Source organism: Amphibalanus amphitrite, unplaced genomic scaffold (genome assembly GCF_019059575.1).
Source record: "Amphibalanus amphitrite isolate SeventyFive unplaced genomic scaffold, NRLGWU_Aamphi_draft 000014F_arrow, whole genome shotgun sequence".
In the NCBI taxonomy this organism is placed as follows: domain Eukaryota; kingdom Metazoa; phylum Arthropoda; class Thecostraca; order Balanomorpha; family Balanidae; genus Amphibalanus; species Amphibalanus amphitrite.
Window position 1 is genome coordinate 118,040 of NW_024881510.1, and position 285,046 is coordinate 403,085.

At 51.4% G+C, this 285,046-nt stretch overlaps 11 protein-coding genes across 42 annotated transcripts in view; 8 read left to right on the forward strand and 3 right to left on the reverse strand.

The window, feature by feature from the left end:
• The window catches only part of LOC122383887, a 16,204-nt gene extending 12,971 nt beyond the window's left edge, over window positions 1-3,233 (forward strand). For 8 of the 15 annotated variants that reach the window (XR_006256923.1, XR_006256921.1, XR_006256918.1 and 5 more), the window contains 2 exons: window positions 208-318; window positions 3,006-3,233. Coding sequence is in view for 9 of the 15 variants with exons in the window: in XM_043370790.1 (XP_043226725.1) it covers window positions 208-318; window positions 3,006-3,029 (135 nt within the window). In the remaining 6 variants the exon portion in view is untranslated. Of the gene's footprint in view, window positions 1-207; window positions 1,548-3,005 lie in introns of those variants that run through there. The other 7 variants (XR_006256920.1, XM_043370783.1, XM_043370808.1 and 4 more) reach the window with 3 other exon arrangements.
• Window positions 3,234-16,341: 13,108 nt separating this feature from the next.
• Window positions 16,342-47,486, forward strand: LOC122385094 (proline-rich receptor-like protein kinase PERK2). The gene is made up of 5 exons (XM_043373102.1): window positions 16,342-16,464; window positions 25,425-25,680; window positions 46,386-46,589; window positions 47,165-47,322; window positions 47,472-47,486. Exons 2-5 carry the CDS (start codon window positions 25,560-25,562, stop codon window positions 47,484-47,486), a joined length of 498 nt encoding a protein of 165 aa, XP_043229037.1. The 5' UTR covers window positions 16,342-16,464; window positions 25,425-25,559.
• A 901-nt stretch (window positions 47,487-48,387) lies between these two features.
• On the forward strand, window positions 48,388-51,231 carry LOC122385104 (proteoglycan 4-like). The gene is made up of 6 exons (XM_043373108.1): window positions 48,388-48,410; window positions 48,601-48,878; window positions 49,179-49,769; window positions 50,021-50,368; window positions 50,580-50,837; window positions 51,011-51,231. The coding sequence occupies exons 1-6, from the start codon at window positions 48,388-48,390 to the stop codon at window positions 51,229-51,231; spliced, it is 1,719 nt and encodes a 572-aa protein (XP_043229043.1).
• A 603-nt stretch (window positions 51,232-51,834) lies between these two features.
• On the reverse strand, window positions 51,835-89,852 carry LOC122383954 (dynein light chain roadblock-type 2-like). Of its 8 annotated transcripts, none has more exons than XM_043370909.1 (5): window positions 89,834-89,852; window positions 85,732-85,788; window positions 85,278-85,356; window positions 76,697-76,864; window positions 51,835-52,211 (listed from the first exon to the last, which is right to left on the reverse strand). In XM_043370909.1, exons 2-5 carry the CDS (start codon window positions 85,732-85,734, stop codon window positions 52,168-52,170), a joined length of 294 nt encoding a protein of 97 aa, XP_043226844.1. In that variant the 5' UTR covers window positions 85,735-85,788; window positions 89,834-89,852; the 3' UTR covers window positions 51,835-52,167. The 8 variants fall into 8 exon arrangements, with proteins under 8 accessions (XP_043226844.1, XP_043226834.1, XP_043226814.1 ...); XM_043370899.1 differs by lacking the exon at window positions 89,834-89,852 and adding an exon at window positions 89,009-89,197; XM_043370879.1 differs by lacking the exon at window positions 89,834-89,852 and adding an exon at window positions 88,521-88,604.
• LOC122383938 (ATP-dependent RNA helicase TDRD9-like) lies at window positions 88,867-108,856 on the forward strand. 3 transcript variants are annotated; one of them, XM_043370828.1, is made up of 13 exons: window positions 88,867-89,056; window positions 91,839-94,226; window positions 94,614-94,837; window positions 95,113-95,250; window positions 95,708-95,891; window positions 96,292-96,510; window positions 96,847-96,939; window positions 103,155-103,292; window positions 103,645-103,805; window positions 104,429-104,693; window positions 104,988-105,242; window positions 105,728-105,958; window positions 107,496-108,856. In XM_043370828.1, the coding sequence occupies exons 2-13, from the start codon at window positions 91,920-91,922 to the stop codon at window positions 107,778-107,780; spliced, it is 4,500 nt and encodes a 1,499-aa protein (XP_043226763.1). In that variant the 5' UTR covers window positions 88,867-89,056; window positions 91,839-91,919; the 3' UTR covers window positions 107,781-108,856. The 3 variants fall into 3 exon arrangements, with proteins under 3 accessions (XP_043226763.1, XP_043226771.1, XP_043226778.1); XM_043370836.1 differs by lacking the exon at window positions 88,867-89,056 and adding an exon at window positions 89,674-89,766; XM_043370843.1 differs by lacking the exon at window positions 88,867-89,056 and adding an exon at window positions 89,855-89,903.
• A 575-nt stretch (window positions 108,857-109,431) lies between these two features.
• LOC122384040 (proteasome subunit beta type-2-like) lies at window positions 109,432-111,929 on the forward strand. Its single transcript, XM_043371011.1, has 4 exons — window positions 109,432-109,680; window positions 110,331-110,454; window positions 110,763-110,995; window positions 111,507-111,929. The coding sequence occupies exons 1-4, from the start codon at window positions 109,587-109,589 to the stop codon at window positions 111,677-111,679; spliced, it is 624 nt and encodes a 207-aa protein (XP_043226946.1). The 5' UTR covers window positions 109,432-109,586; the 3' UTR covers window positions 111,680-111,929.
• A 264-nt stretch (window positions 111,930-112,193) lies between these two features.
• LOC122384013 (glucose-6-phosphate isomerase-like) lies at window positions 112,194-143,831 on the reverse strand. Of its 6 annotated transcripts, none has more exons than XM_043371000.1 (10): window positions 143,497-143,831; window positions 124,899-125,079; window positions 116,516-116,609; window positions 115,867-116,058; window positions 115,324-115,620; window positions 114,872-115,111; window positions 114,301-114,440; window positions 113,718-113,900; window positions 113,263-113,468; window positions 112,194-112,902 (listed from the first exon to the last, which is right to left on the reverse strand). In XM_043371000.1, the coding sequence occupies exons 2-10, from the start codon at window positions 125,027-125,029 to the stop codon at window positions 112,715-112,717; spliced, it is 1,671 nt and encodes a 556-aa protein (XP_043226935.1). In that variant the 5' UTR covers window positions 125,030-125,079; window positions 143,497-143,831; the 3' UTR covers window positions 112,194-112,714. The 6 variants fall into 6 exon arrangements, with proteins under 6 accessions (XP_043226935.1, XP_043226907.1, XP_043226896.1 ...); XM_043370972.1 differs by having other exon boundaries at window positions 143,577-143,794; XM_043370961.1 differs by having other exon boundaries at window positions 143,473-143,498.
• On the forward strand, window positions 143,754-156,127 carry LOC122383997 (solute carrier family 2, facilitated glucose transporter member 10-like). 2 transcript variants are annotated; one of them, XM_043370932.1, is made up of 10 exons: window positions 143,754-144,142; window positions 144,514-144,603; window positions 146,177-146,437; window positions 146,828-146,945; window positions 147,812-147,991; window positions 149,723-149,846; window positions 150,253-150,519; window positions 150,922-151,681; window positions 152,087-152,219; window positions 153,832-156,127. In XM_043370932.1, exons 1-10 carry the CDS (start codon window positions 143,983-143,985, stop codon window positions 153,968-153,970), a joined length of 2,232 nt encoding a protein of 743 aa, XP_043226867.1. In that variant the 5' UTR covers window positions 143,754-143,982; the 3' UTR covers window positions 153,971-156,127. The 2 variants fall into 2 exon arrangements, with proteins under 2 accessions (XP_043226867.1, XP_043226858.1); XM_043370923.1 differs by having other exon boundaries at window positions 143,996-144,142; window positions 144,476-144,603; window positions 153,832-155,732.
• A 22,852-nt stretch (window positions 156,128-178,979) lies between these two features.
• On the forward strand, window positions 178,980-207,688 carry LOC122384008. Its single transcript, XM_043370946.1, has 3 exons — window positions 178,980-179,178; window positions 193,228-195,234; window positions 206,933-207,688. The coding sequence occupies exons 1-2, from the start codon at window positions 179,157-179,159 to the stop codon at window positions 195,231-195,233; spliced, it is 2,028 nt and encodes a 675-aa protein (XP_043226881.1). The 5' UTR covers window positions 178,980-179,156; the 3' UTR covers window position 195,234; window positions 206,933-207,688.
• Window positions 207,689-246,697: 39,009 nt separating this feature from the next.
• Window positions 246,698-248,371, reverse strand: LOC122384046. The gene is made up of 2 exons (XM_043371020.1): window positions 248,316-248,371; window positions 246,698-247,761 (listed from the first exon to the last, which is right to left on the reverse strand). The coding sequence occupies exon 2, from the start codon at window positions 247,696-247,698 to the stop codon at window positions 246,703-246,705; it is 996 nt and encodes a 331-aa protein (XP_043226955.1). The 5' UTR covers window positions 247,699-247,761; window positions 248,316-248,371; the 3' UTR covers window positions 246,698-246,702.
• Window positions 248,372-251,970: 3,599 nt separating this feature from the next.
• On the forward strand, window positions 251,971-259,584 carry LOC122384054. Of its 3 annotated transcripts, none has more exons than XM_043371040.1 (2): window positions 251,971-253,413; window positions 254,031-259,584. In XM_043371040.1, exon 2 carries the CDS (start codon window positions 254,229-254,231, stop codon window positions 258,213-258,215), a length of 3,987 nt encoding a protein of 1,328 aa, XP_043226975.1. In that variant the 5' UTR covers window positions 251,971-253,413; window positions 254,031-254,228; the 3' UTR covers window positions 258,216-259,584. The 3 variants fall into 2 exon arrangements, with proteins under 3 accessions (XP_043226975.1, XP_043226979.1, XP_043226968.1); XM_043371033.1 differs by having other exon boundaries at window positions 251,971-252,134; window positions 252,257-259,584.
• The last annotated feature ends 25,462 nt before the right edge of the window (window positions 259,585-285,046 follow it).

The following is a 285,046-nucleotide window of genomic DNA, read 5'->3' on the forward strand; positions in this document are numbered from 1 at the left end:
TCGCCCGGACGCCCCTCAGGCGGCCGGGCGGGGGTCTTTTGTCGCGTAGTGCTGGAGATTGGTTCAAGCGCGGTGCAGTGATTCGTGATGTTCGTGTGCCCGAGTAGTGTTTCCGTCGAGCGGTTAAGGGGTGAAGTTAGGTGCGCCGGCGTCATACGGAATGTAAGGTAGGCTGCTGACTGATGGTTTCCCCTTTTTCTTGACAAGTTTCAGGATTATGAGCGCTGGAATCTACCGGTAAACAAGCGCGAGTACAACTGGGTGGCTCGCCCACCGCCACCCGAGAGTCCCGAACCGCGAGACCGTCCAGACACCGTGGTGAGTGAGATTGACGGAGAGCTGCCACCGGCGGGCCCCGGGCCGGCCGCCCTACCCGCCATGTGCGCCGCCGACTGTTGGACGGCAGCTCTGCGCCGCGCCGCGCCTCAGGCAGGCGGGAGGACTGCTTCCCGCCTGGCGAGGGGCCGTCAGCGCGGTGCTGCTGTGCTTCGCACTTATTACCAAACTTGCTGAGTAGCCAAGCATCAGAATGTTCTGTTTTATAAGTGACGAGCACGGATGAGTCAAAATTTAGCCAGGAAAACACGAGCATTCTCGGGATTTTCTCAATCAGTAACGCTCATGAGCTGCTGTCCGTGATGTTGGCACAGGTGGGGTGGTCGGGCTCGTGGCCTGCGGGCGTCGAGCCTCTGCTATAGCCTGTCCATGAAAGCCGCCCCTTGTCTCACTTGGCTCCGTTGTCGGCTTGAGCTGGACCTGTCTGTTGACACGCTGGAACCATGCTCGGGCGCGATCGCGGTCTGCGTGATTATCTTCACAGTTACCCGACTGAGGTAACTTATTGGGTGTCATTGTGTCCAGAGACTAATAGTCTCGGTGCCACCGACTGGCGGGCAGTGGACCAAACGCCCTCTGTGTTAGCCACCTGGTGGCAGCGCAGGCCGCGATGTGGCCGAGCCGTCCCAGCGCGTCCTAGGTGGCGCATGGAGCGGGCGTCGCCGCCGTCGAGTCGGGGGCGCCGCCGGCTCCTCCCTCCTGACGCGACCGGCGCGTGGCGGCGGCGAGGTTCCTCGCGGCCGGCGCGCGCTGGCCGCCGGCCCCTCCTGCCGGGCGGTTTTCATGGACGGCTGGTGGCGGTGCTGCCGGTGACTGGTGATTGTGCTGGTGTGCGGTGTCGGGCCGGGGCGCGCGGCCACAGCGCCGTCTGCAGGGGGCCCGCTCGGACGAGCCGCACCTTGATCTGTCCTTGTCCGTTCTAGTTGGCCGCCGGGAGGGTCGGACAATGTTCGGCCCGACCGGCTGGCCTAGAGCCATAGATTGTTGGCCCTAGCTTTGTACTCACGATCACAAGTATTTGATTCGCTTGCGAATAATGTTGCTTAGACCAATGTAGGTAGGTTTCCAGTAACATGTTGACAGTGCAGACATTCAGTCATAATTTGCTCTGAAATTGATGCCGTTTTGGTTGATCAAAATTTGGCTTTGTTTTCTGAACGTTAATTTGTTTTGTCTCAGAGCCCGGGGCGGTGGACCCAGTAGGGGCAGAGGTAAGATTGTACAGAGTCACGGGTATGTTGACACTAACACCGGTGACTGTCGCCGACCGGCCGACTGGTCGGTCGGACTGACCCAGGTCACCGCGCGGCGAGCCAGCCGACCGGAGCCGCGTCGGCGCCTCACGAGCTGTCCCACCCCGTGCCCTGACCGGCCCTCGGCCGAGTCTGGCTCCCCGCCCCCAGTCGTCGCCGGCGCGGACGCCGCGTGGCTGGCTCGCCGCACCTACTACTCACCTGATGTGCATGTCTCTGCGATAGCGCGAGAGGCGAGCGGGGGCGTGATGATGTGCCGATCAAATGATGATCAAAATGTAATTATTGGATGCACCATTTGGTGCTAGGCGTGACTAGTGTTGATGTTTCGATTTTGAACTCCGATGTTTCTGAGTTCCCAAAGCTCCAATGTGTGGATTGAGCACTTGAAAGGCAATGGGCTTTGCCTGAGTTCGTATGGTCAGATCAGTTGTTTTGTTACGCCGAACTGGCTTTTCCAGAAAAAGGTCGGCTGTTGAAAACCAAATTTGAGTGAAAATTTGAGTGTTAAAAATAAGTGTTCAGGAAGACACGGGCTCAATTGACTCGTGATGCTTATCTGCATCGGAGCTTTGTCTATTATAATGTCAACACTAGGCAAGGTACTCAAATGACTTGGACCATTTTCGTAGCAGCATGTTGGCTGCTCTTGTCGAAAGGCACTTTTGCACGCCCTCGCCGCTACTGGCGGCCAATCCCTAGTTCAACATCTGATAATGCGCTGCTCTGTGGCGCCTCCTCAACTTGCTGCAAGTGTGACAGTGTTTTCAGCTGATTACTGTGTTGGGATTGTGCGAGGGTGACTGTTCCGAGTGCGAGCTGCCCACTCCTGGAAATCCTCCGAAACCTCATCCTTATTTCAGTGAAATATGGGGCGCAACGTAGTTACTTGCTATGCCATGTGTATTATTTTAATGGGGCGTAGTGTGTATATGATTTGCTATGTTTTCGTGAAGTGGAAATAAGTTAGACTGCTGCTTCAAGAGGGTCAATTGTGGTCAACCGACCGTCCTTGGCTGCGATGCAGTGAAGGGACTACTTTTTGCACTTGCTTCATTTGCATCGCTAGATTTGGAGGATAACGTGGCGCTAAATTACTTGCAAGTAAATTGCAAATTTGCTAGTGAAGTAACTACTATAAAGCTTGCCTTTTACAATGTTTCGATATCTTAATTGAAATTTCGTTTCAGTTTCTCCTAAGTTTCAGTCGAAATTTAGAGGAAGAAAATCTTATAAAGCAGACGGAATGTTTCAACTTCACTGGTGCTCTCCATGAAAAGTGTTCTTTCATTGTGTCTCGCATTTATCGCTAGTTAAAAGTTTAGGGATATAGTACACACGTTACATTGATTTTTTGTCGGGCCGCGCTGAATTTTCCAGATCTCTGCTTACCCTTTCGTTTCACTTCTCTTTCAGATCGTGCGCTACGTAACAGCTTAAGCATCTCTGTGAGAAGAACGCAGCTGTAACTCAACTTTCGTTGGGCCGAATGTTGCTTGTAGTGTTATAGTGACGTTTGAGCACTCTGTCTTACAATGCCACGTTGGCAGTAATCGAAGATTGCGATATGCGCAACGTGTTAAATTGGACTACACTCCAGGTGTTTTTATGTGCGTTCTGTGAAATATATTTATAATGGATCTATCTGTGGCGCTTGTTTATAACGCACTATTTAGTCATGACGTTGACCACAAATGGTATTTCCACATCACAGCGACACACTCCAAACTCACCGTGTCGGCAACGCACAGCCATCCAATCGTAGCGGCCACCATTCGTCACTGCTGGGCTATGGGATGGGAGAATAAGGCGTCGACAGTGGATTGTGCCGTGTGCACTGTGCAAATCACCACCGGTGCGCCACAGCGGCAAAGATCGTCCCACTGGAGTGGAACGGTAGTGTCTCTTTGGAACAGCACGCCCCCTCTCCCCTACACGGTTACCCAGAGAGGTCGTAGTCCAAAAGGAGGACATGCCCTCACCACTGGTTGTCTGTTGGGATGATCGCCCAACCGAAAAGGGCGATGCGATTGGGGATGCGGATTGGTTGGTCTGGTCCTGAGGAAGGAAGGAATGTCTGTTGCGTTGCCGGTAGGTGGCAGGCGGGTACATGCGCCACTGCCAGTATCGCTATTATCGACGCCGTGATCGCTCAGAGTGAAGAACTAGAAATATCAATCGCCAATCGGAGCGTTACTAGATATATTGAACTTTGATGTGCCTGCGGTTGTTAGTTCATAATTAACACAATGGTGACCTTAGAGCCTCACTGATCCCACTGTTCCATCTCTAGGAGGCACCAATCCTTGTCTTCCACGCCTCATACTTAATGTTCAGGGCTGATGAGTCGCCTTCATGCGATCTCAGGGACATGCTGGAATCATCTGTCGGGGGATCAGCTGTCGCTCGACAGTCTGGAGGGAGAGCAACCTCCCGTGCCAGCCGTCCCCTCGCTGAAGTGGTGTCTGATTGAGGAGCACCAGCTCTCGCAGCGCCACTCCGCGGGGCAGAGAGAATGGGGCGCACCACGGCAGATGGCAGCACTGTAGTCGCCTGGACGTGAACGGCTGCTCAGCGTCGAACCCGTGAATGTCTAGATCTCGCTATAAGCCAACCTGACATCACTACGACGTCCATCTACGCAGCCAGATGTGGTCTGCTGAGCTCTTTGCCTCTGGGCTTCCAAGGACAACACAACTGTCCCTCTGGTATCACCAGAGAGCCCAACAGGCCAACATAGGGCCCTCTGATAAACAGCGGAGGACTCTCTAGGGCCAACAGAGGGTGTTGTGAGGCAAATTAAGGGCCCACTGTGGCCAGCAGAGTGTTCTCCTAGACCACGTCGTGGTCGTCTTAACCCTCGCCTGCCGAAGGGGGGCAGGTGTCGCCCCCCCCCACCCCCACCCCATAGGTTTTTGTCGCGATGGCTCCGTCGTACACGCCGGCGATAGAGGGCTGAAATGTGGCATACCTGACCTGAGATTCAAGACTGATGTTGCGACACCAACCGTATTTTCAGGCTGGGTCAGGTCACTGATCTATGACGTCATAAGTGAACCTCTGCACGGTCATTAGATGACGTAACTTCGCAACGCCCTTGGTGCCAGAGGAACTTTTACAGGGATATGAAGCTCACAGGACGTAGTATCCTATAGAGTTCTCACAACTTGTATACCTATCTGAGAAGTGAGATTTTACTTTAAGGTCACATGAGGTCAGGTCGGTGACGGTCACGTGACTTCACCATTATACCTATGTCAATGGGAGAAAATTAATACTGTTATTTTGGCGCTGCGAACGATCTCAAACTAACTCATGCACACGGAATCGTGATTTCATGTGCTCCTTGCAAGGCCCAATGCTTCACTTTTGCCTTGTTGACCTTTCGTGACGTCATGTATGACGTCACTAGGGTCCCTAAGAGCTTTTCGTCAATAACTCCCTATCAATCAAATTTTGCTAGCGATTCGGGAAAGTCTCCGATGGACTCAGAAAGAGCTGTCGAATCAAATGCTATGCGATATGACCTCCTTCGACCAACTTCGTGACCTGGGGGCTCTGACTTGACCTTGACCCGAAGTCAACACTTAACCCGGCCGGCGGTGGGCCTACCAGCCACCTTCCGCGCGGTGGGGGGGGGCATTTTTTTTGCCCCCCCCCCCCCTATCTCCGAAACTACTGGACGGATCCGGAAAATTCAAACGGCGTTCGATAGCCCTGTCAAATTTGTTGAAGGAAACCAAATTTCATTGACCTCGGGGTCACCGACGACGTCACAGGTCAGGTCAAAGATAAAATGTTTCACCGTTCACGGGGCTTCTAGGGAAAGCGCTACAACACCGAGTAAAACGCATTTTGTCGAAAATCAGCGATGAGGCGTCAGTTGTCTAGTACATATGTTGCTATTAGAGGTCACCGGTCATACCAGGTCAGGTCACAGGTCAGGTCACCAAAGGTCACCAAGGGTCACCACATGAGCCCAACTTTAGGTACTAAGGTTATGCGATGCGTGTTTTATGGCCAGTTTTTCATTTCCAACTCAATGGTGTTGGTTATAAGACCATCAGGTACGGTTTAGGTCACTTTCTGGTGGAGGTCAGGTCAAGGTCAGGTCAAAAAAGGTCAAATTTCAAAGCTGATATTTTGCATAAAATGGGTATCGATTCGATGCAGCTCGTCACGGGGAGTCTAATGGGGGTCTTTGTTTTGCGCTACGAGGTCTAGAATTGCTAAAAATTTAGTTTGAAAATCTGACGTCATCAATTTTGAAGTTTTATCGCTATTACTTGGCCAAAAAAAAAGAGGTATCGATCTCAAATATGGTATGTAGATAGAAGGCGGTAGGGACTATCACATATTTTCCGTTTTTTTCGACATTCAAAAAACTTCTTGGATTTTTCGGCTTTATATTAAAAAATCTTTTTTTTTATTTTTTGGGGTCAAAATAAAAAAAAAAATAGAAAAACTGAAATAGCAGTTTTGTAGCCCTTTTAATTCCACACCTTTTATGTTGTAACATTTTTCTGTATCTCTAAAGCTGTAGGCCTGACAGCTCTTCCCGCGAAACCTTTTTTTGGGTCGAAAATGGCAAAAATGACGTCACTCTGACGTCATTAGCGGCCAACCTATCACAGCCTTTGGAAAAAATTTTTGGTCACCATGTGCGCTAGCTGCTCCCGGGAGGGTACTGAAAGTTTGATGACGATCGGCGCAGCGGTTCTCGAGATATATTGAAAAAACTAAAGGGGGGCAAAAAAATGCCCCCCACCGCCTGGAAGGTTAAACCCGCGCCGGGCCGGTGCTCTGCGACTTCCGCGCTGGGCCGGGGGGTGTCTGAACACCCTCCCGTCTAACTCGGCTCCTGGGCCACGTATAGTCGCTATAGCGACACGCGGTAAGGGGCATTCGAAAGAGCGTCAAAAATGATGACGGAAACACTTCGGTCATTTTTGGTCAGGTCAAAGGTCAGGTCGCCAGAGGTCATCATGTAGGTAAAATGTAGTCCATTTCAACAATTTTGAAAACTGCCAACTCGGGAAGCAATAGACCTACAGCGCTGCAGAAAAGCGCATTCGATAGCCCTTTTACAGACCTTTCTGAGCAATGTTCTCAGATTTGACCTCAGGTCAACGGGTTAGCCTCCAGAGGGCAAAAACTCTAAAAATAGCCATTTCCACGAAAAAAAAGTTTTCGGTAATAACTTTTGATTTAACCCTCGCCGGCACAGGCCATTTTGCGTCCTTTGACGGCACAAGGGGCGTGGGGTTGGTACGACCCCCCCCCCTCGCGTTTGGCCCCTGATCGAGCTAGAGCTTCGCGGAAAAAACGAGCGTGTTGCCCGTCACGAGAGGAAGCCAATGATACCCAATTTTAAGGTCCTAGGTCATCGGGTGACCTTCCAGGTCAGGTCAATGACCCGAAAACCGGGAAAATCGGGACCTGTTAGAAAGTCGTAAAGTGTGGCTGATATGTGGTTTTCCGGGGTGCTGATCACGAATATCGCGTTAGTTTTGATCAGAGATGATGTTTTTAAGCATTTAGACCAGGTCGGGTCAGGTCAGGTCAGGTCAACCGGTAGGGGTTGTGACGGGAATTCGTAATACGTGTCAACCGCCTCTGACAGCTTCGTAACATGTTACGAAGGCACCAAAACTACTTCGTAAATGTTCAAATGGTTGCTAAATTCGAATTCAGCTCCAAAAACTACCCTAGAAACATGTAAAACTCAAAAAAGTGAACCGAGGTCACCCGAGGTCACCAAAGGTCAATGACCTGACCTGACCTTCAGGTGACCTTGAGACCCACCCTAATGTATGGGAGCAACATCAAATCACATGTTTGAACGTTTGAAACCACGAAAAGCTTGCAAACGCGCGGCTAATGCGAGCCGACATACGCCGAATCGCGATTTCGGCCAAACATGGTCACGGAAAAGAGGTCACAGGTCAAAGGTCATTGGGGTCAGGGTCAGGGCTGCGGAGGCGATGGATTTTCGGCGACTCCGACTCCGACTCCGACTCCGGCTTTCAAAAACCAGCTCCGACTCCGACTCCGACTCCGGGCAGAATTGTCGACTCCGACCGACTCCAACTCCCGACTCCGACTCCGCAGACCTAGCAGAGCTGCGGAGTCGACAGATTTTCGGTGACTCCGACTCCGACTCCGGCTCGGGTTTCTAAAATCGACTCCGACTCCGACTCCGACTCCGGTCACAACTGTCGACTCCGACCGACTCCGACTCCGACTCCGACTCCGACTCCGCAGCCCTGGTCAGGGTCATGAAATTTTCAGGGAACGTGTAAAATTGATCAGTGCGAGGGTACTGAAAGTTTCGTCGCGATCGGCCGCTTTTTACGCGAGTTATTCGCGAAAAACCTTAGGGGGGGTGCATCAACTGCATCGTGTTCCTCTCGTCAAGACGCGTCGAATGAACTATTCGTTGACCTTGAAAGATCATTTCCGAAATTTGACCTCAGGTCAAGGTCATGACCTGACCGGAAAGAGTTATGTTGCATATCAGTCGATCCGTTTCGTGGAGCTGAATACCTACATTTGACGTGTTTGCATCGCTCTAGCACGTCGGTTCAAAAGTTATAGCAAAAAAAAAACTGCTGGTGACCGTTTATGACCTAAGATGACCTGAGGGGCACACAGAGGGGTCACAGGTGCATTTTTCCTAATCAGTTTGTCATCTTTACCCATAGGCCGATGTTTAAAAGGGTTTTGAACACCATTCATCCAAAAGAGGCGCATTTCAATTTTCTCCCATTGACTTAGGTAGGTAATGGAGAGGTCGCAAAATTGACCTGACCTTAGGTCACCGATATCAAAATTCCCAGATATCCATTTTGTACACACTGTTACTCTTAGCAATCGCTGAAAGTTTCAAGGCGATCGTTCAGTCGGTGTAGCTATGACGAGGATTGAAACTTTTTTATGAGGTGAGGTCATTTGACGTGACCTGGTGACCCGACCTTGAGAGTCCTGGGTCTGAAATTTTCACATGTGTGGAAAAGATGCATAAACAGGCGTGCCAAAAACGGCGGCGGCGGCCGCCGTTTTTGAAATATCTGCGGAAAACCGCAAGGGGGTGTTGAAACACCCCACCCCCGGGCCCGGCGCGTTTTGCCCCCCTGCCCCTAAGATCTCGAGAACCACGCAACATAGCGACAAGCGGCAAACGGCTTGGATAGCCCCAACGGGGAATTACCTTGTGACCCAATTTATTGACCTCGGTCTAACCGATGACGTCACAGGTCAGGTCAAATGTCGAATTTTCACCGTTTACAGGCATTTCAAGAAATGCGTTGTAAAATCGAGTAAAATGCATTTCATTGAAAATCATCGATATGGAAATGTTCGTCAAACACATATTCTGCTATTTGAGGTCACTGATAGTCAGGTCACAAAGGTCAGGTCACTGAGGGTCACAAATTAGGTAAAGATATCATGTGATGCATGTTTTATGGTCCATTTTATATGCCAAATGCGATTATGTGGGACAGGCAGCCCTTGGGGTCACTTGAGATTATGTTTTGGTGAAGGTCAGGTCAAGGTCAGGTCAAATTAGGTCAAATTTGAAAATTGATATTTTTGCATAAAATGGGTATCGATTCGATGCAGCTCGTCACGGGGAGTTCAATGGTGGTCTCCGTTTTGCGCTACGTGTTCTAGAATTGCTTAAATTTGAATTCAAAAATTTGACGTCATCAATTTTGAACAGTTTCTCGCTATAACTTGGCCAAAAAAGGAGGTATGGATCTAAAATTTGGTATGTATATCGGAGAGCGCAGGGACTATCACATGTATTCCGTTTTTTGAAATTCGAAAAAAATGACATTTTTTGAGTTTTTAAATCATCTTTTTATTTTCGAGGGTGAAAATCCCAAAATTTCGAAAATCCGAGATAGCAGTTTTGTAGCACCGTCTTTTCTCTACACAACCACATAAAGAACTTTAAAATTGCTTGTTAACCCTCGCCCCGTTGGGGGGGCGTGGTTTTTCCTGAATAGAAAGAAAACGGCGGCGCGCAGCGCCGCCAAATTCTCGGTACCTTCCCGGGCATCAATTTGACACCTTCACACCAAATTTCAAGTCATAGGTCACCTTAGGTCAGGAGTTATTGAGGTCAAACTGAGGTCATGTTCGAGCAAAAATGAGCAAAAAAACATGCGATCTTGAAACGCTTACTATATCTACAGTTACCAAGCAATTTCAAGGTTCTTTATATGGTCTAGTAGACAAAAAGCGGCGCTACAAAACTACTATCTCGGATTGTCAAAATTTTGGTTTTTTTTTACCCCCAACAATTCAAAAAAAAATATTTTTTTAGATTAACTAAAAACAATAAAAAAAAAATCCGAAATTCGAAAAAAACGGAATATAGGTATGTGATAGTCCCTGCACTCTTCTATATTCATACCAAATTTCAGATCGATATCGTTTTTTGGCCAAGTTATTGCGAAAAAAAAACTTCAAAAATGATGACGTCAAATTTTTGAACTCAACTTTTAGCGATTTTAGACCACGTAGGGCAAAACAAAGCAGGGGCGGATCCAGGAAAACTCCAAGGGGAGGGTCATGAATCGAAGTGGTGCCCCTATACCTATACCCAAAATTAAAAACTCAACGGATTTCGTCCACTTCATTTTGGTGGTGCCCCCATTTTCAGTTTTTTTTTCTTTTTTATTTTTTATTTTTAGTCAGTATCTTAACTCTTAGCCACAACCACATTTACCAATTGTAAGCAAGTATATATGAATGTGCTATGTGTATACATATATGTTGTGGACGCTGAGTAGTGAGTACTTACCAGGAACGTTATCAGGTAAGCAAATCGTTGTCAGTCCGACGAACTTGACCCTGGCGTCTAAAGGGTCTGTCCTTGACACTTCAGGCTTGTCAGGGGCACCAAAGTCCTTCCAGGGACACCACAAACCTGTCAGGGGCACCTACGGCCTTGTAGGGGCGCCACAGGCCCGCCAGGGGCACCACAGGCCTGCCAGGAAGCAGGGGCACCACAGGTCTAGCAAGTATACACGACAGGCCTGTCAGGGGCACAACGGGCCTGTTGGGCCCATGAGCACCCCTAGGGGCAGGGGCAGGGCTGCGGAGTCGGAGTCGGAGTCGGAGTCGGAGTCGGTCGGAGTCGACGGTTGTGACCGGAGTCGGAGTCGGAGTCGGAGTCGATATTGGAAACCCCAGCCGGAGTCGGAGTCGGAGTCACCGAAAATCTGTCGACTCCGCAGCCCTGCCAGGTGTGCGGAGTCGGAGTCGGGAGTTGGAGTCGATCGGAGTCGACATTTCTGCCCGGAGTCGGAGTCGGAGTCGGAGTTGGTTTTTGAAAGCCGGAGTCGGAGTCGGAGTCGGAGTCGCCGTAAATCCATCGACTCCGCAGCCCTGGGCAGGGGCACCACAGTCCTTCCAGGGGCACCGCAGGCCTGTGAGGGGCACCAGCGGCCTAGCAGGGGCACCAGTCAACACAGGCCTGCCAGGGGCACCGCAGACCTGCCAGGGGCACCAGAGGCCTGCCAGGAGCACCACCGACCTCGCAGGGGTAACTTGGGCCTGTCAGGGCCCAGGGGCACCACGGGCCTGTCGAGAGGCACTTCAGGCTTTTCAGGGGCACCATAGTCCTCTCCGGGCGCAGGGGTAGCCGGGGCACCAGAGGCCTGCCAGGGGCACTACAGGCCTAGCAAGGGCACCACTGGTCTATCAGGGGCACCACGAGCCTGTCATAGCCAGGCATCTCAGGCTTGTCAAGGCCCAGGGGCACCACAGGTCTGTGAGGGGCACCAGCGACCTAGCAGGGGCACCAGTCAACACAGGTCTGCCAGGGGCGCCACAGACCTGCCAGGGGCACCACAGACCTGCCAGAGGCACCAGAGGTCTGCCAAGGGCACCACCGGCCTCGCAGGGGCACCTTGGGCCTGTCAGGGGCACCACGGGCCTGCCGAGGGGCACTTCAGACTTTTCAGGGGCACCAGTCCTCTCCGGGCGCAGGGGTACCAGCGGCCTAGCAAGGGCACCAGAGGCCTGTCAGGGGCACAAGCGGCCTAGCAAGGGCACCAGAGGCCTGCCAGGGGCACCACAGGCCTAACAAGGGCACCACGGGCCTGTCAGGGGCACCTCAGGCTTGTCAGGGCCCAGGGACACCACAGTCCTTCCAAGGGCACCGCAAGCCTGTCAGGGGCACCAGAGGCCTGTCAGGGGCACCACAGGCCTAGCAAGGGCACCACTGGCCTGTCAGGGACACCTCAGGCTTGTCAGGGCCCAGGGGCACCACAGTCCTTCCAGGGGCATTACAAGCCTGTCAGGGGCACCAGAGGCCTAGCAATGGCACCACAGGCCTGCCATGGACACCACAGGCCTGCCAGGGGCACCACCGGCCTTGCAGGGGCGCCTCAGGCCTGTCAGGGGCACCACGTGCCTGCCGGGGACACTTCAGGCTTGTCAGGGGCGTTACAGTCCTGTCAGGGCCCAGGGGCACCAGGCCCGTGGTGTCCCTGCTAGGCCTGTGGTGCCCCTGGCGGTCCTGTGGTGCCCCTGTCAGGACTGTGATTCCCCTGATAGGCCGGTGGTGCCCCTGGCAGGTCTTTGGGCCCCCGGGCCTCAAGGGGGGGGGGCCATGACCCATGTGACCCCCCCCCCTTGGATCCGCCCCTGAAACAAAGACCACCATTGAACTCCCCGTGACAAGCTGCATCGAATCGATACCCATTTTATGCAAAAATATCAGCTTTCAAATTTGACCTAACTTGACCTGACCTTGACCTGACCTTCACCAAAACATAATCTCAAGTGACCCCAAGGGCTGCCTGTCCCACACCTAATCGCATTTGGCATATAAAATGGACCATAAAACTTGCATCACATGATATTTTCATATTGTGACCCCCCAGTGACCTGACCTCTGTGACCTGACCTGGTATCAGTGACCTCAAATAGCAAAATGTGTGTTTGAAGAACATTTCCCCATCGATGATTTTCAATGAAATGCATTTTACTCGATTTTACAACGCATTTCTTGAAATGCCTGTAAACGATGAAAATTCGACCTTTGACCTGACCTGTGACGTCATCGGTTTCACCTAGGTCAATAAAATTCGGTCAAAAGGTAGTTCCCTGATAGGGCTATCCAACACCGTTTGCCGCTTGTCGCTAGGTTGCGTGGTTCTCGAGATCTTAGGGGGGGGAGCAAATTGCCCCCCTCCCCCAACAGGGCGCGTTGCTCGGCAGAGCCCAACGGGGCGCGGGTTAACTGTAGATTTGGTGAGCGTTTCAAGATGTCATGGTTTTTTTTTGCTCATTTTTACTCGAACATGACCTCAGTTTGACCTCAATAACTCCTGACCTGAGGTGACCTGTGACTTGAAATTTTGTGTGAAGGTGTCAAATTGATGCCCGGGAAGGTAGGCTGCGCGCCGCTGTTTTCTCGCTATTTAAGAAAAACCACAGGGGGGGGGGGGCAAAATGGACTCCCATCAGGGCGCGGGTTAATCGTCTAAAAGTTACAAAATTTCTACAAAATTATCTTTAAAGTTTAGCTTTAGGGGTTGGTTACACAAACACACCGCCGCCACCGACTCGGTGATGGTTCTCGCTGAGCTGTGGGGGTCCGTCGCTCGGCGGCGCCCACTCGGTCCGCCGCCTCCCACGCCCACCGACTCGGCTGGCGGGGCGGCCGTGACCGAGCCGTCGTCGGGGCGCCGGTTCCGGTCACGCCGCCGCTCATCCCGCGGCCACCCCGGCGACCCGACGTCACCCCCGGTGACCTGCGCGGCGACCTTGCCCGGCCGGCCACGCCGCCGACTCCTCCTATTAGCATGTGGGGCGACCCGGCGCGCCACCCGGCGACCCCGCGACCCGCACCGTCCCGCCGCGCGCCGCGCCGCTCCAGCGCGCGGTCCGCTTGGCCGATGATTTACACATATGCCGACGCGCCCGGCGCGATCCGCTGCGACCGGCTGGGTGGGAATTAATTGTTATTTCATGTGTCTCGGGTGCGGCGGCGGCGGCGCGCCGACCGCGGCCGGCCAGTGAGCTCGTTATCGGCGGCGGGCCGCGCCGGCCGGCCGTCAGCGGCACCTAAATTAGATCCGCCGGCTGATAAGGCCGCCGGCCGAGCCGCACAAAGCCGGCCGACCGCCGCCGAGCCGCCGCCGGCCGGGAGCCGACCGTGCTGGGGGGCGGGAGCCGGGGGATGGAGCCAGGAGCCGGCCGGCCGGCCGAGGTGGGGAACAGGGGAACATCCGGTGGACGGGAGGTCGGGCTGGTGGAGGCTATGCTGGCGGCTGACGATAGTGTGACAGTGGGAGTCGGCAGAGACGCCACGCAGGTTTCAGAGCGAATTGTGACGCTGTTGGGTCGGGTCGAACGTTCAACGGAAGAAGTGACAAGAAAATGAGGAGAGAGAGAGAGAGAGAGAGAGAGAGAGAGAGAGAGAGAGAGAGAGAGAGAGAGAGAGAGAGAGAGAGAGAGAGAGAGAGAGAGAGAGAGAGAGAGACGCGGGATGACCAAGTGAGATGGGTTACTGAATCCGAAGAGTGGAAGAGCGGTAATGCAAATGTACGGGACCGGCTGAAGTCCACGAAGGGCCGGAAAGCTTGGGAAAGCTGTGTCCGATGCACGCGTTTCAACGGAAGGGGCATTGGATGGGCTACGTCGCCGGCATGTCGTTTAGATCGGCAGCCAAACGCCGGCCCCCGGTGCGTCGATGGAGAACCCTTCCAAACGATCCGGATCATCTGGCTCAGTTGTTAGTGTGTTCCCGTGTACCAACTCCCTGGTCTGGTGGTTGGAATCACTCAGCGTCGGGCCTCTCTAAGTAGGGGAGAGCGGGGAGAGTTGTATCATGTCCAAGTTGTATCAGGGCTAATTGTGTCAAACTTATCCAATGGATGGCGCTCGTGACACGACCAGCCGACGAGGTTTTCCGGGTGCCATCTTTCCCTGTTCTGTCGTGTGGCTGGGTGGACGCGTCTCGAGGTGAGAGCCGATTTTATGTTTTTTTAATGTCATTCTAAAAAAATAAGCTGCAAGAAAATGTGTGTTTTGGGCATTTAGATGTGCACGAATTTGAAAGATCTCCGTAGCGGTGGTGAGGGTAGGTTCTAAGGCTGCGTGAGTGAAAATGGATTTCTCCAGCTTTCCGCTGTTTTTGAGCACGAGGATGTTTTTTTCCAAGATGGCGGCGAGGTACATGTTGTATCAGAGCCGGGTGGGGTATGTTGTAACATGTATGTATGTATGTATGTATGGGTATGTTGCTTTTGATCGCGAAAGCTAAGCCCTGGCTCGCGTTTGTAGGTAGCTAGTCATTACTCGTTCCATTTCGGCACAATGTGTTGGCTTCTTTGCTCTTAACGGGCCACTTTTGCGTCTAGTCTGTTGATGTTTCGTTCGTTTCGATGTTTCGTTCGGATTGACCTAAGTTTGGTTTAATAAAAATTAAAAGTGAAGCCTTTGCGCATATACATTGTATTAAACCCATTTAATGTTATTGTTATGTTCAAAACCAGTAGCAAGCACACTCCCTGAAACGTGAAATAGTGATACAAATTACCCCACTATGTGATACAACTCACCCAAGCCATGGGGCAAGTTGTATCAAAAACATTGTTCTATTCGGCAGACCGTAGAAGAAAAACTGGTAGAGGTAGCGGAAAAGTTACTTTGCACAAAAAAGCAGAAGAATCAAGGAAGGAGATAGTATGGAAAAAATGAGTTTATCACGGATAGTTACGAGGTTATGGGTCTCGGAGTAAAAACTGATACAACCCACCCCACTCTCCCCTAACCCCACGGTACCTATATTGCGGGTTTCGGTTCGCGACATTCTGTGCAGGGCTGCAGAGTCCGGAGTCGATAGATTATCGATGACCTCGACTCTGACTCCTGCTTTCAAAAATCGACTCCGACTCCAAAGTCCGCGAATAATTTTTACTCCGACCAGCTCCGACTCCGCAGCCATGGCAGGTCTGCGGAGTCGATGAACTTTCGGTGACTCCGGCTCCTATTCTGGCTTCCGAAAATCTACTCCGACTCCGACGATGGACAACACTGTTGACTCCGACTCCCACCCCGCAGCGCCGATTCTGTGCTCACACCATGATCGGCAAGTAGACCCTCTTCACACGTCAGCCTTCTCTCCAACTTACACATGCTCCAGCAGACGAATCTCCAGCAAACCTATATGCGGACTCCGATGCCCGAGTCTTCGAGAGTCCCTTCCATCTTACATTGCTCTGGCTTTAGCAGTCCTCTCCTGGCTGCGACAGACTACAAACATTCAGGAGTGAAGCTTCGCTCCTCTGGGCTCTGGCCTCTGATGGCACCGCACCTTCCAAGCTCCATGAGACTTCTTCGAGCTCGAATCGACCCCCGTCACCTGTCCACTTGTCTATCCGGTAGCGCCCCCACTGCCTATCCCTCCCCCCCCCCCCCCGTCCGTCGCACACAGCGACACAGTCTGTCGCTGTGTGGTCGTGTCGAGAGCGCGAGACCGGACCGTGCGCCGGTCGACCGCGCCCGCCACGGCCCCGCCCGGCCCTTTAGCGACGCGGCCGCCAACCAATTAAGCGCGTTAGGGCGGCCGGCGGCGGCGGCGCGGCGGCACCACACCGGACCGATTGATCCTGGCCCCTTATTGTTGTTGTGTAATTGACGCGGGCGGTGGCGGTGCGGTGGCGGCGGCGGCGGCGGAGCGGTGCGCGCTCGCGCCGCGCCGGCCGGGCGGCGTGTCGCCGCCGCCGGTGGCCGGCCGCCAGTCTGCGGACGGCGTCGGAGGAGGGAGCACGTCGCCTGCGCACGAGCCCGCCGCCACACGCCGACAGCGACCCGTCGCCCCAGACGAGCCGCCTCACAGCAGGTCCAGGTGGGTGCCAGAGCTGGGGAGGAGCAAAATTTGAGTCTAAAGGGCGGGAGGCATGTGAAATGAAAAAATAAAACTGGGGAAGTTTCGGAATGATCCGCTCGGTTTGTTTTGATTATGGTCTGTTACTTGTGTATGAAATTTTATTTTGTTTTGCGATGTGCTTCTGATGAATGCTAGATGCTGCCTAAATTTGCACCCTTTAAGAAATTTAATGAATGTTTGGTTGCAGAATGCTTGTCGACTTTTTAATTCCCCGACTCTGTTTTTGTTTATTTGATGTTTCGTTGTTTGCAATTAATAGCGTTTTGTTGTGTCGCTGGTTGAATTGTTACACTTAATGATAACGACGCTAATGCCTGTTAATTTATTCAACCACCTAGGTAAGTTTCTGCACTATAACCATTGCAACTAAAACCTTAACCGTGACCAACGGTTAGTGAAATATTATGAATGGACGTAAGGCAAGCGATGATTAAGAGGCTTATAAGGGACAATTTGTCACGAATTAGCACGGGCTAAGTTCGACGTTTAAATTTATTTGCCGGTCACAGGCCCACAGGAATTATATTTAATTCGTTTGGCCGTTAACCGCCGGATGGCTGGAACAGAGCGAAGATGATGTTCCGTCTACCTATGTCACTGGATGTTCAGGGTTCTCGGTTCTACGTTCTTTATTTTATTGGATAAGCGTATTGCTAGCAAGATTTCAAAGGACTGTGGTTACTGGTTAATCCACAAATTATATGCCTTGTGTAGGTATCTAACCTATCGAAAAGGAATATCTAATCCTATAGGATGGTTTTTCGAACCTTTCGGACCTATTCCCCTTTATTTTCATCTATAAAATAGGTACCTATACTTTTATACCTACACTCTACAGGTATAAAAGGTATTTTATACCTATAGGTAGGTATACCTAACACTTACTTTTATCAAATGAGTTTACGATTTCGGAGAGAGAAACGAAACGTGAAGCGAGTCTCCTCAATGGTTTTCCATAGTTTGAACGTTTCGCCCACCTATATGAGCGTTGGTGTTGCCAGGTAAGAATTGCTCAGTGCTCACTGTCCCTTGTCCCCCCAAAATGCAGACATTAGCCGAGTTCTTCTATGCTTCTCAAATCTCAACTCACGAGGACTGCGTTCATCAGCTTTCGATGCCCACTCCCTAGCCGAATGCCAGTTGCCACGATATAATTTACCGGCACACCGCGGACTGAACTTCTGGCTTTACGTTTGGTTCTGTCTCATTCCTGGGACTGGAATGCAGATGTTGCGCCCAAAACAGGCTGTTTTCCGCACCGTTATAGGTGTCTATGCTTGAATCGATTGAAATTGTTTGATTATCCTGACTCGTTTCTCCAAAATACCTAAAATGCTGCGGACCTTTTGTCGCCCATCACATCGGAGCGTTTTCGCCAGGATCAGGAGGTGCTGCCTCACTAGGTAATGCCTATTTTTTTGTCAAAGTTGTACCTATCGTTTAATGTTTTATTTAACGTTTTTAGCCAACCCCTACTTTTGCGAAATTTGAACGTTCTGTCTATTGTTTGACTCAGAAAGGAATTAATTTAACATCGTTTGATTCCGTTTCAAGAGAGAAAAATAGGTAGGTACTTATGAATCGATAAATGTGCCGTCTTAGGTATTCACATAATTCGGTGCATATATTGCACCGCGGTTGATAAAATGCGTCGATTTTGGCGTGCGGTCGCGTCCACTTAGGTATTTGTGCCGACTCAGTGCGTCCAAAAACTGAGGCGGTCCCCAGGCACTGGGGCCGACTTCAAAAAGCGGGCTCAATACGATGAGAGTCTGTGGTCCAGGCCATACTTACACGGGCTTCAGGGTGACGCGAAACCTCATAGGTCTTATGAAAAAAATATAAATATGTCTAAAAAAAATATGGTCTCTTCAGGGAACATTTATATTATTATGACTGCGTTTATGTTTTGCACTGCATTTATATCATATGCAGCATTTTTACTTCAGTCCGTTTTCAAATGCGCCCGGGTCGGTATCGGTATCGTCGGGCCGAACATGCCTCGGTTCTCGTTCACCCGCTCCGGTGACCGCTCGGCCGTCTGTCCGATATACCCTGCGTCTGTCTGCCGTCCCCGTCTACCGTCTGCCGGCGGCTCGGGTGGCTCGTGCCGCGCTCGCGTGCGGCCTGAGCCCTGCCGCCGCCGCCCGGCCGTCGCGGCCGACCGCCCACAGTGGCCGCCGCCGCCGCACCGGGCCTTTCCCGACCGGGTAAAACAGGTGGTCTTCTGCCGGCGCCCGCCGCGCCGCCGCCGCCGCCCAATCAGAGGCCTCTTGCACCAAAATCCTCTTGCACCAATGCTTGTATTATTTTGCATCGTATACCCAGTCCAAGTCTCAAATGTAACAATTTGCGTGCAAAATTTAGCAAGCACATGTAGGATTATGTATTGGGCTATTGCAACCAAATTTACCACCGTTAGCTTAGCTTATTCTGAAACCGGTTTTTCGATTTTACCTAGCTAGGTAGTTTGGTGCAAGAGGCCTCTGCATTCATCACGGCGCCGATCACCGGTGCTGATTGGCCGAGGACGCCGTCCGGTCGGCCAGGCGAGCCGACTCGGGACCCGCTCCGAGCGTGGTCCGCGCGGCGGCCGCACTGATTAGGGCCGGCGCGGGAAGGGCCCGAATTAGTGGCGAGAGGTGCGCCGCTTAGTGGAGCGAGACCGGCCCGAACCATCGCCGTCGGGTGGGTTTGCTGCAGGCTAGAGACGGCGCCGTGCCGGTCGGGTCGTTTGCGATGTCGGTTGACTTGGGCATGGACAAGAGGCAGACAACGTCTAAAGGAGTTATTTGTCACGAAACGATTGATAAATAACTCTGGGTAAAATCTTATTATTTTCTTAGGCGACATAAAATTTCACTTCTTGTGAACCTGGTTGTACGTAGGTGAGATCTTCCATCATGTTGGCTGGAGGAGGCACCGGGTGCACCTGTAAAATTACACGCGTAAATGATAGCGATATCTCCGCTGGCATTAGCGCGGCCGATCTGACGGCGGGCTGCCGAGTGCCGGCTGGCCAACTTCGGGCCGCTATCGGCGGTAGCTCGGCGCCGGGCGACTCGGCTCGGCTCGGTCTCGAGCCGCCGGGTTTATCGGACCATAACCGCGCCACTCGGCGGCCGCTGCCGCGCCCGGAGCCGCCTCCCGGGAGAAAAATGTCCGATTGAATGTCTGGCATGCGGCGAATGCCTGACGCGCGCGGCGCTCCGCCGGCGCCGCCGTCCCGTCGCGGCGCTCTCGGGTCCGGGTCGGCGGGCGGCGCGGCGTCCCGCACTGCGCCCCGCCCCGCCCCCCGGCCGGGACGGCGGCGGGCCGAGCGGGCATGTCGTGCGCTCCGGTGGCTCCCGGGGGCCCGCCGCCCGCCGCGCCGGCCGCTCGCTCGTCGGCGCCCGCCGCCCGCCCGGCTAATCTGCTCGAGTGCGCCGGTCGGCGGCGGCGGCGGCGCTGGGCAGCTGGCGGCGCGGCCATCGCTCGCACCGACCGGCCGTCATTATGCAGACACGGCCGCCGGCCAGGCGCGGCCGCGTGTGGGCGACCGCTCGGCCACCGAGGCGGCGACCGGACCTGGCCGCGGCCCGGCCGCTGATCGATGGGCCGCTGGCGCGCCCGCAGCTGCCGAGCCGTCGTCTGTCCGCTGTCCGGAGGCGGCGGCGGCGTCTGGACGCGTGTCGCGGCGGCCGCCCGCCCCGGCCGCGGCCGCCTGTCAGCGGCGGATGCGACTGACGTCAGAGGCGGCGGCGGCGGCGGTGCGGCGGTGCCGGTGCTGCGGTCGATAGGCCGGACGCTGACGGATGGGCCAGGTGTGAGCGCCTCGCGCGGCCGCCCGACCGCCGAGCACCGGCCCCGGTCGCCGCCGAGCGCCGGCCCCGAGCCGCCGTGGCAGCTGTCACCGACCCGGCCGCCGACCGACCGCTTTTTGCGCACCGGCGGAGGCCAGCCTCGCTCGACCGCGACCCATGCCGCCGGACGGGGAGGGTGGCGGCCCGTGGCGAGGGGCTAACCGGGTCACTGGGGGCGACAGGGGCCCGGAACGGGCCGAGTGATCGGCAGCGGCCTCCGGGAGAGCCTGGGAAGGGGAGACCCACACCACCCCTCTGTGGCACGCGCCGAGAATCGGGGCGATTCGGCGGAGGAAGTCGACAGGGGAGCGACGGAAGGGGAGCGCCGGGAGGCCGGAATCCGTTCCCCGGGGGTCGTCGGACCGCTGGCGGCCGACAGCGGTCGTCTCGCAGCAGCGCGGCTCGTGCCTGCGGAGGCGCTGCTCGGGAGGGTCTCAGCGCGCCGTCCAAGATGGATGGGCTGCCAGCAGCGGCGGGCCGGCGCCGCTCAGCGCTCCCACCGCCCCCGGACCGCCCGGCCCGACCGGCTCGGTCGGCCCGGCGGCGCTCCCGCGGTGGCGGTGCGCCGCAGACGAGGTGTGAGCGCCCGGTGGCTCGTGCAGGACATCGTGACCAGCGGACACGCGGCGGCGCTGCAGCCGTGCACCGCCTGCACGCTGCACATCGTGCACAGTCTGCACACGCCGCCGCCGCCGCCGCCGCCACTGCCACATCAAAGCGGACAGCCGGCCACGTCACGGTCGGCCCGCCGCGCCGTCAGCCGGCCAGCCTCGGCCGGCGCGCGGCGCGGCGGTAAATCACCGCCGGACCGCGAGCTGTCGCGCGCGGTGGCGCGCCCGGCTGCCTCGCGGACCGGCCCGGGAGCGGAGCGGTGCGGAGCGGCCCGGAGATCCTGTCAGGGCGGGCGGCGGCGCCGAGCGGCGCCGAGCGGTCGCCGGGACCGGTAGCGGCCGGCGCGATGGACGATTGAACAGGCAGGGGCTGATGGATGGGGGAGAATACGGGGCAGCGGTGCGGTGCAGCGGGCACGGTGCCGCACTGGAACAGCTCCGTCCGTGTGGCTCACATGACAGCGTGGGGTGGCGCTGATGGGATTAGAGCGCGGGGCTGTGTCGCTGCAGCGGGCCCCGCCGGGAGGGCGGCAGGCGGCGCCGGCTGGTACGGCCGCCGCGCGTCTGGTCGAGACCCGGGGGCCGCTCGGCTGCCGAGGCTCTGCGCCTGACGGCCAGGCCTGGCGGTGACGGCGGCCAGGCCAGCCGCTGCGGCGCTGTGTTTGTTTTCCGGCGGCGGCCGCTCTGAGGGAGAGCCATCAGAGCCACCGGCGGCCGGCGCGGCGGGGCGGCTGGCCGGCCTCCAGACGGCCCACAGCGGCCACCGGCGCGGCACAATACACAGGGCGGCACCGACCGGCGGCCGGCGACCGGTCAGCGCCGCCCAGCCGCCCTAATGGCGCCGGCCGATTACGGGCCGCAGCCGCCGCCGCCGCCGCCCTAATGGCACCGGCCGACTACCGACCGACCGAGCTCCGCTGGCCGGCCGGCCCACTCCCCGCGGCCCTGAGCCGCCCACACTGCCGGCCCCCGCTCGGCGCGGCCACCGCAGGTGCATCACGGACAGAGCAGCCCGGAGAGGGCCTCTGACGGGCCACAGATCAGCACCGCGGTCATCCGTCCAACGCTCACATCGACCGGACCGATGACATCAAATTTGACCACCGGCCTCGCCCGGTACCGGCCGCGGAGCGCTGTTATCGGCGGTGGGAGCGCCCGTTAAAAATCACCGACAGAGGCTCCGACAACGTGATGCAACAGCGCCAGGTGGCGGGTACCGGCACGGTAGCCGGCGCGGCCGCCCGGTCAACCGCCGCGCCGGGCCGGGCCGCGAGATCCGCCGAGACGGGTGATGTCACTTCGCTCGGTCGGCTGTCATGTTTCGGCGATCGGCTGGTCATGTCGCGCCTCGACGGCGACTCGGAATGGCTCTGAGGCTACCCTGGGTGACTCGCAGCGGTTCCAAACAAAGTCAGGGCCTCTCGGAGCGAGACTGCAGTGACTCGGAAAGGTGAGGCGGTGCTGATAGATTCGGAGTTTCTTGCAGCGACTCGGTGGCCCCATTAGCACCTGAATGCATGCAGCGTGCATTGTGAGTCAACTCCTGGGCCATGACTCACTACTCAACAGGAGCAGCGGCCAGCGCGAGCTCTCGTGTCCAGCCGGCGCGCTGCGGGCCGCCAACACCGCCCACCTGTCACGCCCGATTTTAATAACGAACAAAACTAAAACGGAGCGCCTGGGGGCCGGTGCCGGTGTCGGCGCCGCGACGAATTGGTGACGGATGGACGGCGGCCGGGTGGCCAGTCGTTGGCGACGCGACGGCCAGTCGTTGGCGACGCGACGGCCGCTTGGGGAATCGACTGCGGGCGGCGGGGCGGTGCAGACCGACAGCCGGTCGTCGAACGGTCCGGCGGCCGCGCGGTCTGTGTCGGCGGGCGGTCGGCCGTCGCCGCCGCCGCGCCCGTCGCTCGGAATCGATAGGTCGGTGGGAGAGTGCGACGGCCGGTCGCCGCCGGCGGCGCGCTGATGAAAAACGGCACCGACACCGCGGAGTCGAGCCGGACGCGGGCTCGGGACAGTCCCCTGGTGGCAGTCTGAACTGGTCTGAGCGGTCGGCCGGCCCCGAGGCCCGAACGCCGTGCCGACGGGCGTGGTCGGACACCGCGGACCCGACCGGCCGACCGCTCCCGATCTCTCGACCGCACCCGAGCGACCCGAGCGGCCGGGCGGGCCTCGCTGTCCCGACTCAGTTCGATGGGAATCCAGCGGTCCGAAGGCCGGGGCCGACCCGGGCCCAATTGGTGGGCCCATCGAGACTGCTGTCATCCGTGCTGACAGTCCCTTACTTTAATCAGAGTGAGGCTCTGATGAAAGATCAGCGTTTAACGCCAGCGGCATCGTTCCGATATGCTTCTCTTCTCACCTCACCGTCTGTCCGATATAGTATTTTGTCCCGTCCCGTCCTAGTGTCCTGTCCTGCCTTGTCCTGTCCTCTTCCGTGAACTAAGTTTTTTTCCCCTATCGCTAGTCGTGAACTTCCGTCTCCTGTCATTCCTGATGCTCTACTGTCCGTCCCGTCCCACCCACATAACCAGCATGACAGGCTGCTGCCCCGCCGCGGCAGCCCCGACTCCAGCTCTGTCCCCGACTCCAGCCCCAGCCCAGTCCCCGGCTCCGGGCCCTGTCCCTGTCCCGGCTCCGGCTGCGGCGCCGGTCTCCGGCCACTAATGAGACACTGAGCCGGCTCATTACGGGCGGCACACCCGGCCGCAGCCGCCGCCGCTCGTCGGCTGTCGCTCGGCTGGTCTCGCGGCGGTTGGTTGGTCGGACGGAGCGCTCGGTGGTTGGACGGTCGGTCGCCTCGTATTGTGGTCAGATCAGATGGTCGGGCGGTCGTTCGTTTGGCTGGTTGGGCGGACGGTGTGCCGTCGGTAGTTTGGTCGGACAGTCGGCTGGTCGAGCGGTAGTTCGTTTGGTCGCCTGGTCGGTCGGCTCGCTCCGCGGTCGGTACAGGACGGTTGGTAGGTCGGTCGTTTGTTTGGTCCGATGGTTGGTCAGACAGCTGGCTGGTTTTCGGTTGCAGGCTGCAGTCGGTCGAATGGTCTGACGGATGGCCGGTCGGATGGTTGATCGGTCGAGTCGCGGCTGGCCGGTCGACGGGCAAGGTACACGGCTTCGTAATCGGTCGGTCGGTCGGTCTGATGGTCGTTCATTTGTTTGGTCGATCGGCTGGTCGGTCCGCCGATTGGCCGGTCGGCTGGCCGGACGATCGCGGGTCGGTCGGTCGGTTGGTCTGGTGTCGTTCATTTGTTTGGTCGTTCGGTTGGACGGTCGGCTGGCCGGACGATGGCGGATCGGTCGGAATGGTCGTTCATTTGTTTGGTCGTTCGGTCGCTCGATCGGTAACTCACCAAGTTCATACCGTCTTTTTATGTTGTTTTGTAAGTTGTCCTAGGCCGCTCATTGAGTGGTTGCTTGACTTGTCGACCTTTTTTTGTTCGGTGTTGCTTCATGCTCGCCAATTGGACATGTTCTGTTTTCCCTGCTGTGTGTCCGCACTTATTTGCGATTCTGTCGTGCATTCTTTGTGCGCATGTTCCTCTTTCTCGCTCGTTTTCGGCTCCTTCCGCCTAGTTATTCCTGGCTCTCGCTCTCTTTCTCCGGTTTTTAGTTCCTCAGTTCCCGGTTCGCGCTTTGGTGCTGCTTTTATACTCCAGCGGTCGATTCGTGTCCGCTGTCCGTCCCTGCTGTCCCGCTGTGCCGCTCTGGTCCGCTGTCCGGCCCCGCTGCCCGTCCCCGCTGCCGCTGGATCGGTCGTCGGTGCACTCACTCACCGGGCCTACCGGGCAGCCGCGGTGGTGGCGACGGCCCCGACACGAACCGCCCCGCCCCCGCCCCCACCGCCGCCCCCGTGTCGCTCCATTTGGCCGCGGCCGCCGCCGCCGGGCCGCGCGCGGTCGGTCACACCCCGCCCCCGCGTGCCGCCGCGCCCCGGCACTGCTCGGAGGGAGGGTCAGGGCGGCACAGTGGGTGGGTTTAGTGCTCTGTTTACCGGCCGAGAACGGGGACCTGTTGGGAGGTTTATTTGGACGCCGACTGTGGACGGTAGCGCACCTGCCGCCGTCGGCTCTCCTTCAAAACGACTGCCTTCGAGGCCACGCTCGGGTAATGCTCGATTGACGATTTCTGGTCGGACAGCGAATGGCAGCCTGTTGCTGTTTTTGTTTGTACGCTGTTTGTAATTCAGTCGTTAAATTGTTCGTGGTCGGCTCGAAAATGAAAGTCGTCAGCAATTATTCGCCATATTTAGGTTAGTTAAGAAGGCAACACCGTTTCTGGCAATTCCGTTTCCAGTAATGTTTTCATAATGATTTCTTAACAATATTTTACGCTTTCCTTTTTCTTAGCATTATTTACGTTACAATATAACGATACATAGAGGTTCCCTGTGATTGGTGACCGAACCAATATCTGCCTCTCGAATGAAGTGCTCTAACGCCTTCCCCGGCCGTGTCATTTCCAGGTGTCGTGCCGCGTTCCGTGATGTTCGTCCGCGGTCAGCGCTCGACCTGAGTCGTCCGCCGTGTACCGCTCGCCGCCCCCGCCGCCTGCACCGCCGCCGGAGTCTCCCGGAGCTCGCCGGAGCCGCCCGGACCCGATGGACTTCCGGGCCGCCGCGCTGCCGCCGCCCGCCGCCCACATGCCGGCGCTCTTCAGCCAGCCGCCGGCACTGCCGCCGCCGCCCCCGCCCAGCCAGGCCGGCCTCTTTCTCTACCCAGGTGAGTTCGCCGACAGTTCTTGGTGTCGGTAAATGTTATGTTTTAATTATTGGTAACTAATTGAAACAGAACTAACCTCTCGGTAAAAAAAATATGATGCGTGTCTTCCGATCGAATTCGGTCCAATTTTTTTTTCGAAGTCTCTGCGTCGCGCGCAGATATTAAAATGCAGGGTTTTTGCGTTCGAAATGGTTAGTCTACCTATTGTTAGATCGGAAATTAATATTTTGGTTACCTAACGTTATTGTTGAACTAAATTTAAATTATCAGCATTTCAGGAGGCTTGATTTCAATGGTATATCATACTACCGTTAGATCGTGAAACAATTTTTTTTTTTTGCCGACCTTCCGGTGCATTATGTGTCGGCCCCCGCTCCCTATAGCTCCCGGCTGCGTGCTCGTCCCCGTGCGGCCCTGCGCGGTGTGGCCGGCCGCCGCACCTCTGGCCTATCTCTCCTCTATCGCCATGCGTCACGGCTGTCGACCGGCCGGGTGGCACCGGCGGCGGCGGCGGCGGCGGCGGCGGCGGCGCGCCGGTGATGACACAGTGGGGGGCGGGCGGGGCGGGGCGGGCGCGCCGACCGCCGGCTGGCAGCTGCCGCGGCTCGCCTCGGTCGGCCGCGCCGCGCCGGGCCGGGCCGCGTCGTCGGCCGATCGGCTAGATGAATCACCCACCGGGACGGGCCGACGGAGCGGCCCTCGCCGCGCCCCGGGACCGCCGGACGGCCGGTGCGGAGGCCGCCGCTGCGGTCGCCGGCGCGCCTGCCAGCCCAGATAGGGCGGCGAGCGCAGCTGAGATATGGAGATGAGAGCGCGCGCCGCCGGCGGCCGGTGTCGCGCCGCTGTGGGCCGCCGCGCCGGCCGGCCGGCTGTGCCGGTGAGATACGGTCCGGCGCCGGCCCACTGACGGCGGCGCGCGGCCTCCCCCGGCGGCCGGCCGGCGACCAGCCAACCGTGCAGCCCGTCAGGCCGCGAGCCGGCGACACGCCCGTGCCGCCGACGGTCCCAGAGGCGAGCCGCCGCCGACGGCCCATCCCTCCGACGGGGTCCGTCAGCCGTCGGGGCCGCTCGCGCCGGCCGGCTGGCGCTGGCGTGCGGCCGCCGCCGACGCGTGACAGCCGACAGCGCCGCCGCCGCCCGGCCGGCGGCCTTAATTGCGCGTCGGCGGTCGGCCGTCGCCGCCCCGGGCCGGGATGGCAGCGGGGCTGAGTGACGGCGCTGGGGGGGGGGGGGCAGAGGCCGGGCGCCCGGGGCAGAGAGCGGAGCGGCGCGCCGTCGGCGGCCGCGGCTCTGCGGGCGAGCCGGCGGGGACGGGCCGGACGGGGGAGCTGAGGCGTGAGGCGAGAGCCGGGACCGAGACTTGGGAGTCGAGAGCGGCGACGAGGGGAGGGGAGGGGAGGGGTGAGAGCGCCGAGCGAACGGCGGCGCCGGCTGAGACCGGCCGAGCGAGACACAGGGACGGACGGCAGGTGCCGACCGGAGCTGGGAGCTACAGATCGCAGCCAGAACCGACGCAAGGGCGGCGGTCAGGAGGACGACACCTTAATATTGCAGCTTGTGTGAGCCTCAAACCACCCAAATGGATCTCGGCGACGAACCTTGGTGCGGCTGAAGACTGGCACGGCCCACCCGGCTCGGCGGCGCCCGCCCGTCCCGGGACGCGCCGCCCGGCGGCGGCCGAGGACGGCCGACCTTTGACCGCACCGTGCCGCGCCGGCCGGCCGCGCGCCATTAGTGCCACGCGGGGGTCAGCCGGGTCGGTCAGGGGTCACCAGGTGTCGGCCGGGGTCGCCCGGGCTCGCCTGGCGACGGATGTCGGAATGGTTGATCGGCTGCTCGTCCGCCCGCGGCGCCGGGCGAGCCGAGCCGAGCCGAACCGCGGGTGGGTAAAGGTGAACGGATGGCTGGCCGAAGACGGCGGCTACTGTATCTGCGCGGCTGCAGCTCCGGGTGGGGCTTTAGTCTAGCTGTAGGGTGTGTCTGTGGTCTGCGGCCGCCCGACTATGACCGCGGCAGCAGCTGCCGCTCTGTCGGCGGTACACCGGGGTGCCGGCGGCGGCTCCGCACCTGTCCCCGACTCGCCGCCTCCCATGGCGGTGCGGACAGACCTCGGCGATCGATCCCTGTCGCGCAGACAGACGCCAGTCGGGACCAGGTGGACGCCGACGGCTACCGTTACTGACTGCGCTCGTCCGCTCGCATGGCTACCCATAGGTGTCCTGTATAGCCTCTCCCAGCTGGAGCTCGTATCTACCTGGCCAGCGACGACGCGCGCGCGGATTACATTTCAGTTGCGCTAGCTCCGCCGTCCGGCGTCCACTCATGTGGCCTGTCGGTGGTCATCTACGCAGAGCGGGTCGGTCCATTTGCTCCCGACTCCCGACTCCGATCCGGGCTGACCCGGCGGTGTGGTCTTGGTGCCTGCCATTTGGCCCCCGGCGCCGCTCGAGGCCGGTCGGTGGGTGGCCGTTGGCCGGCTGATTTGATTGGCGCCGACCAACTTCGCCAGCTGCCGGCCCAACTTCTCGCCGCCGCCGCCGTCGGATCGGGGCGCCGCGGCCGACTGCCGACGGAAGCCCACCCTCGGCCGGCGGGAAATAGATCGTCGGCGGCGGCGCCCGACGCCCGGGTGCGGCGCCGTTTTTATTCTCCCGGCGGCTGCGCTCGAGCCGGGCGGCCAATTTCGCCGTGCGGTGCTCCGGCTCGTCCCCGGCGCCATTCGATCCAATTCGTGCGGCGCCGCAGACGGAGGGGCGGCCGTGGCACGACGTCGGCGGCGCGGCCGTCGGCGGTGGCGTTGGTAACGACAGCTCAGCGCCGGGACTATCGGCGCTCGCCCACGCGCCGCCCGCCGCTCGGTCGGTTGGGATTACCGGCGGCCGCCTGGCCAGCGGGGATATATCGCGGGCTCAGCGACCGCCGTCGGCCGCCGGTCGGCCCGTCAGGTCGGCGGATTTATCGGCACTGGCCGGCCGAGCGCTGCCCGAGCGGGCGGTGCGGCGCCGCCACCTCTGACGGTCGCCGGGACCGCCCGGCGCGGCGGGGGGCCAGCCGTGTTTGTGGCTCCGCCGCGTGGTGCCGCCGCGGCCGGCCGGGCAGGGCAGAGGACGGGGGTGTTTGGGTACGGGCCGCGGCCCGGTAGCGGGCGGGAAGAGGGCAGGGGTGACGGCGATCACGTCACCGTTCTACCGTCCGCCGCTGACGTCGTAGTCGTATAAGCTTACAGTAGGTACCTATTTATGCCTGCTTAATTGCAAATTACCATTTTATTAGACGGAGGCAGTGGAAGCGGATTCGGGTATACATTTTTCTGAAAAATATAACAATGCGCTATTATATTTTCCTCACGAGCCGTATTTTCCTAATATATTTGTCGGCGGCGGCGGCGGCGGCGGCTGGCGTGTCGGCGTCCATTTTCGCGGCGGTCGGGTGTCGTGGCTCGTTATCGCGCCAGACAGGTGTGTGCCTGACGCCAACACGCCACCGCGCCGGGCCAGGCAGCCGCTCGGCCGGGGCCGCCGGTGCACGTCCCGATCGGCCGGCGGCGCGCGTGACGGCCACATCGCCGCACAGCGCCGTCAGCCGCGGCTCGGTGAGCGGTGCTTTTTGTGGCGCGCCGGCCGCAGACGTGGCGCGCCGCCTGTGACATATCCGGCGAGCCGGCGACGGCTGTGGCGCAGCAGCGGCGCCGGCTGTGGTCGGCGGGGGGGGGGGGGGGGGTTTGACCGCCCGGTGGCAGGCTGTCAGAGGCCGCGACTGCTGATCGCCAGTACTGTGGGGGCCGCGTGACAGGCAGCGGTGTTGTATATTTTGTATTTTTGCTTCGTTCAATCCTACTAGAATCTACTGTAACTATATAAGTGCCATCTATTTTTTATTATTAACATTATTCGAGGGAGTAAGCAGCTAAACTTTCCCACGCAAGATGCTATACGGGACGGACGGTAACTCACTATCCAGCACCACTCGAAGCTCTCTGGCGCGCTTCGCGGCGGCCGGCGCCTGCCGATCGGTCTCTGTCGCTCGCAGTCCGCCGCCGCGCCGCCCGACTGCCTCACTTTATCTTCCACGGCCGCCGAGAGTGCAGCGGCCGGCGGCCGTCCCCGGCGCCCTCTCCTCCCGCTCCGTCCTCTGCACGGCCGTCACCGTCCAATTACGGCGAATCCCGGTCAGATCGGGCGCCGCCGCTGCGGATCGGTCGGTCGGCGCCCGCCGCCCGGTCCCGGCCCGGCGCGCTGCTCAGCCGGGCTTTCACCGGCCGCTCCGCTCCGCCGCCGCCGCTCGGCGCCGGTGCCGCTCTCGGGAGCGGCGGGCGCAGCTGCTTCTTCATTAGCAGTCGAGGGGCGGTCGGCGGCGGCGCGGCGGCAGATCGCTATCGGGCGGCGGCCGACCGGAACCGAGGCGGCGCGGGCGGGCGGCCCGCCGCGCCGAGCCGACCGAGCGAGCGGGAGCGGCGGGAGCGGACCGACCGAGGCCAGGGCCGCCCGCCGGCCGGGCCGGCCAGGTGACGCCGCCGCCGCACCACTGGCGGATCCTGGGGGGGGTCCACGGGGTCATGACCCCCCCCAAAAGGTCTGAGAGGGTCATTTGACCCCCCCCAAAAGCCGAAGACCTAAATGCGCTATAGACGCCGTCTTGCATGCTCAAAATCACCTGTCAAACACTTCTGAGCTAATACCTTTGTTTTTCTGGATCGTGTTGCGTGAAAAGGCGTATTGAAGACCAGAATCTTACTCGTTTTTGTCTCAACCGTGCGAGCACCAGGGGATGATCCAGGAAAACTCCAAGGGGATGGTCATGAATTTAATTCGTGGTGCCCCTACCTATACGCAAAATTAAAAACTCAACGGATTTCGGTCACTTAATTTTGGTGATGTCCTATTTTCATTTTTTATTTTGTTTGTTTTATTTTTAGTGCCCCTGGGCCCTGGCAGGTCAAAATCACGTCTGAGGCGAAAGAAATTCACGGGAATCCCAAAAATCACGTCAGGACATTCAGGGCCCTCTGACCAGCCTGACAGCTAGGGCCCTTCTTACTTCCTGGGGCCTCCAGTGAATAACCGCTAGTGTCTGTGTCTGACCGCTAGGGCCCCTCTGACTCCTCAGTAGGTAGGAGGCCCTCTGTAGAGGAGGTCCTCTGTAGAAAGGAGGCCCTCAGTAGAGAGGAGGCCCCCTGTAGAGAGGAGACCCCTTTAAAGAGGAGGCCCTCTGTAGAGAGGAGACCTGCTGTAGAGAGAAGGCTCTATGTAGAGAGGAGGCCCTGTGTAGAGAGGAGGCCCTCTGTGGAAAGGAGACCGCCTGAATGCAGAAGGCCCTCTGAAGAGTGGAGACCCGCTGTAGAGAAGAGGCCCTCTGAAGAAAGGAGGCCCTCTGTAGAGAAGAGGCCCTCTGAAGAGAGGAGGCCCTTTGCAGAGATGAGGTCCTCTGGCTCTTTGAAGAGAGGAGGCCCTCTGTAAAGGAGGCCCTCTTAAAGGGAGAGACCCTCAGTAGAGAGGAAGCCCTCTGTAGAGAGGAGGCCCTGTAGCTTCTGTAGTTAAGAGGCCCTGTGAAAAGAGGAGGCCCGCAGTAGAGATCGGTGGTCCTCTGTAGAGAGGAGGCCCCCTCTGTGTTTTGACAAATGTTTTTGCAAATTTTTCGCGGCGCTTCGCGCCGCCGATTTATGTACATACGTACAGGTCAATACGAAATCTTGACTGTAATTACATAAACCAACCGTGTCAAATTGAATCAGAATTCATATGTGTGCTGTAAAGGAACTCCGGCTTGTACTGCAATGCTAAAAGGGTGGTAAAATTTGTGTTTTGGAGCTGTGTTTCGACACATTCTTTTGCAAATTTTCTCGGCGCTTCGCGCCGCCGATTTATACACCAATCAATAAGAGAGAAATAACAGTGACTGTAATAACACCAACCGTGTCAAATTGAATCGGAATTCATATGTGTACTGTGAAGGAACTCCGGCTTGTACTAGCATGCTAAAAAGGTTGTAATATTTGTGTTTTAGAGCTGTGTTTTGACAACTTTTTTTTGCAAATTTTTGCGGCGCTTCGCGCCGCCGATTCATACACAGGTCAATAAGAGAGATCGTGACTGTATGCTACTATTTACTAATGCATTAGGCTAAAAGTGAGGTAACTATATCTACTTCTGGGTTTTTAAGTCGGTCGACCCGCCTCCCCCCCCCCCCCCCCAGTAAAAAATCTGTGGCGACGCTCCTATATAGGTGGGTTTCACTAACTAAAACTACTGAGCCGAGTGACTTACGATAAAACTTCATCTTATAAACGACGAAGATCAAATGTCATTTTTTGATCTCGACATACTCGCTCCCTACCCCCCCCCCCCCCCCCCCCCCCCGGTCGTCAGAATTCATTCACCAGACCTGGTATGTCGGCCGACTGGTGACCCCCCCCAAAACGACCCCCTAGATCCGCCCTTGCGCCGCACCAGATAGCGCGTCCGCAAATTGGATGCGAGATAATCGGTAATGAGACAGGTGGCTGCCTGGGGTCCCGGCGCGGCGGTTGGGGCCCGGGGCCCGGGTCCGGCGGCGGGGGGCCGGCCCCGGCGCCGGTCGCCGCGCGGCGGCACGCGTGCTAGCCGTGTAAACATGCCCGGCGATAAATAGCGCGGCGGCTGGTCCGGCGGCGGCGGCGGCCCGCTCGTAAATCGGCCCGCCGGAGACGCGTCGGCTGGCAGCGGCCGGCGCGGCTGTCGGCGCCGCGCCGAGCCGGCCCGCCGGGCCCAGCGCCGCCCGAGAAATAAACGATGACAGGGCGGCGTGGGCGCTCCGGGCGGCGGCCGGCAGCTTTTTGCCGAGCCGGCGCGCGGCGGCTGCCAGCGGCCAGAGGGCGGAGGGCGGGCCGGCCGACAGGTCGGGCGGGCCGCCGACGGGACGCAGCTGTCCCGTCGCGCTCGGATCGCCGCGCTGGTGGCACGAGGTCGTCGCGCCTGGCATCCGAGGCCAGACGGCGCCGCGGCGCGCGGGACCGGGCCGGCCCAGACCCGGCCGCGAGTTACCTAAGTGTGGAACTACCCAGCGCCGAGCCGGCCGGATGACGTCACACCACGGCCAGTGCCGGCGCGGCGGCAGACTGGCCGAGATTGGCATGGTCTTAACTTGGCGAAGAGGCATCGGACGCCAAACTTCTGCTGCAGCTATAAATCACATTTCATGTGTTTCTTCCATGTGTATGAGCTATTAAGTCCTTCGAATACCTAATGTGTAGGTGAGCGTACCTGCATTTAGCAGTGTGTGCTATGCTATGTGGATTGAAAACTGGGGGCACATCCGACACACTGCGCAATGGATTCCGATATTGCTTGGCTGATTCTGGCTTTGTGTCTTCGCACGAACCATTGAAAGGGAGGACGTCATTTTTAAAGGTTGTCAGGTGCACTCAAACGTTTTAATAAGCAACTGCTGATTGAATTTCTGGCGAGGGGTGGTGGAACGTTCTGTTCACAAATGAGTATCTTCCTACCTAGTGCCTACCTGCATTGGCAAATAACTTGGTCGCGGTCAATTAGGCATGATTCACGAAGTCCCTTATCTTTAATTAGACTTATTAAGCGGCAATGTGCAACATTTGCGTCTTTTCGCGTTGCATCGGGTAGCAATGAGAAAATCTGCCTCTTCTCCACAGCCCTCAATTCAAGAAACCGTCCTTCTCCTTATCACACCATTCCATAACATAATTTTCAAACATGGGTATCCTCCCCACAAAAAAAAACTGAAGCAGTTTCTTTCGGCTCCAATGCGCCGCTCGCCCAGGGAGACGGAAGTGTTATATTCTCGGCGGTCCAGTCTGCATTCTGCAGCACAATTAAACTTGGCGCACCCCCAGCGCACGACTGAACGATTCGTATTGTTGTGAGTGACTGTGACGACAGCAAATGAATTCACTGGTGGTTTCGGAATAATTAACAGGCGGCGCAGCCCAGTGCCTCTTACAATGAATTACAGTGGCGAATGCACTATTGCAGAGAACTGAGAAGAAATGGATTGAGCAGATGCCCAACCTCGCTGTATTATCAACTAAACATTAGATACGCTTTACATTTTAATCAGGCAATCATGGAAACAAACGACTTGCGAGTTGCGACCCTTCCGCCTTACATAACTCGGCAGAATGCCCCTGAGTCGGCTAAACTACACTGCATCTCTTCAAACCCTAAGTATTTTACAATTTACCACTCAGCTATGCAACAGGCTTATAATTCACTGCTAAAGTCTCAACTCCTTTTCCCCTATCATCTTTTTGGCACCGTCAATCGCCATCTGCGCTGCCCACTGTCCAGCAAATAATCCGGCCGTCTCCAGTCCTCTGACAGGGGCTTCCAAACTCAAGCGAACTCGCCGAAGTTTCGCCATTCAATGCGCAGGATCTGTACAATTGAGTTTGAGAGCCTCTGGGTTGGCTCGGCGCGCCTGCGCTGCGCCGTTGGTCCGGCCAAGTACGCGAGTGACGTCATGCTATAAGCGTCATCTCCCGACCAAAGTCACCAATCAGAGCCCTAGAATCGACTTGTAGTTCCACACTTAGGTAACTCGCGACCCGGCCACCCGGCTCCGCCCCCTCCCCCGGTACCGGTGTGTGAACCCGCCGACACCGCCGGCCGGGGCCGCCGGCGGCCGGCCGGTGCAGCAAGATTTATCGGCTCGACGGTCGTCAAGTTAGATGTAAGTGAATCCTAATCTATAATCTAAGATTCGGAATCAGGTGAGCCCCTACGATTTGGACCAAACTTGGTCAGTAGATAGTACGTAACGTCCTGATTACGATGCACCCAAAATCTAAGCTCGGCCCGCCATATTTACGAAGTTACGGATGTTTGAATTTCAAGGTCATTCGGGAGAGCCCCTACGATTTCCGTCAAAATTTGTGTACGGACACTCTAGATGCTCCTCATTACGAATATCACAAAATTTAAGCTCGGCCCGCCATATTTACGAAGTTACGGAGGTTTGAATTTCAAGGTCATTTGGGTGAGCCCCTGCGATTTCCGTCAAAATTGGTATACGGACATATTACATCCTCCTCATTACAAATATCATAAAAGTTAAGCTCGGCCCGCCATATTTTTCAAGTTACGGAGTCACAAAGTTACGGAATTTCAAGGTCATTCGGAGAGCCCCTCCGATTTTCGTCAAAATTTGTATGCGGACACATTACATGCTTCTTATTACGAATATCGTAAAAGCTAAGCTCGGCCCGCACTATTTCAAAAGTTACTGACGTTTGAAACTCATTGAAATTCAAACATCACTAACTTTTGAAATAGTGCGGGCCGAGCTTAGCTTTTACGATATTCGTAATGAGGAGCATGTAATGTGTCCGCATACAAATTTTGACGAAAATCGGAGGGGCTCTCCAAATGACCTTGAAATTCCGTAACTTTGTAACTCCGTAACTTAAAAAATATGGCGGGCCGAGCTTAACTTTTATGATATTTGTAATGAGGAGGATGTAATATGTCCGTATACCAATTTTGACGGAAATCGCAGGGGCTCACCCAAATGACCTTGAAATTCAAACCTCCGTAACTTCGTAAATATGGCGGGCCGAGCTTAAATTTTGTGATATTCGTAATGAGGAGCATCTAGAGTGTCCGTACACAAATTTTGACGGAAATCGTAGGGGCTCTCCCCAATGACCTTGAAATTCAAACATCCGTAACTTCGTAAATATGGCGGCCCGAGCTTAGATTTTGGGTGCATCGTAATCAGGACATTACGTACTATCTACTGACCAAGTTTGGTCCAAATCGTAGGGGCTCACCTGATTCCGAATCTTAGATTATAGATTAGGATTCACTTACATCTAACTTGACGACCGTATCGGCTCGCCGGATTGAGGTGGCTCGCGTGCAGCTATTGGCGGCACCGGGTCGGCCCGGCGCGCGCTGGCGCTAATCTTATGAACGCATTAATCGGCCGGTGATTGGTGGGCGCGGCGACGGGCGAGCAGCGAGCCGAGCCGAGTCGAGCGAGCAGGGAGCGGAGCGGGGCGCGGCGGGGACCGGCTGAGTCACGGGGCGCTGCTCGGTTCGAGTCGAGTCACGGAGCCGGCTGTCGACCGCCGCCGGCTGCCGTCACGGGACGTGACTTTCATCGCGCCGCCCGCCCGCCGTTCCAGGAGACGCTCCCCGAGGCGTGTCGCTGTCACCATGGCGTGACCGCCCCCGCCCCCGCCCCCGCCCCCGCCGCGCCGCTGAAATCAATCACGCCCGTCGGCCATCAGGACGCGGGGCGCCGCCGTTGGACGCGGTGCGCATTGTTTGGGATAATCGCCGCGCGGCGCGGCCGGCGCCGCTGAGAAAGGTCACCTCGGGTGGCGGGGTGGTGACCGCGTGCCGGCCCCGGTGACGCCGGGTCACCGGGGGCGCGGCTGGCGACAGCGGGCGGCCGGCGCCGTGCTGGGCCGGCCGGCCCGGGTCGCGGCCCGGGTCGCGGTCCGCCGCGCCGACCGCGGGCGGCCGGCGCGCAGCTGTCGGCCGCTCCAGACGGCCGGCCGGCCGAGTGCCAGACGCGGCGTGTGACTTATCAGCAGTCGGACCGGCCCGGCGGCGGCTGCGGTCGGCGGCGACAGCGGCCGACCGGCCCCGCGGAGCCGACCGACGTGTAATACATACAAACCTGCACCGGCGACAGCGGCCGCCGGCCCGACGGGAAATGTTGCTGCGGCTCGGACGGCGCCGGAAAATGCGCCCGCTCGGCCGGCTGCGGTCTGCCGAGGATCGGCTCCGGCGGCGCCCGGCCGGCCAGAGGATGTCGGCACACCCAAAGGGACTTCTAATCCCAACGATGATGTCAGAGCTGCATGGCGTCGGCGCTCTCGCTGGATTTGCCTCTTGCGTATCGGCTTTGGAAGGTTTGAAGCAGAGGAGCCGACGGATTACAGACGGAATATAAATAAATACCTTGGGTAAGACACCGGCCGAGTAAACCTCTTCCGTGGATTTTTTTTTTATTGCATTTTGCTCAAATCGGCTACCACACTCGAGATCCAGGCGATGCCGTTTTCTGATGAAATTTAAGCGTCCATGCGACATATCGCGCAACTGCCAGTCATCAAAATATCTACCGGGCGTCGCCTCACGCAGACACTGCCCACCCCATCCGGTCGTGCAGGGCTCGGGCAGTATATCAGACTCGGGCCCTGTCGGGCGGCGGCGCGGCGCGGCGCGGCGCGGCCTCTCGTCCCGCGGCGGGGGGCCGCCACCAGAGAGCGCCGCGTCACGTCCCGGGCCGCTGCCGGTCTGCGGTCGGCCGCCGGCCGCCTGTCGCCGCCCGGCTCCCAGGTGCCGCCGAGCGCCAAATGCGCCGCCACCCGACCGGCCGGCCGGTGAGCCGAGCCGAGCCCCATTGTCAGCCGAGCGCCGACACCGATCAGATAGTCCCGGCTCGGTCGCCGAGCAGCGGCATGCATTGAGCAGCGGCGCCGGCGCGCGCTCGTCCGCCGCCGGCCGGCCGGCCGGCCGACTCCTTTCATCTTTATTGCGGCTGCAGCGCGGCCGGCTGCCGGCGGCGGCGGCCGTATAAACAGAGCCACTGGCGGCGGCCGGCGGCGCGGCGGACCCCACACGTCACGGCTGCAGCGCGGCGCCGCGCTCGGCCGCCGGTGGCGACACCGGCCGGCGCGCCGTGTCGCCCTGCACGCTCCCAGCGCGGTGCGAGCGGCACCGCGTTTTTGCGGCGGCAGCGGTGCGCGACGCCGGCCACCGGACGGACGGCCGCCGGCTGGGCAGGTCCCATTGTGTTGGGCCGCCGGCCCGTCCGCCCTGTCGGCGCACCCACGAGGCCGCCGGACGCGTTGCGGCATCACGGTCGGGGCTGGCCCACGGCCGTGCGACTCCCACAGAGCGCGACCGGGGGCCGGAGGTGCCCGGGGCGGGGGCGGGGCGGGGCGGCCGACAGCGGGCGGTGTGTCAATGTCTGGGCGGCCGGGCGGCTGGCCGGCTGTTTGTTTGGCCGCCGGCCGGCCGGTGATTGATAACACACCGCTCCGCAGCTGCCCGGCGGAGAAAGGCGGCCGTCATCGCCGCGCCCGCCCCCGCCGCCGCCGGGCGACCACTGAGCGACACCCGTGACACATTGGTGTCGCCGGCGGCAGCGGGCCGGCGGACGGGCCCCCGCAGGGCTCCCGCCGCTCCCACACTCTCTCCCTGTCACCCCGCTCCACTTTCCATCCGACCCTCTTTCCCTGCACTGCTCCTGAATATCCACCGCTCGTCTGCTCCGCTATTTGCCCCCACGCCTGCCTATTCCACTCCGCCATTCCCTGCCTTGTCCTCTCAACCCTCTTCACTCTGCGGTCTCCCTCCTCCACTCTGCTCCTCTGTCCTCTGCCCCCTCCGGACTCTGTCGCCTCGCTCCGCTGCTCTGCCTGGCCTCTGCTCGGCGCGTGTTTGCGATCGTTCCGGCGGCCGGCACGGCTCGCCCTGTGGCACGCCCGTATCGGCCCGGCGCCGGCACCGGTCACCGGCCGCACCGCGCACACATACATCAGGGTGACGCGGCGGCGAGCGGCGGCGAGCGGCGGCGCCACGCCGCGGCGGCATTGATTCACCGCGCCGGCTGGGCCGGTCGCCAGGCCGCCGTCCGACCGCAGCCGGCGGCCGCTCGGCGGTGACAGCGCCACCGGGGGCCGCCGCGCCGAGCCGGCCCATTGTGCCGGCGTTTACGACGCATTGGAGCGGCCGGCGCACGGCCGAGCCCGAGCGGCGCGTCGTTATCGTCCCGGCCGCGCCGCACGTCGCCGCCGGTGGCGCGGGCGCCGGCCGGCCGAGGATTTATGCTGCTGAGCGTGACGCGTCCGGTTCCGGGCGCCGCCGCCGCCGCCTGCGATCGTTAGCGCCGCGCGAGCGACGCCGGCCGGCTGCCGGTGATAGCGAGGAGGTGCCGCCGGCCGCCGTCCTGTCGGGACGCGGCCGAGACAGCGGTCAATTAGAGCCGACAGCGACCGGCGCGGGCGGGTCGGCACTGCGTATTGGACCGTACTACCGGACAGACGGAAATGAACGTCTGTCGGTGTGGCAATACGACGATATAAATTGGAAAATGATGCACGCGGTAGGTTTCTGTCTGATTTATGCAAATATAGATCCCAAGGAAGCTGTTGCATGGGAAATCAAGCCAACAGTCGAGTGAAAAGGCACCAATGGGCCTGCCTAGCCACCCGCAAAATTGTCTCCACTTTACTGGGATTCGAGCCGTACATAACGCCAACAGCGCAGCCATCCGATGTCGCCAAATGTCAGCTCGGGTGACACCGGGTGTCACTGACGGCCTCGGGGCTCGGCGGCTGACCTCGCGGTGTTGAGCGACCGACCGCGTCTCGATCGGCGGCACGGCCAGACGCCGGTACGGTGGCGAAACCACGCCCCCGCTCACGCAACCCATGGGCGCGCCCATGATCGATGGTCCGTGCCTCGAAGGTCGCCGGCCCGGCCCTCCGTGGTCGGTGGTTTATACCGTCCCTCGCAGCTGCAACTCAACCGGATGTTTGTAAGTCCGGGAAAATTCTGGTCATCGGTCAGTTCTATTCGCTGCTCAGAAGCTCAGCACATGGCTACTCATCTATGTCAATTAGGGGACGTCGCGAAGACAGCCGCGCAGCGGAGACAGATCCCGGTGCTTTGTGATAACCGCCGAGATGTGACGGCTGGTCGGCGGATTTCTGTTCTCACCAGTCGCCGGGGAGGTCGGCCGCCGTCCGTCGGCGGCTCCGACCGACATATATCGTCGCGGCAGCTCTGGTCCGGCCCTGGCGCGGCAGCGGCTGATGGGATCAGCGGGAGCGGACAGCTCGGCCGCAGAGCGACTCCCCCGTGGCGGTGGCGTCACCGTCCGCAGGTCGGGGCCGCCCGCTACAGGGAGGAGTGCAGAGCCCTGCTGTGAGCCGGTGGACAGCACGGGAAATAACAGCCTCCATAGGATGGTCTGATGCCGAGTTAGCACGTCATGCATGCGGCTGGGAGTCGATAGGGTTGGCCGTAACCCATCAATTATTCACCGCGGCAGCACGCCGGCCGGACGGAGTATCCAGTGCCGAGCCGGCGGGCGGCGGAAACCGACGCTCGCGGCGCCCTTTGATCAACAGCTGCGTCGGGTCGCATCGACCCCGACCGTCGCCTGCCCGGTTGTCTCACAGCCTCAGTGCCTAACCTGCAGGCTCGATTGTCTTATTAACGCTCCAGTAACCCACACAAGCCTCCCGTCTCACCTAATTTTATTCTCTCATTCAGGTACTGGGATGTTCGCAATACGATCTTGTGCTATTTATTTAGGATAGATAAGATGCGTCAACCGCCTTGTTCTGACGCTCTCTTAGGTCAAAGGACCGACATTGGGGTCAGTAGGGTCACATAACGCTTATATCTATCATTTCCACAGACTACCATGACCGACCCAACTCAAGTCTTCTTGCCCGGGATCACGACCGATCCCCGACGGACCCCAGCCGATCCCCGACCAATCCCGACCAATAACCCGACCCCGCCCGAGGTATATAGGTATAACCGTCCCAAACCTCTACCTGATTCTGTCGAGTCCCAACTCATGCGGTTCCGAACAATTTCCAAGTGATCCCCAAGTGATCCCGAGGAATGGGGTTTATACCCGAGTGCGTTCGGTCGGGTGCGCGGGTCGACAGGCAATGAGTGGGCACTCCCGCCCCGCTCCCTGCCCGGCCCTCGCCGGCTCCTAGCCGACGGTATATACCGCTCGCGCCCGCGCCGCCCGCCTCGGCAGTCCAATTACCGTAATCTACTGCCGTGCCGGCGGCGGCCCGGGCCGGCCGATGGACAGTTCGCCTTGGAGCCGCCGCGGCCGGCCGACCACCGACGCGCTACCCACTAATTGCCGCCCGTCAAGGCTATCGAGCGACATTAGGGCGGACGGACGGTCCCACAGTGGCACGCAGTGGCGACACCGGCGACCGCAGCGGGCGGCCGACCGGCGGACCGGGCGGGATGGGAGGGTGCGACGGGAGGGGGACGGAACGGGATGGGACGGACCCGGACCCAATGGGACGGGACGGGACGAGACGGGACGGGACGGGACGGGACGGGACGGGACGGAACCAGACGGGACGTCATTGGTGAGATGGGAGCTGATGCGATTTATAAATGTATGGGATCGGACATAGTACGAATGACTGACTGAACGAGATAGAAATTATGAGAGATCGAAGGGGCGTTCATCCTCTTGCTGATGGCACGGCATGTCATCACTCCATACCCCGTTTGGTGCTCCCGCAGGACACCATGCGAGGGCAGTCCACCGACCCGGGTCCGCGGGTCCATTTGTTTCACACCTCTCGCTAAGGCTGGGGGGATCCAGAGCGTCGTAAGCCTCGTCGTAGCTGCGACGTGTCGCAAGTTGTGTAGTAAGTCGTTTTTGAAGGGATCAATAGATGAGTAGCGTTACTTAAGTAGTAAAGTCTATCGCAAATAGCCTGATTTGCGACACAACTTACGAATTTGAAATAGCAGTCGTAAGTTGTGTCGCAAGTTGACCTTGCCTTGAGGAAGAGGTCACAGGTCACAGGTCATTCGGGTCATGGTCACGAAATTTACATGGTAGGTGTAAAATTGTTTAAACTTTAGATCCTAAAAATTTGGCTGCAATCCGTTGACGCTAACGCGAGTTATAGAGCTTGAACTGACGGGTCGTCTATGAGGCCTCAATCCGTGCCAGCGGGAGTGTTGAAAATGGTGCATAATATGTTATATTCACATTTATTGGGTATTCGGGGATATGAAGTAGCCTAACACCATTCCAGCAACTACTGGCGAATCCAGAAAGGCGGTCTTGGACGTTGCAAGAGGCATCCCCCAAAATATTCTCCCAATTCCAAAAACGACGTGTCCCAGCTGACCTCGATGACCTCCAATGAGCTCTGTGATGACCCCAAGTTGACCTTTTTTGACCTGACCTGTCCCAGATGACCTCCGTGACATCCTTTTGAGCTCTCTGATGACTCCAAGCTGACCTCTGTGACCTGACGTGTCCCAGATGACCCCATGACCTCCAATAGAGCTGTGATGACCCCAACATGACCTTTGTGACCTGACGTGTCCCAGATGACCTCCGTGACCTGCAATTGAGCTCTCTGATGACTCTAAGCTGACCTCTGTGACCTGACGTGTCCCAGATGACCTCCATTTGAGCTCATGTGATGACCCCAACTTGACCTCTGTGACCTGGCGTGTCCCATATGACCTCTGTAACCTCTAAGTGACCTCTATGATGACCCCAAGCTAACCTCTGTGACCTGACGTGTCCCAGATGACCCTCATGACCTCCAATAGAGCTCTGTGATGACCCCAAGTTGACCTCTGTTACCTGACGTGTCCCAGATGACCTCCGTGACCTCCAATTGAGCTCTCTAATGACTCTAAGCTGACCTCTGTGACCTGACGTGTCCCAGATGACCTCTGTAACCTCCAATTGTGACCTCCATCTACAAATTTCTTACCTCTCTGTGACCTCAAACTCTCGGAACTCATTTCTTCTAAAGCATCGATTCTAGATGCCCTATAGTCACGAATCTCCTGTGATCGATCCCAAATTTCACGGCAAATCACGTGAGCGTTAGCAACCACAAGTCACCCAGTTAATGCAAAGCTTCAGAATCAGAGAACATGCTTGACCTTGCTGTCTCATAAGCTCGCAAACCAGAAAGGCGAATGTTCCCTTATGCGTGATAGAGTTTTCGACCTTACTGACGTTTACTACGGGATCAGCTGATCGTGTAGCCTTTTAAATTCTCGAGTAAAGCGGGTATTTAAACCTCGTCGCAGCTACGTTCTGTCGTATCCTCCGACAAACCCCTCTTTCCTCAACATCCCTCCTTTTCCGCTACGACACAACTTGCGACGGCATATGTGTCGTAACTTGCGACGTGTCGTAGATGGACTTGCGACGCCCTGGATCCCCCCGGCCTAAGTGTTTGAGAGTGAGTCGTGACAGCGGGAGACGCGTTAGGGAGACGGGCAGCTCCACGGGAGGTATATGTATGCCCCGCTCGGAAAACCTAGCGCAGGTCGGACTCGACCGAGTTTTTAACTCGGCAGGAATCTCGATGCGACTTATGATAATTCGTGCGGGAGAGTTTCGTCTAATTTGCGTCGCAGGCGGCGTTTGGAGACTTTTTGTTGTTGTCGCCCGACTTGTGTGCGTAGGAAGAGGAGCGTTTTGCATTAGACTTCCGGCGCTGGACGGCTTTGGCGGCACACAACTTTTGCGTCGTTTTCTGAGCGCCGTCGTCTCGGCAGCGGCCGGTGCGTCCGGCCTCTAACGACTGCGTTTGTCACCGGCGGCGTAGGTATATTTACCCCGGCGGTTCGGTGCTGTCCGTCGGTGCGGCCGTCGTCAGGTGGCCGTCCATCTGCCCCCCCCCCCCCGCGGTCTGGGGGGGACTCGGCGGGCAGCCCACCCGTTACGGTTCACCAGGCGCACGCGACCGCACGCGACCGAGCCGACGTACCGCATCGGCCCGGCCCGGCCCGGGTCGGCACTGCCCGGGCTCCCCAGACACCGAGCTGCACGGTGAGTCAAGACTGAGTCGGGACTGAGTCGGGACTGAGTCTGACCGAGTCGGAGCCGAGTCGGAGCTGAGTTTTGGCAGATGTCTGGACTCAGCGGGTCTGAAATGGTGAGGGGTCCGTGCGAGGGAAAGGTTATGGTCGAGCCGGATGGGGACAGGAAGAGCCCGATTCATTCTGAGGGACCGGCATTGCCTGGACAGAGGCGAAGGACCCTGCAGAGTACAGGAGTATGTTTATGCAGTAAACTGCGTCGCCGAGCCGGACGTACCTATGCCTGTAGCGTTGCCCCGCTGAGCAGAGCGGAAAGCAGAACGGCGCTGCCCTCGGCTCCGGGCGCCGGAGCCAATTGGGACCGGACGCTCGCCGCCGGCCGGCTGTCGGAGCTGTCGAGCTGTCGAGCGCGCTTGACTGAGCAGCCGCCGCCGCCGCGGCCCGCCCGTTCCGCTCGCTCGGCCGCCGCCCCCGCCCCCGCCCCCGCCGGCGCGGACGTCCTGCGGCGGCATGAATGGAACATGGAGCGGGGCGGAGCGGGCGACCAGAGGTGCCCCGCCCCGGCGACCGGCGGCGGCGGCGGCGGCTTTGTGGCCGGCTGATGGGCCGCCCGTCGGCCGCGCCGACTGCCCGGAGCCACCGGGGCGGACCGACGCGTCGGTCGGCGGTCGACCTGTCCGCCCCAGAGGGAGGGGAGGGGAGGGGTGTCGACACCGTCGGCTGCGGCCGGTGATTGCCGGCCAGGCCTCCCATTAGCCGCCGCGCCGGCCGCGCCGCCCGGTATAATGCCGGCGCGGCGGCGCTGTTTGGCGGCGGTGTTGATTTTCGTTCCGCGCCGCCGCCGCCGCCCGGACCGGCGCGCCGCCGCCGCCTCTGTCCCCCGGGACGGTGCGTCCGGCAGGCGGCCGGCGGCGGCGGTGCGCGAGCCCACCGCCAATTGCCACTCGGCAAATGGAATTAGCCGGGGGCGGCTGGCGCGGCGCGCCGGCTGGGACGCGTGCCGCTCATCTCACTGGGGACGCGGCGCGGCCCGGCGGCGGCCGACGCTCCGCGCTATACCGGCCGGCGCGAGCTGAATCAATGCCGAGCTCGGCAGCCGGCGCCCGGTGCCGACCGCTCGCCGGCGCGACTCGGCTGCCGTAAAGCGGCGGTATAATGGCCGACTGCCACCCGGGCGCCGGACCGGCAGTAAAGGCGGCGGCGTGCCCGCCCATAAAGCCGGGACGGCGAGCGACGCCCGAGCGAGCGACGGCCGCGCCGCCGAGGCCGAGGCATTTATTTGGTCGGCGGTGCGCGGCGGGGCCGGCCCGGCCGGCCGGACGGCCGGTCGGCGGTCGGTGGCGGTCAGCGGAGGGGAGGGGGAGGGGGGACTGCGGTCCGCCGGTCCGCCCGGTCAGGTGGCGTGCCAACGCGTCACGCGACCGCTCCCGGTCGGGCGCCGACAGCCAGCCAGTCACGGCCGCGCCGCCGACGCCCGGAGCCGTTTTCACGTCATTAGCGCCGCTCTCCCCTCTGCCCGGGGCGCCGCTCTGCACTGCGGCGGAACTCTAGCTTGTCGCGCTCTGCTCTCTCCCTCTCTCCTGCCGATGTCACTCATATCTACCGTGTCCGGCCTCTCATCATATCATTCTCGAAAATTATATTCCGCTATTTTGTGGCTCATCGCATTATTTGATTTCAAATTATGTCCTGCCTCGCTCATACCCATCACCCACCATATTCCTCTCCATAGCGTCCGGTCCCGCCCTTTGTCAGTCCTGCCTGTTGGCCGTCCTGTCTGTGCCGTCCCGTGCCCTGCCTTCCTGTCCGTCCCGTGCCGTCCGGTGCGGTCGCAGCTCGGCCCGACGTGCGGGGTGGCTCCGATCCGCCTTCAGGATCGACCGTCAGCGCGGGCGGCAAAAACACCCACCGACCGACCGACCGAGCGGCGGCCCGACGGCGGCGGCGGCGCTCGAGAGGCCCCCGGCGGCCACGCGCGCCGCTCCCAAACACGCACCGCTGCCGTCGACTGCTGATGAGGACGGCGAGGGGACCGGAGCCGCCGCCGCGGAGCTGGGAGCCAAGCCGAGCCGAGCCCGAGCGGAGCGGGAGCCGACTGCCGAGCGAGGCCGGATGTGGGGCGGCGACTGGCGAGCGCCGAGCGGTGGTCGACCTCCGGGCCGTCCCACTCGGCTGGTGACGGTCAGGTCTGGGGCGGCAGCTGAAGGTCTGCCGATGGAGAACCGAGGCGAGCCCAGTGTCGACCGCAGGGAGACGGCGCCAGTATGGCTGCTGGACTTTTGGATTGCTTTATTAGCCACGCTTGGTAGTGATTAGTTAGCACACGATATATACGGATATTTGGTGAGGCCGTATCTGTCGGCTCTTCACGTTATGAGACATTTGGTTGTCGCTAATTGTCACCGAGAAGTGTCGCCACCGGGTGTCACGAAGTGTCACTGGTTGGTGTCATCGAGTGTCACCGGATGTCACTGCTCACTGGTCAGTGTCACCAAGTGTCACCGGTTAGTATCAGCGTGTGACCGGCCTTCTGCACCCCGGGGCGATATGTCGCAGGCCTCGTGTCACCGCCAGCCCGCGGGGGAGTCGCGCGTCCACCGCCTCCTCTGATTAATCGCGTCGGTCCCATTACGGCCTGCATTATGGATGTGGCCGGACAGGTGCCCCGCGCCGCCGCCGCCGCCGCCGCCGCCGCCGCCGCCGCCGGCGTGACACGCGTGGGAGGTGGAACGTGACGGTCTGGTCACCGCCAACGCCGCGCCGGCTCAGAGAGCCAGGGGAGAGCGCCGGAGGAACTGTCCGGGATGGCGAGAGCACCGGAGGAGAAACAGTCGCCCGGGTCTGAGGGGCAGGTGATATAAAATATAGGGGAATGGACGGGACATGTCTGGTCCTCAGAAGCCGATCGACTCAGTCCCACATCGTGTGTTGCTAGGCTATTTTTGAACGGTTGTATGCCGTTGGAGACTTAGCAAGTCGAATATGGAATTTACCGATAAACGCGCTCCGGCTCAACATCATGAAAAAATGTAGACCTTTGACTTTCCCTACCAATCCCTTTCGATCCATATCCCTCCTCCGAGCCTTCCCGCGCCAAGCTTCGTCTCCCCCGATCTAGCCCGCCGTCACTTGTCTAACCCACACCCCCTCCGTCCACAGGGCTGTCGTCGCCGGTGAAGCCGCCGTCGCACCTGCTGCCCCCTCACAAGGTCTCTCCGCGGAACACAGCCACGGTGCCGCCGCTGCCGCAGAGCCTGGCACCGGTCACCTCGGTGGGACAGCCGCCGGTCTCTGCCGCCTCCAGCCAGGCCAACAGCTTCGCGGCCGCGCTCAAATCGCTGGCCAGAAACGCAGGAGGTACCGGTGAGTGATAGGGAAGGAGGGTGAAGGGAAGGCTTACTAATTACACCCTAATTTGTATAGAAGTTGTGTGTGTTGAGATGCTGACGGCGACGGGTTCTGTTCACGCTCGGCGGATGCTTTAGACGGTTAGCTCGGGAAGTGCGAACAGTCATCTACATACACTGCAGTGTGAGATGTTTCATTCCTGTGGTTGAATAGCCAGTATATGAAGTTCCATCCTCATCCGTGGCACCTAATCAGGCACAGAAGTGCGGTAGCGGGCGGGGTTACGTCGGGCGTCAGGATGATCCCTCCCTGCTCCACTGATGATGGGCGGTGCACCAAGCGTGATTTCCGGCCATTTAGACGGTGCCCGTGCAGCCGGTATTTAATTCGGCAACTTTACTGCCGACCGCATGCCAGCGGGTCACGGTCGAGTAAAGACAAGCCGTAGTACTTCACTGGGCACAAAACACTCCCAGTTGTTTGTAGTGCCGATCTAGTTGGTCGAACCCAAGATTCTTCGGTGGAGCCGACCATCCGACAACTTTCACAGCCCGTTCTCACATCAGCGTGTCGTCCGGCTGTTTCCGCAGAGACCAAGGAGCCAGCCGCGCCGTCTAAATCCTCGCGTGACTCGGCGCCGCCGATGAGCCCCAAGCGCGGCCCGCTGCACGTGCCACGTGCGCCGCACACGGACAACCCTCCGCCGGTGGTGGCCATCGCGCCAACGCCCACCCACCAGCGCTCTCGGGTAAGTTCGCAGAGGAGTGGACCACAGACCTCAGCTGAGACAACGGAACGTAGTGAGACGATAACGCAACGAGGGTTGAACACTGCGTGGCCTCTATTGAGCAGTGAGTTGTGCCCTACTTCGGCACTGTATTCTAATTTACGATCAAGATTACGCGCTGTTAAAAACCACGCCCGTCACATTATCATACATAAATTGCCGACATTTGCGCCTATGAGCCATCTCGTCACCGGTGCCGTTCGGTCCTCAGGAGTCCGCACCCATCACCAGCTCTGCGGCCGACCTGAAGGGCTCGCTGCCGGCCGAGGTCAGCTCGCACCTGACGGCCGCCGCCGGCGGAGACCTGCCGCGCGCGCCGGCCGGCTTCCAGCCGTACCGGGCCGACGAGCAGCAGAGGCTCCTCGAGGCGCTCTACCCGGGCTATGCCTCCTCGGCGGGCCTGTACTCGCCGGCGCCGACACGGCCCGGCTACCCGCCGGCACCGCGCCGACCCGAGGAACGGTACCTGGAGTCGCTCTACCCCCTGCAGCACCCGCTTCAGCACTCGCTCTATGGGTAAGTAGTTACCTGATGCTGCGACGCAGGATGCCGTAGCAGGTGACTTTGTAGCGTCTTTAATTTGGACTGTATTTGCTGTTTTTATCATAAATCTCTCACTTCCTTGTGAGCTCCAGTGTTTTTCGCCAACCGTGTCACTCGTCGTGTTTTCATCAGTGTAGGTTTTATCGCTGCATGTTGTGACGTGCTTTGACGGCGGTGAGCGGTGGTGCCGCCGTAGCTCATATACCCCACACCTGCTCCGTCCCCCGGTGGTGACTCGTCTCCTGACCGACTCTCTCCCCGTCGTCCCCCTCTATCCAGGCTGGAGGAGCAGCTCTACCTCGAGCGACTGGGCCTGCTGCGACCGCCTCTCGGCGTCAGCGGCCTGTCGCCCTACTCTCCGCTACTGACTGCGGGCCGCTACCCAGCTCCCAGTGAACTGCTCCACTCGCCGCTCTACATGTCGCAGTCGCTCTACCTGCAGGAGAGGTGAGACAGCGGCCGACGGGGCGGTTACGAAGTGTTATGGTGCGTGCGTGGCATCAGTGGTATTGTCATAGTTTTAGAAATTGTAGCAGAACCTTAGGGGGATAGAGCACCATATAGGTTGAAACTGCAAGTTTTTACGAGTCGTCAGTGCTCGAATGTGTCACACTGTATCACATTTTGTTTAAGAGCAAACTCCCAGACGAATTGTGGTGACAAAAATCATGACAATGAAGCCCAACTGTCACCCAGCTGCTGCGACTCTACCGTGCAATTTCTAACCTGTGCCACCACATGTATCACCAGACTGAAACTGGAGGAGGACACGCGCAGAAAACTGGAGACAGAGCGTGAGCGTTCCGAGCGTGAGCAGAGGACGGAGCGCGACCGGTCGGAGCGGGAGCAGCGAGCGGAGAGGAGCCGGGAGCCGACCTCTCACGCGGTGGCTCCCAGCGCCCGGGAGCGGAGCCCCGTGCGTCCGGTGGACACCGGGGCCACGGGCTCACTGAAGGCGGAGCCGCGCACATCTGGTGAGGACACAGTTGTGGGCAGTATGAGGGTGGGATACTGGGGATTGGTTGACTTGGAATGACACGGAGGATGTAAACGGAACGAGTGAAGACGACCTTCTTCTTGAGAAAGCTACCTTCGCTAGAGGTCGTCCTGACATATGGGCCGACTTCGCACAGAATGTCACTTCATTTGTTCCCAATCGCAGCAAACATCCGTGAGACTTGGGTTGTGTTAGTACTCAGCAACTTGGTCAATCGGTATTTACCGCGAAGGATATTCCAGCGCATTGATGTAACCTCCCGGTACCGCTGTTCCAGGCGCCAGGGAGAGCCGCTCTCCGGGCGAGCGCCGTTCGGCGAGCTCCGGGGGCGAGCAGCAGACCTCGCCGGCCGCCTACCGACCGTACCTTCCGTCTCCGGTGCCTCGTCCGGCTCCGCGCGAGCCGCCGCTGGACCTCCGCACGGGGGCCGAGCCCGCACCGGCCGCGCCGGCTGTCACCACCACCACCGCCGCCGCCGCGCCGCCGCTTGTCAAGCCCCGCTCGCACAAGAAGACCACCGTGGTGCGGCCGTTCGAAGACACGGTCAGCACCCCGGCCGAGCCCGCCGTCCCGGTGCCGACCCCGGCGGCGCCCGCGCCGGTGGCGGAGGCGCCGCTGAACCTCAGTGAGCGCAGCCGCCCGGCCGAGCGGGCCGAGCCGCCGCCGGCCGCGGCAGCGCCCGCCGAGCAGCTGACCAGCACCCTGGACCAGCGCGAGGAACTGCGCCGGCGCGGCCTGAAGACGGAGGAGCCGGAGCCGGTGCGTCACCTGGACCTGCTGACCGGCCCGCCCTGTGAGACGGTCACCTCTCCCGAGAAACTGCAGTTCCTCGCGCATGTGGGACTCACCACGCACAGCTTCAAAAACGGTGAGTGCCAAGCGACCGGGACGAGCTGGACTTCGGCGTTACATTTCAATAGAATATCCACTCGAGACATGACTACTCTGGTCCTATAGTTTCTAGGGCAGAACATTCAGTGGCACAGATGATTGTACAGTAGTGTGTCCAATAAATATCGATTCCCACCATTCACAACTTAGTATATGTCAGCATTGACGCTTTACCTCGGGACGTTTTAGCAGCCAACCCCTGACGTCCCCGATCTCTCACCGTTACAGACGTGGAACTGAAGAAGTGCGAGCGTCGCGCTGCTCTGCACCTGCCCCTGTCGGCCGCGACCAGCCCCGAGGGAGCCGCCGAGCCGGAGAAGGAGCCTGAACCGGAGCCGCGGCCCAGCTCCCAGCTAACCGCAGCGCTGAACGAGGCTGCCGACATGCCGGCCAAGCTGCTGTTCCTGGAGAGGCTCGGGTTGCGGCCGGTCGCTGCCGGGGACACCGCGCCGGCGGCCGCCGCGGGGATGGCCGTACAGGCGGCCGGAGCCAGCGGAGCCGGATGCAGCGGCGGCTCCCCGTCCACGGCGGGATCATCGTCCAGTGGAGCCGGGTCGCCCTCACAGAGGAAGTCAGGTGTGTGTCCGAGCTGCGGAGGCGGTGTGGGATTGGTGCATTAGGATTGGTGGGATTGGTGAATGTTTTTATTTTGAACAATGAATAAGTTTTTTCCGTATGACCTCATAGTTCAAAGTACAACTTGCATTGCAGATATTAATACTCCTCTGTGTCGTATGTGTCTCTGTTGCGTTCAGCGACCCTCTAACACGCCTCTCCTCCTTTCCAGACAACTCTAGTCGCCGCGACTCTGCGCCGGTCGAGGAGAAGGGCAGGAGGAACCGGTCCTCGCCTTCCTCCCGCTCCAGCCGCTCCTCCCGGCAGAGTCCCCAGGCCGCACAGACGGCGCCGGGCGCGGCCCGTCAGCCCGCCTCCAGCCCGCCGGCGCCGCCGCCCGCGCCCGAGGCGGCGCCGCGCCTGGCCCTACCCGGCGCCGCCTGGCCTGGCATGCAGGCCGTCACACAAATGTACACGGCGTACAATAAAGGTGAGCATTGGACGAATCGCAGACGGTCAGAGTTGGGTTCAAATGTCTTTAGAGTATAGCTGTCACCGTATTGCAATTCATTGCACCAGTTGCAACATTTGTAGTTCAGCTACTGTTGTGCAAATTGTACCAGTTATTTATGAGGACTAACTTGATTTTCCTGCCTTCCTCAGAGCGCGCGGCGGCCACGGATCAGGCTCGCCGTACCCAGGAGCGGCTGCGCGCGCAGCAGGCTCGCCTGGAGGAGACCTCCCGCGGCCTGGCGCTGCGGCTGAACCGCCAGGTGGCGTTCCGCAGTCTGCAGTGGCGCCAGCGCGAGGCCATCCAGGAGCAGCTGGACCGGCTCGGAGCCCTGGTGCGCGCGCTGCCCACCCGCGCCCGGCGGAAACACTAGCCGCCGCGCGCGCCGCCGTTCTAATCCCTCTATTCGTGTTCGTCGCGATCACCGTGTTACGTGTGACGCTTACAGCGTCATCTATAACCCGCGCCGCCGCGCTCGCAGCGTCACTTATTGCACATCAAAGTCACCTTGTGAATCAAATCCAAGTGCTTATAGCGGAAGTATATTTTGTGTCTTCCTGCAAGATTCTAGTCATGTTGCCCCGCTCTGCGTTAACCCCGCCCCGCTAGCGCCGCCCTGTTTGTGTGTTTGGGTGTGTCTGGGTGTTTGCCGGCCGCTGCGGTACGTCGCTGCGCCAGTCGCGCCGCCGGCCGCCGCCCACGTTACATTCCACTGCGCGGCTACTATCAATACAAACCACATATGTATACCCGTCACAGGGCGTGTTTGAGTTGCGAGGACGGCGAGAAGGGGCAAGCGAAAGGAGGATAGACAGAGACAGCAAGGCTGAAGTCTCATCTAGGGGAGATGGGAGGAATGAAGATGGGAAAGGGTCAGCCTTTGGGAGAGGGCCAGCCGGCATACAAAGAACCAACCCAAACCGAAATAAGAAGAATTTGACATCGTCGGTTCTACCACTGATACAACACAACACAATAGGAAACAGCTTCGCATTTATTCAATTAATAAAACAAAACGTGGCATCCGAACGAATTTCACCGACGCAATGACTCATGGACGCCCAAAGACTGGCGGATAAAGCCACACCGCCGATAATGCTAGGAAAACAGCGTGTTAGACAGCAATTTTCACCAGTTGTGCCCGCGATACAAACTTGGGGCTGCAACAATGGAATGTGCAACCGAGCATCAATTAAAACACAAATAAATAGCCACACATCTATATAATGTTAGCGAGCCTCATCAATAGCTCGAGTGTGTGGTAAATCTTGTTTTAGTGTTCAGATTCACGTGAGCTTGCCTAGTGATGTCACTCGTTTGGATTTTGAATAACTATCAGCAGGTACTCCTTATCTGAAAAGGGGGAGAGAACAAGTTGAAACACCCCTCAATGAGAAGGAAGGTCCAACCATTAAATTCCTGGATTTCCACTAGTTTGACCATTACCGATGCACTTGAAGTTGTTCACTATGCTGCCTTCAGCTAGCGCAAGTATTTTCTTATCAGCAAAAGCAATTCAATTCCTATAACAGTTACGGCTTGATTCATTCAAAGTACCAGTACAAAATAGTTAAGAACTCTCACATAACTTAAATCACCAGTGCAAAGCATCTAGTAAAGAGACACACCCTAGCCTCGCCCATACAGTCCCGCCAAGAACATGACTCCGCTCCCCGTCCACATTGCCCCAAAAGACGGTAAATAACTTTTGAAAATACCTATCTCCAATTTTAGTGTTTTCTGAACCAAAATTTTGCGAGGAATCCGATGGTGTGGTCCCTGAAATCTGAAAAATTTCCATTTTGGAGATAGCACCTATTTTTTGAAAAGTAAATATTCGTCATGCACAAAAGTCAAATAAATTGAAAATATAATGAGTGAATATTTACCAGTAAAACGCCTTTTGGGCGAAGAACGAGCGAGCGAGATAGTGAGCCCTGCACGTGCGGAAGGGCGAGAGGGTGCTTCCAACCGGCTTGCGCAAAGCACCCTTCTAACCGGTCGCTAGCGGTGTGCCAAATTTGAATGCAATCGGCCCAGCCGTTCCTGAGATCTGGAAGCGGCATTTTGCACGTGCGCACGTGCAAATGGGGTCCAAAATGACTTTTGCACGGCACCCTACTAACTGGTCCCCAACCGTGTACCAAATTTGAGCGCAATCGGCCCAGCCGTTCTCGAGATCTGGAAACGCCCCCTGCACGTGCGCACGTGCAGTAGCACCCTAACCGCAACACATGGGAATGCATTGCCTGGTGGGTGCCTACCTGTATGCCAAGTTTCAGCGAAATCGCCCCAGTAATTACCGAGTTACTGAAATGGGAACAAATTTGGCACCTCTTATTGTTGTATTTTGCACGTGCACTGGGGGTGACCCACATGCATCGAGAGTATCCTATTTTGGGTAGAAAGGATGCTGCTACCCTACAAAAATTACCGCAAGTCAATCGCCCAAGCGGCTGCTGAGCAGACTTGTAAGCGATTCAACTCTGATTGAATCGATTCTCATGAATCGCTTGAAAATGCCGACTCACTGTGATTGAGTCGGTTGAATCACCTCTTGTCACCATATGAATCCTGATTGAATCGGTCACACATGGCAACTGCAAGTGATTGAATCGGCAACTCATCGATTCAAGTTGATTGAATTAACAAAATGATTCAATCACCGTGTGCTGGAAATTGAAGTTATGACCATATTTAGTACTATATTATGTAGAAATATATGTGCTATTTGCATCATAGTCACACACAATGCACTGCAAATTTTTTATGTATTTTGCAGTATTATAAATGCGCACAGCTATCATTATTGAAAAAAACATAGAAATTTTGTTTTAAGTTTTTAATCAAACTGTAAACACAAAATTATACATAAATGTCAATACATGAAAATGAAAAAATGAATGTAAAGTTTCATTCCAGTGCCCTAAAATCAGTATAGTAATCAAGTTAACAGTAGCAGTAAGCAGGCGCACATTGCACAACACACATGTTTATGATATCATGTTAATCTTTATATTTTCAATACCCTGTTTCAACAGGACATTTGTGAGCAAGCAAAACATATTGATGAATACACAATGCATGTTCACATTATAATTTGGTAACCTTAGTTACTGATTTGATTTTGGGCTAAGGGTCATAAATTGCTTGATCTAATCCATGGTCTTCTCACTCACTTTACATTTCCCAGCAGAATCAGCGTTTACCTATCAACCTAAATATTGGAATACCTTGGCTTATGAGCATTGATGGATCTGTCACATATTGCCGTGGTGGCTCCCAATTACACAAAAGTAAAGATACAATGGCAAAAAGTAGATACATACCCTACTAGGTATTAAAAAAAAACAACCACCTTCCCATCACCTCCACCATCACCCAAAAACTATTGTTTTCATAGCTCAACAAACAATCTTTATCCGTTTGGTGTTCTTCACCTTCCAGTTTTGAGGACCGCTAACAGTTTTGCATTCGATGCTTAATTCGGATTAGAGATTTGTCAGACTGCTCGCAATATTTGCCACATGGAAACCACGCAAAATACGCTTTTATGTCGCAGCCGCGTCAATATACGCTGCAACTTCCTAGTGCTGGGCTAAATACATATTGCCAAACTGTAGCGACCGTAGCCTATGGGTACCGTCGTACTCAGTACCGAGTACTTGTTTCTCTATTGTGTCGTTCCCTGTCCGCCACTATCGAAAATAAACAGTCTCCATCTTGGACAAATGGTGGCGTGTCGTGGCCCGGACCGTTCGACGGAACTACACACCCAGGACACTATATTGTGGCGACGAGTGGATACTTTTCGAACTTTTCACGTAATGTCGAGCGCGTGTGTTATATTTTCGTCAGTTTTCTTGCATTCGGCGACGCAATGAGCGCCTTCGACGGGGGAGTGCCACTCCCCGCGCCGTTTTTGCCGCACCCTGGTGCACCGCAAACGCCGTGGGCGACGTGGGAGCGGCGGTTCGGGAACTACTTGATTGCTCGCAGTGGCGACACCCCTCTACCAGCGGCCCAGAGACGTGCACTGCTACTCTGTGCAATCGGAGATGAGGCATATCGCGTTTACGAAAACTTGCCGGCGCTGGTGAAGGACGAGAACGAGGACGACTATGACGTCACCATTCGCCAACTACGCAACCACTACGAACCCAAGACCAACGTCATCGTAGAACGGTTCCAGTTCCGGCAAAGAGGCCAACAGTCACATGAGTCTACGGCAGACTACGCTGCAGTTCTGCATGGACTTGCCAAGAAGTGCAACTTCGGAGCGATGGAGAACGAGCTGATCAGGGACCAAATTGTGGAGAAGACCCCTCACAATGCTCTGCGTCAGCGCCTTCTGCAGGAGCATGACCTAACACTGCCGAAGCTGCTCGGCATGGCAGAGGCTCATGAGCAGGCTCTGCAGCAGGCCGCTACTATTCAGCATGGTGTTGTCGCCGCTCCACCTGTTCCTGCTGTCGCCAAGGTGGAGACACGTAAAGGGCATCAGCAACCTGCCCAGGCCGTCAGCACCCCGTGCACCAACTGTGGACGTCACGATCACCCTGTCCGTGATCCCAGCTGCCCAGCCAGGCACATCGTCTGCCACATCTGCAACCGCCAGGGACACTTCGCTGCCTGGTGTCGCAGTCGCGACAACCCAGAACCCAGGGGTGGAGGTTCAAAACCCAAGAAACCAGGTCCTCGTGGCGGCAGATCTGGGTCCAGCCGTTCCAGACCACAAGCTGTCAGAGAACTGCACGTTCTGGCTTGTGAACAGGGCAAGTCAACGAAGCTGTCGTGTCCAGTGACCATCGCAGCCGGTGACATCACACGTGAGGGTGTGCATCTTCAAGTGGATACAGGTGCCACCTGTTCGCTTCTAAGCCTGCAGCGTGCCAAGCAGCTGTTCAAGGGTGTCAGCTACGAGCCTACTTCTGCTAACCTGTACGGTTTCGGCCACAACCCCATTCAAGTTCATGGCACCCTCCCTGCCATCATCAGCTACAACGAGCGCAAGGTCAACGCATCATTCTACCTGGTGGACACGCCCCGCCTGGAGGCCATCATGGGTATGGATGTGCTGAGTGCCCTGGGATTAACTCTGCACCCAGCTTCGCACACCATCTTCGATCTGGATGAGCAGACCTCTGCGTCAGAGGAGCAACTTCATCTCCCAGCTATCGACGGATACGCTCACAGGATCCAGCTGAAGCCTGACGCTGTGCCTAAAGCGTTCAAGCTTCGTCGTCTGCCTCTCTCAGTCCGGGAGGAGGTGTCAGCTGAACTCAATCGACTTCTCCGAGCTGACGTCATCGAACGAGCAGACGCGTCTCAGTGGGTCAGCCCACTGGCTGTCACTCGCAAGAAGGATGGCAAACTCCGCATCTGCACTGATCTTCGATGGCCGAACTCACAGATCATTGCGGAGGTACATCCACTTCCCACCATAGATGACCTGGAGCGGAACCTACGAGGCACCGTCTACAGCAGGATAGACCTGAAGTCCGCGTACTTCCAACTCTGCCTGCATGAAGATTCCCGAGACATCACTGCATTCCTCACCATGGACGGCCTCTTCCGCTGGAAACGAGTTCCCATGGGTCTCGTCAGTTCTGGCTCTGCGTTCCAGAAGCTCCTGGACCAAGTCCTGGACGGGATCGCAGGATGTGGTCACTACCTCGACGACATCTTGGTGTCCGGGCGCACTCAGTCCGAGCACGACGCCCGCCTGCATGCCGTCCTGGCCCGGCTTCGCGCAGCTCGCATCACAGTGAACATGCAGAAGTCCGTCTTCTCCCAGCCTGAGGTCGACTTCTGTGGTCACCGCCTGACGAAGCACGGAGTCGCACCTCTGCAGTCAGCAATCAGGGCTGTGGTGGATGCACCACACCCCACCGACCTCAAGGAGCTACGGAGCTTCATCGGCACCACCGCCTGGTTCAGCAGGTTCATCCCCGCCTACTCCACGGTGGTCCAGCCGCTGACTGTGATGTTGAAGAAGGACGTCCCCTTCGAGTGGGGCCCAGCCGCGGAACACGCCTTCAACAGCGTCAAGAGCCTGATCTCCTCCAGTCCGGTGATGATGCCGTTCTCGCCGGCACTGGACACCATCGTCACCACGGACGCCAGTGACCGTGGGGCAGGCGCCGTCCTGACTCAGATCCAGGCGGACGGACAGGAGCGCCCAGTGGCCTACTGGTCACGTTCCTTCACAGATGCTGAAGCGAAGTACTCAGTCTCCGAAAAAGAAGCGCTGAGTGCTGTGAATGCCATCGAGCACTGGCGGATCTACCTCTGGGGCCGCCACTTCACCCTACGAACCGACCACTCCGCGCTGACAACGCTGCTGTCGCCTCAGTCAGCCAACCGCGCAGGAGCTCGGATCGCCAGATGGCAGTCACGACTGATGGCGTACTCTTATACCGTCCAGTACAAGCCTGGCCACAGTATCCCGGTCGCGGACACTCTCTCGCGACTACCGCTCCCAGACACCACTGCCGCTGAGACTGACAGTGACGATGTCGTCGCACTCGTCACTGATGCCGCTGCCGACGTCCTCACGGAGGAGGACATCCGAGCCGCTTCAGCCGCCGATCCGGTGATGGAGAAGCTGCGTTCTACAATCCGCTTCGGCTGGCCCGACGCGGCTCGCAAGTGCGCGCCGGACCTTCGCGATTACTTCGCCGTGCGCCACGAACTCCAGTGCAGAGAAGATGGCATCGTCATGCGCGGACCTGAACGGGTCGTCGTCCCCGAGACGCTGCGCAGCAGGTACCTGGAGCTGGCACACGCCGGTCACCAAGGCGTTGTCCGGTCGAAACAACTCCTGAGAGACCTGGCGTGGTGGCCCGGCATGGCGACTGCTGCTGCCGCTCTCGTGAAGAACTGCCACGTGTGCTGTTCAAAGGACTCGGTGCTCGCCCAGCAGGCGCGACCAGCACCACTACAGCCCGTCCAGCTGCCTGACCGACCATGGTCCAAGCTCGGTATTGACATCGTGGGACCCATCTCCGCAGCGCCTCCTGCCGCACGGTTCGCGATCGTCGTTACCGATTACTACAGCAAGTGGCCAGAGATAGCTCTGACATCCACAGTCGAAACTGATGACATCATCAGGATGCTCAGCGCCCTCTGGGCTCGAGAAGGTTTCTGTGATGAAATCATCAGTGACAACGGTCCACAGTTCTCAAGTGAGAAGTTCCGCACGTACCTGCAGCGTCGCGGCATCACGCACCACCGGTCATCACTCTACTGGCCGCGTGGCAACGCTGCAGTCGAGCGGCTAAATCGAGAAGTCAAGAGCTGGCTGCAGGAAGCCGCCCAGTTGAGGCTCAGGACAGCAGACTCCTTCTCCAACCACGTCACACAGCGACTCGCGCTGTATCGGACGACCCCCCACTGTAGCACCGGTGAGGCGCCGTCAGTACTGCTGCATGGACGCCGGATGCGTCTGAATCTACCAGTCGTAGAGGAAGCAGCACATGACAAGAGGATTTCCGACCGTGTCGCCAAACAACAGCGCCGAAACAAACGGAACTACGCTACACGTAAAGGTGTGAAGCGGCCTGGTCTGCGGCCGGGGGACCTGGTCCGTGTGAAGAAGCCAGGACACGTCCCGAAGGAGCAAAGTCGATTCTCGGCTCCAGTCCCAGTCACCCAGCAGCTCGGCCCAGCAACCTACCTGCTGGCTGACGGCACCAGAAGGAACGCGGCTCACCTGGCTAGCGTGCCTAGTGGCAGCCAGGATGGAACCGGACCTGCCACACCGCCGTCAGGCACAGCCGGACCCGTCACTCCGCTGCTGTCTCAGCCGCCGACTCAGCGGTCACCGACTCTGCTGCTGGACCAGCCGCCAGCGCCACCGCCGGAGACAGCACCGCCATCTACAGGACGAACAACGCCCTCACGATCACAGCCAGCCACCGCCGGCGCTGATAGCGCGGACCGTGCCGTGCCTGACTCTGATCTGGCTGAACACGAGCTGCCGAGATCGTCGTTCGGTCGCCGTCGGTTCGTGCCTGTGAGGCTGCGCTGATTGTATTTTCAGAACCACAGTGTCTGATTGTTTCGTTTCAGTTATTGGCTCTAACCGCGTTTCTGTATTAGTTTAACAGCTTCGAGTATAAGCTGTGTCGTGTCTATTTGGTGTATCATCCGGTGTCAATTATGTTCAACTTTATTGAGGTGGCGGATGTAGCGACCGTAGCCTATGGGTACCGTCGTACTCAGTACCGAGTACTTGTTTCTCTATTGTGTCGTTCCCTGTCCGCCACTATCGAAAATAAACAGTCTCCATCTTGGACAAATGGTGGCGTGTCGTGGCCCGGACCGTTCGACGGAACTACACACCCAGGACACTATACAAACCAATTTAGATTTTTACTGTTTGATATTTTTTCTTTTATGGACTGGACAGAATAAAAACTGTTTCACACGCATGCATAAATATGCTTAATTGAATCTAAAAATAAAAACTATGTATTTTATATAGTTAAGTAATCCATGGTTCTGCTGCTAAACTAAAGATGGCTGCCCACTTAGCGCATGCGTACGCATGTTTTTTAATCCCACCCAGAAATGACAAACAAGCTCCCTGATTGGCCAGTTGCCGGCCAGTTGGACTTGAGCGGTCGCCATGGTGGTATCGGGGACTCGGCCGGCCTGGTTAGGTGTTGATTTATGTGTTTCGTTGTGCTAGATATTGCCAATTTTCTTTGATATTTGATAAATGGCGTTGGCTTTTTCTTTGGTGACATTGCATACTAATACGACGATAGTTTGGTGCCGATTATTATGCATTAAACATCTTGAGACAAATGTGGCGATTTCCACGCCCTTTTGCAGTGCTCCCCTCCCCTTGTGTAGTAAATTAACAGGCTTGTAAAAAGCAAGTCAACCATTTTTTTTAGTCAAGTGGTCATGATTGTCCCTACATCTAATGGATAATAGTCTTGCGCAAACTTATTAGGTACTGGAGGAAGCGGAATAGTTACGATTTTGGAGTACGCAAACTTGATATTAAAAAGTCTCAGGTATTTTGGCTTTATAAAGTGAGAAGAAAAGTTGAATTTATCATTTTTAATTACAATTGCAATAATGATAATATTATGATTATTGTATTGTCAGATATTGATAATAGTCATGTCACGTCATGCCACTAACCACACAGACACAACACATTTTCATCTTTATGTATCTAGGAACAAGGTATTACAGGCATGTTTTTGCACACCTCTCATGTGCGAGTGGACATGGCCTGGTTCACAGTTAAATTTTGGCTGATAATGCTCGAATTTTGTAAGTACCTACATGTAAAGGGATGCAGATACAGTCAGACGGGCACACTTCTTAATTCAGTTTGTGCACCACTTCCTGCTTTCACCATGCTGTGCCCACTCTGCTTTACAGTGGACAGCTGCTTCTGTGACACGCATTAATCTTGCGTTCATTGAAACACTTAGTTTTGAGTGTTTTGACTCAGTTTTGTTGTAACATCACCTTTGTTTATGTTTTCAACAACTTGTTTTGGGCTTCTCATATTGATCTTTTTTCTTGGCTTAGCAGGTTTAGTGTGAAAAAAGTTTAAGCTGAAATATTTACATGTTTTGATTACATGAGTGCATACATTTTATAAAAGCTATTTCAAAGTACTGTAGCCATGTGTAACATGCATATGTCTTAGTCAATGACTACTTGGCATGCTGCTTGGTGTTCAATGGTAACAGTTTGATTTGTTTTTGACATCAAATAAGATTTGATTTGTGTTCCTGATATTCCAATGTTATTTGTGGCAAATATTTTCCAAAAATCCTCCATCTAAAGCTTCAACTGAATTCTAAAATGCCTGCATTTTCTATCAGAAACATTATCATTGGTACCTCCTACAATATTTCATTTTGTCACTAGGTACCTGGACTGGTGAAAAGTGAAAACTTAAATTCATTCATGTCACCATTATTCTAAGACCTACCCCTAAATTGAATTGATCTTTTTCACAAATGAGTTGTACAATGTCTATCAGCTGATGTCTATTGTCTATCTCTTTTTCAGCACAGACGATCCTCAGTCATAGTTAAAAAATGGAAAAATTAGCTGTGTTTTTAAGATTCCAGTCGTGGCCATCAACTGCTCAGGAAAGCAGCCCAGAATCACTTCAAAACAGGTATGTTGATGCATGTACATTGACATCAATGTCTGAATGATGAAGAATTGTTGAACAGGGAACACATCTACCTAGCCTTTAGAAACCACAAATCCTACATTACTTACATCAACATTTTTCTACAGAACTTATATTATCTACTTTCATCTGGTTAAGGCTTTTTTACATTATATTCCCTCTGTTAAACATGAAAATATGATGAGTTATAGTGTAACAAGCTGGTAATTATATCTGCCTTGTCAGCTTGGCCAACATCTGCATCGTGTCTATCACAAAATATGACTGCTTTCCTGACATTTGCATTTGTTCCACTCACTAATTGACCACTTCTACCATCTGCTCGCTCATGCACAAACATTGTCATAGGGTCTGTTCCAGTCGCACTTCCTAAGGCTAACACCTCTTAACTCCTCAAGATTGTTCCCTGTTCCAGTGGCAGCTTTCGCCCCTACAAAGCCAAGAAGGGCCCTGCTCCAACCTTCTCTTTCTTGCTCTTGGAGGAGTTTAGATGTGTTAGGAACTAGGAAGTGCAACTGGAACAGACCCATAGCAAAACAGTTTCATCTCTATGTACTGTCTTTTTTCCAGGTTTCCAAAAGATCATCATTCATCAGCACAGAAGGGTGGAAAAGAGAAGGCTGTTCAAATTCTGAAAAGCCAGAGCTGCAAAGGAGGTCAAATATGCAGTGCAGTTGGCCCACTCAGTAGAGTTCCACTAGTAGTTCTGATGTGGACTGGGGATTACACGCTGGATTGAAGTGGCCGGTCTGGAGCAGCTGCAATTCATCATTCGTGCTGATTGTGGACGAGTAAGAGCCCGCGTTGGCCCCGATCGGCGATCGCTGGCCAAAGCCCACCACCAGGCTGGTGATGGGCGTTGGCTGTGATATCTAGTGTCGCCTATGTGTAAAAAGGACAAGTTGATAACAAAGCCTGTTGCGCCATGTTATTAACCCGCGCCCGGGTGGCCCTCAACCAACTAAGTGGGGGGGGGGGGGGGGGAGGCGTATTCGGCCACACCAGGCTATCTGGGAATGTAACAAAACGCAAAACGCAGTAAAATAAATATATCGACACCTTTTTTTTAACCCCACATTTGTTCTCCCGTGAAGTTCAGACAAGTTGTTTAGAAACCTTCAAAAAAGGTACAGTCACTCGATTTTTCTCAAGTTTGTCTGTCTTGGCAGATCAAGCAATGCCAGAGCAAGCTTACGAACACACAAATTTGATCAGGATCGGACGATTGGACACTTCTAAAAAGAGATCTTTCGTGCTTCCCGGAAATTCACCGGAGAACAGATGTGGGGTTTAAAAAAAAGGTGTCGATATAGCTCGCTATTTTTCTTCAGAATCATGCAGGTCATTTTCGATCAGGTCATCGCTGAGGTCACTGGAGGTCACCAAAAGTAAAATGATGACGAATTTTGGCTCCCGATTTTGACAACTTCACAACTTGGTTCATTTCCCGGGAACCAAAGAAGCTACAGCGCCGCGGAAAAGCGAATTCGATACCTAGCTCTTTCGAAAGTCTTTCAGGTTCTCAGATTTGAGCTAAGGTCAAGTAGGGTTAAGCCTCGAAAGGGCAAAAACTAAACAATCGGTGTGCTTCAGAGATCGTCTTTTCTTTCAAAACTTTTGATACTAACCTTTATTACGTTGATTTTCCCGGCACTGCGTTTCTCTCGTCTTGTTGACCTAACAAGGTCAACTTAATAAATTTGACCTCAGGTCAAAGTCGCAGAAAATGCCATATTGCATGTCAGTCAATTCGTCACATTGAGATTGAGATTAACATCAGTAGCGGCGGAACACCTTCAATTAAGTTTGGTTGCCGTTGCCGAGTTGCCGAGTTTTGATCCCATTCTTTCCATGCAACGCCTATAGGGCTAATGTTAAAATGCCAAAATCAAAGGGGGCACGGTGCCCCGGTGCCCTCCCCTTTCCGCCGCCTATGATTATGATGTTTTTAGCGCTCTGGCCACGTTCCATCTAAAATCAATGTACAAAAATAAACTGTTGGAGACGTCACATGACCTGAGATGACCTCAGGAGCATACGATAGATCCCGATGTTTGAGTGTTTTTGTTTCAAAAGCAGAACATTTCGAGTTCCTCATACTGACTGAAACTGGAGACGTCGCACAGTTGACCTGACCCTAGGTCACCGATATCAAAATTAAAGATATTCAAGATGTTGGTACTGATTCTCTCATGCAATAGCTCGAGTTTCAAACTTCTACGTCATGGTGACCTGACCAAATTTAGGTGACATGGGGTTACATTTTTTTTCTCACAAATGATGATGCGAATCGATGCATTATACATAAGCTATGCTAAGTTTCGTGTCGTTTTATCTATGCAAGCACAAAATTGTCAGGTGTGGCCAAAAACGCCCCCACCCACCTGGGGGAACGTTAAAGCAATGATGTATTATTCGGTGTATTCCACGATGCATCGATCGGTGTACTTGATAATACATTATTTATTGCTGCGTGTCTACGCTTTTGCTCTGTTCAGTGTGATCTGTGATAGGAAAACTACCGATATATCTCCACGTGCATGACTGAAAGAGCTGGCATGATCTACAATATTGCGTGTCTGTTTTTGTTTGGCATTTAAGTCAGCTGTGATCGTTTGATGAGAAACTGGGACAGCCGGCCTGTATGATCAGCGAACGGCAGGCGGCGGGGCGGTGGTCTGGTGGCTGCTGCATGGGACTGACACCAGCAGATTCAAAGCTGCGATACGCGGACGTTATGTTCACAATACCTTTGCAAAATAATATCTAATAGATATCATGTCCCCGAAAATGTTCTTCAATCATTATGATGTTACCTGCTGGCTTATTCCATGAGGGCCAAAACCGATCGTTTTATGCATGCCTTTTCTGGGCCTCGTTCTCCTCTAAATGCGTGTAGGTAGCAATTTTATTCAAGGGACGATTGAAAGTGCCGCCGATTGGTTTTCTGCGTAGGTGGGATATGGCCGTTGAATGTGAGGCAGTCGATAAGGAACGTCGAGGGAACGGTCATTGGGTAGGTATGTGAAAGGCAGCAGTAGAAAACAAGGTAGGGAGGCGTTTGGTGTGAGGTTTCAAATGCCCTCTGCATAAGAAAAGTTCATTTGATTATATGACACCGTCCTTTTTATCGCGATACGTGAGCAACGCATGAGACGCTCGCTGTTCAGACTTGTAGCGTTCGAGAATGGGCCGACAGGCTGAGAAGGGTTATTTCCGCGAAAGGATATTCTGGAATTTGAATTGAAAGAATTTAGTTTTGAAAGCATCCGTACTTCTTAACACGGTACTGACTCATTTAAAATTTCACCTTTTCCCCATTGCGATAACATAAACCGAGACTGCGGTGTCCCCGTACGCAGGATTCTGGAGACTGTCGGGCGGATGTTAGTGGCTAAAAGCTTTAGTTCTTAATTAAATAGAGAATAATCATTTCTTTTAATACTTTGTGACACCAAACTCACTAGAAACAATCCGGACGGGCTTCCGAAAAATGTTATATTTAACATGTAAGATTCGCTACAATATTTTAGCTGCCCTAACTTATAAATCTAACGTATGCGTCATAATTGAAAAAGTGCTAAAGCATAGTATTCTATGGCTGACAAATATTCTGCGTCTGTCAGCCAAAACTGGCCAATCAGAGGCTTTGTTTGTCATTTCTGGGTTGGATAGTGCCCTGGGTTGGATTAATAAACATGCCATGCGTACTTAAGTACTAAAGTCCTGGCTACACTATGCGTGTTCTGCGTGCGTTTTTTGCAAGCTTGCGTGTTTTGCGTATATTATATAAAAGTTAATAAAACCTTTTATAATAATTTAATAATTAATTTTTTTTGTTTAAAAATATAACAAAAACAAAACATAATATCGTTTCTTTCTTGAACCATATTATGCAAATCACGCAAACTCGCAAAAGCAAAAAACGCACGCAGAAAACGCGAACTGGCCAGGCCTTTACAACTTGCAGCTCAGCTCCGCCGCGTATGAAGTTTGGTTTGGTATCGTGGGGCGGGCTTGGAATTGTTATTTTGTCATTGAAGATATGGATGGTTGAGGTAGTTTTATCATGAGAGCATTCAATTTATATTATGTAACTATTGAATAGCTTCGTATGTGTCGATATTCCGTATTCTTGATAGTAAAGAAAACTTGTAGCACGCCGAAAATGTCAAGTCCTGTGTAATGCTTTACCGGCTTTACCACTGCTTCCTAAAGTATCACTCAATATTTTTTTTTTATGGCTGATCACCAGCTATTTTAGTTTGGGTATCACAATTGATTTGCAAATTTTGGTCCTTTTCGATGATGCTGATTTAGTGTTCTGTGCTATTTTGCATGTTTCCTTTTGCAAGCGCCAAGCCAATAAATTAATTTTTATAAGTCCTCTGGTTGTGGTAGCTTCATTTGTAACAGAACTTGTGTTTTCTGTACTTAAATTCCCATCTTTACACCATATTTATATAAATAGCTACAACTTTGTTGAGTTCAGTATAGATTTAGTACTTTTCTATGTTTTTTGGTATTCTCCTAGTGTATTTGGTTGGTATCTGTTTGGTATCAGTTTCCAAAAATGTCTTAGATTGATATCACATATGTATATATTTTATATAACATCTTGATTGAATCGCGTTGACTTAAATCATGAGTTGAGTCATTCCCTGAATCACTGATAATGGGATGAGTCGTGATTGAGTTGAATCACAAGGTCCATGAGTCGTGATTGAATCGCTTGGAAAATCAGACTGTTTGATTGAGTTATGATTGAATCGGTCATTTCATCAAGTGAGTCGTGATTGAATTGATTGAATTTTTTTGAATCGTTTACAAGTCTGCTGCTGAGATATGAGCCTCTCAAAATCACTACTTTTGCAAAACAGCTTGAACACCCTTGACTTTTCACGTGGCACGTGCCACGACGGTCACTGAGATGTATCAAAAGTAGTCAATTACGGGGTAGAAGGGATGGGGCTACCCAACAAAAAAGACCGCAGGCCAATCGGTCCAGCGGTTGCTGAGATATAAGCCTCTCAAAAGCGTTACAGGCCGGTCCGGGCCGGACCGGGCCGCTCATACTGAGATTTTTCCGTTATATTGAAAAGACTCACTTCGCTCGCTGCGCTCGCTCGTAGCCCCATCCCTTCTACCCCGTAATTGACTACTTTTGATACATCTCAGTGACCGTCGTGGCACGTGCCACGTGAAAAGTCAAGGGTGTTCAAGCTGTTTTGCAAAAGTAGTGATTTTGAGAGGCTCATATCTTTCTAGTTGAGGTTTATTTGCCATTGGGTCTACAGTGCAGGGATATTTCTATCTCGCACTCCTCTGAGATGCAAAGATAAGAATTTGTTATCTCTGCATCTCTCTGAGATGCAAAGATAAGGTCTCGAGGGTTCATAGCCAAAAATCAAGAGTTCAACTGATGATGGGTCAATAACCGAACGGCATTTTTAATGGCTGTTTATGTATGAAACTTATGAAATAAAAACAAACTACTCCAAATCTTTTTTGCATAGATGAATACATTTAAATATAATATTTAATTGATTAAGAATAAACCTCAACATAGAAAGATATAGGATTCCTCATGGCTCACTCGTGGAAGATCGGATATCTTTTCCTCGCGTGTTCCAGAAAAACCTCGCTCCTTCGTCGCTCGGTTTTTCAGTAACCCGCTTGGAAAAGATATCCTTATCTTCCACTCGGAGCCATGAAGAATCCTCTATATCTCAGCAGCCGCTTGGGCGATTGACTTGCGGTAATTTTTGTATGGTAGCAGCATACCTTCTACCCAAAATAGGATACTCTCGATGCATGTGGGTCACCCCCAGTGCACGTGCAAAATACAGCAATAAGAGGTGCCAAATTTGTTCCCATTTCAGTAACTCGGTAATTACTGGGGCGATTTCGCTGAAACTTGGCATACAGGTAGGCACCCACCAGGCAATGCATTCCCATGTGTTGCGGTTAGGGTGCTACTGCACGTGCGCACGTGCAGGGGGCGTTTCCAGATCTCGAGAACGGCTGGACCGATTGCGCTCAAATTTGGTACACGGTTGGGGACCAGTTAGTAGAGTGCCGTGCAAGTCATTTTGGACCCCGTTTGCACGTGCGCACGTGCAGAATGCCGCTTCCAGATCTCAGGAACGGCTGGGCCGATTGCGTTCAAATTTGGCACACCGCTAGCGACCAGTTAGAAGGGTGCTTTGCCCGTTGGAAGCACCCTCTCGTCCTTCCGCACGTGCAGGGCTCACTATCTCGCTCGCTCGTTCTTCGCCCGAAAGGCGTTTTACTGGTACTAACACTAGAATGTATCGAACATGAATTAGTGATATATTTTAGCTGAGATGATACTATATCTGCTCATACATGTACATGAATTAGTACATTAACCCTCGTCGGCCGAGAAGGGGTGGGGCGGATGCCGCCTCATAGGGGTTTTTCGCGATAGCTCAAAACACGCTGAGGGAAAACAGCTGAAACTTGGCATACCTAATATTTTATTCAAGCTGGATCTTTTGACACCAACTGCGTTTCAGGTCAGGTCAGGTCACTGACCTATGACGTCATAAATGAACCTCTGCACGGTCCTCAGAAGTTGCAACTTTGCAACGCCCTCAGTGCCAGAGGAACTTTCACAGGAAGATGAAACTTACAGGACGTAGTATCCTTTAGAGGTCTCACAAATTGTATATCTCAGATTTTTCCCAAATGTCACATGAGGTCAGTTCGGTCACGTGACCTCACCATAATAAGTCAATGGAGGGAAATATGAAAACTGTTATTTTGACGCCAGAAATTGTCTAAAAACTGTCCCAAGCACATGAAATCGTGGTTTCATGCACTCTTTGTAAGGTCCGATCATGAAACCACGATTTCATGTGCTTGGGATAGTTTTAGATCATTTCCGGCGCCAAAATAACAGTTTCAATATTTCCCCCATTGACTTATAATGGTGAGGTCACGTGACCGACCTGACCTCATGTGACATTTAGGTTAAATCCGAGATATAAAACAAGTTGTGAGACCTCAGAAGGATACTACGTCCTGTAACTTTCATCTTCCTGTGAAAGTTCCTCTGGCACTGAGGGCGTTGCAAAGTTGCAACATCTGAGGACTTCGCAGAGGTTTATTTATGACGTCATAGGTCAGTGACCTGACCTGACCTGAAAACGCAGTTGAGGTCAAAAGATCCAGTTTGTAGGTATACCAAGTTTCAGCTGTCTACCCTAAGCGAGTTTTAAGCTATCGCGAAAAGCCCTATGAGGCGGCACCCGCCCCACCCCTTCTCGGCCGACGAGGGTTAATGTACTAGTTCATGTACAGTCTGTCTTAAAAGTACCGCGCAAAGTGGCGGTGGATCCATCAAGCCTGACCGAGAAAGGGCCTGTTTTAATTTAAAAGTTACCGACCAATTAACCTAGGGAATGGACGAGGATGTCAATTGCTTCGGTGACCCAAATTTAGCAGGCCCTTGCTCAGTCAGGGTCGATGGATCCACCGTCACTTTGCGCGGTACTTTTAAGACAGACTGTACAGTGGATCTAGTAAGGATCTCCAGACGTTACTAGATGGCGTTGAGCCTCAGTCGAGTCTATGTCAAATTCAAGGGGAGGTCAGTACCGAGCTGGGCCCGATGGGGAGGTGGGCGGGGGGGGGGGGCGAGGTCACGGTGCGGTTGACCTGTCAAACAGCCCCGGCGTGGTGGGGTACTGCCGCAGGCAAATGGCGCACTCTAGTGTTGTTCTATATCGCGGTGGTGGGCCGGGCGGCCGGTTAGCTTGGCTGCTTGGAAGGAAAGGATAATGAGGCATGGGTTTGCTGTGGTCGGTTCATCTACTGTCAACTATGATGAACCCAAAGTAATGCAAATATGATGTTGATAATTGCAGCTGGCAATGGAATGCTAGCGAATGCTCCGAGCGCCCGGTAGCTAAGGATTAAGATTAATTATGTCTGCTGAAATTTTCATTGAATATAATTCAAGCAATAGAAATAGGCATCGTATCGTTCGCCAGTTTTTTGACCGGCTGGCGTTTCTTGCGTAGAGCGCCTTTGGGCAAATAATTATTACGCAGGTGATTTATTTTTTGCTTGTAAGATTTAAGGTCCAATCAAGTCGCTGAGAGAAGATGAGGAAAAGCGGACGAATGCCACATTTTTGTGCATGAATGCTCGATTAAAAAAGCTTTAAGTTATTAAACGTGTAAGCTAAAAAAAACAATAAGATCGGTTAATAAAAATATTTGACCCGAAATTGACCTCTGTTTTCTCTGACCATGATTGCGTGTAAGACACAGGTCCGACCGGGTTCAACCCGACCCAACATGGTTCGGCTCCCCCTTTTTTAATATAAATTTGGCCCGAACCTTTTGAATGAAAGGAATCACAAGGAAAGAGTCCCCGCTAAGCTGAGCTTGTTGCGTTTGTAAGACACCTCAGTCTTCAGATACAGCCTCCGGTCTTACTGCATGTCTCTGTATTCCTGTGTTCTCAGCTTGACCGAACACACAACACACAACCAGCCGCGCCTCCGGCCGCGCTCCACACACACACCCTCTGCCCAGCGCTCTGCTCTGCTCTGCTCTGCTCGCGCGCCGACGCGCGACCGCTTCCCGCCACAGCCGGGAACACGATTTAGCCGTGCATCCTTCACGGCTCTCGGCCACTAAATAATATTATACCTACTTACACTCCTCCCCTCCTATTGAACAATATGCCAACGACAGTCACAACAAACGCTTAATCAAAAGACCAGTGAGCAGGGTCGAACCGTTTCGGGGGGCGTACTTCACGCCCGAAACGGGTGACAGTTCGCGGCCGCTGATCCACATCCCGCGGCGGCTCGGCATCGAACGGCGGCGGCGGGGACGGCGGCGGAACATGTGGTACCTCCGGCCGGTGCGGCACAGAGTCATGGAGCGGTACAGGGTCAGGTGGCGGCACACAGTCAGGTCGCATCTCGGGCAGACGCGGCATCGGCACGTGCGGCAAAACAACAGGTTGCGGTACATAGCGGCCAGCTGTGACACCTTGGGGCGGAAATACAATTGGCGCCCCACCCATACCAGGCACACGATGGGGCCGGGCAATGGGCGTTCCCGGCACATCTCGCCAGAGAGACAACCCATGCGCTCTTGTCGCGGTCCTGTGCCCCTCACTCACAGCCGGCGGGCGCTCCACTGTGTTGTCCGGCTTCAAGCGGTTGTGGTGCACCACCAGACTGCGCCGCTTTCCCTCCTCGCGCACTCGATAGTTCACTGGTCCACATTGTTCTATGATCTCAGCCGCACGCCAAGGCCTCACAAACTTATGATATTCACCGCGCTTCGGTACATTGCGAAACAAGAACACTTTGTCACCCGGGCGATACGACCACTCGTTCACTCTGCGCTCATACAAAGCTTTGTTGCGGTCATGGGACAGCTGATCGCGCTTAACCACATCCTTAAAAGTAAGTCGGAGTGTCTCTCTCAAATCGTCTATGTACTGGGGGAAAGTTGGGGCCCGATCCACAACCGGCCGATCACCCAGCGAGGCTTCCGCCGGCAGGCGGGGCTCTCGCCCAAACATCAAGGCGAACGGAGAGTATCCCGTGCTGTCGTGCACCTGACTCCGGTAGGCGAGCATGAGCATCGGAAGATGCTTATCCCACTCCGTGTGCTGCTCAACAAACTTAGCCAGCATGTTCAAAATGGTGCGATTGGCTCGCTCAGTCATCCCGTTGCCCATAGGGTGATAACTGGATGTCTGAGACTGCTGAATGCCGAGCAGTTCGCTCACAGCTTTCATCACCGCACCGACAAAGTTCCGACCTTGGTCCGAGTGCACACGTTTCATGACGCCAAAACGAGAAATAAACTCATTTACAAGAACATTCGCAATCGTAGTAGCCTTTTCATCCGCGAGGGGATACGCTTCAACCCAGCGTGTGGAGTGATCAGTGATCACTAGCAGGTGTTTGTAGCCTCGAGCGGTTTCCGGCAGGTTGGTCACAAGGTCCATGGACACCAGCTCCATCGGCTCGGACGCAGACAACTGCCCCATACTCGCACATGGGCGGGGAGTCGGAGAGTTTCGCGAGGCACAGCGGCGGCACTGTTCGCAAAACTCAGTCACCGTACGCTCCAGGAGCGGCCACCAAAACCTGAGTCGCGCGACTTTCGCCAGCTTTGAAGCGTTGAAGTGCCCACCCGACGGACCATCATGAAGCGACCCCAGCACCACAGGCACGAGCTGGGGTGGGACTACCAGCTGCAGCTGGTCGTGCCCCCTCGGCCCAGCCCGGAACACTCTGTACAGAACATTATCAATCAAACGCAGACGTGACCACTGCCTCCAGTACGGCAGAGCGCCCTTTGACACGGAGGACTGGGAGGGCCGCTGTGTGCTCCCAGCAAGCTGCCTCTTCACCTCCGCCATGGCGGGGTCTGAGTTCTGCGCCGAACACATGAAATCAGAGGGCCACATGGACTGAACGTGGCGAGCTGCGACGGGAGGCGACTGAAAATCCATTGTGTCTGTCTGTGTAGACACCTCCTGCGTGGGGTCCGGCCTCCGACTGAGCGCATCCGGAGCCTCATGTAGCCTACCTGGCCGATGAACAATCTCAAACTGAAACTCGCCCAAAATCTCCAGCCACCGCGCCAGAAGCCCGTCAGGGTTTCTGAAATTCACAAGCCACTGCAGAGCGGCATGGTCTGTGCGGAGCGTGAACTTACGACCCAAAAGGTAATGTCGAAACTGCTGCACAAACGTCACAGCTGCGAGTAGCTCCTTTTTAGTGACTGAATATTGCCGCTGGGATTTAGACAGGCTTTTACTGTCAAATGCCACTGCCCGCTCACCTTGTCCATCCCTCTGCAGCAGAACCGCGCCCATCTTTGACCCTGAGCAATCCACGTCTAGTACGAATTCGCTCGCTCCCGGGGAAAAGTCAGGGTATTTCAGAACCGGAGCCGTGCACAGCGCCGCCTTTAGCGAGTCAAAAGCCATCTGAGCCTCCGCATCCCAATGGAAGTCTACGTCTTTCCTGGTGAGGTGATGCAGCGGAGCCGCGATAGCAGCAAAATCTTTGATGTACCGTTTAAAGTACGTTGCCAATCCCAAGAACTGTGACAATGCCTTCTCATTCATAGGCACCGGCCAATCCTTTACTTTGTCTACCTTTTCTGGATCGGGACTGACCCCATCAGACGACACCACGTGACCCAGGTAAGTGATCTCTGATTGAAAGAATTTGCACTTTGAGAGGTTGAGAGTCAAATTCGCAGCCGACAGACGACGGAACACCTTCTCAAGACGTGAAAGATGCGTGTCAAAATCGCCAGAGAAAACCAAAATGTCATCAAAGTAGCTCACTGCATCAGTGGGAGCCAAATCACCCAATACAAGACTCAACAGTCTGGCGAACGAACTCGGGGCACCACTGAGGCCATATGGGCACGTTGTGTATTGCCAAAGCCCAAACGGCAACGTGATGGACGTTTTGGGTCGATCCTCCTTTCGGATGCTCATCTGGTTGTACCCGCTTTTTAGATCGAGCACCGAAAACAAAGAGTTACCTCCCAGACTGTCAAGTAGGACATCAACCCTTGGGATTGGAAAGGCTGGCACCTGGCACACGCGGTTAAGTTTTCGAAAATCCCCACAAATTCGCACAGAACCGTCTCTTTTCTTCACCAGGACTACCGGTGATGACCAAGTGCCATCAGACGGCTCCAGCACCCCCTGATCTACCATATCCTGCACGCGCTGCTTTACTTCTGTCTCCAGGTGTGGGGGAATTCGTCTGGGAGCTGATCGCACCGGCTTGGCAGTGCCCGTGTCGATTACGTGCTCAACTAGTGAGCAGTGACCAAGCTGGTCTGAGAACAACGAGGGGTACCGGCGCAACAGAGCAAAGAACTTTTCCCGCTGCTGACTCGTTAGCGACACATCAGACAGATCGACCAAATCCTCCAAGGAACCCGCGCCAGAGCTGGGACCATTTGACACCCCATTGTCTGCATCATTCCCCTCCCCTTCAATGGAGAAGTCGGCTTCCATTGATCCTAGGCCCTTGCCCTTGGACACCGAGACCGAGGATGACGTCACGTTACGCACCACGACCGGAACACTGCCGCCCGGCTTCACATCAACCAGTCCGTCCAGGAACGTCAACCCACTGACTGCGACGTCGGCAATGAACACAGCCTCTCCCTCAAAATCAGCATCATCGACATGGCCGGGGATCACAACCTCACAGTTTGGGGGTATAGCGTACGTTTCCTGTACAGACACCCTGCACACACGAGTCGTCGGTCGCTCAGGCAACACCGTGGCGACCGGCTGACGGTTCACCTGGTTTGCAGGTGTCAGCTGCTTCGTCGATAAGTCAAGAACAAACGGATACTGCGCGAAAAAATCCATGCCCAGGAGGCAGTCGATGGGACCGATTTCGTCGGATACAAACACAGAGAGCGGGTATGACACACTATCGATAACAAAATGCACTGCACACCGACCGAGCAGACGCAACGGCTGTTGAGTTGCAGTTTTAGCGGTGACGTCACAACGTTGTAGCTGGGGACGCGCTGAAATCTGATCATAAATCCGCCTGTGAACTATTGTTATAGCACTTCCTGTATCCACAACAAGCTGCGCTGGCACCTCACTAACCTTTGCCTTGACCGTAATGTCCGACGCCGATGCAGCGCAGTTATTCAAAACTCTCGGTCCCGGCGGCCGAGTGACCGGGGAGCGCGCGCGCCGCCCTGAGCGCCCTCCCCTCCGGCGTTTCCCGAGAGGCGGCACGTGCGCTGAACATGGCCCACCTTCCCACAGGCAAAGCACCTGGCTAGACGGAAACGACAATCGGGTTTCCCGTGACCCGTCTCCCCACAACACAGACATATGGGCATTGACACGTCACACTGTTGTCGTCCCCGGGCCCGGTCATGCCTCATCTGTCCCATCCGGTTAGTAGCAGCCAGCTGCAACTCCAGCTGCGCAATGCGGCGCAGAATTTGCTCCAGCACTGATGGTTCTGCAGCCTCGTCTCCCACTTTACGCACCCCCGGTCGCTCTGAGTCCGATCCGGCCGGCCCAGCCTCCGCCTGGTCGAGGGCGGGCTCGGACCGGGCGCCATCGCCGCCCACTGCACACACGCGCTGTCCCTGGCCCACCGGTCCCCGAGACAGACGATCAGCAGCCAGCACGTTTTGCACACTTTTTACGGCTGCATCAAAGGTCACAGATCCCAAAGACACCACTGCATGAGCCAACCGCTGAGGCAAGGCGGCCAGGAAATAGTGATAGAGATGCGTATCAGGCGAGTGGGCGCCAAACACGGCAGTGACCAGGCCGCGCAGCTGAACAATGAAGGTGTCCAGTGACTGAGCCGTCGGGTCGAATTTGAGCGCCTGCAGCGCGCTGTGGCAGTCCAAGGCGCTAGCGTCCGGGAACACGGCTCCGAGACGGTCTAGCAGAGTGTCGATTGAGCCGTCAGCAGGACGCTCAAACGTGTCGAACGCCTCTCGGGCCGCTCCATCCAGACACAGCGGCAAACAGTTCAGAGTCGCCTCACCCGTGAACGACTGCACGGCACAAAAACTCTTAAAATCCTCTCGGAAACGACGAAATGACCCCCGACCGTCATACCTGGGTGGCGCGAAGTGAGCCATTTCCTCTTGAGATAATCACGACGTCGTCGTAAATCACTGCGTATCACTTGGGGCGTGAAAAAAATCAAATGTTTATATAACAGCTCACAGCTGATCGGTTCCGTGTCAAACAATTTATCAGGCCAAGACTGTGTTAGGCCAACACAACCCGGTTCGCAACCACAACCACCGCTGCCACCAATGTAAGACACCTCAGTCTTCAGATACAGCCTCCGGTCTTACTGCATGTCTCTGTATTCCTGTGTTCTCAGCTTGACCGAACACACAACACACAACCAGCCGCGCCTCCGGCCGCGCTCCACACACACACCCTCTGCCCAGCGCTCTGCTCTGCTCTGCTCTGCTCGCGCGCCGACGCGCGACCGCTTCCCGCCACAGCCGGGAACACGATTTAGCCGTGCATCCTTCACGGCTCTCGGCCACTAAATAATATTATACCTACTTACACGTTGACCCTGCCCTCTACCCTCCGATCAAGTAATTCCTGGTCTATGGCAGAATTAGTCCAAATTTTAACGTAGCCGCGCACGGCCGGTCTCCTAACTGACTTCGCCTGGCAGCGGCCTGCCACCAACCACAACCATACCCGTCAGGAGCTCGAAAACGTCAAGCACACGTCGCGTTTCGAACCCGGACTTTTGCAACCGGGACGTGCGCTCTCACCACACGAAGTCCAACGCCCTAACGACCGAGCTACCGGGACGGACATTTACCTGGGGGTTTCGCCTCGTGACATTGACAGACGTTAGACACTTTGGCCGAACTTTAGCCGTAGCACTGAGCAAGCTGCGCAGGCCGATAGGTGCTCGTGGCGTTGAGGTTGGGTAACCTGTGAGCTGAACGCGATGTCGTGAGTTCGAGCCCCACTCCCGGGTCTGGTTTTATCTGGACACGAACCAAAACCTTCCTTCTACTGCATCACAGACAAGCACGATGATATCTTTCACCAACATCTTTCCCCAATATCCTCTAAAAAAGTCAAAATTATCGCTTATAAATGTTTAGCTAAGTTTCATTTTTAAAGAAAATATTTTTTTGGTCATTTTTCTGGAGCCATTTCAACTCTTTCTTTTCGGATTCTTTTCGACCCGATAAAACCCACCAAAACTGAACGTGCCAAATGAAAAAAATACCAAACTCAAATAACAGTTTAGAAAAGTCTAAGACATCATGCAGCTATTGTCTGAATAGTTGCATGCTATTTATCCGTCCTAGATTTCAATTATCATTGTTCAAGATTTTGGCTGGAACTGGCGCTGCCTCTCGCTTGTCCGTTTGTTTTAGATAATGATTCCCTTCAGTCGCATTCTTGCTGGTTCCACATGAACAGGATACCACCATGCCGGAGTGAACGCACCCGCAACCATCATCCCCTCCCCTCAGCCTCGGCGCAGCGGCGGGCGGCCCTGGGCGGCCCACTCCCGGCGCTACGCACGCCCCATGCGCCGTGATACCGCGTCACTCCCCCTCCCTCCTTCCCCCACAATGACCGGTGACCTCACTTCCCTCGGGATTTGGACTCGCCCTACCCCGACCGTAGCGCCACGTGGTGGCTCTGGAGATCTTAAATAGACCCACTGTACATGTATGCGCAGATATAGTATCATCTCAGCTAAAATATATCTCTAATTCACGTTCGACACATTCTAGTGTTGTTACAAAAATTAACTCATTATATTTTCAATTTATTTGACTATTATGCCTGACGAATATTTATTTTTCAAAAAATAGGTGCTATCTCCAAAATGGAAATTTTTCGGATCTCGGGGACCACACCATCGGATTCCTTGCAAAATTTTGGTCCAGAAAACACTAAAATTGGAAATAGGTATTTTCAAAAGTTATTTACCGTCTTTTGGGGCAATGTGCGTGCCCTGTACCCGTACAATCTCCCATCGAGCACGTGACTGCTCTCCCCTTCCCGCACAGCCCCCGCCCAACGCGCGGCAGCCCTCCCCGCACACTCCCGGGTCCCGCCGCGCGCAGTGCGCACCCACCTGGTGCCACCATAATCTCGTGCTTCTTGGAGCGGATCCTCAGAAAGGTGAGGTCGTTGGTGGGGTCCAGGTCGCGCACCGTCGACCTCGCCTTGTCGTTCAGCTGACTGATGAGGCCCGAGTACTGGACGGTAAGCGAGTTCTCTAGTGTGCTCCGGATCGGGATGCCTGCGGAGGGGGGAGGGGGGGGGGGGGAGGGGGCAGCGTGGTGACGGAGATGATGACCCGAGGGTGGTGGGACAGTCGATACAGGGTGGTGGGACAGTCTATACAGGGTGGTGGGACAGTCTATACAGGGTGGTGGGACAGTCTATACAGCCTATGCTGTTTGCACGGCTACGTGGGGGCCTATATACGGTGAGGTAAGAGCCAAAGCCAGTGACACCTAGTGAAGTTGGAACATCGGGACCAGATAGGCTGGAAATCGAGGCTACTGTCTGGGCCTCAAAGGCGTTGTTCCGGTCGTGTGGAGAACAATAATCGAGGATGATGAGACATCATTCCGTAAATAATGATTCATTTGCATACAGACACGCAGACACCATACAGCAATACACAGTAACACAGGCAATATATCCGCAAAGCTAACACAAAATACGATCATTACCTATCGACTCGTGGATAGATTCGACTCGTGGATCGTGGATAGCATTAGGGGTGACACGGCCCACTATCTAGGTACGGTTCTCCAGGGTATTAGTCGTAGGTCGCTCGGCGAGCGGGAGGGCAACCAGTTCCGCCCCTGTATCGCGTGACCCCTCGCTCCGCCCAGTTACGCACGAGCGTACTCCACGCCGCGTAGTAGCGTGGGGAGGGGAGGGTTATAATGGTGGCATGTGTAGAGGCTAGAACCGGTTTCCACCGCCATGCCACCGCCCAGCGACATGGAGCGGGGTCAGTGACCAGGGCGCAGGGAAAGGTCAGAGGTCAACTATAACGCAGAGCTTTGTGTCTCCCTCCCCTCCGCGTGTAACGACGCACGACAGCGGCCGGCCGCCGATCAGGCTTGACATGTCAAGGTCACCCGCAGTCAACGGGCTCAGAGGGTTGGTCGAGTGCGCGTCCGTGGCTGACGACAGTCTCGACCATGTGCTATGGTGCCGATAGACTAGCGTGGGTAATAAGTTTTTGTTCAGTGCATATGGCTGCTGGGGTGTGTCATCTTGATATATGATGCCTTGTAACGTGTATGATACGCTTAAAACCTCGCTGGCAGTGGCCGAGAGGAGAGGGGGCGGGGGGGGGGGGCGGGTGCCGCCTCCACATGTTTATTTTTGTTGATAGCTGCGAAAGCTGAAATTTGGCAAGCCTGACCTTTGATTCAAGCTGAATTTTTATGACAGCAGCTGTATTTTCACCCTCGCCCATGTTGGTGTTTTGCCAGCGTCTATCGTGAGGGGGGGAGGAGGGTCCATTGGACCCCTTTGCCGTTCAGTCCTTGATCGAGCTAACGCTTCGCGGAAAAAGAGCGTGTTGCCCGTGACGAGAGGAGGCCGATGATACCCAATTTCAAGGTCCTAGGTCATTGGTTGACATAACTCAAGTCGGGGAATCGGGACCTGTTAGAGCTTCGTAAAGTGAAGCTGTTATAGGGTTTTGCGGGGTGCTGATCACGAATTTCAAGTTAGTTTTGATCACAGATAATGTTTTCGTGCATCAGGTCACATGTTACGAGGGAAACAAAACTACTTCTTAAATGTTCAAACGGTTTCTAAATGCGAAATCAACTCCAAAATCTACCCTAGAAACATGTAGAACTCGAAAGAGTGAACAAAGGTCATCAAAGATCAGTGACCTGACTGACCTTCACGTGACCTTGATACCCACTAGAATCCATGGGATCAACATCCTTTCACATGTTTGATCGCTTAAAGCCACAAAAAGACAATAAAACGCGCTTTACGCGAAATACGCCAAAACTCGATTCCGGCCAAAAAATGGTTTCGGAAAACAAATCACAAGTCAAAGGTCTTTTGAGTCAGGGTCATATAAATTACAGGGTAGGCGTAATATTGATTAACTCGAGGGTACTGAAAGTGTCGTCGCAATCAGCCGCTTTTTGCGCGAGTTATTTGCGAAAAACTGAGGGTAGGAGGTCTGTTCGACACCCACCTAGTGTCGAACATCGTTAGTGCGAGGGTTAAGGTCAGGCCGTTAACCAATGACGTCAAAATTGAACCTCTGTAAGGTCCCAAAATGTCGCGACGTTGCAGCACCCTTCGTGCCAGGGGACTTTTCAACGGGGAATGAAGCTTATATGATCTAGTACTATCTCACAGAGGCCTCACAACTTGTGTGTAGCTATCTCGTATTTTTCTTAAGAGTGACCTGAAGTCAGGTCGGACACGCAACCTCACGATTATCAATCAGTTGGGAAATATGAAAGCTGTTATTTTGGCGCCAGGAGCCATCTAAAGCTGTCTCAAGCGCATTAATTCGCGCTTTTATACAATCTTTGTAAGCCCCAGCATTCGCTTTTCCATTCTTAAAGTTAGGCGACTTCATTTATGACGTCACTATGGTCACAGGAGTTTTCACCAAAAAGTCCCGATCAAATTGAGCTAGCGAGTCGGGAAGCCACCAGTGGACTTGTGAGGACCTACCGAATCGAAGAAGCTACATATATGACCTCCTTGGGCCAGCTTCGTGGCCTGAGTGGCTCTGCCCTGACCATGACCTGATGTGAACATGCCTTAAATTGACCTCAACGAAAACAAATCGTATACTATTCGACGCGCTTCAATTTGAGCATGCAAAACTCGATGGTGCCATAATGTTGGCTCTGTAACCACTTAAGTGGTGAAGTTGTTTACCAAATACCGATCCCGCGACTTTGAGCTGACCTCAGAGTTTATCGGTTGACCCGAGACATTCAAATCGGGTACCAGTTGCTGCATCTCATACGACGCACGCGCTCAGTTTTATTCGCAAGGCGCTAGCTCAATTAGGGGCAAAAAGACGGAGAGGGGTCGCAATCACCTCGGCCGGGGTATACTTGTGAGAAAATTGGTTCCTGGCTGCAGATAATCGCGAGTACAATAAGGGCAAAACGCAAAGCACACCTCACGGAACAGAGAAACAAAAGACAGTGACAGAATGACAGACGAACGCTTGTTCTCTCCTTCTCTCTCCTTCTCTCTCTCTCTCTCTCTCTCTCTCTCTCTCTCTCTCTCTCTCTCTCTCTCTCTCTCTCTCTCTCTCTCTCTCTCTCTCTCTCTCTCTCTCTCTCTCCCTCTCTCTCTCGGCACCTCCCCGGTCCGACAGTGTTCCTAGCAGAAGAGCAGTGCCTCTCCCCAGGGGCATCTCCATAATTACGCATTTCCAGAGTTCCATGACCCATGGCCTCAAGAAGCGAGCGGCGCGGACCGGCGCGGACGCTGCGAGGTCATTGTGCGTTTCAGCGCGTCGAGGAGATGGCGTGCCCACGCATTTACATAACCTTAGGAAGTAAAGGTACACCTGTTGTGGTTTCATCGCTGTATTATCTGCACACCACAAGGTAGCTCTTGGATATACAGCTTGACAGAAAGGGCAGTTGAAAAAGTATGATCAACTTCCGTATCTATCTCACCCCACTTGATCAACAGATCTCAGGGAGGGGAAAAGGTGACTATGCTTGTGTTCACAGCTGTTGGCTCTGGTGCACATATCTCGCTATCAACAGGTGATGGCCGATCAGAATCTGCAGCTGCAACATCGGCGCCAGATAACGAGCAGCAGCCCGCGGTTGCGGGAGGGTCATACACTGCTCAGCTCTGACCCTGAGCGCGCGCTGTCAGTACTTCGGCTGGAATGGAGCGGACAGACCATGGACAGTGCATGATCTACATGCAAAGCAGCAATGCCGGCTCTTCGGTGCGACCGATTTCTTATCAACTCAACTCGTATCTTCTGCACACCTACTCAAGTATGAACTGAGAGACAAACCGAACGACCGAGGTGTTGCTTTCGCGATCATCGAGGGAATGTGAGATGAAGGTACCCCGTCTAACGATTAATTATGCGAACCGTGAAATGGCGATATCCCGTTATTGGAACAGTGTAACAAAAATATTCCAGATAGGCACTCGCGCAGTGGATAGACAGTCGGAAATAGGGACAGCTGGCGCAATGCATCGGCAATTTTGCAGCAACAAGACATCGAGTGAATTTCGTGTTATCAGCATCAGGAAGGGTGATGAGGAATACACATTTAGAAGGTACATGGTTATGCCCGAGCGTTAATTACGACGCGGCGCGGCTGTTCAGATACGCGATACACAAAGTACGGCGCAGTGATTGGAGTGATGGTGCGTTGACCTGAATGTTACGCAGCGACGTGTTATTTTAACATGCTTGCGGTAATAGCGGTGACGGTATTTAGATATGCAATTGCAGGTGGCGGCATGTGTAGTTTAAACGTTGTGGGTAGTATGAACACCGGTACAGATTGTTGTGCATTGTTCGATAGGGAGCGTGTAATGATGCTACATTGCACCATGGTGGTGGTAGATTAGAATATTGCGATATGACAATTGGTAAGATATGTGAATGCTATATATAAATACCATGGCGCCGATCGCCGGCCGCGCCAGCCCCGAGACGGCACGGGCTAGAGACGGGCGCGGCCCTGTGCGGTGAATGTGCGAAGGTATAAATAGGCGCGTTTGAGACCTTCGGGCTCTCTCTCTCTCTCGGGCTCTTGCTCTCTGGTTCGCGCGCGGGCAGTGGTGGTCCCGACGCCGCCCGTGGTGGTCGCCTTGTGCGTCTGGTCTACAAACATGTAAGTTCTTGGGCCTTATCTCCTGCACAGTCGGACGTCTCTAACCGGACTCTTGCCAAGCCCTATCCACGACACTGGTTCCGACCGGCGGAGTGAAAGGGCTAGAGCCTGACTTCGGTTGAGTCTCTGCTGCGGTCGGAGATATGTCTCAGGCACAGACACGCACATATAGTCACACTGGCGTAGGTAACAACACTTCAGGATGGCCGCGGTACTGTGGGCAGTTTTTAGGTTCGTTTGATTGGTCTATATGCCTTTTTGAGACACCGTGTTTCGGGACTCGACTCAGTCCATTTCGGCACGTTTGGCTGCTATGAGTCAGTTCCACCCCTTTGGCAATATTATTATTTCGGTGTCATGACTTTCGGCTTGATCATTGTTTCGGCTTTCCATTGAATGTTTCGAACTTTGGTAATATTTACTTTAGCAGTGCACGGTTACCGTGACATGGCTCGTTTTCTGGCTCTTTTTGTTTGAATTGTTCGCTTTTATTTATTTCGGCCTTTTCAATTGCAATACATATTTAATATGTATACCTTCTACGTTCTTTCTCGAGGTCGGAAATGACGGTGGAAACGCTGGCAATATGATGATTCGGACACGAACGGGTTTGTGGGATACATGGTTTTTGGTCGATCAGAATACCCCTAGACAACGGCTAAAGGATTGTTGAGTGTTAAGACGATACCCCTAGACAACGATGAGTAGGATTGTGCAGATGACACAGATTAGAATACCCCTAGACACACGAGGAATATTAGCAGAAGTTACCACAACAGCCAGTAGGCGGGCCTGAATCCTTCCACACACCCATCCTTTACCCACTCTACATCCTCATCCTTCTCCCAGTCATCCTTATCCTTGTCCCCATCCCAAACACCACTTATAAATTCACATACTCGTATGCAGAAAACCCAAAATTCCGTTGAGGGTTAAGCACTGAAGTGATATTATGATGCGACAAGGTATAGGTCAAAACAAGTATGCACACGAGCGGGTGTGAATAAAACTGTGTTCGAGGTATGTCTTTTTATTATACATTCGATTTGCTTTACTATGCTTTTCAGACCCCATGAGACCCTAATTTTCGGCGATAATTTTTTTACTATTTGTCCAATTTGCTTCAAATTTTCACAATGCACATTTCAGCTCAAGCGCCAATTTTCGCCAATATGGTCTCTTAACAAAATATCAAATTTTAGGGTACTTGTCGTTGCCTCGTAATGTTAAAATCGGCTCCGTAAATCCGTCAGTGGAGTAGAGGCTATCCGTGCGTAGGTGTGACGTCACAAACACGTGACCATTAAGCTCCGCCCTCCCTGCGGACGGGGTAGTGACCTTGGCCGGTCAGTCGGCTGCGTGGAGCGGGCGGGGCAGTAGCTGTCGCACCGGGGCGGCTCGCATGGACCGTAGCTGCCGTGCAGTTGTCGTTGCAGCCGTAATTTCATCGAATGAGCTAAATAGCGCGCATAAGTAACGCACCAGCTGAAGCCCTAGACTAATTGTATCTATCACAAATGTACGTACACCTTGTTCAGTCACAAAAATATATATATTTCCACACAAGATTCGGGGCTTGTGAAAAAAAAACGCGCATAAAAGACGCTGTTGATTTCAAATGATTGCGTAAGATTATGTATCGCGTCAGACTACGTCAAAATTGCAAAACAGAATCACCATTAACATGATGCAATTTATGTGTTTGATATATGAAATTTGATTAGGAATGTATGCCGGCGTAATCGATTTATATCATCCCGGTGCAACTAAGCATTGAACACCTTCAGGACTAATCCATTTGATCATCGACTTAGGTTGAGAAGGTCGCCAGACTAACTTTGCCCCCAGAGCTTGTGTGTTGAAATGCAAACATGAAAAGTAAAAGCCTAGAGATAGTTTCCTCACCATTGAGGACATACCTACTGTTACTTAAGTTTTACAAAAAAAAGATACGAGTATATTGATGATCGTTCTCGTGTAGTGCCCAACGTCCGCCTGCCACATTGCTATTTCTTTTTGTGCACGTCTTAACAATATAACACACACATGACACCGCGATAAAGGCCATTTCTACCATACGACACATTACGCTTCTGCCCCACACGACGCCCCGCACCGCTTCACGAATCACGAATACGGTCGTTTCGCTGGAGCGATGCCCCAGGCAATCGGCCGTGCCCGAGACTCTTTATCCTACTTTGTTGCTTTCTGCGCCTTCCTCAGAAACATTTATTGGCACTGCCAAATATATCAATATTTTTGGGTTAAGCACAGGCTTACACATGATCTTATAGGTAATCGGGTAGTGACCCGACCCAACCTGACGATGAGATAAGTGCAACTCCGGCTTAAATAAATGTTCAGAGTCCAAGAGTCTAGCCATCTTTCCTTCTACGGCCGGTTCCGTTCCAATAGATCCTACCTTGATTCTGATCATTCTGAATATTCTGAGCTGGTTTGACGTTTAAATACCAATATAAGGTGAAGAGGATACCAAATGCCCTCAAACGGATAATTTTTTTGGCTTTAGCTTTGCCAGCTTCACTTGTCTCCAGTATGTGGCCCCGCTCCGACCTCTCCGCGGTGCTGACACCGACTGAAGCGGCCAAGGCTATGAAGCGGCATAGACCCATCGCGGTCACGGCCAGTGGGCGGAGTTTAGTTGGGCCCGGCGCAACGTGATTGGCCAGCGCTCCTATCCAATCCGGTGCGGTAGCGAGCGAGCCTCTATCCGGGTGCAAAAACTGATTAACATTACGAGCCAACGACAAGTGCTCTAAATTTTGATATTTTGTTAAGAGACCATATTGACAAAAATTGGAGCTTAAGCTGAAATATCGTTTGCCAAAATTTCAAGCTGATTGGACAAAAATTGAAGAAATTATCGCCGAAAAGCAGGGTCTCATGGGGTCTGAAATGCATAGTAGTTATTGGTAAGAACAGATACAACCAAGAAGAGCGCCCCTGAAGAAAAGGTGGCGCACCGGACAGGTGCGATTTTAAGGTCTAAGGTCAGTCGGGGACCTCTAAGTTCGGATTAAGCGCTGCATGTTAGGGGTAAAAAATGGGGGCAAAAAGCATCCCAATTTTGGCAGCATCGTCATGCTTTGTCATGGCACTGATCCACTCCCTCGGCCGAAATATTATTACCCTTTTGTATGAGTTCTGGCATAATCCCGCACATTATGCTGCATGTTGTTTGCCATGAAAAAACAATGCATGTTCAGCTACGTTCTACGCAGTACACACTAACCTAACCACCACCCCATCATCCACCACTAGCCACTATCCCGTTCTGTGCCCCCTTCCACCCCACACGAATCAGCCGAGACACTAGTCAGTCGGGCTAGCGCTATCCTATCCTCCCTCCCTGACTGCACAGCGCTTAAACCCAGAGCCGAGACTTCCCGAGCGCGACCTCTGACCCCACGCGGTCCGAAGGGTCGGCCGATGCCTAAGGGCGCGCCGCGCGCCGGCCACCCGGATAGCCTCTGCCGAGTCTCCCTTTCATACACCGTTTACTACGCGCTCGATTCATTCATGATTCTGTGTTTCTGCGTTCCTCTCGTTAGATGGCTCTACTGATGTCATAGGCGATCCCAGGAAGATTGCGGCCAGAATACCCCAAACGGCAGAAAATGAGGTTTTTGGTGAATATCTCGGAAAGTATTTGGCATACAACGATGCAATTTCACAGTCTCGTGGTAAATGTGCATACACACAATTCGGGTTGATACTTATGCATTTGAACATTATATAGGACCAGATATGTCCAAAAAAGCAAAACCAACAAGACTTTTACTGGAGAGCCGTACCAACCTTCGGAGTTGACAATAATGGTCCCGATGACTCCCTTGTGTGACTGGATCCGCTTCAAAGTCTCCTCCACCTCCGACGCCTGAAAATGCAGCACAGTTGGGTCACGGGTACCGATTCGAGCATTTCATCAGAGCGCAAAGTTCGACATAATTTTAAATTTTTAATTAAAATTGACAAATATCAGGGACATGCGTCATGCAAAGGTACCTAAGTATACTGGTAAAGAAAAAAAAACATTGGTTGTCTTCTCTTGACAAATTTCTCTATCAAGAGGGCAGGGAAACGAGAACACGAAGTAAAAGGATTACAAATGGGGATTTCATGATACGAATCGACTACCTCCTTGCAACAGAAATGCAGGAATATAGACATGTGATGGTTGTAATGCAAGGACAGAACTTTCAGGATTTAAACCCATGCTGTTGATTCAAAGAACTTAAGTAGAAATACTAACCATGGCCTGCTTTCACTCCAATGGGCTTCTCTTCAAAAAGTAGTTTAAGCGACTCCCCTGAAAGCACAAAGCACTTATGAGACAGCCAGGTAAAACAAAATAAGAAGTTGAAAAAAAAAACAGCTTAATACAAATTTGTCAGACGTTTCCCTAATGTGCCGGATAGGTCCGAGGGGTCCGAGGCAGCCGCACAAAACGCGAAAAGATTCTTACGTCACTGTTTAATTTCACGACGGGTTGACAAAATCGTGACTCACATTGCAGGGCACCGCGTTTTTTAGTACTGTCTACTACATAGATAGTGCTCCTCTCATTAGGAATGCGCAGCGTTTCGAGCAAGGTCATAACAGAACGTGGTGGGTACGAAACGTCGTTTCCAATATGCAATTTAATTACATATATTCACAAATCACAAGCGACAGCAGTGCTACAATAAATCCATTTTACCAAATATGTAAGTGCCTATTCCATTCACAGTTCAAATATTGTCCAAAAGTAAGCCACGTAGTTTACATATTAATTTCAACGCATTAACATCTCAAGGAAGCCTTCAAAATGTTCAAACAAGTGAAGAAGTAGATGTTTCTTGTCATTGCAGAGCGCGAGGTCGATAAATTTTCGGTGACTCCGACTCTCACAATGCCTACGGTTTTTGAAACTGACTCTGACTCTGTAACTGGTCAGAACTGTCGACTACGATTGACTACAACTCCGACTCCGGCTCCACAGCCCTATTGTAGATTGAGTTTATTCTCCCATGAAAACAAACATACCAAATGACTAATAATTATCATAGCTACAATAAAACCAGCAGTTGCTGGGGTATTTCACCACCCGGTACCCACCAGTTGCGGGGGGGGGGGGGTGTTAAACGTCCCGAGCCGAGAACCGATAGGCGCAGCGAAAATGCACGAGGTGGCAAACGACAGAACGCAACCAGACGATTCTGATGAGACCTTTAAAGTTGAATTGAGGCCACGGATCGGGTCAAGATCCGGTCAAATTCAAACACCTGGGCCCTGTTTCACCGGTGATAGCAGCACGCTGCTATTACACGTGTCAAATTGGGTTTCCATGGAAACATCAACAAACCATGATGTCGTCAATATCTGTGTGATGTCATCAAATATTGCTGCTAAGCGCTGCTAAAAGTTTCACGGCCGTGCGATCAAACAAATGTATCAAACGCACTCAAAGAGACAGCAACTCTGTTCCAAACGCAGCTATGAAAAAGCTCACGGGTTACACGAAACGTCATTAGTGTGACGTCATCACATTACGTCGGCTCGCGCAATTTGATAGCAGCGTGCTGCTATCACCGGTGAAACAGGGCCCTGAGATCGGGCTTTCAGTACCATGGACCTTGTACTGGACGCCTCTTGTCATGACCTCTGTGAGGAATGAGGATTGCGCAGAATCTTTCACCTCAGTGTTACAAAACTGTCAGATTCATGCATGGGTCAATTATGCGTAGGTCAGGGTCAAGGTGAGGTCAGTCAGGTAAGAACATATCCCTGAAAATCAAGGTTGGTCCTATTCACAGCCTATGACATATGTTTCATGGGTACTTGAGTTGAGGCATGGAACTCAATGGTGACATCCATTTCATCATGCCTGTACATTTTTGATGAAAGGGCAAACCAACAAAACAAATGCATGCATCATGACTGTAAATAATCAAAAGAAATTGCCATTATTCAGTTCAAAATGAGGGCAAATATAGAAGGAAAATAAAGTCATTTGATTTAACAGGATTTTGACAGCCAGATGGTTTTATGGCATGTGTTTGTAGGTACCTGCCCTATTTTGTGATTTTATGACTTTTTAAATATTTGCCATTTTTGGTCAAAAACTCGGAAGCAGTGACATCATGTAAACCTCAACATAAAAAACTATTTTTTTTAGCTTTGTCATAATAAAAATTAATCAATTCACCACAGGTAAGTAGGACAGGTACAGCCCTTGAGTCTTGTTCACTCATTGGTGGGTATTATTCTTTTTCAACACAACAGAGAATCAAGAGGGCTATGCTATCATTTGATCAGAACTCATAGCCAGTCATTGTGGGACTCCCCACTATTTTGATTAGGCCTATTATTTTACAAATCGTATGCCCAGTATGGAAGCAAAAAGTAAGTGTGTTTGAAGCCTGAAGGGAGGACATTCATCCATTACCAGCAAACTGGGGGGGGGGGGGATGTACCAATAATGATGTATGAGCCTAGTCTAAGGGTCAGAGGAGCCTCACAGGTCTCAGTGTTATGATATCAGAGTGCCTGAGGGCTGTTCACGGGCCGTGTGCGGTCGAACCGTACAGGCGTACACAGCCTCCAAGCTCCGCCCACTGCGTCCCTAAATCAGCCTTCCGTCACTGCACACAGCGACCGCTGTCGGCCACAGGAAACAGTCCACCACATGCAGCAAAGACGTCAGAGCCGCCTACCCATCCCTTACCCCTACGCCTGCTGCACCCACCGCACGCAGCAGTGTGCAGTGCCCGTGAACAGCCCGTTGAAATTCCTTTTAGCACACCACACCATTTGGATAATAACTGAGTCATACATCCAGAAAAAAATCATGAACATAGAAAATTATCAAAACAATCACGTAACTAAAAAATATCACGATAACTACCACAAAATCCTACGAAAAGGAGAATCGCCGATTGCGCGCCACTTATTGCCGCCACCACAAGACTACCGCTTATAATTCAAATTTTACTTTTCTTTGCCGTTGCACCTCTTCTCTTTGAATTTTAAGTTCCTATTGTATGATACTTTTATACCTACAGTACAGCGAGAAATAATATCCTCTTTCTCTCTCTTCCTTTCACTCTTTGGGCTTTGGCTCTCTTGGCTTCCAAGGTTGCCGGTATCAGTGGATATGTGGTTATCAAAGAAGTAATGTGGGCCTATGATGTCATTTAAACATATGACGTTTTTGTTAGGTGTTGACGGTGTTGAGAAGTAATTAGTTGATTATTTATCATTGAAAAACAAAAAAACTAAAAATCAAAACGAAAAACAAGACTAAGGCCTTTGTTATGGTTATTCCTCTTTAATCTTTTCCTTTAATTAAACTTAAGAGGAAAAAAAGAAGTCAAGGAAAAATGTTAGCACCGATTTTAGCAACTGAATAATGTTCGATAAATTCTCAAAAGCTGCTTTTGAAGAAAATATTGAGCAATCAATTGCTGGCAGAAAACCCCATCCCTCCCAGCAACCTATCCCCCACTCTTCAAACCATTCCTGTCATCCAACTCTCGTCGTAACCTTACCATTCACAAACTTCCTCCTTCCCTCCTTTCACAAACATCAATTTACCGGTAAGTTTCACTGTCATTTATGCGTCTTAACGTAAATTCATGGGTTTTTCCCCATATTCATGGCATAGTACATGGATATGGGTTTTCCCATGTTGTCTTGCTGTAAAAGTGGCCACCGGTCTTAGTTAGGACGGCCGGTTTGTTTTGCGCGGCGTAGTTAGGTCGCCGCCCTCCTCGCGAGGCCGGTAACGTAAGTTAGGGCCACTAAAAAAAAAAAAAAAGACGGGCACTATGGGAAGGAGGGTGCAAACTTTAGTGCCCTGGGTGCAAATATGGACAGGGGCGCGGGAACTACTTTCCAACTGGGGGGGCACACCATAATAGAGATCAACCTAGGGTACCCCCAAATCTAGTTTTCTCACCGGTTTTAGGCCACTTATTTTTCACCCCTCGGCTTTTTCAACAAAAAAAGAAAACATTTGCAAAAAAAGTGTGGTATTCCGTCTCAAAGCTGTGGGGGCACCGCCCCCACGGCCCCAGAGTTGGGGGGGCAAGCTGCCCCCACTGCCCCCCCGGCTCCCGCGCCTATGAATATGGACCAATTTATAAGCTTTCGAACAGGATCATGATTCTCAACGGCGTGCACCGCGCGCCGCGCAGCGGAGGCGCAAAATCAGAGGCGTTTTCCGTAAATTTCTTGTTGGACGCTTGAGCCAAGCTGCTGCGCGCCCTAACTCTTCAACAACAACAACCGTAAATTTCTTATGCGGGTTTGGTTTTCTTCGGTTTTTCGTTTTTCCTACCTATAAGAATTTTGGAATTTTGGTTGCTACGCGCCCTAACCCAAAACTTGCCCAAAACAACAACAGGAATGTTGTTTTTTCCATTGGAGTCTTGCCTTGGACGGGTGCGTGGTCAAGATTCGTCAATATATTTTTAAGAAATCCAGGGGGGAGGTGGTTAACAGACGAAAACTATTCTATTCCGGTTCTTTCCATGATAAATCATTTCAATTTTTCGGTAAGGTAATGGGGCTTATCTGTAAGTTTCTCAGTGCTTGTGCGAGGATCATAATATAGAGCATTTTGTGCTTAAAATTATTAATAAACAAGTGTTTGGATGTAACTTTTTTTAAACTATGAGGGTAAGGTCACTAATTAAAATGAGGCTCATCAATTATCTGAAACAACTCCACTCTGACTTCAACTTTGACATACAATCCTTTATTGCCACTTCAAATAAATGGCTGAAATTAAAATGTTATGTCAGTCTTGGTCTCCTTAGCTCAGTTGTCAGTAAAGTCATATGCAATATAGAATAGGCTAAGTTCTTAGTTGAGATTAAGTCAAATTGTCAAGTCAATCACTATTCAGCACAGCCTACATAGATCCTCAAGAAGCAGGGCTTATAGCCTATTTGATGAGCTAAATGAGCATTCAAGGATATCAGTAGGGCAGACGTCACACAAAGGTTCTCCAACCAAGGAGAGACGCTATGCCAGAAGGTGCTTTTTTAGCAAAACCTAAACAAACTTAACCTAACCTGACCTAACCTAACCTACACCTACAGGCTACAACATCTACAACCCACAAACCTACGGCACCTCTCCTCAGTTGGAAAACCTTCGTGTGAGGTCTGCTCTACTAATACCCATTCCAGTTTATAAGCAATAACTCAATAAAGCTTGAACATGAACATTGTTAGCAAATTAAGATGAGACTCAATGCCTAGGACCTGGTGGCTAATGCACTAGACCTTAACCTGACTTGTCCCTTCTTGCACTAACCTTTACCTTTCCCTTACCATTGGCCAAAGCATAGGTGGGGAATTGCAAGGAACTGTGAATGTCCTTGCACAGAAAATCTGCCACTCCAAAGTAAGTGACCTTAGCCCCTGTCATCTCAGATGATCTGTTGTGACTCCAAGTCAAGCCAGCACACTGGAGTGAGAGATTTGTTGTGTTTGAGCACCCATTATTTCCTACAAGTCTCCACCTTAGCTGTAGGTCACAACCAAATGTAGTATTTTGAGGGTGAGGCAAGACTGCAATCTTGATAAGATCTTGTCTGTGTCAGCAGGGGGCACTCAATTGGTGGGTGGAGCAGTGTGGATTTACTATGATGTGTTGACAGCTAAAACCAGCTCATGCACCCTCTGCAGACAGTGTTTTCCTAGAAAATGATATACAATGTACACTGTGCAGTGTGCAGAAAATGAAATTGTACAGAAGGCTGATTTAAGTTGACCAGTGAAAAATTGGCCTTTAATTGCAATTTCTCATCTTTCTTATAAGTTAATAGACTTAGTAGCAAGAATTTTATGTCTTGTTTGATGTGGGTGCTGGCTGCTGGGTGGTTGCAGATTTTCAGCCTGGTTGGCATGGGTTTTTGTGCATCTGTCAACCTGTCTAGTGCAGCTTGTTGACTCTGTTGCCATGCTTTGCGAAATGCAATGTGAGGGTGAGGGGTATTTATTTCTAGGTGATGACCCTAAAGTATCACTAGCATTATTAGGTACTAATCATGCTGTCTGTAAGAATGAAACATAACATTTGATGCAGGTTTTAAATGCTCATCCAAATTTCAAGTTGGTACCCATTTGAAAAAAAAAACTTCCTGAAACTTGCATGAAGTTTGTCTAAGAAAGTGGTGCTTTTCAGAATTCTCTCCCTTTTTAGCAACTAAACTAATTTTTTCCAGCTGTTCTCACATCTTAGCATGTTTTTTTTCAGTACTATTAATTCATTTTTGGGGCTTCAAGCTGCAGTTCAAGTTTTCCATCTTTACTACATGTGTATATGAGGACATTCACTTTCTGATTCAAAATCATCTACATTTTTCAGATGTTGATGTATTTTGCTAGAACAGAATAGACGCACATTAGAGCATTTCACATCTGGCTACAAGTGCCACAAGTCATCACCATGATGCGGAAGGGGGCCGGTCTGACGGCCGACGACTACCTCTCCATCTTCAGGACGGGCGTGATGCCTACGGAGAACGTGCCCACGCCCGTGCCGAGCGCCACCGACGAGATGGGCTTCGTCGAGCGGCAGCCCGATCCGGAGGTGCCCACGTACCGGCTGCCGCACGGCCAGGCCTACGCCGAGTACTACCGTCAGCAGGAGGAGCGCGCGCTGCTGGAGCGTGGCGCCGCCGACGCGGCAGACGCCGCCACCGCCGGTGACGACGTCGGTTCGACGGTGACGGGGCTGACGGCCGGCATGAGCCAGCTGGAGGTGGACACGTACGCCGAGACGCTGTCACAGCTGGCGCCGGCCGCCGAGCAGCGGGACACTCAGGTGTACGGCAACTACGACTTCAGTCGAGTGGACCCGGCGGCGGCGCGGCTGCCCATCCAGGCGCGCCGGGAGGAGATCGTCAACAAGGTGAACGCCTACCAGGTGGTGGTGCTGGAGGGCCGCACCGGCTGCGGCAAGACCACACAGGTGCCGCAGTACCTGTTGGACGAGAGCTGCCGGCTCAAAAAGTACGCCAATATCATTGTCACACAGCCGCGCCGAATCGCCGCTGTCAGCGTGGCGAAACGGGTGGCGAAGGAGCGCAACTGGCCGCTCGGCACACTGGTCGGCTACGAAATCGGTCTAGACAGGAAGACGGGACCGGACACTCGAATCACCTACTGTACCACCGGTGTACTCCTGCAGAAGATCGTGCACGAAGGCAACATCAACCGCTACACGCACGTCGTGCTGGACGAGGTGCACGAGCGAGACACGGACACAGACTTTGCGCTGCTGCTGGTGCGGCGATTGCTGCGCACTACCTCGCGCCACGTCAAGGTGATTCTCATGTCAGCCACCTTCAACACGCACATGTTCGCGCAGTACTTCGCGGTGCCGGTGCTCAACCGGCTGGACCCGGCGCCCATCATCTGCGTCGGTAAGGAAGAGATGTATGATGTAACGGTTCACTACCTGGAGGAGCTGATGCCGCTGCTTCGTGACGGCGGCGGTGACGCTGTGCCGCGCTCTGAGGGACGCTCCGAATGGGACAGCAACTCCTCGGCGCTGCCGGCCGTCAATCCACAGCTCTATCAACTAGTCCTTCGTCTCATCAAGGTGATGAACTCGTTTGACGTGAGTGACTTCGGCCCGAGTCCGCGCAACCCGCGTTTCGGCGCGCAGCGCGGCTCGGTACTGGTCTTCCTGCCGGGGATGCACGAGATCCGCGAGCTGGCTGCCGAACTGGAGGAGGAGCGACACCAGGAGCGCTGGCAGATCATGCCGCTCCACTCGGACATTACTGGCGACGAGCAGGCGGCCGTGTTCCAGCCGCTGCAGGCCGAGCAGCGCAAGATCATCCTGTCGACCAACATCGCCGAGAGCTCCATCACCGTGACCGACGTCAAATACGTCATCGACTTCTGCATGACCAAACAGCTGGAGCTGGACCAGGAGACCACGTTCCCGATGCTGAAGCTATCCTGGGCCAGCAAGGCCAACTGCCTGCAACGGCAGGGACGTGCCGGTCGTGTGAGCTCCGGTCGTGTGTACCGGCTGGTCACGAAACGGTTCTACGACCAGCTGCGTGACTACGGCGTGCCGGAGATGCTCCGCAGTCCCCTGGAGCACGTCGTGCTCAAGGCTAAGAAGTTCTGCGCCGAGTTCGAGCCGAAGGCGGTGCTGGCGCTCGCTCTGGAGCCGCCCCAGCTGGAGAAGATCTACACGGCCGTGCTCCACCTCAAAGAGGTGGGAGCCCTCATCGACATCCGCGGCGCCGAGCGGTTCAACGCGTTCGACGGCGAGCTGACTGTGCTGGGACACATCATGTCGACGCTGCCGGTGGATGTGAACGTCGGCCGGCTGCTGGCGCTCGGTCACGCCTACGGCTGTCTGCGAGAGTGCCTGGTGATCGCCGCCGGCCTCACCGCCAAGAGCTTCTTCGCGCGGCCGTTCCGCGACGAGCTGCGCGCCTACCAGATGAAGGTCTCCTGGGCGGGAAAGACGCTGAGTGACTGTCTGGCCATCCTGGCGGCGCATAAGGTCTGGGAGGACTGTAAGCGGCAGGGTCACTTCCAGCGCAGTGGCGGCCGCGGCGAGCGGGAGTGGGCCGAGAAGCAGTTTATCCAGCTGCGTTGTCTGCAGGACATGGAGACGCTGCGCCAGGAGATTGAGCGCCGTCTGGAGTCGTGCAACATGCGCCCGCTGCCGGCGCGCAACCAACTGGAGAGCGAACAGGAGCGCCGCCAGCAGGCGCTCGTGCTACAGGTGAGAGCGATAGTGAAGGTTGAACCCGGGCACCCGGTTGAGAGGGCTGACGTTTTGTACACATAGATTCGGCATCTTTTTTCACGAATAAAAATGTCTAGCTTTGACGGAATTGTCGTGCATAGACGAACGTATACCTTTCACTCTCCCCATGATATTCATGTTTAGATAGATAAGTTGCAAATCATAGTTATTCACATGCAACAGCAGATAGTGCCTGATAGGAGTGCTATGATCTCCAAGGGAGTGTCATTCCTGTGTCGTCTATGGCCTGTATCCCTCACACTCACTTAGATCCGGCAAGTTTACAGTACACTCGTATTAATAATTCTCGCTGACTCCTCGCCACCCCCTCCTCGACCGACGCGTCCTCCCCCCTCCCCCCAGGTTTGCGTGGCGGGCGCGTTCTACCCCAACTACCTACTCCGGCTGTACCGTGAGGAGCGGGAGCAGGACGCGAACCGCGAGCTGGGAGGACGGAACCCCCAGACCACCGTGGCGCTGACGGGCCTGCCGCGCGAGTGCGGCCTGCTGTACTATGGCCAGCTGGTGCGCCAATTCCGGTTCAACCCGACAGATCCAGATCCCATCATCACCTGCGAGAACTCAAAGTGAGCGAACGATCAGTCGGGTAAACGGTGTGGTTTAGTCTGGTTTTGTCGGATAGGAAGACTGAACGGGTGTAGTTTTAGCCAAAAACTTTTTTGTTGTGCTGTCAAGATTCAAAGATTGCTTACATTTCTTCATTAAATATGATCTGTTTTATTATGCTCCCATGGAGTAGTAAAAGGAAATATTTCGCAATGAAAATTGTTTTTGCTCATCGTATTAGGCCGTACGCACTCATTGATCTTACCTGTAACCTGACGTGCGACCTGCGCCCCAGGGCGTACGTGGAGTTCCCGGTGCGCCGTCGGCCCGATGACCAGGAGCACGCGTGGGAGGGTGAGATCCCGCCGGCCGTCTACCTCGCCGTCCGCAAGGGACAGATCAAGACCAGTCGCGTCTCCATTATGCGCTACTCGTGAGTTGTTGGAGCTTAGGGACGAGCGCTGTATTAGGCGGATGGTGCTCTAACCCAATATGCTGTAAATGGAAAAAAATAATTCCATTGATGCTTTGAGTCACTGACACTCGACAATTATATGCCGACGCTCTGAAATTTGATGCCTTACAATGTGCAATATTTTGCTAAGCTCTGTGAGCATTGTCTCAGCAATTATTTCATCTTGCCTCGTCGATCATTTGAATATCATGTCTGATTTTTTAGACGAACCACACATACAGTGCTTTATAATTTTAAACCATCTATTCATTGAGCTGATACAAATAGCTTTATAAGGAAGACAGAGGATGATAACCTGACGATAATCAACCGCGAACCATCTGCGAACCTACTGCGTTGATCGTGCCTAACACACGTCTCCCTTTTTCCCAATTCCTCTCTCACCTCTCACTCCTTAACTCCCCTGTCTCCGCAGGCCGGAGGAGGAGAAGCAGCGCATGGAGCAGTACATGGCGATGTGTGAACGCCGCCGCGGCTCGGCCCCCCGCGGCCCCCGGCCGCTGACAATGAACGCCCCCACCACGGAGGGGTCGACTCGTAGCGACAAGTGCCGACTGCCCGGCGTGCACCTGTCCGCGCTACCCGTCCGAGTCACACACGTTAGTTATTGGGGAGAGGGCGTGCTGTTGGGGAAAGCACGTCAGCAGGCGGGGGGGGGGGGGAGGATCATGTCAGTCGGGGGTACGTCAGAGGGACGATGGGAGTTACTGGTGCTAGGGATTGAAGGGTGAGATGGGACTGACCCACTTTTGAGTAGGACGTCTCTGGAGTTGCGTACAGCGAGTTCGATGAGGCTAATTAGTGTGTGATGGCGTTATAGTCCATAACTGCACATAGCGGAATGCTCGGCTAGACGTGAAGTGTGCATAACTTCGTCGTTCGATTTAACCGCCACTTTATGATTTGTTCGTCGGGCACTCCCTTCGCATTTTCGGCACCTCTCCTTCGCTCTCCGTTTAGTATCTCTCAAACTGACTGCTCCTCTGCCCTCCTTCTCAGGTGGAGGACCCGAGCCACTTTTACGTGCAGTACGCCGACCCCCAGTCGATCGACTCGTGCTCCTCTGTGGACGGCCGGATCAGCCGGCTGGCGGGTCTGTGCCGACCGCTGTCGGGCCGGCCGCAGATGGGACGACTCTATCTGGCGCCGTACACGGAGCACGGTGTGACAGCCTACTTCCGAGCGCGTGTGGACACAGTGCAGCAGCGTGACTGTCAGGTGTGGAACAAGGGGGGATAGAGGGGTGATCGAGGGAGGGTAGGAACGCGTTTGGGGACTAGCTGACAGGGTTAGGAGTGATTGTCACTGTCGAAGTGGTGTGGACTATGGAGACGATGATAGAGATTAGAGAATCGAGGGATCACGAGTCATTAGTGTTGGTTAATCGATCAAGACACGGCGACTTTCGTGCATTGCGTACCTAGCTCGAACACGCATTTTAGATGTTGGGTCTTAGATGGGTGGTAGGTGTTGTTTGTGCACCGTGCGATTGACCATCCACCCCCTGTCTTGCCCATGCGGAGCCGGTACTGATCCTCTCCCTACCTGCGACAGGTGTACTTTGTCGACTACGGCAACACCTGCGTGGTGGCCATCTCGGAGCTGCGCGACTTCTGCCCGGAGCTGATCGAGTCGGGCATTCTGGAGGTGAGCTCAGAGTACACCAGACGGTGGAGCAGATGGGCTCGGCTACGGTGACGCTCACCGGTGGAACATTTAGCTACATGTTGTAACCGAAATAGAGTATCTGATCTGGACATAGTCTGACAGTGACGTATCACAGTGAAATCTAATCATGAGCTCTGGTGAGTTGACCGGCTGACCTCGGCCGGGGCGGACGCGGGCGAGGGCGCTCCGCGCGCGGTGCGAGTGAGAGCGGTCAGCAGTGGGTTTTTTTGTGGTGTCTGTGGACGCCATGAGTAAGAAAAGAAAGGCGTGCTCCCCTGGTCAGGGGGAGCAGAAGGACTATCGTGAATTAAAGGACTTTATAGTGAAAGAGAATGAAAAGTGTGTTAAAGAAATCCAAGAGTTCAGTGAGAGGCGACTGTTGGCAATGGAGAACTCCCTGACATTCACGATGGACGTGCTGTCAGAATTGTCTGAGCGTCAGAAGTCGGTGGTTGCGAATGTTAAGGAGCTTCAAAAAGTGACAGAGAATCTGAGGAGCAGAGTGCAGCAGTTGGAGATGAATGAGGACCGCCGGCTCCAGAATAGCAGGTTGGTGTTTTTGATATTCTCCGGGTCCGCTCTCCAGGCGCATACCAACCGTGATGAAGCGGTGGATCTGATTCGTTCAGCTGCGCGAGTTCCTCAATATGGATCTAGACCGCACACAGATCCAAGATATCACCAGACTTCGAAATGGAAAGATCGTGATTGAATTTAGCTCAGCTGCGCCCGGCTCTAATAGAGATGCGCTATTCAGAGCTAAGGCCAAACTTCGAGGTTCCGGCCTCTACATCACGGAATCGCTAACCCCCTGGAGGCAGGAGATGTTCAGGGACCTTATTCGAATGAAAAAGGAACGACAGATCTACTCGGTTTTCACAAGAGCCGGGAACATAATGATCTGCAGGTCACGTGACTCACCGCCACTGCGGATCGCTGACCCGGAGGCGTTGCGTCAGCTGGCTGGGTCGAGTGCACCACAGAGCCCCGTGCAGAGGCGAGCCCAGCCGGGGGAAGAGAGAGCGAGGAGCGAGATAGAGGAAGGAGCTCTCCGACGTGATGCGCCTGCGCCCTCGGCGCGGGGCGGTCGAGAGGGAGTGACGACCCCCGGTCGCGACCCCCGGTCACGTGACCGTTCCCCTTCCGACTCTCTGAGGAGGAGCGGCGGCGGCCGTCAGGAGGCTCAGCTCCAGCGACAGGACGCGCAAAATCGCTCCGGGACTGCGGCTCGTGGGCGCGTCTCGTCGTCGCCGTTACTAGACTGCGCGCGGGAGGCTGTGCGTTCGGTGCAGCTGGCGGCGCCGCTTGAGTCTCCGGAGAGCGTTTCAGCTGGACTTTCGCCTTCTCCGAGTGACTCCCTGGTCGGCCCCTCTCAGGTGGCGGGCCTGGGTGCGCCACTGCGAGTGACGTCTGGGTCAGATCTACCGTCGGCCACAGGTCTGAGGTGGGTCGGTTCGGAGGGCTCGGTGCTGCCACCTGCCGGGGACCGTGGGGAGCCGGAGAAGGGTCGCGAGGTAGGTGGCGATGAGGGTCGCAAGGTAGGTGGCGCTGAGGGAGGGGCGCGTTCTATGAGTGAAGACGCCTCTCTTGTTTTCCGACCTGGCTCTCCGTCGGCTATATCGAATGTGTTGCGGCGTGAATCCTCCCAAGGCGGGGAGGCTGAGGGACGATGGGTAGAGAGACCTGGTGGTTCTCCCTCGGATTGTCCGCGTGGGGGTAGGGCCGCAGGGTCTGCTATGCAGGGAAGGGGCAGGGGAACTCGTAGGGGGGATGGGCAGTCGAGAGATATCAGGGAATATTTCTAGTGGTGGCTCAGCATTCAAAGTCGGGCTGGGACCATGGACTTGGCTCAGCAGCGTGAGCTCTCCGATGTCCGAGCGGAGACTGTGGGTGGGGGTGGTTGTGCTCGGTGTGAGTTTAGAGCTACTGTTACATGTCGAAAATGAGCTTGTCTTTCTGTTGTGTTAATGTACGGGGTATACGTCAGGCCGAAAAGAGAAGGGATGTCTTCAATTACCTCAGACGCCTCGACTGTGCTGTGTATGGGTTAGTGGACACACATCTGACGACTGAAATGGAGTCAATGGTCCGATCGGAGTGGGGAGGAGAAATATATATGAGTTGCGGAACAACTAACGCTAGAGGAGTGACTGTCTTAGTTCGAACTGGGGCACCTGTATTAGTTCATAGTTGGGAGGTGGATGATCACGGTAATTATGTGATAATGGATGTAGAATGTGATGGATACTTCCGAAGCAAGTTTGTTGTGATATATGGGCCAAATAGTGATTGTCCGATGTTTTTTGAAGACTTGTTTGAGAGAGTATTCAATGCTTCACAAATATGTCCTGTTATTCTCGTTGGAGACTGGAACTTCGTATTAGATCCGGAAAAAGATACGAAGTTTTACCGGAGCATTAGTAACACAAGGGCGAGAGAGGTTGTTCTGAATGCAATTGAAAACGAAAATCTGGTGGATGTATGGCGGGAACAGCATAGTAATAGCAGACAATTTACATGGAGAAGAACGAATCCTGTAAAATTCTCCAGATTATATTTTTTCCTTGTGTCTGCTGATTTACTCGGTTTCATTTCTTCGGCAGATATTCTCAGTGGTTATAGAACTGATCACAGTATAGTTTCGTTGAAGTTTAAAAAGGCTTTTAGGGCTAAAAGGAAGATGTTTTGGAAATTTAACAACAGTTATATTGAGGATGAAGCTTTTGTTGGGTTAATCAAGAGAGAAATACGAAAAATGAAGGATCAATATGTGATACCGGTATATTCTAGTGAAACTATAGGAAGTTGTGGGGATATTCAGTTCACTATCAGTGATCAGCTATTCTTTGAAACCATGATGTGCCACTTAAGGGGTATATGTGTACAGTATGGGAGCAGAAAGAAAAGAGCTTCGGAGAGGCAGGAAAATGAACTAATAGCTAGAATACAGCAGCTGGAAGACTTAGCCACGTCAGATGAAAACGTAGCGAAAGAGCTAGCAAAATGTAAAGAGGAACTCCATCTCAGACGTAGGGATATAATGAAAGGCGTACTAGTAAGAGCAAGGGGTAGGTGGATTGAGGAAGGTGAGCGGCCAACTCGATACTTCTGCGGCATGGAGAAACGTCAGTATACAAAGAAGTACATAGGTTGCTTAGAAATAGGAGAAAAAACTGTCAGGGACCAAGATGAAATCATGACATGTTTGTACGATCACTTTAAAGGTGTGTTTCATTTAAGTGAGAGGACAAAAACGCTAGATGATATAAAACACTTACTAGGTGATGCATTTCCTACGCTAAATAGCGAAGAAAAGTTGAGTTTAGAAGGCCCTCTGACTGTGCAGGAAGCCAGCCTAGCATTGGAAAAGCTGAATAATGATAAGTCTCCAGGGCCTGATGGTTTTTCAAAGCTTTTCTTTAAGACTTTCTGGAATGAACTGGGAAGTTTTTTAGTTCGGTCATTGAACGAAGGTTTTGTAAAAGGCTCTCTATCGGTAACACAAAGACAAGGTACGATTGTGCTTGTGCCAAAGACAGGGAAGCCTAAAGAAAAAATAGCAAACTGGAGGCCTATCTCGCTGTTGAATACTACGCAAAAGATTTTGTCAGCAGCGATAGCTAATCGCTTACGGAAGGTTCGTGTGCCGCGTGTAATCGCTTACTTATTTCGATGTGCCAAAAAGGTTTTATAAAAAACAGGTTCATAGGAGAATGCATCAGAACAATTTATGACATTGTTTGGGATGTAAAGTATAGGGAAAAAAGAAAAAAGGGCCTAATTGTGTTTGCTGATTTCAAAGGGGCCTTTGATTCCTTGAATCATGAGTTTCTCTACGAAGTGCTCAAGATGTTTAATTTTGGCGAAGACTTTACTAAATGGGTTAGGGTTATGTTGAGAGATGCTTCTTCTTGCCTAGCACAAAATAAAACTACAACGGAGTTTTTCCCAATAAAGCAAGGTTGCAGACAGGGTGATTGTTGCTCGCCATTGCTCTTCATTCTGTGTGTTGAAGTGTTGAGCATAGCCATTCGAAACAATCCTCAAGTTGTAGGATATAAAGTCAACGAGTCTGATATGAAAATTCAGCAGTTCGCAGACGATTGTACCTTTTTACTAGATGGTACGCAAGCAAGCTTCGATAGTTGCATGACAATAATTACAGAGTTTAGCAAAGCGTCAGGTTTAACATTAAATGTGCAGAAAACACAGTTACTTTGGATTGGACAAGAAGCGATGCCGGCATATGTAGCTAGCTCAAACTTCGATATTATAAACGGTAACTTCAAGTATCTAGGCATAATTTTTACGCAGAATCTGTTAGATATGGGAGAGGTGAATTTTGAAGCAAAATCGATTGATGTCAGGAATCTTCTTAGAGGATGGATGAAACGGAGGTTAACGGTATATGGCAAACGGATAGTTCTTAAAAATCTAGCATTGTCAAAGCTGACCAATACATTAATGATGCTACCATGCCCTCCTGAGAGCTCCATTTATGGGTTGCAGAGAAGTTTTTTTGAGTTCGTGTGGAACAAGGGTCCTGATAAGATCAAGCGACGCTTTATGATGCGGGACTTTGATATCCCATGTTTGAAAACATATAATGATTCTTTGAAAATTTCCTGGATGAAAAGATATGTATGCTCGGAAGATGCTTGGAAGTTTTTAGCAGAAATGCAGCTATGTAAAAATGATATTATTTTCTCGTGTGGTGATGCAAGCTTCTCGAAAGCTGTAGGTTCGGTTTCAGATGGTATCAATCCGTTCTGGCGGGAGGTTTTTAGTAAATGGGATGCCTTCAAAAAGTGTTTTGAAGTCTTACCGGAAAATGTTAAGACGCAACCTTTGTTTTTGTCCTCCTTCTTCAAGCGTAATCACAAAGTTAAATGGAATGGCCGTCTATACAGAGCTGGTTGTACCAATGTAGGTGACATTTGGACGGATGAAAGAAGGTTTATGAATATTGCTGAAATAAACAACACTTATGGCTTGCGTCTCCAACAGCTTGAATTCGCGGGCATTGTTAGAGTAATAAGGACAGCATATACGGGGGAGTTGCCACCTCATGACATTGGACCTAAAATGCAGCCAGCATTGGCAACTCTCTTAGGATGTAAGGGAGGATGTAGGATATACTATAAGACAATGCTACAGCATAAGTACTTTAAAACACGGGATGGTTTAAAATCACAAATAAAATGGAATAACGATCTACAGTGTCAGCTAGAATGGGACCTCATTTACAACAGATTTGCGAGCTGTACTAAAAATACTACTCTTAGATGGTTCCAGGATAGATTAGTACACAGAATATTAACGACAAACGTTTTCGTGTCAAAATTCACTGAAGAAAGTCCATTGTGTACATTCTGCAATGCAGATAGAGAGACGCTTCTGCATCTTTTTGCTGAGTGCGAACAGGTTCAATGTGTTTGGAGAGCAATGGTGGGCAGGGTCAGGGAGCGTTTGCATTACAATGTTGTTCTAAGCAAACGTGCAATAATTGTTGGATTCGAGGAAAATGAGACATTTCATATGGCTGATGCTGCAGCTGCTATTCAGAGACTTTTTTTGCTAGGGAAATATTATATTTACAGAACAAAAGTGGCACAATATGGTATAGGAATAGTTGATATGTTTTCATTCTGTGATTTTATGACGAGGGCAGAGTTTGGTAATATGCGAGTGGGCATGACCGATACAGAAAAGAAGAAGGTAGAGGTGCATCAAAAACTTTGTCTCATTAGCTACACATCTTACGAACAGGGACAACGAGCGTAATAACAGGACATATAGGGCGGGCGAGGTTCGGACGCTGAGATGTCGCCAGATTTTCACCCCGCCCGTTCCCATCCGTGACCGGCCCTGAGGTTTTACCTGGGACCGGTCCGCTGGCCGGGTGTGCGACAGGTGTCCGGTTCTGTGTACTGTGTGTACTGCTATGTGATTGTCAGTTATGTAAATAAATTTGTGAGGAAAAAAAATCATGAGCTCTGGTAGCCTGTGATTCTCTCACCGTGATATATAATTGGGACGTCCTCTGACTGTGACGTATGGCTGTGATCTCTGTATCCTCTAACTGTAACCTCTAAATGTGACATCTAACCGTGACTTCTGACCGCTACCCCTAATTGTTACCCTCACTGTGACCCCTGTCAACTCTAACTGTGACCCCCACCCGCCGCCGTCAGGTGGAGGCTCTGGCCGTCGAGTGCACCCTATCGGAGGTGAAGCCCACCCAGGCCATGCTGGGACGATGGGACGCCCGAGCCGTCGAGACCTTCAAACACATGGCCCTGGAGCAGATGGTGATGGGCATCGTCTACTCGGTGAGTGGCTAGTGAACTCAGGAAACTATTAGCACCGATCGATGCGCATAAAATCATCGATATGTGGGACGAGAAATCGCCTGGCCATCTTAAATGTAACGTCGAGGTCTGATTGGCAATGTATTTGTGGCATGTTTCGTACAATGCAGCCCATGAGTTGCGACAAGTTACCACTCTGAGACTCTCCATGTTTTGGACCCGTGCCTACACCATTCGTGGTAGATCGTCAATACCTACCTGCTCACTCCCCCGCCCGACCCTGTACACAGCGTACCTACTTACTATGTGATCTCATCATATTGTGCAAACCCTCCACCACCTCATAACTCTGCCCTCTGCTGCTTGTCCCCAGGTGGTGCACGGCGTCATCCACATTGACCTGGTGCGTCAGGTGCGGCTCGGCCACAATGTGGTCGAGCGCAGCATCAACAAGGAACTGGTGGAGCTGGGGTTGGCCGAGGACGCTGTGGAGGGCCACTACTCGCGACAGAACCACGAGCAGAGGCTGTCCTCGTACGTACCGGAACGGCGCTGAAATCGCTGTACAGACTGGCTGGCGTTTTGTTCGGGATTAAGTTTTGGATCAACATTTACCAGGATAATTCTGTCTGCTTTGTTAATTTCACGTGTTTTTTTTTTCCTACCTGAAACCATCAAATGAATTTACAAAAGTTTGATTGATTCACAGTTATATGAATGGACGGAGGAATTAGGGTTCTTTGAGACGTTTTATGGCCACGAACTGCGCTCCCATTCCATCCTTGGTTCATGGCCCTCCTGATCTCTTCCACCCTCTGTCTGGGAAGGTTCTGCGTACAGGGCAGATTGCCGCACTGACGCATCCTGTCTTGCTTCAGGCAGGGTCCACGTAGAGGGCCACCCGTCGCTCAAACCCCTTTCCTCTGTCGAAGCAGGTTTTTTGACCCCCTCTCTCCTTCCAGGTTCCGCGTAGAAGGCTGACCGCCGCACCTGACCCCTCTCCTCTGTCTGTACACGTACAGGCTCCCTGCTCCCTCGTATATGTCTGAATGAGTATTCCTTCCGCTCCTCTGTCCAGGTTGGATGGCCGCCCGCCGCACTAACCCTTCCCGTCTGGCATGTGCGTTACTGACCTCTCCCCCTGTCTCTTTATTCAGGTTCCGCGTGGATGGCCGTCTGGAGGAGTGGCAGGAGCGGCCGGTGGCCGCCGACCCCGAGCTGACCGGCTGGCTCAAACAGCAGCAGGCCGGCTACGACCGGCAGGTGCTGCGCGGGCCAGACTCGCCGCTCACAATGACGCTCACCGGACTGCCCAAGGCGCTGCAGACCCGGCCGGCGTTCGTCGACACCGACTCGTGCAACTCGGTGCTGCTCGACACGGAGCCGCAGAACCCGTTCGATCGGCTCATGGTGGCCGCGCAGGTGCGTCTGATGTGCGTACTCCGCGACTTTTGGAATCGTGGTCTCCCTCTGTCCTCTTTCTTTCGATTGTAATAGTTAGTATTAACCGGCTACTAATTCACTTTTATGAGCCAGATATAGTGTATATTCAGTCACACTTGTCCGTCTTTATCGAATGTTAAAATACTTTCTCGATCAGCTGTTTGGTAACACATACTTCTTTTTCTTTTACCCCTTCGTTCGTCTCTCTTTCTGACCCCTCAACTCAATATCATCACCGTCCCTTCAACTAACTCTCTCCCCCCCCCCCCCCAGATGGTCCCGACGAGTGACGGAGCGCGGGTGCGCGCCCAGAACACGGCCATGATGCCCAACATCCCGGGTCTGCCAACGCTGCTGGTGCTGCTGTTCGCTCCGGTGGTCGAGCTGCGAACCAACGAGGAGCGCACGGCGCTGGCCGGGGCTGTGTGCGGGCTGGGCGGGCACCCGGAGTCCGCACAGGCCGTATACCCCGACCACGATATCGAAATGTCGTTCGATGTGGCCATTACCACCAGAGATCTGCTGGATGTGAGTGGGACGGGGGAGGGGAAAAAGCGCTGGGTGGGGAATCTGGGAGAAGAGAGGGAGAGAAGAGTGATGGAGAGAAGGAGGGTCTAAGAGCTTTTGATGGGGTTGGGTGGTGTAGTGATGGGATGGGGTTTAGGTAACGTAAAGCTGTTGTGGTGTGATGATAAATGGTGGTCGCAGAATTTAATCACGTTAAATAATTTGCTACCCTCGGATACCAAGGAGCTTAGATATCGTCAAGGTTAACCTCCGATCATGTATCTATTTTACTCACTGGTCTTACAAAATACAAACAGCCAAACATCAAATTGATACAGCCTTCCCAGAAACGACTTTATTTATGATGTCTTTGTACGCAATTAATGCTGTACTTCCTCCTATCCTAGATTCTCTTACCTCAGACTGTCCGACAGTGACTGGACTGGCAATGTTTGGTAACTGTGCTATTTCTAGTCACCCTGTCACCCTCCTCCCCCTCACCCCAGGTGAACGTGCTGCGCACCTCCTTCTGGATCGTGTACGGCTGCGTGGACGACGAGGCCGCTGAGCCGCAGAGACTGCGCGAGTCAGATCGCTCGGCCGCCGAGAAACAGCTCAGTCGCCGCCGCCGGCTGCTAGCGCTGCTCGAGAGGCGCCGGGAGTCGCGCGTGGAGCGTCGCCGGCCGTACCGCGCTGCCTACCGCTGGAACCGGCTGCCCGCCGGAGAGAGGCTGCAGGTGAGGGGAGCAGGGAGAGATGTAGGCAGTGGCTGATAGAGTGTATCCAACCAGACAGCTAACCAACGTTTTTGCAGGATGAAATTGGGAATTGCCTGGATTATCTGTTGTTGCATCAGCTCAGTGTTTTTACCGATGACATTAAGTCTGGATGTATACATTAGTGATGTCAGTTACAGAAAATCGTGATACCGATACCAAACCAAATAGGTACCAAATATAACCGTAGGAAAATACCAAAACCAAACCAACTTCAGAAACTGAGGGAAATACCAACTTTTTACCGAATTCACAGCCTCTTTTACATTAGCGACGATTCACAATACCAACAAAATGCCAAATGCATTAGCCTTGAAACACCAAATACCAAGTTGGAATCGGTTTGGAATCGGTATACCAAAAAGTTGGTATTTGATTGACATCTCTATAGTCTGTTCCATTCCAAGTTTGCAGCCGAAGCGCCGCACTCATAACAGCACGTGAACAACGCTAGTGCAACTTTTTATGCAAATGCGCCAACGGATTGGAAAGCTGCGCATTTGAGACTTGATTTGACGCTCTTCAACAGTCACAATGTCGTCAATTTTGTCGGCTATTATATTATCAATTAATATGTACTTAATTGTTAATATGTAAATTTTGTATTTAATATTTATTCTTTTCAAAATGTTCTAAAATCAGTACGCACTTCAGGGCGGTGCGGTCACCAGATAGCAAACAAGTCGGACAGGCACACAGGCACACGATGTGCTCGTATTTTTCCGCAAGAAGTGGAGGCGACGGGCGTCTGAAAATTGGCCTAGGTGCAAAGTCCGCCTAGGTATTGCCGTCGCCTATGCGCCACCGGACCGGAGCAGCGGAGCAATCAGAAAAAAAAAATATTGAGATGGTGATGACATCTCCAAGAGAGCTGATAACCCGAGGTCGGTCTGCGGACGGATTGCAAGAAAACAAAAGCGGATGAAATAAAAATATAAGCACTAAATATTGTTAGTGGTGTGCTGTTTATGGCAAAGTGTTCAAACGACCTGATCTATCATAGCCGTAAACGAAATAAAAATGTTTACGACAAGCAGAGGCTAGCACGTAATACGACTGGATTGGCAGATTTTAATGCTGCTCGACAGGATGATGCCTTGCGAGATCACTTTTTTGTTCAAATATACCGTTTCAATTTTGTTTTGCGTTTCAGGGTTAACACAAAATACGGAAAACGTTGGGCAGGGCACACGTGTCTTCAAAATATTCTGGGGTAAGGCCCTGTAAATATCGCCGGGTATTTTCGCCGCAGGAACTCCGCAAAAGTCCTTGATTTTTCATTGCTCCCCACGTGCGAATGGCGGGCAGCGCTTCGGCTGCAAACTTGGAATGGAACAGACTATAGTATACATTTCTTGCGTGTTTGTCTGTGACGATTCTGTTCAGTGTTTGACGCTCCGTGGCGTACCCACACACCTCAATCCCCGACTCCCTTCCCGTCTTACAGGTGCGTCAACGATCTCTGACTCACCACTGCATCCTCTTCCCCATCTTACAGGTTCGCCTGGGCGACGAGCCGGTGGACCCGCGTCTGCAGCCGTTCCTGGTCAGCCCTGTCCGCTCTGTGAACCGGGCCGAGCGGCTGCACATGCGCAGCCGCGTCCTGGAGCTGTTCAGCAAGGCGCGAGACAGTCAGGAGGCCGAGCCCCACTACTGTCCACTGTGCGACGTCACGGTACCCACCCCGCTGGCGTTGTTCCGCCACATCAACCGCGAGGACCACCGGGAGCGAGCGGCCGACCTCTACCGCGACTGTGAGGACGGCGACGACGACGACGAGTAGAGAGCTGATAGAAAGACAAGAGGAGGAAGAGGAGTAGAGAACAGAGAGGGTGGATAGCGAAGGAAGAAAGAGAAGAGATCAGTGCCTTAATCTTGAGGTAAAACCATTGCTGGTACCAGCGGCTTGGTTGGTACCTTATTCTGTGAGAAATGGTGCAGTGCTGCCGCTAGACCAGTGGATTCCGTGAGCTTACGAGTTGAGTTGGTCAGTTTGTCTAAGCCAAGAGTCTGTGGGTCGCTGACGTGCACAGGGTCAGTAACCAGACGTTCCTACGATATCACCATAGAGGTTTATTTTAGTTTTACATTAAGGAGAGCTGCTGGGTTGGCCATACGTTTACGCCAGTGCATCGATGTTATGGAGGTCGGTGTGTACTCTTTTGATGGTCAGCGTTTGGTGTGTTCCTTGCACATGCCCAAAACTGTACCTGACATGTGACAGATTTGTATCAAGATTGTGATACTTGTCTTTCCATTCTAATACAAAAGTGACTGGTGACTCGACATGACAAAAGTGAAATGTGACCGAGCTAAATTAGAGCTCGGCAAAGAGCCCCAGTGCTTCGAAATGTGTTCTGGGCCTCAATGTGCGCAATGTTCACCACTGTACGAGCGTTTGACCGCTGAACCATCCGATGATAATTCATCTTCAAGTGTTGTATTCATTTAGTTGAACCTTATGTAAAAATGTTTTGAGTTCATGTTTTGGTTAGTATAGTAGTTTTCTCTGATTTTCGAGTTGTATTCGCTGGTCCTCGTGTGACTTAAGTTTGTGCTTCTACAGTCTCAATCGAGTTACTTTTGGTGTATTTTCTAGTTTCTCATCGTGATCACACCAGCAGACTGGGGCTCGGCTGCAGGCGGAATAGCGGCAAACATCATCCATCATGATTACGGTTGACATGTACATTTTGATAGTTGATGATTGATCCGGCAAGCTAGAAGCGGTCTTCGCAGACTGATGGTGCAATGTTCAGCTCAGAGAACATGATCGTGTGAAACCTAGATGACCAATGCGCTCGACGTGTTGGTGAAAATACAGGGCACGTATATGTGAACGTTACCAAAAACTCAAAATGTTTTGTTTTCAAGCTGTGCTGCATCCAGCTTCAAACGGCATTACTTAGGACGACGCGCTATACCTAAGCTATGGAATATTCACAGTCATTTTCAGTTCTTTATTCCAGCACTTGGTACTGATGTCTGATAAGAGCCGTCACGGTCTCGCTCAGGCTTGGGTGTGCAGGTGTAAGTAAAGCCTGCGAGCGGAACGGCATGCAGGCCTAGATACGCAATTACTAGATATGGATTGCATTAGAATATCGTTACGATGAAAGTTGGCGTGGAATGCGCGTATACTTTTGTTTCTTGTCGCACAAGTTTGGTGTCATTTGCAGCAACACCTGAATGTTTGATCAACATAAGAAGAGATAACATGGATTAGGTATCTCTTATCCATTATTCGAGCAATAAGTGTGACATGCTGCTAAATAATTAAATGCATTTTAACGGTTGATTCCTCTTCCGTGGGTGCCAATTATAAACTCCTATAGCCCCGGCCATGCGTGTTCATCTGGATTGTCACTCGAAGGATTTTATGCAGCAAAGTTGTTTTCATTGCAGTAATTTAATCCTAAATGAGAAGTCATTTCTGGCGCGCATGTAAGGCATTACGGCGCATTGTTTATTGCATGTCACCCCGCGCTCTCGCCTTGGTTTTGGGGGCGACGATAGATACATAATAAATATTTAACAATTTGGAGTGTTGATTGGAGTAATTTAAGGGAGCCTCCCGTTCATTACCAATATGGAGTGTCTAATGGGAATTGCGTTTAATGACTTTGTTCTCCTTGCGGCCGATCGAACCTGTTCGGCTCATGGCATCCTTGTGGTGAAGCCGGGTAAGAATTTTATTTTTTACATTTCTCGTTAAATGACTAGATAAGAAAACACCTCCAGTTTAGTGAAAAATTGAAAACAGATGTTATTCTTATATTCGGGAAAAGTGATGATGAAGAGTGGAGTGATACATCACGTTTAGTGGAGTGATGAATCCACACTCCAATGCAATGATAGTGGATACCACACCTCGGCTCATTTGCCATTTTTTTTGTAAGCAGCTTGCCAGTATTTTCGACTTCACATTGCTCTAATTCATCAAATTCATGTGGTCTTGGAGGTTCACCATTGAAAGGCCATGAAACACCAATGAAACTATTTATTGGATTTTTTTTTAGAAATATCAGCATGCTAACAAAAAATGATGCTGAACAGAGTTCTGCCTGAAGGCATGGAGCGTTTATGGGCTCTTTCTAAGCATGTTCCAGTCACTGTTTTCATTGACCAATTTTATTGTTGCTGTAGGATTAAGGATAGGTATGAAGCCACATTTGACAAGCAATAGTCAGATATTAATATTACCTCAGATTACTGAAGTTCATAAGTCAGGTAGGTAGGTACCTACCTACCTACCATTCATTTGTTGATAAAATATGATCTATAAATAAGAAATATCCTCTGTTAGTACAATAATATTTTTGATGCTTCTCAGATGATGACAAGACATTCAAGCTGGCAGACAACCTGGTGATGGCTGTCAGTGGGGAGCCTGGAGACACAGTCCAGTTTGCTGAGTATATCGCCAAGAATATTCAGCTCTACAAGATGCGAAATGGGTGAGCACCCATCTAACTGTCTTATGAGTAAAATATTTTGTACTTGTTTCAGCAATTCTTTAGCTTGCCTTAATTGATCAGCATTTCTCCATATCTGCACTTTGCCTGTTTCATCATATTTTTTTTAGGATTATTCATACTTTTGTGCAACAGTCTTGTTTCTTTACCTACATATTGACCATCCATCCCACTGTTTAAGGATCATCACTACTTGTTTTTCCTGTTGTTCATGTAGGGTGCCACTATCCTCATATTAGCCCTACCAGTGGCATCCACTTTTATTCACTTATCGCTCACATTGCCGTCAGTTACGAGCTGTCTCCGTCGGAGGCTGCCCACTACACGCGCCGTACGCTGGCGGAGTACCTGCGCTCGCGGTCCCCGTACCAGTGTAACCTGCTGCTGGCCGGCCACACGGCCGACGCCGGGCCAGAGCTCTACTTCATGGACTACCTGGGCAGCTGCTCGCGGCTGCCGTACGCCGCCCACGGCTACGGAGGCCTCTTCTCGCTGTCCGTTATGGACCGGTACTACAAGGCCGGTGAGTTGTGGTGGGGATAGGGGCCTGGGGGTAGGTGGAGAGCGCAGAGATGAGGAAAAGGTCGAAGGAGCCACGATCAGCTGGGAAGGTCACGAACATTTCGGGCAACGCACCGTCTGTTGAAAGCGTGTAATTGGCGTTGTGCAGGTTCGATATGTCGATATGAAATGTGAAGTTACGATGTGGAGTGTGAAGTGAAGCCCGTCCCGGTGCAGTGAATCGAAAAGTCAAGGTTCAATGGTAATCGAATGGACCTGGTTTGTGCTGCTGCACTCGATTTGCCTTTTTCTGTTTCTGAGGTAGTTCGCTATTGTAATATGGAGCAGAATGTTCTCTATCAATAAAACCTATGTTATTTGCCTCACACTGCCGAATCTGAAATGTAAATTAGCCGACCATTTGTGTATCGTCATAACTCCCGATGTTCCTGAAAACCTCTGTTCTGAGTGTGTAGTCGACCGTCATGTATGTGAAAACCTGCGTGTACTGAAGTTCCGTTTTCTGCCGGCAGATGCCACCCTGGAGGAGGCGCTCGACATCATGCAGAAGTGCGTGGCCGAGATCCAGACGCGACTCATCGTAAACCTGCCCAACTTCCAGGTGTTGGTGGTTAACAAGGACGGCGTCAAACACCTGGACGACATCACCGTACACTCGCTCAAACAGCGGCCCGTCATGGGCTGATGGAACCGTCGGCCGGTAATCTGACAGAGCTCTGGTGTGGGCTCCTTCACACGCGGTACGAACTAGGCGAGATTCCTTGTCCTGGCGCCGGTCTGTGTCAGAGGACGTACCACCGCAGCTGGTTGCGTGGACGGCACTTCTGTCACAGTGTACTGGAAGTGATTTCGGTCAGAACGCTCCCATTGAATGGCCACGTGGCGTCATGTTCTCAGACTATGGTGATGTAATACACGCTGTTCACACGCTCGTGGATGATGGTGTCCGTATGGTTCAATCAGGGATACTGTCGTTGATAGGCACCGCGATCGGTTCCGGCGGCCGATATTCATCGTAGCATGGCATCGATGCCTAAAGAGCAAGTTGCTCGACCACCACTTCCAAAATATCCATCAACATTTCATTCCACACCAGTATGTTGAAGCTACCCCTTCAGTCGGTTCAATATTGATCTAATGGCTTGAGACCCATCCCATGTGCGTTTTACCCCCATTGTCTTCTTTTTCAAACACCGTCAGATCAGTCCGATCTCTCAGAGATTGTCATGTTTATTGCGCGGTAGCTAGAAAGAACGAGCGACGCCCAGCCGTCTTGTGCATTCCTCAACCAACGCAGAGTAAAAATTAACACAGTCTCAGTCATGGGACCGATACCGAACAACCAGTAGCCAACCACCCAATCTACGCGACCCTGTATATAGCATCAACTCAGCCGATTTCGAGCTCTCGCGACAACTCTTTGGTGACGCCTCACATAGCGAGAATTTATGAGTATCAGTCAACATTGCATAAAATTCAACTGAGTTATATGTATCGTGCGTTCGACGCCATAGATAGACTCCTACCTAACACCGAACGATAACAACCGGCACCTATAGGGTGGGGGGGGGGGGGACAGGGCGATACGACTATATGTCCCACTCGCAGGGAAATCCACTCTGGCAGCGGTAAAGGGGCGGGGGCAGTAAACACCGCCCTTTGTTCTGCCTGTAGCGCCTACAGGCGGTGGGCGCTACGGTACTTTGTTCTGCAGGGACGTCTACATGTTGGCCTTGATGAAGTTAATGACGCCGTTGGTGCTGCTGTCGTGGCTGCTGACCGGGTTTCTGTCGTTGAGCTCCGGCTCCACGGCCTTGGCCAGCTGCTTGCCCAGCTCGACACCCCACTGGTCGAACGAGTTGATGTCCCAGATGACGCCCTGGGTGAATATCTTCATCTCGTACATCACTGCAGCGGGGGAGAGAGAAGACGATAGTCACACGGGTGATGGAAGAAAAACAGCAGGACTGGAGCGCCCTCATTGATCGGCGTAGTCTACAAGATAGAACCAGTTTCTTGGGGCCCTGCGATGTCAGGGAGGCCCTCATTTGGAAGCTTTTCAATCTGCCTGTTCACGAAAATGGGTCATGTATGGGTCAATGAAATGGGACAGCCGGCTTCCCACTACATAGTCGCCGCGTGTTAGACGATAATCTGGAGCAAAGCACCAAAAACAAACACATTGTCAAGAACACTCGATCACCGTCTACCGATACACCATATCACTCCTTCGGCCCTCCCCCTCTCCGCCCCCCTCTCCCCACTCACCAATCAGCGCGCCGAGTACAAACGGCGACACCTTTTTCACGGCCACCGTGTTAGTGGGCCGGTTGCCCTGGAACACCTTGTGCGGAAGAATGCGCGCCAGCTGATCGGCCGGAGTGCCGGCCGCCTCGAGCTCCGCGCGCGCCACAGCCTCCGACTTGCCCTTCAGCAGCGCCTCAGTCTGCGCCACGAAATTGGCCAGCAGAATCCTGAGAGAGGGACACGGCGGTCAAACACCAGACAGAGAAGCATCATGCAACGGGCGGCAGCGGGATGTGACAAAATACAGCAACATCGGGAGCAGTGAGACCAATGGATAACAATATGAGAGCATTGGAAAATGTAATAAACAACGTCCTGTATTTATTATTATTTTGTTGTTAACTACAGCCGGCCCTTTGAAGAGCTGCACCCCGGTACTTGTGTTTTCTACTACTGGGACAGCTTATACGGCTTACTTGTGGTGTTTTCCGCCGCTGATGGGGTTGTGCGTGTTGACGGGCGCGATGAAGTCAGCCGGGATCAGCCGGGTGCCCTGGTGGATCAGCTGGTAGAAGGCGTGCTGGCCGTTCGTGCCCGGCTCGCCCCACACGATCGGGCCGGTCGAGTAGTCGACGGTGGCGCCGCTGCGCGTCACGTACCTGAACCACACGGGGAGTGATCGTCAAAGGCGGGCATACGGGACAGTGGCATAGCAGTCAAGGCAGTCATGGGGCGCCCAGGAGGGCGGAGACGGTGGACATTGAACCAGCGGATAGTCGCTAGTCATTCACCGTTATCGTGATTGAACGGCAAGTAGTTGGTAAATTAATCGATGGATGTCTGAGATAAAGCTCAAGCCGATTACAATATCACTTACACATGAATGCTAGATAGTTACATAAAAAGAAACATTAACCCAAACATCATTGAAGTCACCCAAAAAGAAATAACGCAATACTAAACACGAGAACTTTCCCGCCCTAGCTCTGAAACAACACAAGCTTGAGCGTTTCCGCCTTACCGCCACATCCCTCCCCTCCAGCTGCCTTGAGTACTGACTTTCCGTTGGACTCCATGTCTCCCTGCTGGAAGTAGGCGGCGAACCGGTGCAGGTACTGGTCGTACGGGAGCAGCGCGTGCGTCTCGGCGCCGAACAGATTGTGGTACCACACGCCCAGAACGGCCAGGATCACCGGCAGCTGTGGGGAGGGGGAGGAGGGGTGTCAGAACCAATGGCAGCGGACGGTAGCGGGTGGAAGGGGTGTTAGGAGTTAGGACAGTGCCAGAACCATCGGCAGCCGAGGTTAAGTGTCAATACTGTTGTCAAGACAAGCGGCTGCTGTTGGGGAGTGTCAGGAGCAACGGCAGCTGAGGACAGCAGCTTTCGTCATGTGCTGTCTGCAGAGAAGAGATAGGAGAGTAAAGACAAGAGCAGCAACGCGTAAATCAGAGAATGACGTGCTAGCTAGCATAGTATAACCACCACAAAGGACGCACAACGTCAAGGATATATCAATGGCATCCACATTTACCTTACCATAGCAGCGTACGCGGTAAAAATTCCAACGTTTGCCTAAGCGCCCTCAGCTCGGGAGATTTCGCCCTCACCCCGCTACTGGTGGCAACTCACGTTTTGTTCGAGCGGCGCCGTGCGGAAGTGGTTGTCCATGAAGTGCGCGCCGTCCAGCAGGCGCTCGAAGTTGTCAAATCCGACGTGCAGCGCGATCGACAGCCCAATGGCCGACCAGAGAGAGTAGCGGCCGCCCACCCAGTCCCAGAAGCCGAACATGTTGCGCTCGTCGATGCCGAACTCCTTCACCTTGGTGGCGTTGGTAGAGAGCGCCACGAAGTGCTTCGCCACCATGGCCGCCTGGAGAGAGGGCAATCATGGAGTTAGTGGGACCAGGGAACGGTCATGCCGCTAAAAAAAAAACATTAAAATGGATTTTTTTTGTCTGCTCGTAAAATGATTCCTGCATAGCGCGGTAAGGTAAGTATGGTAAAAGTTAATTTCAAATATTGTGAGAAGTATCTATGGCAATTTTAGACCACGAAGGACGCATCAATGTGCTAATAACTCACGTCCTTGGCGTGCGAGAGGAACCACTCCTTGGCCGAGGTGGCATTGGTGATGGTCTCCTGCGTGGTGAACGTCTTCGAGGCGATGATGAACAGCGTCGTCTCCGCGTTCAGCCCCTTCAGCGTCTTGGCCAGGTGGGTGCCGTCGATGTTGGAGACGAAGTGGACGTTGGGGCCGGCCTGGTACGGTTTCAGCGCCTCGGTGACCATCAGGGGGCCGAGGTCGGAGCCGCCGATACCGATGTTGACCACGTCGGTGATGGCCTTCCCCGTGTAGCCGTTCCAGCTACCTGAGATCACCTGAGGTAGAAGGGAGAATGGGGAAGACGTGAGTCAGACTACTGTACCTGTAGATCGAGTCACTTATCACACAGCAGTCCATACCCCGACATATACCCCCTCCCCCCGGCCCCCGCACACACACACACACACCTAAATCCCACTCCAAGCTTCCTGTGTTGGTCGTGACAACTAGTAATTACTCTCCTCGGGTTCCTAGTCGTGGTCCTGGGAGGATCATGGATCCTCGATTCACCTGTCCCGCACCTGTCCGCAGAACTCCTTCATGTGCTGCAGCACTCCGTTGACGTCAGGCATCACGTCCTTTCCGTCGACCATGATTGGCGAGTTGCTGCGGTTGCGAAGCGCGATGTGCAACACGGCACGGTCCTCGGTGAAATTGATCTTCTGGCCGGAGAACATGGCATCCCGAGCGGCCTCGACCTTACGAGCGCGCGCCTGGCGACAGCGAGAGATGGGGTGATAGGTGACTGGTAGTACGGTGTGTAAGTGTAACATCACGGCTGATCAGGATGTGGAGAAAACGAAATGGCAGGGACGGGAAGTTCGGATGACTGGGCGATCGTGGATGCGAGTATCGAGCTAATACTGTCGCCTGACCCTACCTGTCGAGAATTTCCAGAAGATTTTCGAAGAGTTCGAGGAGAGTTAACAGAGCCGCAGAGGAAACTAACAAAACTAATACCGTTGAACACTGTCTAACATTTTACTATATTATCAACACGTGCGATCAATCATAACTTTGCCTGTATTTTGTATGGAATTGCGACCATGGCTGTGGACTCCCAACCCGTGCTTGTTCTATCCTCTAAATTCCAAACATTATCAATAAACATGACTGCACTTCCCGCCAGCCAACCAGGTTTGGAAGCGGCCGCACGACCCCGGCACTCACCAGGTCCAGAAGGGCCTTGAAGATGTCGTCATTGATGCGGTTCTTGGAGAAGTCCAGCAGAATGTCGCCGCTGTTCGGAGTCGGCAGCTTGACGCTGAAAAGGGGCGAAACATGACTCAATTGTATGGAACTAACACCGAAAGTGGATGGGTGCAGCCACACACGTGTTTGGGAGGATTTGCAAAGAAATGTCTCAGCAGCCCAAAATGAATGAATAATAACAGCTTGCAGTCCAAGCCCGAAACGAATGAATAACCAGTATAGCGCCTTTTGGGGCGACTAACGGAGCGAGCGAGGGGGTGAGTCTTGCACGTGCGAAATTTCGAGGGGGTACCTCCAACTGACTTGTGCACGGCACCCTACTGACCGGTTTCTAGCGATGTGCCAAATTTGAGCACAATCGGCCCAGCCGTTCTCGAGATCTGGGAGCGTCACCCTGCACGTGCGCACGTGCGAAATGGGCCCCAACTGACTTGTGCACGGCACCCTACTAACCGATCCCTAACTGTGTACCAAATTTGAGCGCAATCGGTCGAGCCGTTCTCGAGATCTGGAAACGACCCCTGCACGTGCGCACGTGCAGCAGCACCCCAACTCTGGCACATGGATATGCAGTGCCTAGTGGGTGCCTACCTACATGCCAACTTTGAGCGCAATCGGCCAAGTAGTTACCGAGATATTGCAACAATTGCAAAACTGACACCTCTTCGTTTTGCGCGTGGCACGTGCATATGGGGTCACCCACATGCATCGGGAATAGTCCAATACTTGGTAGAAGGAATGAAGCTACCCTACAAAAATTACCCCGTGTAAATCGGTCAAGTGGTTGCTGAGATATAAGCCTCGCAAAAGCGTGACCACGGCCGGCCGGCCGGCCGGCCGGCCGCTCATACTCAGAAATTTCCGTTAATCTAAGGAAAGACTACGCTCGCTTCGCTCGCTCCGTAATAACAGCTTGCACTTAGCAAGCTGTTTTACATGAACAGGGTAGACGGTAACGTGCAATCCCTACACACGTTGCAAAAGCCACGACTAATCTTGTGACCAACACACTTCAGCTGCAGAAGCGAACCGCCATCATTGCAGGATCGTGACAGGGAGCGAGATGCACGGGCACGGGAAGTGGGCACATCCGTCCGGGCACCTCTCATAAAGAAGCACGAACCAACGCCGCGTGCTTATGATAACGTCACAATGAAGAACCTGGAAGTATGTAGATCGCCGTACTGTGTCCTGCAATATTTTATTATGAGTTGCAATACCTGTCTGCTTCTAAAAAATCAAAATAACTACAGGGTCGTGGGATCTAAATTCTCGCTCCCGTTTTCATTTTCATTATACGATCTTCTAAAGTACGAGTATCTGAGCGATTCTGCCGTAGTTATGACATTGTCCCAATGATCGGGTATGCCGGCCGTGTCGTCAGCACCTGACCGCATTCTCTTTGAGCTCCATACATCTCACTGGCGTACCGTCTCCCAGTCCCAGCCGCACCCAGGATTCTTACAGCCGCACCCACGCCGCCGGCCGGGCCCGACGGCGACCGTTCTCTCTCGATAAGGCTGTCCAGTGTCCACTGCACCGTCCGGCCGGCGCTACATATATGCAGGTCAGTTGCGGGATAAGATACTAAGACCGCAACCGTTTGGTGAGGAGGGTCGTAAATTTGATACGGAGACGTGACCCGGAGGGACAAGTCAGCATGGCAGGTGAAACCTTAGCGATGAAGCTGAGCTTCAACCAGTGCAGCCAAAGTTATTTGCAGGCCTCGGTAGGATTGGTTCTCGGGGATGGCCACAGTCCAACGGAACCACAGTCCTTACTGCTTTGGAATCTTTTTTTCTTTAAACACTAGCATCCGATGTGTCTATGTCTAGTCAGTGTGATGTCTAGAAAGTGTGCCTATCATCTGGCATTAGCCTCGTCAGATAAACATTACACCATGATGCCGCTACGCGATCGTGAATGGCCGAGGACCTTGTGCGGGTAGATAATCGCACCTCGCTGGCCTCAGGACGCACAGCACGCACCAAGGCAAACGCATCTGACGCGATATACGTGTGTGTGGCAATCTGGTGTAACAGAATGACGTTTTATCTCAATCACAAGCAATTGTAAAGGCAAGGTCGTGTGGTCGTCCTAGCGAAGGCGCTGGACGTGTTTGTGCTGTGTCATGTTTACATCGTGCGTATTTGTAACGTAACCAGAGTACAAACATTGATAGCCTTAAAAGCCCGAAAATTGTTCATCTTAACACTGATAGGTACCATTTGCAATAATTCACGATAACATTTCGAGACTTGTCCTCTGAATGTTTGGCACGCCGTGAAACCCATAGAAGACGTCAAGAAAGTCTCGTGCACGCCACAGCCGTGAAAGCCCAGCCTCGACCTGAAAGTCTGACACTATCGACCACCATCCCTCCACCGTGACGGTCTCAGTCGGCCAGTCACGCGTCCCCTCCCTCCCCCTCCCCTCTCCGACCTCCCCCGAACGTGGCGGGCGGGGCGACGGAGAAAGTCGAGCGGCCGGCTATGACGGTTCGGTCTCGACGAACGGAGTCGGCCGGACGGCCTACGAACTGCTGAAGTCTGTGGGCCGCCAGGGAGACGTGCTCAGCGTCTGTACGTGCACTGTGCACTATGCAGCCATGCAGATGGGGACGTTCTTCTCAAATGAGAGGCGAGAAGACTTTAAAAATGATGTAGCGCTGACCGTGGACTCGGGTGTAAATTTTGTTTTCCTTGACGTCGTGGGATGCCTTGTATTCAAAGATACATGACTTGAACACTTTTTGACGTTATTTTCTTTTTAGAAAAAAAACTTGAAAACCCCATCACAAAAAGCGTTATCAGTATTCACGATTCATGGAAGAAGATATGTAACAAGTTTGGTAAGCTCACAAATGCATACCATCCAAAAGCCGGATAAAAAACTATTATCACTTATGAATGAGAGTTGAGACCTCAGTGTGTTGGCCGCTGCGCCTCTGTCCTTGTCTGCATCCACAGGCTGGTACACTGTAAAAAAAGTTTACCAACTAGTTAGTTATCCGGCCACTTTTCACTAACCATAGGCGTGTAAGCAAAACACGCATTTCATGACTAAGTGTGTTTTCAATTACACGCAAAAGGTTGAATAGCGTGTTTTGAAACACACCTCCTAGTTTTCGAATATTTGCCAGGTTACTAAGATAAGCCGTGTAAGCGTGTTTATTGACTATCATCGGTGTGTTTTGTTAATAACTACAGACGTGTTAGGTAACACATGTGTTTGTCACACGGCCACTTTTCACTAGCTATATGCGTGTACGCAAAACACACATATTGCGTGTTAGCTAACTAAGCTGTGCGTGTTAATAAACTAAATGCATTTTTGAGAACAGGCGTGTAACTTAACTAATGTGCGTGTTAGTCACCTCTTTTCACAGCCGCCCCCCCAAAAAAACGAATCGAATTAAACTCATCAAACATGTTTATTCAAAACTGCATTCAAGCTCCTTTCAGCAAGCTTACAACTGCATACAGTAATATTTCTCTTATTGTACTAAAAATGAACCTAAAAAAGTAATCTTCTGTAGGAAACTGCCGAGCGGCAAAGGCGCTCCGTTCTAAAGTTACGTTCTAAGCTATATATAGCCTGCAGGAATCCGCACCAGCCATGACACCATACAGGCTCCAAATACCTATTACGAAAACATTGAGAGTGCTTCATTTCTGTCGATATGGGCAAACTAAATTGCAACAAAAGGGCAAAAATTCCCTGACCGAACAATGGTGGCTCATGTGTCTACAAAAAAAAAATTATTTGACAACATGGCTGCAGTGACAGGAATTGCATAAAACAGCACCTCACTGCGTTCACTGGTTGAGTGCCCAACCAAAAATTAGGTACATTTAATTTCTTGTTCAAAGCTTAATGCGGTTTTAGTGTGCAACATGCTCATTGTTCAGTCCGTCATATGTACTTATAGACGTCAATTGACAGTCAACAAATGAACAGTGTCTCCAACCTGAGACCCTCTAAAGCCTGGTTGGAGCTTCATTTGAAAAGAAAATGAGTGACATACATAAACCACACTAAAACGCCAGCAATATCTCCACTGATCTTTCCCATAATCACTCACCATACCAGTAAGGATGAAAGCCATGTCCAACAATCCATATCATTTCACTGTTTGACTTCTTATTATTCTTATTCGGGTTATGTATCACCACAGTATCACCACTTCTGCATCCCACAGCAGCTCCTTATACTGCACACGCAACACTTATACGCCACAGCTCAGCTCCTTCACAACGCACGCGTCCTCTCCCCTCTCTGACTTGGCACAGACTGAACAATGGCGGGCGCAGAGGGGCGCACAAAATGGCGATTTTTTTTCAATTAACTAAGGTCTTTGTAATGCTACAACAAAAAGAGTAGTAAGAAAACTAAGATTGTGAGTAACAACATGCGTTTGATTTGTTAGTTAACACGTTACCCAGAAAAAAAGGCAAAGGAAGCATAAACAAACATGTTTGTCAAATAGCACGGCATGGTTTGCACGGATAATATTTGTCGGCTTACAATGATGTTAGCTTTTCTGCTTCGATGAAATGGATGTGGTGTTAGGTTGCAAACATATGTGTTACCTGACCCATTTTTTGCAACAACGTGTGTTTTAATACTAGATTTTGCTTGAAGAATTAACTAACTGGTTTGTTAGCATTTTTTACAGTGTATCTCAGCCAGTGGGGCCTCCATCCGGTTCACCCGGCTCGATACAGTCCGGAAAGTCAGCTGCGGTCGCGCCGGCAGAATGATAGGAACTGCCTGAACTGCAGACTTACTGGCGAGCACTAGCATGGTGACTGGGTAGGTGCGGTGACTCCGTATTTATCTGGGTAATTTGGTATTCACCAGCGCAACCGACAGGAAAAGTAGTGACAAAAGCGTACCAACACGCCAACACAAGCGATTCTTCTGTGCTACGTCGGCCTGTACATACGCCAATGAAATGACGCACGATGCGATACAAATGAAAATATAAAAAGCGACGATCAAAATACCGATGTGAAACATCAGTCACCAATAACTAAAACTAGTTTATCAATTTAAGTTTAGCGCAATAATTGACTGAACTCTGGTGCACATCTGAAGCCGTCTGCTGCAGGTTGTAAGAAGCAAGTCCCGGGTTAGGTAAGCACGGACCCAAGGTCATCCCCTTTCAAACATGTGTGCCTAGCTAGGGACGATTCCATTCCAAATTCGATCGAAATTACCTATTCGAGTAGGTACACCTGCGCGTGTCGTAAGAGACAATACCACGGCGAACAAGTGTACGGGTACAGCTGGCGTCATAGCCTAGACATGATGCATACCATTATGGTGTGTAATGGTCTCTGCTGGCGTGCATAGCTGTAACATTTCAAACATTCAATGGATATGATGCAAGGAGGGTGACTGGAGTGCACCAACTTCCTATAGTGAGACAAATCGTACATTCTTTGCTTGAGATTTCATAGACTGGCAGCGATTCGGAAGTCCACCAGCGTTTTATGGTATTGGTTATCATTATTTCCGAGCTCGTTAGTGCTCCATATAAGTTTTGTCTTTCTTTAGAACCCGTCGAGTAGTTGAGCATTGGTTGTAAAGACATCTCATTCTAAAATCCCGGAATAGCGGTTTGCCGAATACGGAGAGAAACAAGGGAAGTCCAATTTCACCATACATACCCACTAGGGTGGCACTAAAACGGGGCTAAAATTTCGTTTTGAGAATTTTCAACGGGACGGGCAGCCAATCTGTTCTACCACCCGAGAAAACGTTGTGTGTAAAATATTGTTGGAAAATATGTTTATTTAGAGGTAGCTCAACCAGGTCAAAGTTCGCATTTTTGTGAAAAACACAACTTTGCCGAAATTTTAATTTCCACGTGTACCTATTTCTAATGTTCACAAAGACATTGGACGTTGCCAAGACTTAATTGAAACGTTTCAGCACCTAAAGCTCAGATATATAGGTACATATGAGGTACATAATTCTTTTGAAGATATGCATTGCATAACTTACTGCATAACTCCATGAAAAGAGAAAGCGGTATCATCCGTAATCAGCCAACACTTGTACACATCATTCGTCGGCTAGTCTTGCCTACTTAGAAGTTACGATCGCCTTGCGTATGTCAGAATGCTTGCGTCTTGCTCCTCGACGACCTGCATGAGGAGCTGCTGTTAGTCTTTATCCTTCGTGGGGGTCAGATCGATTTCCTAGCCATCCAAAATGCCTCGTTCCGCGAAGTCGTAGAGGCGTGAAGAGACCTCATGTAGCACATGGCGGCGTTGTAGATTGGCTTGACCTTCCTAAGAATCGGATCCTTCAAGAGGAAGTCGGTGTCCATATACCGAGGATGCTGAAGAAGCTTGTGAAGCCAGTTGCAGTGATATGACGAAGTCTGCCGTGGACTTGCTAGAGACTGAAGCTATAGTAGATTCAACCATGGGCTCGACGGGGGGGAGGTGTCCTCGGCCCTCTCCTTCTCTCGTAACGATGCAGCCATCTCACGTTTAGTGGCAGCGATCGTAATCTCCTCCATTAGAAGTTGAGGGCGACCAGCCCCTCATTTAGATACCAGAGGTGACGGCTGAAGGCAATGGCTGTCGCCTTGGACACCAATTCGAACACCAATTCGTCCAATTCGTACTCCAGGAGGGACTTGAGGAAGTCGAGATCTTGCGCTGGTGCAGACGCCAGAAGCGGTGCATTGAATCGAGCCGAAAACTACGTTGTTACCACAAAGGTCACGATTCGCTGGCGGCTGGAGGCTCTTCTTCTTAGTCGTAGTGAGCCGGGATTGTGCTCGAAAGAGGTAAAGCTTCATAGCGTAAATGGCATTGGTCAACCAGCACACATGGAGCATATCGGGGCGAGCGATCTTCATACCTCGTTTCGGAGCACCGCCGAGGACAGTGATGGCCAGCTCCAGCATCTCACGGTTGTCGGGTGAGTGCTGGCGGTCAAGGATATATGACCGAACTGTGCAAGAGCATCACGCGGGTTGTGGAAGTGGGACATGTCACAGTTTTTGAAGGTTTATGGCTTCGTAGTTCGTTCCATCTAGACGCCCACTTTTTATGGAAGCGCTTAAACAAAACAAAATCCGGGCCGCTGGACGGGCCGAGGCAGGCTGAAAATGTCTTTATAGAACAAACTCGTAAATGTTGTGGCAAGTCAGGTGGAGCAAGTCCTGCTCGAGCCGCTGCTCGATGATCGTGCAGGCTCCTGCATTGAGGCCGGTGTTCGATGCACTTGTGTCAAAACTGAGCGCCTTCACTCAATCCTTCAACTCTCACTCATCGAGGGATTCTAGCACAGCGTTTGCTGCGGCCTGTCAACTTGAGCCTGGCTAGCGAAAAATGTTCTGAAATGGCTAAGCAAAACGCAACTTATCTTTTTCACGTGCACATCTTCTCCCTGACATCACGAAGACACGGAGACCTGCCCTGTGGCCGTACACTGGCAGTGTCCCCCTGCGCATCAGTGACCGGTGATACATGAGCAGAGTAAATGCGTATTACAAACGGTTCACAATACTCAGCGAAGAAAAACCATTCCTGATACGCATTTATTTGCTCATGTAACCCTGGTAAGTGCTAGCAGTCTCGTGACCCTTCCCAACCATCGTAATACGAGAGAAGAGCTGAAGTTGCACGCCTGGCAGCGAGCTACCGTCACCGAACAAAATAAGCTAAACTACGCTGAACGGCCATTGGTTGAATCATGCATTGCGTCACAGCGCGTTTGTGACGAGAAACACTGTGGTTATGAAACAAGTAGGAAGGCATCTATCATTCATTTAAACGTGTTACAGCTCAAATATGACAATGCTTGGAAAGGCGCGACGCACATCTGAATCCCCGTTCACAATATACGTTTTGTCAATATGTACCAAGTATGACCCCATTGAGCTACCTCTAAATATAAATATTTTTTGATAAAATTTCATACAGATCATTTTTTCGTGAGGTAGAACAATATGGCTACCCGTCCCGGTTGAAAGTAAAAAAGTCGAAATTAAGTGCCACCCTAATACCCACTACACACCACCTAGTTCATTCCGAGGTCCTGACTCTGAGTTGTTCCGAAAGTCAAGTGGAGGCGGCAGCAGGGGATAGGTACCCTCTCTGAACTCCCATCGTGACGGACAATGCGCCACGAGTTGTCACCGGCAGTGCACCAGACAGGTGCGCACTTCCATCGGTATCGTGAACAAGAACGGCACCCCATTGCAATTTCGTGCACAAGCAGCTGAAACAATTGGCACTGAGCACCAAACAAGACGAAAACTTTTCCGCTGTCGCGGGAAGTAACACAGGCCAGAAGTAGCCGGCCCTGAACCCACCTGAACTTGTTGAAGCGCTGCGGGTCGGCGGCGAAGAGGTCGTTCATGCTGAGCTGCTTGCCGGTGCTGTTGTAGAGGGCCTCCAGCCTCTGGTAGGCCGGCTCCGACTTCAGGCTCGGCTTGGGGTCCATGTTGGAACTGAGCCGGGAAAAATGGGCAGCTATACCAATCGTAAAGCGATCTGCAATAGGAACAATAGGTGACGTGATGCATCAGGTGACGAATTAGATGAATATATATATATATATATATATATATATAAATCGGGATAATTAGGTGTCATCAGGGCAAGTATAATAGGAAAAAAGAATCCGGAGGCATACCAAATATTCACGCGTTATTCTGCGAGACCGTTCGGTTTTTTTCCTTCGCTCTCCAGCAACTCAGCGTCGCACGCTGACGGTGCCAATACGTCAGGCGTCCCTGTCACGTCTCTGGCGTGACTATACCACCGGGGAATGTCCAGTCACCGTGTGTGACGAGGTTGTGAAACTCGGTAAATACCAGCCACCGGAGCGGCACGGTCGGTACCAGAACACCGAGCACTCGGCCAAAACAAGGTTGAACTTGACGATTTTAAAAGTTACAGAGGCCAGAAAAGAGGTTTTTGATTATCTCATAACACTGCGGCTTTTCAACAAAAGGCCGGTACACTGACATTCACCGGTGAATTTAAGATGCTGAATCGAATGCGAGGCAAACACCTCAAACGGCCTGTATCCCCCCCCCCCCACACCATCCACCTGTCGTATTGAAATGTCGACCAATGTGTTATGTTGCCCTACACGTATGCTTCCTGTCGACATCGCGGCGATCGGGCATTAATATTGAGACACTACGTTAGATCCTCAAAGCTATAAGCGGAAACAATACCCGGACCCTCTTCATTGGTGTCTGCAAACAGCACGAGTTTCCGTTCAAACATGTTTTAAATCCAAATCCGCCGACTTGGAGTTCTCAGCTTTGGTACATACATACGCCTCCGCTCACACCCATCCCACTACTCACTGCAGAAACGCTGTGAGAATCCTTTCCACCAGCCACTGTCGCTAGAGCGCGGCATATCACCACTCGAAGCGTCCCAGTAGAAGACAGACCACATACACGAGTCCACCGGCCTCCATCACTATACACTGGAGCACCTCACAGTACCTGGGACCTCCAGGCCGACCCGCAAGCTCCACACCGTGTCGGAGCAGCCTCCGTAAAACCACACACCATTGGAAAACGCCGCCGTCACCGTGCCGTACAGGCCCTGTGACAGAACTGCTCCCATTCAGAAACTGTGTCGTTACGCTCATTTGGAGTTACGTATCAATAACTAGTGTGTGGTAATGTGCGTGCTTGTGTAATGTTTGGGAGCTTTGGTAATATGCGATATGTGCGTGAGACCGTCAGTATGCGGGAAATGGCGTGGGCGAATGAGGCTATTGATCGTGGGTGTTTTCAGACTAGAGCAATGCGCCGCCCAAGCTGTCGGCTTGCGTCACAGCCTGAAGTGGTGCAGTCTATCAGTCTATAGCTCGCTTAAATGATGCAGCCTTTGGCTATGCATGGGTCGCACCTGTATATTGCCTGTAGTGAATAAGGCATGCGGCTGACAGTCACGGCATCGGTATGTCCAATCATAGACCTCTGTACACCTGGACTGAGCGCAGAACTTTCGGCCATGACCATAGTGGCCCTAACTTTCAGATGTTATATCTCGAGATCAGTAACACCCAGATAGGTCCGGTCTTCACTGTTTGATGGCCCCGTGCATTAAAAATTGAATGCAATGTCTCCGGGGAATATTGGCTGGCACAGAGGAGGGTCTGCGCGTGGCGCGTGAGGGGTGTTTACAAAGTTGGTCTAATGATATCTCCAGAACCGCGTCACTGATTGAGCTCAAATTTTGTATGTGACCAGATACAATGCATCCGACACTATCACATTTCTCAAATAGGGGGTGCAACTGCACGTGCGCACGTGCGCACCCCTTTTTCATATCTCCGGAACTACTGGCCCGATTGAGTTCAAATTTGGTATGTGCCCAGATGGCATATATTAGCCACTATTGCATTTCTGAAACAGGGGGTGCTGGTGCACGTGCGCACGTGCGCACCCCTTCTTTATATCTCAGTAACCACTGGCCCGATTGAGCTCAAATTTGGTATGTGGCCAGATGACATACATTAGCCACTAGTGCATTTCTGAAACATGGGGTGCTGGTGCACGTGCGCACGTGCACACCCCTTCTTTATATCTCAGTAACCACTGGCCCGATCAAGCTCAAATTTGGTATGTGGCCAGATGACATACACGTTTGCATTTATGAAACAGAGGTTGCTGCTGTGGGTGCTGCCGCACGTGTGCACGTGCACACACTTTCTTATATGTCCGGAACTGCTGACCCGATTCTTGGGCCCGATTGAGCTCAAATATGGGGCCAAACATCGAGCAACTGCCGCTAACGTATTTCTGAAACTGTATTGGCGCATTCTGGAACCGCTGACAGTGCACTTCCCTTTTTATGCAAACTAATCGGCGCGTGCCATTGCTCTCAAGTTCAGAGTGCAGTATCATATCATGCATCTCCGTCAGAGGCAACCCTCGAACAGGGGATTCTGTTCTAAGTTTACAAGAGAATGTCTCTTTCGAATGGTTTTATTTGACGTTTTTCCACTTTGAACAGTGGATCTGTAAACGCATAGATCTGTAAACGCATAGATCTGTAAACGCATAGATCTGTAAACGCATAAATAACGTATTGCAAAACGATTTTATTTTACTGAACACTCTTATTCTTCATACCTACACGAATGAATAACCAACTCCACAGAAGTCATAACATATCACACGGATGCGAAACGGCCCCCGCTAAACCAACGCCACGGCCTCATTATTGACTCTCAACTAAGCATTCGCACTCGATATTCCACACGGACCAGCGTTCAACCACCAGCCACCAAAACCGTTATGTCACTCGGTGACCGGTCAAGGACAGCGACGACAAAGTGGCCGTGTAGGAGATATTGTCCCTGTAAACCATCGAAGCACATAATTCTACAGCTACGTAATTATAGTACGTAAATACATATTTCTTTCACGCCAACGTTTAGGCTGCTGATATTATCACGGTTTTGTATGTTGTCCGTGGGCTGGTCGCCTTGCCGAGTGCATGCACAATGTACATTGCACACTACTGACGTTTATCTCACTACTGCCGGCTTCCATGGCCGGCTACCACGTCTTCAATATGTCCTTATGCAGTCTGGGGCCTGATCTATGATGCATGCCCCACTGACGCATGACAACACTTAGGCACTTGAGCAGTGCTACGGTTTGTCCTCCACGTGGCACAGTAAGGAGATAGCACACGGGTAGCTCCGTCTGAGCAGTCGATGTTCTCACAGCCCAGGCAGTCCTCCGTCGCGTGACGGTCGAGGCGGTTTACCTACTGATGCACGAGCAGCACTATTAGGCTTAATTAGTGCTGCGGAATGTCCTCCACGTAGCACAAAATGAGGTAGCACACGGGTAGCTTGGGCTGGGCAGGACTTGTCACAGCTCAGGCTCAGGCAGTTTTCCGTCAGGCGGCGGTTGTTGTTGTTGGTCCCTCCGGCCGCTGGCGTCCCGCGGCGTAGCCTAGAGGCTCTGGAGGGCCCTTAAGGCGGCCACCAGGGCCGCCACCACGTCGCTGCGCCAGGCTTCCTCGGGTGTCGGCCGTCTCGTGTCGGGAGTATATTCCCAGAGGCCGGGATTCTGAGGCGGACGTCCTTCAGGCACGGGCACGTGAGCAGGACGTGCCGGGGGGGGGGGGGGGTCCGCCTCCTCTCTTCATTGCGGGCATTGCGCAGCCTCGTACTGGAGGTCCCGGCACTGGGGTGCAGGCGGGTTTCGGGCTCCGGCCAATTGAGTGCAGGTACTCAATCGGCCGGTCCGGATCTGGTGCACTTCAACAGCTGGGACTCGCGCACCCATCAGCTCGCGGTATATACCAGCCAGTAGCCGCTCTGCGCGTCGGGTACGGGTATGCGGGTCTGCAATTGACTGCATGGTCGCTCTGAAACTAGAACAGAGCACTCGGGCGGGTCTCTTCAGCTCGACGCAATCGTCGTCAGCGTAGACGGTCAGCGCGCCGGCTCCGCCACGGAGGACGCCACCCGTCGCCGGCCCATCAGTCCATACCCAGGTCGCGCACTAGATCAGTGACTTCAGGTGATGGAGCGCGGTGTCCCTCTTCGAGGAGGCGGCAGCTCCGGCTGGGAGCTCCGCTCCTATCTCCACAGCCAGGGTGGGTAGGGGTGGGGGGGGGGGGGGGCGCTGTGGCGGACTTGAGGATTCATAAAAGAAGGATTCAGTTGGTCCGCGGCGGCCAGCTAGTGCAGAGGGTCCTCGGTGGGCGGGGATGCTTCCCTGGTCGGCATCCGCGCTGCCAGCGCCGTGCGGCGCGCCGCGACCGGTACCACGCCAGCCTCAGCCACGACCCCATGGTGGGGGGCCGATCCGATGCAGCCGGTGATGATCCAAGCCGCGGCGTGCATCTCACGCTTCAGCACCTCCACGCTTTGTCCGTTGCTGGCAGCCAGGCGGCCGCTGCTGCCCTCTCCAGAGAGGGACCTGGTGGCCGGGCTTCGGTCGGTGCGGTTCACCTGCTCACTGGGCCGACTCGCTCCAGCGGCTGGCCGTTGTTTGTTGATGGGTATTCACCACGACTTCTTTTTCTGTTCGCTATTTTGCTATTCTTCCGTACAGTTACTGGTAGGCTGCAGTGGGTACATACCTACTGAATTGGGCAGCTCTGTCCTCTGCACACCACGAGGCGACCAGGCCGCATGTCGATGTATGTACCATTATAGGTAGGTGGACGGTCGGTGACAAATTAACTGAATCTAAGAAGAACCTCTTGCATAATGAAACAATGCAGCTTTTGACTCTTCAATATCTAAGTACTGCTACAGTGACTTCTGTCTCAAAAGCGTCTGTCTGAAAAGAAAAATTAATTGCAATTCAGTACTGGCATTAAACAGCATTGTTGGGGATTAAAACCATGAAAACTGCTATTAAGTTAAGAGCATAAGGCTACTTAGGTACTCAGTCAAGGATGGCCAAAAGAAAAAAGAATAAAATAGCATTGCTGTTTCGGCGACGTAGAAAGCAATCATTTTCAAGTGATGAATCGACCATTCAAGTGATAAATCGATCATTGGTATACAGTAGTTTTACGGCGACCACCGATGACACCACTCACCTAAAACTTGACCTGAAGCCTGAAGGCAGCTGGTGGTGCCTTGTCGCCGCATTAGATCATTCTCTGGGATTCGTCATGCATGTTTCCTTCTTCAAAAACTCGGAACGTAGTTGAAATGTGGCATACCAACAATGTCAAGCAATGGTCGGTAACAACATAAACCTTTCGAAACAATGACTAAAACATCTAAATATTCTATAGCATTTAAATCCCGCGCAACTTCTCAAAAATAAATAAAAATAAATCAAGGCTACAATTTCTTAATCTTTGATGTGTATCGCGAATACTCGTTTTCAATGTACATTTCTATTATTTTTCTCGCAATGTCACGAGATTTCGTTAGAACCGTCTGATGCGCGGATTGCATTTAAAGGTATTATCAGGGTTTTTTTCCAAAATTTCGGACTTACTCAGTGAAACGTGTAGAAGAAGGTGACTGAAGCCCCAATCCAAAGTCATTCGTCTCAAAATTGCCTAATTTTCCAATGGTGGGCCTCCAAAGTTTTCGCGGCTGCCAGCCGCGTAAACTTGCGAGTACTTGGTGGTCCATCTCTAAACGCCCATAGGGTTTACACTAGCGGAGACTTTTCTAAATATTTCTAGGGAAAATATAATGGATCTAGGGAAAATATAATGGATCTAGGGAAAATATAATGGATTACATGCTCCATTATATTTTCCCAAGACAAAATAGGGAAATATAGCATAGGTCCGTAACACAACGAACACAACCTTCTTCTCATTCTTCTCAGCTTCTCATTCTGATTCTAGATATCCTGTGGGTTATCAAAATAATTCAAATTAAAAAATTGTGCTGTGTGCGTTCAAACTAAGCTCATCCCGAGTGTAATTCAAGAATGTCTTAGTTCAAGTAATTAAACTTGAAAGTGATATAGCTCAAGCAATGAAGAAGCTTGGATGGAACTAGTGTTGAATCAAAGTTACCTATCATTTTTAATGCTAAGTGCTGAACGTTACCAATAATTCGAGACATCCTTTGTAAGATGTATGACGCAGATCAACTTTGATCAAGTGAAGAAAATAGATTTCAGATGAAATAATGTCAATGTTCAAGGCTGAGCGACTGGCAGATTTCGGAATGAGCACGAGTGGCCTTGAGACATTCTGTTTCTGTAGGTACTCAAAATAAATAAATTATCATGTTGTGTTGTGTGCTTTGAGGTTAAGTGTTATCAGTGGTGCTTCATGGTTGTGCTTTGTTGTTGGTGTATAGGCATGTTTTGAGCACATTGCAGCATGATATTGCCTTGGTGGTGTGTAAAGCAACTGATCTCTGCAGACTTTGCACTTACTTGCAAAGCCTGCGGACTGACTTTGCAGACTTTGGCTGACAATGAGCAATGCATTGCTGACTGATATCATTTATTCTGTGTTTGTAGCACAAAGTACAGAAGTGGCACATACATTGTTACTTTGAAAACCTGATGTGAATTTTGATGTAGAAAATTGGTGGCTGACGTTGAGTCCTGACGTATTGTGAGTAGTGTACATCTGGTGCATTGAGCGCAGACTTGAGACCAGTGACGTTTGTATCAGTAGACTGTGTTTGAGTCTACTTATATGGGTAGTCATAAAGCAGGCGTCACACTTCTTTTTGCAACCAAGGAGATGCGCTATACCCAGAGATGCTTTCTCACCAAACCTTACCAAACCAAACCTAACCTACAGCGCCTCTCTTCGTTCGTTCATGGTTGCAAAAAAACAAGTGTGACGCCTGCCATACTACTACCCTTATATGGCCTTGGTTTGAGTGTGGTGACTGAGAAAGCTGGTGTGTATAGCCATGCAATAAATGTTTTGAAATATATTTTTGGGACAGTATTGAAATGGTGTGTTTTGGCCATCTGGCATGGATGATGGAAAGCCACTAACTCAACTTCAGGAACGCTTCTTCATTATGCTCATCTAAAGCACAATGATCTATTTTCTCTTCGCATGGATTGATTCCTAATTCACTGTCAATTATAACCTGGGCCAGAAGGTTTCGCTGAGCCACAGGGTTCATACAGATTCATCCACAGTGCTCAGCAGTGTATGTTTTCAGATTTCAACAGACTGTATTTTTTTCTGTATGTACATATGCATCATGCAAGGGTACAACAGATGCGGTATTTGGTAAGCAGTTGGCAGCAAGGTGGTGTTTGTACTTATTGGCAGAACTAGTTGAGCAGGACTAAAACTATCCTAGTTTCTCTCCAGTTTACTCAGATCCGTCTCAACACATTGAACATATTGAAAGCGTTCATCCATGAAATGTCTGCATGTATACTCATTTCAGAGAAGGCACGCTCGTCGCTCATCCATTGCCGAGCAGGCACGTGCGTGCCCATCGCCGGCGCGCATTAGCGCGCGTCCATGGCTGGGGCGCACGCGCGCGGCCATGGCCGGCATGCATGCGCGCGCGCCCATCGTCGGCACGCAAGCGCGCGCCGCGTCCTTACCCGGCGAGCACGCCGCGTCCGTACCCGGCGCGCACCCGCGCGCGTCCACAGCCGGGGCGCACCCAAGCGAGTTCGTACCCGGCACGTACCGGCGCGCACCCGCGCGCGTCCGTACCCGGCCCGCACCCGCGCGCGTCCACTGCCGGCACTGACAGACCCTGACAGACGGGCGTGCTGCCGTCGGCGGTCCTGACAGATGAGCGGCGGGCCCGGCTCCCGCAGCTCCGGCAGCGGGCGGCAGCCATGGTCGGCATACACGCGCGCGCGCCCATCGTCGGCACGCAAGCGCGCGCGTCCATAGCCGGCGCGCACCCGCGCGCGTCCGTACCCGGCCCGCACCCGCGCGCGTCCACTGCCGGCACTGACAGACCCTGACAGACGGGCGTGCTGCCGTCGGCGGTCCTGACAGATGAGCGGCGGGCCCGGCTCCCGCAGCTCCGGCAGCGGGCGGCAGCTCCGGTGACTGTTCCGGCAGCTCCGGCAGCGAGCGGCGTCTCCGGCAGCGCTCAGCAGCGGCGCCAAGCAGCAGCAGCGGCTGAGCCAACAGGCGGCCGCGGAGGCACGCCCCCCCCCCCTTTGCACATTGTTCGTCCATGGAGATGTCTGCAAGCACGCCCATTGTTGAGAAGGCACGTGCATCCATGGCTGAGCACTGAGCAGGCACGTGCGACCCCTTTGCACATTGTTCATCCATACATATCAATATAATTTACCTTATGATTAGTGTGAGTCTTACAAAATCTTAAACTCAGAAATACCACAAGGCAGGCTGCCTGGGTGAGTTGCTAATATGAACATAATGAACATTATACATTAGTGCAGTACCTATAAGCATCCATGCTGTGTGAAGGACTTGGCCCTCACGTTCATTCGTTTGGTGATTGCACATGGTGGCATGTGTACCAATTGTTCTCCCTAACCCTTCTTACAACTTTGACTAGCAAGTAGAAGCTGGCAAAATGCAAGGAGCTTACAAAGCATGCCTATATGTAGATAACTGAGGATGATTCTCTCAATTGAAGCATGATCCACACTCAGCAGCTTCTTCTGTTCTGTTCCACAAACTAAAACTGAAATGCCTCAATTTTCCTCAAAATATATTCATTTATCACTCATGAACAACAAAAATATACATTAAGTAGGTACCAGGGCAATAAAAAACATACAAGTTACATATTTTTTCATGTACCGTCCTTTCACAGCAGCAATATGTAGAAACGCACCAAGACGTTCACGGAGAGACCACCCATAACAAACTATAGTTGAAGCCGGGGCTCTGCTGCAGCAGCAGGGGAGACGTACAGGACACAGAGGTCATGTCACAACATCATGTTGTACAACCTGTTGTTCGAAAAAACAGATCAACATAGATCTTGAAAAACTGTAGGTAGCGCTTTCTTCAGTCACTTAGGTAAGCTTTCTCGCAAGACGTTACATTAGATTGACCACTCTTGATAAAATAATCAGATTGAAACTTAGCTCTTGTGCCTGATGCACTTACATTTCAATTTATTGAAATAAAACACTCAAATTTACCCTTGAAAATTGTTGACATTTAAATGATATTAATCAAGATTTGATGATCAGCAAACAAGCTCAAGCTATTCAAATCACACCCAAATCAAAATAATAACTTTGGCAATGTTGATAACTCTTGCTGTCTTATTGAAAAGCAAATCTTCAATTTGTTCATATCCAAATTCAATGCCAAGCACTGAAATCTTGTTGCAAGGCCCTAAAAACAACAGACAAAAACAAAACAGACAAGGCCCGTCTTGTGGAAATCGACAGTGCGGTGCGGCGGCCTTGGCGAAATTTCCCAAGGCTGCTCTTTGTTTACATTTTAGTGATGGGCCAACTTGGCCGCCCAAGTACTTAATTTGCGTGAGTAAGTACAATTTTGTCAATTTTGAAACGGCTATTTCTCGCAAATTTTGGTACCGATTTACATTTTATGCATATATTTAGAATCGGCAGAGTCTGGGGAGTTCATTGATTGGAAATTTATGCCGATTCCTTTCAATTTTTAAACCCTGATAATCCCTTTAACGCTTTTTGGAGTTTCTTCAATGGTGCGGAATGAAATGCAGCCCCGGTATCGTACAGATTATCAGCCACGTCTACCACTTTACTTGAACTAATTATCATACAATTGGAAACACAGCTACCCGGAGACTTAGAACTATTAAAGTAGGTAAATGCGCGTGTAATGCACGTGCATCCGAGCCCCCCCCCCCCCGCTCGATAAATGTGAGAGTGGTAAATATATGACATCTGACCTTATACCAAATTCGAATTAAATCAGGCCTGTACTTCCGGAGATATAAAGAAGGGGTGTGGTGCACGCGCGCACGTGCAGCAACACCCCTCTTCGAAACATGGGATAGTGGCGGATCTATGACATCTGGCCACACACCAAATTTGAGCTTGATCGGGCCAGTGGTTACTGAGATATAAAGAAGGGGTGTGCACGTGCGCACGTGCACCAGCACCCCATGTTTCAGAAATGCACTAGTGGCTAATGTATGTCATCTGGCCACATACCAAATTTGAGCTCAATCGGGCCAGTGGTTACTGAGATATAAAGAAGGGGTGCGCACGTGCGCACGTGCACCAGCACCCCCTGTTTCAGAAATGCAATAGTGGCTAATATATGCCATCTGGGCACATACCAAATTTGAACTCAATCGGGCCAATAGTTCCGGAGATATGAAAAAGGGGTGCGCACGTGCGCACGTGCAGTTGCACCCCCTATTTGAGAAATGTGATAGTGTCGGATGTATTGTATCTGGTCACATACCAAATTTGAGCTCAATCAGTGACGCGGTTCTGGAGATATCATTAGACCAACTTTGTAAACACCCCTCACGCGCCACGCGCAGACCCTCCTCTGTGCCAGCCAATATTCCCCGGAGACATTGCATTCAATTTTTAATGCACGGGGCCATCAAACAGTGAAGACCGGACCTATCTGGGTGTTACTGATCTCGAGATATACCGTAAACCGGGGTGAGTTGATATGGATTTTGAGGTTTTTTTAGATTTCTTTAAAAGTCACATTCATTTACGGAATTCTTTTTGTGCCAGTTTCATGGCACATGCCTTGGGGAGGCAATCAGCAAAAATGAATAAAAAATGTATATATTAAGCCCCTTTTTTAAAACGCCAAAGTTCATATCAACTCACCCCCTGGGGGGTGGTGAGTTGATATGGTTTTGGATTTTTCAAAATTTCTCGGCTAAAGAAGCTCAGAGGTGAGTTGATAAAATGCCAGTGTTTAAAAAAAGGATGTGAGAACACATCCTAAAAGAAACCATCAGAAAAATGGTAGTAGTTTGGCAGCAGACCTCTCTATAGATGGCCTTGTCACATTCATGAAAACGCAATCATGTCCAACACAGCGCTATCAAAATGGCTTAATTTCAGCAGCTTCATTTTTTCGCTTTATGATATTTAGTTTTACTTAGAACATTCTGAACTTGGCTAGTCACGTGTCCTCAAGCCAACGGTATCAAAACTGGCAATATATTTTGGAATTACAAGTGTATTTTCTTGTAATTAAAACACATTGTCAGTTGCGGGTCAAGGTTGATATGCCTCTGACAGAGATAATGGATTGAAATGAAAGAATACATATACTTCTGAGCTTTTGTTGACTGGTAGTCAACAAAATATTAATGAAGTGAAGTGAAGCGAATCTAATTCGGACTGTATTCTATAAGGTGAAATAAGCGACATAAAACAGAATTCGGCATCAAAAGCCAAAATTAACCCTCGCACTTATAGGCGGGTGAACGGACCACCTCGGCTTTTCGCACATAACTCGCGCAAAAAGCGGCCGATCACGACGAAACTTCCAGTACCTCTCGAGTTTATCAATTTTACACATGTTCTAAAGATTTCATGACCCTGACTCAAATGGTTTTTGACTTGTGACCTGATTCTCGAGACCATGCTTGGCCGGAATCGCGATTTGGCGTAGTCAGCTCACATTATCCGCGCATTTCCAGTCTTTTTGTGATTGTAACGTCCAAACATGTAAATGATGTTGGTCCCTGGATGATGTTGGATGTTGGCCCCGCAGTATTGTGGGTGTCAACTGTCAAGGTCACCTGAAGGTCAGGTCAGGTCATTGACCTTTGGTGACCTCGGTTCACTTTTTGGAGTTTTACATATTTCTAGGGTAGTTTTTTCGGGCCGATTTCGAATTTAACATGCATTTGATCATTTATGAAGTAGTTTTAGTGCCTTCGTAACATGTTACGACACCGTCAGTGGTAGCTGACACTTGACACTCCCTATGGATAGTCGGCAGGACACCCACTGGTTGACCTGACCTGACCTGACCTGACCTGGCCTAAATGTACGAAGACATCTGTGCTCAAAACTAACATGACATTCTTGATCAGCAACAGCCAAAAAATAATAAACTCGCTTTACGAACTTCAAATAACCCCCTATTTTCCCGACTTCTGGGTAATTGACCTGGCCTGGAAGGTTAACCAATGACCTAGGACCTTAAAGTTGGTTATCATCGGCTTCCTCGCGTCTCGGGCAACACGCTCATTTTTTCCGCGAAGCTCTAGCTCCACCAGGGACCAAACGACGATGGGATTCCAACGGACCCCCCCCCCCCCCTATACGTTAAACGCTGGCAAAACACGAATACGGGCGAGGGCTAAACACCAGTCAATTTCTTTATATTGTTTGTTCCATTTCATTTTGTCACTCATTCTCGGTTGGCAACTGCCAAGCAGGAAAACTAATCAGTTTCGCGAGATCAGAATTCCCGCGCTGTTAGCCATACAGAAATGACAGTTCTGTCATTTTCGAAACTACGAATAATTATAACAGTTTTTAATCTGTATGTAATATAGGTGTTCTATAGTGTTCCTTTGTAGCTTGTAGGGAGTCATCTTGAGACTTGACAGGGAGTTGTGCTGTGCCTTTTGCACGTTAGGTATGTTCACAGAAAAAAACTTTGGGGTTACTGATGTTAGTTGTCGGACCTTCGTCCACGTCTTGAGTTGAGATGTTAGTTTCACAACGTTTCGGCCGTTACTCTCCGGCCGTCGTCACTCGTCAGGTGTTCTTTGACCCTCAGAAGGACCTGGATGTTGGTGGCGTTGCGCCGTACGCGTCAAACAGTTCGAAAGCTCCTGTAGTCAGCGGGAATCGAACTCGGGTTTCCCCGGTGATGGTCCACGGTTGTAACCACTCCACTATCGAGGCAGATTTGACTACGGCCGGAGAAGTTACTGGCTGAAACGTTGTGAAACTAACATCTCAACTCAAGACGGGGACGAAAGTCCGACAACTAACATCAGTGATACTAACAGGCCTCGTCTCAAGCATTCAGAAAAAAACTAAAGCTTTTGGGGGTTGATGGAATGATGTGGGGAAAGAAAAGGAGAAGAGTTGGTCTAATTGACTTTGTCTTACCTGCAGACCCATATTTCATGCTAATTTGCGTGCCTACCAGCCTGGTATCAGCTTTTATCATGCATATCAACTCACCACCTGATGGCATATCAACTCACCACCTGTCACTTTTCTTAAAATTATAAAAAAGCGTTGTTATAGGTGAAACCCAAAACTACCTGGGATCAACAGTAAATTGATGGTAGTTTCTTTTCCAGTGCATGTTGTTTCATGAATATCCACCGTCTTTGCTGTAGGGTGGGGACTTTTCCTTAGTTTCAAAATCAGAAGAAAAAAAGGACTTTGAAAAAAGTAATGTGTTAAGAAGGCACTGCACCACATGCATGCCTTTCTCAGCTATATGCATCACTTATTGGTTGCTTCACTTCACAGAAAAATAAAACTGAAAATTGGTTTACAAATGGATGAGCAGCACACATTTTAACATTTTTCGAGCAATTTATATCAACTCACCACCCCATATCAACTCACCCCGGTTTACGGTAACATCTGAAAGTTAGGGCCACTATGGTCATGGCCGAAATTTCTGCTCTCAGTCCAGGTGTACAGAGGTCTATGGTCCAATGCAAAGATCTTCATCTTCATCCAAGTGGTAAAACATCCTTAACAATAGGAATTGATGAAGCCTCATCAAAGTGTTAGAACAAAATGTAATGCATCAGTGGCAGCAAGTTTGCATGCGGAGACCGGAGAGCACAACCTTGCTCAATGCGATGAACCTTGCTCAATGCGATGGCCGTCTAGAGGGATTAGTCCCGCGGGGAGCATAAGAAACCAATAAAACGCAGAAAATGGCCGCTAGCGAAGCCTCAGCTAAATTCCTAAATTTGCCTACAAAGGCAAAGACCCCTTTCAAACACTTGAAACTTAAAAAAGAAAACACTGGTGGCAGCCGTGAAGCCAAGGCCCTCCAGACTGCAAAACGCGGCAGATTTCGACGAGATCTCGGGCGTGCACGGTCTCCGCTAGCCTTACTCAGGCGTGCATTAACAAATCTCAGGTGTGCAACGCGCGGCCCAAGAGCGCGGGCGTGCATTGACGAATCGCGGCGTCCACGCCTGGAGAGCTACCACTCGAAGCTTGCTAATGCTATCTCTATGAATGCAAAATATGCGGAAGGACGTTGTTCATTGGCCCTAATACCTACCGAACTCTTGTGAGAGCGTTATTCATTGGGAGCAAAAGTACGACAGTTCAGTAGAGCATTCATTGCCATGAATTCCGGCGTTTTCAGTGACTTACGTGCGCGGGCAGGTGGGGGGGGGGGGGAGGGGGTCGGACCTCCCTCCGGCCATTCGGTGAATCGGTATAGCCTCCAGAAAAAAACAAGTGTATCGTTCGCGACGAAAAAAAAAACAATAGTCCACTCCACTGGTACCCAATTTTAAGGCCTGGTAGATTTTAAGCCTTCCAGGTCAGTCAATAGCCTTAATGTCAGGAAAATCGAAGCCAGCAAGAACTCCCTAAAGTGAGCTTTCTCAGGAGAGTTTGGGGTCTTGATTCTAAATTTCACACTAGCTTTGTTTCATAATGATGTCTTCACACATTTGGGGTGGGTCAAGTCATTTCAGGTCAATCACCATGTGTCTCATGCTCAGTGGCGCAGCCAGAACTCTGGCGACGGGGGTGAGAGACGTTTGCGATGGGCCCCCCAGCAAAGTGGGCCCCCCTCAACCTAATGGGGGCCCCTTACCAATAACGAAAGGTCAGATCATTGTCCTGATCATTACCAGCCAAATCGGGGAAAAGGACAAATATCTCTTGATCTGAAGAGGCACGTAAAAAACAACAGCATATTTACAGAAACACGACCATTCTGCCCATATTTGATGGACAGCGTGCAATTGATGGCCAGCGGCCACTCAAATGGTCGGGCTAGGTCAAAAAGCTTTTAAAAAAAGCTCAACACCAGTTTTTCGACTATTACTTTTGATATAGGAGACGAGGTAGAGTAATGAAATTGTCTTGAAGGTGTTAATCATCCATACGGATCAGTTGATGACCATCATGAACTTCTCAAGTAAGGGCATGACCTTGATCTGCGGTCACATTTTGAAGTTGAACTTTTTATGTGAAATTATAGGTGTTAACATTCGATGCATGTTAACGAGAGAATGATGAATGATGTACGGTTATTTGTAAAAATATAAAAACAATAATTTTTTTCGTCGTAATCCTGTCTTTGTGTTTATTATAATTTTATCATAATTTCATCTTCAATGACCTCAGCGATGACCTAATCGTAAAATGACCTCTGCGATTCTGAAGCATCCTACAGCTATCTGTTGCTTTTCTCGTCTTTCTAGCCTTCTTAAATTATGATCTGGTTTGGCCGATACGCCCCCCCCCCCCCATGGCTGATTGCACGCGTTAGAGAGCTATCGAAACCACTTTCAGCGCGCTATAGCTTTATATGTCCTCGAGTGTCGAAATAGGCGAAGCTTTTCCTTCGATGAACATGATGACGTGGGCTTTGGTCTGAAGTGCAACATGACTGAAGTAATTTCTCCATGATTTTCGACGCTCTTTAGAAAGCCGCCTACCGCCGCACTTGTCGCTACGTGACCCTGGAGTCAGGTTAGAAGGGAATATTCAAACACCCCTCAGGGCCGTAAAACTGAAAAGCCTGGGGCCCTGCTCTGCGGGGCGCGGTCGAGCTAGGCTAGAGCCAGTTCGGGATGTTTACAAGCCCACGTAAAGCCCTGAAGAATCTGCATAGAGCACAGGCCTTCCAAGACTTGGGGGTTTAGATATCAACAATCGACATGAGTCTTTTGAGACCTGCGTGGTGGCTATCAGAGGTCGATGGGCCCCTCAAAAGCCGGTGCAGGAGCCTCAGGTGTCAGTAGTTTGGAGCCACCATGGACCGGTGTGGGGTCCTGATGAATACCTAGGCGTCAAACCCCTAGACGTCAGGGTGGGGCCGGGCGGTGAGGCAGGCACAGGCCTGAAGAGAAGAGGAATTTTCAGATGTCGGCTTGGCATCTTAAGGGCCCTGCATGGCTTCCTCAGAGGCTGACATATCGTACTGCGGGACCTCCATGAGCCTCAAAAACCTCTATGGGCCCCCTCACGCTTGGGGTAGGCTTCCTGAAGCATAAAATCTCTGAGTCTTGAGATGGGCCCATTAGACATGAACTGGGCCATCAATATACATGTGGTGAGTTGACCTATATCAAACATGATATCGGCTCAATCAGGATTGGGATAGGCCCTCTCAGACCCAGACCAGGCACGGAGTACGGACTACGGATCCTCCCACACATAGGATGATCCTTTCATTCCTGGGATGAGTCTTCTCAGGCCTGAACTGGGCCCTCTCAGACCTGAAATGGGCCCCTCTCAGGTCTGAAGTGGGCCCTCTCAGGCCTCAACTAGGTCCTCTAGGGCCTGAAATGGGCCCTCTCAGGCCTGACATTAGCCCTCTCAGACCTGAAATAGGCCCCTCTCAGGCCTCAAATAGGACCTCAAGGGCCTGAAATGGGCCCACTCAGGCCTGACATTAGCCCTCTCAGACCTGAAATGGGCCCCCTCAGCCCGGAAATGGTCCCTTTCATGTCGAAAAAGGGCCCCCTCATACCGTAACTGGGCCCTCTCAGGTCTGAAATGGTGCCTCTTATGCCTGAAATGGACCCCTCTCAGGCCTCAAACGGGCCCTCTCTGGCCTCAAACGGGCCCTCTTTGGCCTCAAACGGGCCCTCTCTGGCCTCAAACAGGCCCTCTAGGGCATGAAATGGGCCCTCTCAAGCTTGAAATGGGCCCCCTCAGGCCTGAAATGGGCCCCTATCAGGCCTGAAATGGGCCCCTCCCAGGCCTGAAATGGGCCCCTCTCAGGCCTGAAATGGGCCCTATCAGGCCTCAAACATGCCCTCTAGGGCCTGAAATGGACCCTCACAGGTATCAAATGGGCCCTCTCAGGCCTGAAATGGGCCCCTCTCAAGCCTCAAACAGGCCCTCTATGGCCTGAAATGGGCCCTCTCAAGCTTCAACTGGGCCCCTTCAGGCCTGAAATGGGCCCTCACAGACCTGAAATGGCCCTCTCATGCCATGGAATGGGCCCTCCTAGGCCTTGGATTAGTTCAATCGGGCCTTGGATGTACCACCTTAAATCATAAAATGGGACTATAAATCCTAAAGGGGAGGGCTATCAGGCCTGAAAACTGTTTTTTCAGTCCTATGACGGACCTTGACATTAGTGATAAGAAAATTGTCAGGCTGCATAACGTTACAGTTCGAATCGACGGTGGGCCCCTAGGATAAGAGACGGGGGTGAGATCTCACCCCTTTCACCCCCCCCCCCCCTGGCTGCGCCACTGCTCATGCTATCAGTTGTTTGTGGTCAGTATCACCAATGACACCTCAGTCACATTAAGGCTCTTAAAGTAGTTTCCAGATACACAAATCAGTGCTTAATTTGTTACCCAGCTCCAACACTACCCTGCTAATTTTTAAAATATAGAGTCAACTGAGGTCATCAACTGAGTCCATCAGGTTGATCAACTGAGTCCAACCCACCCCTCACCCTCTGATCTGAGTGTGAGCAGCAAGGGTTAAATTATCTTAAAGACTTCACTGAGTTTGAATACGTCTCTTGCCAGACCTTTCCAATGTCACTGAGCAGCTTAATGCTCAATTTTGTTGTGGTTGTGGCTGCATTGGGTATGCAAGCTTCAGCTTGAAATGCCACATGCCAGGCATGCAATTACAGACACCGGCATGCCTTCCTACCTGTCAGGGGCCAGGCATACACTCCTATCATACTAGGTGCACCTCAGGTGTTGACATGTCACACTTTGCAGCCTGGGTGGCCCTCTCCTAAAACTTCATGATCATGGCAGTGGTACTGCAGTTGGCCATGAAGGCAGTGGTTGATTCAGCAGAGGGACTTCAGTAAAAACTGGATTGCGTCAGCTGGCTGGCCAGCTGGCGACAAACGATAGGTATTTAAATATAGATATAAGCGAGGTAGTAGGATGGACATAAATATTCCAAATGGCTTTAAATGAAAAATTGATAGGTAAATATTTATTATTTTATATCTAGCATTGATATGTAACTAAGAAGCTCTGCTAGCGCCGTCATACGGCGCTAGCTGGCAAATTATCTAGTTAATACCATACCATGATACCATGGCCCCAGCAGAGGAGCTTACCTTTGATTTACTTTACTTTTTCATTTACTTCATAGCATAGGTACTTTACCAGTTCACTTTTGACTTTGTTAATCCCAGCAGTATGTACCTATCTTGTTTTGTCTATATCTTTGATAATTGACACTTGACAGTGAACAGGCACTTTGATTAAAATCAAAATACAGGTAGGACTAAAATGGTACCGGTAAAATGGGGAATCACTTCAGGAGGAATTTACAGAAGACAAACTTCAACGAAAACAAATTGAAATAGCATATAAGGCATAACGTAATTCAACATAGTTACAGAAAAAAATGACAGGACACTCACCACCAAAGCTGACCGCCGGCCACACGCCCTAAACGCCAGCAACAACAACTATCTACAACAGTGACCGCAGTCTGTCTCACTCAAGAAGGAGAAAGTGGTCCTCTAGCTTTCGTCGCTCCTGCGTCATAGACACAACAGCAGCAAAAGTCAAACAATTTGTTCGAAAAATCGTTTAGAACGAGCAAAAGGAGCTGTTAACAAATCAACAACCTCCACATATCAAAGCATGAAATATGAAGCACATATGGACCAATCAGAGATCAAGCTTTCGAAGACATTGAACACAATATTTGACACTGATGAAGGTCACCCCAAGAAGTCTACATTAGTATCATATTATTTTCATTTTTTCATCTAAAACATTGCAATTTCTATCCCAAGTGAAATATTCATGCCAAGTTTTATTAAATTAAGACCATTCATGGCTCATTTTGCAAATTTTTATGATGAATTTAATGAATATTCTTATTTAAAAATGTGCTGTAAATGAAATTGTTAGTGGTGGTGTTGTTCCAAAACTTCATGAAATTTTGTAAATATTTTCAAAGAAGACACATCATACCTAAACGAGGCTCAAGGCCGTATAAGAGAACGAGGCTGACCTGGATCAACCTGGATATAGAAGCGCATATACTTCAATTTCCAGGTAATTTCTATGATACAGGGTAGGTTCAGTCAGGGTAAATATATACAAGAGTTATACGTGTTGAGTTGCAATACATTCTCTACTTGTCTTGTCTCTATCCAATGCTCGTCATGATTCAGTGGCATGTGCTGCCTTGCCATCTCAGCCTGTCCGTTTTTCTGCCTCACCCTCTCACTCTATCTTTGGCTTTCTAACTATCTTCCTCCCCTGCCTCTTTCCTGTCTCTGTCTGTTCAACTTTGACTTATAACATTAATGCAACCTACCTAATGCAATAATAATGCAACCTGCTTGTGGATTCTCAAATTTCATGTTTTTATGTGCATTTTTTTAGAAATTGGCATTCAGGGTAACTACGTGTATAATTGTCAGTCATGTTGCAAGAGGAGGAAGACACCACAGTTCTGCTGGGCAGCAGCTGGGATGATCAGACAGCAGAAGAGGACAACATTGAACACTTTGGTGAGTATTATTATTGTGTAACAGAAGCAAATCTTTTTGTTAATGCCCTGAATCATTGTCACCATTTTACGAGCATTTGCTGATCATTTTGAGCATTACAAATCATAGATCCATTGCAAAAAACAATTTCGGGAAAGTGAACTATTCCCTTTAAGCTATCTTCCCGTAGCTAATAAACGCTGGTAATGCCGAAGCATAAATAAATAGCGGCATCTTGGGATTGGCCTTCCCAGCAAGTATGATTGGGTGGCGGTGACTGGGGTCTGGGCATTCTGAAAGGTTGGGCCTCGCCACTTTGTAGCAATCCTGGCGTTTTTGAGGTCGTCATAGTCAGCGATAGCTGATATGATACTCATGCAATGTAACTGAATACCTCTCAGTCCAGACTGCATGAAAATATGTTCATATATGCCGCTTTTAAAAATTTCCATAGGCCAAATAAAAAGCTAGTGCTCAGCGCTCGATTGGGGTGAATCTCGATTGGTGAATCGCGCGATCTCGATTGCTGGATCGCTGCAATCGATGCAATCCTCGCCACCTGGACTGCCAAGCAAAAACAATGTCGAAATTTCAACAAGAGCTCGTCAGTGCAGAGGCATTCAGCGCGTGCGCGGCGCGGTGCAGATTTTTCATAGTGTAGTATGGATTTTGAGTGAAGCGGTGCGGGCCCTAATGTCAATGTGGCATCGTGGTCAATGGCTGTGCTGGCGCATAGCTGTTCAAGCAAATCTTGTGCCGGAGACACTAATGATGTATGGGGTTGGACACTGGACAGCCAAACGTCAGGTCCCGTCTCCGACACTTCGGCCCCGTAGCTAGTGTCGGGTTCCGGGTGTTGAGTGTTCCGGCTCTAATCGAACTTCAGCACCCAATATCTACGAGACGCCTGACGGGATGGACTGCTGTTCGTCGGAACAGCCGGCAGCCGCAGTCAGCTGAAGTCAGGCAGTGCGACGGACCGTGTCCGGTATTCTGGGCACTTTTAATTCATCCCGATACCCCAGAATTTGCTAATAGTATGGCAGACGTCAGAAACGCCCCCGCGACGAGCTCACGGGCCGTGGCCTCGTCGGCTCGTCCATTCAATACATTTATTCTTCCAAATGCATCAAAGTCTTACATTTGCTTATTTATTCGTCCTGTTAGATGGTCAGACGTGGAAAAACAGAACACTGACTAGACTGCGACGACTGGGACTGTGTCGCACATCTGTGCCGTTCGCTATGATATTCCGATGCGATACGGTAGCTCGGCCCACACACCACATGTGCGTGTATTCATCGTCTCACCCTTCCACCTGCCACACACCGACGCCGACAGGGATGAATCAGATGACACTGCTGACACAGATGACACCTTTATCAAAGATGATACTGCTGACACAGATGACACCTTTATCACAGATGATACTGCTGACACAGATGACACAAATGACATAGCTGACACAGATGACACTACTGACATAAATAACATAGCTGACACATATGGCACTGCTGACACAGCTGCTACCCGCCTCTGCACTGCAGCTTCCCTTCCACCCTAACCCTCCTCCCTCCCTCCCTCCCCTCTGCAGGCGCGGAGCTGAACGGCGCTGCCGCCGAGCCGTCCCGCTCGGACGGGCCACCCTCCCCCGGTAGCGGCGGCCACACCTCGGCGCTGGTACTGGCCGCCTCCCTGGTGGCGGCCACCGGTGGTCTGCTGTTCGGATACGACGTCGGAGTGATCAGCGTGGCTCAGCTGCAGCTGCAGAAGCAGCTCGGCCTCAGCTGTACAGCCCGGGAGGCGGTCGTCAGCTGCATGATGGCCGGAGCGCTGCTGGCGTCCATGCTCGGAGGTGAGAGGGAGGATGGTGACATGCAGAGGGATTTGTCTCGGTGGTCAGAGGGAGAGTGGTGGCAGGGGGATTTGATGTTGGAGGTCAGAGGAAAATGATGCGAGGGAAGGGATATATTTATATCTAAGGTTAAAAATAATTGGTCAGAAAATGGATCCAAGGAAGAAATGATGCCGAGGATGCCGGTCTTATTTTCGAAACTGAACAATGCAGTTCGTTTTTTTAAAGCTTCATCCTTTTATCACGTTTTCTTACGTATAATTTAGAGAGTGTAGGTAAAGAATGTCCGTGTACATTTTATTTGTCTTCTTTCGCCCAGTTTTGCCCTATTTTTCGCCTACTGTTTTGCGCGTGGCATCCGAGCCACGTTGACACGATTCCCCCCGGCAGGAATCATCATCGACTCGGCGGGCCGAAAGTTCACCATCATCGTCAACGCCATTCTGTTTGTTATCGGTGCGTCGATGTTGGCCGGCGCCAGCAGTCTGCCGGTGCTGCTTCTGGGAAGGTATGTTGTGGTGGCCAGAAACAGCCGGCGTTTAACGATTATTGCGGAATGCGGACAGCTCTGTTGCTAGCATTGCTGTACATTTGATAAGGTAACATTTCGGATGGCTGGTAACATTTTGTTTCATCGATGTGTTCCGTACAAAAGCTTTATTATTAATTGGCATAATATTCGTCTGAAATGTACAGATGTTATCGATTTAGTTTTTTTCCCCAGCTCATGGTGTACTTAATGCGCGTCGCTATCATGGGCCGCTCCCTGTCATGTATTCAATAATGTCGCAAGCCGTTTCCGCATTCCCGTTACCACGATCGTGATCTGAACGGGTGGGAGTGTTGCCATCTTACTTTCACCTCCTTTTCATCTTCCCTTTCGTTCCCTGAGTGCTGAGCGATTTTATCGTATGCCACCTATAATTAGGTATCGTATTATTTTCTTCGCACCATTCGAATGGTGCGAGGAGAATACATTCTGAGGTCATTTTGTTTTTACGGTTTGTATTTTCTCCCCTCTCCGTTTCCAGACTGGTGGTGGGTTTCGCGGTGTCTAGCCATCCCCCTGTCCGTCCCCAGGCTGGTGGCGGATTTAGCCGTGTTTTACATCTCGATGTCCCATTCCCAGGCTGGTGGTGGGTTTCGCCGTGTTTTACATCTCGATGTCCCATTCCCAGGCTGGTGGTGGGTTTCGCCGTGTTTTACCTCTCGATGTCCCATTCCCAGACTGGTGGCGGATTTCGCCGTGTTTTACGTCTCGATGTCCCATTCCCAGGCTGGTGGCGGATTTCGCCGTGTTTTACCTCTCGATGTCCCATTCCCAGGCTGGCGGCGGATTTCGCCGTATTTTACCTCTCGATGTCCCATTCCCAGGCTGGTGGTGGGTTTCGCTGTGTCACTGTCGGCCATTAGTGAGTGTATCTACATCTCGGAGATCGCTCCGGCACACCGGCGCGGCATGCTCGTCTCGCTGAATGAGATGGCCATCACCGTCGGCTTTCTGGCGTCGTTCCTCGCCGGTTTTGTCTACGTGGATGTAGAGAACGGCTGGAGGTAGGCGGCGGCGTATTGGGATGGGCGCTGGATTGTTCTCAGTTTATAGCGTGATCAGATAGCGGCACGTCCTGTTTATATCTGGAGAGTTTCAGTCTGAAGCGGTGTCTGGTACGAGTATTTGTTTCTAGTAAACACTTGATAAAGTTCCAACAGCCGAATCTGTTTATTTTTCTGCCATTCATGTTATTTTCACATCTATAGTCTGTTTTTCGTATCTTCTACCTTCACTCAAAGACGGTAAACTCTCTAATCACGTGCTCCAGCGAACATCTAATTAAATCAACACCGGTGCAAAGTCAATTTTTATCTCGAACGCAAGATCGAACGTCTGTCCCCTTGGTCCCCTTGGCCTATCCCGTTAATCAAAATGCGATGTTCTTTGTCAAGTGAAATGCAGTTGCATAAAAAACGTTACATCATATTTTAATTCTGGCAAAATTATCCCTTTCTAATTTCATTATGTTTTCAAACAACAGAAGGGCAATGGCCTTGGTCTCAGACAAGACAAAATGATCGTAACGTTTTCTTTCAACGTTTCAAAGCAAAAGAAATGTGGGTTAGGTGACTGAAATAAGGCGGTGAAGAAGGTGCACAACCAACGAATATCGCCAGAATAAAGAACTTACTTCCTTGGATACCAGAAAGAAAAGTGTTGAAGGCGCGGAGAAACACCGTCGGTGGTGGCACAGCTCAACTCAATCATGCTTTCAGCGCAATATAATACGAAAAATGCATACGTGGGTGTTATTGTTGTTATTACCTGCATTTGTGTATCATAATATAAGCCCTAAGGCGTTGGTGATTGCCAGCGGTCACTCAAAAGGTCATGTTAGATGATAAAGATCACCAGCAGCTTTCGACAATACCTAATAGCTGCTAGAACTAAAGATGTTTCGACGGCGCTGTAGTTCAATCGGTTGACAAGGTTTGGTAAGATTTGTCAAAACATGTTGAGCTCGGGAGTTTTTTTAAATTAATGACCTTCAGCGGCCTTCACTATTGACCTCAGTAAAATGCGGTATATACCTACTATATACGTATACTGCTGAAAGTAATTGTTGAGAGCTATCGATTCTTGCCCGTGTCTTCGCACCTTTCTTACTTTTCGGGATGATCGCGTGAGGCAGATAGGAAAATAATAAGATGAAGCAAATCTGCCTGGGGACCCCCCAAGCGGGCGTGGGCTAAGATAATTTTGTTATTCGTCGGTGTAAAAGTTATCGCAACGTAAATAAAGCAAAACATAAATTAAGCATTTGAAAAAATATAGGTAACACATTTAGTTTCTTTTACCCCATGACAAGGAAGTGCTAGCTTTAAACTATTCTTTAAATGTTCTCAGCAAAACGTCCTTGAGTATAGGTCGGTAGTCGGTACCAATAAACCGTGGTAACGATAATACAAGCGATACTCTAGCTTAAAGGTTTCTTTTCCGATTTGAACTGCGCAGCGAAGGCGAACTCCAACACGAGCAACAAACTCCTGCAATGAGTGGTGGGCCATGCGGCAAAGATTTGAAAACTATACCCTAAAAACGTGCTGGAGGAACAAAGCATCTTTGAGTGAAGGTAGAAGATACGAAAAACAGACTATAACCGTAGATATGTATATCGGATACCATATTTGTGCATGCTCATTGGCATAGCTAAGCATGAAACATAACTGGATCCATCGTCTGCACCTTGTGTTTAACCGCATTCCTCCCCTTCTGCGTTCCCGTGCGACCAGGTACATGTTTGGCATGGCCGTGGTGCCGGCCGTCTTCCAGGCTCTGGGCATGCTGTTTTTGCCGCGCACGCCGCACTTTCTGCTGCTGAAGCGGCAGGAGGACAAGGCGGAGAAGGTGCTTCAGGTGAGTAGTCAGTAGAGGCGCGTCAAGGTATGAAATAAAGTCTGAGTCAGATAGCAGGGCGGTGACGGAGGCTGCAGAAAGCCTCCCTGTAGGACTAGTTGCACCTCTTTAGATTGGGCTGTTTGTACCGACACAGCACACGCCTCTAGGCATCACTGCGTCTGCCATCCGAGTCAACTGTCATGTAACTTATCAACGATTGGCGCCCAATGTTAGATACACGGTTTTGCAGAAGTCGTGACAGTTTTATCCATTCTGTCAATGCGAAGGCAAAAGCGATTACGTCGGGTCAGAGGTCATTGCCTCAGGTCTGAGGTCACCCTAACGTAATCGTGTTTGCCTTTGCACGGCAGCATACATGCTTAATATTTTCAGCTTGCCTTCCTCCCCTCTCCCCCTTCCACAGCGTCTGACGGGTCAGCAGGACGTCCGTCAGCGGCTGGCGCACATCCGGCTGGCGGTGACCGAGCAGCGCGACGCGCGGTGCTCGCAGATCTGCGCCGCCGAACACAACATGGCCGACCGTATGTTCATCGGCATGGGCCTGGTGTTCTTTCAACAGTTCACCGGACAGCCCAACGTAATGAGCTATGCGCCCACCATACTGCAGATGGTCGGATTCTGCTCGGACGCCGCCGCTACCATGGCAACCGTGGGCCTCGGCGTCGTCAAGGTAACGTGGGGGTGGCAGCAGAATGCATGGCTGTACCAGGAATGAATAAGATATTTGATGGAACCCATGCACCAATTTAGAGTTAAGACTCTTACATTTTGCGACGCATTTTACAGTTTTTTTTTTTTTTTACCGTCACTTATCTGGAAGATCACCAGTCACCACCCCTTGACCCTTGGCAATGATGCTGTGTTTATTAATTAAATTTTACCATTCTTATTTTTTTTTTTTTACTTCTGTTGAGTTTTACTTGTAGCTTAAGTTTGTATGCTTAAAGCGACGAATAAAAACCCAATACTGAGGTCCCGCCTGCATCAGATCGCCCCTCAGTTCTAAGTTCTAAGTCCACCCCCACTTACCCGCCCCTCAGCCCTGACCCCCTACCCTTCCCCCGTTGTGCAGGTGGTATCGACAGTGTGCGCTCTGCTGCTGGTGGACCGCGCCGGCCGGCGCACCTTCCTCCTAGCCGGCAGTCTGCTGATGGCGCTCTGCCTGCTCGGACTCTCAGTCGCCACCTCGGTACAGCAGGTCGGCCTGCCGGAGGGGGCCGTCTGTAAGCCGCCCGGCCCCGTCGGAGCAGCCACCGAGCCGCCGGCCGTACAGGCGTCTCTGACTCTGGAGCCGCTGCCCACTCCGCTGCCGCTCCGCGCGGGCCCGCTGGACGGAGCAGGGTGGCCGGGAGTGACGCCGGCAGCAGGGCCAGTCGTGACGACGCCCGTAACGCGAGTGACGACGGCCGGTGTGACACCAACTCCAACATCCGCGTCTGTGATAGACGCGACGGATGTGAACTCTCCTCCAGGCGCCAGTGGCGGCACGACATCCCCAACTATAACTTCAACACAGCCAGTTACAACACCCAGTCCTACCGCCACTCCTACTCCAACCCCTACCACCCTCACACCATCCAACTCCTCTGACGCGGCCTCCAACGCCACCTGGTGCGGGGCGGACCCCGACCAGCATCCGTCTCTCCCCTACCTGGCGTTTGCCTCACTCATGGGCTACGTGGCGGCGTATGCGTTCGGGTTCGGCCCGATGACCTGGCTGGTGCTCAGCGAGATCTACCCTCCGGCGATCCGCGGACGTGCGGTAGCTGTAGCCACCTCGCTCAACTGGCTCTCCAACATGGTCATATCGGCTACGTTCCTGCAGGCAGTTGGTGAGTGGTCCGCGGCCAAGGGTTGGTGTCCGAGGGGCTTGGGTGACGGAAGGTAGTGTCCAAGGGGACTGAGGTGCTGGGGAGGCAGTATCAAAACTGACTCAAAGGTGACGGGAAGTGATGTCCAGCTGACTAAGGACTGGGACTGGCGAGTCGTGGAGTCGACCTGACGGACATACAGTCCAGGGATGAGCTTTGTTCTGGGGTGCTGGGGCTTATTAGCGGAAGATATTTTCTATGGAGCTGGCCGGGCTTTTTTAAGAGTCCGGCCTATAAAAACCATGTAGGCCCTTTGACCCCTTGCTGTCTGTATGGCACTTCCCTTCCGTTCACATATGTGTTATCTCTGAGCGTTGCATTTCCCGCTAATTATCTCCAAGTGACGCATTCTCCGTTTCTTTACAGAACTGCTGTCTGTCAGTGGCACATTCCTGGGCTACGCGTTGCTGTGCCTGATCTCAGCCTTCTTCGTATTCTTCTCTGTGCCAGAGACACGAGGCAAATCCCTGCACGAGATCTCCGAGGAACTCAGCAAAAAGTGAGTTGGTGCCCGTGCTGTATTTTCCCGAAATGAGTGAGTGAGTGACATGCCCGCCTACAAAGCGGGACAGTATTATACATGATAGGCTAATACCTATAATGCTAGATGTGTCGTTTCCTTTTGCCATTACTCGAGCTAATTTTGCAAACTTTTATGACTGGTCTCAGCCTTCCATGAGGAGTAAGTCGTCATGCGAAGTGTTTGACAGCTCTCGAGTGGTGGTTTTTCTTTTCTTTTCTGCTTGTAGGTCTTGAAGAAAAACAGTTATCCTCAAATTGTCCGCATAATTGAAAGTGAATATAGCTAGAATTATGTTCTGTAGCTCAGCCGCAAAAGTCAGTCGTTGGGATATTTTATTTGACGCATCCACATTCGACTGCCAAGCTATTACAGCAAAAGTATCCCAATCCCGCTCTAAACAGCTTCTGTAAGTCGAGCCGTCCTCAGCCAGCCGCGTTTCCCTCTACCTCTGCTGTATGCCCTCTGCGTGCGTCCCGTTTCCATGGTAACCTCGGCGGCCGCCCCGTCAGGCGGCTGATATGTGCGCTGCTCTCCTGTCTCGGTGTCGCTGGCTTCCGACAGAGTGAGGCCGCGGCCACCAAAGAGCTCTGAGCGAGGTGACGCTCTTAGAATTGTCCGGGGGAAGTGTGCCGTGCAGGGTTTAAAGTTTAAACAACACAGAGTGGCGCCAGCACACGGATTTGATGCCACAAAGTGATACGGGAGTTGTGGATTGACACACGGATTGGACCGGATTGAATGCAGTTTGACGGATGACAGCATGGTTATGTGATACAGTTGAGATTGTCGCAGCAGCCGTGATGGATGCACCAGAAATGCCCTGTGGCGTTTACGAAGGTTCTTTTTGTGGATATCATTCACAGATCGTATGTTTTGAAGTGCTCCTTTTTCGTGTTGCTGAGAGACCATGGACTTTGCAATGCTTGTATGCGAGTTGAATTGTTGAAGTTTTTATTACGTTAAACATTTTTTTTATGGTTTCATTGTACCGCGTTTACATGCGAGTGTTCCAATTCTTTTTCGGTATTGCATCGAACTTCATATTTTGAGTGATGCTTCCATTTATGTATGTACATAATTTGTGTTTGTGAATTGGCACAACGCTTTAACCCAGTGTTATGGATTCTTTCATTTGGATGGATTCATTTCATTTCATGGATTCTTCGACATTTTTATTTTCGTCTTAACAAGTCGATTTTTTCAACCTATTATATCATTATACCGTCGTATTGTAAAATTGCGTCACAACTCACAAATCTCACTTATAAGTATTGAGCGTCACAACTCACGAATCTCACTTCTAAGTATTGATGTAGGCCTTGACAGGTATATTAGCAGGTGATGATTATAGGAGCGATTGCTGAAGAGCTACATGCACGTCAACGGCATTGTTGACAAGCTAGATTTCACCGAGGCTTTTTTACCGAGTTTTACCGAGATTTTACCGAGACTTGTAGAAACATATTGCATATTCATATAAACATATTCAAGAAACATATTGAAACCCACCAAAACCGACCCGTCTCGGCTGACCCGACCTGACCCGACCCGACCGCACTGATCCGACATGACCCTGCGCCCGTTCCAGGTCCCTGGACGCCCGCGCTCGCTCGCAGCTGCGGCGGCTCTGTCGCATCAAGAAGCACAGCCGTCCGGCGCAGCACTACGACTTGGTGGCGGCGGGCAGCTCGTCAGCTACCTCCACCGCGCTGGTGGTGCCCTCGTAGCGTCCGTCCGGCCGTCCGTTCCGGTCCGCCGTCCCTCCCAGGTGCGTCCCGTCCCGTCCCGCCCGGTTCCAGTCTCGTCCGAACGGTCCCCGCCCAATCCGGCCGTCCGTGCTGCCCCCAGTCCTGTGTATGTGTGTGGTACACGGCTCTATCTGGTACACCAGCCAGGGGGCTTTGTGGTCTGTTTTCTGACAGACTTATGTGCAATTATTCTTTGAACAGGCTTGGGCCTAATCGTCACAGCCAGTCAGCATTAGTCTCCACTCACATCGCCCGATGTTCTCCCGGTAACCTTGCTCTTACCTCGCTCTTATCGCCCCCTCCCCTCGCCCACTGCTTGCTCTACACACGAACATGTCTCGCAGAGTGAAACAGCCTTTAGAGCGTTAGGTTAGAGGCCCTCCGGTAGGCGGCGCTGGAGTCTGCGGTCCATAGATGAAACTCCAGTGATCTCGCCCGGTTGATAGTTCAGAGCTGGTTGGTTGATCGTAGACGCTGACCCTTGGTCGTTCGGGGAGCTGCAATCACGAGACAGGCTCTGTGAGTTCGGTTAATTGATGCATTCACGGCCGGTCGACTGCTCCAGTAGACAGGATCTCCACTGTCCTGAGCTGTGGCCTGCCGATACTGCAGCAATTCGTTATACGACCGCTAGATGTCAGTTGAGTCGTTGGGTTAACAGCAACTGATAGGAGGTAGCCGTGTGTTGGACTCTACTGGGCCGAGCCGGGGGTGAAACTGCGGTGTTATTGTAACAAAGAGCTGTGATGTTCGCTCGCAAAGGCCTCTCGTCGCGTCCCCTGTGGAGGGCTTATTCGCTCCATGAGCAGGTGCCGTATCATTCAGGACTCAGTTCGACTCAAGACGTGTTTCGGATGAGGACAGCTCTCCGCGCAGAGGAATTGTGACTTGTGATAGTTTTAGATTCCATAGATAGTCCAGTTTTCTGCTTAGGTGACGGCTCATCTGCCAGTGAAACAGTTATTGTGCAATCTATAAAAGTAATAGTGCCATGGAGTCAGACATTGACGGTAAATGTTGTTTGCACGTTGTGTCAACTGTCAAGTATATACGCTCATACGGCATATTTTCTAATGTAAATAATGGTTGTCATGTGTAACCGAACAAGGGCATGATTCAGAGGCATTCCCGTAAAGACATTCCGCAATATATTCTACCCACTGTGCTTAGTTTGATGTGCGTTCACAATTTTATGACGATGCAGCAAAAGCTGCTGATGATCAGATCAGGGTGTTTCCGATTGGTGGACTGTCAATTGTCACAAATGACAGTTGCGCGTTGCAATAGGGGTTGTGTAGCTGTGTTGTGGTGTTTCCAGCGTTGTGACATGTGCAACTGCCACTTCTTCTGTGGTGTGAAATAGTGGTCGTGTTACTGGGACCAAGTTATGAATGTTCAGTGTGTGCCAGTTATACATTGTGATAGCGTTGTGAAACTGCCTCACCTTTGTGAAAAACGTCACTAAGCCGTGATTGGCCTTCTAAACACGACAGACGTATGTGTGCACTGTGATTTAACTTCTTCAGTGAGCCACTTGGTCCGACTTTGCAGCCATTCCAGTTTAGGTGCTGTACGCAAGTCTCCATATATATATAATTTGTTTACCCAGCCTTCATAACATAATACTCGGCATTAATATCAAACAGGCGCGTTATTCGAAGATTGCTGATCATTGACCATGAAATGCTGTGACTCTGTTGTCAGTTGTGGACATGCACTGAATAAATGCATTTGTAACGTTCTAATTATTTTTAGATATGAGAGGGTATGTGCCATACGTTATTTTTAGGAATGGGGAAGTTTATGTCATGTTTGTGCGGTCAAGTTATGTCGTATACTATTTTCTTGGAAGTATCTGATGCTATCGGTCCATTAAACATTCCTGTATTGCTTATACTTGGCTCAACTGGTTTGCGTCGAATGTCCACAATATTTTTAAGGTTATACTTGTCGCTATTTTGTATCGCTTTATCACTCCATGCACTTACCTTGTCTGATTTTGTGTTTGACGTTTTTTGTATCGCTTTATCACTCCATGCACTTACCTTGTCTGATTTTGTGTTTGACGTTTGTCACTTGCTACTAATGCTATTACTTTTAACACTTCTCAAATGACAATATATGAAGGGAAAGGTTTGTTTATTTGTTTACCGCCTTCTGCCGGCGCCTCGTCCTGCTGCCTCGTCTTTTCAAGGACACGATCCCGACAGTCCCGTCATGACGAACCGATCAAAGTAGCCTGTTCACTAAGTAGCCTGTTGTGCCATCCAACACCTGACTGGTGGTCCCGTGAGGGCAGTGGATGTTGCCTTCAGTGGACGGGCAGGGATAGGGGCTCATGGCTTACCCGACTAACGGGCATGGCGAGCGATCATCGGAAAACCCGACCGGGTCTGTTCTCGGTCTGTCTCTGTTGACCGCCTGTGTCTACCCTTTGTCGACGGCACACGACGTACCGGACTCTGGTGCCCTGGTCCGCACTGCGCTGACCGTGTAACGATATCCTTCTGCTGAAGAATGTGACGCGACATCCAGCGCTGTCACGTCACGTCTTCTGCCCTGTGCGCTATCCTCGCCTCCCGCTCTGTCAAAGTGGCTAGGGCGTGACTAGGACGGTGACTAGAACGATGGGTGTGCCCCTCTTGAGGGCCGCAGGGCTGCTTTAGGTCGGGTGAGGAACGGCAATGCAAACAAACATGTTCCACCTGTTTTGTGATACACATGCATTGCACAAACCGGATACGATTCGTAGTTTTTCTTTCTTAGCGAGTTATCTTGTCGTCTAGTACTAACTCATCTTTTCGCGTCATAACCACTCTTCGCCTCTTCTCCAATCTGCCCCCTTCCCTAATCACAATCCCTCTTTCCCAGTGTTCGTCCGTGTCTCCTCCGCTCGGCGATCGTCCTGCCACCTGTCGGCGGCGGCGGGAACCTTCCTGCGCCCGCCGCTGCTGCCCTGCCGTGGCCCGTCAGAGTGCGGCGGAGAGGCGTGGGGGCGGGCGGTGCCGTCGGGTGTGTGGTGTGCGGACCGAGCTGCGTAGCGGTCACCGGAGCCGCCACTGAGACACCCAGGTGAGTCCCGCGCCGGCTGAGGCCTGGCTGCTGATCGGGAGGGATTGGTGTGCTGGCAGGGTCTGTAAGGGAGGGGTGGTCTACGGGTTACGGACAAAAGTACGTATCGCTAAAGTACGTAGGACAAAAGTACGTAAGCAAAAGTACGTAGGATTAAAGTACGTATCGCAGAAGTACGTACAGTATAAAGTACGTATGGACAAAAGTACGTCAGGGACAAAAGTACGCATCGCAGAAGTACGTACAATATAAAGTACGTATGGACAAAAGTACGTCAGGGACAAAAGTACGCATCGCAGAAGTACGTACAATATAAAGTACGTATGGACAAAAGTACGTCAAGGACAAAAGTACGTATCGCAGAAGTACGTACAGTATAAAGTACGTATGGACAAAAGTACGTCAGGGACAAAAGTACGTATCGCAGAAGTACGTACTGTATAAAGTACGTATGGAGAAAAGTACGTCAGGGACAAAAGTACGTATCGCAGAAGTACGTAGGGTATAAAGTACGTATGGACAAAAGTACGTCACGGAAAAAAGTACGTATAGCTAATGTACGTAGGGTAAAAAGTACGTATGGACAAAAGTACGTCACGGACAAAAGTATGTATCGCAGAAGTACGTATGGTATAAAGTACGTATGGACAAAAGTACGTCACGTACAAAAGCCTACGTATAGCAAATGTACGTAGGGTATAAAGTAGGGTAGCCTTGGGCAAGACGCCCCAGATAATTTATTTCGCTACATAGGTACCTTCTTTTGTCTCACATCACCTGGAAGGCCAAATTTGTGCTCAATGTGTTCTTTGGACATTTTACTTTAAATTCCATCCCTCAAATTCATTCACTTATGATCGGACTCCCAGCTAGGAAGTGCTTTGTGAAGCAACTGCAAATGGGGCATTTTGCCCCAACCCCAGGGCAAAACGCCCCACGGCCTGAGGCAAGAAGCCCCATACACTAGATTAACCCTCGCGGGCCCGGGGTGGCGTTTTTCGCCCCCCCCCCCCCTCCTGGCAAATATTTGCGATAGCTCCCGAACGCTTAGGGATAGGAAAACGAAATTTTCAGTACCTTTTCTTCCATCAATTTGGCATCTTCTGAAATAAAAAAATTGGACCTAGCCCCATTGATGACGTCACAAAGTCGATTTTTCTAGACCCCTGCACGGCAAACTTCGGTGTCACAGACGCGAACTTCAAATAGCTGCTAAAAATAGAGTTTTAAAGATAAAGACAAATTACGAGCATGGTTGTGTAGCATTTGACCTAGACAAAAATACAAAAATAGTTTTAGTGACCTGAGATCAGAGGTCAGGTCAACGACCCCGAGCTGTGGTTTTAGTTTTTCGCAAATAACTTCGACAAAAATGGTCCTAGAGCTACGGCAGTGGTACCATCGCATTTGTCTTGTCAAGCTGCGTCGAATGATATATATTTTGTTTGGAAAAGGGCAAGTTTTATGTTGACCTCATGTGACCTCGAATGACCTTTGGTTGACCTTGACACATCAAAAGTCGTTTATGGTGGATTCGTACCCGCTGATCACGAATCTGGCATCTATTTTCCTCTAAGCCTTTATTTAGAGCCTCCGGATGGCAAAACTGTCTTATTTACCTATTATTACTAACTTAAATCAGTGAAATAGTCTCTAGCAAGCAGGGTTGTGCTTGACTCATGAGTCGAGTCAAAAATTTGACTCAACTCTGACTCAAATGAGTCAGATTTGAGTCGAGTCGGATAAATTGTTGAGCTGTTGAGTTGAGTCAGAGTTGAGTCGGACAAAAATATTAAGGCGCTGAGTTGAGTCAGAGTTGAGTCAGTAAAATAACTTTTGACATTGAGTTGAGTCAAACATTTAGGAATATGAGTCAGCTGACTCAACTTTCCAGAAACAAGCTTTTTCATTCCCCATCCCCGCTTAGCAACTTCGCCCTGGCCCTGCTGCCGGACTTTTTCACCCCCCCCCCCGCTCAACAGCTTTTTTTATCTGAGTCAATTTTGAGTCAACTCACTTGACTCAACAAAAAATTTGAGTCAAGTTTGAGTCGACTCATATTTTCATTGAGCCGCTTGAGTCATGAGTCAAGTCAAGGGAAAAATCAGCTCCTTGTTTGAGTCAGAGTTGAGTCAGGGCTTTCTGAGGTTGAATGATGAGTCGAGTCGGCAAATTTTTTTGAGTCGAGCACAACCCTGCTAGCAAGGACTCTCTTCTGTGACCTTGACCTTTGAGCAGCCTTGTATCGTAAGATGAACCACAAATAGGGACCTGATAAGCCTCAAAACATTTCAAAACATCTTGGAAGTTGACTCACAAGATGTACGAAAAAGTGTAAGTTTGAGGTCAATTTTGAGCATGACCTTGACCTTGACCTTTGCTGTTGAGTACATTTTCGGAATTCTCAGATTCTCTTCTTTCGTTTGACACACAATTTTACCGGTTTGATGCATCCTACCGTCCTCTAGGACGCTCACTTTGAGATCACTACACATGTGCCGGTTTTTGCCTTTGACCTTGACCTCTGACCTTGAAAATTGACCTGAGGTCAAACATTTTGGGTGCTTTAGAAGCGTCTCGTAAGGACCTTTCGTTTGGTATTGCTTTTGTTTGCGTAGCTCTCTTATTTACGGAGTTAGACAGGGGGCGAAAAACGCCCCTCCCCGGGCTGCGGTGGTTGGAATTACCCCCCGGGCCCGGCCGGGTTAACAGAAGAGAGGATCTTTCCCCAGAACCCTGCCAGTTCCGAGAAACATCGGTGAGGCGTTTTACCTCGGCGGGGAGACTTGCCCCGGTCTACCCTACGTGTGGACAAAAGTACGTCACGGACAAAAGTACGTATAGCAAATGTACGTAGGGTATTAAGTACAGAGGTCGATAAAATGCTTGGAGTTGCTCCAACGAACATCTTAGTCCCATCACTGTCTCCAACTTAGCCCTCGCCTGGCGGGGGGGGGGGGGCAGCCTCCCTAAGTTTTTTTTCGCGAATAGCGTAAAAGTTGGCGTCGCGTAGCGCCGCAAAATTTGGCACAACGTCTGGGAATGAGCCTTTTGCTACCTATCCTGAAAATTCACTGCCATCCGCCGCGTCGGCACACCGGTATCTCCTCACCTTCTCCCCATACGGCCTTGATTCCCCAACTCACACCATCACACTACTGCATACGGTGACCGGTCGCACGGTGGATCTGAATGCCTACGTTTTCGCGCCAAAGTCTGAAGCAACTAACGATTATCATCAGCTTAGAAATGTTGAAATTTAGCATTTTAAAGCTTTTAATTTAAAAGTTTATATGTGTGCTTTAACGCACTTGTCTTTATTGATTGAGAAAAGAGCGGACTTTTTATCATATTACCTAATACGAAGTAACGCAATCGAAGTGTGATTTCGGTCCACTGTGCGTTTTCAGGCGCGCTCGATAAAACACCCAGGCCTGGAGAAAGTTGGAAGGGTGATTTTCTGATCCTCCTCACCACAAAATGACCCTAAGCGAAAAAATGCCCGCAGGGCGCTGCCAACGCGTGCCAGCGGCCCTGCTAGTAAGGGCGAAAATCAATGTATGTGTATGCGGAGCACACCCTTAGCGCTACGATGGCTCCTTGGAGACACCTGGAGAAACCTCTGCCGGCAGAAGGGTCAGGTCCCTCGCAGACGGCGCGGCACGGCGGGAGCTCAGCGGGTGGCCTAGCCGGAAAGAGGATAAAAATAGCCGACTGGCCCGACCCAGTGAGGGGTGAACGAAGGGTGACCAGGAGTGAATGAGGGAACATACACGCGGCACCGAGCAGCCGATAACAGCACCGGACGATTAGTAAGTCATAAGTCAATGCTGTACTTTAGGCGTAAGGAAGCATCCATGTAGACGGGCGGACTGTCTCCAGCTCTTCCAAGTATTGCTAATATCTTGCTCCAACGAGCGTTGGCACGTTGGAAGTTTTATCGACCACTGATTAAGTACGTACCCCACCCTTGGGTTAAGTTGATCAATGTGTAATACCTTTCTTATTCTTTATTTAATGAGCATTTGTTACAAGGCATAGCAAAATTTCTCGATGAGTAAATTGGCGAAATGGACAAAGCTATATTATTTGGTATGTGAATTTATCATGAGTTCCCTGTAGTATGGCAACAGAGCAGCAATAAAGAAAAAGTGGCTCAGCTTACACTACTATACCCTACTTCTAGCATACGTACTTTATACACTACGTACTTTGGCATACGAACCGTACGTACTTTTGGCATATGTACTTTTTACACTACGTACTTTTGCATACGAACTTTTGCGTACGAACATTTGCGTACGTACTTTTGGTATACGTACTTTATACACTACGTACTTTTGCATACGTAATTTTGCGTACGAACATTTGCGTACGTACTTTTGACATACGTACTTTATACACTACGTACTTTTGCATACGAACTTTTTCGTACGAACATTTGCGTACGTACTTTTTTCATACGTACATTTTACACTACGTACTTTTGCATACGTACTTTTGCGTACGAACATTTGCGTACGTACTTTTAGCATACGTACTTTATGCGCTACGTACTTTTTCATACGCACTTTTGCGTACGAACATTTGCGTACGTACTTTTGACATACGTACTTTATGCACTACGTACTTTTGCATACGTACTTTTGCGTACGAACATTTGCGTACGTACTTTTGGCATACGAACTTTATCGCCTACGTATATTTGCGTACGAACATTTGCATACGTACTTTTGTCCTACGTACTTTAGCGATACGTACTTTAGTCCTAAAATCGGTGGTCTACTGGGGATACAAAGCAAGACTTTGTTGTGATTTACGGTGGCTTAGATGTGATATTCTTGGCACATACAAGCCTTAACCTGCAGGTAAATCCAGTAGAAGATGTTCGTTTTGCTTTGTGTCCGCAACCTATTGGTGTATCCGACGATGTCTCACTGTCCCCGGTGTCGACCTCAATACTTTCCGTCTTTGTTGTCATGGAAACGCTCATCCGTCGGTGTTTGTTCATTGTGACAATCGACGATACATGTCCCGTGCCGTGAGTGCCAGGACATGGCAGCGTCTTTGCGTGGTGTGACCGTCTCCCGTATCCAACATCCAATCGCATGGTTTTTAGGCTCGTTCAGCAATCAGCATAGATGACTATGGGTATTTGAATATCATTCATTGAATGGTGATGATAAACACATTCCCCAATGTGTAGAAAGTCAGAAACGGTGCTCGATCTTATTCCAAACTGCTGCATACAAATCCGTAATTGACTGAAAAAATGGGGTCAAGATTGGATGATTGCATTAGCATTAGCCTAATCGGTGTCCACTGTTCAGTGTTCACTGTTCAGCCACTGAATGCCTAAGTACTTAACTGCCTTCTGCGAGGATACGTCATTGCCAATATTGTTAACTCAAATTGTAAGCCTGCGTTCCAGGCGATCACTTCCATTCAATCAATGGACAGAGCTCGAAATCCGACCCTAACAATGTCGTTAACCTGTGCAACCATGTTGAGACTGTCCCACCAGTCATTAAGTCGATAAGTCCTCTTCGAATTCCTCCTGGCTAAGCTCGTTACACTGGAGTTCGTTTCAGCATCTCAGGCGCCTGAGCTCAGCTACATAGTGCATATTGCCTACTCATATTTAATGGCACCGTCTCTTGGTCTCTATTAGAAGCGCACTCTGGGGCCGGTTTCCTGAAATACTTACCAGCCTGTGATCATCATAGCATTCATTTAATATCCATCACTAACTTAAAGGAAATAGTTCACATTTTAACATGGGTTTTGAACTGGAATAGCAGTTCCGTAGCTTGGGCTGAGACGAGCATAAATCAGGAGCTTTTACAGCCCAACGATCACCCTATGCAAAGATATTCTATTTCTCGTCCCGAAAAATGTGTCTTGTGTTGAGGATGTGTGCCTTGCATATATTCGCATCCAGTATGAAACGAGCATGGGTCCCGAAAATTCTTCAGAAACTAGAGAAATTATCTACGAGAACTCTAGAGAAATTCGCTCCAGTGAGGCGCTCCAGTAACAAAAGCACGAGCAGATCGCCCAAATGCCGGTGGCCGCGATAATTTCTCTAGTTTCTGAAGAATTTTCGGGACCCATGCTCTTTTCATACTGGATCGCGTGTGCCTTACAGAAACTGAAAAGTTCTTCCTATATCAAAAATATAGAAAATAATCTTTTGTTGTAAAAAGGTTTTATTTTCTTTGCTGATCATTTTGAACATAAAAAATCACAAATCCATTGCAAAAAAAATAATTTCGTGAAAGTGAACTATTTCCTTTAATCTGTCGTTTTCATGGATGTCCCGTTCACATTCTGCCTTTTTATCGAGGATATAACATCCAGATCCATACAGATCCATGTCAGCGTCGTGCGCTGTTTCCATGGTTACCAACAATTACCGTTCTGCGTTGTTTCGATTTTGCGTTATTTCATGTAAACTGAACCAATCACCCACAGTTTGTAGGTAGTTGCCATGGATACTGATTATTATCTGCGCCGTCATCGACATTCATGGAAACGGTTTCCGTGAATGCCGACGACCCCCCCCCCCCCCTGCACATCCTGCGCCGTTTCCATCGTTTCCGACCCTCCCTCGCGAGTCGTTTGCACGGTCGCTGCTCTCCCCTCTGACGTGCCATCTTCCCTGCCATGGGCCACTCCAGCGTGACCGCAGGTGGTCGAGCGGCGGCCTTGTGAGCTCGGCTGCTCGTCTAATGGGCCTATAGCTCACCGGGCCTCCCCGCACAAAAACACACACCAGAGAGAGAGACGGCCGGCGGCCGCCCCCGAGTTTTTCTCGGAGCCGGCCGGCCGTCGACCCCCGGCAGTGGGGACGGAGTGACCCGATTGACCCCGCGCGGGGTACCGTGGCCTGAGCGGAGTCCGGTGTGGAGGGGAGACGTCGCAGCTCAGCGGCCGTTCCATCGCGGTGATGAGATGCCGGTCGCTAGCACAGCGGATATCATTTTTAATGTGTGATATGTTATGAATTAGATCATCCATTTCAGATTGTCGGTACCCTCATGCTGACATTTATGTGTGTGTGTGGGGGGGGGGGAGGAATGCCATGAAATGAGCACAACAAATCAGCGGGGCATTCTGATAGGATGCAAGGTTTCGATTGATCAAACACTTCCTTAGCTATTGTTTTGTTGTCAAAGCTCTGTTCGTCAGTCGTCCCTATTGTTCACGCGTAAACGTCTCCGCACCCCATCACGACTAGAAGCAATTTGGTTAAATTACAAAAACCCTTCAAAAATAGTTCAGTTCCTACCCAGCAGTGTTGAACCTATACTCCGCGCACCACTCGCCACTGCACCTCACGCCATTCTGACGTAACTCTGACGTCACTCCATCATCTCGCTGCACACGTCCGTGACCTCTGACCGGCGTCGAAAGCGACACTTCCTGGGCGGAACGCCGCCGGCGGCCTTTTCGCCCCATCCTTCCGGTGAAACGGGCGGCCTGGGCTGGCTGCTGCCGGCTCGGCGGCGACCGCAGACGGCCGCCGGGGGCCACCTGGTTATACTGCGTTCCACTGGGGGTCCGTTGGGCTATACTGGGTCCCACCTGGCTCACGTCGGGCTTCGCCTGAACCCACCGGGCTCCGCTGGATCCCACTGGGCCCTACGGAGTTCCGCAGCGTCTCTAAACAGAAAGGGGTGTCAAAACTGATTGCAGACGCTTCGCCAAAGAAAGCAGAGCGGGACGAGGCACAGAAAGGACAAACGGTGCTGAGGATGATGTGGGAAGATACTAAAACAATGTATAGCCTAAATACAAAATTGTAGAACACATGTCTTGCCATATGGTAGTGAATGTAATGAGATGGGATTAGTGGTACTGAAAGGGTAATGATTAGTAGAAGTTTATTGGAAAAGGATGTTGTTTTCAGGTATGCCCTGGGAAGGAAAGGGAGGTGACATCGCAAGGACGAATCGAACTATAAGAAACGAAACGAATGACAGAAAATATGTCGGAGGCAACCATGGGATGGAGGAAAGTTCGCCCGGAAATGCATTCAAAATGACGAGACAGTACCATGGAGCAGAGATCCTTGTAACTACCTCTTCGTCACCGGTAACAGCCCCTGTGATTGTGCCGCCTTGCCCTTACGTGCGGCGTCCGTATCCGCCACCTTCCCATGGCTGGCCCGGCCGCACGAGTCACCGACCCGGGCTCAGTGGAGGGCTGATGGCGTCCACCAATGGCCGGGCCGTGTGGCGGTCACACCACTTTCGGTCACCGCCCGGCGCGTCCCCATGGGTAGGACCGTCGGCTCACGGTTGACTGCCCGCCGGCCGCTGACGAAGCGTTGTTAGTGACCGAGGCCGGCAAATGGGCCGGGCTCGAATCCACGGGTGTAGTGGGATTGGGAGGCATCTACAGGGTTGGGGTAAACGTGGGGTTAGAGTCTTATAGATCAGATATACGTTTATCAGGGGAGGGGAGAGTTATGTTGGTGCAACGATTCTTGTTGCTCGTGACCTTGGAGGAAGTGAGGCCTATCAGGTGTGAGTTTGAAGGTGAAGGGGTCACTCTCACCTGTCGCAGTAGGTGTATAACATGATCACATAGTGATTTCAGTCAGGGTGGGTTTCCTCTTCGCTGTTCGTTTCCTGTTCTTGTCTGTCTCAGCGAGGATTGCTCCGTAGGACATCGCTTTAATGATACAACTTTTGCATCTTGTCTGTCGCTAATGATTCCAGTCGGTTTGAAGGTCATTGTAAGTCTTCCTATCTCCATATTTCGCTAAAGCACATCTGCTTTTCACTTGTGGGAAAACCAAACAACCATAACCTTCCAGCTGTCGCTGTTCTGAGTAAGTCGTGACGCTGTTACATGATTCCGTGACGCACTTGTCCCTCGCATCGCTGTAAAAAGAAAAAAAAATGTGCGTGCGCTAGGTCCCACAGCTGACGCTCCTGGCCTGACCCACTGGAGGTCCCGCTTTCTGAGGACGCACCGTTCGATGCTTGACCCGTTTACCAACATCCTCGCCCGCATGTCGTTGGACTTGCTACCTGTTCCTCCCACCTATCGACCGAGCACTAACTGATGACTGGTGAGTCACTATTCCAGTCACCAACGCGCTCTGATCGTGTCAGCTACTTTGTGTCCTCCTCGCCATCTTCCCCAGCTACTTTGTGTCCTCCTCGCCATCTTCCCTGCCCACTCTTTGACCTGGGGTGGTCAACCCGTCCGTCCCTGCCTACCGTTTGACCTGGACTGGATAACCCGTCCTTCCCACTCGCCACTGTGTCCCAAATACGGTGTTGACATCCACGCTGCCTGCTGGTCCTGTTCTCTCTGACTGTCTTCGGTGTTGTGATCTGAAGTGGTATAGTGTTTTGTTCTCCGTCAGGTGTCCATTATAGACAGCCCTGGCGATTCAGATCACATGATCACTGGCCCAATGCGGGCGCGTGTGGGATCACATAGGCTTTACGTTACATGAACTAGCCCCTCGGTCCGGCAGGCTCCTGCCTCCACCCAGCAGTGCTGTTATGACTCGTAGCTGTGCCCCGGGGCGGACATTAATGCTCTGTGTACACAGGTGGTAGTCCGACCCCACCATCGCCAGTGAAAGTCTCTCCGCGCGCACCCCTTGTTGTTCGGCACCCTCTGCTCTAACCCCGCTGTTAGTATGTAGTTGTTTGCACTTGGTGCCTGCCGTCCCCTTCCCTTTCACCCTCTCTGCTGGCTCCTCCGTCCTTTCTAACGTCTTTTGATGGGAGGAGTTTGGCGCATACCTTGCTCCGTAACACAAAGAATGTGATCATTAATCGTGAGCGAGTGATGGTTTGAGCTTGTAAACATCACATTTAAATGGGAGCCAAATGCATACCTTCATGAACTCTGGTGGTGCAATTTTCTTATACCGTTCTTGCAGTTATTTAGTTTTATATGTTCTTTATTAAATACCTTTTTATTTGATTTTGATGACTGCCTCGGTAGGTGATGAATGAACTTTGAATCACTTTACTTTATGATTGATAACGCAAATGATGGCTCCTTTTTACTTCACCTTTGTTTCGAAGTATTGTCGGATGATTATTAGAGAAGGTTACTTGCTGGTCCATTATTTTCGCATTAGGTGCAGTACCTATAATCGTTTGTTCCAGATAGCGCAGCATATAATCGCATGAAATGTCATGAAGTCTAGGAGGCGTGCGGTTGCAGTTATGACGCGTCTCACACCGTGTGCCGTTAAGTCGGCTACGGTAAACAGTAAACATAGCTTGTGGGGAGCAGCGACAGCATAACAAAAACAGGCAAACATCTTCGATAATCTGCTTCCCTCCATCATAAAAACGGCATGCACGTCTTTACAGATATGCGCCGTAAACAATCGTCCACAAAAACCTTCCACTGTGTCTCAGGAGGGTCCTCCTAAATGCCGCGAGTACTTCGAAAAGGTCACCTAATTGATGACTGTCGGAACACAGCGAGCAAAGGGCGGGGAGGGGGAGGCCCGGGGGGGGGCTAACGCGCGGATCAAGGTCACCCCGTGTGAAGTTCGTGGGAGGGCTGGAGGCTGGTGCTGGCGCGACTGGCGATGCAGAACCTTCCGCGTGACGGCGGAGTCTGCTGCAGCGGCGTTAACGCAGCCGCCGTGGTGCCGCAATGGCTCTGAGGTGTGGCGGAACTCGAATGCCATGCAAGGCCAACCGCCGCTGGCAGCGAGACGGCGTGAAAACGCACAACCGTGACCGCTGAGGCCATTGATGGGATGATAATGAATCGACAAATTGTTTTCACTCAGGGGGTTATAACGGGTTACAAATAAAAAATGAGACTTTTTTAAAAAGCGTATATTTCAGCATTCTGAAGCCGTGTCTCATCCGTAATAGCCTTGTTCGAAGCACCGAAGCTTTGCGTGTCAGCCTCAGAGACGAAGAAGCGTTTCGTGACCGCCGTCCGAGACGCGACGCACCTTGGTCTTGACACCTCTCATGAGGTTCTGGACGATGTTCAGGTCGAGCTTCTTCAGCTTGGCGCGGATCCGTCGCTTCAGGGCACCTGCTGTCTCAGCCTCCCAGTCGCCTTCGTACACAGCCTGCTTCAGGTGGCTCCAGAGCCTCTCAATTGGCCGGATCTGAGGCGCTGCTGGTGGGTTATGGGCACGTGCAACCGTTGGAATTTTGAGCTCCTTCAGCTTCTTGGTGACTGACGTCTTATAGTGAGCCGTGGCGAGGTCAGGCCAAAATATGACCTTTTTTCCACGATGGTGGGTTGTTATGAACTTCTTCACAATAGGTATGCAGTTCTTTTCGTAGAAATCTCCGTTCATGGCATTTCCTTCTACGAATACTGGTTCACTCATTCCTTCGCTTGAGATGGCCAGCCAGAGCATCACTTTTTTGGGGAACTTGCCTTTCTTCGCAAACCGGACTGCGGAGGGCGTGTTCTTCTTATCGCTTGTATAGAAGCCCTTATTGGCGACGCAGCTGTTGTTTTTTAATGAAAAATACGTCTCATCGTCCATGATAATAACCGTTTTTCCACTAGGTTTCATTGCAGTCTTTCGAAGGATAGTGCAAGCCGTCTTCTGGCGTTTTTTCTGCTTTTCAGTAACGTCCGGAACGGTCTGTCGCTTTCGGTACTTTAGTGATGTTTTACCCTTGAGTATCCATGACACATATTGCTGGCTGATACCGTATTTTCTTGCGGCACGTGGCTGTGACGCCCCTATTTTTTCCTTCATGTCTGTCTGGAGACGTTGACATTTTGCCGGGGGCATTTTCTTTGCAGGACGACCACTCCCGCTCTTCCGCGACAATGGCACACCTTCATCACACTGTCGCATGATCCTGTATAGTGTTGATTTAGGAACGTGCATGTTTTTGAAGTGTTTGTATGTAAAAGCTTTGCCCTTACTCCAGTTCTCCATATAGAATTGTCCAACGACCTTTCGACGTAGGCCACATGATATTGCATCAAAGGGTGGCATGGCTGCACTGATATTTTTTTTTAATTTCATGTCATAAAAAACAACAATCACGCGCATCCACACATGCAAGATTTGCGGTTGCACGAGCTTTTCATGCGGAGAAATAACGCAAGCAAAAAAGTCTCATTTTTTATTTGTATGTCTATAGTTTCTCGCGGATATGATAATACGCTCGACCTGTGCCTTTCACGACTGACTCAATGAGTTGACAATTTGTAGGCAGAATTGTAGGGATTTGTGCCCTTGGAAGATACGTGTTGGAGCCTTTTTGTCCAGCTCAACTGTTTTCCATTTCCTCACCAAGACTTTCGTCCGCCCAATTTTTCTTGTCGCCACCGACGGCGCTGACAAGGAATGCGTTTCGTTTTCGTATCATTCGAAGCGTGCAGCCATTATGACATCAATCCGGAACTTTTACATTAGTGAAAACATGGAAAGCACCCGGTGTTCGGGCGGCCGTGTGGATCGGGCTTGCGGTCCGCTGACGCCGACCCGAGCTTTGAATGGCGCTGCTGCGTCCACTGTCGGTTACGGTTAGTTACAGTGACGAGTTACGGTTAGTTACGTAGTGGTGTGTGGTGTGGTCCATTGTTCGGAGTGGTCAGGACGGGACAGGCCACGGCGCTGACCGCGAGTGTGACAGCTGTCACCATTGGGGCTGCGCTGTTGTCAGGTGACAGCTGACAGGTACGCTGGTGATGTGAGAACACCTAGCGTACCGAGGCCGCTGGTTTTGATATCCTCTCCCCGACAGACCAACATCAACAGTCCCCTTGCCCTGCCTGCTCTAGTGGCACTGTTTCATACCCGACTCCGAGTCACACATGAGTGGCTCCACCAGGCCTCAGGCAGGGACCGAGTGACCCGCCTCCGCCACGGCGCGCGGCGCTAGCTCGCGTGACTCTCTGCAGACCGACTGCATCGAACTCGGTCATTTTTCATCTAACCGGCAGCTCATGGCGCAACGCCGCCGCCGATTTGACTTCCCAGCTGGCACACGGGAGCCGATTTAAAATGTTTTCCGTTGCTATGGCAACAGTGACAAGCGACAGCCTTATCAGAGAGCCATGGTGGTGGATTGGCCACTCGGGAAAAGGAGAATGCCGACGGCTGCTAAAGCCACAAGGACAGCGGGCATGGCTGACCATGGGCTTAGTCGTTTGTTTGCAGTTTGGACACCTAGCCCGTGTCGGATCTCGATCTGGGATCTCTATTTGACGCCGGCATTATTTAGTGAGTCAGCCAGGGGTAACACATTGCTTACTGACAATATTGGGGATAATATTGCACGCCCAAGGACGTTGCCGTCTACCGGAATTGCGCACCTAGTCGCTGTTGCAGCTATTTTCCTGACTTGAGCTATCGTTGGTCGTTTCCTTGATCTCAGTTTCAGAGGCATTCTGGCTCATTAGTCGGTTGTGACAGCATCTCACTCGTTTCCTGTACCTATTGCAGGCAACTCCTGTTTCCTACCATCATGTTATCGCGATATGTAATCGAATGATGATTAAGCTGGCTACACGCCAGCTCACCCCATCCACCAGTTTCTCACCCGGTGGGGTGCAGTGAGCGGTGAGAGCGGCCCGGTGGCCCGTGGCCAGAGTCTGCCACTGACCCACTGACTGGAGCCGCGGCGCCGCGGGCCGGGGCGGTCCAGCCCAGAACCGGTCCCTGTCGGGCAGCGGATGATGGCACCGGCACCACCCCGCGGCGCCCTGCTCCGGTGCATGCACTGCGCTGGCGAACCCTGGCCCTGCACGGCCAAATCTCCCCCGCCGGCGGCGCCGCACGGGATAAGTACGCGCAATGTCCGGTGTTTGGTGCACAGAATGGTGCTAATTCAATTAGCGGGTGATGGGAGCGGGAGCACGTTACGGGGACGGTACCACTCAGGGCTGGTCTGGTCTGGAGAGGCGAATGTGCGGGATCGGACCTTCTGCTCTGGAGAGACGAACGCTGATGAGGGGACAGCTCATCTCTGCGAGTTCCTTGCCTCGACAGTGTCCCAGTGGTCTATCCTCGATCTCGATGTGATGTTGTGTGTCAACGTATAAGTAAGGCCGTCAACAAACGGTAAATAGTGGCATGGCCGGACGAAAAGATGCAGCCGATATAGGCTATCAGACCTTGTTTTCTGTTTTTGAAGCATACTTCTTCCTTTTCAGTGGCCGGTGAATAACAGTTTGCCTTATCGTTTTCCTGACCATGACTGTGTCTTTGTTCAGCTTGACGACATAGTTTAGGCATGAATCTGTGCTGTAGAGAGTGTTGTAAATGACGGCTTTGGATGCAGGCGAGGCTCAGCCAGTGTTAGCGACGGTCATGACATTCGCGGAGACGAGCTCAATTGTCGCAAGAACCTGGCGATTTAAATACTGGCGCCGCATTAGTTTTGGTTCGTGGTTTAAGCCGGATCAAATTCTGCATTTGTCGCACACATCAAGCGGGTATGGCTGTGACGGCCATACAAATTTGATTCAGCATTTATGCGCAATGACCGTCATTTTGCGTATTTTACGGTGTCGTCATCCTGCAGTTCTATATTTGTCCTTGTGCATTCTTTGTCGGTAATAGGGGTCACGATAACGACCACTATGCCGGCAATGCAGTGCAATAATTAAATCAAGATTATCCGGTCCTTCAAATCCTTGTCGAAATCAGCCTATATTGAGCGCTAATTTGAGGAGCACTGTGTCAAGGCTCCGAAGTTTTGCAACATGATGCATGTCGATTTCGATGCTATTGATCCATTAAAAGCTTTTATCCGCATTTTGTCCGTCAAGGTGAAGTGTGTTCCTTGCTCTATCAATGCACACTTCTCGTTCGGCTGAGGCTGTGATGTTTCCAGCTAATCATTTTTGCAGGAAGGAAGCAATGATCTTTCCCATTGTTCAGATTTTCGTCACCTCTGGTTGTGTCATCCACCATGATCGCAATGTTGCATAATGGCTTGCATGCATGTGTGCGTGTTGGTGAAGTTCACTTACGCTTCACAGTCCAAATGTCATTGGTGGGTGGGCAATTCATTGTGCAACGTTCCGAACCGCTGGGCCTTGTTCTAGTGTGCCGCTATGGTGGTTCCGTGGTAGAGGAGAGAGTTGTGTCCAGGACAGCAGTTAGTTCTCATTGTGAGGTGTTGGAGTACGTCCACTCTATCCGGCCTCAGCAGCACCGCCACGACCGGCCAGTCGCCGGATGTTATCTTTCTGTGCGAGGTGGGGTCGCCGGTGTTAGCTGAGCGCCGGCGTTGCAGTCGCTCCGTCTGGTGCGTGCGGTGCAGTACTGGCTCGGGTGCGAACGGAGCGATTACCGGCCAGCGTCTGCGGAGTCGTGTGAATATGTGCAGCCCGGATCGCCGTCAGTAAACTGGACTGGTGATCGGTATTTGCAATTCACGAACCATTGCAGCTGCTGAGGTGATTGTCGAATCCGCTGCTGTTGAATGTCACCCACGGAGACCGTCCCGGTGCGTCGTGCAGGTCAGTGACCCTCTGTCTCACACCGCAGTACGGGCTACACAGCCTGGTTTCTGATCAGAATGCAGTTATAACCGCTGTCGTAAATGACCAATATTGCCACAGTCAGCCTATAATCTCCCTCCGCTGACACGGCGACTGGAGCTCAAACGTCTGATTTTTGGCAGCGGTCGTGCTGCCCTGCAGGCGCACATACAAGTCCGGCCGGTTAGTGTAAAAATGTAGTGTCGCAGCTGCAGGTTGCAGGACCGGCGGCCGGACCCGCCGTCCGATTCGGACCGCGGTGGCACCGTTAGGCCGTGTTACCTGGCCGCCACTCCAGTGGTCCATAGTCACTTTGATCTGGTTTGGTTGGGTCGGTCTGTCTCTTTATGGTCTGGTCTGGTTTGGTCGGCAGTCGCCCCAGTCTGCGCTTCTCTGGCCTACTAGTCCGTATTTCAGTCTTTCTTAGGTTAGTCCTAGGATGCTCCTCTTTAGGGTGTATCCGTTGTTCTCGTCATCTGACTTCCCTCCCTTCCTCTCACTTCTATCTTCCTATTTGCGTTTTCTCTCCTCCCGTCTCATCCCTCCCTAGCTCCGTCGTTATCGGTCACCGTCTCTCGCCTGCTACTCTGGGAGGCAGTGCCGGGCCGTTGGCTCCCCGACCTTGAATCAGAGGCGCCCTCCAGCTTCCCCACTCCACGTGGGCTATTCACCAGGCTAACGCACTCCCGCCTCCGACCAAAACGCATTCACGAGAGGAATGTAATGAGAAACGGGCCCGTGTATTCAGTAGGAGGGACAGAGGCCCGTGAGGCAAACAACTGGAGAGAGTCAAGCCTAATTTGTAGGCAGAAATGTTTTAGAAGCAGGTATCTGCCAGCTTACTGAGCCCGCCTCGACCCCAAATTAGTTGAAAGACTGGATTTAGATATAAGAAAGATTTTAGGTAAGGGATTTTATATGTTCGGTATTGTCTTTGGGGTAACATCGTTTGTTGTTATTTTTTGCTTTTTCCATTGTCCATGTTTGCAATCTACATACCAATTGACCTTTTGTTGTATCCATATTTAGCACATCCCTGAATGTTTGCGGTGTCTATATTTCCACACATCTCCACAGACAATCGTCGTTGTTTGTCCGCCGCCTCCTGGCTCCGGAGAGCCGACGACTCTGACTGCGCTGCGCCTCTCGGTGTGGAATTCCTGTCGCCCTTGAATCTCTCGTTTTCCGTCGCCGCGCCTGCCTTGTTTCCCGCTGTGACGTCATCAGTAATCAGCTGACTGCGGCTGGTAATCGCTCATCCGCAGCCTCTTATGAGCTCCAAACGTCCGGACATGTCACTTGTTATACACATACCCCAGTGAAGTATGTGCCAATCTTAATTGATACGGAAAACGAGGGTCGTGTTTCCTACATGTCTAGTTCAGCAAGAAATAGAGTTTCAAAACTTCATAAAGTTCTTGTCCACTTAGGTGATTAAAGTTAATAGGTCTTCTGGTTTACTGTTTTAGCACAAGCTTTATCGCCGTCATATTTTGTCTAGGCTTGCAGTCTGCTGTTTCCTGAAGGCTGGATCCGGCAGAACAGCCGCCTTAGTATATACCTACGGCCGCAGCTTTCACACGGTTCGCCGCTCTGAGTGTGGCTTTGACCGCGGTTTTGGTTATGGCTGGCTTCGGGGGCGGTTCGCACGCCCCCGTACGGCGGATTCCGTGGTCTGAGACCCTGATTACTGGCTCTGTCGCCGGCAACTTCTGATCGATCATCGTGACTGGCCGTCCGTGTGTGACGTCATTCAAGGTTTGTGACGTCACTACATTATTTGACGTAATCTGCTAGTTAAGATGACATGAATATCTGTGGTAGGAGTCAGGAGACATATCTCTGTGCTTTCCAGAACTATCTCATGATACGCGGTCGCTCTGGCACTGACGCCATATGTGATTCGTCGCGCTGCTCCCACCTCAACTCGGCGGTTGGAGTTGCTCTCAGACCACGACTGCAGCAGATGGCCCTTCGGCAGACGCCGGGCGGCGGGCTCCGAGCGAAAGTGGGCCATAGTGAGGCAGCACGGAGCTCATCGAGCCAGTAACGGCATCTCACAGACGGCGCAGGTCAAGGGCCAGTTGGCCTCCTAATCTCACGGTGTCCCGCGCTCTCCGCCGTATGTTCCTGTCTTCCACCCCTACCGGCGCCGGAGGCGGTGTTGTTACGGGGAGAGGTGAATAAGAATGCTAAATTGCCATCTCATCTTCATCTAGTCACGCTGTAAAATCGCGAGTAACCTTTCCCGAACGCTCCAATAGCTTGGCATAAAAGCAGCGTACACCGAGGCCGTTTTTGCACCTCAGAGGGCTGTCATAAATTAGAAATCAGCCCTTTGTAGACTCTGGCCCGCCTCCCCTACTCCCTTCTTTCCTCCCTCCCTCTCCCCGCTCTCCGTCTTCCACCTCGGCTCTATCTGGGAAGTGATCGGTGCCGTTTTATTAGAGCCCGGAATGTGACGCGCTGGTTCACACAATACCAACGGGAGGGGGCCGACACCGAAATATACGGCCCCGTGTGAATGGACGACCGGGGGAGGGTTTTAAACGACCAATTAAAACCGGGATCGGACGGGCGCAGAAGGGGTCGTGCTGAGCCGTGGCGGAGAGATTCGTACGAGCCTGCCTGTACAGTCGTGTACAGGTTGATGGTCCCCTACTCTTTATCCACCGGGTTCCTATGGCTCAGCATTGGCAGCAGCCGCCTGGTACCGGTAGGCTGTGCCGCATGACCCGAGAGTGAAGCGGCATAGTCTACCCACGCCGTTTGACATCGGCTCAGGTCGCCGGGTGGAGCGCTTTGTAGACCAGCTGTCGCGTCAGACCAGCGCGGGGGGAGGGGCTCGTCTCGGTGGTTGGCATGGGCTGGCGAGTGGTGTGGGGCGTGTTGGTGGACCATGGGGGCTGGGCGGGTGTGTGTGGTCAATTGCTGCATTGCACATTTTGCGTCGCTTAACAATTGCATTCCTTTTTTTGCTAAGCACAATGCACGGAAGACCCAGCGAATATAATTTACTTGTGCATTGTGCAAAACGTGATTTGGCATGGTATCGAGGCAACCATAGGTCTTGTGCCACATATATGCACGATATTTAGGCAATACGCTTATGAAAATGGTAGATTGATCGGATTGATCCTGGATGTCAATTCGTATGCTAAATGTCGAAATGTATTAAATGAACGAATGAATGAATCAATCAATCAATCGACAACCGACATGTATGTAGATATAAAACCGTATAAATGGCTCGCAACCACTAAAATCAAAACAGATCCTAACTCGGAAAAGTAGCCGGAGCCCCGATGAGGCTCGAACCGGGACTCCACGTTGAAAGTTTTGCCAATGATCCATCATCATTCCACCAAGCTAGAGCGACCGGCACCCGAAACCACAAAAGCATTCATTGACTTTGCTGCCGACCTCCCGGCCCCGCCGCCCGCCCGGCCAGACTTTGCCGGCAAAGTCTGCACGGCCCCGGCCGTGGCCACCATCCGGTGTAGCTCAGCGTAGGAGTGCTAGACTGTCAAACTGACCGGTAGTGAGAGGCCCGGTTCGAGACGCTTCGCGTGCTGGGTGTTTATTTCTGTGTCCGAGGCTATGTTATTAGTCCATTTTTCAGAAAGATTATTTGGTGACAGGTCTGTTTTCTTTCTTTGCTGCAATGCATGAGGAGACCGTATGGACCCTTACCTATCCTTCCGCACCCCACTTGGGAGATGGGTGTTTGAACCCCCCTGGGTTTTGTGAATATCACTAAAACGAATTTTTGGAGGGTGGATTACGATCGGTTCTATGCGACAAGTGACCACGCACACCCAGCCCCAGGTCCGCTCACTCCCTCCCCACATCACCCCCGCCCCACACCACACTCCAGCCCGCCTCATCCACCGAGCCGAGTCAAATAGACATGCCTGACCTTTACCCCCCCCCCCCTCCCCCCAGCCGGTGTAACGCAGCGTCCGGTCAAATCGCTCTACCAGGCGACCCGAGCCGGTGTCATACAGTGTGGGTAGGCTGTGCCGCTTCACTCTCGGGTCATGTGGCACAGCCTACCGGTACCAGGCGGCTGCTGCCAATGCTGAGCCATAGGAACCCGGTGGATAAAGAGTAGGGGACCATCAACCTGTACACGACTGTACGGAGGGCGGGCCCTGAATGTGCGTGCCCTGATATGGTGCTGAGGAGCGATGCTTATAGGATTTGGACTCCGCGTGAGCCGGTGACACCCCTGACCTTCCTCAGGCCGGCGCGGGGTGGGTAGCCGATCGCGCCGGCCACCAGTCAGACCAGTGCGGTAGGTAGGTTGCGGCTCTGCGGCCTGCGATTCTACGTAGATATGACATCCGTAATGATGGGGCATTACCCTGTTGTCACATTGACGTTCTAAGAATCAAACTTGCTCTGAAGTAGCGAGGTATACCTACTTCCTGGTCCATCAGTGCCGGTAGACATTTTTTACCGGTGAGCTCAACTCGGCTGGGCTGGTTGTTGACGCTCTTCGGGCTCCTGCTGCTCCGGGTAGCACAGTGGTGGCGAGATAATTGCCGAGTCATCCGCAGTGATTGGATGTTTGGTGCTGAGGGGATAAACTCCCAGCCGCACAAAACATGGCGCCACCGGGCAAACTATGACTCCGTCGGATAAACACTGGTCGTATCTAATCACCGTGGCTATGTCAAATATAATTACCGTTTCCGCTGGCTTAAATGAGGCCCCTTGGACCAAGCGTCAGCTTTGTCTAACGATGGTAGCTCCTGGTCCTGGGAGCTAGAAAGCTTCCCGTGTTCCGTCTTGTCTTTCGGCTGCCGTCTGTCTCTCACCTTTTGTCCGTCTCTTTCCGTCTGCCCGTTGTCCTTCCTCCGTCCTTTGTCGTCTTCTGACAGCGCTATCCGCTTGGTAGGGCGTCATAGAACTGTGTGATAGGACATATGACATTCGAGATGATAGACGAAACCTGCGAGCTGACTGCCGGATGCCCTTTTTTATATTCTGTTCGGCTGTCTTTGTGGTCAAGGATTTCTTCGTAGTGACGCTGAGCCGCTAACAACCACATCAACATGACAGATGACACTGAAATGATCGAAAACTTCAGAAATCCTTTAATGGGGGGACGATACACCACGCTATGTAACATCAGTTAGTTCGGCAAAGACCGCCATCAAACGCCGCGTTGGGTCGCCTCGCCAGTTCGTGTTCTCTTGGCCACTGAAGTTGACCTGCTCTCGCTCTCCCCCTCACCCTCTCCCTCGCCCTCGCCCTCGCCCTCGCCTCTCCTCGCCCTCGCTCCTCTCCTCTCCGATCCCCGCCTTACACGTGACCGATCAGCGGCAGCGTTCGGGAGGCACGTCCCGACTTCCTCGGCGGCCAATGAACACCATTATCGACGCTCGACGCCGGCCCGGGCAGCAAGTCATCCATCCCGGCGTCCCATCCATTCGCCTCCTCGACAACTCTGGCGCGCCGACACTCGCTCAGTCGGCACCGCACGGGCGACAGTGCCGCTAGACGGGCTGGGACGCTGTCATTACCAGCTCGAGGTCCGTCACCTCGCCTCGGCCTACCCAGCCCAGTCGAGCCGCCGCGGCGGCGGAGGCGGAGTCTGAGCTGCGGCGAGTCCACGCTGGGAGTTCATGCCGGCGCTTCACCGGGCACTTCCTGTGCTCGCGCGCCTGGCACGGCCCGGCACCGGGAGGGGCGGATGTGAACTCAGGCATGGATTGTCTGGGATGGATACGGACACAAACGGGAACCGGCACGAAGACAGGATGAACATGGGCCGTGATAAGAGGATGTGGATGCTGTCGTAGCCGTCCCGGACGCATCATGGATATTGTGACGGGAGCTGTCACGGGATAACGGCTTGGGAAGCCGGCGGAGCACGGATCCCACACGGCGTCGGCGGCGGTCCGTGGCCCCGCTCCATCCGTGCCGGTCTCAGCCGCCCGCCGGCTTGCCTTTGTTCGCCGGGCTCCCCGCTGGTGTCCACTGTATAGCCCGGCCGTGGACCCGAGCCATGGACCGTGAGCTCTTCACCGCGCCCCGCGAGCTCCGCGCCGCTGTCACTGACCGCTCCCTGTGGGCCGCTCGCTGTGGGTCCAGTGCCCTCGACTCCTCAACAGCCACCTCCTCGCTGGAAACGTTTGCGACTCGCGACTCGTACCGCGCACAGCCGCGCCATCCCGGAGTTCGGAGGGGCCTTGGCGAAGCGCGGGCCGCGCATGCCTCCCGGTATTCTATACGGCGCTGCAATAACGCCTGATCTCCGGGCGCGCCCCAATCCGGTCGAACAATGGGCAGGAGCCTGTGTCTGCATGTCGGCTAGCAGCAGACAAGGCCGCCCGACCGTGGCTAGTCATGAGTGACGTCACACAGGTACCGTGGGGGGCGCCAGGTGATGTGGAGGAGGGGGAGGGGTCGGCGCCTGGAGCGGCGGGCCGCTGACTCAGTGGGTTGTTTCCGGGCCGCCGGCGAACGGTTCGCCTGCCGGGACTGGCCGGTCGGCCGGTCGGACCGGTGACTAGTCACTGTCAGTGTCTCCGAGCGGCCGGTGCTGAGAGGAACGGTGTCTGAGAGAGAGCGTGCTGAGACCGATACCGGACGCTGCGACCGCGAGCCAGCCATGCCGGAGGAGGAGGTGACAGGTAGGTTAAGTGCGGTGGATGAGAGGGTCCTTTGTTGAAATGCACGGCAGGAGGCTACCCCCCCCCCCCCCCCCACTCCCCACTTTGCTCACTCAGCGCTCAGCTTATAGTTTCTGGCACCGACTGCATTGCATTTGCTCGATTGGTTGCTCGTGCTCCCGCGTTGATAGATTACCCTCGCTAAGCATGTCTTGAACGAGTTTCAAAATGATCACTGATCACTCTCAGCAAATCGACAGATCCCGGATGCGGGATCTGTTTGATGCATTGGTCTGTTGATAACCGTGAGACCATTTGCCACAGAAGGGAGTGGTTGACATTGAGCGCGGCTGGGGGTGTGACTACAATTGGGTATATACTATATTTAGCCTCGGAGTCTCACGCTGCATATGAATTGGATGCGGGCTGGTGAGCTCATGCGGGTTCTTCCGTTGGCTGTCATGCAATAGGAAGCACCAACTACCAGTTCCTATATCCTGATACCGAATACAGGCAGCATGTCCACTAGCAAAGCTTGCTACTATTTTATTGATTAGGCATCCAACAAGCACGAAGCACTTGCCAGCAGTATCTTTCAACCATCCTCTGTTTTATTCGAATTGTTTTCATTTACACCCCTGGGTCGCTTGGCGGTTCTGTCTGCACTCTTCATGGGGCAAGGTGGAACAAAGAGCTCTGTACCCGCGGGCAGCCCGTCCAGCTGCCCCTCCCCTCCCCCTCCAGGCACCAGGGGCTCATCCCTGCCACACCTGCCCTGTCGGAGCTCCGATTACACAGGCGGCGGTCGTTCAGCGAACGAAGCGGTCCATGGCGTCAGCCCGCTGTGTCTGTGCCCTCCCTCCCTCTCTCTCCGGTCCGGCTCGTGTCGGGGGGATTTGTGGTGTCGGCTCGGCTGTCTCTGTCCTGCCCACCCTGCAGTCTCGCCCGGCCGCGCTGTTCCGGAGGTGTGGCTCCTGTCGCTGGCGTGGTTTTCCTCCGGTCGCGCCGTGCCGGCCGCCGATGGTTACCGTCCTGTGATGGTGACGGTGCTGTCGAGACCTTTCCTCCGCTCCCGTGCCGTATCGTTTTTCTGTGGGGAAAATTCGTCAGCGTTTTTCCCAACAGTGACATTTGTCCAGCCTTGTCGTGTAAATGTGACGTACGCTTTTTCTCGTCTATATTTCCCTTTAGTCGTCATTCGCATCATGTGTTCTAGGTAGTCGCTGACATTTCTTCGCCTTCTTGAAGCTTTACGTAATATATAATATACGCTGCTCTTTCACAATAGTTCAACCAATTCTTTAGTCTCATTCTGTTAGATTTTACGCTGTTCCACTTCTCATGAGCTCGTCTAAGCACTGCTTACCTTTTCATTCTGTGAAACTGGAATCGTTCAGTAAATTATGACGCATGACAATTGCGCAGGATTCCACCTCCTGAACAGAACACGTGTTCGATGACTGCGAACGGTGAGGCATTTTCCATGTAGGGGGCCTAATATGTGTACATAGATACATACGGAATCATCTCGCTGGGCCGGTGAGAGGAAGGCTTCCGGGAAGTGTCCATGCCCTACGGCTACTCTAACCGTGCCACGTCAGCTTCCGAGCTGAAATCTCGTCTGGCAAGTTGGGACATGCGTCACCAAGAACTCTCGGGCACTATGGGTCATCCAACGAAATGCTTACTTCATGTTAAATCAGCCTTGGAACGTGGACTAATTGACGATCGCGCTGCCAGTCACACTGATTCAGCTCAAACCGTGCGTGATTGTTCAGTGGTGCTTTTTATGCAATTCTGCGTGCCGGCATTTGTCTGGCTGTGTGAATGATGTGGTGTGTGTGATTGTGGGTGTGTTTAGTGAACGTGCTATGTGTGTATGATTGTGGGAGCTTCTTTTCGAGATCGCTGGCGTGTGACGCTTAACCACTGGTCCCCAATCAGTGGGTTCCGCAACCTGGTCATACCCGACAGTCACCGCTGATGTGAGGAAGCCGCTTGCACAACGCGACCCCGATCACCGCCAGATATGTCGGTCAAGTTCTCCGGGCTACCTTGAACGTGGAATGTGTGGGCCAACCGCTCAATCGGGTCACGGAACATTCATAGAGGATCGACGGATTGAGGCGTGAAGCGTCGGTGTGTTGCGGCTGTTTGCTTTCTAATCGCAGGATGCGTGAAATGCTTTCGAAGGACAGGCGAAAATGAAACCGAATTATATGGAAGGATGGATAGGTAGAAGCTTGAGGCTAATCCGGAAATCAGCTATCGCTATGAAATCAAATCGAGGAAGTTTGGTGCGTTTGGGTATGTTCGTGACCGGCGCATTAGGCCGTTTCTGGGTGTGGCTCCATGCTTACTCGTAGCTTATGTCAAGATGATTGCTAAGGCGTTTTATTCGTTAGTAAAAGGAGTAACGCTGTCAATCATATTTCAGCCCTATTGAAAGCGTAAAAAGGGAAGGGAGATGGCCCTTTTATTAGTGTGTGATGGACTCGTTATTGTATTACAGTGTTGCGTATAAGGGCTTATTTGAACTGGCGACCGCTCTGATACACGGATCTTCCTCTTTAGATTATATCTGGATCATCGCGATTATGTGCGAAAACGACGTATGTGTCCATACCTTCGTAATCAAGCCATTTTGAAGCTGCTAGCGTTGTTGCCAACACAATACAGTTAGTGCACTTCGTTTGCAGAAAACTTTTGCAGTCTTTTTAGAAAGTAGGTGGTTGTTACTCGTTCCCATGTGTTACCTAATGAATTATGAATTCCCTTTCTTGTGAGATTGAAAGCACCTAATCGCTGCACGCCAAGCAACGACCTCTTGTTACGTTGTTGTTATGCATTGGCATTGTTTACCTCGAAGTCCGCCAGCTGAATGACGGTTTTCACTTTACTGCGCCGCTGCTTACGGCCGCTCTGTAACAAACGGCCGTGTAGTGATAATAGTCTACCCACCGAGCCCCCTCGGGTCTGCACAGCTGACCACCAAACGCCCCCACTCATCATCGCCCTCCCCTCCAACAAAGACCGTCGCCGCTCACCTGCCCATTAGCGCTATAGCTCGTGTGGTCTGACCGCCGGCCGCTGGCCTGTGGAGTGTGGAACTGCCCGCCGTCCCCTCTCCGGCGCCGGCCGACCGGGAGCGACGCCCTGACGAGCGGGGAGCGCCGCCGGCCGGCGAGCGTTGACCACTGAGAGGGAGGGGAGGGAGGGAGTCACGGCCGGCGCCGCTCCGAGTCACGGCCAGTCAATGCCGACTCTGTCAGGCGCGACGAGCGAGCCGCCGCGCCCCCGCCCGGCGAGGGAGGGAGGGAGCGAGCGCCGACCACCGACCACCGCCCGCACCGCCCGGCCCGCCTCACGGCACCGACAAACGTGAGCCGGAAATGCACCGCCGTGTGATGAGGCCGACGGCAGTGCCGGTGCCGTGCATGTCGCCTAAGCGGTTTGACTTAGCGGGCTCCGATCTAAGAGGCTTATGGAGGACAGGAGGCATCCTTTGTTGCCGTGTTTGTGGTGTCCGACGGAGGCTCAATATGGCCCGGCCGGCAGGGTGTGGCTCTGATCCGGTCAGGTGGGCGTCGGTCGGTGGGACCCTCCCGTTCACTCGTTTGGTGTGACGTGACGTGACGTCAGACGTGATGTGACGTGATGTGAAGTCGGGGGCGTCCCAAGGGTTGTGACGTCGTCTTTCCTTCACCACCGGACCGTTTGGCGAAGGAACTGGATTAGCGTGGCTTATGGGAATGTTACGGCATTAGGGAAAGTTATTTCTGTGTTCATATGTGAGTGACACTATCTACGATTTGACTTTCCGTATCGTACACCAGATGACAACAGAATGTCGGACTCTGCGACAGTGTAGTTGGTGACAAGGTCTCGCTTTTTTCTCGTGGCAGTCCTGGTTCTATAGTGCGGCACCAGTGTATCGGAAGCCATTGCCCCTGCTGCTGTCACTCCTGTGTCACTGCTGTCAGACACCGGTCTCTCAGTGTCCGTCCACTGTCCAGTGTCGCCCCTGCCACTGCCGTTAGACACCAGTCTCTGTGTCCAGTGTCGCCCCTGCCACTGCCGTCAGATACCAGTCTCTGTGTCCACTGTCCAGTGTCGCCCCTGTCACTGCTGCCAGACACAGAGCGACCGGTGTCGCCGACCGCTACCTTGCCCGGGTTAATCGCCCTCCAAGGTCAGTGTCCCCAGAGCGGCGGCCGGCGCAACAATTCTGTCCACGGCGACGGCGCCGCCGCCGCGGCGGACAGAGCCAACTTCGAGCCGGGACCGGGCTCATTTGGAAGGGAAGTGGGCTTAGTGGAATAAGATAGTGAGAATGCTGATAGGCAGAATGCCGATAGGCAGCGACAGTGTTAGAGCTAAGTAGAGTGCACATCAGAGTCGCGCAGGGCGGATCTAGGCAGTGTTAAGTTTCCACTGCCCCATGATGGCCGAAGCGGTTATTTATTGTTGACGGACCAAGCTAGCCCATAGGTACTGTGGCAGCCAAGACACACTGTATAAAGCCAGATCACTCACGTCCCGTGCGGCTTCTCTCAAATGACACGGCCGCTGCCGCTGTACCGGTAATTCACCCTCTCCACTCTGTAACCACCCGCCGCCCAAGCTCCTCGCCTCCAGTCGGTCCGCCAACGGTCGCCTCCTCCGCGTCGGAGGCGGTGGTGGCGGCGGACTGGAGGCGCTCGACCTTCCCAGACCATTCCCATCATTAGCTGGGCCGCTCGTAAAACGCTCAGCCGCGGCCGCCGCGCGGCTCTGGGCTGGCCGGCTCGGCACAATGGCTCGCCGCTGACCGGTGACGGGACGGCAGCTCCGCGCGCGCCGACCGCGGCGGCGGCGGTGCGTGGCCGTTTTTGCCGGTCTGCCGACGCCGAAAGTGAGGCGCTGGGACCGCGGCGGCTCGGACGGCGGTCGAGGGCGGCGCGCTGGTCGGGATCTCGCTCCGCTCCGCTCCGAACGCCAGGTGGTGTGCGTGGGCCAGGCGCACCGCCCTCCGCCCCGCGCGTCGTCCTTCGGGAGCCGGGCGAACGCACTCTGCTGTCAGATGAGACAGCCTCCGCCGGTGACTATGAATGTTATGCCTGGCTGCTCTGGCCTCCGCTTGGGCCTGGTTGCACATAACACACCTACTCTGTTGCTTGTAAGGCAGGGTATGTGCGTTCCTCCTCGGTAGCCACCTCATCTGTGTATAGCTCCGCTCACCATCCCCGTCTTCTCTGTCACGCTGCTCGATCCGCCGGGACACCGACCGTGTCCTGCCATTGACCTTGGCGGCAGCGCGGGACCGGGAAGTGGCCGCTCTCCGGGCGTCCTGCGTGCCAAACGTCTGTGTCGGGCCGTCACGCCGGTCTACCGACCTGCTCCAGTCTCGATTGGCGGCATTCCTCCGTGCGGCAGCAAGCTGGTTGAGTCGGTCGGGAGGGAGCAGGCACAGCGGCTTGCATGTGGAGAATGGATGGTGATGGGTCGCGGTCTGTCGTGGCGGAGTGCGAAGGCTTCGTGAAGACACCGCTGCCTTCACTGCCCACGAGCTGGATCGTGAGGCAGCGTTATGTCATGGGCACCCGCTCAGGGGCAGTGCGTGAGGTAACCCTCCGGCGTTCGCTCTCACGCCGCCGCGCCGGACACGGCCTGAGAACCGAGTACCGGCGTGGAGTGGCGGCCCCGGCGAACGGCGGACAGCGCTGACGACACGGCACGGATGAACGCACCCCGTCCAGCCTTGGGCGGCGGTCTGTGGGAGTGGGAGTGGTGCCGTCACCGTCCTTACCGCCGCCGCCGACTCGCCGGTGCCCGAGGCTACCCAACAGGCCGGCTCCCAACCGCCGCGGCCGTGGTGACTGGTGGTGGTGACGCCTTGTTTCACACGCAACAGCCTGTGGCTCCAACCGCCGGCCGCCGTCCGCCACGTAATGTAATGTAATGGGAGTAATGTCCGTCACATGCAATCCATCGTTCAACGTCCGCCGTCCGCCGTCCAACGCTCGCCGTCCGCCCTTTAACGTCCAGCGTCCATCGTCCAACGTCCAACGTATGTCGTCAAAGGTTCAACGTTCGCCTTGCAACGTCCACCGTCTAGCGTCCGCCGCGATATTCCCGCCGTCAAACGTCCAATGTTCACCGTCCAGTAGCGGCGGAACACCTTCAATTTAGGGGGGGGGGGGGGCACGGCCGACTTTTGGTCCCATTCTTTCCATGCAACGCCTGCATAGGGCTAATGTTAAAATGCCAAAATCAAAGGGGGGTACGGTGCCCCGGTGCCCTCCCCGTTCCGCCGCCTATGCCACCGTCTACCATCCACTGTCATATGTAGCTGCTCCCGGCGTGAAGACGCAACCCTCAACCTCGAACATCCTCATACGCTGGACATCACTTGCGGTGTCCGCCCGCGCCAGCAGATTTCAGCGTGTTTATGAAATGTGGCGAACGTGGCGGCGGTAGCCGCGCACATTGCGCCATGAATGCCTCGTTCTGAAAGACGCGTGCACGGCCGTGAGGCGATGGCAACGCTGATGCGCGTGTTGCGACAGCGGCCGCGATTGAGGCGCGTTCTGGCGGCTCGCAGCTGGCGCGTGGCGGTCAGTTACGCAGTGGACGGAGGAAAGGGAGAGGCGCGGTGGACGCTCGTTAATTTGGTTTAACGATTGTGGCGTCCGTTGTCATATGGTCCCAATAGTCTTTGTTTGATTTATGATCTACGGTTGAGCAAGGGTTTTGTGTAATTAAGTAACTAAGTTGGATCACTGTTTGTGAATGGACCATTGAAATGTTCAGCCTTGGCCGTATTTCAAATTTCTGTGGATTTAGGGCAGCAGACTACATCGCACCGTGTATTTCCTCATACACGCCGTCGCTAACCGCCGGAATCTCGGGTGTTCCGCCACACCCACACCCGTACCCTACCTCTCACCTTCCTCTGCTTCACCCAACGTACTGCTCTGGCCCGTGCTGTCATGTTCCGTATCGCGCCGTGCCATGCCGTGTCGCACCGTCCGTGCAGTGCCGTGCCGTGTCTGACACCGAACTGGAATGTGTCTATCTACCAATATGGCAACACCCTCCCCCCAATCACCGTTGGCTCGACGGGCTCCCTATCAGGCCCGACGTCAGGCCGGACCGGTCGGTGGGCTCCTTACTGAACGGCAGACGGCAGCGGATTTGGGAAGTGAAAAGTCGCGCTAGACGGGTCCCGGAAAGGCGTTCAAATCCATCGGATTCTGATCAGATACCGCCCTAGTTGCGGTAAAATTGATTTGCATACAATGCAACATATTTTCCTGGTTATAACCCGCTTAGGTGTGCTTTTACATGACCAGTTTGTAAGGCTCAGCGATGGTTTCTTTTTCATGATAGAGCTAGTTAGTTTCCGGTTGATTTTATGGTGTTGCAACTTGATGGTGTGAATCGCACTGTTGTTAACGTATGTCAGCAGGTTTGGTGCCTCCGTTGTCACGTCAGCACCTTTTCAGTTCCTGCCTTTTGGCTGACTGGCTGACTTGCACACCAGCCACGGGCCACCGACCCCTTGCATCAGCTCAGCTCAGAATTCAGTGCTGACTGCTGGCAGTGCTGATTCCATGCGATTTCTCTGACCGGGCGGCAGTGTACAGCCCTCTGCAAACTGCGTGGTAGGTATTCTTTTTCCGACAAAACCGATAATAACGCGAATACTATGCTATCGGTCACTCAGAAATCGTAACAGCAAGACGCGCGAGACTCCGCACCCTAGATTGACATTATCATCGTATTCCGTTTCCATCCAGTTTGGCAACAGAACCAAAAAGTTTATATTTACCCCCAAAACAAACTTTTGCATTTTGTTGCCACACAAGGCGTATATTTTGATTAGTGATAGACCCAGTCGAACGAGTGGAGCATGGCGCATCTATTTGCAGTGAGTTCCGACCGACTGATAACATATCCTTTGAGTTATCATCGGTTTTATCGGAAAAAGAACACCTACCACGCAGTCTGCTGAGGACTGTACGTCAGCTTTCGCCGACGTGTTGAAGGAAGTTTTTTTTTACTCTGCACACCGCACAGCCCTCGAGTCGTGCCAGTGGGACTACATAGACGCGCCGGCCTGAGATATAGCGAATAGTCCGAGTCAGGCTAGAGTCGGCGACTCCTACAGTCCTAAGTCGCTGACTCGGCCCGTTGAAGCCGGCACGTACGCGCAGTGAGCGCTGAGGCACTCGCCGGCCACGAACGTGCAAGTCAGCGTTCAAACTCGCCGTGAGCTGGCCGCTGTGACTGCCGACCTAGCGGTGACCGAAGACGTGTCCCGGTGCTCGCTCTCCCAGTGCTCGGTCCATGTCCTCTCGGTGCTCCTGGGGCCGTCCGGTCCAGCTCGTGGCTGTAGCTGGGGCATTCCACGATAGATCGTACCACTTTTTTCCAATTTGACACCCTTATCTCTCGGAATTTGACGAGAATTGGTCTCAGGGGTAATCAGGGGCTCTGAATCCACCTGTAACAGTTTCAGGCTTATCAGATAAGTATTTTTTGAGTTATGGTGTATAACATTTTTTGGATCTTGCTTTGCAGCGCTAAGTTTGGCGGGCTGTAACTCTAAGACGGATTATTCAAATGCCAAATGTCATATAACATTGAACTTGCAATGAAACAGAGATTAATATGTATTTTTGAAATTTCGAAAAATACGCTATTTTTTATATATGACATATCGAGTTTTCTTTAATTTGTATTTTTTGGACTTTGGGACCAAATTTTTTTGAATTTTTATTTCTTTGAAAAAATATTTGGCTCATTGTTAACAAATCTGCAAAAAATTAGGAAGGTGTTCTTTCTATAAATGTATTTATTTTACGTCACGATAACGGTTTCGAATAGTGATTTCAGGAGGAGAGCTTACAAATGGCGTGGTAAAGCTGCCTAGTGACATCACAGGTTACTGCAATTTCAATTAAAGTCTGAGTCATTTGAAAAAAGTGAAAAGAGGGTTCATCCAACCCTCTTTCCTATAAGCGCGAGGGTGAAAAAGGCTGTTTGGTTCTGACATTGTTTTGGACGCCAACGACCATAGCTGTCCGAGATGAAAGTTACAGGACTCATACATGGTGTCCTCCAGAGGTCTCACAACTTGTATATCTGGGAATTTTTAAGGTTACGTGAGGTCAGGTCGGTCACGTGACATCACTGTTATAAGTCAATGGGGAAATATAAAAACTGTTATTTTGGCGCCGAGAATGATCTAAAACTATCCCACGTACATGGTATCGTGATTTCATGCACTTCTGGCAAAGTCCAATGCTTTTCTTTTGCATTGGTAGCCTTGCGTGACGTCATTTATGACGTCACTAGGGTCGTACGAGTTTTTCGTCAAAAACTCCCGATCAAATGGAGCTAGAGAGTCGGGAAAGCCACCAATGGACTCGGGAAGACCTTCCGAATCGAATGATATGCCATATGATACCCTTTGCCCAGCTTCGTGACCTGAGGGGCTCTGACCTGACCTTGATCCGAGGTCAACTGCTTAAGTTGACCTCACCCTAGCAAAAAGTATACCATTCGATGCACCTGAGCTAGGCGAACACAATGATGCCAAAATCGCGGCTCTGCGGCCATTTTTTGCGAAGTTATTTACTAAAAACCGAACCCGTAACTTCAGTCACTTGACTTGACCTCAGACGCTACCGGTTAAATGGAGACCTTAAAATCGGGTACCAATCGCTGTGACTTGTTGCGGCACACACGCTCGCTTTTTCCGCGAAGCTCTAGCTCTATTAGAAGCGAAACGGCGTGCGGGGGTCGTATCAACCCCTCCGAAACCCATTTTGTTTGCGGGAATAGGGGAAAGTGGGTGTATTGCGCCCTCCTAACCAATTGCGCCCACCAACATTCCCACGAATTCAATGGCATGTTTATAATTTTGTGTTCGAAAACAATATTTTCACCACTTGATAGTTCATTTTATGGCCCAAGCTCTCCGACGAAGCCAATCAGCAGGGCTCAGTTACGCCATCAAAGATATTACGGCGTTTTCTTAGCTTTTTTGCAGTATTTTGAACCGTTGGCTATAAAAATCTGTGATACGTGTGTGATTTTCAGAGTGATATTTAGAAAGAAAGCCCATTTTTTAATTATATTTCACTTAAACAGTAAACTTCCTTCAGCATATTTATGATAACTTCTACGCTTTTATTAAAAAGTACCTCAATTCTAATTGCGCCCATGGCAATTGCGCCATGGGGGTGCAAATAGAATAATTGTGTAGCTATTGTATCACGACAGTATGAATGCACCATTAACTGATTGCAATAAAGAAGGAGTTTAATGCCAGGCAGGGGAGCAGCCCGCTGTCGCCAGTCCGCAAATTATTTCTCTCGTCAAACTTATAATGCAGCTGCCATTTAGGCTGACAACTTGTGGTGTAATTGACAAAATACGGCATTTTCAACATGGACTCGGGCGTGAGAGGTGACAGCTGTGATCAAAAAGTAAAAACTGATGTCAACAAGTTGTCGAAACGATAAAAATTAATAATTTTGAGAGAAACGATTGAAAATTTAACCATACTTTCACATATATCTAGTCGGTTACATAAAACGTTTTCGTTGCACTTTTACAAACATACGGACACATGTAAAGTTATTTACCTGGGCAAAAACATCGCTATTTATTTCTATATTTTTTATTTATCCAGCCTGATTAACATTATAAATGTTTAAGTAAGCCGCAATGACATTACACTGCCGGGGTGTATGCATTCCGTCTCATTCGCTTAGCCATGTTTAAGTATAGGGCGCAATTTGATTCTAATTGCGCCATCCCCCTGGCGCAATTTACAGTGCAGTTGTCGGTAAATGCGCCCTTTTGCATGTTTCTGAAAAGCAGCTGTCGGAAGCAAACGAAACATTCTTAATTGATCGGGAGGCTCTTAAATCGTAGCTAATGAGTTCCTCTTTGAAGTGGTTACCATTGCATGCTTATATCTCCAGCGGTTTTCTTACAATTAGCGTTTTTCCTTAAGGTGGCGCAATTCACCCTCCTTCCCCTATAAGGATTTTATAGAAAGAACACCTTTCTAATTTTTTGCATGTCGACTTGCAATGACATGAAGTTTATTTTGAAAAAAATAAAAATTTGAAAAATTTTGGTCCCAAAGGTCATTAGAGGCAAATGAAAAAAGATTAAGGTTTTTGCTCAACAATGAAAATTTTTCTTTGGAATTTTTAAATGGTAATATTAATTTTTGATTCATCGCAAGCTTAGTGTTGTTTACTGTTTGTTGGTAGCTTAACCCGTTCTTGAGTTATAGGCCATCAAACTCACCGTTACAAACCGAAGTTAAAAAAATGTAATCCAATATAACTCAAAAAGTTTTGATCTGAGAAGTCTGATATTTTGCCAGGCGTCTTTGGGGCCTATGATTACCCCTAGGACGGATTTTTATTAAAATCTGAGAGATGCGGGTGACGGGCCTGGTACGATCTATCGTGGAATGCCCCAGCTGCTATTTGATCGTTCTATTTTCTAGAGATGAGCTGAGAAGTATCCCTCTGTTGGTCCCTGTCGGGACTTTTCAGACTTGTTATTATTTATATTGTACCGGGTGGTCTCAACATGCCTCCGCGATTTGATTTGATTTGCTTTGTTCCCTGCCGTTCTTTGTTCCGTCATCCGTGCGCCTTGTCATCCTCCGGCTTCTCTGGCCAACTCACAAATTCAACATATGCTGTTCGGCACAGCATTCTCCCCTAGATTCCTACCTACTGACCTGCCACATATTACATATAGTCGTTTTCTACCAGTATACCACAACCACCGCTTTTCCATGCGTGGGCGCCGGGCGCAGCGCCTCAGTGTCGCCTCGTGACCTTTCTCCCTGACCCGGATATGCCACTGTGTAGGTCAAGCCGCGCCCCCACGCGTCCACACGCGCCGGGCGACACTCAATGCTGCTCGGTTCCGCCTCGATAGGCTGAGATTTCACTTGTTTACACTGGCGGCGAGTGTTGATGTAGGTGTTTGTAGGCCGTCTTGTTGGCCGCTCGTATCGGCCGCCAGAGGCGGATTCAGGGAGGGGTCACACGGAGACGGTTGAGATTCACCTGACCGGCATGGAACCATGAGCGTCTGAGGGGTCTAATGGGGAAGGGTCTACGCGGGATGCTCCCATCGCACTATAAACCTTATGATATGTCGCAGGAATTGTATTATCTAAATGAGCACCCGGGTACGATAAAGCCAGCGATGTCAGCCAAGAACTATCCTCTCGTGCAGTTTTTTCTACATTTTCTCAATGTGCGCTCAACCCGATTGCACGTCTTCGCTAACCTCCCACCACCTTTTGGCCCACCTGGCGCTGCAGCCAGCTGACTTGTCCGACCACTGCACACTGCACACCCGGTTCCTACTTCCTAATATGCAGTCGATGACGCGTGACTGCAGTGTGCTGTCGGCCAATGTCCGCCTGCCGGGCGGCCCGCTGACCCATAAACGGACGGGCCGGGGCGGCGGCGACAGCGGTCAACGACAGAGTCCGCCGGGCGCCGAGTCCAAATGGATTCAGCGCGGTGTGGTGTGTCGATGGCTGATGACTGTGTGAGAGAGAGAGAGAGAGAGAGAGAGAGAGAGAGAGAGAGAGAGAGAGAGAGAGGGAGAGAGAGAGAGAGAGAGAGAGAGAGAGAGAAGAGAGAGAGAGAGAGAGAGAGAGAGAGAGAGAGACAGAGACAGAGAGAGAGAGAGAGACAGAGAGACAGAGAGAGAGAGAGAGAGAGAGAGAGAGAGAGAGAGAGAGAGAGAGAGAGAGAGAGCGAGAGCGAGAGAGAGAGAGAGAGAGTCTCAGGTAACACGGTTCCTTTACCTTCCGTTGACCCGCCACAACTTTCGAGATAAGTTGTATGCGTTACAAGTTGACACAGATGCAGCACGAGGCGGACGTAATCAGTGCCCGCTCGTGCGCCCGTGTCGATCTGATCTCCCCCTGTGCCGATACGCCGCATAGTGAGGTCAGAGGAGAGGCACTGGTCACCGAACGGCGCCACTCTGCAACCGTCCTATCGCCCCGCTCCGGTCGGCAAATATCGGAGCCGTCATCACAGGTGCCAGCGGCCGAGAAAGCGGGCTGTTTTAGGCTACCGGGTTATCGTGCCTCTCTCAGAAGACTGAATGGCCTGCAGTGAAACCTTGAAAGGCTCTCTTCACGGATCACCTCATCTCAGATTTGATAGCATATCGCATTATTGAATGTCATGATTATCATCATAGTTTTCAAGTCTAGTGTGTAGAACAATTGGGATGTTGAGTATCCCCTCCCCCCCCCCCCCCCACCCCAACATGAGTTAAAAGCACCTGTTATCCTAGTTTAGCTCGAGCTAATTTTATCCGTGCGTTGAAGGTTATCAGCCCCTGTTGACTTATCCGCTATCGCGCCGACCACTAACACGTTACTACCTATCGCTGTTGACCAGCCCCCTTGCCTGCCCAACCGACCATACTATCTGGCCGGACCTATCTGTGCGTCCGGGTTGCTGCAGTTGTCACAGCAGTGTGCGACGGTCCACATCTTCCCCTGCGGTCTGTTTGTGTAGCCATCAGCGAGGGACTAAACAATTTGGCGAACGGACGGTGGTCGCTACTGACGTGAAGTGATTGACGGTGGCAGTGACTGACGTGAGGTGATGACCGCCTGCTGCTTCTTTTTGTGGCGTCCGTGGTCTGTCCGTTGATGTAATGTCCGTGTTTTCCATTGTGAGCTGAATGCTGCTAATCATGTGGCTCCGAAAAGTCACATGACGCTGCATTTTGAAGCTTTGGTGACCGAGGTTTTACCAACGTCAGGTGGCTTATCGCATGCCTGATATGGTGCTGCCTTCTGATTATGTAATTGTAATTACGTTTGTTGTGTGCCTTACCGTCATCCGTTTTGTCATGACCAGTGTTGTGACTTGTTGTGTGCGGCTACTTACCGTGACGTGACCTGGCCTGGCCTGACCTGGCTCTGTGTCCGCTTCCTCCGTAGACGGCGCGGTCGGCGCGCTGTGACCTGCCGTGACCTGACCTGACACCCGTGTCTCCTGCCCACAGACGGCGCGGTCGGCGCGTTCGTCCGCCGGCTGAGTCGGCGCATCAAGCGGGCGGCCATGGCCTCAGACGCGGCCACTGTGCTCGGCCAGGTGACCTGGTCAGAAGAGACAGAGCCGCTGCGCGAGCTGCTCAAACGCCAGCCGGCGCCGCTGCTGGTCAAAGTGGCCAAGGGCCAGTACCTGAGCGCGGCGCCCGGCGGCGCGCTGCTGCTCACTTCAGCCGGCCGCCGGCGCCGCCTGCTCGCCCAGTCGGTGAAGTTCAAGGATAGTCGCCGACTGGCGCCGCTCGGCCCCAAACTGCTCGTGCCGGACTCGTTCGAAGGTCTGTTTGAGATCCTCTCTGAGGAGGGTCGCTCCGTGCGCGCGATCGAGAGTGTCGCTGAGTTGGTGCGCCGTTTTCCCGACTCCTGTATCGCGCGCGATAGCTGTAAGGCGTACGTCTCCAAGTCGGACAATGTGGAGACGATCACGGACCGATCGCGCACCATTCAGAGCGGTGAGACGCTGGTGCTGGTTGGAGAGGTGGTGAGACCCCGCGGCCGCGGCCAGTCGCGTTTCCTACGCTGCTTCGACGCCAGTGGCGAGAACGTCTACTTGCCTCACGAGCAGCGTGTGCGCTTCAGCGCCGTGGCCAAAGAAGAAAACATCAGTGGTGTGCATAGCGTGGCTAATCTGCTCAACAAGCGGCTGCCGCTCAACGTGAGGATGATCAGCGGCCGGGCGCCGGAGCTGACGCGGCTCGGCAGCGGGGTGCCGCCGTTCGCTCCCGAGCTGCGGCTCCACACCACCTTCGACGAGGACATGGTGGTCGCCTCAGCTCTGTCCAGGGACGGCGCGCCGCTGCCGCTGCCGCCGACGGCGCCGCTGCGGGTGCACACGGCCACCAACACGGAGCAGCTGCTGGGACTGGCCGAGTTCGGCCGGCTGCGGGAGCGCGCCGAGGCCGCCTGGGCGGAGGTCGCAGACAGGATCCAGCCGTTCGACCTGACCCTGCCGCCCGAGCCGCGACCCGACTCCAAGGGGCGCGCGCCGCGGCCGCGCGGCTACCGTCGCTCCATGACCTCACCCATGTCGCGTATCACGAGCCGACACAGCGGCGAGCCGACTGACGAGTACGACGAGATCGACCAGATCTACGACTACGTGCGAGGATTCGCGCCGCTGCCGCGCGGCCTGCGACAGACGGTGATGGGAGGCGGCGCGTCAGAGCGGCGCTCCGACCCGGAGCCTGCGGCGGCGGCCGACAGCCCTCCAGAGCCGCCGCCCATCGAGACCATCCCCTCGCGGAGGTCGGGCCACCCCTCGCCGCACTCGCCGCCGGGCGCGCAGCGTTCGTCTCACCCGCCGTCGCGGCCGGTGAGTGGCGAGGTGAGACACCCCGGTGTGTTTGTGGCGAGTCTGGAGCGCGTGGGCGCCCGGTCAGCTCCCCGTGACCGGCGCGTGGCCGAGAAACGCACCCGTGAGCCGTCCAAACCGCAGAAGAAGAGCATGGCCAAGGATGAGAACAAACAGTCAATAAAACTGTTTGCCAAGAGCGGTAACGCCAAGCCGAAGCCGCGCTTCTTTCGGCACAAGAGCGCGTCACCGCTGAAGAACAGCGGGGTGTACTACCCTCTGACTGGCTCGGCGCAGTCGACCGGTCCCTCGCCCATCTTCAACATACGCTATAAGTCACTCAACAACCTCGCGATGGACGTTGACACGCTCAACTCGAGTAATTCAGGCGGTAAGACGTCCGGAGACTCCGGCGACTCGGCCGTCATCAAGGCCAAGCTGCCCGAGAAGAAGTCCAAGAAGCTCGGCCGGCCCAAGTCCATGTCGAATCTCCTCTGGGACGCCACCAACAAACTGGCGCCGGCCGTCGAGATGTACGTGAAGCCTAGTGTAGCAGGTGACCAGGAGAGGACCGTCAAACTGGAGCCGGGCGTCTACAAGCGGCGGAATTCAACAGTCATGCTCAACAACAAGTTTAATAGTCAAAAGAAGGTCGGCACACTCTATTTGTAAGGTGAGTCCAATTACACCGTATTCCTGACGTATGATGGATTTCGCATGATTGGGTTCACAGTCGAGCTGCTCTTATCTAACTACCCCTATTTTATGACAATTGTTCTTGCTCTTATCGCTATCGCAAGGTTACAATGGTGTTTTGACGTCAGTAGGCGACGCTCTCCAGTTTTCGTTCCGTTTCTCTCGAATCCACGTCCATTGATGAGTCCCATCGCCGCTCAGACCCCATGCTCCATTCCGGCTGGCACCATGGTGTGTCCGAACTCCAACCCAACCTGTCCCGGACCCGTAGTCCCAGGTCGACACACCACTCGCGCGTCGGTCGCCGCGCTCCGGGAAGCCTCTAATGACGCCGATCAGTCAGCGCCGCCATCAGAGACGCACCGTTACTCGTCAGAGCGGCAGCCAGGGTCGGTCTCCTGTCTTCTTTTATCGACTATCGCTCCGTCCGCTACTTTACCCGGTCGGGCGAGCGCACGTCATGCTTATACTTACTGACACCGTATAGGTGTGATGTTGGGGCTTACTGAAAAATTAGCCGTTAGTTTATAGCTTACTAGGGTGATTGAACAGTTAGGCGTAGGGTGAACATCCAGTGGTGTTATGGGATTAAAACGGGCGAATCTAGGTTAGCACTAGGACAAAGACGAGCTACTTCGAAAAAAAAAACGGTCGGGCGGTGTCGAACCTTGTGATTTGGCTGTTGATTTAGGATGTCGGTAAGCCAGTTCCGGTTTCCCTATGTGAAGTGAGGATTTGCTTGGATTATCTAGAGGCCGTGACGCACGCACGGGCTAAGCTCGGCGATCGTGGCAGCTCGGACGGACCCCGGTCACCCACCACAGCTCGCATCGGCGCCTGTGCCGTGCCAGGTATCGCCTCTCAGAGCTCTAACGGTGCCTAGTCCGAGAGAATACCGCCCGCGTGACACACTGTCACCGCCATCATACACTCTGACCTCAGAGGGACGGCGACAGGGCGGGACTGCACCGGTCCAGACCAGCTTTGTCCTCCGCGTGACATTCTCACGGTATTGTGCTGCGACACTTGGAACGAGTTTAATTATCCGGAGGAATCCCCGGTCAGGTACTAATTTGCCTCCGCCGGCCGCCAAGGAACTCATCCAGGAAGTCATTTGGGCGGCGTTTATCTTAATGGCCCATTGAACTTTGAACGACGAACGGTTAGATTATATGGCAGGCAGGTAAATCAACTCGGTCACCTGTATTGCGGTGCCATATAGGTTGTAACGACATGACTCGGTTACGAAACTCTTGGCGCTTATAGTTTTCCAACTTAAACCGTCAAGTTACTTCGTCAAACGTCAGAGTCAAGGTCCTCTTAGGTCCCGAGTAGACTCGAAGCTGCTCTATCCGCTGTTCGCCGTACCCCAGCGACTCTCTGAGTATCAGCCCTCCAGCACCTGCACTGAAAACAAATTCACCCGAAGCTGGCGAATTAAGCGTTGCTCTGCGGGTGGTATATGTGTATTAACTCGCCATGTCCAGATTCTAGTTAGAGGGTAAGCAGACTTGCCTGCCTTATTACTCGTAAATATGCACTGTACCCACATTTTGCAGCAAGGTAGCTACCCAGCACCGGATATTGTCCCCGCGGGTGTCGAGTCATTGGCACAGCCCTCACTGAAAGAGTTGGAACTACTCGAGGTATCGTAAACGCGTATCCGTGGATGGCGAACCTTAACATAACCTGCCCTGAAGGAGTTGGATCTACTGTTACAGCTAGATGGCGTTGTCTCATACAGTTTTGAATTACAACAATTTTTTAACTTTTTTTTTAAACCAATGATATGTTGGCACATTGTTTGGCGGTTTCCAAGTGGGGGCGAAAGTACAATTGTTAGGGTGCATCTTTAAAACCTCTGCAATATTCATCACGGGACGATTGGCAACGCCTTTTCTTCCGAAACTACCAAGTGAGACCATTTTGATTCTTATATAGGTCACGAAAGCAGCGGCGACACATCTTCTTGATTTCGGGCGGTTTGCATGACTGCCGGTGACTGAGTCATGTCGAAATTTCTATGGGAATTCGATTTGACCTTTCCCACCGATGTGAAACTTTCTCACCGATGTTTTCTAGGTGTGAGATTGCTATAATATAGATATTTTCCCGCAAATATGGTCAAGTGTGAGAGTTTTTTTTGGCCCTCGTGACTTGTTCGGCGAAGGGTAGACGTGGAGGGTAACCCCATCTCCTAGGGGTTTGTGGGGCGCTGCTGCCAGGTAGGCGTCGATGAATACCTTTCGATGGAGGGGTCGCGAGCCACTGGTGCGCGAATAGTCGTGGAGGGTTACTACTCTCCAGAGTGAATTGCGAAAGTGTTATGTCCTAAATTGACTCCTGGGAGGGTGGTTAAAAATGGTTGCGGATAGGGGTACCCGCGAGGCACCGGTTTACTCGCCAGTTTTGGGTGAAATTGTTTTCAGTGTGTGCTCGTCTGTTCGGCCGATTTGTACCACATGCCCTGCGGTTTGTTGAGCGCGATCAGCCGTGGCATCAGGTCGTTATTGCGCCCGCGGCGTGGATAATTACCAGTGAAAGCCGAGCGCAGCGATGGGCGACACCGGTGCCCCTCTCCCCACGCCCCTGGTGTTCGACCCGGCGCCGCCCGCGCCGCTACCGCCGCGCCGCGCCGCACCACGCCGCGTTTCGCCGACCGCCGCGACGGAGGTCACCCGTTTCCTGGTCGGGGGCAGCCGTTTCGCTTTCGTTTCTGGGTTTCACCGTTGTCGCCGGTGGCTGCCGCGTGCAGACGTGCCGTGGCCGCGCTGTCGCGCTGTGCGTGAGGTCCAGAAGGGGGGGGGGGGAGAGGGGCAGGACAGGGCGGGACCGGTCGGCACTCCTACCAAACCGGCCGGCGATGAAAATGGACCCGAAAAACCGGCCCGGCGCCGGCGCCGGACGATAAGCCCGGTGTTTTACCCGTGTTGATTTGGCCGAGCCGGAGCTAAGTAGTGCGATCATGACGTCGATTGGAGGACAGACGTGGCACTTTCTGTTTTCACTTTTGATGCATGGTGCGATTGTCGCTTTTGTTTGGCTACATTTGCTATACTTGGCTATGCTGACTATTTTGGGCGTGCCCTTTTCTTCACGGATTCCGTTAAAGCAGAATATTCATGGAAAATTTTAGTCGGCCTATCTTGCTTACTGTTATGTACCGTTTTAGTGTCCGATAACAAACCGAAATCATAACGGTAAACGTCGTGATATTATCTGCACGTCGGGTTTGGAAGAAGCCTTCCAATATGCCGTTCAACTCCGTGTGACTGTGTAAAATAGAAGGCAGGCACTGGTCCGCCAGCAGTGCTACGCCGTGTCCGGCGGGGCCAGGACCGGATACCACGCCCCGCCCCGCCCCTCGGCACCCCGCCCCCCGCCCCGCCCCGCCCTCGATCTAACGGTGCCGCCCCGGCGCGCCGGCCGCCAAACAATGGTCGGATGGGACGCTCCGGCAGCTCATCCGTCCAGTGTGGACAGCGGCCGGGGCGTCCACATCCTGTCCACAGCTGGCCACTGCTGTCCACCTCTCTCCACATATTGCGGCTGCTCGTGTCCACCTCCCATCCACGGTCGTCCGCCACGGACATAGTCCTCTAGACAAACAGTTCGTCCACCAGCGCTGACTTGTCAGTGTGCGCTGCCTACGCGCTGAGCTGACGGAAGCCGTGGTCAGTGACCGCTGGTCAGCGCCGGGTCAGCGGTGTCAGCGCGGGTCAGAGGTCGGTCGGCGGTGGTCGGTCGGCGGTCAGCGACCACGTGTCCCGTCCATTGTGTCTGAGACGGCAGTCCGGTCTGGCCCGGTGGGCAGGCGGTGGTCCATTGTTCGGCCGCGCCGCCGCACATACATCAGAGAGGGCGCCGGGGACCCGCGAACGGACGGACCAACGGGCAGATGGACGGACAGAGATACAATCAGTGTCGGAGTGGCACAATCCGTGCCCAACAGCGCTCTTGCATTATCTTCCTTTCCAGATATTATTTACATTAGTAAGCTGAAAGCTCATCTAGGTCCTGTTTAGGAATTAGCTCGCAGGTTTTCTTGGAATGACGTCTCATTTCTTCATCGTCTAGGAAATTACTATATATCCATTTCTAATTAAGTCCTCAGCCCTGTGAGGACAAACAGAAAACCATTCCGTACCGCCGGCTCCCCTGCCGCCGGCGCCGGTGTGAATATTACATGGGCGGTGCCGGTGCGGTCGCTTCCAGCTGCTGTCGTGCCGCCGGCTGCCGCGGTGGCACGCCCCAACCGTCGCGGCCGATGGGACCTGCGACGGGCGCGTGCGTCCTCGTCAGCACCCCTCTCCCCTCCCCCTCCCCCAGGTGGCCTCGGAGGAAAGCCGAGTTTGATCAATGCTCTAGATGGCTTCCGCAGTAGTCCCGTCGCCACCGATTCTGGGCGCGCGTTGCGTCGTGCACGACATGGAATGGAATGGTATATGGAAGAAACGGAACGGAACAGGACATGGGAGACTGACAGGAGTAGATGGGCTGGAGTTGGCGAGTTTCTTGCCGGAACTTGGTCAATATGTAGGTCAACCGGATTCGTAGTGAGTCAGGGTTGGCCTGTCCTTTCACGACTGTGTTACTTCAACACTATTCCTTTTAAAGGGACCCTCCCACCTTAACATTAGATTTGAGTTGAGATAGCCAAAATGGGGTCCCTGGCTCACAATTACCGGTTTCGGCACTCACAACATCGAGAAATGCCTTAAATCGGAAATATTGAATTTCAAAATTGCAGCATTTTGATTCAGAGGGGCTAATGCTTAGGAATACCCCTCTGAATGTGTGACGTCAGCGCAAATATCTAACGATTTTTAAATGTTTGACTAAAACGTTTTGTAGCACGCGGTGGTATATGCTATTTGCGCGCAACATCTGCCGCAAACGCCGCACTTCTAAAATAAAGTCGCTAGAAACAGCGGAGATCCCAAAAAAGTAAACAAAAGTAAAAGTCTAATATCTTGAAAACCGGTGAATATTTTTCGGTGAAATTTGGTAGATATTCGTTTTCGCTCTTTCTGAACCGAGCGACATCACTTTCATGCCAATTCATAAACTTTTTTGAAGGTGGGAGGGTCCCTTTAATGTCGTCTTTCGTATGGTGCATCTTCTAGCTATGCGACCTCAGCCCAAATTTGAGCTTGCATCACAGCAACTCAAACATTGCTCAATTTTAGGCTCTGGAGTTCTTGGGTGGCGAAACCCAAGTCACTAGCTAAAAAGTGGGATTGAAAACATGGCCATGAACAGCGGCTGAAGCGGATTGTCCGATTGACACTCGGTTGTGGCCTCCGGGGAAGCCAGTAGTAAAACTCAGCTAACGGCCGAGTGCTAAGCCGGATCTTGGGATCAGCCCCTCTGTTGAGAGGATGTAGCTCTGGCGCGAAGGGTGACAAAATACCATCCGATTTCGTCCTAGCACTCTCGGGTTGTGTGGCTTCTGAAGTTCGCACATATCTATCCATCTCCAAAATGCACCCCGATTGAAATATTTGTCTAATGGGATCATGCAAGATTACGGATTATGTCTCTGTTACTGCCCCGAAACGTTCACCTGGGCTAGCGTTGCGTATCGCTACCAAATGAGCTCGAATCGCCCGAGTCATTCCAGATCTGCCGCCTATCACGTCTTTTGGCATAGTTCGACGCATCTCTGATCGCCTCATTAATGGGGAATGTGGCGAGATATGATCGGGGACCTGTGAGAGGCCTCATCGCCGGGCGAGGAGGTGAGGAAGGTTGGAATTGCTCGATATCTTGCTTGGGAATAACTGCTCACGAGAGATTGGTGATAGGATGCCAGCTCATGCATTTTTGTGCAAAAGCTTCACCTAAGAGTTTCAGATCTTTCTGTTTTTTTTTTTCAGCAGCCTGTTTGGAGCATACACAGTGGCATTTATTCATTCTTGTGGAAGCTGTTCATGCATGCCTCATGTCAACCTTCTGTGTCGTCCTATGTGTTCGTGCATCTTTCTCACGTCTCGTAGCTCCATTCCAGTTCGCCGAGGCATTCTCGTTGTTTTTCTTTACGTCTGCGTGCGCGCGTCTGCGGGCCGCCTCTCCGCCCTGCGACTGTAGCCGACGTTATCCGTCGGCGATCGGTCTGTTGACATCTCTCCGAAGGTCCCGTCCCGTGTCAGTCTCGCTCGCCTGTCGGCGCCGATCGCTCAGTCTGTTTTGCGGTTCTCGGCACTGACAGGGGAGCCCGCCCGACGTCCACACGGGGCACTGTCGTGTGCTGTGTGGACAGGGGTGGCCTTTGTGTGGTGACCGGTAAACGATGACCGCTCGTCCCGCGAGGTCACGGGGCGTCGTGTGAGTGGTGACCTCTGACCTGCCGGCCGCCGGCGACCGGACGCTGGGTGTGGTGGTCACGCTCGATGATGGAGAGGATCTGAATGGATGAGGTTTGAGCTGACGTGACAGGATGGCGGACTTGTCATGCGTTGATTTGGAACTTCTTTGGTTCGGTTATGTGTATCGGCTGTGGTTTCTGCTTGATTGACAGCAATGCGAAATATTGGATGGGTTTCCACCGTCAAGGATGCTGAAATTGGAATAGTCCAGAACTTGGCCGTCGAAGTAGCCAGAAAGGTGGATTTATATTGATGATTCCACCACGACACAGGACACTACACGCACAGTCAGTCACGAAGGGTTTTAGTGACGGCATTCGGCGTTTGAGGACGTCATGGATGCCTGACATGTCACGATTCAACGGCTAGAATGCGTGGAGTACAAACATCTCATAACTTCGGTGCAGTTCGGTCGTTTGGAAGAGTCGCTGGAACTAACGTCCGCCCTTTCCCGTGACTGACGTCCTAAGTTCATGGCAATAAAGTCAAGCGCCGGGTTTTCTCTAACAGAGCTGCTCTGTTGGGCTTTATATTTGAGCGCGTTCGGCGGATTCTTTTTTAGTGGAAATGTCTCGTGTGTTCGTTTGTAGTGTGATTTGCTCTGTCGTGTGTGAAGTGTTATATTTTCTTGACGTCTTTTCTTACCGTCCATACTCCACCCTTTGTCTTAATGAGACGGGGCTTGATCAATATGGTTCTGAAGTAACATTGTCATGTTCCGTGAGGTCCCTCGTTCCCTGTCCGACACTTCTACTCAGCATTATTCCGCGTATTCTGTGATTTACTCTGCTCATGCACTTTCTTCCACTTTTTAGACACATCAAATGCTTTGATAACCGGTTAGGTACCTTAAATAAATTATCCACACCCCCGCCCCCTCGTCCCCCGGCCTTTTTGTTCGTTGTTGATATGACCAACATCACTGGCGGATCCAGACTTGCGTTTTGGGGGGGGGGGCCAACTCCTGCAAGTAACCAAACCTAGGGTACCCCAAATCCTGTTTTCTCATCGGATTTAGGCCACTTATTTTTTCGTCACAGCCCTGAAACGATATTTTTTTTTAACTAAAAATAAAAAATATAGAAATGGTAGCCCACCCAACCCGAGCCTAAATATTACTTTGAAAACACTTCAAATTGCTTTTGTCGATCAATTAGCCCGCTCCGGGTCGGTGCGTGGCGCAGCCTTCGCAGGCTGGGAGGTGTCGGTTGGACCCCCTGCCGTTCGGCCCCTGATTAAGCTAGAGCTCGCGGAAAAAAAACAGGCGTGTTGCCCGTGAGTGACGAGACGAAGCCGATGATACCCGATTTTAAGGTCCTTGGTCATTGGTTGACCTTCCAGGGCGGTGTTTCACGGTCGTGCTGACAGCCGCTGACAGCGCATTCCGCGAGCTAAGGTCAGCCTTCGGTAGTGTTGTGGGTATAGGCTTGTTGATGTCTCCATTGAAACCAAAAGTGCCATCAGCGCTGGCAGCGGCTGGCAGCGTGCCGTGAAACACCGCCCAGGTCAGGTCACAGACCCAAAAGACGGGAAAATCAGGACCTGTCAGAACCTCCTAAAGTAAGGCTGTAATACGTTTTTTTTGTGCTGATCACAAATTTCATGTTAGTTTGGATCATAGATAATGTCTTCATGCGTTTAGACCATGTCGGGGCAGGTCAGGTCAGATCAACCAGTAGGAGTACCTACTTATGGGCGTCCGTATAGCAGGTGTCCACTACACTGGCAGCTACGTAACATGATACGAAGGCATCAAAACTACTTCGTAAATGTTCAAATGGCTGCAAAATGCTAAATTCAAAATCAGCTAAACGAAACTATCCTAGAAACATGTTAAACTCGGAAAAGTGCACCGAGGTCATCAAAGGTCAATGACCTGACGACCGTAAGGTGACATTGGCATCCGCCAATGCGTGGGAGCAACATCATATCACATGTTTGAGCGTTTTAAACCACGAAAAGACTATAAAAGCGCGGATAATGTGAGCCGACATACGCCGAATCGCTATTCCGGCCAAACATGGCCTCCAACATGGCCAAACAGTCTCGAGAAATAGGCCACAAGTCAAAGTTCACTTGGGTCAGGGTCATGAAATTTTCAGACTTTGTCACCATGAGGGTACTAAAGTTTCGTCGCGATCGGCTTCATGATACCTTACACGATAACTTCACACGTCGATCGAGTGTTAAAGCATGGATGAAGGAGAACCAGGGGATGAAGGTTCTTTCATCCATGGTTAAAGTGTCCAATAAGAATTTCTTGGGTGAAGACAAGACCAACACTTTTATCAAGCTCACAGATTTTTAATGATACGGTATTTTCTCTCTACCTACTACGCCCTTCTCACATTCATTTTTCTTAAGTGTTTTTGGGGACAAAAAATATATGTTGTTCCCCTTTCAGGCTTGGGGGCATGACCCCGTGGCCCCCCTGGATCCGCTAGGCCGAAACTAACTAGGTCGTTTTCAAACGGTCTGATATTTCAGGTCATAGTTTGCAAACGGCCGGTGTTTTCAGGTAGTTTCATATGGCCTGACTGGGCCAGGCCGTTTGCAAACGGACTGAATTTTCATACGGCCTGATAACATATATTCAGATTTCGACATCTGTCGTAGCATCAAATGCTGATGTGGCGCACTCAAAAGCCGGAATTGGTCCTTGGATGCCGTAAGGACCCTTTTAAGAAATAAGTGACCCGACTGACCCTTAAAGATTGGCCTGAGCTGTGACCGAAATAAGTCTTTTACCGTTTCGCAGGAAGGGACAAAAAGGTCCCTCATATGCTTCTTGTACAATTACGAAACAAAACAAGTTTTTTTTTTTTCAACGAAAACTCAGTGAGTTTTCCTAAAAAATTTATTGCGAATATTCCGTGAATGAAAAGTCGCGGGGTCATGTCAGGTCAGGCTGCCACAGCAAGTTTGTTAACTTGACAGCTCAATCGATATTTATGCAATAAGACCTTCTCGGGTGACGATAAGACATGACGACACTTTATGAAGGAAGCTAGTAAACCCGGTAGTTTCTCCATAAGCGCGGGAACCGGGGGGAGGGGGCAGTGGTGGCAGCTTGCCCCCCCCCCCCAACTCTGGGGCCGTGCGGGCGGTGCCCCCACAACTTTCAGACAGAATACCGCTCCTTTTTGCAAATGTTTTCTTTTTTTGTTGATAAAGCCAAGGGATGAAAAATAAGTGCCCTAAAACCGGCGAGAAAACTATATTTGGGGGATCCTAGGTTGATCTCTATCATGGTGTGACCTCCCCCCCCCCCCCCGTCTAAAAGGAGTTCCCGCGCCCCTGGGTTTCTCTACGCTATTGAATCACGCTGCTGATTCTAGTATCTACTACACAACCTTCTCACATTAATTTTTCTTCGAGCGTTTTGGGGGGCCAAAAGATATGTTGGCCCCCTCTTTCAGGCTTTTTGGGCCCATGGCCCCGGTGGCCCCCTTGAATCCGCCAGTGGGAGCGGTGCCCCCACAACTTTCAAACGGAATACCGTCCTTTTTTGCAATTGTTTTCTTTTTTTGTTGTTGAAAAAGCCAAGGGATGAAAAATAAGTGGCCTAAAACCGGTGAGAAAACTAGATTTGGGGGGACCCTAGGTTAATCTCTATTATGGTGTGCTCTCCCAGTCTGAAAGTAGTTCCCGCGCCCCTGACTTTCTCTACACTGAAAACCAAAACGATTCTCTATTCCCTTTGATCATGGTGTGTCATGCTCCTATAACTCTGCCGTTTTCCTGGCGGAATGCCTTTAGATACTCAAATGATTCCTCAAATGATTCCTTTTAAGCATATCAGGGGTTTTGGTCTAAAACAACACCCTGATCATTTTCTTCGAACATACCCAAACTATACCCTCATTCTTTAAATTCCTCCCTTGAATTCTTCTAATATACCCTAGTGTACAGTCTCTGCCGCTACTGTCAGATACCGTACCTGTGCCGCTCGGCGCCTCCGGCGGTGACCGGTCGGCGGGCCGGGACTGGCCGGCCGGGCGGGCGAGGAGGACGGGCAGTCGCTCCCTGGACGTGTTGCTGACCACTAACCCGCGCCCCGCTGGGCTATTCAGCCATACGCGCCCTGCTGGGGATAAAACCTTAACCCTCGTTTTGGATGTGTTACGATATATAAAGGGAAATCGGACGAGGGAGCTGAGAGTAATGAGACAGTTTCTGAGCAAGTTCTACGACGAATATACCTAGGGCATTATTATTTTCCCTTCTGGGTTTATGTGGGGTCTAATGCAAGAATACATTGAGATCAGTGATGGAAATCACAAGAATAATACGGGAGTGTTACGTGGTATAATGCGAGTATAGTTTGCAAAATATTCCCCTTATACGCTTAGAAGGAATACTAGAGGTTTCGATGTAAGGGTATTTTGGTAGGTTAAAAGGAGTGTACTGTGGGTATCGCAGGGAATAGAACAGGAATCATATTCCTTTCCTCTTCGGTACTTACTAGGGTATGTTAGAAGAATTCAAGGGAGCTATTTAAAGAACAAGGGTATAGTTTGGGTATATTCGAAGAAATGATCAGGGTGTTGTTTTAGACCAAAACCCCTAATATGCTCAAAAGGAATCAAAAAGGTTCTCAGTGTAGGGTATATTAGAAGAATTTCAGAGTGATATTCAAAGAAAGTGTATTTGGGGTATATTCGGAGAAATGATCAGGGTGTTGTTTTAGACCAATTCCCCTAATATGCTTAAAAGGAATCAAAACAGCTCTCAGTGTACGCTATTGAATCACGCTGCTGATTCTAGTATCTACTACGCAACCTTCTCACATTAATTTTTCTTCAAGCGTTTTGGGGGGCCAAAAGATATGTTGGCCCCCTCTTTCAGGCTTTTGGGGGGCTATGGCCCCGGTGGCCCCCCCTGGATCCGCCAGTGGGGGCGGTGCCCCCACAACTTTCAGACGGAATACCGTCCTTTTTTGCAACTGTTTCTTTTTTTTGTTGAAAAAGCTAAGGGATGAAAAATAAGTGGCCTAAAACCGGTGAGAAAACTAGATTTGGGGGGACCCTAGGTTGATCTCTATTATGGTGTGCTCCCCCAGTCTGAAAGTAGTTCCCGCGCCCCTGACTTTCTCTACGCTATTGAATCACGCTGCTGATTCTAGTAGGTATCTACTACGCAACCTTCTCACATTAATTTTTCTCCAAGCGTTTTGGGGGGGGGGGCCAAAAGATATGTTGGCCCCCCCTTTCAGGCTTTTGGGGGGGGGCCATGGCCCCGGTGGCCCCCCCCCCTGGATCCGCCAGTGACCAACATCATACTTACCGCCGTCTCCTTTGGTTTCAGGTGGCGACATTCCGTGCTTTCCGCTGCTGCTGCCATGTCCTGGCCGGGCCGCTGTCTGGGACGGTCGTGAGGTCAAAGGTCACACCAAGGTCGTCAGAGGTCGACCTCAGCGCGACAGTGCCAGCGTCCAAAAGTCGAACGTTCAGTCAGCCTCATGTGATCGCGTCGTCCGCATCTCCTGCTCTTCTCTCAGCCCTGAGCAGAGCTCCGTGAAATTGCGTGTAGTGAGAACCAGCGTGTGTGTTTGTGTGAGTCGGGGAGTATGAGTTGACGGTGATTAGAACGACACGGAGCGTTCTGTTCAAGTCCTCGGGACTCAGTGTTATGAAGGAGCACCAGACATGATGTGCTCTGAGGGAACAGGGGGCACGTCTGTTGTGCAGCCGAGGTATCATATCATTGCCCAAGTGTTGTTCGTTGTGTATATAGTATATGTAGACACTTAGGTGCCGTGTTCTCGGCGATGTAGCCATGCTATTCTGGACCACGGAGTGTTGATCCCACTGTTCCACGGGGGTCGGAGGGCCGACGACTTGGCCGCATATCCGCCGCAGATATACCGCTAAAGTCGCCGGCCCGTGCCAAATGCGGCCCCGGCCCGTCTCGTCTCTCCGTGTGGGGACTGCTGCGCCGAGTACTGGATTAGATGAGCGGCGAGCGGGCAGAGAGCGGCGTCGACAGCCCCGGGCAGCTCCGTCCGTATCGCTGCTCTGTTATGTGTAAACGCCATGCGATAATATATGACCACTGAACGATGCCAGAGTGCTTTGTCAGAGGATGGGCTGTAGCCTACTCGTGGGGTGCCACTATGGGAACAAAGAACAAACGAGAATGGCAGACGCTTTTCAGAAGGGATATAAACTTCAATGTGAATTGTGAGCCTAGCAGCTGCAAACGAGCGGGCCAGCAGCAATTATTAAGCTGCCACGATTACTAGAGCCGCGGCATAGATCGCAGTCGTGTTTTTTTACGATGCAAGCATTGGGCATCATCGGTTCTTTGGCGAAATCAGCACTGAATTCACAACATAAACAGACTCGTGAGACCATTTGCACTGTAAGCAATATCCCTCAGGAATCGCTTACGGGAGATGGCTAAAGGCGCGGCTGACACCAGCGCCATCTAGCCAAAGCTTCTAGCTTCTCTCACTAGGTGTCAACGCAGTCCCTCGTACATACAGCAAGACTCATATTAACAACGGTAGCCGGTGATGCATTAATTGCTACACGGCCTAAATCGCAGATGATCGGTGCAATGTAGGCTAGAGTAGGCTTCATGTTATATTTGCACGCCTAAATACTGTAAATATGTTATTTATAAGCTCACCTCCCCACCAACGAAAACCGGGTTGAATAGTGATCATGTGAGGGGTGCGATTGCGCGTTTTACACGTCCAGCCATTCTTCCTTGACCCAGTAGAGGACAGTACCGGACGAGCGCGCCTCCGGGTGGATCCAGGCGCTCTGCTCAAAGTCGTTGTAGCTCTCATGTGATACGAGCGTACCCCACCAGTCGTCACCCCCAGGAGAGGTTGTCGTCAGCACCGGGAACATGTGAAACTCGCCTCGAGAGTTGATCCAAGGCATTCGCTGCTCGATGCCTTTGTCCTTGGGCGTCCAGAGGTCAAATCTCCTGGCCAGGAGGACGTCAGTTTGGGTGGCCGTCTCGTCTATGAAGCTGTAGTGGCGCGGAGCGAACCAGATTCCTCCCCAGCGCCGGCGACCTGTCTCCGCCTGCGCCTCGATCCGGTAGGCGAACCGGGTGCCGTTACCCAGGTCTCGGATGGTGTCGGCGTACCGCAGGATCGAGTAGTTATCGGTCAGCGAAGGGGAGTTTGTGCTGCGGCCCAGCACGCTGAACGTATCCCAGCCGTGCTGAGAGGCAGCCGTGAGCAGCAGCGTCCAGCCGCCGTCGTCGTGGCTGAAGTCGCACAGCACCGGCACCGGCATCCCGGTGAACCAGTAGACGCCGTCCCGGGGAGAGCCGCCCTGGTCGCGCAGCTGCAGACAGGAGCGGGCGCAGGCGCGTCTTTCCGGCGGCTGGTGAGACGCTGAACCGGCCGGGAGAGGCAGCGGCTGCCGCTCACAGGCTGGTCCCGACTCCGGTTCCGACTCCTCCGGCGGCGGCTGTCCGCTGTTGTTGCCACATTGTTCCGTCCCTGCTGCCCGGCCGGCGGCCAGCGCGCCCTGCAGCTCCGCCACCTCCCGGCCCAGCTGGTCCAGTCGCTCCTCCAGCCGTTCTAGCGCCCGCTGACCGGCGTCGGCCGCACACTGCTGCTGGGCGGCGCGTTCAGCAGCCAGCGCGCGCAGCACGGCGGCCTCCACCACCGGGCCCAGCAGCTGTGACAGCTGGGCGGCAGCTGACGGCTGCTGGTCCGGTGCAGCCACTGCCGACGTCACGGCCACTAAATACACGACACCGGTGACGCTCCTGAGAAACAGCATTATGGCTGCCTTTGTAACAAGCCGAGAGCACACCCAATGAGCGCCTGCAGGCTGGGCACACTCGTGCGAGCAACTGCCGACCTGCCGTCGACCTCTGGTGTGGTGGATTTCGCCACACCCCTCTCCGTCCCCCTCTCCCGACAGCGTGCGCCTAACGTTTGCTTAGCAGCAGCTCGGCTCTGTTTAATTATTGAGGAGGCCTGGCAACCAGGCTCCATTCTCATATACATTGAAGGATGAGCCTCGTTTGGCCTGATGCGGTGACTATGTCAGGCTGGGGCCCAGCCTGAGTCGGGAATTGGAAACTGTCTGGTCTGCTGAATCTCTGGCTGAAGATGCCAATATATGTACCGACACTGCACCACGAACGTTATATGCGCGAAAAAAAAAACACTTAGCAGGTAATTCAGTTGCCAAACAATTACATCCAAGGAATGCCTTTAATACACCTTTTTACGCCCAATTTAGGCGACAATGCACACATTTCAGTAATAACGCAGGTGATTTGGACAGTAGGCCTACAGCATAGTCTGTCTAATGTCTATGGCGAACTGTCCAAATCGGTTGCACTATTATTGAACTGTGTGCATTATGTCTATATTTAGCCGTAAAAAGGTGTGGACAACTAACAAGGCATGAGACGCGAATGGGAGTGCAAAATAAATTGTAACAGTTACCATCACTTACCACAAAAGTTTTGGGAGCCTAACTAATACCTACGCTACTTTTTATTCCGCCCCTAGATGAACGCCTGAAGTTATACTGTACCGCACGGCTACCGTATATTTCGCCCCTAGATGGCAGCACCTGAACGCCTGAAGTTATACTGTACCGCATGGCTACCGCATATTTCGCCCCTAGATGGCAGTAGCTGAACGCCTGAAGTTATACTGTACCGCATTACCTCGCTATGGAATGAGCGCAACTCCACGACTGACGAATCTTGAGACGAACTTCACTTCTTCGGCAAAACAAGCGCACAACTTCGCAAAAAAACCTGCAGATCACAGAGAGAGAATGTATGTTGTGTATATTGTATCGTATCTGTTTTATTTTATTTTCGTCCGATCACGCTCTCGTTCCTCTCCTCCACTGACCAATGACATGGCATGGCGCGTCATCTGGCCGAGTAGGAGCTACATGAACTCGTAGTTATCTAAACGTCCCATAGGTGGCGTGTGTCATCAACATTGGCCGAATCAAGGCTACTGGCTACAGCGCTCGGTCCAGGGGTAAGGAAAGCTCCGTTCCTTTTTTCCGTCCGCAGGACCCATAAATCCTTAATCTTCCACAGATCACTCTGATACGAGCTGGTGGTCACCATCATCGGATTCGAGTAGCTCCCAGCTCCCGACGGGGCCTGCTCAGTGCGCCTGTCTGTGCGGATGGTCACTGGTCGTTTGCAAAGCTGGGTGGTCTGCTCACCGAGACGGCCTCAGCCCCGGTGGTGCACCAGGGTGACCGCCCAGACCAATGTCAACCTCCCTGCCTCCTAACTCCTATCGTTCCTCTGGCACTGAATTGTCTCACTAGGCCGAAACCGCCTTTTTTCGCTTGCCTAAGAAAACAAACGAACACATACCGGCGATTAGAAATGCATAGGTACTTACCTTTACAAAAGAACTTCAGTAGACCTTGGCTCCGAATCGCTTTAGCGCACCACCGTTCTTCTGTCCCACCGCACGTCGTAGCGATTTCGAGGAACGAAGAATGGACTCATTAGGGGAGAGTGGGGTGGGTTGTATCAGTTTTTACTCCGAGACCCATAACCTCGTAACTATCCGTGATAAACTCATTATTTCCATACTATCTCCTTCCTTGATTCTTCTGCTTTTTTGTGCACAGTAACTTTTCCGCTACCTCTAGGGGAAAGTGGGTGTATTGCGCCCTCCTAACCAATTGCGCCCACCCACATTCCCACGAATTCAATGGCATGTTCAGCATTTTGTTTTCGAAAACATTATTTTCACCACTGGATAGTTCCTTTTATGGCCCAAGCTCTCCGATGAAGCCAATCAGCAAGGCTCATTACGCCATCGAAGATATTACGGCGTTTTCTTAACTTTTTTGCAGCATTTTGAACCGTTGGCTATAAAAATAGGCGATACATGTGTCATTTGGAGAGTGATATTTGGAAAGAAAAATCCTTTTTTCATTATATTTCACTGAAACAGTAAACATCCTTCAGCATCTTTATGGTAACTTCTACACTTTTATTAAAAAGTACCTCAATTTTAATTGCGCCCATGGCAATTGCGCCAGGGGGGCGCAAATAGAATAATGGTGTAGCTATTGTATCACGACAGTATGAATGCATCATTAACTGATTGCAATAAAGAGGGAGTTTTATGTCAGGCAGGGGAGCAACCCGCAATCGTCAGTCCAAAAATTATTTCTCTCATCGAACTTATAATGTAGCTGCCATTTGGGCTATGAGCTTGCCCGGTGTAATTGACAAAATACGGCATTTTTAACATGGACACAGGCGTGAGAGGTGACAGCTATGGTAAAAAGTAAAAACTGATGTCAAAAAAGTTGTAGAAGCAATAAAAAATATAATTTTGAGAGAAACAACTGAAAATATAACCGTCTAGGCGCATACGTTCATATATATATCTAGTCGGTTACATCAAACGTTGTCGTTCCACTTCACAAGCATACCGGACACAAGTAAAGTTATTTACCTGCGCAAAAAAACATCGCAATTTATATCTACATTTATTATGTATCGAGCTTGATTCACATAATACATGTTCAAGTAAGCCACAATGACATAGAATGCCGGAGTGTATGCATTCCGTCTCCTTTGCTTAGCCATGTTAAAGGATAGGGCGCAATTGGATTCTAATTGCGCCATCCCCCTGGCGCAATTTACAGCAGTTGTTGGTAAATGCGCCCTTTTGCATGTTTCTGAAAAAGCAGCTGTCAGAAGCAAACGAAACATTCTTAATTGATTGGGAAGGTCTTAAATCGTAGCCAATGAGTTCCTCTTTAAAATGGTTACCAGTGCATGCTTTCTCCAGTAGTTTTCTTACAATTAACGTTTTTCCTTAAGGTGGCGCAATTCACCCTCCTTCCCCTACCAGTTTTTCTTCTACGGTCTGCCGAATAGAACAATGTTTTTGATACAACTTGCCCCATGGCTTGGGTGAGTTGTATCACATGGTGGGGTAATTTGTATCACTAGGTATTTCACGTTTCAGGGAGTGTGCTTGCTACTGGTTTTGAGCATAACAACAACATTAAATGGGGTTGATACAATGTATATGCTCAAAGGCTTCACTTTTATTAGACCAAACTTAGGTCAATGCAATCCGAACGAAACATCGAAACGAACGAAACATCAACAGACTAGGCGCAAAAGTGGCCCGTTAAGAGCAAAGAAGCCAACACATTGTGCCAAAATGGAACGAGTATTGACTAGCTACCTACAAACGCGAGCCAGGGCTTAGCTTTCGCGATCAAAAGCAACATACCCATACATACATACATGTTACAACATACCCCACCCGGCTCTGATACAACATGTACCTCGCCGCCATCTTGGAAAAACATCCTCGTGCTCAAAAACAGGGGACAGCTGGAGAAATCCATTTTCACTCACGCAGCCTTAGAACCTATCCTCACCACCGCTACGGAGATCTTTCAAATTCGTGCACATCTAAATGTTCAAAACACACATTTTCTTGCAACTTATTTTTTTAGAATGACATTAAAAAAACATAAAATCGGCTCTCACCTCGAGACGCGTCCACCCAGCCACACGACAGAACAGGGAAAGCTGGCGCCCGGAAAACCTCGTCGGCTGGTCGTGTCACGAGCGCCATCAATTGGATAAGTTTCGCACAATTCGCCCTGATACAACTTGGACATGATACAACTCTCCCCGCTCTCCCCTACTTTTATAAAAAGTAAATGGACCACCGGCGGATCCAGCTAGGAGTTTTGGGAGAGGCAAGCCATATTAATTTAATGGTTCTTTCTATGCACTTTATATAGGCGTAATGTTAACCCTCGCACGACCAGGCCATTTCTCATAACACGAACGACTAGGGGGGGGGGTTGTTACGACCCCCCCTGGCGTTTCGAAACGGAAGGTCGTAGAGCTTAGCGGAAAAAAAACAACGGATTGCTCTCAACGAGATCTCGCGATTGGTGGTATATTTTTTGGTCCTAGGTCAACATTTGACCTACTTATGACCGGTCAAAGGTCAAATTTTCCGAAAAAATCAAACTTTTTCAACTTTCCGCGGCGATTGCGGCAAAACGGTGGGAGATATCGACTTGAAACCTTCACTAACGTGTTCCTTGATCAATTCTCTATCGTTTGGTATGTATTTCGTTTCCCTAGCTCTAAAAATGGCGCGTTGGGAGCGCCGGAAGTCGGCAAGGTCACAGTCGGCGGCAGAAATTCGAAAAATCAAAATTTAAATTTTTGAAATCTGATTGTATTTTTGGATTTGGGAGGTCCATTTGCTCCCTATAGAAGCTAATATTGCTGCATATTCCCATTGAGGTGACAAGAATTAGCAAAATACCTAGTGGTTCGGGCGCTTTTCAAAAATAGTACCGGACGCTGTTCCTCTTGTGACGTCATAGCTCCGTGACCTGACCTGACCCGGTCAATTTTCTTGCACCACACGATAGCCAATGCTTGCCCCAACATGCATGGGAAGTTTCATCATGATCCATCAAACAATGTGGGTATCACCGGCAGAAAACCTAGGGATTCGGCGCACACGTTTGGTAACTGTCGGCCGGAGGCTGTACCTCTTATGACGTCATAACTCCGTGACCTGACATGACCCGATCAATTTTTTCGGCAAAAGATGCGCAAAGGTTGCCCCAGAGGGTATTGAAAATTTCAGCCCGCTACGACAAGCCGTTTAGCGTGCACTTCGAAAAAACCTCAGGGGGGGGGTTGATACAACCCCCCCTAGGCGTTCTAGGGTTAAAAGTGTGCCCTTTGGGAGGGGCAAATGCCCTAGTTGCCCTCCCCTGGATCCGCCACTGAAACGGACAAAGTGACTTATGGTTCAAATCACTAGTGGGTGGTTTCACCGTCTATTCCTTTGCTACAATGTATTCTACTACTCCTTTGCTTCTCGCTCCTCCCGACTCTCACTTGCTCACCAACGTTCGGATATCCGAGAAGGCTGATCTATACGTATATCCAGCCTTCATTGTGGCAGCGAAACGGCGACATTGTGTCTCTTTCTATGGCTTATCCAAGCGATTTTGTCCCACGCAACCCCAATGGCCTTCGGTTGATGATACAACCCGCTTGCCTCGTCCCATGAATCACCGCTGGTCCCTTGTCTCAGTCCACCATGGTCTCTCCTCCCAACCGTGCGTTCTCTCGTCCCAGCCGACCGGCCATTTGTCCAAGTTAGCTAGTCCCTCGTCCCAGTCTTCTCGTCCCTTACCCCAGTCCTCCAAGTTAAGCTATCGGCACACGTGCGTCAGGAACACTTGCCACTGAAAACGGAAAGTGTTGCGCTGGTATCTACGAGTCACGCCTATGTGAATAATGTTGGTCACACCGAACCGGCCCCATTCCCTCCACCCGTCCCGTGACGTCACAACTCTGTCTGGTGACGTCACGACCCGTCAGTGGCCGGTGTGTTTATTTTCCCTGTTGCGTCTGAACCACTCGCTACAGAGGCGTCGGACATGGATGGATGTCCTGTGAAAACTGGCCAGGCGATCACAGCAGTGACTGAAGTGACGGGAGGGGTGGCTGGTAAATCCTGCGCCATTTAACTTTAGAGGAAACAAAAGTTTTGTTTTATTGCTGCGAGTTGGGAGCTGAATCGGTCATATTTTTGTCGCGCTCTTACAAGAGCTTTAGAAGAGCCATCGAATGAGCTTCTCTGAGTGCGGTGCTGTAGCTTTACCTATTTGTTCCCGAGTTATGGGCCGGTTTACTAGAAATTATCAAAACGGGCGAAATTTGATCTTGAATGACCACTGGTGCACTGACCTTTGACCTAACCTAAAAAAGACTTAAAAGGAATATAACACTTCCCTCGAATCCTTTTTTGCTACTGTATGAGTTTTATGCGTAAAATTATCAGAGAAGAAATAACGAATATTTACAAAATACCTTTTAATGTTTCTATGTAGAAGGAAGAACTATGTTCTATCTTTAGTAATTGGTAGAGGCTAAAGCCATACCTATAGCATGGATGATATAATAATATAACTTAATAATATAACTTACGATAATTCTCTCGCTAGATGGCAGGCCTGATCCCAATGTCGCGGATCCCAATGTTAATTTCCACGAGACACCAATCCAGTGTTATATCATCCATGCCTATAGTGTTTGCGGCGGAAGTTGATTACACGTTGACCAATCATATAAGGTAGTTCAAACCAGCTTCATGCTGATTGGCTGACGATTGTTCTCTATCACAGGCGGCTGTATTATTGGCATTCTTCCGTAAGGGAATACATTCGTTCGTAAGGAAATTATTTTGGAATTAAAATCAATATACCTTTGCAATAGTGAACGTTGGGCCGTAGAAGCTCCTGATTTGCTCTAGTCTCAGCTCATGCTACAAAACCGCTAGTTTGGCTGAAACCCCATGTTAAAAGTGTAGGGGAAAGTGGGTGTATTGCGCCCTCCTAACTAATTGCGCTCACCAACATTCCCACGGATTCAATGGCATGATTAGCATTTTGTGTTCGAAAACATTATTTTCACCACTGGATAGTTCCTTTTATGGCCCAAGCTTTCCGATGAAGCCAATCAGCAAAGCTCATTACGCCATCAAAGATGTTACGGCGTTTTCTTAACTTTTTTGCAGTATTTTGAACCGTTGGCTATACAAATTTGCGATATTTGTGTGATTTTCAGAGTGATATTTAGAAAGAAAACCCCCTTTTTAATTATATTTCACTGAAACAGTAAACAATTCCTTCAACATCTTTATTATAACTTCTACGCTTTTATTAAAAAGTACCTCAATTTTAATTGCGCCCATGGCAATTGCGCCAGGGGGACGCAAATAGGGGAAGCGGGGGGAACACCGCCACTGTGGGAAACACCGCCACCCCATCTGGCGGCGAAAGTATGAAATGTGAAGTGTAAAAATCCGTTATTTCCTATTAACCGCACGAAGGTAAGCGTCTTCTGATTTGTGTTCCGGCGTTTCAGTGTAATCGAAGCTCAATGTGGGCATTTAAAGAAAAATGCACATTCTCTTATAAAAATTCGATGAGTTGGGAGCACCTTTGAATGTCTTTAAGTAGAGACTCATTTTGATTTACTTGATTACATCGAAAAATAACTGATCGGCTTTGTCCAGTAAGATAGGTTTGCTTGAACCGTGTAGTACATTCTTGCCGCTGGCGATTTTTGCTTGTGATCACTTATTGGGGAACACCGCCACCCCGTGGCGGTGTTACCCCAATTGAGGTTGCGGTGTTTCCTGCTCGTAGCGTGATAAGTGATGAAACTCCAAAGACATGCTTTATTTATGTTCGTAGATGTTCCTAAGTCGGAAATAAGCAGCTTATTTGATTTTTTTACTTTATATTTTTCATGCATCCCGACCAAGCACTTGCCAGCTGTATACAACTGGCAAACAGCTGATGAACCTATACCTATTTAGGTGTCCATTACCGATTATTTGCGAAAATTACCACTTACCGACAGGAAACTCATCGCACGCGATCTCTGAACAATTAAAAGCTTTCGTAGGAATGGGTTGGGTTAACATCAACACCGGTGGCGGGGTTACCCACACAATTTGTAGGCAGCAAATATGCAAGGTATTTTTAAAAGTCGTGATACATGAAAACCTTTTAGGAGCATGCAAAATAGGGGAGAGTGGGGAAAGATGCCCAGGGTTTTACTATGTCATATATTATTCGAAAATGACGATCGGAAAGCCAAAACTTGGAGTTTCAACGGAAGCCGACATCATTTTTCTCAAAAAATATCACACTTTCGTGCCTGAAATATGATAACTTTTTTTGCTATTAAGCATTTTCCTGAAGAAGTGAAAGGGGGCATCTTACCCCACAGGGTGGAAAAGACGCCCCCTGGCGTTGGGTAAGATGCCCCCCTGCACTATAAGTGACATAAATAGGCACGTGAATCGCCTGAACGAATCAGTAGTCCCTTCGAGCCTGCAGTAGACACCAAACGTCGTCGTAAGGGCCCTCAAAAGTAGTCGTACGGGGCTTCAGAGGTCATCATTAGGGCCATCATAGTCCAGCGTGGCCAAACAAGCCTCCGTGGTGGCGTTCGAAGACCACTGTGGGGTCCTTATAGGTCTTCATGATGCTTGAGGGCCCTCGAGCCCATCGTGGGGACCTCAGATGCCAGCGCGGCCCGCGGAGGCAACGTGGGAGCCCTTAAAGGATGTCGTGAGGGGCCCTGGAGGCAATAATGGGGCCCACAGAGGCCGTCGTGAGGGCTCTCAGAGTCAGATACCGCCCAAAAAGTAGGCATATGGGCCAAGAGACCGACATGGCGAGCACCTGACCGTATTGGACTCTCAATAGTCCCAAATCGACTTTTGTCTTTCTTCACAAGTATGTACTAAAAGGTTCGACGAGTTCCTTGAAGGGCAGCCCACGGATTTAGGGGGGCGTCTTTCCCTATCAGAGGCCTGTTTCACTAACAAATAAAGTGTGTAATTACAAAGAAAAAACTTGAGTTTAAAAGAAATAATTACCAACATTTGAAATTTGGATTTCACGAAACCTTCGGGCATGAATTTTGAGTTTAAAATTTGCAAACTTTTTTACAAGAAAAAGTTTGCTAGAAAACACGGGAATCGCAAACTTTCTGTTTCACGAAGACCAGAAACTTGAAAGAAAACATCGTAATTACAAACCTGAAATTCCAGTGGTCCTGACGTTCGGAATTTTGATACTTTTTGTGCAATGATGCAAAGCAATCAATTATTTAAAACAAATATGATATGCTGAGTCATTATATGCTCTTTTTCACTTAGCACATTCCCTACGAACCAGCTACGAGCAATAAATAAATATCGTCATGTTTTGTCATTCGCGCGCCATAATTGCATTCAACAGTCTTCTGCTGTCAAATGTTTTACGTGTTATTTTCTTTCAATAATAAGATATTGTGAACTATCATTTATACCACTCAGAAACAGCATCATTATTTTTAATTTATTCCTGCAATTTCTGACATGAAAACTAGACATAGTTTGATAAAAAGAAGCAATATCTGTAACATGTTAAAGTTCTTGATTAAAAACAATTTTATTGTTTACAAGTTTATTTACCAACTCTTTTTATCGGAGGTGCCGCTGGTGATGAAGTTTAGTGAAACCCGATTTTACATAGTTTGCAAAAATACTTATGAATTGTAAAGTTCAAACACTTGTAATCGCAAGTTTTTAGTGAAACAGGCCTCAGGTCAGGGGGCATCTTTCCCCAAGGTACCGAATTAACATTTAATCAGTACATTTTGTTAGCACTAAGACTACACCCTAAAACAAACTAGTTGAGACAAAGTACACGCATATAAATGTATCACGACAATAGCAAGGAACTTAATTTTTTACAATTTCTTTGATAATCACAATGTTTGGACACTAAAATATTTTTTTTAAAGCAGCACATATAAAACAACCAAGCACCAGCCCACCGTTGCCCAACTGAGCTTGGCAAATTTTTGTGCAGTAAACAAGGAAGGTTTCCGCTTTACGCTAAGAACATTAATTTCCAGGTTTGATTTTTTGTTTTGCCGGTAGAGGGGGTGGGGCGTCTTTCCCACCCCGGGCATCTTACCCCACTCTCCCCTAATCCTATCACAATAGGTATGCGTGTATGAAATATATCATTGTACCTAAGATTATTATTTTCCTTACATGCTTCCAGCTTGCAAACATGACCTTCACTGAAGCTAATTGACAAGCTCCTAATTGTCCTTGAACTGAACGGTGTATCAATCATTCCATCGGTTAGGCTGGGCGTGGGCAAAGAAATAACCCCGCGTTCGATGTCTCTCGGACGACGAAGATTCTACGCCGTCCGGCCAATCACGTTCCATATAGCTGCAGCCGAGCCCCCGCTGATCTTGAACGGGATTGGCCGGACGGCGTAGAATCTTCGTCGTCCGAAAGACATCGAACGCGGGGATTAATGCAATGAGGTTTGTGTAAAATACCGTTATCATTGCGCCCTTATAGACCCTTTCCTCCCGGGTCAATGTTTATAATGACTGAGCATTGCTGTTCTCTGTGTTTGTAGGACAACAATAGGTACGCAAAAAGAGACGAGTTATGCTGCATGTCAGAAGCTTAACAATCCTCCATAGACATGTGAAGTTTGTCGTGGGGCAAATTCGGAAGTTTATTTTCTCGAAGGTAACTTCACAGCCTGACAGACTGCAGTTCACAGTCGTGCCATACCCGCGTGATCCGATGTCATAGTGGGCAGTGGGCGGGTTCTCAGAGGTCGGTTCACATCTCTCCACCCGGTGCGACCGCTGGGCGGGCTCGGCGCCACCCGTGCACAGCTCTCCGTCCAATGGGGGTACACCATCTGTGAGCGGTCCGTCAGCACTCAGGAGGGGTGCGTCTTCGAGGCGTCAGGGGAGGGCTGAGACGCGCGGGGGGGGGCAATGGACGCCGTGCGTCTCACAAGGTCTCCAGCTGGGGAGAGGAGACAGGGGAACAGAGGACACCCAGCGGCCGCGGACCATATCCAGGGGATATTGCGTTACGCAAGGCCAGCCGGCGCCTGGAAGAAGGCGTTCATTGTAGAGCGAGCGCCAGGGCAGCATGAAATACACGTTTCAGCATGAAAGGACGCATGCATTTTCTGTGATACATGAAGCTGATTTTGAGGCATCATCTGCGGCGTAGGCTATCATTGTGACCAATGCCAAAAGAATGTTGGCTAAATGGGCAGATACCATGGCAAAGGATATTTGGATTGGCAGTAGAGGTCCAACGACACAGTGGCGAGCTAAAAAGCGAAGTACGTAAAAATGTCCTTTGCGGTTAGTGTTCACTTATCAGCGCAAATAAGGTCTCGCTAACACACTACGATTCCTTCCCCTGTTGTATGATTTAATCAATAAAATGCGAACGGTTCGTATGTGCTTTAGTTTAGACGTAATCCAACAGTCATTAGAAAGAACAGGTCCAGGTCCACATGACAAGGTGCAGAGACAAAATGAAGTGCCGTACTGTACAGACTTGGTAGGACCTGAGCCCTATACTATAAGTTCGTAAAAAGCCCCTGATAGCGTCACATGGAAAGAATGGGTTTGACATGTATCTTAAAATTAATCATTAGAGATCTGCCAATGAAATTCAGAAAGTGACTTTTGTGCATCATACAGCATATGGAATTCTGGTCAGTAAAGAACACTTTAAAATGCATTATAGATATCACAGTGAAGCATTGCTTTATGCAATTCATTTATCAAGCAATGCATCCTACCAGCGCATGATAATTTTGCTCATTTTTGCATCTCCTTCTAGGCTGGGGTTAAGTTTCTTACTATAAAATAAGGCAAAGAATGAACGTTTCCTAGGGTAACACAATTCGTCACAACCTTTTGGGTACTAAACACCTGTGAACGACTCATGGACGATATAATAGGATACGCCGAAGTGTACCTTAAAATTATGCCCATTGTTTTAGGCACATCATTTTCGGGCACAGCGAAAACATTATTAACAAAAAATAAAAAATAAAATGCGTGACAGAACAAAGATGAACCACGAGGAGCACATCAGTCCTACCTTTTGTAAAATTTTAAGTCGGTTATTTATAGAGTGGCCCAAAACTCTAAATACCATTCAAACTGTTGAAGTAAGGACCCCTAGACAAAAGTGACTGTCATCATATTCGTGACCCTGAACATCATACCTACCTATGTGTCTCATACAATACGTTTATGCATGCAATGTGCGTGCATGATAGATAAGCTGTAGGTACAGATAGATGACAGATAAGTTGACAGATAACTGAAGACAGTAATCGTGTTACACGCTATAATAGTTAGAAACCTGTATCAAAACATGCAACTTGTTTTAACAGAGGGCTCCTTTAAATATTGTTTGAGACACATATTCCATGCACCATTTGTATCTTGAAGCAGACCGCATCTGTTGCCTTGCTGTTGATTGACCGTATATCAATTACGTCACATATGCTACAACCGCGAAAGAGAAAGGGAATCGTTACGTTAGAATATATAATAGTTAGAAAATAATATATAATAGTTAGAAATAATAGTTAGATTATTATTAGTTAGACTATAATAGTTAGAAACCTGTATCAAAACATGCAACTTGTTTTAACAGAGGGCTCCTTTAAACATTGTTTGAGACACATATTCCATGCACCATTTGTATCTTGAAGCAGACCGCATCTGTTGCCTTGCTGTTGATTGACCGTATATCAATTACGTCACATATGCTACAACCGCGAAAGAGAAAGGGAATCGTTACGATGTTACGCATCAGATAGCCACTGAATCCTTGTTTTCCGCAAATAAAACGTTAAATGACGTCACCGTCCACATATACATACTTACACTCCGCACCAATTGGAAACACACACAAGAAGCCACGTCAGACTTTAGCGAATCTTCACGGGCCGCAGAAGCCTCCCCCGACGCCTTGCGCATGAGGGCCGTCAGCGGCCACATCTCGAAGAAGCACCAGTCTCCCCTCCATACTTCTTTACATTCCATACTTCAATCAATACAGGATGTATAGAAGAACGGAAGTACGACTGGTGCGTGGATGGTGCGGACGACGGCGTGAGATACCCGCCCGAAGGCGCACGAGCCACGAGCCACGAGCGACGCCGAGTGCCGAGTGTGTGACGTAACAAACGCGACGTCAGAGCGGCCAGCTGTGACGTACCGGACCGTCGCGCGGCGGAGTGTCGCGTCGCTCGCTGCGTGCGTCCAACGCGCCTCCCGGCGGAGAACTGGGAGACGGGAGACGGCGGCCGCTGCAGGCCAGTCTAAATAAGCCAGCGGGGGAGCCTCCGCTCGGCCCGGCTGGCCGGGAGCCAGCGGCGGCGGCTGCCGGTGGCGCCCGGCGCCCCCGAAATAGCCGCGCACACGACGCCGGCCCGGTGTCCCCTCGCCGACGTCTCGGCGACGACCGCGACGGGGCGGGCTCCCGGCGCGTCAGGGAGGCCGCCCGCCGACGGTCGGCGCGCTGCGAGGGTCCCTCGGCGGTCGTCCACGTGGTCCCGGCGTGCCCCCGGAGCGACTCGGCGGGGTCCTTCGTGTGGCACCCATGCATCATGCAGGCTGCGAGGTTAGTATACCCATCCGGCAGAAACGATCGATTATAATCGAATGACAGGGTGCATCAAGGACGGCAAAAACAAACACCAGAAAGGGCAACTATGTATGTACTAACTAGGGTGTTTCCTACTGGGCAAATTAAATGTCTGATATGGATTAACATGGATATCACAGATTTAGAAGAGCACTTTACCGTAGCTGAAATCCAGGTCCCAAACTCTCGAACCCTAACACCTCCCCGATCATTTATTAGAAACCGAAGATACGACCTTCACTCAAAACTGTAAGATCAGTTTGTCGCCATGAACAATGACCTAATGAACCTTCTGGATTCAGATGGTTTGCAAGTTACAAGTGTCACGTTGGGTAGAGCACGCATCTCGCTTGATTATTGCTGTGGGTAATGAGCGTGATCTAACCAGAATGGCTCGATATCCATGCTCAAGAAGCTGCCCTTTCAGTTAGTAGCAGCAATTGGCCTTTTTCTTTTTTACTTCCCATCTGCTGAATGCGAAGACTGGATGAAAATTTACCTTATCAATAGCTCAAAGCAAAATATTCAAGGATATTTGCCTGAACACATTCTGTGAATCTTTTCAGCATCTAACTACCTGAAATTTGGTCGAAAATTATGCTACTGCTGGCTGCAGCCAACCTAATCAGTCCAAAACCCAGGTTCGGTTTCCATGTAGCTCAACTAGTGGCCATCTCAGTCCCACGGCGCGGAGGGACGCGGTCGGTAGTCGGGCTGCTATAGGGGCGGACAGTCGGTCAGGCCTGGCGCACGGGGGACCGTCGATGACGTCACTGTTCCCGGGAGGGGAGGGGTGGGGGAGAGGCGCAACACGAGCTGGCCAGCCGAGCCGGCCCAGGGGATGAGTCACGGCGCGGAATGTGTCTCAGTCGGAGACAGTCTCAGAAGTCAGCAGCGACCCGGAGACATAGGGGAGACAGTCTTAGCTTCCAGGAGAGACCTGAAGATACCGATAAAGGAGACGGTGAAAAATCGTACTCGATATTTAAAATGAAATGGAGCTATCAAACGGCGTAATGCAAATTTCCAACAGCGTTGACTAGATAGATATAAATGCGCTTTTCAAATCCTCCACAGCGGATACGTCCAACATAAACACAGACCAGCTGTGCTGGAGGAACGCCAAGCTACTCGAATTCGGCGTGGGCAGCCTGAAGTATGGGCGACGTCAGAAAAAGGAATTGAGACTGGATTTACTCGAGTCAGCAGTGGCGGGGTGCAAATTCACCACCGTGTGGCAATATTTGTGAGCTTGTAGCCTCATTTGTTGTGTATGACATATTTATGCCGACCAGTGGTGACGTGAAAACACGTGCATTTGTACGCAGAAAAAAAATGTTTTGTTTCCAACGAGACAATCATGCTGGTGGTCAATGGTTATATGATTTGATCATTTGAAATGGTAATAAGTAGGACGGCTTATCTGTGCTTCTGATGGTGCAATTTAGGGCTTATGGGTCCTGCATTGACTACAGCTGTGGTGGGCCCCTCCCACTCCCCATCAAGACGTGCCGACTGCCGACATCAGAGCGCCTCCCAGGAGGGTCACATCCCGACCCACCTCTGCCTGCGTCGAGCTACTTCCACTGCGCTGGTGTACTGGTACGCTGGTGCTATCAGGTACGCTGGTACGCTGGTGCTCTGGTACGTTGGTGCGCTGGTTCTCTGCACTGGAGCGCTGGCAGCGGCGGTTGCACACGACAGTGAAAGACTCTCCCTCGCTCACTGCACAGTGCGCGCGCAGCGGACTCCGGTCGCCCCTCTCCCGTTCGAGGTCAGAGCGAGCTGCGGCGCCGGCGCCGGCGGCGGCGTCTCGCGCGGCCTGTTTATGGGCCCCGAGCGGCACCGTGTCAGCGCTACAGGCGAGCCCCGCGGGGACACAGATCACCGTTACTGGGTGTCGACTGTATATACCGTGCGAGACGACACCGGACCAGTGAGACGCATGGTCGCTAGGGTCGGGGGAGGGCGGCGACAGAGCCGGCTTCTGTGGGGTAAGGGAGCGCTGGGGTAAACACACGGCGATGTTCCCCCGTTGGCCCCACAGCCATCAGTGCTGGTAAACAGGGGGTGTCTGTGCAGGGCGGAGGGAGCTCCCGGACGCGTGTCTCCTACCCGGCCGCCGCCGCCGCCGCCGCCCCTGCAGCTCCTGTCGACGCCAAGGCAGATGTTTGGACAGACTCTCCCCTCCCTGTCCGGGAGGTGTCCCCCTCCCCCCCCGGCCGAGGGCACATCTGTAGCACATACTCCGGGCAGCGGGCGGCAGCGTCAGAAGGCCCGGTCCGCGGAAAGCAGATCGGAAGTGAACAGCGGCCGCTAGCCTAAACATTTTATGGCGATGAGTCTGCACATGTGTGTCATTGCAGAGTGGATTCGTGAAACGTGTGATGTCCGGCCGTGCAGCCGACTTATGGGAGTTTGTTCGTTTCTTTAGTTTTCTTATGGCTTGCAATGCAGCACGACACACGGGGCTCATTCAACTTCACATTTTTACACTTTGCGTTTTGCCGGACACTATAAGTCACATCGAGCTTAATTTTGATTTACCCACTCATAAATGCATGGTGAAGGTACCTTGCGTTTACTGAGCCTATACTTGGTATGGTTGAGGTCAAAGCTAGGTCATAAGGCCATGGAACTTCACAGAATGACTGCTGTGTCGGAATCGGAGTCGCCAGTCGGAGTCAGAGTTGGTCGGAGTCGACGATTCTTCCCGGAGTCCGACTTGAAGTCGGAGTTGGTTTTTGAAAGCCGGAGACGGAGTCGAAGTCGGAGTTACCAGAAGTCCATCAACTCCGCGGCCCTGATTAAAAGGCATATAACTAGATCAGCGTGCAAATGTTTATGGTCAATTTTTAGCGAGACAATTTTAATTACTCATACTAGAGGTCAATTGACGTTCAGTCAAACCTTAACAAGGATCTTTTTTAAAGTTGAAGCTGTTTTCTTCGAACAAGGTAGGTGCCTGACAGATGCAGTTCGATCTCAGAATCATGATGGAGCTGTTCACTTTTGTGCATCATATCTAAAACGCTCTGAGAAGTGCATTTAAAATGGTTATTTATGGACTACAGTGCAGCGTATAAATAAAACTTTGCATTTTTCTAAGCAAAACATCCCCCAATCTCGAACTGCTCTGGTTGTTTTTCGTTTAAAAAAACACACAATCCTAACGAATAGTGTTTGCCTAATTTTCAAACAGCCTGCGGTTAGTATATCAGGCTCAAACTTTCTAGAGTGGCTCACTTGCATAGGTTAAGGTATCACATACCCATATATTTTTGAAAGGAGGGAATAATAAAATGCAAAAGCTGGCATTGCAAAAATATTTTTAACGCATTATTTCATGTCTTCCCATATAAAAAAATCAAAATCCTGGAAAATAGGCTAGTGGCTGTTTTTGCTTTAAAAAGTGATTTGGTGAGAGCGACTATCGCAAAACCTCATTCGGCTTCAAATAGACCAATGGGATGTTAAGATATGGGCAGATAGTCAAGTTTCCTCTATATCATTATAATGTTTTATTATAATGTTTCTATATCATTATAATGTTATAATCCCATGCCACCTGGCATACGGTAAGTACCACATTGTTCCACCCAGAAATGTGTATGGAATAGCTCCTTGTTATGCAGAAGGTATGTACTATGTACACAATACACATATAAGTGACAATATCAGCTGCTGTGCAAGCGTTATAAGTAGCTCTCCTTTCAGCTCAAAATGTGTGGGTGCGGCGAAAGTGGATGCAATATGCCTGTTCAAACGTACCGTATTTGCTGATCATTAGGCCGTTCAAATAACCAATAGAACAGCATAAGCAGACGTGACGCCTTTCCAGTAACCCAACCAAATAGTGATGGCTATTAGGATAAATAATGGCAACTTCAATTATGCACTTCCATTATGTGTGTATATATTAGAGTTCAGTGGTGTGACCTTGGGTGCCGGAAATAACGACACCCTTCGATGCAGCATGCACGTTTTATCTGAATAAATTCATCGGTGCTTTTACATTTTTTCAGTAGGCATTTATAAATGATTCTTATGTACAGCCCACCGCTAATGTAATGTAGGGTTTTACCAATCTCAACGGTTGGCTTTGACTGGCGATTGTTTAATGCGGAGTGATCGAAAAGAAGATGTCAATAGCTAAAGTTGCAGCTGCAAGGGTGACGATACATATAAGCTACATTCAAAGTTTCATTGTAGTCTGGCTAATCGTTCCTAAGCTTCAGAAGCAGAACATACCCATGACTGAAACCCCACATTACTTCTGCTGTGGACTGTACCATGGTACACACACCACTTTTGCGATTTTAATGAAGTTTTTCAATGTTTTTTCGTGAGGTTTACCTAACCAGACGAATGTATATTCATATGCAGGTAATGAGAAGGCTCGACTTGACTTACCCTGTATTGTAGATACTTACTTATTTACTTTCCTATGTAGGTGCCTACTTATCTATTATCTATGTCAAATATATATGAAATGTACCACATTGATGATTCTAGTAATAACAACAAAATCAATAAATAACTTATTGTTAGCGTTAAATGTTTACGCTCGCAGTCAATCGCATAGTGTCTGCCTGAACCTACCATGTAGTTAGTGAGGCAGAGCAGAGCCTCCAGCGGTGCCTCATATTTAGGGTTAACGCCCTCTCGGGCGGATGGCTCGTAGATAAGCTCGCAGATGAGTGAACCCCAGTCGACCGCCGCTGGTTCCCGTAGCACGGGCTCCGAAATTAGCCCGGCTGGCAGGAGGTACGGGGCGGGAGCCGGGGCCCCTCCTGTCGTCTCACCGACGCGTCTAAAAGAGTCGCAGAGGCACCCCACGTACATTCCTGGGAGACGTTTACGGCCTGCGTGAGCCGGCGCACATCTGCCCGGGGGGAGGGAGGGGGAGGGGGACCGACAGACCTCACTCACACACACACACACACACACATACACACACACACACACACATAGGCGACACGCGCCGCCGAGACCGACGCACTCCGCAACATGCTAGATTGCTAGGCGTGCAACGAGCGACGTCTCGGGAGAGTTATCGCACGCTTTTTGTGGCTGGGACCGTACCTCAATCTGTAGAACTAGCGATGTGGGAATTAATCTGTCACTTCATTGCTAGAAAAGATGCACTAAAACTCTCCAACACCGTAAAAACTGATAAGGACATAAGCTGTACCAATTGGTTTTAATTTCATGTTTATTTTGAGATGCCAAAAATTGATTGAGATAGTAAAGCAAGACGTTTTAGATCAGTGGCATCTGCCAGCATTAATTGGTGCAGTGCAAACACTGACCCTGTGATAATCATTGCTCCAGGCCACCGATGTTCTCAAAACGTAAATCTGTATCGAAGACACAACAAAAGCAAACGTTGCGTCCCGTTTTTGGGTGTTGATTTTACATGAAGAAAGTTTTTTTCGTTGTGAGTATGAGCATATTCACTGCATATCTCGCAACGTCAAATTCATCGAACCGTGAACATCGTTGAGATAAATCGAATGCTAACCCAAACATCAAAACGCTCTTGTTCAAAATGCCCAATATACTCACTAAATGTACTCAATGTACCCAATGTACTCACTTAATTGTATTCCAACATCGTTTTGCGCATGAGCTCAGCTTCGGCCACACTAACGATAAACCGTCTCGCTGCGAACCGCAAACACCGGAGCGACCGGAGCCACGTGCACTCACCTGCGCTGGTAGGCTGGCCCGCCGGCCGCTCGTGTATTGCGGCACAGCATCTGCCAGGTGTTCAGGCGGCTGAAATTTCGCCTCGGCCTGCACATGCTTACAAACGTGTTGGTGCTTTGTGTGACTTTGGGCAATAAAAAGGCGGGGTTCTTGCGTGGCATGCGAAGAGCGAAGGATGTAAAAATATGTGAGTGATGGCCGAAGGATTGGAGCATGGGATGACAGCGCTTATGCGCTGAACTAAACATTTGTCTCAAAGCGAGAAGGACTTGCTAGTCAGCAGAAGGGGACTAGTGAAATATCTCCCAGCAGAGGCATAAGTGTTTTATGCTACCTTAGCAAACAAATACTTTGGAACCGATTTGACTCAGTAATTATGTCGTACGAGCTAATCAATACAAAATACCCATCTGATTCTATTTAGGGTTCATAAAAATATAAGCTAATTTTCGATTCTGAATTTCTCGGGTTCATACTCGAGGGCAGCGCTTTTCGAGGAGCGCTGTGGCCCGAAGGTTTGGACTTTGAATTGTGAAAAACGCCCGCCCGCCGGAAAACGCAAACACCGCAAAACGCGCAAAACGCACGCCCGAAACGCCAACGCAAACGTCGCAAAAAATAAACAAACGCCCGCCCGCCGCAAACCGCAAATAAAAAACGCAAAAACGCCGCAAAACAATAAAACCGCCCGCCAACCGCAAACAAATTTAACACCGCAAACGACGCAAAAAAAAAGAAGAAAACCGCCCGCATCGCCCGCCCGCCCGCCCGCCCGCCGCCAAAGACAAACACCGCAAAAAACACAAAACGCCCGCCCGCCGCAAAACGTAAACACCGCAAAACGTGTAAAACGCACGCCCGAAAAGCCAACGCAAACGGCAAAAAATCACCCGACCGCCGCAAACCACACAGAAAAAAACGCCGAAACGCCGAAAAAAAATAAAACCGCCCGCACCGCACCGACGCTAACTGCTAACCGAAAACGACTAAAAGTCGCCCGCCAGCCGCCAAACGCAAACACCGCAAATAAGCGCCCGGCCGCAGCAAGATAATAATTTATCAGCGGCTGGCATACCGCTAGGCTGGTCATTTTCACAAATAAAAAAGATATCTGCAAAAATCTCCTAGATGAAAGCGCCCGATTAAAAAACGGATGGCACGTGCGTGTTCCTCGCCCCCAACTTCCTTCAGGTCAATCGTCATTTGGGTCATCTAACGCATTGACGTATCTGCAAAAATCTCCTAGATGAAAGCGCCCGAGTAAAAAACGGATGGCACGTGCGTGTTCCTCGCCCCCAACTTCCTTCAGGTCAATCGTCATTTGGGTCATCTAACGCATTGACGACCGGCTGGGTGGAATGAACATTGCGCCAAGAAACGTAAGTATATTGTCAAAAAGAATCCCCAGAGTGGTGGATCCCAAAAGTTTGAAACTACCACTTTGGCCCACTGGACGACACCTTAAACAGTTGCCGACCGGATGACACCCATTGTTTGGTCACCCACGCCATAGTATGCATCATGGGTGCGCCGAAATGACCAAAAGTCCCAATTTCCGGTGTGCAGGGTCATTTTCAACGGCACGTGGCACGTGGTTCTGGACTTTTCCGGCCACTTTGCGACATACCCATGGGTAGTGCACCGAATGGTGGTTGATCTGCATGTAAGAAAATGGGGGGTCGTTTGGATCGTTTTCGAGCAATCTGCCGTGGAACGCATTTTTTTCATTTTGCCCATTGGCTTAACACGGGAATTTTCAAAGTCACGTGGCACGTGCACCAGATGGTCCGCGGAGGGGAGACCCATACCAGAACGTAGATCACCTGGCCCACTAGAAATCCTGAAAAAATCAGAATATTTGGACCAGCCGTTTTCAAGAGCATCAAGTTGTACTGATCTCAGGCAGCTTTTGCCAAATTGTCAGGGAACTCAGATTTGTTTTTCAATAGAAAAACACAATTCTAAAGAATAGTGTTTTAACTATTGACAACAAACCTTCGGTTATTTTGTCACATCTGGTAAACGGTGACTGCACAAACACCATTATGCACAACTTATCGCTTTATTTCTGTAATCACCAAAATACCAGCATCTGCGATGCTGGGCTCCGCATCGCGGGACCGCAGGTTGTTTGAGCAAGCACCTTTGTAAACGCAGCAAAAACGCCCGCCGCCAAACGAGAGGAAGAGCCTTGCACGTGCAGACCGGAGTCGGTGTGCTACGGACTGACGTGCATGGCACTCTACCCGGGCAGCGCTTGTCGAACAGCACTGCGGATCCGAATGTTGGGACTTAAATTGTGAAAAACCGCCCGCCCGCCGCAAAACGCAAAACCGCAAAACTCGCAAAACGCACGCTCAAAACGCCAACGCAAAAGCCGCAAAAAAAACAATCGCCCGCAGGCACAAAACCGCAGAAAAAACGCAAAAAAGCCGCAAAAACGCCCGTCCGCCGCAAAACGCAAACACCGCAAAAAACGCAAATACCACCGCCACAAAAAATCGCCCGCATCGCCCGCCGCCAAAGGCAAAACGCCGCAAAACACGGCCGACCGCCTAAAACCGCAACACCGCAAATAACGCCCGGACGCCGGCGACCGCAAAACGCCGCAAAAAAACGGCCGCCCGCCGCAAACTACAAAACGCCGCAAAAAACGGCCGCCCGCCGCAAACCACCGCTAAAACGGCCGCCCGCCGCCAAACGCAAACACCGCAAAACACCCGCATCGCCCGCCCGCCCGCCGCCAAACACAAAAAAACGCAAAAAACGCAAACACCGCCGCAAAAAACGGCCGCAACGCACGCCCGCCCGCCGCCAACCGCAAAACGCCGCAAAAAACGGCCGCCCGCCGCCAAACGAAAACACCGCAAAAAAAACGCAAAAACGGCCGCCCGCCGCCAAACGCAAACACCGAAAAAACGCAAACAAAGCCGCAAAAACGCCCGCCGTAGGCAAAACGCAAACACTGACGCATTAAGACAAATATGGCGCCCTCCGGCAAGTGTGGTGTATTCATATCTGCCGTTTAAGCAGCCATCCCTCAATCAAAGCGCATCCTAATCGTCCCATGTTTGATAAAGTTACGCACATTCTGTGATTTGCGGCAAAAATGGCGCTTTGAGACAAACGTGGCGCACTGCGACAAACGTGGCGCATTCGTTCCTGTCGCTTAACAAGTTTATCCACCCGCCAAAGTCTAGCCCAATTGGACTTAAACTGACAAAGTTATGTTCATTTGAATATTTCACTATAAAATATCTCCGCAACGGAGGTGCCCAAATTTGCACGTGTGCCACGTGACCGCCGGTAGTGTAAGCAGGACTTGTCCCCTCACTGATTGCACCATTTCAGTGTTCCTGGCTTGTGCTGTTTTCGTGATATAAGGCCACAAATCGGCAAACACACGATAATCTGGGAGGTACGCGACTCAAACACGTGGCCACGTGGCACGTGCCGGACCTCTAATAGCTTTACCGTTCACGCCACGTGATGACCCATCGACGTGGCCATCAGCATGTAAAAGATGACCCCGGCCGGTGTCACCGTCTCTGAACAGTGGACGGCTAAACTCGAAAAAACGGGAAAATTTAGGGAAATTTCACCTTTCGAATATATAATTTCCCCAGAATTTTAAATTTTTCATTTTACGAAAAATCCGAGATAGCAGTTTTTTAGCCCCCTTCATTCTGTGCCTAAACCCGTTTTCAGATCAACCCTATCATAAAAACTGACGGCCTGACGGCTATTTCCCCCACTCCTTGCATTTCTTAATACTAGTATATTTAAGCACCAAAATTGACCCCGTGCCACGGAACGTGCAATAGCACGTGCGCCATGTGACCACTAGTGCTACAAGCTGGACTCATCTGCTCACCGACTGCACTGATTTGGTGTCGCTAGTTGAAGTCGTTTCCACGCCATAGGACCCCCAGTTGGCCAATGTCGGATTTTCCCGGAGGTTACCCCATCAAACACGTTTGCACGAGGCACGTGCTTTTCAATCGCCCCATATCTGGCCCATACCATGTGGTAGCCGACACCCCTGGGCACAACATATTGGAACATTTTCAAAATCTAACGTGGAAATTTTTTGCAAAATCGATTTGAAAATAATTTTTCGAATTCGCCATAGGCTCAACATGGGGTAACTGTTTGTGACGATTACCCGAAATTTTGTCAATTATATTTTAAGTAATTACCACCGTCAGTTGGGGTGCCAGCCCGAGATTCGACCCTAAAAATATCAGCAAATATAATTGACGAAATTTTTCGCAAATCGCATTTTAATTTTTTCCCATGTTAACCCTATGGGAAAATGCACGTGCCGATTACCCCAAAACGGGCCATTATATTTCATAACGAAGCATAACAACATGTTCTATGGTCGTTTCTCAACAGGTCCTGAAAGTTTAAACAAAATCGTATCATATAATTTTGTACAATGAGCGAATGAAAATGCCTCTGCAAAAACGCCCATTGACTTAACATGGGGAGCGAAAAAAGTTCAATTTCAAACTCGTGCAACTCAAGTTAACGAATTCTGACGGGTATACGGCGCACACTGGCGTGTACCGGAACGTGTTTGCCATAAAATGCTGGGAAGAAAACCACCCCTTCCTTGGCTCGTTTTTCCGCCATTCGCTATCGCGCAAAAAGTGTCCAAAACCCCGTTGACTTAACATGGGCGAAAATTGAAACGCACGTGCCACGTGCCACGAGGTTTTAAGCGAGTAGCGACCGGTGCCATCAGGTAGATCGCCTGCGGGAGCCCATACACTGAAATTTTTACGAAAATCGAGCCACAAGTTTAGGCCCCAATCAAGTTGCCCCAATCTCAGGCCAACCATGCAAAACATAGCCCGGAGAAGGACCGCTCCGGTTGTTTTTCAATAGAAAAACACAATTCTAACGAATAGTGTTTGTCTTTTCAAACAACCTGCGGTTACATAATTGTTTGGTTGCATACTGCAGGTCGGTGACTGTTTCTCGGGTTCATATTTTGTCACATCTGGTAAACGGTGACTGCACAAACACCATTATGCACAACTTATCGCTTTATTTCTGTAATCACCAAAATACCGGCATCTGCGATGCCGGGCTCCGCATCGCGGGACCGCAGGTTGTTTGAGCAAGCACCTTTGTAAACGCAGCAAAAACGCCCGCCGCCAAACGAGAGGATGAGCCTTGCACGTGCAGACCGGAGTCGGTGTGCTACGGACTGACGTGCACGGCACCCTATTCGCCGGTCTATAGCGGTGTGCCAAATTTGAGTGCAATCGACCCGGCCGTTTTCGAGATCTGGAAGCGTCATCCTGCACGTGCGCACGTGCAGCCTAGGCCCCAACTGACTTGTGCACGGCACTCTATTCGCCGGTTTCTAGCGGTGTACCAAATTGGAGCTCAATCGGCCCCGTCAATTTCAAGATCTGGAAGCGACCCCTACACGTGCGCTGGTGCAGCTGCACCCCAACCGTGGCACATGAAAATACATACTAACTGACTTGTGCACGGCACCCTACTAACCAGTCTCTAGCGGTATGCCAAATTTGAGCACAGTCGGCCCGGCCGTTCTCGAGATCTGGAAGCGTCAGCCTGCACGTGCGCACGTGCATAACGGGTCCCATCTGACTTGTGCACGGCACCCTACTTACCAGCCTCTAGCGGTGTGCCAAGTTTGATCACAATCGGCCCAGCCGTTCTCGAGATCTGGAAGCGTCACCCTGCCCGTGTGCACGTGCAGCGGCACCCCAACCGTGACACATGGAAATGCATTGCGCGGCAGGTGCCTACAACCATGCCAAGTATCAGCGCAATCGGCAAACTAACTAAAGAGTTATTACACTTGCTACCGATCTGACACCTCTTCGTTTTGCACGTGGCACGTGCATTAGGGGTCACCCATACGCATCGAGAATAGCACAATACGTGTCAGAAAGGGAGGAGCTGTCCCACACAAAAGACCGCGAGTGAATCGGTCCAGTGGTTGCAGAGATATAAGGTTTGTAAAGGCACCCCACAGGCGGCCTACTGCTAATATTTAGCAATAATCAGTGTCGCATCCGCACACGGGAAGTATCCCCGTCACCTGTTCGTATAGTCTGATGTGGTTGGGTTCAAGTCACAGTCGAGCCCTGCTTTTTTACAACTTTTCTTAAAAACGGCACATCGTGCAGTGACGTTCTATACATTGTTGGAAAGAGCATCGAAAGTTGTATATTTTATTAACTTTTCACTTTGGTATATCTGCAACGTAAAAAGTTATTAAGCAACAAAGACGCTCCCATTGACTTTCCATGTTAAAAATTTTAAATTTCAAATTAACTTTAAAAGAAAAAATGAGTTTTGCCACCTTAACGAAGCATAACGGCATGTACTATGCTCTTTCCTCTACAAGATATAAGAGTTTGGGCGAAATCTATCTCTAAAATTTTGTACAAAGATCGAATGAAAATGTCTCTGCAAAGTCTCGACATCGCCGTCCATTGACTTAACATGGGACACAGCAAAATTCCAACTTTGACCTCGTGCAAAGACACGTTCCGAGATTCTGAGGGGTATACAGTGCACACTGGCGTGTACCCAAACGTGTTTGCCATAAAATGCTGGGAAGAAAACCACCCCTTTCTTGGCTCGTTTTTCCGCCATTCCCGATGGCGCAAAAAGTGTCCAAAACCCCGTTGACTTAACATGGGGAAAATGGAATCGCACGTGCCACGTGCCACGAGGTTTTAAGCGAGTAGCGACCGGTGCCATAAGGTAGATCGCCTCCGGGAGCCCATACACTGAACTTTTTACGAAGATTGTACATTTCGTCTAGGCCCCACCCAAGTTGCCCCAATTCGCGGCCAGACTTGCAAAACATAGCCCGGACAACGACCGCTCCGGTTGTTTTTCAATAGACGTGCCACGAGGTTTTAAGCGAGTAGCGACCGGTGCCATATCCCAACTGACTTGTGCACGGCACTCTATTCGCCGGTCTCTAGCGGTGTACCAAATTTAATCGCATTCGGCCCAGCCGTTTCCAATATCTGGAAACGACCCCTACACGTGCGCACGTGCAGTTGTACCCCAACCGTGGCACATGAAAATACATACTTACTGACTTGTGCACGGCACCCTACTAACCAGTCTCTAGTGGTATGCCAAATTTGAGCACAGTCGGTCCAGCCGTTCTTGAGATATGGAAGCGTCAGCCTGCACGTGCGCACGTGCAAACTGGGCCCCATCTGACTTGTGCACGGCACCCTACTCGCCGATCCCTAACGGTGTGCCAAGTTTGATCACAATCGGCCCAGCCGTTCTCGAGATCTGGAAGCGTCACCCTGCCCGTGCGCACGTGCAGCGGCACCCCAACCGTGACACATGGAAATGCATTGCACGGCGGGTGCCTACATCCATGCCAAGTATCAGTGCAATCGGCAAACTAACTACAGAGTTATTAGACTTGTTACCGAACTGACACCTCTTCGTTTTGCACGTGGCACGTGCATTAGGGGTCACCCATACGTATCGAGGGTAGCACACTACGTGTGAGAAAGGAAGAAGCTATCCCACACAAAAGACCGCAAGTGAATCGGTCAAGCGGTTGTGGAGATATAAGCTTTGCAAAGGCGCCCCCAGGGCGGCCGACTGCCAATAATTAGCAATAATCAGCGTCGCGTCCGCACATGGGAGGTGTCCCCTTCACCTGTTCGTGTACTCTAATGTGGTTGGGTTCAAGTCACAGTCGAGCCCTGATTTTTTTACAGCTTTTCTTAAAAACGGCACATCGTGCAGTGACGTTCTATGCACCAGTGGAAAGAGCATCAGAAGTTGTATATTATATTAACTTTTCACCTATATGTCTTACTAAAGATAAAAGTTATAGAGGAATAAAGACGCTCCCATTGACTTTCCATGTTAAAAATTTTCATTTTCCAACGAACTTTATTAGAAAAAAACGATTTCTGCCAGCTTAACGAAGCATACCAGCATGTACTACGCTCTTTCCTGTACAAGCTATAAGAGTTTGGGCAAATTCTATCTCTAAAATTTTGTACAATGAACGAATGAAAATGTCTCTGCAAAGTCTCGGCATCGCCGTCCATTGACTTAACATGGGACACAGCAAAATTCCAACTTTGATCTCGTGCAAAGACACGTTCCGAGATTCTGAGGGGTATACAGCGCACACTGGCGTGTACCCAAACGTGTTTGCCATAAAATGCTGGGAAGAAAACCACCTCTTCCTTGGCTCGTTTTCCCGCCATTGGCGATCGCGCAAAAAGTGTCCAAAACCCCGTTCACTTAACATGGGGAAAATGGAATCGCACGTGCCACGTGCCACGAGATTCTGGCGGGTATACGGCGCACACGGGCGTGTACCCAAACGTGTTTGCCATAAAATGCTGGGAAGAAAACCACCTCTTCCTTGGCTCGTTTTCCCGCTATTGGCGATCGCGCAAAAAGTGTCCAAAACCCCGTTGACTTAACATGGGGAAAATGGAATCGCACGTGCCACGTGCCACGAGGTTTTAAGCGAGTAGCAACCGGTGCCATAAGGTAGATCGCCTCCGGGAGCCCATACACTGAACTTTTTACGAAGATTGTACATTTCGTCTAGGCTGCGACCAAGATGTCTCGATTCGCGGCCAGACTTGCAAAACATAGCCCGGACAACGACCGCTCCGGTTGTTTTTCAATAGAAAAACACAATTCTAACGAATAGTGTTTGTCTTTTCAAACAACCTGCGGTTACGCCGCAAAAACGCCCGCCGCCAAACGAGAGGATGAGCCTTGCACGTGCAGCCCGGAGCGGGTGTGTCACGAACTGACGTGCACTGCACTCTACTAACCGGTCTCTAGCGGTTTGCCAAATTTGAGTGCAATCGACCCGGCCGTTTTCGACATCTGGAAGTAACACCCTGCACGTGCGCACGTGCAACCTGGGTCCCAATTGACTTGTGCAAGGCACTCTATTCGCCGGTTTCTAGCGATGTACCAAATTTAATCTGAATCGGCCCAGCCGTTTCCAAGATCGGGAAACGACCCCTACCCGTGCGCACGTGCAGCTGCACCCCAACCGTGGCACATGAAAATACATACTAACTGACTTGTGCACGGCACACTACTAACCAGTCTCTAGCGGTATGCCAATTTTGAGCACAGTCGGCCCAGCCGTTCTTGAGATCTGGAAGCGTCAGCCTGCACGTGCGCACGTGCATAACGGGTCCCATCTGACTTGTGCACGGCACCCTACTAACCAGCCTCTAGCGGTGTGCCAAGTTTGATCACAATCGGCCCAGCCGTTCTCGAGATCTGGAAGCGTCACCCTGCCCGTGCGCACGTGCAGCGGCACCCCAACCGTGACACATGGAAATGCATTGCCGGGTGCGTGCCAACATCCATGCAAAGTACCAGCGCAATCGGCAAACTAACTACAGAGTTATTAGACTTGTTACTGAACTGACTTCTCATCGTTTTGCACGTGGCACGTGCATTAGGGGTCACCCATACGCATCGAGAATAGCACACTACGTGTAAGAAAGGAAGAAGCTATCCCACACAAAAGACCGCGAGTGAATTGGTCAAGTAGTTGTGGAGATAGAAGCTTTGCAAGGCGCCCCCAAGGCGGCCGAATGCTAATATTTAGCAATAATCAGTGTCGCATCCGCACACGGGAGGTATCCCCGTCACCTGTTCGTATACTCTAATGTTGGGTTCAAGTCACAGTCGAGCCCTGATTTTTTACAGCTTTTCTTAAAAACGCCACATCGTGCAGTGACGTCCTATGCATCAGTGGAAAGAGCATCAAAAGTTGTATATTATATTAACTTTTCACCTATATATCTTACTAAAGATAAAAGTTATAGAGGAATAAAGACGCTCCCATTGACTTTCCATGTTAAAAATTTTAAATTTCAAATTAACTTTAAAAGAAAAAATGAGTTTTGCCACCTTAACGAAGCATACCAGCAAGTACTATGCTCTTTCCTCTACAAGATATAAGAGTTTGGGCGAAATCTATCTCTAAAATTTTGTACAAAGATCGAATGAAAATGTCTCTGCAAAGTCTCGACATCGCCGTCCATTGACTTAACATGGGACACAGCAAGATTCCAACTTTGACCTCGAGCAAAGACACGTTACGAACTTCTGAGGGGTATACGGCGCACACTGGCGTGTACCGGAACGTGTTTGCCATAAAATGCTGGGAAGAAAACCACCTCTTTCTTGGCTCGTTTTTCCGCCATTCCCGATGGCGCAAAAAGTGTCCAAAACCCCATTGACTTAACATGGGGAAAATGGAATCGCACGTGCCACGTGCCACGAGGTTTTAAGCGAGTAGCGACCGGTGCCATAAGGTAGATCGCCTCCGGGAGCCCATACACTGAACTTTTTACGAAGATTGTACATTTCGTCTAGGCCCCGCTCAAGTTGCCCCAATCTCAGGCCAACTTTGCAAAACATAGCCCGGTGAACGACTGCTCCGGTTGTTTTTCAATAGAAAAACACAATTCTAACGAATAGTGTTTGTCTTTTCAAACAACCTGCGGTTAGTCCAGCCTAGGCCCCAATTGACTTGTGCACGGCACTCTATTCGCCGGTTTCTAGCGGTGTACCAAATTGGAGCTCAATCGGCCCCGTCAATTTCAAGATCTGGAAGCGACCCCTACACGTGCGCTCGTGGAGCTGCACCCCAACCGTGGCACATGAAAATACATACTAACTGACTTGTGAACGGCACCCTACTAACCAGTCTCTAGTGGTATGCCAAATTTGAGTGCAATCGACCCGGCCGTTTTCGAGATCTGGAAGCGTCAGCCTGCACGTGCGCACGTGCAAACTGGGTCCCATCTGACTTGTGCACGGCACCCTACTCGCCGATCCCTAACGGTGTGCCAACTTTGATCACAATCGGCCCAGCCGTTCTCGAGATCTGGAAGCGTCACCCTGCACGTGTGCACGTGCAGCGGCACCCCAACCGTGACGCATGGAAATGCACTGCGCGGCAGGTGCCTACAACCATGCCAAGTATCAGCGCAATCGGCAAACTAACTACAGAGTTATTAGACTTGTTACCTAACTGACACCTCTTCGTTTTGCACGTGGCACGTGCATTAGGGGTCACCCATACGCATCAAGAACAGCACACTACGTGTAAGAAAGGAAGAAGCTATCCCACACAAAAGACCGCGAGTGAATCGGTCCAGTGGTTGCAGAGATATAAGGTTTGTAAAGGCATCCCACAGGCGGCCTACTGCTAATATTTAGCAAATAATCAGTGTCGCATCCGCACACGGGAGGTATCGCCGTCACCTGTTCGTATCCTCTAATGTGGTTGGGTTCAAGTCACAGTCGAGCCCTGATTTTTTACAGCTTTTCTTAAAAACGGCACATCGTGCAGTGACGTTCTATACATTGTTGGAAAGAGCATCGAAAGTTGTATATTTTATTAACTTTTCACTTTGATATATCTGCAACGTAAAAAGTTATTAAGCAACAAAGACGCTCCCATTGACTTTCCATGTTAAAAATTTTAAATTTCAAATTAACTTTATAAGAAAAAATGAGTTCTGCCAGCTTAACGAAGCATAACGGCATGTACTATGCTCTTTCCTCTACAAGATATAAGAGTTTGGGCGAAATCTATCTCTAAAATTTTGTACAAAGATCGAATGAAAATGTCTCTGCAAAGTCTCGACATCGCCGTCCATTGACTTAACATGGGACACAGCAAAATTCCAACTTTGACCTCGTGCAAAGACACGTTCCGAGATTCTGAGGGGTATACAGCGCACACTAGCGTGTACCTGAACGTGTTTGCCATAAAATGCTGGGAAGAAAACCACCTCTTCCTTGGCTAGTTTTCCCGCCATTGGCGATCGCGCAAAATGTGTCCAAAACCCCATTGACTTAACACGGGGAAAATGGAATCGCACGTGCCACGTGCCACGAGGTTTTAAGCGAGTAGCGACCGGTGCCATAAGGTAGATCGCCTCCGGGAGCCCATACACTGAACTTTTTACGAAGATTGTACATTTCGTCTAGGCCCCAATCAAGATGTCTCGATTCGCTGCCAGACTTGCAAAACATAGCCCGGAGAAGGACCGCTCCGGTTGTTTTTCAATAGAAAAACACAATTCTAACGAATAGTGTTTGTCTTTTCAAACAACCTGCGGTTACATAATTGTTTGGTTGCATACTGCAGGTCGGTGACTGAAATGATCATACAGTTAAACAAAATGTTATATGAGAGCGATTTGAGACTCCGCGGATGATAGCAGTCCGCAAGGCGCACGCGGTTGGAAGCGCCACTGATTGTATTGTATTTGTATTTACATTTAAGAGCGATCCACATACAAAGTGCGTGGTGATTACTGCTCAGTGCTCATGTAGTATAGTGGCAGTCGACTACCAGAGTCAGAGCGTGCAGGCTTGCTGGGCAGATCCGCGTTTAACTAGAGCTATTTCAAAGGGAATTTCAAAAGCTGATCTGAGTAGACGCAAAAGTTTCTATCTTCAACTTGCTCGGTGGAACTACTACCAAGTTCCTAATAAACTAAGCATTACATGTAGCCGAAGCCCCGGTTGCCGCTGTTCACATTGATCAGGACGCGGGGTGTCTGCCTTCCCTTGGCTCCGTATTCCTTTCCAGAGCCGTGGCCGCTGGAGACCTTGTCCGACCGCTGCCCGTTCCCGCCCAGATTCCTCAGCCATTTGATCAGATCGATCAGCGAGAGCGCCGACACGCCCAGCATCAGGCTGAGGAAGCCGCCGATGTCGCTGACCAGCTCCATGATCAGGTAGCTGACGTACTCCGACAGCACTTCCTCCGGCATGGTGCCCATCTCCACGCGCAGCCTGGGTGAGCTCCCCGGCGGCAGCGTCTTCAACTCTGTGCTGACGGTGAGCAGGTGCTGCTGACAGGCCGCGGGACAGCTGCAGCTGTTCGTCAACACCCCCCACTGCTGTGGAGCCATGATACTCTGCATGTCAGACGCTGTGCATCCGTGCAGCAGAGGGAAATCTTCCACCATACTCGGGGTGGAGCAGTTGGTCGTCATGTTAGCGATCAGATCCATCAGACATGTGCGCAGGCACTCGGTCTGGTCGAAGGTGCTCTCTGTGACGCAGGGCGCGCGCCGTCGGTCAGCCTTCTGGATGCGGCGAGAAGACACGAGCAGGGTCAGCAGGGTGCCGCGGCGCAGAGGGAAGTGGAGGTCGGCTCGGCTACCTCGGATGCCCGTGCCGTCCACCTCCGCGCGCGGTCGGCGGTGCACGAACACGAGATGGTCCCAGTCTTCGCTGCCGGAGATCTCAGGAGTGGTGATCTCCATCTCCAGCATTGGACTCTCGTACGAGGTAAGGTCGGCCAGCTGACCCCAGGTCACGTTCGGGTTGAAGGTGTGGCAGACAGCGCCCCTCACGATCGCCAGTCGAGACGTCCAGGTGCCGATCGAGACTGAACTGCTATCTCCGGGACGGGAGATGGTCTCGCTGACGTGACATCCCGGACTGCACGACGTGACCACCTCATCGACCCGCTGGCCGGCCGTCCAGATCAAACCGGTGACCGAGGGGGTGCCGTCCGAGCTGGAGAGAGACTTTGTCGCCCGCTCGGTCTCCGTCCAGTTGCGGGTGTCTCGCTCGGCGCTGCCGCTCCAGTCGAATGGCTGGCCGCAGACGGTCACACTGGGCGCCGGCACGTCCTCCCAATGCGGGAACGTCATCTCCATGGAGACGGGCTCGCTGAGGAACAGCTCCGCCAGGAACCAGCAGTGGGAGCAGCAGAACGCCGCCAGCAGGATGACAAAGAGGACGCGCGCCGCGGTGGCCGCGCGGCCCTCCGTCCCCGAGAACATGGCCCGTGACACTCTCCTGTATGACCGGGGACCGGTGTGACTCGGCGAGCAGCAACAACTCGGCAGGCAGGCCAGGGATGAGCGGAAACCGGTCGAGATGTCCACTGAACCACCTCGATTCGGTGCTGACGAGATGGTCCCGAGAAACGACAGAAACTCGCCTGCTTTGTCAGGATACTGAATCTGATAAAGAAGCAAACTTCGGGTCTCCTCTTTCATGAAATACTGGGAAGAAAGTCACCGGAGTCTAGCTGAACTCACTAGTGATGTAGAGCTGCTTAAAAAATGGCATATTGGCGGAATGGACAGGGACAAACTCTAAACGGACCAGGACAGACCAGAACGGTCACCGGTCCTTCCGGCAGGCCCGTCCCGGCCGAAGTGGACATCACCGGAGGGACGCTGATGCCTGATGGACATAACCCTGGCTCAGGCATCGATTCGTACTCGGGGTGTTTGCTGAACATTTCTGGCGTTGTGTGTGTGTACGCTGTGTATCTACTTCTATCCATTACGGTATATGAATGTGTGTAATGTCCAGTCAATGATCTTGTGTACTCAGTGCTTAGTGGCCGATGTTCACTGTGTATTTATACATGTATTTATAGTTTATATGTATTTGTATTATGTGCAAATTCTGCGCCGATGAGGAACTTTGTGCTGACTGGTGCATTGGTGCTTTTGACTTATTCTGGAAGTGTTCCTTCCATTGCTTTTTGAGCTTTGAATGCATGAAATGCTTGTATCCTCATATGTTTGTATGTGAGGATCTCAAGTAATAGAATGATTGGTCAGGCGATGTGTTTTAGGGATAATGACTTTGAATGACACAGACACTCCAGTGAATTGACTTAACAGAAATTGGAAGATGTATTGTACGGTACCGTTTGTTAACAGCCTATAGACTAACCCATCAATACTTATTAATTATTGTGGTGTTGGTAACCAAACGCTAAATCCTTGAAAGGCCGTAGGTACCTACTTTTGGGTAAACCCCAGCAGGTATGATAGCTTCTAGCTCACTATCGCTTGCGCGCTCTCAGCAATCGGGAGAAAACGGTCATGATCCAGGAGTGGCACCAACCTCCTCAACTCCTTCGGCCTGTGGGTTAATTTATGCCATTGGACGAAAAGTTAAAAGTTAGTTGTTTCTGGTCACGACATAAGCGCAAGGTTAAGCATCATAATTCAAGGGGGCCGCGTCCACCGTTAAAAACAACGACCTTGCAGTTACGAATTATATTGTGCGAGTCTATGACGACCTCCAGTCACGTACTGAGCCCTCATACCTAGCAGTAGAAAAGGGTGTCATGAAAAACGACAGAAAGTTCTCAAACGATTGAAGTACCCCGGTACAATGAGTCTCCGAAAGACCTTCCAGCCCTCCAATATCATGTCTCCTTGAAAAGAGCGAAGACTAGGCACGCCATGCATGTGGCATGGCCGAACTTTTCCTAGTTTCATAAAAAAACGTTATTTATCATACATGAATAGTAGCAATTCGACACTGATTGGGAACAAATTCAGGCTTTTTATGGGTGCCGATGAGATCATAGGCAACTGATTTTTGTGGCTGGCTTGAAATATGCACGGTTGCCGAAGGCTAAAATGGCATGAAGTAATAGCCGTTTTCACGACGGGCTGTCTGGCGAGTGCACCGTTATTTGATCAAATCTGCACCAAGTCTCGTTTACAACAAATATCCTCGCATCATGAATTGATTTCAGTGTTTTGATCGAAATAATGTGTGATAACTTGAAAAAATCTGGCCTTTAAGCATCTGTGCAACCCACTGAACTCTAATATATACCTAAATTGCAACCTAAATTGACAACTAAATTTTAAGAAACACAATTAACGTAATTTCACCAAATCTGCACCAAATTTGCACCTAATCTACTTCAAACGTGCACCAGATGGCTGTCGTGAAAACGGCTATTATAACGTCTATTATAAATGGCTTAATATACCTATATAAAAATATAACAGGTAAACGCACATAAACGGTTATCATAAACGGCTATGATAGGTACAGTCCACAGCAGAAGTAATGTGTGGTTTCAGTCATGAGTATGTTCTGCTTCTGAAGCTTAGGAACGATTAGCCAGACTACAATGAAACTTTGAATGTAGCTTATATGTATCGTCACCCTTGCAGCGCAACTTAAGCTATTGAAATCTTCTTTTCGATCACTCCGCATTAAACAATCGCCAGTCAAAGCCAACCGTTGAGATTGGTAAAACCCTACCATTACTTTAGCGGTGGGCTGTACATAGGTACCCCACACCGCACCCATACAAATGACTGTTTCAATAGCATAAAAAACGGTGTGTTTTCAATTATATGACATTTCTAAGATTGTGTATCAAAAAATATATATATAATAAAATGTATTTTTATTTGTACATTTCTGTGGCTTGTATAGTTAACTTTTTGAACTGAAGAAGGAACGTTTCCGAAATATATTCATTGATTTTAGGCTAATTTTCGGATTGTTAAAAGATAGTGAGCATAAGGTTATTCTTCTACGATATTCAATAATGCTGCTCATTTTAGTACTTCGCCATCTTATTAGACATTGTTTAACCCTCGCCCGCACATGGGGGGGGGGGGTGGTTGCCACCCCCCCCCCCCCCCCCCAGGCAGTCTTTCTGCTCTGCACTCAACATTTTTAGAGCTAGAAGGCTGATTTTTCGTATAGCTGCTCGTCTATCCTTTCTTGATGTCCACTGAAAATTTCAAGTTTCTGTGATTTTTGGTTTCGGAGATATGACCTTGTTTGTCAGGTCATGTCATGACCCAAATGGCCAATTCTCAACATCTTGCGTTTGCCATGGGCCTTGTGAGCTTTTGACACCTTGATTTCGGCCTTTTTTGCCAGTCTTACCTCCCTCCTATCATGGAACGTGTTGTTCGACGATGTACAGGGGTCAAGGTCAGGGTCAAGGTCAACCTAGGTCATCTAAGATAATTGCGTTTTAGGCAAGCTGAATTTACTTTTTTTGAAGTTTTTTGACTTTATTTTTGGTAAAAGCTTCTCAGATCATGATTTCATGTGATATGGACCCAAAAACAATCGGTGCACACATCAGTATACACACAGACACACACAGACATACAAACACATATAATTGACCTTGACCTAACTTGACCTGAAATGACCTCAGCAGCAAAATTCTGGTCGGATAGTGTGACAAAGAGGTTCTAGCTGGCTTGGCACCAGAAAACAGCATCGTCATCGGTATTTGATAAGCAGCGCACTTGATATCCAACGGTGACCCAAAACAGCAACATTTTTTAGTTTGACCTGACCTGGAAGGTCAATGACTGACCTGAGAAGGTAAAACTGGGTATCATTGGATTCGTCTCTTCCCAAAGAATCTTTTTGGTCTTTACTGCTAAGCTCTATCTCCAACAGGAGCGAAATGGCGCGGGGGGGGGGTGGCAACCACCCCCCCCCCATGTGCGTTCTAGGATGGGAAAATGGCATGTGCGGGCGAGGGTTAAGTCTACAACTTGCTTGCTTACTTCTGCCGTCCAAGTTTTGCAGTTTTATTTACACTTTATTAAATCCGAGCAAAAAAAAAATTGGGAATAGGATGTCAACTAGTTAGGGTTGAAAATAGCGAATTGAACCAAATCATCCTTCCTGGTTTCTCAAAAAAGCTTTAATAACCTGAACCTCTTGTCGATGTCTGATGAAATATATGCTATTTCTGTGTGTTCGATTTGTGTAATTTCGATTTATTACATTTTATTTGAAAAAGTAAGGTATTTTATGATTTACTAATATATGATTTCATAAGAAATTGGCCATGTTTAATTTATTTTGCATTTAAGTTCGTAAAACATTTAAAAAATCATAGCTCATTTGGAATGGGTCTGGCCCATGTTAAACCCCATTTCCCACACTTTTTTGGAAAAAATGAACTACTGAATATATAAGTTTAACTTTTATTTTGACACTCCAAAATTCTTCTCTGATCTCGAAACAATCAAAGTTTTGACATATATTTACCAAAAGATAAGAAAATTCATGTTTCAAAGTTATCGATAAACAGTAGATATGTCGGTTTTCTTGGACTAAAAAAATGGCATCAAACTGAACTTTGGTCTCCGATTTCTCGCAAACGGGTTCGAATTTCGGAAAACCGACTTCAGTCTGGGACACAGGTGGCTCAGCTCTAGTGAAAACCGTTTTGTGAAAAAAAGGTGGCAGTCTACCTTTAAAGTGATCTCTGCTGTCCAGTACCAAGAGCAACCAGTGCATCAATAATGCATTATTTGTTTGGTCGTAAATGTATTCTGATCCGTTTGTCGACGCGTAGTCACTGGAAATAAGAATTAGGGCAGCGTCAAACATCGCACATAATTTGCACAGAGACCTTCTTGCAAATAAATTCCAATACAAAGCAACGCCATGTATGACATACAAAACAACGCCAGCTTAGGATTCACGTCGCGGTTTATTCACGAATAAAAATGGCGACCGATCTGAACCAGAGCATGTCACCAGTGCGCGCTAAGGGCAGTGAGACCTGCTCCACCGAGCCGTCGTCCAGCTCCACATTGACTTTGGCGCTGACTATGTCCTCTCCGGAGGGCAGCAGGTAGGGTAGCGACACGCTGGGGATGCCGGCAAAGTCCGTCTGGAACGTGTCGCTGACAGCCGTGGCGGCGTCGATCTCAACGGTGACCGGCTGGCCGCGGTCGAGCAGAGCCTCGGTCATCAGTTCGCCGTCAAAGGCAGCCGTGTCAGAACATTTGGCGATCGTCCGCAGCTGGTACTGGACGCCGGAGTGGAGCTGACGGATCAGGTCCGCCATCTCGAGACCCGCCTGCACCTCTGTGCCCGCCGAGAGGTCGGCGTTGTAGGCGCGCACGTTGTCTCGGGTGATGGATTCTGATGATCTCTTGTTGCGGAAGATGCTCGTGAAACCGGGCCACTCGGCAGTCATGCGGCAGAGAAGCAGCATGTCCTGACCGCTCATCCATCCGTGAGCGTGGATCTCTCCGCCCAGCCGATCCCCGGCGCCGAGCTGCTCGTAGATGACCCTGCACGTGATGGCCGACAGGTCCGTGCAGACGCGACCACGACACGAGTCGCCGCTCTGCAGACAGTCCGAGTCCTCCCGACAGAACTGCTCGTGCTGGGACCTCCCCGGCATCACGAAGTACCTCCAGTCGCTGCTGGCGATGATGGAAGAGTAGCTGGCCACGTAGTCGAACAGCAGACACTCGCGGGTGACAACGTTGTAGCTGAGGCTGTCGCAGTTGGCGTTGGAGTTGCAGAACGAGCAGCAGACGCAGGTGGAGCCTCTGCTGGGCCGGAGAGTGAACGCCTCAATGGCCGTGTCTGTGGCCAGGTGGCCCTTTGTCCAGGCAGTCTTCTGGCAGGCCTCCGTGCCGAGCAGAAGTCGCAGCAGTACACCGCACAAGACGAGAGGTGCGAGGAGAGCCATTCCAAGATGTTCCAAGTTATATTTGCGTTCAGTAGCAGCGACCCGCAGATGATAACAAATGATCTGAAATCAGATACTTGATAATTCATCGGATGCCTATAAATGACAGCCATATATAGGTAACCCGGCAGTTTTACCGTTCCGGCTGTATAGCTGGGTTTGTTCCTGATCAGTTAGTTTTATTCGCGTGACGTGAAGGGCGATTTCGGTCCCTGCTTATCGAATATCGAGAAAAACTAAGATATTTCCGAATGAAATTAAAGTGTCATCCGCGTCACCCTGTTTTACCCCAATATGAACCCCAGTCTGCCTATAATAAAACCACAGTTTGCCCGTGTGATCCCATTCTGTGCCATGTGACCCCAGCCACTGAGAAAACAGTGTCCCGATTTTCGGGCTCAGAGACCAGTTTTCGGGCTAATGTACCATATTCAAAACAGACAGCACATTTCGAGAATACTTTCTGAGCTAGCGCCACATGGGCTCATACGATCCCTTAAATCGGTATCATTGATCGCAGAAACAGAGCTCAGTCAGTACCCATTATCGGTGTCAAGCTCTAAAACTAGTCTCACTATGATACCAGTTTTCAGCCTGATCCCCATTTTCGAGCTCACCTGATTCCAGTTTGAGGGCTCAAATTGTGTGGTGAAGCCAATATTAGGGCTCACGTCATCGCTTTTCGGGGCTTTGGTAAAAGCTGGATTGCGTCAGCTGGCTGGCCAGCTGGCGACGCACGAAAGGTATTTAATTTTAGATATACCTAAGCGCGGTAGTAGGATGGACATAAATATTTCAAATGGCTTTAAATGAAAAATTGATTGGTAAATATTCATTCTTTTATATCTAGCATTGATATGTAAGAAGCTCTGCTAGCGCCACCATACGGCGCCAGCTGGCAAAAAATCCAGTTAATACCAGAGCCCGCTTTTCGTCCGATGCAGCCCCTCCTCCCCCCTCCCCCGTGTCCAGCAGCTGCGAATAAGACGAAGCCGCGGACAAACTTTTTTTTTTGCTCGGCCAGCCTAGCGCCAGTCTCGAGCGGTGGGACAGTTAACCGACAATTTTGGCCGGGATGCAAAAGTTACGTTAAACCGGTTTATGTTAACCCGGGAGCAAATAACAACGTGGGAGCCTATCTTAGGTGTGGCAAAGCTAACGGATTACTTACTTGTTGCCGAGGTGCCCAAAGAAGGTACTGGAACCGAAAACACAACATTGGTTCATGTATTTATTAACATTCATACACACAGTCATACTTGTGCAAGGTGTCAGTGTTCGGTTGTGGGGTGTAATAGCCAGGGAAAAAGTTCTATGAACTGAAAAACCCGGCGCCTATTACTTCGCAACATGGTTGTGTATTCAACATGAACTGCAAGGAGTGCAGACGACATTGCCTGTGCTAACTTAACGTCTCACGGGCAGCGCCGCGCTCTGACACCTTGGTCCCAGAAGCGGCGGCGTTTCTGACCGCAAATCGCCGGAGAGCCGGTCGACGCCGTTGAGGGGACTGAGCAGGCCGCTGCCAGCTCCACCTTCACGTCCGCGCGGCGCAGCTCGGTGTGCGGCGGCGGCTCATCGCGCGGGCCGCACCCGTCCGTCCGCTGCACGAGCCGCTTTTCGATCCGACAGCGCAACACCGGCACGCCATTGTGCTGGCTGAGCGGCGGCAGCGGCACGTAGGCAACAAAACAGTAGAAATCGATGGGCCTGGATCGGCGTTGCCAGCAACGCCGGCAGCGGCGCGGCGGGAGGCGCCAGTGCCGCCGTCGGGGACGTGTGCCCTTCGCTGCGCTCATTCGAGTTGGCCGGCCGGCCGCGCGGCGTAGTCCTTTTGACACGGTGCGAGAAGAGCCGGATGAAGGTGGACTTTTTATTGGCGTTGCTGGTGCTCACGCCGCCGGCGTCCAGTTTGGGCGGCAAGTCCGAGTACCAGGAGTCGGACAAGTCCCGCGCGAACGCCGCCAGCCGGTCGTCGTCACTGCTGGCGGCGGCCCGCCGACGGCGCTGCCTCAGAATCGGACGAGTCGGTGGTACTGAGCACCTCGCGGGACGGGTAGCTGGGAGTGGGCCGGCCGCGGCCCCTGCCAAGCCGCGCCACCTTCACCGGCGCAGCCGCCTTCAAACTGCCCTTGCTGGGCGGCGGGTTGGTCGGCGGAGGCGGCAGCGGTGCCTCGACGTCAGTCCGAGTCGCTGTCACTGGGCGGCCGCCGCGGAGACGGCTTCTGTTTGACCCGCAGCCGGCCTGGGCCGGCTCGGCGCCCTCGGCCGGCGGCGCGCGCCGTTTCGAGCGTTTCACCTTTTCACTGTTACTCTCGCCTGGTCCTCAGCGTCGAGCGGCTCGGCGCTGTTCGGTTTCATGTGGCCCATGCTGCTGGGAAACTCGGGTGGGGACAGCTTTCTGACTGGAGTGCCGTCGAAGATGGAGGAGACGGGGGTGCTCGCAGAGTCCTTGCCCAATGCCCATGATAGAGCCGAGGCTCCACTGGACGCCCAGCTTAATCGGGCTATCGCCGCCCTCCTTCTATGGTGGATTCTTCGGCCCCCTACAGCCACTAGGGCCATCATATACTCCCAGATGGCGGCACCTAGGGGATGAGGGGGGGGGGTGTCTGGGCCACTTGTCCACCTCGTGGCGTCGCCAGCGACGCCTGCGAGTCGGAGCAAATGATTATGGGGTCTTCCTCGAAGGACGGGTGCTTCAGGAGATGTTGCTTTGCCGTTTTGGGCGCCACCATCTCAGATCGGTAAATGGAGCAAATCCTCCCCGCCGCCTCCCGCAGTACCAATGTTGTACTGTCTGGGTGCTCGGTGAGGACCCCAGCGCCGCCTTCCTATTACTCCCCCGGTCGCAGACCCGTCGACCCAGGCCCACGTCGCACGCTGGGGGAGCGCTCCCAGTCACGCCTCCGCAGCACTCCTCCTCGCTGTCGCGGACGCCCCGATCGGCAGCAGGTCCAGGTGGACCGTGACGCCGTCTGTTGGCGTCTACGGGGGCAGTCTCGTGGATAAGCGCGCCTCGGCGGGCAGCGCCACTCCAGTGGTCCCACACCGCTCCCCCGCGCTCTCTCCAGCCGGTCACTGACTTCAGTCACGGTTGGGGGGGGGGGCTTCCGCCACGACGCGGCGGGTCCTCCGACGGGAGGGAGAGCGCCTTCGCCAGTAGGCGCGATGCCAGCGCATCCCTCCTCATCTCTCCATCGGCACGACGCCCGCCTCGGCCCTCACGGCGAGTCTTGGAGCATGGAAATCGGGCAGCCAGTGATGACTCATGCCACCATCAGCATCTCCGCCTCCAGGACGCCAAGATGTGTGGCCGCAGCCGCAGGCAGCCACGCCGACCCCGCTGCCCGCATGCCCAAGTAGTCTCGAATCGCTGACACCTCTCCTGAAACAAGAGTGGTGTCGTAAACTTAAACCCCTTGCTGAAGCCCGCCAGCCGCGACAACACCGCCACACCAATTTTTGTGACCCCGGAACTTCCGTCCCGAGCCTTATTTCACGGCACGATGCTACAGCGCGCTACACGTATTGTGGTGTTCAGCTTCCATGGAAACATCAACTAATTTGGACGCTCAAACATGGGAGTCAGGAGTGGTTAAGGCCCAGAGCGTTCTGTCTGGTTTATAAAACCTTGGCCAGCAGATGTAAACGTGCTTTTTGTATAAGTGGCTTAATTTTGACGCAAAAGGGCACTAACCTTCGGCGCAAATAATGCAGAAATTTCAGCGCAAATTGCAAAATAGCTTGCGCCGAACTTCGGCGCATGACGGCTTCACGGGCGTCCGGCGTACCATATGGATGTTTTCCAGTTTGGGCTGCAGGTTTTAGCTCTAGGTTTTAGACTGTAGGTTTTGGGTTGGGTTGGGCTGGGCTGGGCTGGGCTGGGCTGGGCTGGGCTGGGCTGGGTTGGGCTGGGCTGGGCTGGTTGGGGTGGTTGGGTTGGGTTGGATTAGGTTAGGTAAGTTTAGGTTAGTTTAGTTTAGGATAGATATGAATGCCTATTTTTTGTAAGTTGAATTATTTTTTTCATTTTGTAGCATCATATGCCTTCCATCTTTGAACTGCCATATTCAAGCACCAGAATAAGTATGGACTTAAACCTTTTCCAGTCTGGATGCCTGTATGGAAGTTGTGCAAAATCATGCAGTTGAAGGTATTGTAACCACAAATAAGAGCTCATGACTCAAGTCTCAACTTGTCCATAATTGGTTATCTTGATGTATACTTGTAGACCCTTCCTCTTACTTGGCACACAGGCATGGTGTTACGGAATTTAGTGAACGCTTCTCTTGGCAGCGATTCAACGACTATTTTTTAGCAGTGGTTTAGTGTTTCGACGGTCGTCGACGTGGCCTGAGAAATGTGATGTGGTGCGCAGGAATCGTCTGATTCAATATATACGCATTGAAATGGCTTGAGCCACGTGTCTCCAGGTCTGTGTCGGAGATTTTTCGGATTTATTTGAGAGTTGAGAGTTGAGTCAAGTTGAATTGTCAACATTTTGGTGCCGAAACTGCCCGGGAATATTTACTGAGTTGTTCTTTCCCGTTTCCAGTCTGATATCGAGTATGGCGGAGATAGAGCGCTTGAAGCGTTCGAGGAACGCCGCCCGAGGGTGGCTGAATCGTGCAGGCGAGTCCCTGAGCGCCGCGCTGACAAGCAAAGATGCAAAGCAAAGTGACGCACAGACAAGCAAAGATGTGGATCTTTTTGAACTGGAAACCATGCTTGCTCTCTTTGATAGGAGGATGTGTAACTTTGAAGCCGCGCAGGCGGCTCTTGAGTCGGAACAATCTGAGGAGGACACCCTGTCCGACCAGTCTTCAGGGTCGTTGGACCAGTTGATCATGTTGAGAGCGAGGGCCATGAAACTGCTGGCAGTCCACCAAGCAGCACCAGCTTCTGGTGCTGGGATCCGAGGTGAGACCCCCAAGCTACCGAGGTTGGACCTGCCCCGTTTCTCTGGAAAACCCCAAGATTGGCCTGCATTTTGGGAGGCGTTTTGTGTCGCAGTACATGATTCGAAGTTAGCAGATGTCACAAAGCTCACCTATCTGAGAACGTTGCTGGATGGTGAGGCGAAGAGATGCGTGGAGGGGCTCGCATTGAGTAGCGAGAGTTACAAGATAACATGTGATCTTCTGCAAGAGCGGTTTGGACGCAAGGATTTAATAATATTTTCTCATGTGCAAGCTCTCCTCAACCTTGATCCTATTCCTTTGGACAAGCTCCGTGACCTAGTAGATATCCTCCTCATCCACATCAGAAGCCTGGAAGCCCTCGGCATTACAGGAGAGTCCTATGGTGTCCTTCTAAATCCTATCATCCTTTCCCGACTACCCAATGCTGTCCGCCTGGAGTGGGCCCGTGAAGCCGAGGAGAAGGAGGCTGATCTTGATCATCTCATCGGGTTCCTGACGAGGGAGGTGGAGCGGCGAGGTCGCTCTGGTGTCTACGTGGGACTGGCTGGTGCTGGAGCATCATCTTCATCTTCACGAGCCAGTGGTGCCGGCGCTTCTTCACGGGCTGGTGGTGCCGGAGTCTCCGCTCGGGCTGGCAGTGCCGGCGGTTCTTCATCTTCGAGAGGTGGGGGCAGCCACCCTGCTGTCACTAGCCGGCGCCCGTCTGTGTACATGGAGGCGCGGGGCACCGGCCCTGGTCTACCCTCCGGGGCAGCTCTGCACTCATCTGAGCTTAAGTGCTCTTTCTGCGGTAAGGGACATGTCTCTGAGAGATGTAGAGTGTTCCAGCGTCTGAATCTCCGTCAGAGATTTCAGAAGCTTCGTGAGTTGTACGCATGCTTCTCATGCCTTGAGGTGGGCCATCGGGCCACTGATTGTGGTAGGATGTGTGATCGTTGTGGAGGTAACCATCACCCATTGTTGTGCATGGGTAAGAGTGTCGGAGTGCCATCCCGTGTAGAGGTAGGTGGTGTGGAGAGGGAGCAGACAGCTGCTCTGCCTCAGTCTGACTCTAGTCAGACTCAGAGTCTCAGTGTGGTGGCTGATGCAGCCCCGGAGGGAGGGCCCCAGGGGGGTGGAGGTGCGTCACTGTCATGTGATGGAGATAAGAAGTGTTCTGTGCTCCCTGTAGCAAGGGTGCTGGTGCAGGGTCACGGGGGGAGTCTTGTTGAGGCCAACCTTCTGTTGGATTCTGGCTCAGACACTACTTACGTGAGCAGTGCGCTTGTGCGCAAGGTGCAGCCGCGTTGGTGTGGCTCCACGGAGGTGGGGTATGCAGTGTTCGGAGGAGGAAAGGTTCCCAGAGCCACCCGTGACGTGTATGAGCTGAGTGTGAGTGGTTCACATGGTTCTGTATCTGCCCCTCAGAACCTCAGAGCTGTGGCGGTTCCAGCCATATGTGCCCCCCTCGCGCGTCCACTTCTGCCGGCCTCTGTTCTGGATCAGCTTGATGGTGTAGTCCTGGCTGACCCGCTAGAGAGTGAGAGTCTGCACATCGACATTCTGGTCGGTGTTGATCAGTTCTGGCAACTGGTAAGTGGGGAGACGCGAGTACTGCGAGAGGGTATGGTGGCTCAGAGAACTGTGTTCGGCTGGGTGCTGAGCGGTCAGGTGAGTGGCGTAGATGACCACAAGGGTGGATGTCAGCTCCTGTGTCTGGGTGACATACATGAGTCGGCGCTGCGCCGTCTGTGGTCACTGGAGGGAGTAGGTGTGACGGATGTGACCACTGGTGATGAGTCTGATGTGATGACCACGTTCGAGTCCACTGTGGAACGATCAGCTGATGGTCGTTATGTGGTGAAACTGCCATGGAAGGAGGGTGCAGTTGACCTGTTGCAGGATAACCGAGCTAGTGCTGAGAAGCGGCTGACTGGTCTGGGACGTAAGCTGGAGCGGGACCCTGACCTGCGTGCCTGTTATGATGGTGCCCTGTGTGAGATGGAGGGGGCTGGGGTGATTACAGAGGTGCCTGTGGAGGAGCTGGTAACCCAGAACCCTACATTTTACCTGCCCCACCGTCCGGTAGTCAAGGAGAGCAGCACCTCTACTAAAGTCCGCCCAGTGTTCGATGCGTCCGCTCGTGGGCCTAATGGTGTCTCTTTGAACGATTGCTTGGAGGTGGGACCCTGCCTCCTGCCTAACCTGCTGGAGGTTCTCCTGCGTTTCAGGCGTTGGCCGTTCGCAGTGACCGCTGACATCACGAAAGCCTTTCTGCAGGTCGGTCTGAGTGTCGAGGATCAAGACACCCACCGTTTCCTGTGGGACTGTGACGGTCGTGTGCGTGTGATGAAGTCACAGAGGGTCATTTTTGGTGTCAGTAGTTCTCCCTTCCTCCTAAGTGCTACGATTAGACATCATTTGTCTCTGTACCCTGATTCTCCTGCCATTCGTGAGATGCGTGAGAATTTCTATGTGGATGACCTGTTGTCGGGTGCCGACAGCGAAAGTGAGGCCTCCGCGCTGCTCTCAGAGGCTCAGCGTGTGATGAGAGATGCCCACATGATGTTGACCAAGTGTCGCTCTAACAGCCCCCTGTTGTTCGACAAGGCGCAGGGTGTGTTTGGTGAGAGTGAGCATGTGAAGGTGCTCGGTGTGATCTGGAACCCGACTGATGACCTGTTCGCATTCCAGGGCGTGTCACTGCCTGACGACATTGTTCCCACAAAACGTGTCGTTCTCAGCTTTGTCGCACGCATGTTCGATCCCCTTGGATTCATCAGCCCGTTTGTGATGACTCTGAAATCTCTCTTCCAAGAGCTGTGGCAGCTGGGGTTGCACTGGGATGACCCGCTGCCGGAGTCCTGTCGTGAGACGTTCGCCAGATGGCTGAGTGGACTGGCGGTGCTGAAGGAGCTGCGTGTGCCGCGCCGCTACTCGCCGAGCGCGTGGAGGGACGGCCACGGCGCTGAGCTTCTGGCATTCAGCGATGCATCGCCCAAAGGGTATGGAGCTACCGTTTACATCCGTGTCCCTTTGGAGGATGGGTCATTTCATGTGTCGCTGGTGATGGCAAAGAGCCGTGTGGCGCCTGTTAAGAAGCTTAGTCTTCCTAGGCTAGAGCTTCTTGGCTGCCTGATCGCGGCCCGCCTGGTCGTGTTCGTGAGGAGTGCGCTCCGTCTCTCGCACAGTACTCCGTGCCTCTGTTGGACTGATTCAATGGTAGCACTGGGTTGGATCAGGGCCGATCCACGTAAGTGGAAGGAGTTTGTGGCCAACAGAGTGACTGAAATTCAGAGTCTGACGGATCCTGAACGGTGGCAGCACTGTCCGGGGGAGTGTAACCCGGCTGACCTCACCACACGCGGGGTGTCTGCTGAGGAGCTTGTGAGGTCAGAGCTGTGGCTCAGTGGGCCATCTTGGCTGTCACACTGTCACACACCTGACGTGAACCAGTCTGTCTTGGTGCAGCACGATTTGTCCGGCGTCTCTGTGAGTTCTCCCGGAGGTGACGTGTGCCCCCGTGCAGGTGACGTGTGCCCCCGTGGAGGTGACGTGTGTTCCCCTGGTGGTGATGTGAGCACGCCTGTGTGCTCACCAGGCGGTACCGTGCGCACGCCTGTGTGCTCGCCTGGCTGTGCTGTGTGCACGCCTGTGTGCTCGCCTGGTGGTGCTGTGTGCTCGTCCGGCGGTGCGGCGTGCTCGCCTGGCGGGGCTGTGCGCACTCCCGGCGCAGCCGTGTGCTCGCCTGGCGGTGCTGTGTGCTCGCCTGGCGGTGCTGTGTGCTCGTCCGGCGGTGCGGCGTGCTCGCCTGGCTGTGCTGTGTGCACGCCTGTGTGCTCGCCTGGTGGTGCTGTGTGCTCGTCCGGCGGTGCGGCGTGCTCGCCTGGCGGGGCTGTGCGCACTCCCGGCGCAGCCGTGTGCTCGCCTGGCGGTGCTGTGTGCTCGCCTGGCGGTGCTGTGTGCTCACCAGGCGGTACCGTGCGCACGCCTGTGTGCTCGCCTGGCTGTGCTGTGTGCACGCCCGGCGCTGCCGTGTGCTCGCCCGGTGCTACCTTGTGCACACCGGACGGAGCTGTGTGTTCGTTTGACGAGAAGGTGTCTGATCCTATTACTGAGGAGATGGTTGAAGTAGAGTCCTTCTGTTTGGTGACTTCACAGTTTGAGGAAGTATTTCCTGTTGAACGCTGGGGTAAGATGTCCAAGGCTGTCCGTGTGGCGGGCTGGGTCCGTCGATTTATACGGAACTGTCGTGTCCCAGCTGACAGGTGCAGTCTTCCTGATCTGACGACTCTCGAGCTAGCTGACGCGAGGCTCGATCTGCTGCGACAGGAGCAGCGGAAGGCGTTTTCTGGAGAATGGAGCGCGTTGGAGAAGCGCCAGTCGCTGCCGAAGGGCTCGCGCCTGATCGGTCTCGACCCGTTTATCGCTGACGATAGACTTCTCAGAGTGAGGGGTCGGCTGGAGTTCTCTGACTTGATGTACGAGGAGAAGCACCCGATTCTGCTGCCAAAATGTCACTTGGCTGTGCTTTTGGCAAGAGAGCAGCATGTTCTTCTGAAACATGCGGGTGTCTCAACGATGATGACTTCGCTCAGAGGAGCGTATTGGATCTTGGGCTTGCGCTGCATCGCCAAGGGTGTGAAGCGCGGCTGTGTCAGCTGCCTTCGTCACGATTCTCGACCGTTCAACGAGGAGGCGGCGCCTCTGCCGGGCTGCAGAGTGACTCAGTCCCCTCCATTCACAGTGACTGGTGTTGATTTTGGTGGTCCCCTGTTCAGCGTCGATTTTCCACGGAAGAAGTTTTACGTGTGCCTGTTCACGTGTGCTGTCACGCGTGCCGTTCACCTTGAAATGACTGACGCCCTGTCGTTACCGGCATTCATGCTAGCACTCAGGCGTTTTTCAGCCAGGCGCGGTCTACCAAGGATCATGTACTCTGACAACGCACCTACTTTCAGGGGAGCTGATAAGCAGCTGCAGCGTGTCTACAGTCATCTGGCGCCTGAGTGGCGCTTCATTGTACCGCATTCGCCGTGGTGGGGCGGATGGTGGGAACGGCTCATCCGTTCCGTGAAAGTGGGCCTGCGCAAGTCGCTTGGGTCACGCTGTCTGTCACGGGATGAGCTGGAGACTGTGTTGTTAGAAGTTGAGTGTTGTGTTAACTCCCGTCCATTGACGTTTGTTGGTGATGGACTGGACTCGAGCCCCCCGATCACCCCGGCGCACTTTCTGACGGGTAGAGGGACCGGGTTCTCCTCGCGGGTGGTGGAGGACCCTGCCTGTGTGAATGCGAAGGCGCTGACTGAGAGAGCTCGTGTGTGTGAGAAGCGTCTGGCTAGATTTTGGTCTGTCTGGTACAAGGAGTATGTCAGGACCCTGCCGCCTTCTGTCAGAAGGTTCGGGCCTCAAGGTAAGCTGTCCGAGGGCTCCATGGTCATGCTGCAGGAGGATAACGTGCCGCGCATGAGGTGGGTACATGGCGTCGTCACGAGACTGATCACCGGCCGAGACGGAAAGGTGAGGTCGGCAGAAGTCCGGACTCCGTCTGGTCTAAAAACCCGTCCCATCCAGAGGCTTTTTGACCTCGACCCGCTGTCCTCTGAGCCGTGAACCGCTCACATTCGTCGGCGGTGTTAGACCGCAGTGTTCGTCAGCAGTGTTAGTTTGTTTTTCTCTCGTCTGCGATTACAGGCAAGGCAGTGTTGGGCGCCGACTGTAGATGTCGCTCTGTGTGGAATGTGGGCCCCTGCGGAGTAAAACCGGCAGCTCTGGCGCAGCGGTCAGTGCCGGGCGGCGGCGGCGTTCTCCCCTCCCCTCCCCGTCGGGACCCATCCGCAACAGTCCCGGCGAGATTTGGTGTGCCTTCGCGTGAGAAGTGTATTTGTGTTGTTACTTGTTATTGATTGTTGTGTTTGTTATTACGTCGCGTACCACGGGGCTGTGATGCTTGTGTGCCTTGTATCGCGTTGGTGGGCGCTCCGCCGGCCGCTGCCCGCGCTCGCTGTAGCGCCGGCCAATCGGAGGGCCGGGCCGGGCGGCTAGCCCCAGGCGCCGGCCGAACTGACCTGGGGTCGGGACTCGGAGCGGCAGTCAGTCGGCTCTCGATCTCTGCGCGGTACGTGCCCGTCCGGACACGTGCTCTCTGAGCTCGGGCGTCGCTCCGGCGATTTGAGGCCGTCCCAATAATCTAATACTGGTGGTTCGCCCTTGTGGACGACCATTTTGATGCCAGTATTCCCCCTAAATCTAATACGTTTGCATCTCTACGGAGTATGGTTTCGGCCGTTCGGTCGAACCTACTCGTAAAGTTTCCTTAGCAATTTCCCATAGTTATCCTCTCTTAATCTGGCTTAGCTCCAGTTTAACTCCGGATATAGCGCCGTTTCACCTCAGGGTTAACACACGACATACAATCGCGCACATCAGCGGGATGCGCTCATGTTCGACGGCTCGATGCGTCTGACTCGTTCTTGGATTCGTGTTTGTCTCTGCTGGCAAGTGTCTAACCAGCTCATGTCTTGTTCTTGATTTGTTTTGATTTTCGGCACGCATGAGTAAGACTTGTGCGGAGGTTTCTCCGACAAGGTTTCGACAATACATTTAAGACGTGCCAAGTACAGCTTTGACCTGGCGGTCGCGGTGATCAGTCGGCTAGTCCATTCTCTCAAATGATACAGTCCACTTAAAGCTCTCCACACCCACTTCGACTGCACGTCCCCCGCCACAGTAGGGTGCCAACTCGGGCCACTCTCTGTGGACAGCGGCAGGGCCGCTCCAAGTTTCGACGTGCAGGGCGACCTTTCAACATCAACACGGGGTAGCGGCCACGACATAGTCCTCCGGGGGCCGGATCACTGGGAGCATTTCCACCAGGTTTGCTTATAGTGATCAATCACCAGCATATAGAGAGAGATGGGTAAGCCAGACCCCAACACAGACATTGAGTCACTGAAGGCGAAACGCACCAAAGACCGAAGCAAAGCAACTAAACAAATCAATGAACTAAAATCTTTATTTAAACAAGTACATGAGGACAACCAGAGCCCTGCCCGGTACGAGCTGGACTACGCCATCGAAATCGGCGAGAGTCACCTGACGCTGCTAGGAACTCTCGAAGCCCAGCTGAGGGATGCCGGCATAGAGGACGCCGAGTCCACTCACATCGCCGACCTGCACCGAGCTGTCGGACTGGGAAAACGCCTCCTATCGGACCTGCGGGAACAAGCCGCAGCGCCTGTGACGCCGAACTTTCAACACCAGGCGACCTTCAAGATCGACTTCAATCTCCCAAAATTCCACGGCGATGTTCTCGCCTGGCCCGAATTTTGGGAGGTATACGAGGCATCTGTGCACAGAAACTTGGCGTACTCGCCTGTTCAGAAATACTTTTACCTGAAGCAACACCTCGATGGAGATGCAGCCCGGGCCATTCAGGGCCTGCCACTGACGGCTGAAAACTACCCAGAAGCAGTACGAATTCTGCAACACCGCTTCGGCAAAGACGACGTCCGAAAAGACACGCTGGTCGCAAAACTGCTCAGTCTACCTGGAGTGACTGACGCCGACAACATCAAATCCCTGCGGAAGCTGACTGACGAGGTGACAGCAGGAGTCCGGTCACTGAGAGCCCTCGACATCACCAACATCGGAGAGGTGCTGCTTCCGGTCCTCAGAGGCAAAATCCCAGCCTCCTGGAGGCTGCAGTGGGCACGACTGAGACGCGAGCGAGCCACTGATGACGAGAACACTGAGTTCGAGTCATTCCTCAGATTCCTCCAACAAGAGGTGGAATGTCAGGAGGAGTCCGTCCAGGTGCTGTGTCAGAAGAAGCGGGAGGAGTCGAGCCAGCCAGCCAACAGGGCGACAACCAGTGTTCTCAACACACAACGTGTCACCTCGAACTCAAAGAGAAGATGGAGCTGTCACATCTGCAAGGAAGGGCAGCACCGAATCGACAGATGCGACCAGTACTTGCAGATGCCTGTTGACGACAGATGGGTGGCAGTGAAACGTGCAGGAGCATGTTTTCAGTGTCTCGGCTCACACCATGTTCGAGACTGCCGGAGTGGCACATGTAGACACTGTCACCGGCCACACCATACCTCTCTGCATCGTCACCAAGCCCCAGCTCCAGAGCCTGCACCTGCTCCTCTCGCCAGCTCTGTTCCCTACAGTCCTGCTGTACCACCTCCCGCGCCGGTACCTCCAACAGTTAGCACGCATCCATCAGTCTCTCAAAATCAGCGGCCAGAACCTTCCACTTCCAGCCACGGCCAGCACTCCCATCCCAGCATGCGCTACGCAGCTCAGCGTACTACATCACAGTGTTACATTCAGACTGCGCTGGTGGTGGGGAGAGGGCCACGCGGACCCAAGATACTGAGGGCCCTGCTGGATGGTGGGTCCGACGCTTCTTATATCAGGAAGACGGTCGCCGAAGAGATGAGTCTGGACGTCATCGGCTCCGACACATTCGCTTGCGTCGGCTTCCAGGAGAGAGCAGAGGAACCACGGTCATACGATCGCGTCGCAGTCGACCTACAGAACCGACACGGAGGTGAAGCGAGGAGATTCGAGCTGTGGTGTTGTGACCGCCTGTGCGCACCTCTACCACCGGCAGAGCAGCCCGAGGGACTAGATGAGAACATCGAGCTGGCCGACGACTTCAGCGGTGGCCAGGTGGACATCCTGATAGGGACAGACCAGTACTACAAGGTCGTGCTGCGGGATTGCGTCGTTCTAGATGAATCCCTGAGAGCACTGGATACGATCTTTGGCTACGTGATCCACGGGAAGGGCACTGCAACAGGACAGTCCACTCGACATGTATACCACTGTCAACAAGTGGAACAAATGTGGGACCTCGATTCCATGGGTAAAACTCCGGACCCTGAGGCTCAAAACCTCCAACGAGAATCCGAGGGAAACTCGCAAGAAGAGCGCTATGGGCCGGGACTAGAAGCTGAGGTCCCGAGATCCGTCCATCCTCTTGGTGAAGACGTGGTCTTCCAAGTCTTCTGCGACGAAGCCAGCAAGACTTGCTGTGCCGTCGTGCACGCTGCCCACGGTGGGGAGCCTCAGCTGGTGGTGACAGGAGCCAGACTGCCCCCTCTGACACCGGCCAGCAGTCAAAATCAGAGAATCGAGGAACCAGAAGATCCGGCGAAGGAGTTGAAGAACACCAGCCCCTTCCAGGCCAAGAGTCAAGCACTCGACGTGCGCACGGATGACGAAACGAGACCGTCACGGAGCTGTGCTAGTGCGGTGGTCACATCGACTCGCACAACTCACACTCGCACAACTTACACCAGAGGGCCATTCCTTCCGACGGACTGTTCCCATCGGAAACAAGCAATCAGCATAACATCGTGGGTGCTGCGGCTCATCCATAGCCTGCGCTTTCGAAAGGAGCAGCGATCGAACGGACCACCCAGACCCAAGAAGCAGCGCAACGCTCTGTATTGGTGCATCAAACTGGCTCAGCGGAGTGCGGAGGTTCTCCGACTCCCTAGTCCCAGTCTTCGTCCGAGTGTGGAGGTTCTTCAACTTCTAAGTCACAGTTCCATCTGAGTGCGGAGGTTCTCCGACTCCAGCAAGCAATCCTACTATCCTGAGATTCGCAAGTAACTACTGTATTGTTGTGTCTTTCTCAGTCATCCATCATTCAAGTATCATGCTTTCGTTCAACGTTTCCTGTGGCAAACGCATCACAACTTACGTCATTTCCCGACGTCCTGTCAACTTGCATTTTCCTGATTTGCCCAATGCCCAGTATCTTTTCATTAGCGAAAAGTCACTCATCGTCGCCACTTTGCCCATTTTCCTCAAACCATCGAACGTTCCCAGATGTGTTACATTGTGCCTTTATTTACTCAATGTTTGTATCATTAGCAGGCCAACATGGAGACGATTATGCTCAGCAGTCAGCGATGGCGAGGCCGGAGACTGGCTGGCGGACCAGGCGGGACCGGACAGAGTACATGTCCGCGACACCCGATCTGCGCATGATGCAGCCCGTGGCTCCGGACTGTCTCCCCGGGCGCCACTCGACCGGATCCTGGCCCGTGCGCGCGTCGTCGCTGTGTGGACCAGCCTGGACTTGGAGCCGGGAGACACTCGACGGCTAGCGTGTCGTCATGGTGACATGCGACGGATACGTGTGTTCAAGAAGAGAAAAAAAACCTTCGTTTTTTGGTGGGGAGTATGTGGAATGTGGGCCCCTGCGGAGTAAAACCGGCAGCTCTGGCGCAGCGGTCAGTGCCGGGCGGCGGCGGCGTTCTCCCCTCCCCTCCCCGTCGGGACCCATCCGCAACAGTCCCGGCGAGATTTGGTGTGCCTTCGCGTGAGAAGTGTATTTGTGTTGTTACTTGTTATTGATTGTTGTGTTTGTTATTACGTCGCGTACCACGGGGCTGTGATGCTTGTGTGCCTTGTATCGCGTTGGTGGGCGCTCCGCCGGCCGCTGCCCGCGCTCGCTGTAGCGCCGGCCAATCGGAGGGCCGGGCCGGGCGGCTAGCCCCAGGCGCCGGCCGAACTGACCTGGGGTCGGGACTCGGAGCGGCAGTCAGTCGGCTCTCGATCTCCGCGCGGTACGTGCCCGTCCGGACACGTGCTCTCTGAGCTCGGGCGTCGCTCCGGCGATTTGAGGCCGTCCCAATAAGCTAATACTGGTGGTTCGCCCTTGTGGACGACCATTTTGATGCCAGTATTCCCCCTAAATCTAATACGTTTTGCATCTCAACGGAGTATGGTTTCGGCCGTTCGGTCGAACCTACTCGTTAAATTTCCTTAGCAATTTTCCCATAGTTATCCTCTCGTAATCTGGCTTAGCTCCAGTTTAACTCCGGCCATAGCGCCGTTTCACCTCAGAGTTAACACGAGACAGTACAATCGTACACATCAGCGGGATGCGCTCATGTTCGACGGCTCGATGCGTCTGACTCGTTCTCGGATTCGTGTTTGTCTCTGCTGGCAAGTGTCTAACCAGCTCATGCCTTGTTCTTGATTTGTTTTGATTTTCGGCACGCATGAGTAAGACTTGTGCGGAGGTTTCTCCGACAAGGTTTCGACAATACATTTAAGACGTGCCAAGTACAGCTTTGACCTGGCGGTCGCGGTGATCAGTCGGCTAGTCCATTCTCTCAAATGATACAGTCCACTTAAAGCTCTCCACACCCACTTCGACTGCACGTCCCCCGCCACAGTAGGGTGCCAACTCGGGCCACTCTCTGTGGACAGCGGCAGGGCCGCTCCAAGTTTCGACGTGCAGGGCGACCTTTCAACATCAACACGGGGTAGCGGCCACGACACTCTGAGCAGTGAGGCGGCGTGCAGAGGACGCGCTGAGTTGACAGTTGCGTGTGGTGGCTCGCAGAGTGCAGGGTGCAAGTGGCCCTGGTGATGTGACAAGTTTGATGTCGTTTGCGTCGAGGTTGGCGTTTGTTTGTTTGAAGAGCGGTGAATCGATTTACGTTTGCGTTTGTAGACTGATGCGTTTGACTCAGATTCTCTGTCTGAATCTGTCTGAATTGAATTAAGTGATGCAGTCTTGTTCGCTGTGAACTATGGATCTGTCGTTGTAAGATCGGTTCCGTACCTGTGTGAAACGCGCCCTCTGAAGTTCGCATTTCAGGGGGGAGGATGTTACGGAATTTAGTGAACGCTTCTCTTGGCAGCGATTCAACGACTATTTTTTAGCAGTGGTTTAGTGTTTCGACGGTCGTCGACGTGGCCTGAGAAATGTGATGTGGTGCGCAGGAATCGTCTGATTCAATATATACGCATTGAAATGGCTTGAGCCACGTGTCTCCAGGTCTGTGTCGGAGATTTTTCGGATTTATTTGAGAGTTGAGAGTTGAGTCAAGTTGAATTGTCAACACATGGTGTCACAGTGTTCTAAAATTGGATTTCAATTGGGTGTCCCAATAAAAAAATCTGAAGACAAAATGAGATAGATGTAGTCTTTCCGCAAAACTGCATAACGCCATTTTTACCTCAGATTTTGTCAGAACCTTCACAGGATCTGAAATGAAATGATGTAGAGTAGATGCATCAACTGTCAAGTCATGCGTAACCTGGCAGCTGGCTGTTGAATCAAACTTTTGACATATTTTTTTAGCAAAGATGAAATAAAGCCACTTGTCATATTTTTAGGATGAAAACATTTTCCCCATCATGTGTGGTTATTCACCTAAAATTCTGAAACATGGAACACTGTCATACCAGCATTCCATCATGTCAACCAGCATTCCGCAGCATGTTAGCAGAAGCAGCAGCATGTTATAAGTATATGAAAGATCCAAATAGGTTGTAGGTTGGTAGGTATTGGTACTAAGTTTAACTTAATAGGTTAGTAGGCAAGGTTAGGATTAATTTTAGTTGAGCATCAAGATAACCATTACGAACAAGTAACAAAATCCTTACCTACCCTTGAAAGCATTGCTTCAATCACATCATCACGAAGAACCAGACAAAATTTTTGCACATTCTTACACTATTTGACATCCTGAATCCAGATATGATGCTTTCATGTGGCGCAAATACAAGAAAAACGAATAATCAAACCCGTGCGTATTCGTATCAACGGCGCCACAATTGTAGATCAGACCTTTTCTGAACAAATGCCACCATAATTTTAATTGATAAGGGATTAAAATGGCATGAGCATCAACATCTTGATTTTTTCTAAAAGATAGCGATAACTGATAACTAATAACTTACCATTCATTTTGAAATCACGGCGGTAGGTACACCAACACATGGCACTGAAAACAGCAAAAGACGGAATGGCGGAATGTCGTATGGAGCCCTAAAACGCAGCTCGAATTGAGCCCGAAAAGGAAGACGAACTGATGCCGCTTTCGGGGCTAATGTACTTTGAGCCCGAAAAGGGCGCCTAACTGATCCCGATTTTAAAATCATACAGATTTGAGCCCTGTTTTGGCACTCATATGAGCCCTTATTCAAAAATGTTCTCAAAGTGTTTTCTGAGTGCCTTCCTCCCTATGTCCATAAAGTTAGCGTCGTATTCGTATTCGGATTCAAATTCGAGTAATGATTTCGCTCAAAATTGGCATACAGATAGCCCATGGCACGCTGAGTTCGAAAATGGTGACCTTTTTTTCCTAGGTCAAACCGTTTGACCTTGAGAGGTCAAAATACTGCGTACCCTGTAGAATCTTTGTTTATGGTCCGATTTGAAAAATTCGACTTCCAGTGTGTTCGTCTCATCGAGAAGCAGTAGCACATTCAAAAAAATCCGAGGTCAAGGTCATAGGTCAAGGTCAAGGTCACTTTAAAAATCGCCGTACCCTATAAAATCTTCATTTTTGGAGCTATCGGAAAATTTCGGCCACCACTGTCTTCGCCTCATCGAGAAGCAGTAGCACATTCGAAAAAATCCGAGGTCAAGGTCATAGGTCAAGGTCAAGGTCACTTTAAACGTTAATTTTAGTCCCCGTACCCTGTAGAATCTTTGTTTATGGTCCGATTTGAAAATTTCGGCCACCACTGTGTTCGTCTCATCGAGAAGCAGTAGCACATTCGAAAAAATCCGAGGTCAAGGTCATAGGTCAAGGTCAAGGTCACTTTAAACGTTAATTTTAGTCCCCGTACCCCGTAGAATCTTTGTTTATGGTCCGATTTGAAAATTTCGGCCACCACTGTGTTCGTCTCATCGAGAAGCAGTAGCACATTCGAAAAAATCCGAGGTCAAGGTCATAGGTCAAGGTCAAGGTCACTTTAAACGTTAATTTTAGTCCCCGTACCCTGTAGAATCTTTGTTTATGGTCCGATTTGAAAATTTCGGCCACCACTGTGTTCGTCTCATCGAGAAGCAGTAGCACATTCGAAAAAATCAGAGGTCAAGGTCATAGGTCAAGGTAAATGTCACTTTAAACGTTAATTTTAGTCCCCGTACCCTGTAGAATCTTTGTTTATGGTCCGATTTGAAAATTTCGGCCACCACTGTGTTCGTCTCATCGAGAAGCAGTAGCACATTCGAAAAAATCCGAGGTCAAGGTCATAGGTCAAGGTCAAGGTCACTTTAAACGTTAACTTTAGTCCCCGTACCCTGTAGAATCTTTGTTTATGGTCCGATTTGAAAATTTCGGCCACCACTGTGTTCGTCTCATCGAGAAGCAGTAGCACATTCGAAAAAATCCGAGGTCAAGGTCATAGGTCAAGGTCAAGGTCACTTTAAACGTTAATTTTAGTCCCCGTACCCTGTAGAATCTTTGTTTATGGTCCGATTTGAAAATTTCGGCCACCACTGTGTTCGTCTCATCGAGAAGCAGTAGCTCATTCGAAAAAATCCGAGGTCAAGGTCATAGGTCAAGGTCAAGGTCACTTTAAACGTTAAAATTCGGATTCAAATTCGAGTAATGATTTCGCTCAAAATTGGCATACAGATAGCCCATGGCACGCTGAGTTCGAAAATGGTGACCTTTTTTCCAAGGTCAAACCGTTTGACCTTGAGAGGTCAAAATACTGCGTACCCTGTAGAATCTTTGTTTATGGTCCGATTTGAAAAATTCGACCACCAGTGTGTTTGTCTCATCGAGAAGCAGTAGCACATTCAAAAAAATTCGAGGTCAAGGTCATAGGTCAAGGTCAAGGTCACTTTAAAAATCGCCGTACCCTATAAAATCTTTATTTTTGGAGCTATCGGAAAATTTCGGCCACCACTGTGTTCGCCTCATCGAGAAGCAGTAGCACATTTGAAAAAATCCGAGGTCAAGGTCATAGGTCAAGGTCAAGGTCACTTTAAACGTTAATTTTAGTCCCCGTACCCTGTAGAATCTTTGTTTATGGTCCGATTTGAAAATTTCGGCCACCACTGTGTTCGTCTCATCGAGAAGCAGTAGCACATTTGAAAAAATCCGAGGTCAAGGTCATAGGTCAAGGTCAAGGTCACTTTAAACGTTAATTTTAGTCCCCGTACCCTGTAGAATCTTTGTTTATGGTCCGATTTGAAAATATCGGCCACCACTGTATTCGTCTCATCGAGAAGCAGTAGCACATTTGAAAAAAATCCGAGGTCAAGGTCATAGGTCAAGGTCAAGGTCACTTTAAACGTTAATTTTAGTCCCCGTACCCTGTAGAATCTTTGTTAATGGTCCGATTTGAAAATTTCGGCCACCACTGTGTTCGTCTCATCGAGAAGCAGTAGCACATTCGAAAAAATCCGAGATCAAGGTCATAGGTCAAGGTCAAGGTCACTTTAAACGTTATTTTTAGTCCCCGTACCCTGTAGAATCTTTGTTTATGGTCCGATTTGAAAATTTCGGCCACCACTGTGTTCGTCTCATCGAGAAGCAGTAGCACATTCGAAAAAATCCGAGGTCAAGGTCATAGGTCAAGGTCAAGGTCACTTTAAACGTTAATTATAGTCCCCGTACCCTGTAGAATCTTTGTTTATGGTCCGATTTGAAAATTTCGGCCACCACTGTATTCGTCTCATCGAGAAGCAGTAGCACATTTGAGAAAATCCGAGGTCAAGGTCATAGGTCAAGGTCAAGGTCACTTTAAACGTTAATTTTAGTCTCCGTACCCTGTAGAATCTTTGTTTATGGTCCGATTTGAAAATTTCGGCCACCACTGTGTTCGTCTCATCGAGAAGCAGTAGCACATTCGAAAAAAATCCGAGGTCAAGGTCATAGGTCAAGGTCAAGGTCACTTTAAACGTTAATTTTAGTCCCCGTACCCTGTAGAATCTTTGTTTATGGTCCGATTTGAAAATTTCGGCCACCACTGTGTTCGTCTCATCGAGAAGCAGTAGCACATTCGAAAAAATCCGAGGTCAAGGTCATAGGTCAAGGTCAAGGTCACTTTAAACGTTAATTTTAGTCCCCGTACCCTGTAGAATCTTTGTTTATGGTCCGATTTGAAAATTTCGGCCACCACTGTGTTCGTCTCATCGAGAAGCAGTAGCACATTTGAAAAAATCCGAGGTCAAGGTCATAGGTCAAGGTCAAGGCCACTTTAAACGTTAATTTTAGTCCCCGTACCCTGTAGAATCTTTGTTTATGGTCCGATTTGAAAATTTCGGCCACCACTGTATTCGTCTCATCGAGAAGCAGTAGCACATTTGAAAAAATCCGAGGTCAAGGTCATAGGTCAAGGTCAAGGTCACTTTAAACGTTAATTTTAGTCCCCGTACCCTGTAGAATCTTTGTTTATGGTCCGATTTGAAAATTTCGGCCACCACTGTGTTCGTCTCATCGAGAAGCAGTAGCACATTTGAAAAAATCCGAGGTCAAGGTCATAGGTCAAGGTCAAGGTCACTTTAAACGTTAATTTTAGTCCCCGTACCCTGTAGAATCTTTGTTCATGGTCCGATTTGAAAATTACGGCCACCACTGTGTTCGTCTCATCGAGAAGCAGTAGCACATTTGAAAAAAGCCGAGGTCAAGGTCATAGGTCAAGGTCAAGGTCACTTTAAACGTTAATTTTAGTCCCCGTACCCTGTAGAATCTTTGTTTATGGTCCGATTTGAAAATTTCGGCCACCACTGTGTTCGTCTCATCGAGAAGCAGTAGCACATTCGAAAAAATCCGAGGTCAAGGTCATAGGTCAAGGTCAAGGTCACTTTAAACGTTAATTTTAGTCCCCGTACCCTGTAGAATCTTTGTTTATGGTCCGATTTGAAAATTTCGGCCACCACTGTATTCGTCTCATCGAGAAGCAGTAGCACATTTGAAAAAATCCGAGGTCAAGGTCATAGGTCAAGGTCAAGGTCACTTTAAACGTTAAAATTCGGATTCAAATTCGAGTAATGATTTCGCTCAAAATTGGCATACAGATAGCCCATGGCACGCTGAGTTCGAAAATGGTGACCTTTTTTCCAAGGTCAAACCGTTTGACCTTGAGAGGTCAAAATACTGCGTACCCTGTAGAATCTTTGTTTATGGTCCGATTTGAAAAAAAAATTCGACCACCAGTGTGTTCGTCTCATCGAGAAGCAGTAGCACATTAAAAAAATCCGAGGTCAAGGACATAGGTCAAGGTCAAGGTCACTTTAAAAATCGCCGTACCCTATAAAATCTTCATTTTTGGAGCTATCGGAAAATTTCGGCCACCACTGTGTTCGTCTCATCGAGAAGCAGTAGCACATTCGAAAAAATCCGAGGTCAAGGTCATAGGTCAAGGTCAAGGTCACTTTAAACGTTAATTTTAGTCCCCGTACCCTGTAGAATCTTTGTTTATTGTCCGATTTAAAAATTTCGGCCACCACTGTGTTCGTCTCATCGAGAAGCAGTAGCACATTCGAAAAAATCCGAGGTCAAGGTCAAAGATTCTACAGGGTACGGGGACTAAAATTAACGTTTAAAGTGACCTTGACCTTGACCTATGACCTTGACCTCGGATTTTTTCGAATGTGCTACTGCTTCTCGATAAGACGAACACAGTGGTGGCCGAAATTTTTAAATCGGACCATAAACAAAGATTCTACAGGGTACGGGGACTAAAATTAACGTTTAAAGTGACCTTGACCTTGACCTATGACCTTGACCTCGGATTTTTTCAAATGTGCTACTGCTTCTCGATGAGGCGAACACAGTGGTGGCCGCAATTTTCCGATAGCTCTAAAAATGAAGATTTTATAGGGTACGGCGATTTTTAAAGTGACCTTGACCTTGACCTATGACCTTGACCTCGGATTTTTTCAAATGTGCTACTGCTTCTCGATGAGACGAACACAGTGGTGGCCGAAATTTTCAAATCAGACAATAAACAAAGATTCTACAGGGTACGGGGACTAAAATTAACGTTTAAAGTGACCTTGACCTTGACCTATGACCTTGACCTCGGAGTTTTTCAAATGTGCTACTGCTTCGCGATGAGACGAACACAGTGGTGGCCGAAATTTTCAAATCGGACCGTAAACAAAGATTCTACAGGGTACGGGGACTAAAATTAACGTTTAAAGTGACCTTGACTTTGACCTATGACCTTGACCTCGGATTTTTTCGAATGTGCTACTGCTTCTCGATGAGACGAACACACTGGTGGTCGAATTTTTCAAATCGGACCATAAACAAAGATTCTACAGGGTACGCAGTATTTTGACCTCTCAAGGTCAAACGGGTTGACCTTGGAAAAAAAGGTCACCATTTTCGAACTCAGCGTGCCATGGGCTATCTGTATGCCAATTTTGAGCGAAATCATTACTCGAATTTGAATCCGAATTTTAACGTTTAAAGTGACCTTGACCTTGACCTATGACCTTGACCTCGGATTTTTTCGAATGTGCTACTGCTTCTCGATGAGACAAATACAGTGGTGGCCGATATTTTCAAATCGGACCATAAACAAAGATTCTACAGGGTACGGGGACTAAAATTAACGTTTAAAGTGACCTTGACCTTGACCTATGACCTTGACCTCGGATTTTTTCAAATGTGCTACTGCTTCTCGATGAGACGAACACAGTGGTGGCCGAAATTTTCAAATCGGACCATAAACAAAGATTCTACAGGGTACGGGGACTAAAATTAACGTTTAAAGTGACCTTGACCTTGACCTATGACCTTGACCTCGGCTTTTTTCGAATGTGCTACTGCTTCTCGATGAGACGAACACAATGGTGGCCGAAATTTTTAAATAGGACCATAAACAAAGATTCTACAGGGTACGGGGACTAAAATTAACGTTTAAAGTGACCTTGACCTTGACCTATGACCTTGACCTCGGATTTTTTTCGAATGTGCTACTGCTTCTCGATGAGGCGAACACAGTGGTGGCCGAAATTTTCCGATAGCTCCAAAAATAAAGATTTTATAGGGTACGGCGATTTTTAAAGTGACCTTGACCTTGACCTATGACCTTGACCTCGAATTTTTTTGAATGTGCTACTGCTTCTCGATGAGACAAACACACTGGTGGTCGAATTTTTCAAATCGGACCATAAACAAAGATTCTACAGGGTACGCAGTATTTTGACCTCTCAAGGTCAAACGGTTTGACCTTGGAAAAAAAGGTCACCATTTTCGAACTCAGCGTGCCATGGGCTATCTGTATGCCAATTTTGAGCGAAATCATTACTCGAATTTGAATCCGAATTTTAACGTTTAAAGTGACTTTGACCTTGACCTATGACCTTGACCTCGGATTTTTTCGAATGTGCTACTGCTTCTCGATGAGACGAATACAGTGGTGGCCGAAATTTTCAAATCGGACCATAAACAAAGATTCTACAGGGTACGGGGACCAAAATTAACGTTTAAAGTGACCTTGACCTTGACCTATGACCTTGACCTCGGATTTTTTCGAATGTGCTACTGCTTCTCGATGAGACGAACACAGTGGTGGCCGAAATTTTCAAATCGGACCATAAACAAAGATTCTACAGGGTACGGGGACTAAAATTAACGTTTAAAGTGACCTTGACCTTGACCTATGACCTTGACCTCGGATTTTTTCGAATGTGCTACTGCTTCTCGATGAGACGAACACAGTGGTGGCCGAAATTTTCAAATCGGACCATAAACAAAGATTCTACAGGGTACGGGGACTAAAATTAACGTTTAAAGTGACATTTACCTTGACCTATGACCTTGACCTCTGATTTTTTCGAATGTGCTACTGCTTCTCGATGAGACGAACACAGTGGTGGCCGAAATTTTCAAATCGGACCATAAACAAAGATTCTACAGGGTACGGGGACTAAAATTAACGTTTAAAGTGACCTTGACCTTGACCTATGACCTTGACCTCGGATTTTTTCGAATGTGCTACTGCTTCTCGATGAGACGAACACAGTGGTGGCCGAAATTTTCAAATCGGACCATAAACAAAGATTCTACGGGGTACGGGGACTAAAATTAACGTTTAAAGTGACCTTGACCTTGACCTATGACCTTGACCTCGGATTTTTTCGAATGTGCTACTGCTTCTCGATGAGACGAACACAGTGGTGGCCGAAATTTTCAAATCGGACCATAAACAAAGATTCTACAGGGTACGGGGACTAAAATTAACGTTTAAAGTGACCTTGACCTTGACCTATGACCTTGACCTCGGATTTTTTCGAATGTGCTACTGCTTCTCGATGAGGCGAAGACAGTGGTGGCCGAAATTTTCCGATAGCTCCAAAAATGAAGATTTTATAGGGTACGGCGATTTTTAAAGTGACCTTGACCTTGACCTATGACCTTGACCTCGGATTTTTTCGAATGTGCTACTGCTTCTCGATGAGACAAACACAGTGGTGGCCGAAATTTTCAAATCGGACCATAAACAAAGATTCTACGGGGTACGGGGACTAAAATTAACGTTTAAAGTGACCTTGACCTTGACCTATGACCTTGACCTCGGATTTTTTCGAATGTGCTACTGCTTCTCGATGAGACGAACACAGTGGTGGCCGAAATTTTCAAATCGGACCATAAACAAAGATTCTACAGGGTACGGGGACTAAAATTAACGTTTAAAGTGACCTTGACCTTGACCTATGACCTTGACCTCGGATTTTTTCAAATGTGCTACTGCTTCTCGATGAGGCGAAGACAGTGGTGGCCGAAATTTTCCGATAGCTCCAAAAATGAAGATTTTATAGGGTACGGCGATTTTTAAAGTGACCTTGACCTTGACCTATGACCTTGACCTCGGATTTTTTTGAATGTGCTACTGCTTCTCGATGAGACGAACACACTGGTGGTCGAATTTTTCAAATCGGACCATAAACAAAGATTCTACAGGGTACGCAGTATTTTGACCTCTCAAGGTCAAACGGTTTGACCTAGGAAAAAAAGGTCACCATTTTCGAACTCAGCGTGCCATGGGCTATCTGTATGCCAATTTTGAGCGAAATCATTACTCGAATTTGAATCCGAATACGAATACGACGCTAACTTTATGGACATTTCCTCCCTCCGCTCTCTCCCTGCAGCCTGGTCCCGCCTGGCCAGAGGGGTCATGTCTGACTAACATGTCCCCTCTGACCCTACTCTGCCCCGTGTGACCCATGTCTCACCTTCGAGCGGCACCTGCAGTCTCAGTCCGTTCCCGTGGTCGGCCAGCCCAGTGTCCCGGACGGCCCGGCGGCCCAGCGCCACCGTTACCAGGCGGTGGTTTTGTCCGGCGGTTACCACGTCGACCCTCCACGCAGTAACCACGTCGAGGCTCGTGCGGTCACTCCAGGTGCACTCGCCTCTAGCGTGCTCATGCAATTTCTAATGATCGCTGTTATTTCGGAAGTTTGGTTGTAAAGGCAACATTACACGGCACACGCTACCATCTACAAACTTATGTGCTGCAGTCTCTCACCTAAAAATGCAATTTCTTTGCACGTCTTGACTACGGAATGAGTAGGTAAACTGACATTTATGGTCCTCGTCGTCATGATCATCTAATTCTATTCTAACTTTGTTAATTTTGATTACAAGTTTGAAAATAGATATAGATATTTGCTCCAATGCGGTCATTAAAATAAACTATTGAATGGATATGGACCGCTCTGTATCGACTATCGAATTCTTTGTTACCCGACCCAGTTGCTGTTAATGTCCGTCTGCCTCTGAGGTCCTAGGACAGGTCTTTGTTGGTTCCACGTTGGCCTCAAAGGGTTCTTACATGTCAGCTCCTTAGGCCCCATGTCCGTCTCTGATGGTCCACGCTGGATTTACACAACATCTTATAGATATCATTTTGATCTCAATAGCAAACTACTAAATTTGACCAAGTTTTACCTGCCCTGCACGACCTGACCTGTTTTTCACCCAGTTTTGAACCAAATCACTAAATGACTGTCCATTTTGCATGCTTACATTAAAATGACCTATCAAACATGCAACATACCTAATCGATTTAATAGCTAGTTTATGATGTTTGTTCGTGACTTGACCTTGAATTTTGTATGACATCCTGTGCATATACCGTATACCTTGTCTAATGTCTATTATAGTCTTTGGTAGCCAGCGGACCCATTCAATTGATCACCGTCAGTCAACTCCTCGCCAGCCATGGGCGGCGGACACCGAAGCAGTAAATACTTATCGTATTGGGAAATTAGATCTCTGTCAATACTGCTGAGCTGGTTTAATGGACTTAAACAAAAAATGCCAAGACATGCGCCGATTTTCGCGGTCTCTCACTAGAGCGTTATTCGCTTCCCGGATAGGAAAAAATGTTAGGGTGGTCTATAATAAATCATTTAGGCACCAATACAGTCGCAGCCCGATCCTCTCTCGTACTTCCACCTTGTACTGCTCTCGCGAGATTAAGCGGTAGGTTTTGCACTTTTACATTTCCAGTTACCTATATCTTAGAAACTAATCGATCTGCGATGAAGCCATTTCACACGATCATGGCCGGCTTGTGAACCAACAAGTCGATCGCATCTTCAACACTTAAAAGCTTAAGACGACGAAGCTATAGCCTGAAGTAGGGTAGCCTGGGGCAAGACGCCCCAGATAATTTATTTTGCTACATAACTTTTGTCCCACATGACCTGGAAGGCTAAATTTGTGCTCAATGCGTTCTTTGGACATTTTACTTTAAATTCCACCCCTCAAATTATTTCACCTATGATCGGACTCCCAGCTAGGAAGCGATTTGTAAAGCAACTGCAAATGGGGCATTTTGCCCCAGCCCCAGGGCAAAACGCCCCACGGCCTGGGCAAGAAGCCCCACACTCTAGATTAAAGATTAAACATGGTAGTTGGCTAAATCTTATATGAGAGGTCCGTTAGACCTTGGGAGGCACGGCACTGAAGTTAGCACGTTCCATCCTGTCAGGTGTTCAGCTATGACACTATTGTATGAGCAGGTTTTTCACCTGCCTCAAAGGACCAAATAATAAATTATTGCAATGCATATGTTTACAGAATACTTCCTTTGCCATCCAGTTGCTGAGAAAAATACACATAAAGACATAGAAACTTACTGTTCGCCAGCTACCGAACATAAGGAAGTGGGTAGCCCGAACAACACATGGGGTAAAACGCCCCATGGGGCTTTTTGCCCCGCGACCTACTGGGGCGTTTTACCCCATCACGTAGTTCGGTCAGAGAACAACGCTTTGCACTCCAGCAAGTCATAATTTAACACTAACCAACCCGACATGATAAGCGTTAGACAATAGTTGTTCAAAATGCATAACAGTCGTTGACCTGATGTGGACCATAAAAGAACGCCATGATGCATAATCTGACAACAAAACATAAAAATCACTCAAAAAAACACATTTTTGGCTATATCTCCCGAAAGAGTCAACACAATTTCTTTCCAGTCTGCTCATATAATGATCATATAGTGCACGTTTTATAGAAGAGAGGATGTTTCCCCAGAACTCTGCCAGTTCCGAGAAACATCGGTGAGGCGTTTTACCTCGGCGGGGCGACTTGCCCCGGTCTACCCTACACTAAATTTTCTAGGTGCAAAGCCTACCGCTAAAACCCGCGAGACCCGTACATGCTTGGCACACTGCATCTTATTCTTACTTCGTCGAGCACCATCATCAGCCCAGCCCCCGGCTCAGTGATACCCATCTCACATCTGCTGGCAGTCCTCCGCCCGGCCCTCCCTCACCGAGCACATGGGAGCTGCGCTCGAAATAGCACGCGCCCCGGCTCTGAGCGTGTATGTTTTTTCTCGCTTCCGGCTGGGGTTGCGCGTCCGCCGCCCGTCGTCCGCAGCCCGTCGGTCGTCGTCCGTCGGTTGGTCGTCGGTCGTCGGGACGGTGCGGCACGCGTCTCGGTCGACGACGGGGGGGGGGGCGCAGCCGTCGCCGCCCCCGGCGAATCGTCGCCGACGCGGCGTGACCGGTGAGGTTTGTGTAGGTGACTCGAAATGCGCTCAGCAACGCCAGCCATGTATAGGGTTTCGAAGCAGTGAGTTGCAAATGACCACGATCGATTCCTGATGCCAAAAGACGCTGTCGCACCCTCCCCCCCCCCCTGTCAACACACACAGAAAGCCCGTTTTGTAAGTTTAGTAGGATATGCAGACACGTTCTGTGTTTGAATGTCGTGGTCACGTCCCACTGGCGTGAACATGAGCATCGATATGTTTATAGTTTATTCGTGGCTAATGAATTTGCTCAGGCCATCAAGCAGCGGACAAGCATTGTCCGAACACAAAGTCACACAAAATTGGCTGTCGGCAAATAGGAGACAGCCGAATGGCTAAATACTCGTATCAACGCAAATGTTCGGTTCGTCTGTACTCATGAGTGAGAATCATGTTATATAAGCGGCTGATGGAAGTTTTATGTGAACGATTGCTCAGTGCACCATAAAGCACTTATGCGCGATATAAACGGTTGCCCGTAAGTGTGATGTGGTTACCTATGGCCCGCTCAACACTCATTCTGTGTCTCGACGTTTCACGCGACTTCCAAGACGGCATCCCCGAATAGATGACTTGGTTGATGACTTAAAACATGATAATCCTAACATGGTCAAGGCAGGCAAAATCAGAGCTTCAATGACAGCCACGCAACTGTATTGTCAACATGGTCAGCATTCCGCATAACGCGCGATTTTTCGATTTTAGTATGATTTAATAGTCAGATGAAGTTGACCCTTTTCTCGAGATTAAAAACGTAAAAACAGAGTAGTATATCTTGAAATATGCCTACTGAGGCCTCTTGCACCAAACTACCTAGCTAGGTAAAATCGAAAAACCGGTTTCAGAATAAGCTAATCAAACGGTGGTAAATTTGTTTGCAATAGCCCAATACATAATCCTACAGGTGCTTGGTAAATTTTACACGCAAATTGTCACATTTGAGTCTTGGATTGGGTATACGATGCAAAATAATCCAAGCATTGGTGCAAGAGGATTTTGGTGCAAGAGGCCTCTGTTCTTATTTATTCCATTAAATATACAGGGTGCCTCACAAAAAGTGTACACATTTAAAATGAAGATATTTCAGCATATAAGCACGCGCTCACGTCAAATTCAGGCTTAAATTGAAGCTTAGCTCGTGCAAATTTATTTGACATACAATTTGTTAGTGAGAGCAAGGAGTGAGAGTCATGAGACAGTTAAGTGAAGAGGAAAGGAAAATAATCGTGAAATTTTACCTTCAAACCGGTTCCCTGGTATTGACTCAGAGGAAATTTAGGGCTCATTTCCCTACAATAAGAGAGAAACCGCCGGCAAACACAATAAAACGGCTTACTGAACATTTCTTGGCTCACGGAACAGTCGGAAATCAAAACACTGGAAACAGCGGCCGCAAGATAACTGCCCGAACACCTGTGAAAATCGGACAAGTCATTCGGCGAGTTGAGGAAAAGCCTGGAGTGTCCGTGCGGCACCTTGCGCAACAAGTCTGACTCAGCCGCTGTTCCACGCATCGGATTCTTAGGAAGGACCTGAAGCTTAAGGCATACAGGTTATCAACATCTCAAGAGCTTTCCAAGTCTGATTGCCTACAACGGTTGGAGTTTTGCCGTTGGTTTTTAGGAAAGTGCTCGTCTTGCCCCAGTTTCATCGGCAACATTTGGTGGTCCGACGAGGCACACTTTTACCTTCACGGCTTACCTAATCGTCAAAACCACAGACACTGGGGCAAATACCCGCCAGAGAAGACTTTGGAAGTCCCATTACATTCTCCAAAAGTGACGGTCTGGTGCGCGCTTAGCGCCCAGGGCATAATCGGACCGATCTTCTTTGAAGACGGTGACGGAGAACCAGTGACGGTGACTTCAGACCGTTATCTGGCAGTGTTGAAGCGCTTTTGGCGGTCTCTCAACAGCAAGTGCGCGGACACCATTTGCCTGCAATGGTTCCAGCAGGACGGCGCTCCAGCGCACACGTCACTCAAAAAGGCCATCAGAGGAGCCATACGCGGTATAACCATGGAGACATGCGCCCGTGTAACTCAGGAGACCATGAGGCGCGCCACCACGTGCGCTGAGCGCAAAGGCTGTCATTTTGAGCATCTAAAAAAATGAGCGCATAGCTAGAGTATACAGGGTGTAACGAAATTATCCGGACATCTATTTTTTCGCCATATCTGCTCGCGCGGTTTCTTTTTTAATGTCAGAAGCTGGAAAATTGGATGAATGCATACCTCTGGTATCTGCTCTCAACTCAGCAGTGACCTGACCTTGCGAAATGACTCTTGCTTTGAGTAAGAGTCGAGTCGCCGACAGGTTCATTTGATAGTTTTCGTTTAAGGCAGTGGAGAGAAGGGAGTACAGTCTCTCGTTTCGTAGTAAGGCTACGTGCTGGTGCCTGGTGGCATGGTGGCATGAGCCAGAAGCTGGTCTGTCAGCAGCTGGACATCAGCAGCAGCCAGTAGCACATCTGCCTGATGCGTAATAAGCTGGGACTTGGTGGCAGACTCAGCCCGGCCTCGATCGCAAAAGGCGCCCTTTGCCAAGTGGTGAGGAGAGTTGTCAAGATAGCGACAAGGAAACGGCACCAATTAATCCGCATACTGACTCGAATTCTTACCAAGGCAGATAATAAGAGGTCCCACATCAGGATTCACCGTTACCCGCCCTTTAGCTTGGTTTTACTGCCCTTCAAACTGGAAAAGACAATGAAATTGACGGGAAAACAACCAGTCCACCACCTTTGGCCTCAGGCCAGGGCGTGTCCACTGGTCGAAGGAAGACATGATTGAGGTGACCTGGTCGGAGGGGAAGCTGTTCGAGCTGCGATATCCGTTGAGCCGTCAAATCGGCCATGTGTGGGCTGTCAGCAGCTCAAACGTGCCGGCCGTCGCTGGCGTGAAACATCCGGTCAAAATCCAGACCTGGAGCATGTTCAGCTGCTGTGTAATATTCAAGCTGTTCATGACGACACAGAAAACCACTATCAGTGACGAGTATTACCGGCGCAACATCCTGGCTAGCGATTGGTTGGAGCCACTCAACCAGACGGCACAGGAGGGCTCGGTTTCTGAACGTGTACCGATGCCTGATTCAAGCCGCGCAGCCTTCATGCGGGGCGGCGCACCACCTTCAAGTCCCTAGCAGAATGAGAAGTGATGCCGAGAGGACCTAGTTTTCTTCTGGGCTAAAGGGTTATGGCTTGGAAATAGTTCCCATGCAATTCCATCGACATCTTATGGACTATTGTCCATCAGCAGATGAATGAGGGGACACCCGCCACCAGCGCCGCCCAACTGTGGGCACAGGTTAGTAAGGCGCTACTCTAAATGAAACCCACTGTGCTGGCAAATCCAGTGGGTGGAATGCTCTAAAAAATTTGTACCTGCGCTCTTATGAAAGGTGGCTATATAATAATTCAAAAGGGAAAATATCAGAATGTTTTGCTTCTTAATTACAGCGCGAAGAAAGATGTCCGGATAATTTCGTTACACCCTGTAGGAAACTGATTCGGTATGTGAATATAAAGACGTGCAAATGATATGCGAATAAATTTGCAAGCTTTGTGCTTTCCAGCGATATTTGTGTTTTTTATGTATATTTTTAACTTACGGAGCTATTTACAAAACAAGTATGTACACTTTTTGTGAGACACCCTGTATACTTCTCTGAATAATTTTCAATTTCTTAATACCTATACCAATTTGAAATATCTATTGGTTTTTACACTTTTTATGTCGAGGAAAATGTCAACCTCATTTATTTATGTAATTTTATTCAGTACCTATATTCCTCGTTAGAACACTCAACAATAGGTATTCTGACGATCTTGCTTCCAGCATGATACCCGATGAGGAAGCCGAACCACAAGTTTGATGCACTTTTTTATTATTCTGCAGCATAGGTCTCACATGCTTTGCGGTAAGTTTAACATAATGCGCCAGGTGAGACAGATAAAACAAAAGGTAAAGAGTACCTACCTACTTGCCTACTAAAAGTAACTTAGAAACACTGGGCATTGGGCACCTTACCGGATCTATAATGCAAAAGTACCCAAATGTCTCTGAACTCATGAGTACGTAGCAAGAGGAGGAAATTGCACCTTCCTTCGTCTCTATTTATCAGCAAATTGAAACGCACATCAAGACATTTCAACGGTCAAGAACAGTGAAGAGCAAAGGAACCACCTCACATGTGCAATGCATGCTGAATGCAGATACACCAATCACGGCCGGAACCAAACTGCTCAGCCTGTCTCCGTTCCGGGTCTTGGTGCCTCCAGCCTGCGCCCTGCAGCCTCTGCAGGCCCGGCCTGTACGTCTGCGCCCGTCTCCATCTCAGGCCAGCTGAATCTGACAGACAAATCTGTGTGTGTGAGTGCACGTGTGATGGTGTAGACCAGTCGAGCGCATCGAGACGCAGCTTGTATCGGCTGTGGTGAACGGGTCGACGGCGCCCGAGGCGAACCAGGCCGCCTTGAGGGTCAAGGGTGACGCCACTCCCCGTGTAGTCGACGTAGGTGGTGCCCGTGGTGCACTGCAGGCCCATGAAGACGTACCTGTCCTGTGCGCCAAACGTCTTCAGCAGCTCCACGCTGGCGTCGGTGGTGGGCACTGCGGGCGTGGCGCGCGAGTCGTTGGCGCTGCAGCCGGCCTGGATGCCGCTCCAGATGACGCCCGTCGCCACCATGGTGTAGGCGATCCGGTCCGGTCCCAGGACGTAACCGGTCGGCAGCGGGATGGCGTAGACGTCCGTCTGCAGTTGAGCCACCTGGCCGGTGCCGGCCACCGACCACAGCGTGCAGCCGGCGCTGGCGAGGTCGTACCGCCAGGCGGCGCAGCTGGACTGCTGCAGACACGAGGCGGCGCACTGCAGCCGGCTGAGGCCGGAGCTCACCAGCAGCTCAGCGCCGCACTCCACCGAGTGCTGCTGGTACAGGACAGAGGCGGCCCGCGCCGGCGTCCACAGCGCCAGCGGCAGCACCACCAGCAGCAGCAGCGGCAGAGGAGCGGATGGAGAGCAAGAGACGACCGTCATAGCTGCCGGGAGGAAAGATGAGAGAGAGAGAGAGAGAGAGAGAGAGAGAGAGAGAGAGAGAGAGAGAGAGAGAGAGAGAGAGAGAGAGAGAGAGAGAGAGAGAGAGAGAGAGAGAGAGAGAGAGAGAGAGAGAGAGAGAGAGAGAGAGAGAGAGAGAGAGAGAGAGAGAGAGAGAGAGAGAGAGAGAGAGAGAGAGAGAGAGAGAGAGAGAGAGAGAGAGAGAGAGAGAGAGAGAGAGAGAGAGAGAGAGAGAGAGAGAGAGAGAGAGAGAGAGAGAGAGAGAGAGAGAGAGAGAGAGAGAGAGAGAGAGAGAGAGAGAGAGAGAGAGAGAGAGAGAGAGAGAGAGAGAGAGAGAGAGAGAGAGAGAGAGAGAGAGAGAGAGAGAGAGAGAGAGAGAGAGAGAGAGAGAGAGAGAGAGAGAGAGAGAGAGAGAGAGAGAGAGAGAGAGAGAGAGAGAGAGAGAGAGAGAGAGAGAGAGAGAGAGAGAGAGAGAGAGAGAGAGAGAGAGAGAGAGAGAGAGAGAGAGAGAGAGAGAGAGAGAGAGAGAGAGAGAGAGAGAGAGAGAGAGAGAGAGAGAGAGAGAGAGAGAGAGAGAGAGAGAGAGAGAGAGAGAGAGAGAGAGAGAGAGAGAGAGAGAGAGAGAGAGAGAGAGAGAGAGAGAGAGAGAGAGAGAGAGAGAGAGAGAGAGAGAGAGAGAGAGAGAGAGAGAGAGAGAGAGAGAGAGAGAGAAGTGAGTGGTAGCGGGGTTTTTGGTGTGTCGCTCATGTCCCGTAATGCCATACGGCTTTGGTGAAGAACGTTTGGTCTAAAGTACCCCTGATTCAATTGTATTAGGACACTTCTGACCTTGAAGTGAGCTGCTGAAACAAATAATATAGAAAAGGACTGGACTGTTCCTTTACGTACGCACGGATCTAGAGGCATTTTCATTTTTCTCCATTGACTTGTAATAGAAAGGTCACGCCACTGACCTGACCTTAGGTCACGGATATAAGAAATCCGAGATATACAAATTGTAGGCGCCCATAACAGCATGCAATCCACCAAGTTTAAAACCTTTCTGACAAATACTGCAGGCTGGACAGGATTGCAAACTTTTCTTTCGGCTTGGTCAGTTAACTTGACCTGGTGACCTGACCTGACATGACCTGGGGTCAAAAATTTCACACATTATCCACAATTGATGTACCAAAAGCTACCCCAAGCGGCTAAGCGTCGCGGTTTTTAATTCACACTAAAAAAAAAAAAACGCGACAGGGTGGTAACATATGTCTCCCCCCCCCCCACTGGGGCGAAGGTTAACAAATTTTCTTGAAAAGTCAAGTTTGGAAAAGTTAGATTATTAACTTGATAGTGACTCCATGGACTTATACGTCCCGCTCGATGTGCAGTAGCAATTGGTATCCGTTAGGCTCCGTTATACTGTTCCGTTAGGCTCTGGCTCCATTAGGGGCGAAACAGCGAAGGGGTCGTAACAGCCCCCACCCCTCATAGGTCCGGCGATAAGAGTGAATAGAAAATGACAATGCATAGACATTAGTTCATCTTTCAATGAGGTTGAAGCAAACTTCTAGCCAGACATGAGCATGGATCCGAGAAAATGGATCTGGGATCTGATTCCACAGATCCTGATCCCAGATTCGACGGGATCATAGATCCAGCTCTTTGATTTGTCGAGCAGAGGCGGATCCAGCTCAGAGTTTTTTTTTGGGGGGGGGGGGCAAACCATAACAATTTATCGATTCTTTCCATGCATCGTCCATAGGCGTAATGTTAAAATTCTGCCGTTTGGGGGGGGGGGCAAATGCCCATTTTGCCCCCCCCCCCTGGATCCGCCACTGTTGTCGAGAGATCCGTAGGGATCATAGATCCGAGTATAATTTTTTGCTTGGGATCCATCGAGATCATAGATCCTCGCTTATTTTTCGTCAACACAGAAATCCCAAAAAATCACTTGTTTCAGCTCACAAACATTCTGTTTTAGTGATTTTATGTGATTGCACGTCATAATGCATAGGTTTGTGGCACTAATTGGCTTAGAAACACTTGTAAACCTGGTTCCAAATCTTTTGCGTGGCGGGATCCACTCAGATCACAGATCCACGTTCTTGATTTATCGTCAGATCCTATGAGATCATAGATGCAGGATAAATTTTTCACGCCGGATCCGGTGGGATCATCGATCCTAGTCTGCAGTTTACTGCGAGATCCACTGAGATCATAGATCTAGCACTCAGATCCATGCACATGTCTGCTTCTAGCAGTGTTGCATTGGGCTGACTTTACGGGCTATTTCACACAATAGAATGAGGAATCGGCTAAAACCTACGACCTTCTCTTATATACCTATAGTTATACCTAAAGTTATATATTATGCAAATAGTTACCTATTCCTCCGATAGTTCGAGTTATCTAGCCTTTGCAGCAGAGCAAATTACGATTTAAATGTAGGGCGATTCTAAGCTCATGCTCACCTTTACCTGACTTTGCAAGTGTCAGCGCACCTTTACGCCTCAGCGATAATATGGGACTGCCCAGTAAAGCTGAACTCAGCCCGGCTCAGCGTGCGAGCGGCGTTTGTCATTGTCATGACACCCCAGGTCATGGCGAAAGCCAGTCAACTCAACTACCGTCCAGCTAAGGAGCGCCGCTAATCCTTATTAGCACGCACAGGCCCGGTAGTAAATCCTGTTCATTGCTTTTTCATGCTTACACCAGGTGAACACAGTGAGCACGCAATCGATGCTACCTATTACTGTCTTTAGGTGCTCCGGTGAATGTCTGTCAGTGCTCACGCATGGAAGAACATGGCAATAATAGTGTTTTTGCAGTTACCATGACAATTTGGCATTAGCGATACATGGCTGCCATAGTCTCGCGGCTCATCACCGTTCTCGGGGCTTTACGCGTTGTACTCGTGTATGCGTACCTACCTACAGAGTTGTATGCGTTACTGGTGGGGAGAGGGTCGTTTGATGCCCAACGTCTTGTTTCCTCTTTGGTCAGATGGCACCAAGGGTCATACAGCAATGCCTGCCATAGAGTCTGCCTTTGGTTGCTAGGTCACGAGGTGAGAAGCTGCACAGACGATATCCGAAATGTCACTAAAAATATTTCTTACATTGTTTGAGAGCATACTCGTATAAGAGATACGATCACAAGAAATAACTGTAAGGCGTAAGCTTTGCCGGAAGACATCGGTAGAGAGCTGAAACTTAAGATACTCTACTTTTTATCAAACTCAACCTTTAGGCATGATTCATCTTCAGATCAGGTGAGCTCAGTGACCTGAGGTCACCTGACCTATGACGACATGCGCAAACCTCGGCACCGTTCAAAAATATCGTGATTGCAATTCTCTAGATTCTCTAGATGATTTCAAATGTTTTTGGAGGAGGATTGCGTTTTCAGAAAACTTCATATATTATCCCATATATTCTATAAAGTAATGCCAGTATGCAAACGGGATAAACGCAAACACCTCCGGCTCCTGTTTCAAATTCCGGTGACCAGACTATGGCATATTTTTATAGCAGCATGACATAGTGACATAGAGGCAATTTACTATGACAAAACAACCATCCAATCTGGCTCCAACATTTTTCCGGTTTTTTA

What these genes read in the sequence shown, in the direction of transcription:
- LOC122384008 (XM_043370946.1), top strand. Translation starts at nt 179,157, where the DNA reads ATGCCGGAGGAGGAGGTGACAG. An exon ending in GCCGGAGGAGGAGGTGACAG is followed by an intron (nt 179,179 to 193,227) that starts GTAGGTTAAGTG and finishes TCCTGCCCACAG; the next exon opens with ACGGCGCGGTCGGCGCGTTC.
- LOC122384046 (XM_043371020.1), bottom strand. Translation starts at nt 247,698, where the DNA reads ATGGCTCTCCTCGCACCTCTCGTCTTGTGCGGTGTACTGCTGCGACTT.
- LOC122384013 (XM_043370976.1), bottom strand. Translation starts at nt 130,590, where the DNA reads ATGACTTTGGATTGGGGCTTCAGTCACCTTCTTCTACACGTTTCACTG. An exon ending in CAGCGCTTCAACAAGTTCAG is followed by an intron (nt 116,610 to 124,898) that starts GTGGGTTCAGGG and finishes GCCCCTTTTCAG; the next exon opens with CGTCAAGCTGCCGACTCCGA. An exon ending in TCAAGGCCCTTCTGGACCTG is followed by an intron (nt 116,059 to 116,515) that starts GTGAGTGCCGGG and finishes CGCTGTCGCCAG; the next exon opens with GCGCGCGCTCGTAAGGTCGA.
- LOC122384040 (XM_043371011.1), top strand. Translation starts at nt 109,587, where the DNA reads ATGGAGTGTCTAATGGGAATTGCGTTTAATGACTTTGTTCTCCTTGCG. An exon ending in CTCTACAAGATGCGAAATGG is followed by an intron (nt 110,455 to 110,762) that starts GTGAGCACCCAT and finishes CATTGCCGTCAG; the next exon opens with TTACGAGCTGTCTCCGTCGG. An exon ending in GGACCGGTACTACAAGGCCG is followed by an intron (nt 110,996 to 111,506) that starts GTGAGTTGTGGT and finishes TTCTGCCGGCAG; the next exon opens with ATGCCACCCTGGAGGAGGCG.
- LOC122385094 (XM_043373102.1), top strand. Translation starts at nt 25,560, where the DNA reads ATGGACTTCCGGGCCGCCGCGCTGCCGCCGCCCGCCGCCCACATGCCG. An exon ending in CGGCCTCTTTCTCTACCCAG is followed by an intron (nt 25,681 to 46,385) that starts GTGAGTTCGCCG and finishes CTCCGTCCACAG; the next exon opens with GGCTGTCGTCGCCGGTGAAG. An exon ending in CAGAAACGCAGGAGGTACCG is followed by an intron (nt 46,590 to 47,164) that starts GTGAGTGATAGG and finishes CTGTTTCCGCAG; the next exon opens with AGACCAAGGAGCCAGCCGCG.
- LOC122383938 (XM_043370828.1), top strand. Translation starts at nt 91,920, where the DNA reads ATGATGCGGAAGGGGGCCGGTCTGACGGCCGACGACTACCTCTCCATC. An exon ending in TACCCGTCCGAGTCACACAC is followed by an intron (nt 95,892 to 96,291) that starts GTTAGTTATTGG and finishes CCTCCTTCTCAG; the next exon opens with GTGGAGGACCCGAGCCACTT. An exon ending in TGCAGCAGCGTGACTGTCAG is followed by an intron (nt 96,511 to 96,846) that starts GTGTGGAACAAG and finishes TACCTGCGACAG; the next exon opens with GTGTACTTTGTCGACTACGG.
- LOC122384054 (XM_043371033.1), top strand. Translation starts at nt 252,270, where the DNA reads ATGGCGGAGATAGAGCGCTTGAAGCGTTCGAGGAACGCCGCCCGAGGG.
- LOC122383954 (XM_043370909.1), bottom strand. An exon ending in CATTATTGTCAACTCCGAAG is followed by an intron (nt 76,865 to 85,277) that starts GTTGGTACGGCT and finishes CCCCCTCCGCAG; the next exon opens with GCATCCCGATCCGGAGCACA. An exon ending in CGAGATTATGGTGGCACCAG is followed by an intron (nt 52,212 to 76,696) that starts GTGGGTGCGCAC and finishes CCCCCTTTTCAG; the next exon opens with ATAAGGAGTACCTGCTGATA.
- LOC122385104 (XM_043373108.1), top strand. Translation starts at nt 48,388, where the DNA reads ATGGTGCGTGCGTGGCATCAGTG. An exon ending in GTGCGTGCGTGGCATCAGTG is followed by an intron (nt 48,411 to 48,600) that starts GTATTGTCATAG and finishes ACTGTCACCCAG; the next exon opens with CTGCTGCGACTCTACCGTGC. An exon ending in GGCGGAGCCGCGCACATCTG is followed by an intron (nt 48,879 to 49,178) that starts GTGAGGACACAG and finishes CCGCTGTTCCAG; the next exon opens with GCGCCAGGGAGAGCCGCTCT.
- LOC122383997 (XM_043370932.1), top strand. Translation starts at nt 143,983, where the DNA reads ATGAAATTGTTAGTGGTGGTGTTGTTCCAAAACTTCATGAAATTTTGT. An exon ending in GGACAACATTGAACACTTTG is followed by an intron (nt 144,604 to 146,176) that starts GTGAGTATTATT and finishes TCCCCTCTGCAG; the next exon opens with GCGCGGAGCTGAACGGCGCT. An exon ending in TACGTTCCTGCAGGCAGTTG is followed by an intron (nt 151,682 to 152,086) that starts GTGAGTGGTCCG and finishes GTTTCTTTACAG; the next exon opens with AACTGCTGTCTGTCAGTGGC.